Source organism: Nycticebus coucang, chromosome 19, assembly GCF_027406575.1.
Source record: "Nycticebus coucang isolate mNycCou1 chromosome 19, mNycCou1.pri, whole genome shotgun sequence".
In the NCBI taxonomy this organism is placed as follows: domain Eukaryota; kingdom Metazoa; phylum Chordata; class Mammalia; order Primates; family Lorisidae; genus Nycticebus; species Nycticebus coucang.
Window position 1 is genome coordinate 19,783,923 of NC_069798.1, and position 288,358 is coordinate 20,072,280.

The 288,358-nt window shown below is 38.9% G+C and overlaps 1 protein-coding gene across 1 annotated transcript; it reads right to left on the bottom strand.

The window, feature by feature from the left end:
• Positions 1 to 1,109: 1,109 nt before the first annotated feature.
• CDH2 (cadherin 2) lies at positions 1,110 to 242,774 on the bottom strand. Its single transcript, XM_053571438.1, has 16 exons — positions 241,520 to 242,774; positions 211,262 to 211,373; positions 68,787 to 69,013; positions 66,953 to 67,099; positions 65,119 to 65,274; positions 61,686 to 61,830; positions 58,526 to 58,698; positions 45,335 to 45,472; positions 44,489 to 44,674; positions 41,651 to 41,904; positions 39,205 to 39,347; positions 35,888 to 36,121; positions 35,358 to 35,591; positions 33,230 to 33,369; positions 12,993 to 13,157; positions 1,110 to 2,547 (listed from the first exon to the last, which is right to left on the bottom strand). The coding sequence occupies exons 1-16, from the start codon at positions 241,577 to 241,579 to the stop codon at positions 2,341 to 2,343; spliced, it is 2,721 nt and encodes a 906-aa protein (XP_053427413.1). The 5' UTR covers positions 241,580 to 242,774; the 3' UTR covers positions 1,110 to 2,340.
• Positions 242,775 to 288,358: the final 45,584 nt, after the last annotated feature.

Genomic DNA, 288,358 nt, shown 5'->3' on the forward strand with positions numbered 1-288,358 from the left:
TTAACACTTACTGATTTTATATACACACACACATCCTCACACACACGACTCCTGCTCTCTGTACGCCAACCATAAGAGAAGCAATGAACTGGGTTTGTTGATATAAATAACGTAAATTGTAAGTGTTTCAGTGTGTGAATTTGAAAAGATAGTTCAGTTTCTTTTGGAGGCACAGCCGCATGGAGCCACAGCCTAAGAATCAATTTTAGAAAAGATTATTCCAATTAGCAAATTTAGTAAGTTTCATTATGGAAATTCCTGGAAGTAAACCCTAGAATTTAATGATTAGAAAAGGAACCAGAAAGTATTGCCTACAGTGTGAATCAATAGAAAAATAAATTTGACTGTCTGATATAAAATTACTTTTATGTTAAGCAAAAAATAAGAGTTAATTAGAGGAGGTATATTATGTATGTTTTCAAAGTGTACGAGTATATGGCGGGATTATGATTATGAAGGAAACAGACAAATGCAAGTGAGAATTTCAAGTCTCCTAAGAGTCATTAATAAATCATAGGGATATAGCAACAATTTTGTAAAATTTAGTCCAATGGCTTCCTTTTCTTGTCTTCTGTGACCATATCAAAAGCAAATGGTCAATTCAGTGAGTAACAGCCAGTCAAGCCCAAATGTGTTTCACTAAGCACATAAAACAATGGCTTCAATGAACTGCACGAAAATTCCAGCGTCCCCTGCAGTTTCCTGACCCAGGCCTGTAACCCATTTTACTGAGGTTGCTCTATGCTGGTGGCTCTAACGGGAAAGACTTGTTAGAGTCAGCATAACCCTCAGTTTGGGCAGAAACATATTAAAACACAAGTTAAATTGAGAATGAACACCAAAGTTCAGTGAAGTTAAGGGGCACGATTTCTGTGTCAGCACTAGTTGGGTCTATTCCTGAGTCACGGATGTATTTCTTCTATGATGGTAACATCCAAAACGAGCCTGCCGCTCACTGTACATGGTTGCCACGCTATGCTTTGCACTAGTGAAGAGTGCAAGAATAAACGTATAGTTTTGTATTGTTGTTCTCAACAAAACTCCAGTACTTGGAATTTTTGCAACATTCAAAGCAGCTCAAATAGAAAAGAAAAAGTTCAAACCAGTCACCAGATCCAAAATTAGCATTTTATTCAGAACGCTGGGGTCAGAGGTGTATCATTTATATTCTGGTACACAATACAGGGGCAAAGCTGTTGTCAGAAGTCTCTCCAGTTTAAAAGCTTTTTTTTTTTTTCCATTTTTTTTTTTAATTTTTTAAAAACACACACTTAGTGCCACCAGTGTCAGGCCACCCCTTTCTTTCCTTTCCTTTTTTTTTTTTTTTTTTTTTTTTTGGTACAAATTATGTAAAACATTTGTGCTAAGAAGTTTTCTCCCTCCCCAAACAAAAAAGAAAATAAAAAATAAAAAAAAAATTAAAAAAATTAAAAATTGAGTATTCTAACTACAGCTCAACAATTGAATCAAATGTCACTTTGTTTTGTAAATACTTTATCCATAACGAAAAGATATAAACATGCAAAAAACCTGAATCCATAGTCCAAATAATACATACACATGTTCTGAAGTTTCTGCACTTCTCCATAGACTATGCCAATAAAACATTATGTACACATACCATTTTTACAGTGAAGTGGAAAAAATACAGAAATAAAAAAGTGTACATGGATTAAGACCAAAATGTGTCTAACATTATAGTTTATGAAAAAATTCAATTTTGCTACAAATTGGTGATATGAAAACTCCCTTTATTTGCAACCAGCTGCGTAAGTTTTAAGATTTTAGTGGGAAAAAAAAAAACAGAAAAAAAAAAAAAAAAAACTAAAGTCTAAAACTAGAAGTAATGTACATTTTCCAATCTCATGGTCTTATCCCCCAAGATAATAAAATCGCTCCATGAGTTTTTGTTTGTTTGTTTCATTCTGTCTTTTAATAAAAGCAAATGCAATGTAACAAAAGCATGTTGAAGCATATCATGGTTTAACTTACTGCTCCCACCACAAAATATTTCGTCTTTTACTTATCGTCTCAGAAATCAGTACCATTAAAGCCTTAAACATAAAACTAATTCCAATCTGAAAAAGGTACAAAAAGGCACATAAAATCCCAGTGCTTCTGTACTGTAAAATTCAAGTGTAACTGAGCTCAGTGTTTTTCCAAACAGTATTGGATCACTGATATTCCCTCTGAGCCCAAATTGGTTTGCAGCCTATGCCAAAGCCTCCAGCAAGCACTGTGCTAGTAGACTACAAAGTTAAAGCCTAGCTTCTGTATGCTTTTTGGGAATATCAGTTGAAATTGTTTGTACTTGTCCAAAAACCAAGTTCACCCTGAAGTTCAGTCATCACCTCCACCATACATGTCAGCGAGTTTCTTGAACCGCGGCCCCCAGTCATTCAGGTAATCATAGTCCTGCTCACCACCACTACTTGAGGAATTCAGGGAGCTCAAGGACCCCGCGGTAGAGCCACTGCCTTCGTAGTCAAAGACTAAGAGGGAGTCATATGGTGGAGCTGTGGGATCATTGTCAGCAGCTTTAAGGCCCTGCAATTTGGAAACACAAAGAAAGAATGAATTAAGAGAGAGTTACAGTTTGCAAAACCACAGGTAGACACTAATGATTCCATGGAATCAAATACACACTTGCTTGTAAATTTCCATTTACAGACCACAGCATTTTCAACACGTAGACACTGGGGTTATCGCTCTTTGAAAGTGAAACACAAACTAACTTATGTCTTTCCTCTGTGAAGACATAAGGCCTGTGAAGGCAGGGCTTAGCTGGATAATATGTTTGACAGGTCGCAGAAATGAATGGCCTACTGTTGGAGGCAAAGAAAAAAAAAACATCATGTGTAGAACAACGCTGGATTTTTAAAAACAATATCTCACTGAAATACAAGCTAAGTTATGTCAGGGTAATACGAGATCAATTCATTTACTTATTCAGCATGGATGAAAGACTCACGGCTCTCACCAGCAAGTCTGACAAATGCAATGGGCAACAGTCCACTGTGCGAGATTAATTTTGAAGGAGTCACTGAATGGTGGAATAGCTGATGTGAAATAACACAGAAGGCTGTGAAATCATGTGACACATGGACCCTAATCAAAGTCAGGGTCAGGAGGTTTTGACAATGAACATGCTTAACAGGAATCACAGGTAAGGTGAAGACAGGGGATTGTGAATGAGTACCATATGGTCCTCGCCCCCTTCCAAGGTAATAATCCAGCATGATGGAAATTACTGCAACATGAAGCAAATGATAAGTAACTATGAAGTCCAGGCAAAGATCACTGGGATGATGAAAAAAAACTCAGACTGGTAGTAAGAGCTGGAATTCAAAGAGGAAGTAGCACTGCATTTGACCTAAATTTGGAAGGATATAAAAGGAAGAATGAAGACAAGCCAGATGTGATTACCATGTAAAGAAAGGTACTCATTAAATCATTTATGCTATTACTATGTTGAATTAATCGATAAATTATGGACAGGGATTATGCTTTTAAATAGCTTTCATGAAGCTTAAAACATCATATACACTATCTGTACACTGTATAATGTTAGGGAGGAGAGAGATTCAGTCTAAAACAACATACATTACTGACCTCTTAAAAAAAGATTTTAAAAATAAGAAACAAACAAATAATTACCGTCTATATTCTCAACTCTTGCAAATAGAAGCTTATAAATATGCAATTAAAATATCTACAGCTAGTTCTTAACTATGCTGTCTCTGCAAAACCTCTGAGGAATTAATATTATGTCCTTTCGGCATTTTTTTCTACTTTTTTCCCAATTCTATTCTAGTACTTGGAGATCTACCAACGTCAGTACTGGAAACAATCACTCTCTTTCCCCCACAACTCTGCTTTTCAAATGCTGCTGGGTCCATGGTGGCCTCACCTATCCCGATGTGTCACAGACTGTCCTACTTGAGATATTGGTGCTTCCAATTCATGTGTATTTTACGAAGCTGTATGTGTGGTTTTCTATAAACATGTCTTCATCTATTCTTTCAAGTTTATAGAGGAGGAATAGAGGTGACAAACATTAAGGTCAAAGTGAGTATAGTGTAGTGCACTGGGCCTCAGCCTTTGTGGCACTGGTTGGTTTCATGGAAGATAATGTTTCCATGGGGAGGAGGTGGCCTGGGTAACGGGACAGGAGGTGGAGCTCAGGGGGCAATGCTGTGAGCCTGGTTCCTAACAGGCTGCAGATCCTGTAGCCCAGGGCTTGGGGACTGCAGGCTTAGTGGATGACAGATCTGATCGTAAGTTGTCATCTCAGATCTGTCCAGCATGAGCGTTGGGACCTCAGCACTTACACATCTCCAACTGTAATAACAGTAATAAGATCATTATACTATGAAGACCAAATACGGGAAAGGGACCCGAGGGCTCACCATGTGCAGGGCTCAGTGAATATTAGTACTTTAAAAATGTTAAGTTTCACAGAAAAATTTTCTGGTTTGGAATTTGAAAAAGAAAAAAAAAAAACCTGAAGACATGGTATTCAAAAAAAAAAGAAAAGAAAATGGCAGCTGCTTGACTTGGAACAAAAAAGAAAGGGAAAAAAAGCACATACGACCAATTTTCCCATCTCCATGTGTTTCTAACCAACAATTCTAACCATTGAATTAAGTATCACTTTTTCCCAAGTCATGTAATACTATTTATAATCCGGAAAAGCCTATGTAAAATAAAATGAAGCGAGACTTCAGCAAAGTACTTGAACTGTAAAACATAAATAACTTTAGATAGGATTTTTTTAATCTTATTTTTAGAATAAGCTATAAGGCAATTCTGCTAAAATTGAAGAAACCTACAATTACTCAACATTCATAATTCCCTTCTGTGGCAGATCGTGTTACTGTCCTCAGTGACTCACTGTCGGTCTTGCGGAGGCTGGTCCCACACCCACATGCCCACACAGTGCCTCCCTGGAGTCAGAGTTTACCTCTCCAACCCCATGGCCAGCCGTGGCTCTATCACTGGCTTTGGCCAGTGCAATCTGAGCAGCTGTAAAGAGCAGCTTCTTTAAAGAAGTCCATCTAATGTGTTTACATCTGTTCCTTCTCCTTTCCCCCTCTGCCAGGAGAGTGGCCTGCCTCAGATGGGAATTCTATTTCCACATGGATCCTGAGATGAAGAAGGCAGGAGGATACGAGACTGAGCCATGGATGGACTACAGCTGACCTGTACCTTGAGAAGGAAGTAAACCTTCGTTATTGTGCACCAACAGTACTCCGGAGTTGTCAGTGTGTCGCCTTAGCTAGCAAAACCCAAAGAATGCACCTTCATTCATTCTGTTTTTGTATGTATTTATTCAGTTCAAAGACATTTGTTAAATATTTATTGTTGCGATGTATTCCGTGTGCTCCGGTAGAGACACCACTGTCAGAGGGCTGTTGTGGAGCTTCTATTCACATATCACCACCCACCCCTCTTCTCTTTCTCCTACAAAATCTAGAGATTGCAAATTTAAGCCATAGGTGATTTTTTTAGTTCGGCACTAACTTGGGGACATCCAAGAAAGATGTGAAGGAAAATCCAGAAAAGTCTGATAAAGGAGAAAGAGTCTCTGAAAACAAATACTAAATGTTCATTATGATGACAGCTTTATAATACAGGTAACAGAGACCACAGCTAAGATCTCTCTCTCAGGTCATCTGATTCACTGCATTCAATTTTTAAGTAAAAGCACACAGAGAGCCCTGTTCAATCTTTATGGTGTCAATAACAAACTAGAAATATGGAAATGAAGAGACTAAAATTAGCTCTAAAGTGTTAATGGCAGGGCTCACGCGTGTCTGGATTCAGTGGAGAGAAAATGGATAGCCTGTGTTTACTATGTGTGGGAAACAAACCTGAGATGCGGTCTGGTGTTCACTGACGTGTTGAAGCAGTGGTCCCCAACCTATCTGGCACCAGGGATGGGTTTCATGGAAGACAATTTTTCCACAGCCTGGGTGGGGGAGGGAGGGGCGATGGGACTGGAGGCCAAGCTCAGGCTAGCTGCTGTGTGGCCCAGTTCCTAACAAGCTGCACCCAGGTGTTGGGGACCACAGGGTTAAAGGGCTCCAGAGCCCTTCCTCAAATGGTTCAGACAACCAGTTCAGTTCCTTAAAAAAAGAAAAAATACGATGGTGTTGACAATCTATTTCCATACACACTACGGAGATCCTCTAAAACATTCTTTTCTTTTTTTTTAAGTTCCTTTGCTGGTTTTCTGGTCATCCTGGTAGTTTTTGAATATCTGCTCTTATTTTATTTATTTATTTATTTATTTATTTATTTTTTGTAAAGAGGTTAAGGCCATAAAATCCATTAGATGGAGACCACTGTGCTGGGCTAGCGCATGGCCCATTGTCTCATGCTTTAATAATTACAAAAGGGCTACACCGCGCAACTTTTAAAAAATTCTTAAGCAAGTCATCTTTCTAGGCAGAGGTGAAGTATAAGGACTGTATGCCCCTCTTCCACTTGGATAGCGCTGATTCTTACCTGAGGAAAAAATAAGACTCTTCTGAATGAAGTATTACATAAACTCTTTGTAATGTTCTAGTAATTCTCAAAAGATCACAGACGAGTCCTGAAAAACTGACAGGCACGGACTCAGAATGAACGTGTGAAAGAAACCCAGGGGCAATCGAGCTTCTCGGGTGCTTCCTATGGGGTCCCCTATTCTGAGATGGGGGTCGCCATTTCACAGGACGCACTGTTGGCAAACTTACAAACTAACTGCATGGGTTTCTCTAGGTCTGACTAAATTTAGTGAGGTAAGCACTTGTTCAAGGTGGATCTTGAACTATTTTCTGAAGTTTGAGGCTGCTCTGGACACTGAAAACTGTGCCTCTGGCTGAATTCTTCCTGAGCTTGTATTTATAGACTCCTGATCCTATGCTTTATGGGCGAATGGGGATGATTAAAAACCCACGTTCTCCAGTTAGGAACACATGAGGGATATAAGAGGAAAGAGGTCCTACTGATTGCTTTACATTTTGTCTTTTATAGTCTTAGGGCCACTGCTTTAGTCCAGGTCCTCACTGTTACCCTGCAAAAGCCACAGCAAGAGCCTGCCTACTGAGTCTTCCCGTCTCCAGCACTATTCCAGCTTCCCTACTGCAAACTCCTATTGGTACTATTAGTTTTTCTGTCTCAAGTTCCTGGATGTCACTCGCTCACGTAAAGCTCTGACTCCCCCGTGACCTACAGCAGCACTTCTCTAATAGGGGAGAAGTTCCTTGGGGTGCGTGAAAGATGATTTTCAAATGATGCATGGCCACTTTAAAAATAATTCCTTATATTTAAGCAAATTAAGTTAAAATTTAAGTTTAAAGAAAATTATTTCTAATGAAGAGGTGTGCTGAGATGGAATAAAAAAGAAACTAGAAGGGGTTATTCAAATGCCTGCTGTTTGGGTAACCTGTGGAATGAAATCAAAACTCTTCAGAAGAGCCTTCGGTGAACTTAGACTTTTCACCCACATACTCTGTTCAGCTATTCTCAGCTCCAGCAACTCAACTGAATCATGCACCCCCAAAGGGAATCCCCAAAACTCAAAACAGCGTGTACCTCCCTGTCAGAGACATATTTATTCCTTTCTGGATAAATGGTACTCCTTTTGTTTGAAGTGTTCCCTCTCATGTTTTTTCATCTAATTAATATCCATCCATCCACCCACCCACAAGCTTATTAAAAATGTCACTTCCTCATTTTTTCCCAGCTATGATGGGGAGTCATGGCCCCTCTAGTCCCTTCTACTGTTATATCATGTTTGGATTACACGAGATGGTGACAGACTTTTCTGCAGAAGCTGCCCCGCATTCCCTCCCATTCTGCTCATAGTTCAACATAGTCCAACATAGTTCCTGACATCCAGCAACTCATCTCTGAGGTCACTTTGCACTGCTGTTCCGGGCATAGCTTTCCCCTTAGCATCTTATTCATATTTATATCTACTCCTTTCAGAAAAAGCTAACATTTAAGTATAAAATATATGTGAATATAGGCTTGATGCCCGTAGCTCAGTGGCTATTAGGGTGCCGGCCGCATACACTGGGACTGGCAGGTTCCAACCTGGCCTGGCCTGCTGAACAACTATAACAACTATGACGATGACAACAACAACAAAATAATAGCTGGGCGTTGTGGCAGACACCTGTGGTCCCGGCTACTTGGGGAGCTGAGGCAGGAGAATCTCCTGGGCTCAAGAGTTTGAGATTGCTGTGAGCTATGGCGCCAGGGCACTCTACCTAGGGCCACATAGTGAGACTCTGTCTAAAAAAAAAAAACTATATATATCTATATATATGTATATAAAAGCACACTGTATTTGTGTTACAGTAGAATTCTGTGACTTATGGAGGCCAATGTTATTATGCCACTTTCTGGGGATTTCACTTTACTTAAAACAATTTTTTGAAAGGACAGGGTTGTAATTGTTTTATTTATAATCTGAGAACAGTATAGTAAAAGTCTTTTAGTTTTCAAAGGTAATTTACTTGTAAGAATAATATAATAAAGAGATTAATAAAGAGATTTTTTACTATATGACGTACACTGTATCAAGCGTTTTACATAGATGATCTCGTTTAGTTCTCACTGCTATCTTAAAAGGAGGTTCTGTTCCTATTCCCATTTTACAAATGAGAAAACTGGAAATACAAGAGGCTAAAACCGAGGATCTTGACCTTATATTAGGTGACAGAGCTGTCAGCTGAGGCAGGCAGATTTGAATGAACATAAATGCCCAATCTTATAAGAGTAGAAAGAGGTATTTTAAAAGAGGAAATATTAAATTTAATTACTAGGAGATGGTAAATCTTAGTAATTTTAAGCAAGTTAATCTGGAAGAAACTTCCATAAGTAAGCCCTTCTTTTTTCTACTTCTGAGTATAACAAAATACCTTTTTATAAACAGAAATATACAGTATTAGCAAAGTTATTATAAGTATGCTAATATCTACGGTTGGGCTGAGTTTAAAATGAATTTATTTCAACTTTTCACTCTCTGAAGGTCATGTTTAAAAAAATTCAGAATAGAACGAAATTCTGCAGTTGAAACTCAAAAACATGTGACTTGGTTTTCTCTACTCACTAGACCGGATATAAGTTATCGTTTTTGAGATATAAGGCAACATTCACTCATTATTTAAATAAACAAACTAGAAGATGTTCTCAAGAGTCTCTCATTCTTTATCTGTAAAAGCACTCCAGTTATAATCATGACTTCATTATTCTTCCTTCGGAACACTTGGCACTCTGCTAAATTAAATAAGACCTGTAGATAATACATTTGTGTGCATTTCAGATGTTTTTTATAAAATGTGCTTGAGTTTCTTCTCGGTATCTTGAACTGTTTTAAAACTTCATGTGTATTATTTTTGTCTGTCCAGTTAATGAAGGACATGGAACAAGTCACGGTGGGTCTTCCAGACAGAAGAATCTCCATGGTCCTTTGTAGAGTTATGACTGGTTTAGGCCTCTGGGCAATTTTCATCCTCCTAACCTGTTCCACAGAAATGCCCACCTCCCTGAGACTCTCCTTTTGGTTGCTTTCTGTGATACCTTGATCCTATTGGACTTTCTTCCTATCTCCACTTGGAGGGGCCTCTCTAGGTAAAAATTTGGGGTGCCCATTTTCCTTTGTCTTGATCATATCCGAGTTCATGGGTTTAGTTGCCTTGTGGGGAACGTTTCCCAAAGGGATCCTTTCATTCACTCAATTATTCACAAACTAAGGTACCTCCTCTACCGCCACCCAGGGATGGCACCTCTTCCCTAGGCCACAGCAGGGCTCAGAGAGGTGAGTTCTACGTGCCACGGCATGATACCTAACCCATGTTCTGCATGCCTGACCATTCCTGGGTTGCTGAAGACTAAATGAAGAATCAACCTCTAGAAAAAGGGGAAAGGGAATTCCAGGCAGCTAGATCAGCAAGTGTACAGGCAGCAGCACACAACCACAAGTGGAGATTGTAAACTACACGCAGATTTCTCTGTCTCTAGTCTGAGAGCTGCTGGCTAGGAAGGGGCCTGAGATGAAGCTGAAAAGACAAACAAAAACCAGACACCACGAGCCTCCTATGCTTGGAAAAGCTCAGCTTCAGATACTGCCATGTGGTACAAAGACTGTGCAGACAGCAGAGCAGGGGAAACACACAAAGACGATCTATGTCTAATTGATTTCTTTCGTCCACGTACTACCAGCACAGCTATGTTATGTGCAGCAGACATTTGATAGTGACTTGTGCAATGGATGATCCTCAACCAGGCTCAAGACAGTTTCAAAATGAGGCATTTTTAACAGAAGCAGACAAACCTCAAATTATGAATTGATTGTATTCTAGAAGTTAATTTGCAGTCAGTTGCTTGGAACCAAGTTTTTCATGGAAGTAATCCCACCTATTTGTTTTGGTTTCTAGCCCTTTTATAGACCGTGTACTAAGCACTGTTTTAGAGAAAGAAAATTCCAAATGGAAATTCCTATTGTAATTATTTCTATGGTGGCCTAAGAAAGGTTGGGTAAATGAATCTTGTTAACTAGATGTCCTTTTCTATCTCCTGGAGAAGGTAACAGTACCGGTTTAAAAAAAAAAAAAAATCAATGAACACACATAGACACTACACACAGAGAAAGCACACACTAAAACACAAACGGAATAACCCAGGATCTCCTGGAGAACTGCAGCTCATGCCTGGAATCTTAGCACTTTGGGAGACCAGGGTAGGAGGATGCTTGAGATCAGGAGTTCAAAAACAGCCTTACCAAAAAATTAAAAAAAAAAAAAAATTAGCTGGGCATAGTGGTGCATGCCTCTAGCCCCAGCTACTCGGGGAGCTGAGCCAAGAGGATCATTTGACTTGAGGCATTTGAGGCTGCAATGAGCTCTGATAACATCACTGTCCTATACAGCCCAGGTAACTGAGCGAGACCTTGTCGCAAAACAAATCAAAACAGAACAAAATTACCAATATCCTGTTTTCTGAATATAATCAACATCAGTAGCATGAAAGGCTTCATACTTGGTCTCCATTGAATCTCAATCACATGTAAATTGGGCAATGCCCATAGCTTCCTGCCCTGTCCATCTGCCATGGTAAATACTCCATGTCTGAAAGCAACAAGATCTGAGAGCGAGGCAACATCCCAGATGTTAAGGTTATAAAAACATGATCAAGAAATAGTTGTGGTCCTGGAAAGAACTCATTCGCTGAGGGGGAGAACGAAAAACGAAACATTCAGCGAATGTTATACCCCAGTGGCAGGGGGCGATGACGGAGGAAGCTTCCGGTTGTTCCTTCACAGAAGTACAGAGAAGACAATTCAGGGGAATCCTGAAGGCCAAGTGGGCGTCCTGCAGGTGGTCAAGGGGGTAAGGGCTCAGCAGAAGTTACACTTATTTTGCGGAACTGCAAATATTTCAACAGGGAAGCAGAGGAAGGCAGGTGGGATGCTAAGAGGAGGGCAGGGAGAGGGTGGGAATCCGATTCTGATAGCTTTATAAATTCTGCTTAGTTCCTAAACCTGCAGCCTAAAGATTCACTATATCTGTCACTATATCCTGACAACCACAGGAATAATTCAACAGCTTCTCATGATGATAAACACTACATTAAAAATAAAATCATCAGGTACTAAAGTCAAAACCATCTAGCCATATATATAAATTTCTGTAAATTTCCTTTACCTGGGTCTACACAGAAATAAGAGCTGGAAATGTCAGGACATATGTCTGTAGGTAAAAGGAGTTCCTGGCCTTCAGTTGCTTTTGACACCACGTCTACTACAAATTAACCTATTACCTGTTTAGCAGAAGTGGATATATATGTTCACAAAGCAAAGCAGCATATAATTTAGAAATAGACAGTAATGGATAGTTGGAGATACATACATACATATATACGTGTGTATACACACACACACACCAATTGTGTTTCTAGACTTTTCTACACTGTAAGTGTACACTGTACACTTTTAGATACACTGTAAGTGCATCTAAAAACCTAAGGTAGTTTGATTCTATTTATATATTGTACAACTATTTCAAGGAAGCCAGGGAAACAAGAGTTACCATCACATGACTGAAAGCCATACACCACAGATGCGTCCTGCTTTGTAAGGCACTGGGACCAACTCCAATCCTGGAGATAGTGAGGATATGGCCGGAGAACAGGAGTCCTCCCCTATATCCACAATCAATCTCAATATGTATCTTTCTCTTATGCTTCCAATGTAAATTCAAAGGTAAAATTCAAAAGTAAATTCAACAGTAAAACTATAGACATGATTGAAAGAAGCAGCATAAATCATTTCACTCCAAAACTTAGGCATTCAATGTAGCAGAACTCTTGGTCAGGAATGAAATAAAAGAATGCCAGACTAATTTTGACAGTGAAAATTGTATCTGTTATATTCAACAGAGAATTAGCTTCCCTTTAAAGAAGCTCTTAAAACTCCTCAACTAGACAAGTATTTAAATCACTTACATAATATTTAATTTAGCTCTTCCAACTAATCTCTTTTGATGGAGTCACTGGGTAGGCACTGAATCCTCACCATTTGTGAGATCCAAAGGGTACAGGGTGAGGAAAATTAAAGCGAACTACTGTTACATTTATCTATGCTAATAAACGAAATTAAATATACTATGATATTGTTAGTCTGTTTATCACTTGTAATCTAGGGGAAAAGTCCTTCTTGGAGATGACGGCATGACTAATACTGATAACATATGATGAATGTCATTTTAAAAACGCACAATATTAATTGATGAATCACTTTTTGGTCCATCAAAACAATTACATTTGTTCTTTGTTACTGAGGCTGCGTATGCTTTCAGAAAAAGATAAGCTTGAGAAAAACAAACATGTTTTAATGAACTACACAGTTGTAGTTCAAGCAATTTGTGGCCTACGGAGATCTACCCATTGCATAAAACGAAAAACAAAACATTATAAAGAAAGCGAGTCTTTCTTTGTACCTCATTAATGAAGTCCCCAATGTCCCCAGGGTGCGGGGCTGCAGATCTGACTGGATACTGGGGCTCGGCGTGGATGGGTCTCTCGTCCAGTCTTCGGATTCCTACAGGCTTGATGGCATCGGGCTCCACCGTATCAGGCTGCTGGAGCTGGCTCAGGTCATAGTCCTGCCAATGACAAAATCCAGAACCCATGGTGGATGGGCGCAAAGATGGAGGGTTCCTGTCTCTATTTTAAAACACATACTCAGAACTCACAGAAATGAGTACAATGTAACATAATGGAAAAGTTGCCACTGCGAGTTCTTCATGTTATGATTAAATATTTCTTTCTCACAGCTCGCTCTCCTGTGCTTTCCATTCCTACAGTCTGTGCTCCATCTGCTTTCCGAGGCTCCTCATCAGTTTCCAATGGAAAACAGCAGTGGGACGAGGTCTCACTGCAAAATGACTAAAAACCTACCAGACAAGATAGTTGTACCCGAGAAGCAAAGGTGATAACTTAATGTCTTTAATATTAGATAAAAAAAAAAAAAAATGATGAGGGTGCTTTTTTCTTTTCCCTAAAGGAAGGCATTAGTTCATCAAGATTTCAAAGCCACCCTTCATCTCTCCCTTCCTTTCTTTGAACGTTGGAGAGCAGAGTCCACACACTACTGTCTATGGGCCCAATCTGACTTGTGGCCTATTTTTTCCCTAAGAATAGCTTTCTTTTAAAAGCGTTACTTAAAATAACAACAACAAAGAAAAAATATACTTAAGAGACTGTATGTGGCCCACAAAACCTAAAGTCTTTATTATTATATCTGGTCCTTTATAGGAAAAGTTTGCCAACCTCTGGTACTGCAGTACCAGGCCAGGGGAGGGCAGATTTTCCTCCATTCCCGTGGGATTGTCTTGGGGGAAATAGTTCACTTTAAGTGAGGCAAAGTAGAACTTGTGGAGTAGGAGGCTTTGGGCATAAGTTGGGCCCTTAGGACTATTTTCAGCTAAGGCATCAGCCGGATGGCTGGGATGTGTAAAGAAACTGACTACAGTGTCCAAATGCATAAAAAAATACTGGGTGTAGGCAAATGCTCTGTAGTTTTTGAAACTTTAAATTTTGGTCACAGATAATGTCATATCCCCAGCTTAACTCGAATTCTCTAATTCAACTTTGGCACTTACAGAAACTACAGATTTTCTGGTACTCTTCCTTATTTGGGCTTCATCTCTGTCTAAAAGCAGCTTAAAGCCTTTGGCAGCATGTCTAAGGTGGTACTGATTTATTTGACCTTGAACATGTACCATGCGTTGGGCATGTCTGAGGTGTTTTACCTATGTTCGCTCGTTTAATCCTCTTAAATATGACATTAAGTTTTATTATCCCCATTTAAGAGCGGAAGAAAGAAAGTTTCAAATAATCCAAGTAACTCACCCACCATCCCAGCTCTAATAAGTTACAGACTCTGACTCCGTTTATATTGGACTGGATGAGTAAATCAAGACTGAGTTACAAGGTTGTGTTTAGAGAGTAAGGAACTGACAGATTAGTATGAAAGGTCAGGAATGTGATTAAAATAACAAAAGGGACAAGGGGAGAAAGGCCACTATCCTTCATACCCACAGAAGGGTATGCCGTGTACTAGACCAGGCTCTTGATAAGTGCTTTCTCACTATTAATACTTTCTAATTATTTATTTATTTGTTTTGAAATAAAGTCTCACTCTGTTGCCCTGGGTAGAGTGCCATGGCATCATAGCTCACAGCAACCTCAAACTCTCGGGCCTAAGCCTTCCAAGTAGCTGGGCCTACAGGCACCCACCACAACGCCTGGCTAGTTTTTCTATTTTTAGTAGAGTCAAGCCTTCACTCTTGCTCAGGCTGGTCTCAAACTCCTAAACTCAAGCAATCCACCCACCTTGGCCTCCCAGAGCGCAAGGATTATAGGCGTGAGCCACCAGGCCCAGCCTAATACTCTATAATTTCTAACAAACCTGTGAAGAATGCTTTATTACCATCTTTTTAGATGAAGAAATAGACTCAGAGAGGTTGAGTCACTTGCCTAAGGTCACACAGCTAGTATGTGATTAAGATGGACAATGACGCCAGATATGTCTGATTTAAAAGCATCTGATTTAAAATTTAAACTCTGTGTGCATTGAGACACTTTGATCCTGACAATACTCCCCGTGGATGATTCTCTATCAAGAGCCTCCACTAGCCTAACAGGTGAGGCGCTGAAGTTCCCTGATGGAAGAGCTCCTCCTTTCAGGAGTGTGCAAGGTGACGTGGAAGGTGAGGCAGGAACACAAAATGTCAAACAGGGGCGGCACCTGTGGCTCAAAGGAGTAGGGCACCAGCCCCATATGCTGGAGGTGGCGGGTTCAAACCTATCCCTGGACAAAAACTGCAAAAAAAAAAAAAAAAAAAAAAAATAGTAAAATAAAATAAATTCAAACGGGCCGTAGTGGGAGCTAAACTTTCTATATGACAAAGAATAACATGCTCACAGGGAAAGCTGGATGTAGCTTCGAACTTTGGACCATCCATGGGCTGGGGAGGAAATGCTGTTTTGGAGGGCCAACAGCATGAGCAAAGGCATTCTGGATCAGGACAGGGGATTTCAAATCATCCATGCAGAACTGGGGGGAAAACACCTTTTCACTGTTACAGCCCTGAGTAATTGATAGAACATCTTACAGGCGTACAATGATGTAACAGATGTGAAAGCCTCTGAAACGTTAAAATGCTACTATACAAGGTAAAAAGAAGGATTTTTTCGAGAATCTTGAATACCTTCCCCTGAAGAAGCACGTTTTTTCCCAGGCCATGTTTAACGACATAACTACCTAGCACAGAGGAGTGGGGTGAGCCGTGAGTGAGGGCACATTCTAACAATTACCTAAGCTGTCCCTGGAAAGGAGGAAAGAGACGGCAAGTGTATTGATGACAGTTAATAAATGTTCTTACCCCAAGGGTGAAAATGTTTTATTAGAAATCCGAATTACACAAAAATAGGTAATTGAATTTTATGTGTAAGGACTGTTTTTTACTTGGTGACATATTCCTTGATAGTCCTGGATAGCTCAGGGCGACAATTACAAGAATATAGAGGGATTTCTTTCATATGGCTGGAGATAAAAGAGGCATGTGGGCTTACACTGTTCCTTAGCCAGGGGGAAGAACCCCCCACCTCCTTTATACACAATTCCCATTGTATCCTAAGGTTGTAAACGCTTTTTTTTTGCAGTTTTTGGCCGGGGCTGGGTTTGAACCTGCCACCTCCGGCGGTGTATGGGGCCGGCACCCTACTCCTTTGAGTCACAGGCGCGCCCTTGCAAACGCATTTTGATTGGCCAGGAGTGTTTTAAAAATACTCAAGTAGGCCACCAACATTTAGACACAGGTACATCTCACCTGAAAACAGAAGAGCTGGCAAAACAGAGCTTCATTCTGACTTACAGTTTGCTGTGGTCTATAGCTTTCTCCTTTGGACAGAATAGCATTTCCTCCTGGCCTGCTCCCTCACTGATGTGTACGTAACAGATTTTTACAGCAGCGTAGTAACTGACAGTTCTTTATCTTCCTTTTCTTTTTCCTTTCGATAGCCTTTTTCTACTACCTTAAGAACCAGAGAGCAGTAGTCTTAAAACTTCTGTGGCCCTCTTCTATCCTTTCCTATCCATGTGTTAGGCCCATAGAAAGTACTCAATAGTTTGAAACAAAAGTATTAAATATAATTTCAGTAATGGTATTCATGCGAGGTATCAAAAGAGCAGCCAGTTCAACAAATGTAACTTGGATAACATTCATTCCACAGCAGTAATTGACAATGGGAAAGAAGAGAAAGCCCCCTGGTCCCATCGCGGAGAATCACTGCCCGCACAGTGACGGAAACCTGTTAAATTCCTTGGTTATAAGGGCATCAAAAAAGAGGCAGAACATCACTGATTTACAGGAAGCTACAAATTGACTCAGGGTTCTCTCTGTGATGGTTTTCCCTTATATTACAAATATGGGATGTAAAAATCTGATGGTAATAGGGAATGCTTGGAAGTGTCATGAGGTCACAGGGATGGTTTTTTTGGTCAACATCCATCTGTGGCAAAATTCCTGACCTGAGGATCCAATTTTAGGCCTTTTGATAAAAGGTTGTCCTATGCAAATCTCCTAAATTATACATCTTTACAATCTCATAATACTTAAACACACAAATTACAACATGTAGGATAAGAATTATAAAGAGAATTATAGAGACTAAAAGTGTTCTCAAGGTCATTGAGGACATGGCCTTCCTTCTGAAGATTATAAGCAATTCAACAAGAAATCTTTATTTGGTTCCTAAATCTCTGGAGAAAGAGTGGGTTTGAAAATTCTCTTTTGATTGCCACCCTTTACAACGTAAAATTCCCAAAGAATTGTAATTTTCAAGTAAAGCCCTAGAAAAAAAACATAGTTTTAACTAATGTTTGGAATGTGTGTTAATTGGCAAAGTTCATTAAAAGTAGGCAGAAATTAGGGTTTTGAGACTACTAACACATTTGGTCTATGATTTAAAATGCTTTAAGAGTGATTTAAATCTGGGAGAGTTTAAGACATTAGCAGCTAAAGCTCTGGTTCTACCTTTTTTCTTGTTAAATTCCACTGATTTGCAATGATTTATAATTGGTTCAGAAAATGATGCCAGGGATATACCTTAGGGCATTTGGTTTATGATGCAATAAAGTAAAATAAAATGCTGTATCAGTATAAATTAAAATTCTGGAATCCCAGGCAAATATTTCAAAAACTACACTGCAGATAGAATGTGCACAATCAGCCCATTTCAGGGAGTGATGCAAACATTCATTTACCACTTCACAAGTATTTCCTGAATGACTAGTGGGTGCCAGATGCCATGTGTAGGCCTGAGAGCCTGAAAGCAGGAGGTGGACCTTTGTCTGGTGCTCATCATCCGTCCGGAATTTCATTAAGTACTTTCTCAAGCACTATCTCACATAATCCAAACAGAAGCCCTTCTCAGTGAGTGTTCTGTTCCCACTTTATTGATTACCACAGCTCAGAGAGGTTAACGATTCGTCCAAGGTCACAGACTCAGTTAAGCAATGCCAAGGAATAAAACAGAGACCTCTAGAGCAAGCAAAATAAAGAATCAACAAGCTGCATCTTTTTGTCGTGTGCTGGTGAAAAAAAAAAATGCATCCAATAGTTTGCCAAGGGGGAAACCATCAGGGGTTTTAAATGACGGAAGGGAGGAGAATTTAAGGTGGTCGAGGTGGTTATGCCAGCTTGGCGTTGGCCTCTAGCACTCTGGAGAGGACAGAATGAGTTCTTAGGTCTGAGCACAGCCAGTCCAACTAAGACCCACTCTTGTTTAGACAGGAAGAGTCTTCACTTAGGTCCAGCAAGGGTCTGGCACATGGAAGAGGGCTGCGAGGAAGACTCAGAGCTTGTGGTGCTTGATCAGCCTCCACCGGCTGGAACCAGTGGTGAAGCTCAACAGAGCTTTGCTATCTCCCAGGCAAGGGCTGGGACCAGTGGAAAATTTCCCTTTTAAGTAACAAAGGCAAGTAACTTCAACATCCCGTTCCCGTATAGATAAGGTAAACATTTTAAATGTTTCAAGACGGAGTGACTGAGAGAAATAAAAATACTCACATGAAAGTAAATGAACTGAATTCTGAAAAAAAAAAAAAAATAGGCTGGAAAAAAGCTGACGGTGGCACTGGCAAGAAATTCTTCAGACACACAAAAAGAAATGGAAGGTAGAAGATCTGTTATTATCTCCCCCTGTCTTGCTCCTGGCATTAAAATAATTGAGTAAAATAGTGATAAGGTGTCAACACATTACCATACAACTGCTGACAAGTCAGTCAAATACCCTTGCAAGCTTTATGTAAATTACATTACGACCTGATTTTCTTCCTAGTGAAATACGGTTAGGATAGTAACTATCTACATGGGCGAAATGATGTGGAAAACTAAGTAGATTCTATGGATTATTAAAGTCCCTCCAAATAAGATTCGCTAAAAGCTTTTCTGGATTGAATCATAAACCTAATAAAAATAAAATAACTTGGGGACTTAACATATACAGATGAAGGCCCCACCTTCTCTATTTTCATATACATTTTAATCTCAGTGGCAGCCAATTTTCCACTTCCCATAAGGGAGGTGGCCGAGTGGCCCATTAACGGGGGACACAGCCATTGTTTCTGTCTGTGTGGCTTACGCTGTCACAGTTCCTTTTCAAATGCTACCCGTTTTCAGAATTGTGAATGAGCTACAGGTTCATTCTTTGGTGCAAAATTATGCTTCTGTTTTAGCAACTGGGACTGTGGAAATCTTAGCACAACTTGTTTCCCTTTTGTGGAATTACAGCTTATTCTTTTAGAAGAATGCAGCAAACACACAATTCAATGCCAGCCGATTCCACAAGTATTTTTCTGAGCATCTCTTGGGTCATAGACTCAGTAACTGACCTCTACGAGCCTTTAGTCTAATGTCTTTTAAAAGGACGCATTTAAAAATAATAAAAGCTTAATATAATATCTAAACTCTTACTTAAGGTAAGGAAGATTACATAAGAGCGGCTAGGAAGGAGGTGCTGCTGCCGGAAGAAGGGAGGATGTGGATACAGAGTCTTCAACTTCTTATGAGTCTCCTGAAATCTGTTTTTCTCCTATTGTTTGTAATTTCCCATTCTTTCCATCCAGTCCAGTGATAGCCACACAAAGATGAACACATTTCTTCACCCTTCCAAGCATTTGCCTGTCTTGGGAGATGAAACTCCCCTAAACCATAGCTGTGTAAATGCACACTGGGTCCCCCGTTTTCACCCTAAGCTCCAACTTCTTACTAACAATAAAACTTCACCTATCACATGAAGTTCAGAATCACCTCTATCTCAGCATGACCTGTTTGATCACCCAGGAAACACAGAAACAGGCACTAAAGAAACAACAACATGTGGTTGGGAACATGGTGGCAGAGACTCAAAACCCTTCCCTAGTTTATGGCACATCCATCGGAAGGACACATTTTGGATATTCCCAAAGAAGAATATTCTTCATTTTAAGATAAGTTTACGCATAAGATCTTTGTATCAAAGAGAACACTATATTTGATTTTTAAAGATGAATTCTGAAGTCAGAGTACTTTGATTCGAATCCTGGCTTCATCATATTTTAAGTGTGTAACCTTGAGCAGATTACATACTTTTCCTGTGCTGACCTTCACAGTATTTGACCTCTGGTACTCATACAGTGGAACTCTCCTTAGCAAAGAAGGAAATCTTGACACACAAAAGAACCCTGAAGACATTGTGCTAAGTAAAATGTCCCCCTCCCCCCACAGAACCAGTATTGTGCTACATATGATTCCACTTACGTAAGCACCTAGATCAGTAAAATCCATAGGTGTAGAGAGGCCGACAGTAGAACAGTGCTTGTCGGGGAACTGGGGGAGGAATGATGACTTAGTGTTTAATGGGTACCAAGTTTCTGCTTTAGGATGATAAAAGAATTCTGGAAATGGATAGCGATGGTGGTTGCACAATACTGTGAATTAATGCCAAAGAGCTGCACACTTAAAAATGGTTAAAATGGCAAATTTAATGTATGTATGTTTTACCACAATTAAAAATAGAAGTCATACATATATTGAAGAATAGCAATCAACCTTTGCACAAAAAAGCTAGTGAGGACCCCCCATTAATGGAGTAAGTCTATAGTAAGGCTCAACACACTTTTTTGTGTTAAGGGTCAGGCTTTGGGGGCTACATAGTCTCTCACAATATCTGCTCTCACTGCAACAGCCAGAGACAATATGCACACAATGGGCATGGTGCACGGCTATGTTCCAATAAAACTTTAATTATGAAATGGGCAGTTTGTGGATTTGGCAGCTGGTGGAACACTGGCCTATAGCATGTTATCATGTAAGCTTTTTTTCCCCCAAATGCTGGTATATACTTGGCATTCAAGTATTTATCATTGTTATTACTAGGATAGTGATAACCATTTACTTCCCCCAAACTAAATATATTAATAGTAAACTTGTCATTAGCCAGGAAAAATGCATGCATAAAATGTTGTGTTTATTCAAATAAAGTGTCAGGAATAGCAAACACAATAGTAAATCATGTACTCACTAAAAATATTAAATAACCAGGAGAGAACGGACACATTCAGCCAATTCAGAACACATGCTATCTACAGGTTACCAATGTATGTCATCTGATCACAAATGTTTTGAGAATAGCCTACAAAAGGGAAATGATATGTGCTAACCCAATCCCTGGTGAAACGTTTCTTTTGTGAAATCAGCATAATTCTTTCAATTAGCTAATGTAGACTAGTGTTTGTAGGTGGATAAAAATGGATGAATAACTTAGAAACATCATTAACAGAGTGTGCTTTAGCGAACAATAAAAACGTTAAAAGTAGACTCCACAGTCATGTCCAGATTCAGCCATCTGTTAGTCTGCTTATAAAGCAGAAAGATTTTGCAAAACAATTATTTCAAGGAATCAAATATACCACGGTTGAATTACACAGCTTCATTCTCCACCTGGGTCAGATGGCTGGGCTTGGTTGCCCACATAGAGGCTGGTTCCCGAGATTGGCAGGAGGTCACAGAGACCCTTTGGCTCAAGAAGAAATCTCTTGTCTCAGAAAAGTGGCTGCTTCCGTCTCAAGGGGCTTTCTTGTACCTGTGCCCCTTCCCTCTGTCTAGGCATCCTGCCTGGATTTTAGATTTTACTTCCTGTTGTCTAGATTGTCTACCCAGATTTTTTAGAAAGTAACTTGGCTGCTCAGATTGCTTCTTCAGATTTTAACTTTATTAATGTCAAAATGTTGTCAGGTTTGCAAGCTTAATCAATTAATTGTGTCTTAGCCTTTGCCAGTTCTAAAGTCAGCTTGCTAGCGGTCATCTAATAAGCTGTGGCTAAGTGCCCAGCCTAGCTGGCCCTACCCAGTAACACCTGCCCGCTATGGACCAGCGAGACTAAATAAAACACCTATCATATGACCTTCAGCACTGTGCACAAAAGCTCGAACTCTTGAGTCACAGAGACCTGGGTTTTAAAACTAGACTAATACAAGTGTCTCCTTCGTGGAGTTGTAAGACACGCAAACCAAGTGTGTAGCAAAGTAAGTGACACAGAACAAGTAACAAATGGCAGCAATTATGGACGGTAGCATTTCCTGAGGACAGCAGAGATTTCTGAGGATGACAGGGAGGTTATCAGGGGTGTTCTGGTACAGCTTACTCTATAGATAGAGCTGCAAATTCTTTTTATAAGTTAGAGTTTCACGAAGCAGGCCCCTGCAGTTCAACTAACATTCTAGGAGGGACTTCCAGGGGCCAACTGTCCTAGATACTGGTATAAAAAATGAATACAGCAAGTCTTTGCCCTCACAAAGCTTAAAGTTAGGACCAGGATGGGACACAAAAGCTCAAAATGGAGGGAGACGTGGATGCCGTGGGGGCACAGAGCAGGGACACTTGCTGTAGGCCTGGGACTCCAAGATAAGATGTCTTGCGATGACTCTTGATGGCTAAATAGAGTTAGGGGAAGAGATGGAATAAGTCAAGAATCTGTGAAACGCACGGCACAGTGCAGGTGCAGAAGCCTGGGCAGTTCAATCCTACTGCAGTTTAAAACGCAACAGGGAGTAAAGAGGGGAGAAACTAAGTCACCAACCTTCCGAGTCTCCATTCCTGAAAGCCAAGTCTCAGGCCATACAAGCGGGGGATTCACCTCCCTCCTCAAGCACCTGAACTCTGCTGAATATCCTTTCTGTGTCATTGAGACTCAAGGGATCTCACTTAATTAAATGCGGCGATCGAATTCCACAAATCACATACAAAATCAATGTAATTTTTAAAAAAAAGTCAGTGGATGCTCAGATAGCAATTACAGGGGGTACCTGGGTTCTGGAAACCTAGGGTGTTAACAGGAGGACAATAGATGCTCAGATGGCAATTACAGGGGGTACCTAGGTTCTAGAAACCTAGGGTGTTAACCTAGGATAACTCATCTTGAAATCGTATGTGATTCCTTACATGTGCAGTGGTGGACCCCAATCGAGAAGACCGAGGTATCACGTAAAGTACCAGAAGCTTTCTCCCGGAGGGCTGCCCTCCCTGGTTTCTGGGGTGCTGTATGTACTGTCACGCCCATACAGTGTCTCACTTTGGGAGCTGGTCCCTTCTGTATTCTGGTGTCCAGAGTCCCACTTCCCTCTGGCTTCCAAGGATGGGTCAGAACAGTGCAACCCATCGTGTGTGGGGTAAAGGCTATTCTCACAGAATCTCCAGAAAGCTTCTCTGAACCCAAGTGCCTTAACCCAGGTGTGGCAGAGCCTTCCAGCTGATCACTGGAGCCATTTATTCTTCCAGGCACATAGGGAACTGGGAGTGGAAGTGATGTGTGCCACTTCCAGGCCTGGCCCAAAGAAACCTCCTATAACTCATCCTCCGTGCTCTGCCTCCATCTAGTAACTGCACACATGTATGGCTAGAATGACCCTGGAAGTCACATGCGTGAGACAGGAGAGCCACCGGCACCCTCTCTCCCTGGATGAAGGTGTGGAGTGAAGCAGAGCTCCTTTCTCCATCCCAAATGCCTAAGACCTGAAACCTACTTACTGTAAGCAAGCAAGGAAAACATCTCAGAGAGATTTAGATCACTGAAATTATAGAATTTGTGACAGCAGTTAGTCTATTTAAACTAATACATCTAGCTAACCACGTTCCTGTGGCTAATCTTCTGTCTTCCTCCCTTCTTTTCCAGAATGTAGAAAACTACTTCCTCCTGACAGAAATCTTTTTATTAATCCAAGGACTACTTGTTATCGTATAATTTAATCAGGAGCTACAAAAACAAGTATCTATAAAATACAGGCTGATAAATATAGATGGATAAACAATAAAGCTGGTCAGGTACAAAAAAAGAAAGAAAAATTACTGGAACAAGATTTACTCACCTAAAGAGACAAAGTCTCTATTTCATTTCCAGCAATAGTTAACTTGTTAGAATGCGGGCCATGTTCCTAGATCTATTTTTTTGAAAGGACTGGGACTCAAGAGTTTTATGTGATTGTTGTCAGTTTTTGAACTCTGCAAGCTGAATAAAACACAGCCATGGACTATGTATGAACAGACCCTCAGTTTCTGAACGGTTATGTTAAAGTGACACAGAATCTGCCTTCCAGTAAAGTCTCCCAAACTATTAGTGTTGGTATTAGGTACTGTTACGGTGTGAAGGACTGTGTACCCCAAAAATTCACATGTTGAAACTAAAGCCCTTAATTGCATATAAACTGTTTTAAACAATGAAAAAAATGGTAAGATGAAAATTAACTCATGGAGGAGTAAGTCTACTCTCAGTATTAAAGCAAGATAAAGAAGGAAAACCAAATACAATAAATACCCTGTTTGTAATCCTTTTTGAAACAAACTGTATTAAAAAATTTTAAGAAATTATTATTTTTAATTTTGATGATAGAATGGTCATTGGTTAAAAAGGAGATGCCTGTTTTTTAGAGATGCACAGTGAAGTATTTCTGGATGAAATATATGCTGCATTTTGCTTGAAAATAATCCAGGGTGGTTAAATGCTGATAATGGTTGAAGCTGGATAATGGATACATAGAGGTTCATTGTATTCTCCTCTCTACTTTTGTATATATTTGGACTTTATTGTAATTAAATGGAATACATCTAATGTTTTAAATTAACCTCTTGGTAGTAATTCAGCTTTATTCTGCAAGTTTTCCAGGAGACACTTTCATTGTTCAATGCTAAACAGTTTTTCATTTCCATTATGATTTCCTCTTTAAAAATGAATTTAGTGATGCCTTTGTATGCATACACACTCTATATACTTTAAGGTTACATATTTTATGTTATTAACTTTTGTTCATGTCTGATTTGTGTTATATGCACATGTCAAGAAATATTCTCTATATTGTATTGATTTTATTCTTTGAAATTATTAGAGACTTCTTTTGTGATCTAATATAAGGTCAATATAATTTTTTTATAAAAAAAAAAAAAAAGAAACTAAAGCCCTAATGCAACAGTACTAAGAGTTGGGAGCCAGATGCTTTGGGGCATGAGTGTAATCCTATCATGTGAGAGGCCATGGCAGGAAGTTTCCTTAGGGCCAGGAGTTTGAGACCAGCTTGGGCAGCCACCATGAGACTCTGACCTCTACGAAATAAATTAAAAGATTAGCTAATCAGGTGTGGTGGCACACTTAGCTACTCAGGAGGCTGAAGCAGGAGAATTGCTTAAGCCCAGGGGTTTGAGTCCAAATGGAGCAACATGGCAAGGTCACATCTCCAAAAATAAATAAATCAATAAATAAATAAATACATAAATAAATAAAGTTGGAGTCTTCAGGGGGTGATTAGGTCATGAAGGTGGAGCCCTCAGGAATAGGGTTAGTGCCCTTATGAATAAGACCAAAGAACCCCGTATCTGCCCCTTCCACTGTGCGCAGACACAGCAAGAGCAAGGAGGTGCTATGTGAACCACAGGGAGCCCTGAGCAGGCCCCGAGTCTGCCGACGCCTTGATCTCGTATCTCCCACCACCGAAAACTGTAAGAAATACAGTCTAAAATAGTGTCTAAAAGATACCTAGTTTATGTATTTTGTTGTAACAGCTCAAACTACTTTCTCTGAGACTTCAGAACCATATCAGATGTCCCCCCGCCCCCGCATAAAAAAACTAGCCCCAGTGAGTCTCTAAAACTTAAAATGCCAAATGTGAAAATTTGGGCAGCGCTCTGTCCTGGAACGTGAACCTTTGTGTTCACTGAGCGTCAGAGGTGCTGGACCTTGTTGAAGACCCTGAGAGAAGATGGAGCCAACTGTAGGGGTGCCCTCAGTGAGCAGTGAGTCTGAGAAGGCTGCCAGTGGACCTCGCTGCTGGGAATCCCAGAGTGAGCCAGAGAAATGACGTGGAATCTTTAAGCAGCCACAGTGTCAGCTTCAGACTCTAAAGAGTCAACTTTGAGTGCGGAGACTGTTGGGGGCTTAACGGATACACCCACCTCCGAAGGTGATGCCAAGGGACCAACCCCCCAAGCCCTCTGGGAAAGCTGTGGAATGTGTCCACCCCCTACAGGCCCGTATAAAAGGGGTCTCTAACTGTCGTCGGCCCAGACACATCTTGCCACTGCCCAGGTGGGGTGCTGTCCCCTTTCAATCGACTTGACCTAAACTTCTCTGCTCTCGCCCTATCTGGTCTCTGGGCACTGCTGCTCACACCTTTCAGAGATAGTAAGCTCTGATCCCTGAAGGCTGGCATTGCTCCCCTGAGCCACCATGCAGGGTCTCAGGGCCTAAGCAACTGCTGGTAGTCACTTGGGAAATGCTCCAAGTTTCACAAGTGACAGCACCTTATTTCATAAATGAAGAGTTTTCACAACAGGCCAAGGTGTTGGAAATAGTAAATTTTCACAGTCTGCTGTGAGAGCAGAGAAGCTGCTGGGTCTCCTCCAAGGATGGGAGAGCCTTCTGGTAAATTGAGACAGCATTCTGATAGTCAGGGTTTTCTTTGTCTGGTTGAGCATGAGCTTTGCCAAACATGGAATAAGATATGGTAACCACTATCTTCTTTGGAATCAAAGAAGAAAAGGATTTAAACTCTGCTTTGGTACTTTCCACAAACTAAAGTTGGAAGCCCCCTAGCTGACTGACTGGACTCCCTTTTGGCCAAGGAGACCTGCTCAAAAATCTTAAAGCTGAATTTCTAGCCATGAAGAGAAGAGAGGTCAAACGTGCCTAGTTGCGTCCATCCTATCCCTTTTTGGAGTTATTTGTAATAATAAGATACAAAATAATTAATAGGCCTGAGGCCATGTAAGACTGAGGTTAAAACACACCTGCAGGTAATCAATTTATTTCATAGATCACTTCAGTCTTGATATGTGTGCGTCTGGTGACCTATCTCTGATTAACAGACCTCCTTACCTTACCTTAAAAAATTATAAGCCTTTAGAAAAAGCTTCAGCTTTAAAAGCTTTTTTAACCAATTACAAATCAAAAAATCTTTAAACCCACCAATAGCCCATCAGCCACCCCACCGCCTCCTTGGAAATGCCCTGCCTATTGAGAAAGCAATATAGGCCCTCCATGCATTGATCTGATTTTGCATGTGATTTCTGTCTCCCTGAATTGTATAAAACCAAACTGTAACCTAACCATTGTGGGACCCCTGGCTCAAGGCTTCTTGGGTGTGGCTCTCCAGGCCATGGCCAGAGATATTCAGCTCAGAATAAACCCCTTTAAATTATTTTACAGAATATGGGTTCTTTTATCATTGACATCTCTAACAATACACATATGCCTATTTGGCTATACAGTTGTGAAGGGCAAATGAAATAATGTAATTAAAGCACTTACTACAGGGCCTCGTCCATAGGGTACACCAAACAATAGCTTTTGCTATTATTATAGAGAATGAAGCTGCTCAGCGTCAGGGGATTTCAGTAGACCTTTTTATAAGCCAGTGTTGTAAACATAATACGCACTCAGTAAATGTTTAATATCAGAATAATTGTAATTAAACCTAAACTTTAAAGAGCAGGAAGCTCACAGTTTCTGTTCTTGATTCTGAGGCTAAAAGGAGATGGTCGTAGAGAACATGAGCCCGTGTTGTCTATTCACCTTGATCTTATTAGGATGCAGATATAGAAGGAACTAGATGCAAAAATCATTGACAGAGGTAATGTATCTGCAACCAGTCCCACCGGCCAAAAGGGCAGGAAGGACATTTGCTAATGATGGTAATTAAACATGCCTTACCAACCAGCAAAAAAGCCCTGCTGATTGTCGCAGCTAAGCAGATAAAGAAGAGAAACTCGCCCTCTGAAAAGAGACTGGACATTATACTAAAAGGCTCTAATAAAAGCTCCACAAGCTCTAATGAAAGTCAACTATACCTAAGATAAGAAAAAAAGATACAGAGGTCCTCCTCCCTACCTGTCCCCTTCTTGTTTTGTTAAAGAAATTAGCAACCCTGTCCCTTGGCACAGAACTTAAACAGATAAGAGATGCTAATCAAAGACAGAGAAGATAAGAACGACTTTCTTAAAAAAGGGCAACTTTGCTTTGTTTCCTTTCTAATCAGCTAGCGGCTGGTAAGAAGGATACTTTGTCTTAGCTAAGAATAGGAATCTTGACTAAATCCTCAGGCTAATCTTCCAGAGAACACGGCTATAGATCGTCCTTGCTGTAATCACAGTCATCCACCATCAACCTAAACCGACCTCTGAGACTCACCTAACTTTTAAAGACGGATAAATAAAATGTGGTTAATTTTTACAACAGAATACTATTCAGCAGCGGCAACGATTCTTGAAGACGGGCCAGGTGAGACGTGAAGCAAACCAGACCAGTCCCTGATCACCACAAGCCGTGTTCACTTACTATGGCCCAGTCCCCGTCCACTCCTTAAGGGTAACTCGCACGCTTGGTAAAATACCAGCACGTGTGTAACAAAAATCATGTAAAACTTGTCCAGAACGCAGCGTGGCACCAGACCCACTTCCGAGGCTGATTGTCATAAAAGAGATAAAATCTTCAAAAAACGAATGCAAGTTATGAATCTTATTCCATTACCCCATTACCAAAAAGGCTTAATGCACACCACGAAGAAATAAAATTGCTAATAGGGAGCTACATGTGAATTCTGAAACATAAATACAGAGTATTTGACCAAGGTGAACCTCTCCAAAACAGACTTTTTAAGATTTACAGCAATTTAACGTTTATTTAGAAAATGAAGTCCTTCAGTTAAATATACTTAAAACATAAGAATATTGAATCCATGGTTTCTCTTTCTCTTTTTAAAGGAAAAGTAAATCCACCAAAAATCTCAAAAAAATCTTGATGAGTGTAGAGAACTTACTCTGTCAGATATCAAAACATTAAAAAGGTGATTTAAACAACATGGGATTCTCCCAAGAATAGACAAATAGAAAAGGTAGCAGAGCATAGAGCATCAGACAGCTGCCCACAGAGCCGCCTAATCACCTGCTTTATGACAATGAACCACTGAAAGGCAGGGCTGGAGGGCTATCTTTCTAATAGGTATGCTGTATATTCATAAAGAAAAAAACCTAAAAAGTCCCATTCCTTATCTTAAATCAAATGAACAATCAATTATAGACAGGTCACTGTTTTAATCTGGTGAGTAAAACAATAAAGCTTCAAGAAGATAAGATGAAGGTAAAGCTTTGGGGGGATTCATGACCCTGGGGTAAGTTTTTTTAAAATAGGATGTAAGAACACTATAATAGAAAAAAAAAATGATAAATTTTACAACATTAAAATTTAAAACTTCTGGTCATCTAAAGACATCATTAACACAGTAAAAAAGTAAGCTACAGAATGAGATATTTGTAAGTCATTTAAATGACAAATAAATCAAGTCCATGATCAATAAAGACCTCTACAGATCCACGAAAATGACAGAGAACCCACTAGAAAAGCAGAAAAACAGAACAGAGATCTCATGAAAGAAAATATCAAAAGGTTAGTAAATGAGTGCATGAGAATATCCCAATTGACTTGTTATGAGACTCACAACATTAAAGTGGCTGACATTTAAAAAGACTGGGAAGATGGAAGTGGTGGTGAGGGTGAGGACACAGGGCACTTAGAGCTTACCCATACATACCACGGTGGAGAGGGGAGGTACTGACTGTATCATCACCTTGGAAAACTGCTCAGACCACGTACGCATACTCCATGACCCAGAAATACAATTCTTGTGTGCATACCAGCAGAAATGCAGCCGAAGAATGCACAAGAATGTTCATTCCAGTTTCATTTAAAACAATCCAACTGGATAAACGTCAGTGTCCACGTGTAACAAAATGCATAGATAAAATATGGTTAATTCTTAGAACAGAATACTTATCTGGCAATGGCAAAAATGAACTACTTCTACTTACAACACGGATGACTCTCACAGGTGTAACACTGAATACAAGAAGCCGAGGCCCAGAGTGCCTACATAAAATTTACATGAAACGTATTTACATAAAGTTTGAAAACAGGGAATGCAAATCTATAGTGACAGGAATAAAAATGACTGGTTGCTTTTGGCAGAGGGCATGCTGACTGTTGGAGGGTACAACAGAAACCTCTGCGGTGCTGGAAACATTCTTTGTTTGAGAGGAAGCCTTCCGCTTCTGGTTGAGATACAGAAAGTCAGGAGACTATTACTCATACTCTAAATCCGAAGAGCAAACTGAGGCTGAGAACAAAATGAGGCCCAACTTTATGAAAATATGGAAACGGACAAGCCACTTCTAGGAGAAAGAAGATTCAAAGCTGCTTTTGTTCCTGGAGGTGGGCAGAGAGGAAAAGGAAAGAAATCTGCCATTAAAATGTGTAAGGACATATCATCTAAACTTGGAAGGAAACTTGGTCACCGTGAGTGGACCGCCTTGAGGAATTTGCATCCTAAAAGCATCTGTCACCAATCTGTTTCCTACTGGCCTTCCGCTACACCAAAGGTTGGTACAGGACTGAAGAGCTGTGATGCCAAGGAAGAATTTTAGATTTGACAAATTCCAGAGAGCGGATGGGGGTTTTACAACATAGACAATGTACCTGTTAGGAAGCTCTTACAGAATGGAGGTAAGGGAGGGTAGCAGCCTTGGAGATGGGAATAAGTGAAGGAAATTCATGAACTGCGTTGGTGGTAGAGGTGACAGAACTCTTGGTGTAGCATTCCTAAAGCATATACTTTATTCTGCTGTTATGAGGTAAAAATTAGATGCATAAAAAGTCCATTAGTGATTTTGTAACACATGTCTATGAGAACTGGGTATGGAAATCACAGCCCAGGCTCTGCATCTAGACAAAAATGCCATCAAAGAACCAAGAGACAACAAAAGGGCACCATAGGAAGATGAGTACCGAATAAAAACAACACACAGAAGGTTCTAGAAAAATCAGTATACTACTGAGGAAATGGGTAGGAGGCAGCACATTCATGCCTAAGAGTTTAGCTGGGGGCAAAACAAACAAACACTAATAATACTAAAGGAAAAAGAGCCAAAAAACCCATCAGAGATCAAGGAAAGAAGAGGTTGAAAATATACGATGATGATTTTGACAGATCTTGCAATGGGTAAGTTTTACCACTTGATGTCAAGCATAATCTACTGATAAAGTCAACAAATGAAATAAATCTTTATTAAAATAACTGTAACAATAAAGGCGCGTTAAACAATTTCTTGATGGGATTGGTGGGGAGAGAGAAGAGAGGTTCATCCATCCTAGCCCCTGAGATGTTGAGAACGATCTTGGTTCTGTTCAGCATCCAGGGTGGCTCTCCAGTTATCACTACTTTTAGTGAAGCCACATTTAATTGCATTTAGGTTTCTACCTTGAAAATTATGCACAGTGATATGCAAAATAAAGTACTGAAAGGAGAAGACTGACAGAAGAATGAGATCCATGTATGTTTGTCCATCTTGAACACAGCCTTGAAAAGTGAAAGGAGAGGTTAATTAAAGGATTATGCCCAACATGAATTTTAATATTCAAAGATATCTAATAAGAAAGCCACCCTAAGGTATATTTACAGAACCTCTTTAATTAGTGAGTATTCAAAACAGCTTTACACACATGACTCAAGATTTTGCCACATTTTCAATATGCACCTCTTCTAAATGGGACGGTTGAGGTATTAGAAACCAAGAACAGGACACAGAATCAGAACCAGGCTGAATGCAAAGTCTGAATGCAAATCACGCAACTTTCCGCAGATGTGAAATGGAAAACTCCAGCGGGCTGCCACAAAGATGAAATAATAATGGATATGAATGTGCTTTGTAAAAGAAAAAGTGATACATCATTTCTTCAAAGAAGTGAAGGGGAAAAAATACATTCATAAAAATTTGCTTATACTCAATTAACAGCCCTATCACTGTCTACATATATACTTAAGATGGTATACATTTCAATTTTCTGATAATGATGGAAACTCAAGAGGTTCTTTTTTCAGTCTACTATTTCTAATGTTTGCATTTGTAAACAGAAATAATACAACTATCACACCTATCTAAAAATTACCTGTCACAGTGATTTCTTATGGATTCCATCACTATCTTCCACATCATTTCAAGAGACACCATGTGACAGTGGTTAACTCAGGCTGTATGATCAGACAGACCTGCACCCCAATTCTGCACCTGTTACCTTTTAAGTGTATGGTTTTGTAGATGCCAAGCTTGGTTTTCTATTACAAAAGTGGAGATATTCACAGTACTAATACCACAGATACCAAAGATGTAAGAGATGGCACTGCTTCATGTATTAGCAGAACGCCGGCAAATAGCATAGGCCTTACAAGTGTAGCTTATGGTAACATTTAAAATGTTGTCTCCAAGCGGATGAAGATGTTTGCTTTCCATTTATTGGTCATTCTTATCCATGAATACCTATGCTGTTCCATATGTATATACTGATTCAGAAGCTCACATTATTTAATAACCGGAAGGGAATTTTGACATTTATTGAACAACCGCTATGAGCCAAGGTCCATGTTAGACACTACAGACACAAAAATCTTGCCTCTAACTTCAAATACTTCTCAAGAATATAAGACCCTTGAGGGTACATGTTTGTTAATTCTGCCCACCAAGGTATTTTCAGGAATTAAAATAGTGGAATACTGGATTTGCTTGGTAAACACTTACGGAATGAACAGTATTAGTGTTTTTTCTACCATACGTACAAATCTCTAGATCCAGTGCAGAAGCTACTTTTCCTTGTATTTTGGTTATATGATGAAAAGAAAAAAAACTGTTAAAACTGTGTGACACACCTCTTGGGGGTCAGGGGACACTATTAATAGAGGGATTTCACCCAGCAAACGCAAGCAGTGTCACCTGGGTCATAGTACCCTCAATGATTCCCCCAACAATAAAAAATAAATGAATAAATAAATAAATAAATCGTCTTTACCAGTACAAATATAACTGAATTCAGTTTAAATCTTGGGCTCCTTGAAACAGTATTAATGGTTTCCTTCCAAGATAAACACAATGACATTTGACACATTGAAAACAAATTTAGGAAATGTTCAACCAACATGGGAAAGAATTCACCCAGTGACTGGTAACAGAGAGGTACCTTTTTCTCCCTGCACTTACTGGTACTTTCTATTTATTTTATATGATTATTAACTTTCCTTCTAAAGTCTTAAAATATTGCTCACCTGGTCTTCTTCTCCTCCACCTTCTTCATCATACTTTAAAATATTATCTCTTACATCATCTTCTGGGTCAATCAAAAGTTGCTTCGCCTGGCGTTCTTTATCTCGCCGCTTCATCCACACCACAAACATCAGAACAAGGACTGAACAGTAAAAAGAGAACACTGTCATTTTTCGAGGCTGACCTAGCTGATCACCATACTCAACCCTAACAACTTAAACCAGGCCCAAGACTTGTAAAGGATCTTTCACTTCATTACCTATTTCTGGCATCGCACGAAGAGGGATAAGACAGAGCAGGTCCAGGCACTGTTTAGTGGGAAAGAAAGAACATTCCAGTTCCCGCTGCCCTGAAAACTCCCTGGGTGAATGTCTCTGTCCTCAGCTTTATCACCTACACACGGGGACAACAGCTTTCTCTCTCTTCCCCTGGGCTTGCTAGAGCACAGAGCTCTTAATACAGTGCTTTACAAATTCTAAGGACACCAAACAGCAGTAAGTTAAATTGTTACTTGTTGTTTTATTCAGGTTGGCCAGTCATGTAACACCCCCATGTTTACAGAGACTGGCACTTCTCCAGAGGTCCAAGCCTTGCCTAGATGACTTAGGTAGTAATTGGGAACTGGTCAGCAATTGGATCGGAGGGTTTGGCTCCCAAAGGCTGGTGTGTTTCTCTCTCCCTATTCTGCGATCTTTTCTGTATTAAACTGCACGCTTTGGCTAGGAAGGCTGGGGGATCAGTTTCAGCCCTGAGATAACATTAGGCTTTCGTGCGTTACATTTGGTGCCAGGTCTAGAACCATAAATTTTCCAGAGAGTTGATGTTAAAATCAGCGCCAATTCATTTTCCTTCAAAATGCCACAGTCCCTTCTTCATTGCTATCATCCGTCATACCTAAGTCTTTCCTGATAAGATTGGCATCTACGGCACATTTCAGTTGAAATGGAAATATGTCCCAAAGTGCACATCTATGAATGAATTCTGTCTAAAATCTGGGGGTATCCGTTTACCTCCTGAAGCAAAAGATTTAATGACTCCCATTTGAGCACATTTTTATTATTGGCCATAAAAGTAAATATCCTCCTTTTTAAAGCCAGATAACATGATCTCATTTGCCATTGTTCCAGGGCTAAATCTAGCAAGTGGATTATTAGTATAGCATGCAGGTTTCAAATTATAGCCAAAGTAGTCTCCACACAGGAAGTAAAAAATGCCCAGGCTTCTTAGTAATTGCTTAGAATAAAAGGACAGAATTCTAAATTACCAGAACACTTGTAAATGGAGAAAACATAAAAGAAATGGCCAACGTTTTCAAGAAAGTGAGTGGTGCATAGCATGATCGTCCAATAAACTAAGCCCTGCTGCTATCCACAATAAAACACAGGGCCCCGGCAATTTATTCTTTTAACCTACATACTTAGAAGTGGTTCCTAAAGTACCTTCCAGTGGTTAATTTTTTGCATTCCATTGAACCAAAGATTGCAAAGTACCTTCAAAAGAAGCAATTCCTTAATCTACACTTACTCTAAAGGCAGGCAATTTATTGAGCTGCGTAATCATTTCTATTATCCAACGTGCGGTATGTGAAGCACAAGCTCTCACTATTGTACGCAGCCCTTCAGAAACAAATACCTTGATGCCCGTGTGACCAGAGCTGGCTGCGGACTACGCTGTACATGAAGGAACGTGAAGAAAAGCAATGTACTTATTTTCTAAATCATCAACTACATGCCATAAGTCCGTACTCAAATTGTAAGATGGGTGCTCCAACTTGGGACTGTTTAACTTTTTTCTAGCAAAAGAGTCATAGCGCCCCAAGCAATCAGCATCCGTTGGAAAAGGGGGAAGTGTGATTCCCCCATAATCAAGTGCGTGGAAGAGACCAGCTGCTGAGGCTTGCTGCAAACCTGAAAGTGCTTCAAACAAGGTTCAGAGTTCTTTTTGTTTTGTTTTGTTTTGTTTTTCCTTTTCATTCTAAAGTAGACTTGGCTGTCCCACATATGATTGGCAAGAAAATGCTCAAAGGTCAAAGAGAGTTGTTAGATTACTTTGCCAGGCAACATCACAAGTGATGTTGCAGAATGTTCTAGAAGCAGAAGGGACTGAAATCTGGACAAGGAATGTACTCACTGAGCAGGATGATGATGCAGAGGAGGATGGCGATGATGGCGCCCGTGCCAAGCCCTGCACCCACAATCCTGTCCACGTCCGTGCAGTCCCCGTTGGAGTCACACTGGCAAACCTTCACGCGCAGGATGGAAATATTGGATTTGGGAGGGTTACCCGAATCTGTGATTATGATGGGAACTTCATAGATACCGGCTTCAAGAAATTTTATCTTTAAATTAAGCTGAGCAAAATCACCTGTAGAAATAGAAAAAGGAAAAACACGGTTTATTAGTTATTATCTAACACGATGAAAATCACATAGCATTTTCCAGAATGTATTTACTACCTAATAATACACATAAAGCGGACTGCAACTGTGATGCTTTGTGAAGATTTTTATTTTAAACGTTTTTTATGTCTTACTTCAACTTAAAGTAGCTTTTAAAATATGTTTAATGAGAAGATTAGGAAGCACATAAAAATTAACTTTTCATACCAGGCTTCAAAACCTCTCAACTGCACATATATCCAAATAATTAACCTGTTCTCACCATTAAGCCGAGTGATGGTCCAATTTCTCTTAATAGTCACTGGAGATAAAGGAAGATCAAAAGCAAATGGTCCGGCGTTCGGATCAATGTCATAATCAAGTGCTGTAATGTTAATTGAATTGGGGTCTGGAGTTTCACAGGTCTCTGCCTCTTGAGGTAACACTTGAGGGGCGTTGTCGTTAATATCAAGTAAATAGATCTGCAGCGTTCCTGTTCCACTCATAGGTGGAATTCCTTAAGGGAGAAAAATCACAAACAGGTGGTGAACAGTTCTTTTCAATGAGCCTCAATTATGATGAAATTCTCAAAGCTTCTTGCCCTTATCACTGTGTAACTTTGGGAAAATCTAGTTGTCACAGCATCTGGACAAACTATTTCCGGAACAAAGCTACTTCTTGCTTCCTTCCTAGGATGGCCCTGAGCTGACATGGTGGCTCTGCAGGAGCTGAGCATAGTGACAAAGAATGGTGCCCCTGCCGTGGGATCCCAAGCTGTGCTGCCCAGAGATGCAAAACTCGGGACTCTCGATCTTGTAGACCCTACTCTTTTAATGGAGAACCAAGGCACGTGCAGGAGAGAACATAAGAACGTTTAAAGCTTCAACCCAGCTGTGACCTATTCTAAGAGGCTGCAGACCAGTGACACTGTAGCGACACACAGCCCTCATCTTAGTGAGGAATACCATAGGGAAAAGAAATGATATTCACTGGCCTATCAGCCACCTGCCTGAGAAAGTACTAGGTAGCTCTATGTACATTATTTCCTTGTAATCCCATCAGCAAGTTTAAACAGATGAGGAACCGAGTTTCTTTAAATTGCTCTTGACCACACACTGTTAGAAGTGGTGGACTGTCACTATGGATTGATCTGACCCAAATCTATCCTCCTTCCAGTATGAAATGTTGTCTCTATCGCATTATGTAGAGACCATGTGATTTGGCTTCTGCTGTATTATAAACATTTTATAAATAATGCTATATGCTGAAGCCCAGAGATTCCAGTGACCTACCCAAAGTCATGCAACTAGGAAGGTGGATACACACACGTAATCCTTAGGAGGAGATCAGGAGGAGTCTTTTAAGAACGTCTTTTACGAACACAATGGCTTTGAGAGCAGGGACCGCGAGCATTATGATACGTTATAGTTTGGATACGACCACTATGATACTCTACAGTTTGAGCAACCTTCATATTTACTATGTCATCATGTTAAATATTTCTAGGCTGTTATAACAGCTTTACGGAACAGGCAAACAGCTAAATGATCTATCAATGATGAAAGTAGGGCACAGGGAGTACACATAAGAACTTGCCCAATTATGAAGGAGCAAAACTGGGCCTCCAAGTTCTGCCTTGTGATTTAAATTCAAGTGCAGTTGCAAAGCAACATAGCTACATAGATTCAATAGCTCACTTCTTTCTCATATCAAACGCTCTTTCAATTAGAAAACAATGCACTTCGGTAAATGAGAAATCATACCCAACACACATACATATAATTGTATGGCTCTCTAAATCTCAACATCATGGTTGAAGACATATTACTTTAAGTTCCACTACAGTGGAAAGCTACTCCATACATAGGGCAAAAAAGCATAAAACTGTCACGAATGCTGTGCTTTGATGCATGGTGGCAGAAACCATTCCTACAAAGTTTCAACTCTAAGCATTTGAATAGGAGGTCCTATGTTAGGAAGGGTAAGAATTATTGCTTTGGCCCTGGTACCATGTAGATTTACTACAGATAATAATGTCATTGAAACTTACTATATGAGATTTGGAAAGTTTCATTGAAATTGTTCTTATCAGAAGTATTGATAGACAAAGCTTTTCAAAGTGCACATCTTAACTACCACACTGAAACCTATTTTATTAAATGCTAACATTCATAGTCAAACACTAAAAATATTTTTTAAATATAGTAGCTGTGGGTCAGGCATGATGGCTTTTACACTTGTAATCCTAGCACTTTAGGAGGCCAAGGCAGGAGGATCCCTTAAAGTTAGGAGTTTGAGATTAGCAAGACCACCATCTCTACTAAACGTAGAAAAAATAAAATAGCTGGGTGTTACGGTGGGCACTTGTTCCAGACACCCTGGAGGCTGAGGCTGGAGGGTTGTTTCAGCCCAGGAGTTTGAGGTTGCTGTGAACTATGATGATGGCACTGCACTCTAGCCTGGGTGACAGAGAGAGACCCTGTGTCAATAAATTATATATATGGGGGTTCTGAAAAAATACATACACATTTTGAGAATGAAAACAATGGTATTAGAATTGTAATACTCAAGTCACATTTGACTTCTGCAGTGACAAGAGATACAAGATACCACATACAAGATAACAAACATTATCAGTACATACCGAGTATTGAAATTTTACAGTTTTTTCCTTTCTTAAATATGTATACATTTTTGGCACCCTCTGTATATACTGAATGAAATTATTTAGATAGATAGATGTGATTCAGTTTTGAAACTATGAATACATATGCAGTAAGAGAAATATCTGAGTGTTTAGTTTGTTTTGGATATTTCATTTAGAAGCCATTATATCTTTCTCAAAACACTGTGAGTTAGGAACTGATAATATTATTTAACAAAGAAAGGAAACTGATGAATTTAAAACCTCACTGCCAATCCCACAGTTAGGAATCAGGAGAGCTGAAGTCTGGACAGGGGGTCAGGTAGAACTCCTGAGCTTGCACTCCTAAAACCCCCGTCACATGGAGAGCTAACAAACAAAATGAGCCCATCATCAGCTTTACTTAAGTCCTTTTTATTTTATATAGCCAGAAAAAAGTGCCCATCTATTAATCTCAACCAACTAGAACCCAGCAGAGGCTCAGAAAGGAAAAATAAAAAAAAGTGCCAAAGTATACGTGCCAAAATCAATACCCTAAAGCTCAATTTATGTACAAAATTAAGAGTTTCCCAGCCCACGGCAGACATCAGAAAAAGGAAAACTGCTGGAGACACACATACTGATGACAGCAAACGGACTAGAAGAAATGTAAAAGGACCGAACTTAGAAAACACTGTGTCTGCACAGAGTCTCAAGGCGTCAAAGTGTGGCAGGGCAGGAGGCCAACAATGCTTATAATCATGCCAGGCTGAGACGGATGGTATGCGGACATGGAGGACATCCATTTCAGAGGACAAGGAATATGTCACAGAAGGCCCAGGAGAAACGCCCAGTAGAAGTTGAGGCCTCAGAGCTATAAAGGTCAGTTTTCTAGACAACTGAGTTTTAAGAAAACCTCAATCCCTGTTCATCTGCGCTCTGTAATCAGCATACAGTGAATACATTTAATTACGTACCATTGTCAGAAGCAAGGAAGGTAGCATTATATATATTGTTTTTCACATTTGGTGATTCTCTGTCCAAAACAGCAATTGTAGTTATTTGCCCATTCACAGGATCTATTTTTAGCCAGTTGGCAGGATCAGATAATTTTGTATATCTATAAAATGAAAAGTGCAGTGTTTAATTTTTTGATATGAAACTTTAAAAGATAGAGCATATTTTATAGGTTTAATTCCAAATGCAACCAGCTCATTGGCTTGCATGTTAGCTGGAAATACAGCTTTAGTACAGATGAGCGTTTTTGTGGCAGTGATTCTGGCAGGGCTGGGAAGGCTGGCAGGGTGGAAAGGCTGTGCTTGGTCAGACACACAGGAACATTCTGCAGGTGTTGGAGGGGCACAGTTTGGTCTCCCAGTTGTGGGCCAAGGCAGATTGGAAAGATCTCTTAGGTTCTGGTTCACATCAGTATCAACAATGCAGATAAAATAGTGCAAATTACCTCCTAAATAAGGAGTAGCCCTAATCTATTGGCCTTCAGAGAAATTGGAAGGTGAATTTCATACCACAAGCCATCCTGAAACATCTTACGCCCCTCATCATGGCGGAGATGAAGTCAAAGTGAAGAGACTGCCATCGTCCCTTACCTCTACTTGGATCATTCACCCTGGGCCAACCCTCAGCTCTGCACCTTCTCAAAGGAAGTCCCAGCATGAGGCTGTATCAGCAGATTTATTAGCTTAAATTAATTTTTTTTACTCAGGGCAGGAGTAAGCTACTCAAGCTTGAATAGCCAATTTATAGCCTGGAAATGACATGCTATGTTTTGAGAGGTAAAAGTTGTAGGATTTCAATGCACCTGTTAACTGGCAATTTAACTATCTTGATTTTAATGTATAGAGAAGTGGGGAACATTTACAGTTATCTGTTAGCAGCAATAATGTAATAACTTAAATAGAAAATGAGTGAATTCTAAAAATGATCATCACCAGCCATGGATAACTGCAGGGAGGATGGGGACCAAAGACCTCATTCTGGGCAGGGAAAACAGCCCTGAAAGGTCAAAAACAGAGAAATAAGCTGAGCAAGGTAGAATAAAAACAATTTAGTTAGCTTACTATTAAACTAACAGTTGAATTACTTGTCCAGGCAGTTTCTGCTTTTTTCTGGAAGGCTGGCCTGTAAGCTTGCCCCTTGCTGGGTCTGTAAGTGCTCTGAAGAGCAATGGCTGCAGCAAAACCTTCGTGCAAGGCCTGGGAAGGAACATTAACCAGGCCTTCCCTTGCCCAGTCAACAGTCAAAGCAAATAGCCCTTGTGGGGATTTATACAATGGCCAGGGCGGAGATCAAGGGAACAGCTCAAGCCCTGAGATATGGGCAGGAGAGCTTGTCCCCTAACCACAGAGTAAGACAGAGTAAGGAGATAAGGGGAAAATTCCTCTTTTCCACCAATTCTGCAGAGGATAACTGATGCCACCACATCTACTCCACAGAGAAACCAGTGGGATCTAACTTCCCCCAAGGGATCTGTGCGCATGACCACAAACAGGAGCCTGTCCCCACACAAGGCTCAGGTTCCGGATTTCTCAAGGCTGCCCAGACCCTTAAAGTTAATGATTACAGATAGAATAAGAACTAACATGCTTACTCAAGAGAAACTGCTGACTTTTCTACTCCCTTCCTCAGCTTACCCTCTCAGCTAAATGAGAAAATAGCCTTTAATAAAAGCTGGGTGGAACAAAGACTCAGGGCCCCTTGTGGAAGCCCCACAAGCTAGTGGGTCCCTGTGTCCCATCTTTGAAAAACCTATTCTGTGCGTCCTGTCTCTTTATCTCTTGCCTTTTTTAATTTCATTTTTGCCAGCCGATCACCACCAGTTCTACAGGTCTTAAAGGACCCTGCCCCCGGCAGATAACAGTGTTGAGGGACTTTTACTCTCATATCAGGAGGGATAAATTAGATTTTGCTGAGGTTGGAAATCTTTATAGATATGTTTTATAAGTCTAATAACTACCGTACAGGTAAGAGATAAAATAATTAGCTCCTAGATCTTGATTTTGGCAGAAGCTTTCTTTTCTTCACAATGCATGGAGGAGAGATAATGCTAGAAGCTTCTGACAGCTTCTCATTGACTCACTGTAGAGCCTTTTGTGATGTTGGGTATCAAGGCACAGGCTAAATAATTATTAAACTCTGTTTTCAAGGAAAGGTGGTAGAAACAAAGAAGCAAGAGACAATGTTTTTTTTCAAATAACACATAAGTAGATCCATTCTTATATTTCTGATCTAACATGCTCATGGATTTACTGAGATAAAAATTCATCAGAGAATTTTAAATTATCTTGTAATAAGTAGTTTTATTTCCAATGGGAATTTCTTACTTAACTAGTAAATTAAGCAAATTCTATGCATAGCACAGAATATAACATAAATTACAAAAACACCATGACTGGTATAACATACCTAATATTTTGCTGCATATATCGATCTGGGTCCTGAGCAGTAAACGTTGTCAACATGGTACCAGCATGAAGGCCTTCTTCTTGGCGAATGATCTTAGGATTTGGGGCAAAATAAGGATTTTCATTTACATCAATAACTGTAACAGACACAGTTGCAGTTGACTGAGGTGGGTGCTGAATTCCCTTGGCTAATGGCACTTGATTTTCTGCAGCAACAGTAAGGACAAACATTCTATTTGTTTCGAAGTCAATTGGCTGGAACAAAGAAAAAGAGAAACCATATTTTTGCAGGAAATAAGAATATCTGCATTCTGCAGTTTATTCTTCTATCAACTCCATTCCCAAAACATTCATTTTTTTTTCAATGTTGAAGTACCTCTCAAATCTCTGGAAAACATGCATTCATGTTGTTGATGATTGAAATATTCATCTCAATTTATAAAACTTGGGCACTTCAAAGATTTATGTTCACAAAATAATACACATGAATATTTCATAGATCCATTTATTTAAGTGCATACAAAAATGTGATCATTTTTAAAAACAGCAATGTTGATTAAAAATACCGAATAATAGGTTTGGCGCCCATATCGTAGCTCAGTGGTTATGGCACCAGCCACATACACCAAGGCTGGTGGGTTTGAACCCAGCCTGGCCAGCTACGTAAAGCAACAACAACAACAAAATAGCCGGGTGTTGTGGCAGGCACCTGTAGTCTCAGTACTTGGGAGGCTGAGACAAGAGAATTGCTTAAGCCCCAGAGTTTGAGGTTGCTGTGAGCTGTGACACCATGATACTCTACCTATGGTGACATAGGAAGACTCTATCTCAAAAAACAAACAAACAAAAAACCAAAAAAACCCAAATAATATAAGATCAAGTGAGAACATAATAATCTAAATTTACACTCTCAAACACTGATACAAAGATCACTTGTCATCCAGAAAAGACTTTATCAGTCTGTGAAGAATTGAAGAAAACAAAACCAATAACCAAGCAATGTAATTAAAATAAAATAAAGGCAAATTTATTTGATTTAAAAAATGTCCTTCATAATTTGAAATACCCATTTCACACAAACATGTACACATACAAACCCCTTTTTAAAATAATAATGTTTTCACAAGGCAGATATTTTTCTTTACCCCTTTCTTAGCAAATGATAAAGCTCTGCTGTCTTACAAAGTGATTCTGGGTATTGTACTGTTCTGTAAAAATCCCGTATAACACCCTAAATAAATTCAACGCAAAAATAACCCTTTACTTAAATATTAATTTCCAAAGTTCACTGATTCTTGCTGTCACTAGAAATGTTACCAGGAGTCAAGTGACCAGACTAGATGTTCACTTTTCATTTTCCTTGATCACCTTGTAGTGGAAGTGCAAATAATCATTACTATGCAATAGTTAATAGGGAAAAAAAAGAGCACCAAGTGCTGTCCTGCCATCACTGGTAGCCTGAGAATGATCAAGTGGTGATGCTCACAAGAAAGCCATATTTTCAGCACAAACTAAGCAAAGCTGTAATATTTTGAGTGGTTTCATGAGCCACATTAAACACTCCCAATGGAACATTTCTTTATGCTACAGGGTATATTCACAGCTCTAAGTGCTTTAATGCCTATGAAGCTCATTTATAGGTCACAGCAATGTTATGACTTGGGTACTATCATCAGCCCCACTTTCTGCGTGGGAAACCTGAGGTTTACAGAGATTAAACAGCCAGCCATGAGCACACGAGGTGTCGAGGGCAGAGCTGGGATTCCAACCCAGAGAGACAGGCTCTGGGCTGTGCTCTCAGTCACCAGGCCGTGTGTCTTCAGAGTTTCCAACACCCATCCCATTTTACAGAGGGGGCCAAAAAAAGGTAATACTTTAAGTGATTGTATTTATCTATGTATTACTTTTCAAAGTTGAATTGAAGATACTGTTATTGATCATGGGTGCCCAGCCATGCTACATATATCCATTTTACCTGCAGTTTGTATACTTTTGGGGAATGACTGATTTTATTTCCAACAAGATCTCTTAACATACGTATATGCTCTGTGGGCACCGTCAGTATTCAGGCGTATACTTAATTCTTGGCACTGGCACCTTAGTGCACCTTTCTGTACTATGTGTAAGTCCAGTTGTTGGGTTCATGTACAAGAGTGAGTGGGAGGCCATCTCTTTACTGGGTGGTTAAAAGCGAAGGGCTGCTCACTTCAAAGGGCTTTGACATTATAGCTGTGCAGGTATTATACACTTGAAGAACATCACCTTTGTTTCTAACATGCAATTGTCTTGTTTTGGTTCTTTTTTGACAAAGATCAGAAAAAACAATTTCTTAAAGTCTTGAAAATAGCATTTAAAAATAGCCTCATAAATGCAAACCCTTTCTAAGATGTAGGCCCTCTTCTTGTTTACTCATTCCATTTTACTTCTGTGAAATTTTCTTGTTTGGTCCCTACCAATACTCTAAATTGCTGTAGACATGAACACGGCAGGTGCGATGTCTCATTCTTAATAGCTACCAATGGCGATCAAAACGTCAGAACATGATCTATCACTCCCAGCTCAACTGCACTGATGGTTAACATTGTCGAGGTCAGTCCTGTCTTCAGATAGGTAAAAGTGTCCAAACTGATTTAAAAGCCTATTTTAGTGATAATGTGAAAGCCTCAAGGTTAATTAAACAATAACACACAACCTCCCCCAATATATATGAATTTCACATCTGGATATGTCTGAAAAATTTTTTTTCTAAGATTCAATGGCAAAATAACGGGGTAGGGAGGCATATAATGGTCTTTGCTGAGCAGCTGCCAGAATGCAAAATGGCCCAAGGAACACTTACTTTTACCACGGTGACCAGCCCGTCATTGCTGTTAGGGTCTGTCAGAATGGCGAACCGTCCTGTGGGGTCCCCGCCACTGATCCTGTACACTGCATTCCAGGCTTGTGTGTGAGGTTGGTCCTTATCTGTCACAGTTAGATTAGCTACTATGACATCGACCCTGTTCTCAGGGACTTCACCATAAAACTGCAAGAAGGACAAACCTCGGTCAGAAGAGCAACACGGCCACATCAGGACAACTTGACGGCCAACCATCGTACCTGGTTTACTACCCCATTAAATCTTTATCATCTACCCTGAAGGAGAACATGGGGAATCCAGGTAACTACTGCATTTATGTTTGTCTTTAAAAATCCGTAACACTTTTCAGTAGTCCATTTTTCCCCAAATTATGTTACAGTTTCATTAATATTAAAATCAGCATCCATTTGCGAGTATCTGGGTGATTCATGTGAGGTTGGGGGAAAGAATTTATCTGTGGGAAATGATTTGCCCCCAGATACAGATAATTATATGCTGACGAACCAGAATAAATCAGTGATGTAGTCGTTCCTACACCTGAAAACATTTTTAAGTGTTTTGTTAGACACAACACAAAGTCTTGCTGAGATATTTTTTTCCAGGCAGCATATTTCAGTAACTTTAACAGTGGACTTGGAGCCTACGAGGAACCAGTTACTTGGATGCCTTATTTAAAGCCCTGGTGACAGAAATGTCTGAGTCAGCAGCCATTCTGCCATTAGGTGAAGTAAGCTCCACCTTGGTTTAATAGTTTTATTATTCATGAAAGAAGTTCTCGGTAATGGACCACAGACCCAAAGTTGTGTGAGTGGCAGCTGTACTTACTGTCATGGCAGTGAACTCCGGGGGATTGTCATTGACATCTGTCACCGTGATGACGGCTGTGGCTGTGTTGGAAAGGCCGTATGTGGGGTTGCCTTCCATGTCTGTAGCTTGAATTATTAATGTATACTGTTGCACTTTCTAAAGAGACATAAAGATAAGAACTTAAATGAAACTAATTCCTCACCAAGACATAACAGTTGTTCTGCCAATGGCTCTTTATTACACGTGGAGAGGATAACATCATTCATTCTGATTAACATGGCTTGAAACTTCTCAAGTGGAGTTTACTTTAACTTATGAAGCACAGGTCTGGTCCTTGTCTAGAGAGATTTAACTGTGTACATTCACTTCCACTCTGCAGAAAGCAATGCACTGCAGACGTGTGAAATTCACAGCTAAGCGGAAACCTCCATCTGGCTGCAACCTTTCCCTTCACAAGACCGTGATTGAGTATTCAAGCCATTTGGTTTGTATTTACATCCTCACATGTTAATCTCTACCTAGTTTAGTGAACTAAAGACAACGAAGAATCTCAAAAGAGAGAGAAGAAAATGCTTGCAATTTATAAAGTATACAGGCTTTCTTTCATATATTCATAAATATATTCTACTATAACAGGGCTGATACAGTATTTTCCCTAATTCCCATTAATATAAACTATTCAAAACTGTATAGAAGAGATAGAAGGTATTCTTAAACAAAGTGAAACTTCATTAAGAAGTATATGTTTACAACCTTAGTCCCAGACCATAGAAGGTATTTAATAATTGCATATTCAATGGATTTGGGCATACTGCTCATTGCATACAATGTTTTGAGTACAGACCTATAACTTACATACACATGAATACATTCACATGCAGACGATCATTATCAAACAGGCATACGTTACTTTCCAATTCCAGGTGGACTGTTTTAAAAGGGAGCCAGACTAAGCTGTGATGTGTCTAAGAGAAAATGTTGAGATTTTCTTTTCTTTCTTTTTCTTCTTTCTAAGAAGTTAGACACTTGCTGACAAAGGTTTCTATCAGAAAATCTAGCTAAAAACAGTCTCTAAAATCATCTAGAATCACTGTGGGAAATGGCAAAGATAAAAAAAAACAAAACTATAGATCATTTTCATAAATGTTAAAACATTCTGAACAATAAAATCCACTTCTTCATACAAAAATAAACTGTCACTGCAAAGTGCAATTTTCCCTGATTCTAAACATAGCTAGCATTATGAAGAGCCACTCTTAAGGGGTTTCTGCAGCTTGGATAGAACAGACACAAATTGTAGGTTTTGATTTAATTGTCAGAGGGAGTGGCTGCCAAAGAAACGGGCTGGAGGGAAAGCCACACCTCCCACGTTAGGTTTTAAGGCACTGTCCCTTCAAGGGCCAATCTCTAGCAGTTTTCTATCTTAGTTATTTTCTATCTTCCTCAAAGAGAAATGTCAGATTTTTTTTGAATAATAAAAAAAAAAAAACTACAAAGAAATAGTGCTGGTTGAATCATTTGAATTTTTCACTGTAATGCTAGCGTAGGCTACAACACGTTTCGATGGTTTCTTTTTCCAATTAAGAGTGTCACTTTAGTGAGAGGATTTAGCAGGCCATTCAATCCAGATTCCTATCTGAAAGCCATGAAAATAAAAAACTGTTATGACTTTTAAAATGCCATTTTTCTTAGCTGCTATTTGTGAAAACAGGCGAATATTCCTAAGAACAAAAACAACAAACAAAAAGAAATGAAAAAATTGGAGCTTATTTTTTAAAAAGTTAAAAAAAAAAAAAGAGTCCCATAGATCCATAGATAGTGTAAGAGGGAATAGGACAGTTCTTTCCTAATGCTTATTCTACAAAAAATCTTTAAAATTATGTAATTGCATAAGAGATACAATTTTCCACTGAGCTGCAACATTGGCATCAGTAGTTAATGTTCCAAATTTCCCATTGCTTCAAACTAATCCTGAAATCTTTAAGTTACAAAATAATATTTGTCATTTCTAAAATACAATGCCCTTTTAAGTATAGGAAAACTCACTTGGTAAATAACATCATCTCCATTTTTGGACGCCTGATGGGTAAAATGATACTACATTTAGGAAGGAAGCCTTGACAGCTTATGTTTTCAACAGCCAAACTCTTCAGAGTTTCCTCATTTAGTCATTGGGCATCTGGTTCTGAATGACTGACATTTAGGTTCCCTAGGAATTGACTTCCGGCCCTCACAATCCCTCAGCTGATCAAGAGAATTCTGTCTAAAAACTTCTTCACACTTCCTGTTCTAGGTGAGATCAAATCTCAATTCATCTGCTTGAAGTGAACTCACCCCTTTCACCAAAGCTACCCCATCGCACTCCCTCCCGCACACCTGGAGCTTTCTACATTCATCTCCCTAGGCCTTGGCAGGACCCTATGTCACTACCTGTGGTATTTCCCTCTGCGTAGACCAGTGGTGATTTTGCCCCACCAGAGGAAGTTTTTGGCTGTCACAACTAGGACTGTGAATTATTACATCTACTGGGTGGAGGCCAGAGGTGCTGCTGAATGTCCCAGGATGCGAAGGACAGGCCTCCACAAAGAATTACCCAACCCCCACCAATGTCAAGAGTGTCATGGTTGAGCAACCTTTGTCTAGAATACCCTTCCCTTCATTCTGAACCTGGCAAACAGGCAGCTTAAAGTCACCTCAGAGATGACTTCTGAAAATCCTAGAGACAGGGCTGTTGTTGTCATTCTCAGGACTGCCACCTCGTCACTGCTCATGGTTTATACAACGGGGGATCAGTCGTGTGTCTGGCCGTGCCCTGTTTCACTCATGGATGTGCAGGAGCACACGTGCACACAACTGTCCCCACAGCTCTCTGCTCACGTTCGCGTTGCTGGTGTACAGCACAAAGCCTGACACGGAACAATCAAGTCATAAATAAATGCTTTAGACCCTGTGCCTTCACAGGGGAGTGGCTGAGAAACTTTGGGCCTTGCGCCTTATAAAAATCATTTTGGGTTAAGGAAAAACAGTATTTTAATTTCATGGGCAGCTATAATTTAGTTATTAAGACATATGCTAGGAGCATAAACTCCTTATTTCCTAAACTGCCATGATTCATACATAATATCCTCAGTTCTGCCGTATCTTCATATTTCTATACCATGACTCACTTCCTGTTTATCTTCACATTAACTCTCTTTTTTAAAGCTCAAATGAATTTATTGAAAGGACCACAAATGGTACTAGCAGGACGTGCCATAAATGTAACTGTATAAAGTAAACAAAATGCAATTCTTGGATTCTGTTAGTTTCTACTAGGTGGAGTAGCATCTAAAAGGCCGTGTTCTTCTGTTGCTCTAGAATCTTCTCTTTATGTACCAACTGAAATGATTATATATGGCACATAACACGGTTAGGAAACAAAGGGCTAGAGTGAGGCCAGTACGTGAGCAGCTGAAAATGTTCAGTCTTTCACGTTTACTGAATGTATATTGGATGCCCGGTAGTGTAGTGTGTACTTGGAAAAAATAGTGAACAAAACCAGTTATGGGCTTGCTTTCATTCCAGGATGGACCAGACCATAGTGGATCACGGGACCACATGTACCAAATGTACGTGCCACGTAATGGTCATAAGAGGAAGAAGAAGCGATGCAATGAAGCTTTGATAGGGGAGTTGCTACCAGCCCTAGCCTGCTAAGCCTGGGACACAGAAAGAATGCAAGAGGTATCTTGGAGGTAAACATAGAATTGGATGACTGATGACATGAAATAGGAAATTCCTCATAAATCACAGATTTTTGGAGGAAATGACAGATTTTCTTTTGGATAGGTTGGATTAGGAGATGGATGGTTGAGTAATAATGTCATCAGGACTTAGCAGGGAAGCACAGGTTGGTGACCTTGTTCAAATTTTTAACTGCTAAAGCCCACTTCCCTCATCTGCAAAATGGGGCTGAAAGTACTTCCTTATGTTATAGGTCTGTTGTCTAGAATTCTCTTTTTGCATGCTTACTATATACTAAAACCATTCTAAAAGAAATAGAAATCCACTGTATTGAGATTGAGCATTAGGCATCAGGCACAGCGCTAAGTGAGAATCTTAGAAAGCAGGTTTTTTTAATGCCTGTTTTACAGATGAGGAAACTGAGGCTTAGGAAGGTAAAGAAACTTGCCATGGACTCCCAGCCATGAGTGGCAGAGACAACACTTGAACCTCTGGGTCAAGAGTCTGTATAATTAACATTACTCTATATAAGTGTCCCCCGAGGAAGTCAGAACTCTCTGTAAGTGCAGAATGTACACATCGTGAGTGAGGGACCAGGCAGGAAGCCAGATTTCAAACATATGCGGATGGCGTGTGAGCTGAGCAGGGAGTAAGGCTGCCCTCTGGAGAAGTCGGATGCTGAGCTGAAGGAGAAAGTCTCATAACTGGAAAATGTCTTTAGGGTTCATGTTCAGGGTAAAAAGGTAAGGAACATCTGCCCCCTGCATGTCGAGACTCAGAATTTAGCTATAATTTCTATCTCTGTATATAATTTCTTTTTGTGTAGAAAGACAGGCAGAGACTACTGTGGATACTCAGAGAAGGGGCTGAGAACCAGCTCTCAAAGGGTGAGAGTCACCCTGTTATCTAGAAATGAGAAAGGAATATTTTAGGCAGAGGAAACGGGGACAGAAGAATAGAAAAATGTCATATTTGTTCAAGGGACTGCATGTGGTTCTGCAAGTGGTTCAGTGTCATTTGTTTATAGTGGGAGGCAAGGAATTCTGGCGGGTGAGGCTAGGGAACACTTTCAGGCCAAGGTCACGGAGGGTCTGGATGCCACATTAAAGAGCCTGACCTCATTCTGTAGGGCTTGGGAGCCACTTCTCCCAGAAGAGACTCCGTGTGTTTGCTGGCTATGAAAGAATCTATAGAGGTTGGAACCGGGCATCACAGAAAACAGGAGAACAGGCCTTCGGAACGGAACTGAGAGTTGAGGGCACAAACTGAAGGTTGATTGAGCTTGGAAAACAGGAAGTATTGGTCTCTCTACTTATGAGCAGAGGTAAAGTGACTGTGCCTAACCAGGAGACGCTGCTGCCACCATTTGTGATAGCAACGGGGAAAACAATAGGTCCTGTTTACTGAGCACAGTGCAGAAAGTTTTATGTGTCACGGAATCATGTCACGTGACAATCACCGTGTGAAGGCGGAAATATTACTATCCCCATATACAGATTAAGGAGCTAAGCTTTCAGCTTAACACACTAAAGATTCAACAGCACATAACAGGTAGAGCCAGAGTTCGAACTCAGTGAAGGGCTGAGTCACCAATAGTCCCGGGCAAAAATGGGAGAGATGGACATGACGAGAAAAGGCTTAGGGAAAGAAAAAAAAAAGAAGAAGAAGAAAGTGCCAGGAATAGCCACTGCCACATCATGTGGTGGTTTTTTAAGAGATAAAAAATTGAAGCCTGGACAAGTCGGAGCAAGATGGCGGCCGAGTAACAGCTTCCTTGCATCTGGGCACCATGAGTCTGGGGAGATAGGACTCCAGGCATCTCTGGCTGGTGGGATCTGCCTATCATCACCCCTCTGAGGATACAGGGAGTCAGCGAGAGACTTCTGGACCCCAAGAGGAGGACTAAAACAGTGGAAAAACGGCAAGTGGTCGCGTGTGTTCAATCCATCTAAAAGCGCCCGCAACTTCCACAGGCACGAGAACTTAAAGAGCAAGAGGAAGTGAAAGGACAATTAGGGCAAGGAAACAGATAAAAGAAATCACTCATGAGGAAGAATTAGCAGAAAACTCCAGGCAACATGAAGAACCAGTCCAGAACAACCCCGCCAAGGGACCATGAGGTAGCTACTGCAGAGGATTCCACCTATAAAGAAATGTTAGGAATGACAGAAAGGGAATTTAGAATACACATGTTGAAAACAATGAAAGAAATGATGGAAACAATGAAGGAAACTGCTAATAAAGTGGAAAATAACCATAACGAAATCCAAAAACAGAATCAAATAAGAGATGAAGGATATGAAGAATATACAAAGGATATAGCAGAGCTGAAGGAACTGAAACAGTCAATTAGGGAACTTAAAGATGCAATGGAAAGTATCAGCAACAGGTTAGACCATGCAGAAGAAAGAATTTCAGAGGTAGAAGACAAAGTTTGTGAGATAACTCAGATAGTAAAAGAGGCAGAAAAGAAGAGAGAGAAAGCAGAACGTTCACTGTCAGAATTACAGGACTTTATGAGGCGTTCCAACATACGAGTTATAGGAATTCCAGAAGGGGAAGAAGAATGCCCCAGAGGAATGGAAGCCATACTAGAGAATATTATAAAAGAAAATTTCCCAAATATCATCAAAGATTCTGACACACTGCTTTCAGAGGGCTATCGGACCCCAGGTCGCCTCAACTCTAACTGAGCTTCTCCAAGACACATTGTGATGAACCTGTCCAAAGTAAGACAAAAGACAAGATTCTGCAAGCTGCCAGGAGTAAGCACCAGTTGACCTACAGGGGCAAATCCATCAGAGTGACCGCAGATTTCTCTAATGAAACTTTCCAAGCAAGAAGACAAAGGTCATCTACCTTTAATCTACTTAAACAGAACAATTTCCAGCCCAGAATTCTGTACCCTGCTAAGCTAAGCTTAAAAATTGACGGGGAAATCAAATCATTTAAGGATATACAAACATTGAGGAAATTCACCACAAGACCAGCTCTACAGGAAATACTTCAACCTGTTCTGCACACTGACCACCACAATGGATCAGCAGCAAAGTAAGAACTCAGAAATCAAAGGACAGAACCTAACCTCCACAATGATGCAAAAGATAAAACTAAGCAATGGACTGTCACAAAATAAGACGAATAGAATACCACCACACTTATCAATGATCTCAATAAATGTTAATGGCTTGAATTCCCCACTGAAGAGACATAGATTGGCTGACTGGATTAAAAAACACAAGCCATCCATTTGTTGTCTGCAAGAAACACACTGGCTTCAAAAGACAAATTAAAGCTCCGAGTCAAGGGTTGGAAGACAATTTTTCAGGCAAATGGAATTCAGAAGAAAAGAGGAGTTGCAATCTTATTTTCAGATACACGTGGATTTCAAGCAACTAAAGTCAAAAAAGACAAAGATGGTCAAGGGAAAAATACAACAAGAAGACATTTCAATTCTAAATATTTATGCACCCAATTTAAATGCTCCCAGATTCTTGAAACAGACCTTACTCAGTCTGAGCAATATGATATCTGATAATACCATCATAACAGGGGACTTTAACACTCCTCTTACAGAGCTGGACAGATCCTCTAAATAGAAATTAAACAAAGATATAAGAGATTTAAATGAGACCCTAGAACAACTATGCTTCATAGATGCATATAGAACACTCCAGCCCAAAGATAGAGAATATACATTCTTCTCATCACCCCATGGACCATTCTCCAAAATTGATCATATCCTGGGACACAAAACAAATATCAACAGAATCAAAAGAATTGAAATTTTACCTTGTATCTTCTCAGACCATAAGGCACTAAAGGTGGAACTCAACTCTAACAAAAAGGCTCGACCCCACACAAAGGCATGGAAATTAAACAATCTTCTGTTGAATAACAGAGGGGTGCAGGAAGAAATAAAACAGGAAACATTAACTTCCTTGAGCATAACAACAAAGAAGACACAAGCCAACAAAACCTGTGGGATACTGCAAAAGCAGTTTTGAGAGGGAAATTCATCGCTTTAGATGCCTACATTCGAAAAACAGAAAGAGAGCGCATCAACAATCTCACAAGAGATCTTATGGAATTGGAAAAAGAAGAACAATCTAAGCCTAAACTCAGTAGAAGAAAAGAAATATCCAAAATCAAATCAGAGATCAATGAAATTGAAAACTAAAGAATCATTCAGAAAATTAATGAAACAAGGAGTTGGTTTTTTGAAAAAATTAATAAAATAGATAAACCATTGGCCAGACTAACGAGGAATAGAAAAGTAAAATCTCTAGTAACCTCAATCAGAAATGATAAAGGGGAAATAACAACTGATCCCACAGAGACACAAGAGATCATCTCTGAATACTACCAGAAACTCTATGCCCAGAAATTTGACAATGTGAAGGAAATGGATCAATATTTGGAATCACACCCTCTCCCTAGACTCAGCCAGGAAGAAACAGAGCTCCTGAACAGACCAATTTCAAGCACTGAGATCAAAGAAACAATAAAAAATCTTCCAACCAAAAAATGCCCTGGTCCAGATGGCTTCACACCAGAATTCTATCAAACCTTCAAGGAAGAGCTTATTCCTGTACTGCAGAAATTATTCCAAAAAAATTGAGGAAGAAGAAATCTTCCCCAACACATTCTATGAAGCAAACATCAACCTGATACCAAAACCAGGAAAAGACCCAAACAAAAAGGAGAATTTCAGACCAATCTCACTCATGAATATAGATGCAAACATTCTCAACAAAATCCTAGCCAATAGATTACAGCTTATCATCAAAAAAGTCATTCATCATGATCAAGTAGGCTTCATCCCCGGGTGCAAGGCTGGTTTAACATACGCAAGTCCATAAACGTTATCCACCATATTAACAGAGGCAAAAATAAAGATCACATGATCCTCTCAATAGATGCAGAAAAAGCATTTGATAAAATCCAGCATCCTTTTCTAATTAGAACACTGAAGAGTATAGGCATAGGTGGCACATTTCTAAAACTGATTGAAGCTATCTATGACAAACCCACAGCCAATATTTTACTGAATGGAGTAAAACTGAAAGCTTTTCCTCTTAGAACTGGAATCAGACAAGGTTGTCCTCTGTCACCTTTACTATTCAACATAGTGCTGGAAGTTCTAGCCAATACAATTAGGCAAGACAAGGAAATAAAGGGAATCCAAATGGGAGCAGAGGAGGTCAAACTCTCCCTCTTTGCTGACGACATGATCTTATACTTAGAGAACCCCAAAGACTCAACCACAAGACTCCTAGAAGTCATCAAAAAATACAGTAATGTTTCAGGATATAAAATCAATGTCCACAAGTCAGTAGCCTTTGTATAACACCAATAACAGTCAAGATGAGAAGCTAATTAAGGACACAACTGCCTTCACCATAGTTTCAAAGAAAACGAATTACCTAGGAATATACCTAACGAAGGAGGTGAAGGACCTCTATAAAGAAAACTATGTAATCCTCAGAAAGGAAATAGCAGAGGATATTAACAAATGGAAGAACATACCATGCTCATGGATGGGAAGAATCAACATTGTTAAAATGTCTATACTTCCCAAAGCAATCTACCTATTCAATGCCATTCCTATTAAAATACCAACATTGTCTTTCAAGATTTGGAAAAAATGATTCTGCGTTTTTTATGGAACCAGAAAAAACCCCACATAGCTAAGGCAGTTCTTAGTAATAAAAATAAAGCTGGGGGCATCAGCATACCAGATTTTAGTCTGTACTACAAAGCCATAGTGGTCAAGACAGCATGGTACTGGCAAAAAAACAGAGACATAGACACTTGGAATCGAATTGAAAACCAAGAAATGAAACTAACGTCTTATAACCACCTAATCTTTGATAAACCAAACAAGAACATACCTTGGGGGAAAGACTCCCTATTCAATAAATGGTATTGGGAGAACTGGATGTCTACATGTAAAAGACTGAAACTGGACCCACACCTTTCCCCACTCACAAAAATTGATTCAAGATGGATAAAGGACTTAAATTTAAGGCATGAAACAATAAAAATCCTCCAAGAAAGCACAGGAAAAACACTGGAAGATATTGGCCTGGGGAAAGACTTCATGAAGAAGACTGCCATGGCAATTGCAACAACAACAAAACTAAACAAATGGGACCTCATTAAACTGAAAAGCTTCTGTACAGCTAAGGAGACAATAACCAAAGCAAAGAGACAACCTACACAATGGGAAAGGATATTTGCATATTTTCAGTCAGACAAAAGCTTGATTACTAGAATCTATAGAGAACTCAAATTAATCCACATGAAAAAAGCCAACAATCCCATATATCAATGGGCAAGAGACATGAATAGAACTTTCTCTAAAGACGACAGACGAATGGCTAACAAACACATGAAAAAATGTTCATCATCTCTATATATTAGAGAAATGCAAATCAAAACAACCCTGAGATATCATCTAACCCCAGTGAGAATGGCCCACACATCACAAAATCTCAAAACTGCAGATGCTGGCGTGGATGTGGAGAGAAGGGAACACTTTTACACTGCTGGTGGGACTGCAAACTAGTACAACCTTTCTGGAAGGAAGTATGGAGAAACCTCAAAGCACTCAAGCTAGACCTCCCATTTGATCCTGCAATCCCTTTACTGGGCATCTACCCAGAAGGAAAAAAAATCCTTTTATCATAAGGACACTTGTACTAGAGTGTTTATTGCAGCTCAATTTACAATCGCCAAAATGTGGAAACAGCCTAAATGCCCACCAACCCAGGAATGGATTAACAAGCTGTGGTATATGTATACCATGGAATACTATTCAGCCATTAAAAAAAATGGAGACTTTACATCCTTCGTATTAACCTGGATGGAAGTGGAAGACATTATTCTTAGTAAAGTATCACAAGAATGGAGAAGCATGAATCCTATGTACTCAATTTTGATATGAGGACAATTAATGACAATTAAGGTTATGGGGGGGAAGCAGAAAGAGGGACGGAGGGAGGGGGGTGGGGCCTTGGTGTGTGTCACACTTTATGGGGGCAAGACATGATTGCAAGAGGGACTTTACCTAACAATTGCAATCAGTGTAACCTGGCTTATTGTACCCTCAATGAATCCCCAACAATAAAAAAAAAAAAATTGAAGCCTGGGATAATGTGGTGGGTACAGTTTCAGGTCAGGAGATCCTGAAGAATTAATAATTTTTTTTTAAACTTTCAGATAAAGAAAAATAAAAAGCTGAATCTCAGTAAGCATTTTAATGATCAGGAGTTCAAGCACTTAAAGGTGTCATAAATCCTGGGAGAACAGTGACTAAAATTACTTTTGACAGAAAGGAAACCGTGAATTGTAATAGAAATAAAAGAATTTCCAGCCTGCAAGAGGCCTGAAAAAGTCATAGTAATTCATCCCGGCCTCAGGAAGAATTACCATAAACCATCCGAGATAAATACATTTTTTTTCTCTGTTAAATGACTTTCAGAAAAGGAAGGTTTTCCATAATTTCCCTAGTAACCCATTGTTGTGTTTAATAATTTCACTGTCAAGAAGCTATTACTCATACTGTTATCTAACCCGTGATTCTTTAGTTTCAAATTCATTTCTGTTATTAGTTTCATCAAGAAGGTAGTGAATAGCTTCTCCATCTCCTGGAGGATAAACTTAACCATGACTACGTCATCCCTTTAGCCTTTCATCATTGACACGAAATATGGTGTCTGATTTTTAAACATAGTTAGTCTGCTTTAGTAAAAACTATCTTTAATTCTCCATGCTTCTTTCTTGCCATAAAACAGCCAGTCTGAATGTGATAGGAATATTAGTGTACGAAAACAGGATGAAGCCCAATTTTTGTGTATCACAATGACAGTGTGAATAAAAGAGAAATATTAGGATGATGAAATGAGCTTAATCTACTTGGGTATGCGAGCAACCGAGCACTCAAGAGGGAATGTTGAAAATTACCCCATATTCTCAGATAAATTATGGCATTTGTACCAAGTTTATTGGCACATAAAAATAGTTATTTCATACAGTAATGAAGAGGTGAAAAGACATACATGTTCCAAATATTGCTAAAATAAAAGTACTCCTGCAAAAAGGAAACACATTTAGATGATCTCTGATGCAAAACATTCCTAGAAAAAGTCTTGCTCACACGTGGAAGTTAATAGGTATAATGTCATAGGCAAACATCTAACTCCTAAGTAAGGCTCTCTCGTCTCAGAATTAAGGTCGTCCTGATTGGCTCATATTACTGTACTGGAGTGCGGCTAGCACTCTCTTGTGTATATAATTAGTTGCAATAGTACTGTTTTCTTCCAGTCAAGTGAATGGTAGTATAGCAAATAAAGCGTCCAAAAAAACTGACTCCTAAAGTCCTTGTCGATAATATTTTATTACAGTGGGTATAATGTTTCCTTCTGACATGCATAATCAGGAGTCTCATTACAGTAAAAGCTGGCTCAGCCAGAAATGTACAATGCACAAATCTCTATGAGTTGGCACTTTGAAAATTCACTCAAACAATGATTACCATGGTCAAAAGAATGACCTTGAGAATCTGTAAGAAAAGAGTGAGGGCAGATTAGAGAAAGGATGTAAAAGCTTCATTGGAGGTGGAATTTTCAGGAAAGGATGTAAAAAGAGCTTGAACCAGAATCTGAAAAACGAGAAGGTTCAAGATCAAGAAAAAGGTGCGAGGCATTCCTGTAAGAAGAACTCGCATGAACAGAACACAGAAGTACACAAAAGTTGGGTGAGTTGTGGACTGTCGCACTAAGACGACTCAGTTGGACCTAATGCAAGTGCCCCTTCTCTCTCAGACTGTGACACGACACCGTCTTTCACTGCCTTCAACATTTTAGGCCTTTTCAACAAAGTATTATACCAGAAGTGTGATCCTCTGCATTTCTAACTTAAAATGCTTGTCAGAATTACCACAGTCACTCCTGTTGAAATCTAAGTAAATTAATCTTAGAGTTAAGGGACCAGTTCCCTTAACTGGAGATAATAAGGAGATAATCTCCTGTGTACTACATCAACTTATCCACAGGGACTACCAAAAACCCTAATCGCATCCATGATATTTGAAGCCTTGTGAAAAAACAAGTGTTAAAAATTACCCTAAGTGTATGCACACATGACTTGGCCACAAGTTTTTATTAATTCTGCACAAAAACCTTTGGCAATAAAGGAAACCGAGGAAATGTTAAGAATTTTCAAAGTTTGATACCAGAGAACTTTGGCTTGACTCAGTCATCACATTGACCAGGACACAGGTTAGCAGTGACTGATCGGTTACACATACATTATTCAACCCGTCTGAACTTCCGAAGATAATCGTACAACAGATTTCTTAATGAAAATTCATAGCATTTGAAGAATATTGTGCGTGTATTATTACCTGGAGATCAAGTGCATGCGATACTGTGTACCTTTAAGATTAAACACAAATTCAAATCCAGTTGTGGGTTGACTTACTTCCCGATCGAGTCCAGCTGCCACTGTGATAATATCCCCCGTTTCATTGTTGATTGTAAACATGTTGGGTGAAGGGGTGCTTGGAGCCTGAGACAGAATTCTGTACCTCAACATCCCATTGAGGGCGTTTGGATCGTCAGCATCAATAGCAGTTACGGTCATCACATAGGTTCCTACAGACAGTGCACATGGGAAATGAATGGCTACCCTGCTTTTCAGGTCCCCTAAAAGGAGGGTGTATTTACTGTTTTGGTACGTCTCATTTGCATTTTTCATAACAAACATTCTCAAACATTTAGATTCAATTAAAGACACTACTGATAAGAGTATACTCACTTTAAAAATATATATAATATGGTCTAGATACTTGAAAGGAAAATGATACAATATACGTATATATGGAGGCTCAATTCCGCCATGGCTTAGAAGACAAACTCACTTTATGATTCCAAGAAGGTTCACGTCAGACCTCCATTTATATAAAATGCAAATAATAGATAATATCGATACCCTTAGAAGCCTGTTTTATGGCTGCTGATTCTTTCCTTCTGTTATATTTTCTTCCCCTATGCACTAACATCAGACACGACACGCGGACCGTGACACTCCCCAGTGCCTCAGTCCCTTCCTGAAAGTAGACTGTGTGTGTAACGAGGCATACTCCATTTCCTCAGGTCGTAAGAAACCATTTCATGCATTACTGTTTTGGTACATTGAATAGAGATTTGGCATTGTGGTTCATTATTTCCTCAGAGATTAAAAGAACATTGTAACCATCTTAGGGATTTCAATTTATTGGATATTTTCAGAAAGAAATCTATAAAGCATTAGGATCAAATTAATTCGAATGAGCTAGCCGAACTGTAATTTAGAAATAGAGTGAGAAAGAGTTGCTATTGAGGATGGCTTATTCTATGGGATCCTTTTAAGTACTGAATTACAAAATTTTCTATCTCCTATGTTCCTCTTGAGTACTCTCCAAGCTCGGTTCTACTTTACAGCCTACATAGGCTGTTCTCTCTGCATGTCACACTTCGGGCTCAGCATTAAACGTGGCTTTATCCTATAGGATGTTCCCAAACTCACCCATAATGTTGCCATGCATAGGGAAAATGGGAAATGCTAACTTAATGTACCCCTATTTGCAAAACAGTCACTGCAAAATTTTATAAGGGTGGCCAAAACATAGAGGATATTTTGTAAATATTTTGCAAATATACCCCGTAATATTCAAATCTCTTTTTAGAACTTGTCTCTCTGAACATTACACCACTTTTATGTGCCAGCCCTATGCCCATATTTTTCAAAACTTTAGTGCATTTGCTTGTTTGCTTTTTTTTTTTTTTTTTTTAACTTCCTCTCCCCAGTAGAATTTAAGCTCCACCAGGGCAGGAACTACCTTGTCCCCATTCTAACTGTAGAGCCAGGACAGGGCCTAGAACACAGAGCGTGCATGATAAACACTCATCAAATGAATAAATTGTTTAAAAAGTATGTTTCAGAATCTCCACCCAAAATACGGAACACAAGACAGTTTAATTGGATTGATTACATTATCCAACCTTGCTTAGAACCACGCTTTCAAACTTACAGAAGCAGCACAGGAAATACATCCAAGAAATGTCCTTCTTCTAATGATCACTGAGTATATCTTTTTTTTTTTTTTGGCCGGAGCTGGGTTTGAACCTGCCATCTCCAGTATGTGGGGCCGGCACCCTACTCCTTGAGCTACAGGTGCCATTCCCTCCCCCCCCCCCCCCGCCTTTTTAAAAATAGAAACATCTAATGAGAGCAGGAGAGTCCTTTATTTATGGGTCACTTATGAACGGACATGGAAATTCACAGTCGAATGTTTAATAAATATAACTTTAATAATTTATTTTCACAACATTTGCAAAGCAGTCTTTTTATAAAGTCTGAAATAATAGAAAAAAAAGAAAAATTATTAAAAAGAAAAAACAACTTCTTCAGTAAATAATCTCCAACGTTTATTTATCTTTAATATTTGTAAGAGACATGTTTTAGCAAGGACATGTTTAACTTGCTCCAATGTTGCTATGTTTTGAAACACCAAACAAACCTACCCTGAAAATGTATCTTGGAAAGGAAGGAGCCAGAAAGGGCGGAAATTCCCACACAGCCCCTGCCCTGCCTCTAGTTGCCCCTCACCCCATCCCTGCATCTTTTCTGAGGATGCAGAGAAATGTGTTTAGACCAAAAGAAGTATGCGGTTAAGGCATAGTTTGTTATAGCTATAAACTGACGTGTGCATAAAGGAGCTATTAAACTCATTTAGATGACAAAAGTGTTATATAGTACAATTTTAAATGGTGAGGCTTTTTTTTTAAATACACACAAAAAATTATTTAGCTCATCAAATCTCTCCAAACACTGAATCATTGCGGGAAGGTTGGCCAAACATTTACTTTTACCATCTCTAAACCAGCTGTCTTGTCCACTAGTTTCTCAAACTAAATAGGCCCCTCTGGCCGGGCTAATCCACGGTGACTGAGGCTGTGATGTTTTCAAACACCACTTTACGGTGGCGAGAGGCTCTGGGCAAGTGCTATTTCTAGACCAGGGCACTTTCCATTACGCTGGCTGAAGAGAAAGGGCTGCAGAGAGCATAAGGGCCACCCTGGGAGTAACTGTCCTATGTAGCTAGAGGGCAGCAATCACAGCTGTCACCAGGCACCTTCCTTGATTCTCGTTTGACTTCACCACCTGGTCCTGGGAACACAAGGTATCTTGAAGGCGTTCCAATTTTGTTTAACGGCTGCTACGTTTCATATGATCAAATCTATACTTTAGAAGCAGAAAGCCTCTGGTCTTCTGGGGCTCCCTTTCAAGCTGAACTGACTACTATCAACTAAAGTAGAACAAAAGAAGTCTGCAGTTTCTACAGGGTAGAATCTAATGCTGTGGTGCTTATCTGTTTTTTTTAAAAGTTGGTAAAAATCATTGTGGGGGAATAAGAAGGATATTTTTCTGTTTTTTCTCATTTCAATCAGTTTTTCCCAAAGTCACCTTCTTTATTCCCTAAAAGCATTAGGACAAAGAAAAGGACATTAAAAGGCTCACATGGTTTCCCCTTTTCTGGCTTCTAGAATAGTGTGTCACGCTACCCCTCAAGTTGCCTCCAAATTATTATCTTACTTACCAGGCTTGGATCCCTCGGGAACTGTGCCGTTCCAAACCTGGTGCAAGAACTCAGGTCTGTTGTCGTTCATGTCAATGACATTGATGACGATGTCAATGGGGTTCTCCACTTGGTTTCCATTGATGTCTACTGCGTGCGCCCGCAACTGCAAAAGTAAGGGGAGGATTAAACTATTCCTTGGATTAGTGACTATGAGAAGATAACAGATACAATCACGATGCTACTAAACAGCAGAAATAAAACGACAGCTGAGAGACAAAAGCTGTTCTTCCCATCCAAACCTTAAGTTAGCCCAAGTCCAGATATCTAGGGCAGATATCATCACACAAAGCCACCATTCTCTACATAGTAGGCATGGTGCTCAGAGCGCAGAGAATTCCAACTCATTCAATCAATATGCAAGAGTGGGTCAGAAGCCATCAGCACGTGAAGATGAGAAAATCAGGCTTCGGAAGAACTAGGAAGTTACAAAGGTTATATTGTTCTCTCTTCTGACAGAACACAGATCCAAAACCAGTTCTGGCCAGCTCCAAAATCCTTTGGCTAAGCCAGTAGAGATGATAGAGTCACAGTGATTAAAAATATGGACTAGCACAGGGTAGTCATAAAGATCAAGAGAAGAGAATCTAGAAAGAGTTAAGTGTACATAGGGAATTTTGACACCAGGTGTTTTTTTCTTAATGGTAAGAGTTGCTCATAAACATTAAAAATACATGCATACATAAGACAGCTATTTCTCTCCTCAGCCCAAGTTCTTGGTTTTATAGGGATTCTTCCAGAAATTTTCTCCCTCCCTCCCTCCCTTTCTTTCTCTTTGATAGAGTCTCACTCTGTCACCCTCAGTAGAGTGCTGTGGAGTTATCATAGCTTACAGCAACCTCAAACTCCTGGGCTCAAGTGATCCTCCTGCCGGGGACCTGGGGCAGATAGGCGCTTGCTGCAACACAGGACTAGTTTTGCTTTCTTTCTTTTTTTTTTTTTTTTTTTTTAGTAGGGCTGGGATCTTGCTGTTGCTTAGCTTGGTCTTGAACTCCTCAGCTCAAGAAACATACCCACCTCAGCCTCCAAAAGTGCTAGGAATAGAGGCGTGAGCCACCAGGCCCGTCTTACTTTTCTTTTTAAATATAATCAACTCAGCTACTCTTGACATAGTATCTTCAAAATCTTTCTGTCCAGCATATAAACAACCCATTCCACTCTTTCCAATGACGTGTAGTGTTCCATAGAATTGTACTTTTTTTTTTTTTTGCAGTTTTGGCCGGGGCCGGGCTTGAACCCACCACCCCCAGTATATGAGGCTGGCACCCTACTCCTGGAGCCAAAGGAGCCAAATTGTACATTTTTAAACAGAATATGTCTGTGGTTTTCCCAAGTTTGATGCTGGCTCTTGGTTCCTGTTGAATATGCTCTATTAAGTTAAAGAAGCTTCAGCATATCTTTTTTTAATTTAGAGGTAATTAAACACATGAAACTATATTACTGCCTTTTAACACCTACAGAGATAATCTTTTTCCCCTTGAGTTATTTCATACTTTATATTACCATTAATAGATTCTTAATACTGAACGTTAACACTTGCATTCTGCAATTAATTCTATTTTGTTATGGGTATCGCTCTTTTTTTTTTTTTTTTTTTTTTTTTTTGTGGTTTTTGGCTGGGGCTGCGTTTGAACCCGCCACCTCCGGCATATGGGACCAGCGCCCTACTCCTTGAGCCACAGGCGCCACCCGGGGTATCGCTCTTTTAATGTGCAAGGAGGCAAGCAAATTAGTAATCATTTACTACAAATTGACCTGAATATATTTATTTCTTGAGTTTTAACCACAAGAGTTTAGAGAGTGAGAATTCATATAGGAAGAGACACTAAAGTTTTTCTGTATTAAGAATGTTTATATTCATAAATCAGAGTGTAGGCTAAATAGAGTCTGGTCTATTGTACGCTATATTTATCCAGTTTCTCTATTAATGTTATGTTGCCTCTGTAAAAGGTTCAGAAGTTTTACGCCTTTTTCTATCATTTAGAATAATTATAAAGCATTCAAATAACCTGTTCCTTCAAGAAGGGGCTCCTTTGAGAGGAAGGTATATCCAAAATTACTCAGTGCTCAAAACATATTACATTTCTCATATGCTTATTTGTTTGTTTAGATGTAGGAGAATCTATTGTAGTTTTAAAAAAACTTCAATAACGTTAAAAGCTTGTAGAAGTGCAAAAATTCAACAAATACATCAATGGGAAAAATTAGTGTCTGGAAACAAACTTAGCAACTACATGTCCATGACAAATTGATGGGGCAACTAATTCAAAACAGACTGTGGGGAAAACAGGCTTGTCATAAAGGAAGAAGTGATTCTACATCCATCTCTCCCTTTTACTAAAATAACTAGGCCAGGCATGGTGACTCACACCTGTAATCCTAACACTCTGGGAGAACAAGGTGGTTAGGATTACATAAAGCCAGGAGTTTGAGACCAGCCTGAGCTACATAGGAAGACCCCATCTCTGCCAAAAATAGGAAAATTAGCAGGAAGTGGTGGTGAGGGACTGTAGTCCCAGCTATTCAGGAGGGTGAGGCAGGAGAACTGCTTGAACCCTGGAGTTTGAGGCTGCTGTGAGCTATGAGGATGCCACTGCACTCTAGCCTGGGCAATGGAGAGGGAGACTTTGTCTCAAAAAAAAAAAAAAAATTAAACATATTAAAAAAATAAATTAATTAACTAAAATTAAAAATAAAACAAAAGTAAAATAAAAATTATAAAATGATAAAACAAGGTTTTAAAGATTAAAAAGGTTAAATGTAAAAAATAAATACAACAGATAAAATTGGGGAGACTGAGGTCTTAGAGTAGGGAAGGCCTTTATCAGCATCTCTGGAAGGCTAGAATGTATGAATTTAAATATACAGATTACCCTGTGCAAAAACTACATGGTATGACGGCAAAAATTATAAACAGAAACAAAAGAAGAAAAAATCAGACTAACTGTGCTGAAGTCCCTAACAGACAGAAGGTTCTTAGTAAAAAAAAAAAAAAAGACAAATAATCCACAGAAAATTCAACATCACACAGGAATAGGGCATCCACTCTGACTGGAATATTATGCATGCATTAACAATGTTGTGATCGCTATAAATTTTACATACAACAGTGACCCCCATCATAAAAATTTGTGATTTGAAGGCAAGTTATCAGTCAAGAGAAATGAGATTTTGTGTACTAGTTGTTTTTCTATCAAGAGTATTCATCAATTCTCTAAAACCAATAAAATCGTTTAAATAAACAATTTAAATCGTTTATTTAAAACAAATACAAATGCATTTCTTAATACTCAGCATCCAGGCTTTCAGGCTAATATAAGAGGCACTGGTAAACTCCACAGACAATTAGGGGAGAGTCTCGATACCGAGAATTCTCAGCTGGTTGGAATCTTACATGAAACCGGGCTATCAGCTCACGATCCAGAGGCTTTGTCACGGACAGCTGCCCTGAGATGGGGTTGATAATGAAGATACCAGTTGGAGGCTGGTCAGCTCCTGGCCCAGTCACGCTGTACCGCAGTGAAAGGTTTTTATCTCTATCAGACCTGATCTGAGGATCAAGAAAACAATCACATTAAGGGAGAGACTAAATGAGCTCATTATCAGAGACCAGGCACCACACTTCATGCCCTTCGTCAGTTACCGGCTCACACCATCTCTTCCCAGGAAGCCACTCACACTCTCCCGGTATCTGCTCTTCTACTTTGCTTCTTGGTGAGAGACTTCAGAAGACATGTCATCCAACACCAGAAAACACTGGGGGCACCATTAACATCTAAAAAGTACTCACTAGGCGCAGTGCAAAAAGTCACTATTTCCCATTCTACCCTGGGAGTTTCCATGTTAGACTATTTAACATAGTACCAGGTGTCCAGTTTAATTAAAATAAACATTCTTTACCTTTTTTTACATCAGTTACAAGAAGAAATAATTGTTTAACAGCAGTGTGAAATACCCTCTCAAGAAACTCTAATATTATGATTATGATGCCAGATTTTTGTACCTGCATTGTACTAATGCTATTCGTTACGACCAAAGCTTTCCATTTCATTTTAATGTAGCACCTAATGCTAACATTCTTCACTAATAATAAAGCATACAAGAAAGAATTTTTAAAAATACTTTTATACTCTTAAAGATTTCATCTGTTACAGGCTCACTGCCTTTTTCAAATACGACTATTATCAGGAAAGCTAAGTCCAGCAGTCACAGGAGGCAGAACAGGCTATGTAAGGGGGAAAAGGCAAGCAAAGACAGGGCACAGATGGAGCTGAACTACTTGGAGGTTAGAATAAGACCTTGACTAATGAGGGGCTCATACTTAATCCAGTAATAGAATCTAGTGGTCCTTTATAAGTTACAGTAAAATTCCGTTTTTTTTCCTCACACTCCATTGAGAAAGCACCTCTATTTGGGGGTTATGGTCACGGTTAAACTGATTTATAATGTATATGAAAACAAAATATACACATACAACACAAATAAGTGGCTCTAAAGACAGACAGCTTTCACTACGTGTTGGGATGATAAAATAACCATAGAAAGAAACATTTAACAAATGGGAATATAAAACCATTGTCATATTGTCCTTTGATAATAAATAATGAGTTGCTAGCTTTACTAAACATGCAAAAACGTTTGTATTTTTTTTTCCATATCTGATGGCATGTATGTGGAGTAAGAGCAAAAAACTTGCTTCTCAGATTTGAAAGCCTATGGTTTTGAACTGTCCTAGGGATTCTGTTAGTGGTATCAAAGGTCTATTTTTTTTTTCCTTGAAAAACTTCCAAATGCACCTGGTGTTGACATTTTTAGTAATAATTGCCCTTTATCTTTTCGTTGGTCCAAAAGCTATCTGTACAGGGCAATGATTAGCACAGACAGCCCAGCTTTCAGACGGGGAAGGTTAGATCCATGTGCGCCGTGAGTGTGGGAATGATAAGGAAGGGAATGCATCTTGGTGTTATGGCTTGTGTGTTCACAAACTAAACAAGCTTTACCATCCATAGTCCCCAAGACCTACAGACAGCTTTACTTACAATAATCCAAGAGATAAGAAAGGAACCCGAGGAGAGGCTTTCTATATAGAAATTCTTTCTATACAGAAATGTTTTTTTAGTATATGCATGTCATAAAATCTACTTCATAAAAAAAAATGGACAACACCATTTCTAACACGTATTTGCTACATGCCACAGAAACAGTAAAAATTGTGCCGGCCATCCTACCCTGACAAGCTCTTGAGGAAAAGGTCCTCTGGAGTTTTCTGGCAGGTTGATTGGAGGGATGACCCAGTCTCTCTTCTGCCTTTGCAGGTAACCATTGTGCTTAGTCAACTGTCTTGGAAATACTATTTCTTCAACTTCTGGTGATTCCTTAGCCATAAAATAAACAAGAGACTCCTGAGTACTAGGAAAAACATTTTCCAAAAGCACATCAATATTAACGAATATCTGAAAGCACAGGAATCACAGTTTATCATGAACAAAACGTAAGCCTGGAGGATCTTTCCTTGTCCCCTTATAAAAATAATAGAAAACATTATAAAATGTTGGTGTTACACTGTGCATTGTTTAAAAAGTACATTCTAAGCAATTTATCATATGGCTCAGCTGCATAAACTATTTGCAGTTTCTACAAACCTTCTTAGATAGTAGTTGATAATAGGCAAAATTTAATAGTATTCTTTTATACATCTCTGATTAGTCTAAAACCACAGTTCAGGTAATGTGCTACTGTACATTAAATTTAGATCTTGATGTGCTAAAATGTAATTTGAATTCCAAGAGAAGTTTAATACAGACTGCTAAGGAATGTCTCAAATATTTATGAGCCTATTAAATCCCACAGAATTAATGTTGTAATTATTCTAAACCTATGTCATCCATGATGGATGCTACAGATGACCCACTTTGCACATTAGGTATTAATCTCTGCTGGATGTCAACATTTCCTTCTGTTTCTCCATCTATCTGTAGACATTTTAGCCATTAGCCCTGCTGCTTCACTGCAAATACTCAAGCTAGTTTGCTGGAACACAGTGAATCAAAAACAAAAGCATCTTCTCACTCCATTAGTTACCAGTTTCTCACTTCGTATTACACAAATGACATGACTACTCTTAATAGTTAATAGATTAACAAATTAAATCGCACATACTAAACCCCCCACACTGAGACATAAGATATAACTATAAATTTTCTTCTGATGCATTCATTCATATTTGATTTGTATATCCTTACAATTAAACAGAATAAATGAACATCTGGGTTTCTTTCTCTCACAGTAAACTAAATATACAAAATTTAATAGTCAACATTTATAAAATCATGGACTTAAACATATGTAGGTATGTCCCACATAGTTGTTTTAAATTAACTCAAAGCATTGGAATATTCAGAAAATAATACTGTCATACTTTTATTGAAGAAGTTATCATATTTTATTTAATATTCTTAATATAGTGACTTATACAAAGTAAGTGCCCAATAAATGTTTGCTAAATTGAATGGAAAGGATGGTACTCTGTTAGAAAAATACCTCATTTATTTTATCCTGGCTCATAGCAGCTTCCACCAGAGGGAGTATATCATTCCTAAAAGTCATATTGGTGAGTATAAATAATTCATCCCCCCCAATCTGATTATTAAGGGAAAAGACAAAAACTCAATATTCATTTCCAGAAATGCTTTTCAGTTACTATTGTAAATCTGTTGTTCTCATCTAATAAAGTTGACCGATGACATCTTGCAGAGAATTGTTTATTTTGTGGTTCTATTTAACAGCTTGTAAAGCTTCTAAGAAATTTAAAACAAACTACTACTTCTAATTTAGATTAAGTTATAAATCTCAAAGTATAAACAAACCTTTTAAATACAATTTCTGGTTGCTTAAAATATACTGAGTCTAAGTGTCGTCAAAGATTACAAACACAACAAAATACTGTTAAAGTGACTCAAGGTGCTAAAAACTCTAATCCTGGCTATCCATGAATGTGATGTAAAGCAAAAAATAAATCTGATTGTTACGCTACAGTCCCACAGCCATATCTGGATACTGTACCTTGACTGATTCCTCGGCTAGGGTTGGCTTGAGGCTCAGTTTTACAGCCACTTGCCACTTTTCCTGGGTCTCCTTGTCTTGGGCATAAATCAGGAACTTGGAATGCTCAGAGGAGAGTGGAAAGCTTCTCACGGCATACACCATGCCGTCTTCGTCAACCTTAAAATCTGCCGGCTCACTGCTTTCATACCGGACTTTTCTTTTCCCATTGCAGTTGCTAAACTTCACTGTAAAAGATAATACATCTGTCAGTCTAATTAGATACAAAGGCAAAAACAACTACCACCTAAACCCCAGTTCTGCTTAGATGAAAGCATGAAACACAGGGATTTGACTTTTATCTTATTACAGTCACTTTCATGGTACAGAATGCCCGATGGCAGCTCGGAATGCTGCCTTATTCCACAGCCTTCCCCTTGCTTTTCACACCACCCTGGACACTGGGCCCTTGGGTGTGTACCACTTGACATCTTTCACTGATACTGTTTCCTATTCCCTTACAAACGCCAACTGACCCTTCAGTCCCAACTCCCAAGTCTCCAAAGGGAGAGCAAACCCACTGCTCTCAGTCTGTGTAGCAGTGTGAGCTGTGCGACCCCAGTTCTCAGACATGCCTGACACCGACTGGGTGAGGGGCTCCAAGGTAAATGCTCTGACTCATGTTACATACCCTGCACACATCTCCTGATGCAGAGTCTTAATATATAATTTTTAAACCAACGCTTAAAGGAAGAAAGCAAGGCAGTTACTAATGTTCAATGCCTACTATGCTCTGGCATTATAAGACCTTATGTTAATTAAAAGGTAAATAATTCACAATTGTTGTCCCTCCTGGCCCTTATAATAGTTCTGTGAAGCAATTAACAACTTTATAAATTTTCAAACAAATTGAAGATACAAGGTATCTCAAAATAAATTTTAAATTAAAAAGAAATCTTTGTTCTCAGAGTAGATGAATCCAAAAGATTCAGTGTCTAGGGTAGCGCCGGTGGCTCAAAGGGGTAGGGCACCAGCCCCATACGCAAGAGGTGGTGGGTTCAAACCCAGCCCCGCCCAAAAACTGCAAAAAAACCCCCAAAAAAACAAAAAAAAAGATTCAGTGTCTAATCTCTAGCTTACGTGCAATGACTTCAAATTTTAAAAATTAATGCTTTTTTTAAAATGCTCTGCCAGCATATTTTTCAACAGATAATGAAACAAAAATTAAACCATGTACTTATGTGAAGCTGAACGTATTCAAGACATAGTAAAATAATGAAAATAAAAATACTCTCTAAGGAAAATATTTCCTTTGAAGTCCTTAAATTGTTCTTTCTTGAAGAAAAAATTCTATGGAAACAGCAAGGAAAAGAGAGATCAAATGAAAATAAATTTTTATTTTTGTAAACATCTGATGTTATGTCCTGACCACAAATATATAGGATGCTCTTTGAAATGCACTTAATAGGTACAAAATATAATCATATACAACTTTTGCATTTCTCAAGGATCTAAGTCAAGTGTTATGGACCCTTCTCACCCTACATCTGAGCTCAGGACAGTTCTTTTGCTTTTATTAGTAAAAATTCACCAGGCAGTGCCTGTGGCTCAAGGAGTAGGGCACCAGCCCCATGTGCTGGAGGTGGCGGGTTTAACACTGACTGCAGCCAAAAACTGCAAAAAAAAAAAAAAAAAAAAAAAAAATTCACCAAGACATGTCCACAGGTCATAGCCAAATGACACATATATTTATTTCCCTTAGTTACCATAAAATCCTTGATAAAAGTAATAAAATTGCTGAATATATTATTTTCCATATAGCGCTATATATATCATCTTTCACATTTCAGTCATTTCAAGATGAATATCAAAGTTGTATCTCTAACTAAATTATGTTAAATCGAAATATTTATCTTTGAAGCAGAAGTCTCCCCAAAGATATTTAATTATCCCACTTTCCATTGCCATGTGATTTAAAAGTAAAAGACAGAAATCTTTTCTCTAGAACAAGGCCACCTACCCCTTGTATTTTATCAAAGACGACAAAACAAAAAGCGAAATTGTTTTTTAGAAAGCCCAGGGAGAGAAATCAAAATGAGAGACTTTTGCCATCTTTTATATAAAAAGTACCTGTTTTATATTTCACAAAGGAATTCGTGATACTTATAAGCATGTAATATGAATCAGAAAAGAATATATACTTTTTTTGCACACTGTTCTGCTAACCTTTACCACTCCAGCACTAATCCTCATTCATTCACACCTGGATTGTTGCTACTGGCCCCTGGGTGGGTGAGGGGAGCTGCCCCTAGCCCCTGGTCATGGTTGTACCCACTGCTACACTAGACCTCTGCAGTGGTTTTCTCCTCTCTGCTTAATATCTGTCATACCAACCATCAGCTCTTACCCTAGTGTACATGCTCTTTTAATTCTTGGTCACCTTGTCTCTTCAGTTTTATTTATATCATTTTCTAAAACAAATTCTGCCCAGTTTTACTCACACAAATTTCTGCCCAAATTTATATGGTTGAGAGTCTACGGTCACCCCTCGCCCCACCTTACTGATGCCCACTGCTCAGACTTACGGCTTTGTCCGGGACACACACCCATTTTCTATCCCACCTCCCTAGAGCCACAGCATCATTCTTGGGTGGGGGGGAGAAGAAGCCATCCTGACGCCCTTCACACTATGCCAGCCTATGCTCTCTTCAGGGCGGCTCTGAATTTTTGTTCTATTATTTAAGTTTTGCATTTCCTGTTTATTGTTACATACTAACACTATTTTTGATATAATAATTTTTATGGTAAATAATTCCAATTTATTCATAATTACATGTGACTAGATCTTCTCTCCCTGATCAGACTATAAACTCAATTGCTTCTTGAGTGCAATTCTTGGTACTTTTGTTTCCTATTACACTTAATGATGACAGGGAAATAAATGCTTATTAAATATCCATTAATGTCTTACCATTTTTCAGAAAACTAGAAAACTGAAGAGAATGCAAGGCCTGCTATAGCAACTTGCAGCAACAAACACATAAAAAAGCCCAGGGACTGCAAATAACTTGACTTTGTATTAGCTTGCTGATAGAAGAAAATAAATTCATATTTACGGAATGCCAGGATTGAAAAAAAAAAATTAACATTATGCTTTATATGTTAACCTTAACAACAACCTCCTGAGGTGAGAATCATTATTTCTGTTCTACAGATGGAGAAAAAACTCAAGAGTCATTTTTGTCCAGGATTGTTTGACACTTTTGCTGTTCTCTGCCTCCAAACGCTCTAAGTCATCTAATGCATGACTTAAGTTATTGAAACCTAAAGCTTTAATGAAAATTAAGATGAAGGAAATAAAAAAGACGTTTGACAAATGCATGTGAGGAGAATAATTCCAAATTTGAGCCTATGAGAGTACCACAGTCAATATAATAATCAAGTAGCAATTCTTATGTCAGAGAGTTCCGTGCATGTCCTGCAGAGGGCAGTAGCTGGGACCTCGTCAGGTGGGGTGATGGTGTGACAGCCAGAAGGTTTCATACTCACTGATACTGTTGGGGGTGGGGGTCTGTTAATGTGGCCCTCAGTTACCTTTTGGCATCAGAGTGGTCAGGAGAAAAAGCAGGAGCCTATGAAAAATGCATTTGCAAAGAAAAAAAAAATTGCCTTTTCCTACAGGAGGTCACTACATATCCTATGAACAAGAAGAGGTTGACCTCAAAGAATCTGACACTAGCGTAAACACTTTGTAGGAAATTGTCTAAAGATCAGTCATTTATTAAAGTGGATTAGTTTTTCTACCACCCCGTGCCCCTACCTATAAGCAAGATGAATTGCTTTAGTATATCTATGACTACAATTTCTAGGTTTTTAAACAAATGCTAATTCTCACTTGCTTGAATATTAAAAGAAGCAAAATTTTTGAAATTGTCTGGGCTCAACAAAATGTGTTGTAGTACATAATTCCCTAGGTACAGTTCACCAATACCTTGGCTAAAAATAAGTCAATTATCAACTGAAAAAGTTTTCCTCAGTGCGGTATTAGTCCTGGCTCCATGACTCCTGCCTGTGAGTGCGGTCCCAGTTACTCACTTCATCAGTGTTAGCCATGTTTTATTGCTTTCAAGTCACACAAATGAAAAAGCTTACTTGTTTCTGCTGGGAAAATGGGGACTGAAGATCCCATTCTTGGCAAAGGAAAGCACCCCCAGAAAAAGAGGAAAACTAAAAGTAAGCTGAGTGAGTAAGAACAAAGAAAAGTCAGCTAGTTTACGATTAAGCTAGCCATTGCTAGCAAGCTTCTTGCCTTTTCTGAAATTCTAGCCTTTTGGGGATACAGCTTACAAACACCCTGCTGGGTCTGTGAGCCCCTATGAGGAGAATAATGGCCATAGAGGAGCCTGTGGCAAGTCCTAGCAAAAGATACTTCTTCTAGGGTGTTTCCTGACCATTAAACAGGCAAAGCAGATACCCATCATGGAGATTTGCCTGGAGCAGAAACCAAAGGAGTAGCTCAACCCCTGAGATATGGGCAGAAGAGCTTATATCCCTTATCCCAGAGGAAGATCCTCTGTGATGGTGATGGGAAGAAAATGCCTCCTTCCTACCAATCCCTCAGAGGAGATTAATGCCAGTGGTGTTTTACTCTACAGAGAGCTAGTGGAGTTTAACATCTCCCTAGAAACCTCTGTGTGTGATCTCCAGCAGGAGGTTCTCCCATTACAAGGCTCAGACTTCAGATTGCTGAAGGCCACCCTTAAGGTTAATAATAATAATAATAATAATAATAATAGCAATAGGAGCCAGTATGCTCAATCAGAGAAACTAATGGCATCTTTGTTGCCTCCCTAATCTTACCCTCTGGGCAAACAGACTTCAATAAAATCAGAGTGGTGCAAACACTCTGGGCCATTGCCAGAAGCCCACAAATGGGCAATAGACCCCTGAGCTCCCACCTTTAATTCTACTCTGTCTCATGTCGCTTTCTTTACCATTGTTTCTAACTCTATTTCTTCAGTTGATTGTCACCAGTTCCCACAGGTCTTAGCGGACCCTGCTCCCCAGGCAGGACCTCAACATTTGGTGCCTGACATGGGGCCCGACATTTGGAGCCCAATGACACATTTCCATGACTAATACGTGTGTTCCTTTTATTACCCACTGCTCAACTTCTATTGCTTATTGTCTTGTTCACTTATGACTTAGATGCAGCTGCAATATTTTTTCAAATTTGACCAGATTCACCTCTGCCCAAGGACCAAACACTATAGTTTACTGAAGAAGGGGTTTTTAACTTAAAAGTTTCTAAGAAAAATGTGGAAAATTGCTATGATACAGAATCTTTGCTACACCACTAATATATATTCATAATTTATAAATTATATTTGAAATTTCCAGCCTTTTAGAAAAAAGTCTTTATGTTAAAAATAAAAATAACAATTTTTATTTTTACATTTTTATCTCTTTCTCCCTTCCAAGTGGTTTCACAGACAGAAACCACTTGGAAGGGAGAAAGAGATAAAATTAAACCTAAAATTGAACTTTGAAGGTGAAAATAAAGCAAATACCATGGACCTCTGATTCTTGTAAGAAGAAATATTTAGTTCATTAGAACCAGCCTGTTTCTGTCACTAAAACATTTTCCTTATGGACAGGTAAGTAAAAAGCTCTGAGTAACATAATGGAGGAAAAAAAAATATATATATATAGATATGGAGAGAAAGAGAGAGACATAATCTCACTCTGTTGCCCAAACTAGAGTGCAGTGGCATTGTCATAGCTCCCTGCAACCTCAAACTCATGGGCTCAAGTGATCCTCCCATCTCAGCCTCCTGTCTCAGCCTCCTGAGGAGCTGGGACAGGCACATATGACCACGCCCAGTTAATTTTTCAATTTTTTTTTTTTCGTATAGATGGGGCCTCCCTATTGCTCAGGCTGGTCTCAAACTCCCGGACCCAACTGATCCTATCCTCTGGCTTTGGCCTCCCAAAGTGCTCACAAGTGTGAGCCACGGTGCCTGGTCATGAAAAATCTTTTTAACTTTTACTTTTCAAAACATGAATCTATTTTATCATTTTAAAAAATACCTGGCCTTTCAAGGAGAGCTGATGACAAATTAATCTTAAATTAAAATACATGCTTAGCAGTGGAACCATTCCATATAATACTGTTAACGGTGGATACATTCAGGGGTCCTCCAACAAGGGCCCACGGGCCACATGCGGTGGTGTGATTGTATTTGCTCCCATTTTGTTTTTTTACTGCAAAATAAGATATGTGCAGTGTGCATAGGAATTTGTTCATAGTTTGTTTTTTTTAAACTATAGTCCGGCCCTCCAATGGTCTGAGGGACAGTGAACTGGCCCCCTGTTTAAAAAGTTTGAGGACCCCATAACATTGTGTTTTTAGCAAAATCCATAGAATTGTACAACACAGAGAAGGAACTCTATTACCTCAAGTCCAACTTTAATTAATGTATCATTATTGGTTTGTCATTTTTTAACAAATGTACCATACTACTGGGAGAAGTTAATAATTGGGGAAACAGCAGAGGTGAGAGACAGGAAACTTTAATTTCCACTCAATTTTTCTATAAAGGTAGAACTGGCCTAAAAAGTAAAGCTCATTAATTAAAAGTAATATGTTTCTTTCAGATGATGGTCAAAACGGCCAGTTGTTATTAGTGATACCTGAAAGGAATGGATAGTTGTCTGCTTGTCAATATCCCCACTTTCAGTGAATTGCCTCAAGCTAGTATTTGTCAGAGCTGGATGATATAACTGAATCAATAATTTTACGTAATTATCCTAAGAATGCAGATATTGAGTTGGTGTTTGATAATATTCATGTTATTTTATCAGACACATGTATATGAAATTCTATTATTTTAAAAATAATCAAAGAACTTGACTTAAAATGGTTTTGATGGAACAATCTTCCTTACATTAAAACATTAATTTTGCCATAGAAGTGGAGAAAAGAAAATACATTTCCTTAAACAACTAAAAAACAGGAGATTTGATCTGCTGTATTAACCAAATTTAAAACAAATCTACATACCATTAAATGACTGTGGCTAAAAACACTGTAATATTAAGCTAGAAATTTATTATTAGAGCTATTGCATAATTTCCATACATAATAATGCAGTTACTGTGTTCTAGCCTACATAAAACTTTGTTAGCATGATTAATATAAAATTAAACAACAGGGAAATAATTATTTTAAAGTACTTTTTTACTCTTAAAGCAATACCTCAAATTAATGTTAACCATAAGGCCATAATATCCTCATAAAAAATTAACAGAAAACCACAGATCTTATATATTAAATGTATTAGCAGTTAATGGCACTACATAAACCATATGAATGAAAATCTGCAAATACTTACATGTGGTTTATAATATTTGCTCAAGTACAACATGACACCATATTTAGAAACAATTATAAGAGAACACTAAAGTATTCTTATGCCAAAATATGCCCTGATATGGTATTGTTTCCTTTCCCACATTACTATTTATTTTCAAAACCATATTGGCAAAACAGAAATACTTTCACAGGGTTATATTACCCCTCCAAAGGTAAAAAATTTATTAATGAACTAGATATCCATTAATAAAGACATATAAGGGAGGAAGGTAGAGAGGAGCTGCCTTAACGGTATTTCTCAGTGTTTTTACATGTAAATTCCAACGCAGAGTGGTTGCTAAGTTTGCTCACAAATCTAAAAAAATCTTAGTTTTTCACGTTAAAAAAGTCATAGTGGGGACGGCGCCTGTGGCTCAGTGAGTAGGGTACCGGCCCCATATACCAAGGGTGGTTGGTTCATATCTGGCCCTGGCCAAACTGCAACAAAATAATAGCCGGGCCTGTGACAGGCACATGTGGTCCCAGCTACTTGGGAGGCTGAGGCAAGAGAATTCGCTAAACCCAGGAGTTGGAGGTTGCTGTGAGCTGTGATGCCATGGCACCCTACGGAGGGTGATAAAGTGAGACTCTGTCTCAAAAAAAAAAAAAGTCATAGTGGACAGAAACCATTTGGAAAGGAGGAAAAGCTATCCAAGGGTAATGGTTTAAAATCAGATTTAAAATTAAACTTTGACATAACATCAGCTTCATGTATGGCTATGAATACTTTAACATATGTATTTGCTTCTCTGCACAGGGACTCTATGGAAGACTGTTTTGATTTTTCTTTTAGAATAAATAGTATGTTCGAGGATTCTAACAAGTGCTAATAACAAGCAAATTCATTGCTGCCTTAAAGGCATCTATACAAGAACTTTTCAGAGGTGATAATCTGCATGTTCAGTGCTATCACCGTGGTGTGTGACATCCATCACTGGCTGTCCTGATAGTGTTATGCAAACCTGGCTCCGTTTCTATTTCTCTGGCTTTACTGGTTCCCAGTATACTGTTAATGATGTACAATGCACATCAGCTAGGGAAATAAGAAATTACATAAATGTAGGAGGCGATTTGGAGTAAAGTATTTAATGTGAAACTTTATTTTTAAAAAATGCTTTTAATGCTTGACCAGAGAGTGCTATACTTAAATCTCATAAAGAGACGTTTCTTTTTTACTTTCTGCTTAAGAGAAATCAAAACTATTGCCCAAGGGCAGTGCCTATGGCTCTGTGAGTAGGGCACCGGCCCCATATACCGAGGGTGGCGGGTTTGAACCCAGCCCCGGCCAAACTGCAACCAAAAAATAGGCAGGTGTTGAGGCAGGTGCCTGTTGTTCCAGCTTCTGGGGAGGCTGAGGCAAGCGAATCGTCTAAGCCCAAGAGCTAGAGGTTGCTGTGTTGCTGTGATGTCACAGCACTGTACAGAGGGCGACAAAGTGAAACTCTGTCTTTAAAACAAACAAACAAAAAACTACTGCCCAAGATGGCTGCTCTGGGTTACAGTGACCACAAAAATTTGTCATGCAACTAGCTTCACTTGATCACTTCCATGTGCACATAAAATATTCAGCTCATATGTGAGAATGATGATAGATAGGGACACACAAATTCTAATTTGACAGGATCATCATTATATTATCAAATCAGCATCTTAATCATCTGGGGGGAGGTTCTAGTGACAGTGAAGTCTCTTCAGCTTTTAGTCTTAAAACTATCCATTGTATTGGGAAAATAAGTATCTAATATGAAAAACATAAAAATTAAACCTAGTCACCTAAATTAAAACGATTGAATAATTGTCATTTAATTTAGTAACGAAAAGTTTAAAAATATACAAAATGCAAATTTTTAATGATTTGCTGTTGGATAATCAAAAACTATTTTGAGAATAACCAATTTTTGGAACTTAGGGTTCCAAAGACATAACCTCTTTGGTAATTTCATAAATTTTTGTGTCCAGAGAAACCATTTAGTTGAAATAAAATTTACTTCTAAAAACTAGTATAAATTTAAAATGATGTAAACACTTTAAAACATATAAAATTAGTTATTTATCTCCACCAAGAATAAAAGTTCTAAGTATTAACCTTAAAATTCAATACAAAGAAGGAAAAGTTGGATAAAGAAAAAGAAAGAAGAAGAAATAAACAATTGAAGAAAGTGACAAAATTAATGATTTTCTGATATGAGACAAGAACATTAAATGGTACAATGTATACATCTTTGATTTTAGAATTAGTGAAAAATATGAGCAAATAATATAAGAAAATTAAATTGAAAGCATAATAAAATCAGTACGTGCATAAAATCTTCACTTCAGATAGATACATTGATACTAAAGTACTGATCAGATTAACAGAGGGATTTGGTTGGAAAGTCAAGCAATTGTGTTGCTTAATCCAGGGCCAACCGCTGGGTTAAGGAGATGATCTGGAGAGTGCTGTGTGGGAGTCATCTCTGGCAATAGGTCTGTACAAGTCTTATTCAAAAAAATAATAGAAAATACAGAAGATAATAAAAACTTCCAATTGCATTAAGTTAATAGAGCATTCAAGTATTATTTCATATCATTTAAGTTTAATTTTTAAATTTATAATTAACACATAATTGTACATACTTAAGGAGTATCATGTGATGTTTCAAAGAATATATACATGATATAATCACCAAATCAAGGTAATTACCATATCCATCATGTTAAATAGTTATCAGTTAGAAAGGAAGAATAATTTTTGGTGTTGTATTATCCGATAAGGTGACTATAACAAGTAACAATGTAGTGTATGCATTTTTCAATATAGTTAGAAGAGAATAATTTGAACATTATCATCTCAAACATTACTTAAACTGTTGTGAACTAATTTTTATCTGTTTTATTATAAAAGGTCTTCATGTTTTTATCACTACAAAAAAGACCACGGGCACATGGCCACGGGCACAATTCTAATTTGAGGGGTTCATGATTGTACTGACTAGTATTTTGATCATGTGGTGGTATGGATTCTAGTGAGTCTGATGTCACCAGACTTCACTTGGCCAATAAATATCGTGGTCCAATAAACAGTCTTTTTTTTTTTAATTTTGGCCGGGGCTAGGTTTGAACCCGCCACCTCCGGCATATGGGACCGACCGGCGCCCTACTCCTTGAGCCACAGGCGCCGCCCCAATAAACAGTCTTATAAAAAACTTGTGTACGAAATTTTAAATTTTAGAGGCGAGGTCACATGTTGGTAGGCTGACTATAGTTTTCAGACATGCTTTGCTTTGAGCCAAGCAGCATTTTCTTTACTTTTTCTTTTTGAGACAGAGCCTCACTGTGTCACCCTGGGCAGAATCATGTATCACAGCAAGTTCAAACTCATGAGCTTCAGTGATCCTCTTGCCTCAGCCTCCCAAGTAGCTGGGACTACAGGTGCCCACACAACACCCGGCCAGTTTTTCTATTTATTTATTTATTTTTTTAAGTAGAGACGGTTCTCACTCATGCTCAGGCTGGTCTCGAACTCCTGAGCTCTTGTAATCCCAGAGTACTAGGATTACAGGTGTGACCCACCCACCCAGACGCCAGGCAGCATTTTATATATAATATGTATAATAAATTATAATAAAGTATAATAATTTCATGTTCTTCTGATTCTTCCAACTCTCGTGAGGGGTCAGGTGATAAAACCACTGCTCTAATTTGCTCAATAAAATGAGACTACTCAAGTGCTATCTAAAATCTTGTCCCACTTCTGTCCTTTGATTTTCAACTACCTGACTCTCTTCTCCTACTCTGTGAAGAGGGGAGAAGCTATTTGGACCAAAACACAGCAGCAGTGGCTTGAATCAGTTTAGAAATCTTGGTGCTTTCTTTCGAAAATGGGAGTGGAGGTTGGGAGTGTTTTTTAAGAATGAAAAGCGGATATAATGAGCATGGGTAACACACCTGCAACCCATTCTTGGGATTCCGGCTGGGAAACCATCACCTCTTTTGCCAAACTGCCGAAACACTAAGCTGTATGGAGGTATTAGTCATTCTCAGCCCTATCTTCACTCCCTACTTCCTAGACATTCAGAGAGGTTACGTACGGGGTTCTCTTATCTCCTTTGACACTGGTGTGATCATGTGGCCAACAAAATCTGGAAGTTGAAGGGACACATATCACATCCCAGCAGAAGCATTTAAAAGTTGATGCCCTCTTCCCCTGCAGTGGCGATTATGAAATAATGTGTTCAATGGCGGTAACATGAGATCAAGCCCCCAAGCTGAGCGAGCCGCCCCACCCCATGCAGGCTGCCCTGAGAGTCATCTTCACTCACAATGGACTCTGGGTGAATGAGAAATCAACATTTCGGTGTTAGCACAGAAAACTGGTGGTAACTGTTAGTGGTGCCCATCCTAGCCTACCACGTCTGATAAGGCCTCAACCTGAGCAACCTAAAATTCTCTTAAGACAATAAAATGAGGATAAAATTTATTCCATAAAATGAAATAAATCAGAATAGATCTTACAGTAGGTTAAGTTCATAAAACAAAAATATTTTTATTCCTAAAAGTCTTGATATTACTCCACTGAAAGAAAAGTTATGCTATTATAATACTGCTAAAAAATAGTATAAAATCTAGTAGTAAAGTTGTTATTCCAATTCCTTTCCTGGGAAAGGCTTGTAATATTTAACTACCATCTGTATACAAGTTACCACAAATAAAAGAAAGAATAATGTGCTGTGATATTCTTCTGTGATAATGAAATTGCAAAAAAATTAAAATAGCATTAGGACGATACAGAAGAATGATTATGACTTCAAAATTACAAAATTTCCACTTTTCTGTAGACCGATAATGCTATGCGTACAATTTTATTTTTTACACTACTGGAAAACCAGTAAGATTACTGCATTTCCCCTTGTGTGTATTCTTCTAATAACTCAAAAAATTTCAAGCTGCTCTTCACTTCATTGATATGCTTCCTCCAGGCACCTCTATGCCGTGAAATCCAATGAAAATCCTTTCTTTTGACAGGATCCAGCTTAGAATATATAAAATCGTCCATGCTCAGTGAGAATTATTCTTTTTGCAGAATCTGCCTATTAACAAATTACACTGAAATATTGCTACCTCTAATTAAATTACTCTCTCAGAGTACAGATGGCATTGAAGCTCTCTTTTCCCAACTGTATGGTTATTAGTCTCTGAAATTCGATGCAGTTTAGTTAGCCTCACATTTCAGGCTACTTATGTCAACAAAGGAAAATCTAATTCTTAATGTTCATAACAATGTTTTGTTAATTTTTAAAGGAAAAATGTTTCAACATAAAGTTTATTAAAAATGGAAACCCTTGGTAATTGGGAGTTTTTCAAAACACCACCATACAAGGAAAAATGAAATAAAACTAAAGCTTATGTCTCAATTAATTTCCAAAATGTACCACAGAAACCAGAAAGAGCCAATGTGTCCCCAGAGTTCCCAACTTACAAATTAAGACACAGGTAAACTAGGGCATAAAACGGTTACTTGGTTTATGAAACCTGAATAAAAGAAAGAGTACATAAAACATAATTAAGCAAATAAGTCCTCCTGGATGGATATGATATTACATTAACTGAAACTGAAGTCCACTGAGCTAGTAAACCATCACAGGGGTCCTCAAACTATGGCCCGCCCGCGGGCCACATGTGGCAGTGATTGTATTTGTTCCCGTATTGTTTTTTTACTTCAAAATAAGGTATGTGCAGTGTGCACAGGAATTTGTTCATAGTTGTTTTTTTTTTTAAACTATAGTCCGGCCCTCCAACAGTCTGAGGGACAGTGAACTGGCCCCCTGTTTAAAAAGTTTGAGGACCCCTGCATCACTGCAAGCTCGTCACTGAAAGTAAAGTTACAAGAAAAGAAAAAGCGTGAGGCTTTACCCTAAATATTGAAGACAATTTCAGAAGTATTTATTCTATAGGAGAAAAAGATCATGATCACACATGAAAAAATAACCATGTGTATAAAATAGCTTCTGGAAACTTACTACCACAATATACAACTTATGGTTTAAAAGCTGAATTCTAAATTTTTACTGCCAATCCACCAAAAAGATTTATCAGCTGACTACCTGCTGGAAAGAACTTTGTAAATAGCAAAGTTGGACTGCTGACAGAAAGCAAACTACAAAAATTTAATGAAAACAACAGCAAAATCCTGCTATTTCTAAGGGCTATCTACATTTTCTGAACATTAGGAACACGATGTGTATTAAGTATTTAATGAATTTCCGCAATGTTACTGCTTCTTTCACAAAGGAAATTAAGTTATTCAAAATAATTACATAAAATCTCTAAGCTGCCAATACAATTTAAGTACTAAAAGCTATGGAAAAATTCTAATACGAATGCACTGATGCCTTATTATTTGGGAGACAACACCATATACACTGGGAAAAACCGCATGGCCTCCAGGGCTACCTTTTTATGATTGCCTTTGTTCACCACTTTCCAACTGTTTGAAGAATTATTGCGTTAACCCTAGAAAGCTGTGCTAGCAGTGGGAAGTATTTCTCAGATCCAGTTCAGCCCACTCTGGTCTGACACACACAGTTACAAGCAAAAGAAGAGCAAGTTATCCATGGCACATAATGATTTTACTTTTAATGTAGTAGCAGAAGCAGCAATGAAAAGGCTAAAGACAATTTGATTTTATACACATACGTAAATGCCTAAGTTGGGTTATGCTCTTTTAAAAGGCCAGTTTACATTTAAAAATTGTAATTTATTCATCCTAAGTTTTGATTAGTGTCCTGAAACATGGTTGTACAAAATGCCATCACTGGTTAAAGGAAAACAAACAAACAAACAAACAAAAACAGCAATAACAAAATCCTCTTCAAAAATGTCTCCTCCCTTTGTCACAGCCCGGAATGAACATCACCTCTGTGAACACACCAACTCAGCAATGTGAATAGCTGCTGCTTCAACTGACAAGAATGAGCTTTATCCTGGTTAATGGGCTGACATTTCCTCTTGGAGCAATGACTGCACTTCTATTTTACCCTTCTCCTTAATTAGAGCCAAAGTGAACGGCATTCATTGCCATACCTCGTAACACAGCGGCCGTCTCAGGTACGCTCCAGCCCCCCAAGCCCCCAGACGTGATTTATCTGGAAAACCTCTCTGGTGCATGAGCCCCGTAGGATGGTGACTAGGAGAAACTGACCCCGCTCACACCTCTCCTTCAATGCCACTAGGTGCTCTTTGTCCAGCTGTCAGGTGGACTCCTGAAGGGTCAAGATATCGTTAAAGATTCCAGAGATAAAGATTTTCCACACTTAATTCTCCCTGTGTAAATACACAAACATGTATTACAGGATTTTCATTACATTAACTAAGATGATGTCAAGCCAAGTATCCTGTGCCCGTAGTATTTACTTCCAACTTACCATTACCCAATCTGTATGTATTAGCTACAATAAATCAAGTTAGGCTAAAGCCATATCCTTCTCCTGTCCTGATAAGTAGACACAAGTGCAATCAGCAGACTGGTCTGAATTATGTCCTTTTGCCTAAAAGCCCCAACTATATCAATGTTTCAGAATAATATATTAAAAATGCCATTTTTGGAAAGCTAACCTACAGTAGACGTTTGCCTTACACAGCATAAAAAGTGAAAGAAAACAACAGATGTGAATAATTGAGACAAGGAGAGAAAAAATACACGCCTAAACAAGAATGTGGAAAGTCTATTAAATGTGAATTTTTTTGCCTAAGAAAATGCCACTTTTTACATAAGGGATATAAAACCAAGGACAGATAGAAACTTGAGGTTTGAAGAGTTCTAGATACATTGCACCACACAGTGAGTCCACATTTTTGAAGTACCATCTTGTTCCAAACATACAGCAACAATAATAACATTAGAGTTAAGGAGAAGAAAAAAAACTAGCCAGGTTTGAAAACAAGGTAACTATGGCTGTGGATCAGCAATGAACCAGTGTAAACTGTCACCTGGATAAGAAGCAAGCAGGGGTTACCTGGAAGTGCTGCAGATAAAAGGGGTGTGGGGACGATGGGAAGCTGGGCACAGCAGCTAGGATGCCACTTGACTGTGAGGCATGGGGCTGCCACTGTGGCTGAGGCTGGAGTTGTGTAAGAGCCGCGTGAAAGAGAGATGAAAACAAAAGCCCATTGATGATGAGCCTGACATTCCCGAATTACTACGTATCGAGGCTAAGGGAAGCCAATTAAATCAGCAGTCAGAACCTAACACACACCGAACGAAACTGATTCCAGGGAGTACTCTTGTGTCCCCCCAGCATCTCCTTCATGCCCTGAGGGTTTGGACTAGGACCTTCACTCCTCTACACTCTCACCCTATAAGGAAGTTCAACCAGTGGTAAGATTTAAAAAATTGCCTGTATCAGATTGCCTGATGAATCCTGAAGTTTCAACCCTGACCATTCCCTTGAGATCTGGACTATCCACAACTGCCTACAAGACATCTCCACTTGCCCATCTCACAGGTAACTCAAACTGAACGAAACCAAAGCTACCTCCATTCTCCCACCTATGGTTCAGCCAACTTTATGGCAGAGCTTCACCTTCCACCCAAATGCCCAGACCATGAGCATGGGAGCCAACTTGATTCCTGTCTTTCCCTAAATGTAATCTATATGCATGCCTCATCAGCTCCAATTTCAAAATATAACACTAATGTGTCCAATGCTCATCATCTCCACATGTACCATATTATCTATCATCAGCCGTTACCTGGTAAAGTCTCCTCTCCCTGATCTGCAATGGCCTTTTGAAAACAAAACAACTTGATCATGCTCAAAAGGCTCCTATCATACACAAAACAAAACCCTGCACCTGTCTCCTCTTCTCCTAACTCACCAGGTTGCCAGAGACACACAAGCTTTCTTGTCATTCTTCCCTCGGGTCCCTGTCTGTGGATTCAAAGTACAGGCAAGCCCCCGAGTTACAAACATTCGACTTACTAACAGAGGGTATTACAGTAAGTCCCCAAGTTACCAACACCCTACTGACATATGACTCACACCTATGAACAGAGGCTGTTACAAGTAATAGGAAAGTGGACCTGTTCCAACCTACACACAAATTCAACGTTAAGAACAAACCCCCAGAACTGATCTTGTCCATAACCCAGGGACTGTTTGTATCACACAGGGAGGAGAGGGGGGAGGAAAGAGTAGCAGAGGACAGGAAGTCAGAAGACTAGAAACACAGGCGGGAGCTGAAATTCAGGTTAAAAAAAATCATTAAGCTCATTTTCATCATTTATATGTTTTATGGCTAAAGTTATCTTTCCTTAATGTTCTCTAAGTGACACTGGCAGTCAATGGATGATTAGAGTTGAATTGAACTGGATTTTCTGTTAAACCAGACAATGAGTAAAAGGAACGTGAGTCCCTCTTTTTATTTATTAGCTAGTGTGACTAGAAATGGGTGACACGGATCATAAAGCACACAGGGGAGGACAGTAGTGTAGTAGGCACTTTAGGAAGAACTCAACAAATGGGCAGCGAGGAACAGTGTTCAGATGTTTGCAATTTAGTTAATGGTCTACTGACCGTGTCCCCAGATCACCCAGAGTCTGAAGTGTAACCCCGCCTCACCTTGCCTCTCAATGCTGGAATTTGAAAACTTACAAGAAGAATAAACAAATCTGATTAGCTTCTCAGTAGTAATATGAAAGGGAAACAACAGTCCAGTTTTGAGCCAGTGTTCATTTACATATGCATTAAGCCTCCTTAAAATTGGTAAACAGTGAGAATAAGCATAAACTTGTGGGCTCAACAGCTCAAGGATAAATTATAATCCTGCTTCCATAAAAACGTGTGTAGGAGGACTCAAAAGGTGAGGAGGCAAAGGACCGAGGTGGAGATGATGTCCACTTCTTCAGATCTAACACCGCTGTGAAAGGTATTTCATTAATGCCTGTTTCTGTATAATGTATGAATTCATCTGCCTAAGTAGAAAAGTATAGAATTTAGCACTGTACTCTGAACAAAATTAGTAATCATGGCCGACAGCAGTGGCTTATGCCTGTAATTCCTGCACTTAGGGAGGCTGAGGCTGTCGGGTCTCAGGATTTCAAGACCAGCCTGAGCAACACATAGAAAAAATGGAAAAATCAGGCAGGAGTGGTGGCAGGCGCCTGTAGTTGCCCCTGCTCAGGAGGCTGAGGCAGGTGTCATCTGAGCCCAGGAGTTTGATGTTGTCCTGACCTATGATCATGCCACTGCCCTCATACCCCAGCAACAAAGTAAGAACCCATCTCAAAAAATAATTACTCAATGGCAGTGCCTGTGGCTCAAAGGAGTAGGGCGCTGGCCCCATATGCCAGAGGTGGCGGGTTCAAACCCAGCCCTGGCTAAAAACTACAAAAAAAAAAAAAAAATTACTCAAATAATACTCTCACTGCTACTGTTTCTAAGTCAGGAGTTCAGAAGGTTTGTCATATGGTATCTCATCTGGATATCACCTATAATGACCCAAATACTTACGTGTACTTTTCTTTTTCTGTTTATACAGTGGTTTCTCACCTTGACATATAGGGGGAAAAAAGGCCACACAGTGTACCTAAGCATGTCATAAGGAAAGTAGCAGGTGGCAGTGATCTGTGAGGCACTTGGGGGTATCTTGGGAGGGACCCCGTACATTTCAGGATCAAGGGAAATTTCCATTTCTTATTGAGCGGCCCATAGTCAAGGACACTTAACTGTGATTTCTAATCTTCCATTTAAGGAGACTTACAGAAAAGGATATGGGAATGTCCTTGATCTCTGAGAGTTTAAATTTAAGGGGAAAGGCCTTTAATAACATAAAGTGAGCAATAAATATCAAAATAAGCAAAGCCAAAGTGCTTGACAATTATGTTTGAAGTGAGGAAGGAAGTTACTGAAAAGGCAGTGGGAAGGGCGGCCAGCCATTTCTGCTCTGAGCACAGAAGGATAAGCAGGACCCAGCAGGGAACAGGCAAAAGGGGCAACTTCAACCCAAACACGGGCACGGAAACCAGGAGGAGATGGGGCCTTCAAGGGGTCACCCATGTGCACAGAAAGGCTGGTGCCTGGGTCAGCACAACTGTTCCTCTCTTAATGCCTTCGCTATTATAATAACGGGTATTTTGGAAGGATGTTTCCCAGGGCAAATCTGTTCAGCAAATTGCTTCAAAGGCATATTATCTTTGTGGGGGTGGGATGTGTATGGACTAAAATCTCTTATTTAGAAAAGAAATCTTCAAATCCATCAGTCAGAAAAAGGAAATGTCAACACTGGCACAAATCAGAGATCTGATTACTGATGCTCATGAATTGGTTCACTGTATCTAGGGGCTGTTTGTGCGTGTGTGTGTGTGTGTGTGTGTAACGCATTTATCTAACAATAGGATTGTGTTAAAATTTAAACGCCTGTAGTTTTTGTAAAAGGGCTCAGCACATCCCCTTTTTCTGATTCCTTGAGTCTGACTATTAATATAAGGAAGAACATTTATTAGCACTTTTTAAACACAGGAATTATTCAGAAATACACAATATGCAAAATATGATACTGGGAGATGGGATTGATTCCACAAATCACACAGAAAAATCAGATTCATTATGTAACAGTCACGCCTTGTATAAATTGTAGTCCAACCAACAGGGGCACTAAACACGCGCTTTAATTTGGAGTACAGTACAGAAGTAACCTCACACTCTAACGAGATGAATTATTAATAAATGCTAAAAGATACCAAAAAAATACCCTGCTTCTGTGAAGGCCAACTCTAAACTCATATATTTTACAAATAATCTTCAATCAGCCACTATCATTTTATATTCAATTGAACCATACCCTCAACTAGTCTGACGATGTGATATAGTATAGTTTTTTGTTTTTTTTTTTTTGAGATAAAAGCGTCACTCTGTTGCCCAGCCTAGAGTGTTGGTTGAGGTGTCAGCCTAACTCACAGCAACCTCAAACTTCCAGGTTTAAGCGATCCTCCTGCGTCAGCTGTGGCAACTGGGACCACCTGCCTCTGCCACCTTGGCTGGCTAATTTTTCTGCTTTTAGTAAAGATGGGGTCTCACTCTTGTTCAGGCTGGTCTTGAACTCCTGAGCTTAAGCAATCCACCCACTTCAGCCTCCCAGAGTGCTAGGATTACAGGTGGGAGCCACTGTGCCCAGATTAGCATAGCGTAGTTTTCGTTAAAAATCAGAAGAAACGACATTGATGATGAGATTTTTATCATTTCTTTCCTGTTTGGTGCAAAAAACCCAAAAAAGCGATGGTCTATGAGGCAGTGAATGCAGTTGTGGTTGCAGCGCCACTGATACTGAATCATCTCCCAACAGCCTTGGAGCTTCATTTCTTTAGCTGTACCATGTGAGAGTCTCGTTAGATGACTGCTCTGCTAATACCTTTTACAGCACTAAAGACAGCCATACTGCACAGTCTAAAATTCAGTCTCAACCAGTCCCCAAGTATCACTGCTGAAAGTTACACTCGAGTTTTGTGTGTCCTCAGTAGACATTATGAAAATATCATCGCTTGGGACAAAAAGCGAAAGAGAAAACTGATAGGAAGAAAATTGTTTTGACATACATTTTTATCTAGTTTTTAGAAATCCATAAATCCCAAAGCAAATGAAAAAAATGCAAATACTACATTCCAGGAAATTACAGATAAAAGGGCAGCGACAGATAAAAACTCATGATAATTAGTCAGTTGTCAGTCTTCCCTTTAACAGGTTAAACAATTACACAGGCATTAAAATAAGCTGTATAATAATTTCTCTAGGTGATTTTCTTTTGCTAAAATTCATGTCATCACAAAAAGCCAAAAAAAAAAAAAAAAAAAGCAAGCTATTCTGTGTGAAACACAACTCTCCCTAGAATAGATCAGTCACCTTTTTGCATGAAATCACTTTCAGTCATTTTAGCACTAGTGTGTGCCAATGAGTCTAAAGCCTTGAAGAGCAAACAATACTATCCGCAGTTCAAGTTCCAAGTTCTGTGTCTCAGCCCCTTTAATAATAATGGGTGTCAACTGGAAAAGGTAAAACTCAAAAACTCTCAAACTGTTTTTAGAACACACTCCTTTAAAAGAGTTTTTAGTTAGGAATACAAAATACAAGTCTTTAAAAGCTATTTACCCAGGAATACAAAATTGATGTAACTCTGGAAAATAAAATTTTGCTTTTGAAACAACTAACGGTACAATCCTTAGTTTCTTTGTTTACTACTTCGACAGGATAGATGCTCTTCAGGAAAGACAGAGTGAAGACCTACCATGTTCCTTGGGAGGTATGAGTCAAGAAAACCAAGACAACTCTATTTCAGGTTTAAGTTGCAACAGGAAAGGTGACCCTTTAAATCTAATGTGGAATATTTTCTTTTAAATTTTTCCAATAAAATAAACTCAGTATTTGTTATGAAAAAGCCATTTTACATTCGGTTTTCTTATCATAACGGCCATACGCAGACACCCCACCGCACGTTCACGTTTTGGTTTCTAATGAGCAGCATTCTTTCTCTCAGGTTCAAAGTCATTTTCATCAACAGCCTACTTAATATGCACACACCATCTTTTGATAATTCTTTTCATGAACTACAGTTTAGACTTTTAAAAAAGCAACTGTGCAGAGTATCTTATTGTTTTTGTAGGCAGTTTCCAACCCCTTGATGTTTGGCAAATTTTTACAAAATTAATGAGGTTAACCTTCATTTTTCAGGCTTTCAAAGTTATTTCATGCTAACACAGTTCTCATTTAACGATGACTCATATTCAAGGGCTTTTCAGTTTGATTTTATTTATAGGATGATTTATTAAGCTCAAAGTAGAATCCTGAAAATGACAGAAGTATGTAATAGTTCCTTAATCTTAGGCACATTCCAAAGGCAACTAAACACAGGGTATTTCCAGCTATAATAAATTAGATTTATGATAATAAAGATCCCTGAACTCAAATGTAAATAGATTTTCATAATGTTTGTCATTTTATAAGTTACTTGTCGTAGCCCCGTGGTACTCTGCTGTCCAACTTCCTTTCATGCTGAAACGTGTGTGTCTCCTTCCACTATGAGCTTTGCACTGTGAGAGAGCTGGAAATATAAACGCGAATGGGGCACATATTTTACGATCAAGCAATTTACAACATTACCTAAGAATTTCTCTAGCCAATTATGTGAGTTAAGATGAAGATACACTTAGTGGGGTTTAGGGAAATTAGGCCAAGACATTTTAAAGCTAAAATGGACATGGAATGACATAATTAAATGAGCATCGCAAAAAAACTATAAAAGTTGCCATAAAAATAGTGGGTTTGTAAAATTTTAATTCACCTGCATTTTGCAGGGAAATGTCTACCATAAAGAAATGGGCGAATATAGTCTGTTGTTAAGTATTACCAGATAGATTTGAAAATGTCCCCTTTGGTTTGAACATAAACGTGCAACTCTCCAAGCCTCCAGCTTTAGAGAAGGCAAGAGAGAAATACGATTTATTCAACACGCCTTTTCATTTTTTTAAAGACATTGAGGAAAATATTTTATTTTATTATTTTTTAAAAATTTCAGATTAATGAGGTTACAAACAGAGTATATTGTGTTTCCAAGGTAAAGTTCAAGCCCTTGGTGAGCTCTCACCTAATGGGTATAAGTAAGGGTACATAGCACACCCCCGGGTGAGGGGCTCAACATTTCTTTTTTTAAACCACCACCACCCCTCCCTCGCAGAATATACTTGCAGAGTTTTTTGTGATTCTGTGTTCATTTAATTTTAGAATAACAGAAATTCATAGGATCATGGAACTCTGTATTTAAAATATAAAATACGATTTGAACATAAGCCTTATTTTATAGTACTTTGTTTTCCAAGTTAACTAACTCACTGTGAGAGCCGTAGATAAGGTAATTTTTGTTACCTGAAAGGAAAACATAACAATTCTGCATGGTTCTTTAACTTCTCGGTGAAGAAATACACATAGTCCTTAATAAAAACATGCTGTGGAGTTTCCATTTCCCATCATTCCTTCTGCTTAGTGAACAAAGTCATAATAGGTATAACAGAATGAAAGCAGGGATAAAGTTCTTTTGAGCAGACGGAAACGCCTAGGCAGCTTTTTATAACTGGAATACTGACCGTCAGCAAAACAGAGATCGGGTGGCTCAAACAGAGCCCATATTACATCTGATTCACTGATCCCTTTCAAATTCTTGCCCCCAACCTTGGGCACAACACAAAACCTTCCTGAGCTCTGCTGGTCCTTTTGTCTATTTGCAAAACAAAATACAACAGAAGAATAAACTTTTAGGGGGCAAAACAGTATTTCTGTTTGGAGAAATTGCTCCCTTTTGGTTATCTTAGATTCATATTCCATCCAGTTTTTTTTCCAGCTAGTAACTATCCATCACTAGTTATTTGGGAATCTGTTAAGTAAAAACAACTACGGCTGTTCAAGCTTTCTCTAAAAAAGCAACTTGGGTGAAAAGTCAATAATAAATGTGCTTTGTATACCCAGAAGCACTGAAAATGCCTGCAAGATAACTAAGATTAGTAAGGAATTGTTGGTTTTATACCCTAAATTGGGTATGAATCCAAGACTGAATGTCAAAACGAGTGTATCTGAGAATACTTGTTAAAATGCAAAATTTCATAATTAAAGAAATGTACTCTATGTAAAAAGAAAGATGCTCTAAGTGTAAACCAGGTCTAAATATAATTTTGCTCATGGTAGATACCAGATTCTCAGAGTGCTGCCTCTCCTAGACTTTTACAGACTTTCACCAAGCAGCTTCATGAGGGCTGCCAGGGTGAAGGCAGAGTGACTTTTAACAATGGCTTGTCAGATGTCTTGTTTTTAAACATCCCCCTTTCTGCAATCAACTTTCTGGTTCACACCATATGCTAAGGTGTTTGGTACAGTGTCAGAATACTGTGGGAAGCAGTGAGAAAGCCTACCGAAATACTTTGAGAGAAAGCTGAATCTTAGGGTTTTAAACCTTAGGAAGAAAGAAAGTTCCAGTGAGGAGCAGAAATAAACTAAAGCAGAAGAAAGGAGACCAAGCATGTCCAAGAGAAGGCAAAGTCGATCATGACTTACCACAGAGAAATCGCGCAGGAAGCTACTGGAGATAATCTGTAAGTGCATATGGGGAAACGGTAGAGAGCTTGCAAAAACTTGGGGGACGGGAGCTGAAAGCTTTTGGTTTTGGGGGAGGAGAAGTGAAAGTAGTTTGGGGCAAGTGGCCTACCTTACATATACAGGCTGCAATGATGAGTGAAAGCCCCCAAACTGGCCAACCCCTGGAGAGGTTAGTGGACCATCAATTAGGGATCCGGGCCAGAGTGATGGGAGCAGGAATCTCAAAAGAAGATACACACACACACACACACACACACACACATATACACACCAAGACGTGGTGAAGGAAGAACGCATAGGAATTGGTAACTAATTAGATGTAGGCACAGGGAATAGCTATGAGAAGAAAATCAGGCGTCGGAAAGCATTCCAATGTTTGAGTCCAGACAATTGGTGAAAAGTTCAGTAAAAATGGGTTAAATTTGAAGGAAGACATAGTTTTGTGAAAGACTGCTTTTTAGAACTGCTGATTTAATTTAGCATTAAAAATACATATAAACTGTGCATCTTCTGAGTGCTTACCACTGGGCTGTGTATGAAGGATTCATAAACTACCCCATAGGCCTGACTCAGCAGTCTGGTTGTACAGACCAACACACGAGTGTTTATGTAGTTGAAGTCCCAGGAATGAGGTGAGATGTCTCAGGAAGAAAGTCATGTCTCATCAACATTTGCCTGGTTAGATTATCTTGTTTAGATGTCGTACTGACAGAAAACATCTGATAGCTCTCTCATATGCAGACAGTTCTTCAAAAAGATACAAGGAATGTACTGATCTCAGCCCTCCTTTTTTTTCCCCTTCTTACTATTGAAATTGTTTAGTTTCTTTACTGATGGGCCTCTGATCATTTGTCTTTCCTCTGCACCATATTCTGATCTGTTATATCCTTTTTCACATGCATAAAGCACTGAATTTAAATGTTTTAAAAGCACAACCACAGGTGTGTATCACCGCCATCGCAATATCTGAGTACCTACTGAATGCAAACTACTAGGAAGCTTTTTATAATTCCTATGAAGACTTGCCAACTCCTTGGGAATTTAAAAATCTTTGGATGGCTCAGTGCCTGTAGCACAGTGATTATTACGGCATCAGCCACATACATGGAAGGTGGCAGGTTCGAACCCAGCCTGGGCCAGCTAAACAACAATGACAACTGCAACAAAAACTAGCCGAGCATTGTGGCAGGTGCCTGTAGTCCCAGCTACCTAGGAGGCTGAGGCAAGAGAATTGCTTGAGCCCAAGAGTTTGAGGTTGCTGTGAGCTGTGATGCCACAGTACTCTACCAAGGGTGACATAATGAGACTCTGTCTCAAAATAAATAAATAAAATAAAAATAAATACAAATCTTTGGATGTAGTAATGACAACTGGAGCAATCTACATCCCACCTCTGGGATTGTACACAGGAGAGTGGCCTCTTCCAATTTTCTTTTAGACCTCTGGTGCCCTGCTTAATGCCCTACTAACTCCATCCGGTCTAATATCACTCAAAGTCACTTCATTTCTCTTTCCACAGCCACTGAAAGTCGTTTTCTGGAAAGCATATAACCTGGACTGCCAGGCCTCTTGCATGAATCCACATTTCTGAGATTTGAGGATCTTATGGTGGTGGGAGGGCTGGGACCCAGGAAGCATGGGACATCTGGTGTTGAGGTCCAGGCAGGCTGGCATGTGATTTCTCTCCAGTTCTCTCTTCTTTAGTTTTCCCTTCTCCTTCCAGTCTGCTCTTGGGTTGAGAAAACCGGCGTTGATATTTCAGTGATTTCATATACCTGATCATACCCAGTCCTTACATCTCCAGCCTGAGTAGGCAGCAACTCATATTTCCATTTTCTAAGTGAATTAATTAAGGCTCAGGGAGATTAAGCAACTTGCCCCTAGGTCCCACAACTGTCAAACAGAACAAACTGCCATTATTAGGGACCAAATGAACTATAAATAATGATAGGTTTCTAGCTCACATTTAGTTTATGGCTTGTCATAATTACCTATTTTCTGCTTTAGCAGTGCCGAATCAGGATTTCATAATCTGTATATCCTGTGCATTTTTTGGTCAAGCCTTCTCACCCCTAATTTGTAAGGATAATAAGTTGTGGGGTTAGACAATTCCACACAATGTAGAGTTCTGCATGACTATGAAAAAAATGTTGGTGTTTTACAGCGATGGCATACACACAGACAAAGCATAGGGCAGTCCACACTTAACGGTTCAAGAAAAGGAGAGTATAAAACAACCAATAAAGAGTCAATTTCTTTTAAATTATACACCAATGATAATGCACGCACTAATATTGGCAGCATCTGACTGGCAAAACCAAAAACAGGAGCCTATCTTTTTGACTAATTGAACACAAATAAAATCTGCAAATAATTTTTATTATGATAATATTTTAAAATGGTGCTACCAAAGAATAAATAATCACTTGCTTAGTTAGAGCCAACCGTGTTTTTGAAAGTTGACCGGGCTGGCACCTGTGGCTCAATAAGGGCGCCAACCCCATAAACCGAGGGTGGCAGGTTTGAACCCGGCCCCGGCCAAACTGTAACAAAAAAATAGCCAGGCGTTGTGGGGAGTGCCTGTAGTCCTAGCTACTTGGGAGGTTGAGGCAAGAGAATCACCTAAGCCCAAGAGCTGGAGACTGCTGTGAGGTGTGATGCCATGGCACTCCACCGAGGGCAACAAAGTGAGACTCTGTCTCTAAAAAAAAAGAAAGAAAGAAAAGAAAAGAAAGTTGACCAGGTATTTGTACACAGAGACTCAGAGTTAAGTATCTAAGCAAGTGTGTGGCATGCTATGGTCCTCACCACTCACCTTGCTCTACAGCTAATACACTACTCTTTAGTAAAGAGAACTATCCCAGGTTTACTGTTTGATCTAGACAGTAACATACCCTCCCTTACAGTGATATAGCACTTTTATTGCTACAAAACTGTTTTCATATAAGCAGAAGGCCAGGTTTGATTCCTGATGTGGCAGCACTCCAAAAGCTGTGCCCAGTAGAGTGAGGCCCACCACATCAGCCGAGTGATCAACTCACTTTCACATAGCTACAACTCCATGATGAACAGACTGTGTCAACTTTCTCTGGTCAACATCCTGATAAAAATTATGTTCCAACAATCTCCACAAAAAGTCTGAGGTTTTACCTCCTGTTAACCCAAGTGCCAGAAGTTAAGTTTATCCATATGTGGCAAAAGTGGCTGTTGCTTGAAAAATACCAGATGCAGAGCGCAGAGAAAACGAGGTGAAGTAGGAGGTGCAGCAATGTAGTCCAGCCTGGGATTCTGCAAACCCTCCCACAGTAAATACTGCCCTACTAAGAGCGATGGTATTGGACTCAGAATACGCAGTCCAGCCAGGTTTCACTGTGGGATTCTGAAACGCTCCCACAGTAAATACTGCCCTACTAAGAGCGATGGTATTGGACTCAGAATACGCAGTCCAGCCAGGTTTCACTGTGGGATTCTGCAAACCCTCCCGCAGTAAATACTGCCCTACTAAGAGCGATGGTATTGGACTCAGAATACGCAGTCCAGCCAGGTTTCACTGTGGGATTCTGCAAACCCTCCCGCAGTAAATACTGCCCTACTAAGAGCGACGGTATTGAACTCAGAATACGCAGTCCAGCCAGGTTTCACTGTGGGATTCTGCAAACCCTCCCACAGTAAATACTGCCCTACTAAGAGCGACGGTATTGAACTCAGAATACTCAGCCCAGCCAGGTTTCACTGTGGGATTCTGCAAACCCTCCCACAGTAAATACTGCCCTACTTAGAGCGACGGTATTGAACTCAGAATACATAGTCCAGCCAGGTTTCACTGTGGGATTCTGCAAACCCTCCCACAGTAAATACTGCCCTACTAAGAGCGACGGTATTGAACTCAGAATACGCAGCCCAGCCAGGTTTCACTGTGGGATTCTGCAAACCCTCCCGCAGTAAATACTGCCCTACTAAGAGCGACGGTATTGAACTCAGAATACGCAGTCCAGCCAGGTTTCACTGTGGGATTCTGCAAACCCTCCCACAGTAAATACTGCCCTACTAAGAGCGACGGTATTGAACTCAGAATACGCAGTCCAGCCAGGTTTCGCTGTGGGATTCTGCAAACCCTCCCACAGTAAATACTGCCCTACTAAGAGCGACGGTATTGGACTCAGAATACGCAGTCCAGCCAGGTTTCACTGTGGGATTCTGAAACGCTCCTGCAGTAAATACTGCCCTACTAAGAGCGACGGTATTGGACTCAGAATACACAGTCCAGCCAGGTTTCACTGTGGGATTCTGCAAACCCTCCCACAGTAAATACTGCCCTACTAAGAGCGACGGTATTGAACTCAGAATACGCAGTCCAGCCAGGTTTCACTGTGGGATTCTGAAACCCTCCCGCAGTAAATACTGCCCTACTAAGAGCGATGGTATTGAACTCAGAATACTCAGCCCAGCCAGGTTTCGCTGTGGGATTCTGAAACCCTCCCGCAGTAAATACTGCCCTACTAAGAGCGATGGTATTGGACTCAGAATACACAGTCCAGCCAGGTTTCGCTGTGGGATTCTGAAACGCTCCTGCAGTAAATACTGCCCTACTAAGAGCGATGGTATTGGACTCAGAATACGTAGTCCAGCCAGGTTTCACTGTGGGATTCTGAAACCCTCCCGCAGTAAATACTGCCCTACTAAGAGCGACGGTATTGAACTCAGAATACTCAGCCCAGCCAGGTTTCGCTGTGGGATTCTGCAAACCCTTCCACAGTAAATACTGCCCTACTAAGAGCGATGGTATTGGACTCAGAATACGCAGTCCAGCCAGGTTTCACTGTGGGATTCTGAAACGCTCCTGCAGTAAATACTGCCCTACTAAGAGCGATGGTATTGAACTCAGAATACGTAGTCCAGCCAGGTTTCACTGTGGGATTCTGCAAACCCTCCCACAGTAAATATTGCCCTACTAAGAGCGACAGTATTGAACTCAGAATACCACAACAATCACTCCAGCCCCAGCTTTCCAGAGACTCAGTGCAGTGAGCTCAGGACAAAGACCAGTGAATCCAGCTCCTTGTTCTCACAGTGAAAGGTCTTTGGTCCATTGGTGCCAGACGCATTACACACACTATCTCATTCAATCCTAAGAACAACCCTAAAAAGCAGATGTTGACCCTAAGGAACCTGGTAATACTGAATCACCAGGGAAGTATCAGGTCCCAAATCACACAGTGTTGGAACTAACCTTTGAACATTGCTGTGTAATTCCCAAACCTTATTGCTTTTTCTAAAACGTTACACTGCCTTTCAGTTACTTGGGAGGACCTCAAGCAATGAGCACACGTTGAGAGTAAAAGAATGAACCACGAGTTAATATCTTTACGAATAAAAGTACATTTTCCTTAGGAATAGCACCAGATTGTAAATTTACAAAATAATGAAATTATTTGACACATTCTTGAAATAATCTCTTTTAATTGACATTTCTAAAAGTGGTTTTCTGCAGTGAAAACCTGTCCATCTTACTTTAAAATACACAAGTTACAATTTTTTTTTTTTTTTTTTGAGTCAGAGTCCAATATGTTTGCCCTAGAGTGCTGTGGTGTCACAGCTCACAGCGATCTCAAACTCCCGGGCTCACATGATTCTCTTGTCTTAGCCTCCCGAGTAGCTGGGTCTACAAGTGCATGCCACAATGCCCGGCTATTTTGTTGTTGTTGTTACAGTTGTTGTCGTTTAGCTGACCCAGCAAAGTTTGAACCTGCCAGCCTTGGTGCATGTGGCTGGTGCCATAACCACTATGCTATGGGCACCGAGACTACAAAAGTATTTTTGATTTAAAAAATAAAAAATCAGAATGCGTATAATTTTTCATTGGGATCCCACATCGAGTTTTATATGAAAAAAAAAAAAGAATGTATTTCTACTGAATACCTTCTACTTTTATCAAAGCCTGAAATCAGATTCGAGTCTCACCAGGCAATGAGCAAAGAGGGACAGCCAGCAGGCGACTGTGTGTTTTCAAGGGATAAGTGTCCATGACAACAGGAACAAATGCCACAGCAGTGCAAGCAACACTGTTAGCAGACTCAAACAGATTAGGATAGAATTAGTCTAGCGATCAACCTACCTTTTCCTTCCTTCTTTCAGAAGAATCATTCTTAACAGAATTAAGAAGCATTGCAGGAAGGATGGACCTGCCTCAACATCATTTTTTTACCTGCTCCTGAACGGATAGAGGACTTACTTAATCTAACTGCCGGCACGATTAAACAACTTACGCTATAAATATTTTCCTGCAGCTCAAAAACAATTTACACAGTCCTCAATAACAATAAGAATGAATGAACAGAAATATAAATTTATTTTCTAAAAATGTATATACAGAAGTGTATCATTCCAATGAAAAGTTCCCAATTACTTTAAAAAACTCTGATTTCACTTAAATGTTAATTTATGACAGAAACAACTAACAGACTCAGAAAGAATATTCCCTCTAAATAGTTGTTAATTTTCATTATGCCCTTTATTTGTAGTTAACACTGAGAAATAGCCCTATACTAGGAGGGAAGTCATTACCATAAAAACAGCAATTAGAAAGTTGAAACTAGTATATTTGAAATACCAAACTGTTAATAAGCACTTTTTATTAGCATTATGTAGATTTTACTAATATATTATCTTCTTAATTTTTTAAACATTATGAATATAGTAAATTTAAAATTGCTAGTATTATACTTAGAATAATTGATTTTTTTCTTTTTATTCATCAATGAGTTTTTCTGCCCTCCTTTTTTTTAAACTTTCATTCTTTGTTCAGAAAGATTTTTTTGGCTTTTATAATACCCTATAAACCAGCACTGGAATTACTGAAATAATGCTTCATTATTTTACCTTAAGAGTATTCCAGGTTGGGGTTTTATTGCTAATTCCATTAATAACCTGACTTAGATGACATCTAAGATGATGTGTTTGATACTTAAATCCACTCTTCACAGAACACTATCACAGTTGATGATTCTACATGGATGATTTGACATTACACACCCAGAGCATTTACAAATTTTGAACTTTGATGAGTTCTGTTCTCATTTTCATGTTAAAAACAAAGAGACAAGTCATCTCACTTTAATGTCTAATAACATCATTCATTCGCTCAACAACTCTTTTCGAACACCTACTGCAGCCAGGCACTGTGAAGATCCTGGGAAACATCAGTGAACAGAAAAACATACAACCGCATACTCAATGCTCTTACAAAAAAGGAAGACAACATTTGCATTGATAAAACAAGTTATTACAGGAAATTGAGGACTTAAAATAGTGTTGGCCTTCTTTCTGCTTGAAGTCTAAGAACTCAGGATTTCATCATTTTCCATTAAAGACAAAGAATAATACAAATCAGAGGAACCACTTTTAGCAGGAAACTAGGCTTGGTACAAGGATGGGAGAAATTACAGAGATCAGAGATCCTCCCAACTAAGGAGATATAATGTTGATATTTGATTTGAAGTAGTTGATGAAGACTTGTGAGTTTCAAGGGCACTTCCAAGTTGAGTGGTTGATGGCACCAAGCTTTCTTTCATTACATCTCATTCATTCCAAATGTCATAGCTTTTCCTCGTGAAAAACACTATTTCGGGTTAACAAATAAAGATAGAAAAAATGATAACTGCAAGCACAAAAGTTGGGCAAGAAAATTTAAGGATGTTGTGTTTACAAGTGAATGAGGACAACAGAATGCTTCAGACTGAGAGTCTGGCCTCAGGGCTGAAGCTCAACTGGATCTTTCTCAGCCTCTGGGACTTTTGAATAAAGATAAATAAAGAAAGGGACCTGTTTGGTAGCTGTACCCCGGAGGTTGAATTCCACAAACTGCCCCAATTCTTGCCTGTTAACCTCTTACTTTGTTTCTCTGTAATTTTCCTGATATTCTTCCAATAAACACTCGCTGTTGCATAAATTGGGTTCTGTTACTTACAACAAAAATAGTATTAATATCACCTCCCCTCCCACTGGTCCATTATGTATGTTTCATTTGAATTCATCTCCCCTTTTCCAATCATCGAGATAAAAACTTTCAATGTTTCCCACTGCCAAGAAGATAAATTAAAATCTATGAATGCTCCAACATTCTCTGTTGTGAAACTCTTATAGGTTCTCAAATCCAGGTCTCTCCACTCAGTGTCATGCAAAGTGTATACACAGCTTTGCTGCTCATTCTTCTTAAAGAATGTCTTTTTATGATAATAAAGACAGCGAACACTCTTCTACTCATATGTTTGGGCTCAAATGCTAGATTTGCTAATTATTAGATGTGAAAGTTTACACAAATTTTTGAACCTATTTAAGCCTTAGTATTCACTGAAAAAGTGAAGAAAGTATCTTGTTCTTAGAGTTATACTGAAGATTTAAAGAAGATTATACATCAGTGGTTCTCAACCTTCCTAATGCCACGACCCTTTAATATAGTTCCTCATGTTGTGATGACCCCCAACCATGAAATTATTTTCGTTGCTACTGTAATGAATCCTGATGTAAATATCTGATATGCAGGATGTATTTAGGCAATCCCTGTGAAAGGGTCGGTTAACCCCCAAAGGGGTCATGACCCACAGGTTGAGAACTGCTGTTATAATACATACATATAATACTTTACATATAATGTTATATTTAAAATTCTTTATTTCATATATATATAAAAAACAAAACAGGGCCTGACTCAGAATGTTTTCAATAAGTGACAGCCATTATTATTTCATTAGACTTAAACTCACATGTATTATTACATTATGATTTAAATTCTTATGTCTAACCCAGAACTTCCTTATTTTTCTTTTTGAGACAAAGTGTCACTCTGTTGGCTAGAATGCCATGGCCTCAGCCTAGTTCAAAGCAGTCTCAAACTCCCGGGTTCAAGCAATCCTTGTGAGTAGCTGGGACTACAGGTGGCCGCTATAAGGCCTGGCTAATTTTCTATTTTTAGTAGAGATGGGGTCTCGCTCTTGCTCAGGCTGGTCTCGAACTACTAAACTCCACGGATCTGCCTAACTCAGCCTTCCAGAGTGATAGGATTACAGGTGTGAGCCACCACAACCACTTAACCCAGAACTTTCTTGAGATTCAGCACCACAGATGAAGGAAGTGCCTGCATAAAATTTTTATGTATACCAGCTTCAAGTTTCAAGTTCAAAAAGGAAAATTAACATCCACATTCTTCCCAGTTTGGGGACTCCTGCATCCCTCACCTTGAAAAATGATAATACCAGTCACCAGCCACAACCATGATAATCTGAGGCTCCCTCCTCATCTGGTCCCCAAACCCCATCAGCTAAATTATCCCCTCTCAGCTTTTCCCAGGCACACAGAGCCTCTACACTTCTCATCAGGCCTCCAGTAACAGCTTCTGAACTGATACAGTTTGTCCTTGTCACACTCACCAAATTTATCACGCAACAGCTGATAAATCAGGCTTTCTAAAACTCAAAGCTGATCAGTTTAAAATCTATTTATAGCTCTCCATTGATTAGATAATAAAGACCTATCCTTCCACCGCTATACATGTCCTTCATAATGTGGCCACTGCCTGAAGTTAATTCTCTCATCAGACCCTGCTAACGAACTCCTTTCCAATCATATTCAATTGCTTACAGTTTCTGGAACACGCCGGGCTGGCTCAGGCCTCTGCAGCCTTGCTGATGCGGGCCCAGCCGAGTGCAACACCCTTACCTAAGTACCCTGGTAAGTGGATGCTCATCGTTCAAGGGCCACTTCCTCTGAAGCCTGGAAAGATAAAGCCCTCTACCGTGTCTGTACTACAACTGTACAATTGTCCTTAAATTATTCCATCGCAGCACTCACACTTGAATTTCACATGCTGGTTTACATATTTTCCCCCAACTGAAGGGCAGGGCTCTGCCTTATTCCTTCAGAGGCCCTGATGCTTAGCTCAGGCCTGGCACAAAGCAGGCGGTGGATATATGCCTGCTGGATGCATGAAGCTACAGAGAAAGACAACTGAGGGAGGTTAAGCATTAAAATCAAAGTTTAGAGTATATTCTGGAGTTTATAGATATCTCAGTTCTCTCACAGGACCCACAGGAGTACAGAATACTATAACTGGTTAAAATTACGTTTCTATTCATTAAGAAAATACTCCACCAAAGTTGTGGCAGGATGCCTTATTGAAGATAATCAAGTGCGTGATGAAGCTGACATCGTGTTCCAAAAAGGGCTGAGTCAAGCGTTCCTTTTTAAGATGACTATTGTTCCTTAAAAGACAATTTGGGAGACATAAAGGCATCACAGTCTAGATATTTAAATACAGTACATTGTTGAGCAATGCCAGAAGATAAGCTACCGTTGTCTAGTAATTTGTGATCATCTCTTATATAATTGGGAAATTTAAGCAACTTAATGAATTTGCATATAACGTTCTTGGCAGGTAATAAAACTTATAGAAGAAACCTCCAAGATAAAAATGCATTGCGGGGAGAAGAACGTTTTTATCACCTGATTAAAATAAAGAATTATTTCTTTAAAAAATGTTGATAGTGGGCGGCGCCTATGGCTTAAAGGAGTAGGGCGTTGGCCCCATATGCCGGAGGTGGCGGGTTCATACCCAGCCCCGGCCAGAAACTGCAAAAAAAAAAAAAAAAAAAAAGTTGATAGCTATTCCATAGTAAAAGAGTAAGGAAATATGCAGAGATATAGTCAGAAACTAAAAAAATAAGGATTTCCTTTGCACGTACTGATTCAGATAGTAAAGAACTTGTAATTTAGAGGAAAATCTTAACATTACTGAATCAAATTAGGTTGTAAGACTCACTGCTAAGAAAAATGGTCAGCAGATTTACAGAATGCATCCTAGTTAACAAATCTTCCCCTAGTCAAAGAACTAAAGGAAATAAATGCCCATTTTGGTAGACTTTTAGATGGATGTGCTACTTATCCTAACTTTTATAGTCTTCTAAAAAAATTTTTGAAAGCCAGGTTCAGAGGCTCACTCTTGTAATCCTAGCATTCTGGAGGCCAAGGCAGGAGCATCCCTTGAGGCCAGCAGTTTGAGACTAGCCTGAGCAACACAGCTAGATCCCGTCTCCACAAAATGTACAAAAATTAGTGCACCTGTAGTCCCAGCTACTCAGGAGGCTGAGCCAGGAGGATCACATGAGCCCAGGAATTTGAGGTTGCAGTCAGCTCTGATGACCCTACTGCACTACTGCTCTCTAGCCCAGGTGAAAGAGTGCAACCCTGTTTAAAAAGCAAAAAAAAAAAGGCAACTTTCTAATGAACTTCACTCAGAGCAAAACTATAATTTTGAATTTCAGATTTCACTTATGTTCAATTGAGTAATGGATGAAAGTGACAGGAGTCATGACTGATTAAATCAAATCTTCTATGGCCTTATGATCTGCCAAGATTCAGGCCGTTTATAAATTACCATCACCACTTCCACAGGAAGTGGATTCTTAGCTATATAGAAGCAACTAAATTACAATAAAAAAAGCACCGAGAGGTTTAAATACCTAGAAGCTTGCTAGAAGCCAAGAAGAAATGAGATACTGATAAAAGTTAGATATCCATCACAGAAAGCCTTGGGCCTCTATATTCATGGCTAAGCAAGAAAATATATAAAAATACTCTTTATTTTACAACTCAAAGATGTTTTAAGACCAGAGGGTAAGACTAGTCTGCTAAGCATCAGTCAATAGATGGAAGTACCTACAATTTTAACCTTATAAAACAAAGGAAAAAACTTCCCTTGCAAAGCCGTTCTAAACTTCATTTCAGTAAGAATCAGGACAGGAAAAAGCAGAGTTTTCATCTGATTATTCAAGTTCTGACCTTGTAAGATTTGAGATTGACATAAAGTGATTGCTTCGTATGAAGAACACGGCCTTGGTAAATTTAAATTGTGGTATGTTTTTATCTTATTTTAGCGTTTAATGCCTCAAAGAAGGGAGTGGAAGTAAACTTTTCAATTATATTTTTGCTTAACTTACAAGTCTGCTTTTCACTTGAAATTATGGGCAGCAAATTTTATTATGTGAAATATATGTACAGAAACAACCCTTGCACAAAAATGCACCTCGTGTGGGTGATAATGATTCTGGTTGTTATAAAGAATAATTATATTTGGGATGCATTTGATACAGGTCAAATGTCCCCAAATACACAGAGTGAGTACCTGGAGACTCGTATTAAAGCTTTCTGGCATTTCTTCAAGACTATGATGCTATTTCCTATTCTACATGAAGGTGTTTCTATTCAGTAAATCTAAAACACATAACCATGACACAAATTTGAATGTAAGCAAAGAATGCCGAACCCCTAACTAAATACAGCAGCCTCTCTAGTTCAGAACAGGCAAACACTGCCAGCAAAAACAACAAACTAAATCTCTGTTGAAGCAAAAACAGCAGAGCGTGAAATAGCAGCCTGCCATCAGACACTGGGAGTTTGATTTTCATCAATGGCAGCTGAAACAGCCCTCTCCTCCCACTTCTGCACACACACAAAAGAGAGAGAGAGAGAACAGATACTCCTGTCTGCAGGGGAGCAGGAGGACCAACCTGGGGAGTCTGTCTGCTGCACTCCAGCACGAAATCCAGAGCAGCCACCAACTCCCACCGAGGCTCCGTTTCGTTCCTTGATACTGCCAGGTGGTGTATATTCAGAGAAATACACGGTGATTTTTGAGAAGATTTTGCCAGTGTCACAACATCTATGGGAAAACTTTTCAAGCAGAGGACTTCTGATTGATTTGTTTGGGGTCGTGTGGAGGTAAAAGGAAAAGTTTGAACAAATACAGCTCTTAAAAGTGGTGAGTGGCAAATCCAACCAGCCAGGGGAAAGCATTTCGAAAGCTTCCTCTATGATGACTACACAAGAATGTGCTATGGGCATGTCATACTTGTACCAAAATAACAGTTGCTAGTTGCTACGTAGCCATTTCCAATTCACCTGTTACCATGCTAAACATGCTCCTGAAACATTACCTTCTGCGAGAGGTGAAACTTTCACACAGAGATGAAATGAACAGTACAAATACACACAGTGGTAGTGCTGAAGGGATATTTAGACCTAACAAAGCAGACTGATAAAACAGGTAGAAACATCCTCAGCTAGAGCTGGTTATTAATGGTATCAGAGGAGCACCATTGTACTTTAAAATTTTTACATTTATTTTCTCATCAGGGATGGCACATTGAACACAAGGAAGCAGAGCGATGGATTAACTCATCACTAAATAATATCTATGACAAGGTGACATCCACATTAATTGTCAAATAACAACCAACTGCCATTACAACAAAATAAGCATCTCAGCCATATCCCACAGACCTAGTCACTACTGTTAGGAAATTTCAATATAGGGCAGCGCCTGTGGCTCAGTGGTTAGGGGGCCGGCCCCATATACCGAGGGTGGTGGGTTCGAACCCGGCCTGGGTCAAACTGCAACAAAATAATGGCCAGGTGTTGTGATGGGCACCTATAGTCCCAGCTGCTCGGGAGGTGGAGGCAAGAGAATCGCCTAAGCCCAGGAGTTGGAGGTTGCTGTGAGCTGTGACGCCATAGCACTCTATCAAAGGTGACAGAGTGAGACTTTGTCTGTTAAAAAAAAAAAAAAAAGAAAAAGAAAATTTCAATACAGTTTAACCTGATAATTATTATTATGTTAATCATGTCAGTAGTTTGGATTATTATACCCAGCCACTATGGGTAGAGTAGACTTTTCCTGTTCCATTGATGTTGGGCTTGGTGCCAGGTCCTCCTTTGGCCAATGAGTTTTTAGTTGATGTGACATCAGTGAATGCTTGAAATGTGCTTGCACAGTGGAGAATGCTGCTACCATGCACAGGAACATGCTCTGCCCAGACACTAAATTAAAAAGAAGGCAGCCATGTGCAGCAGATCTAGACTCAATCTGCAGCTGGGATCGAGCTGAGCTCCACCCAACCCCATGCATGCAGCAGCAAAAAAAGTGATTATTTCAAGCCCTGGGTTTTGAGGTGGTTTGTTATGGAGAATCACTATGGCAACAGCTAACGGAGAGGATATTAATAATGATATAATTGTTATATCATAAATAGTGCTTATCTATTAAATAAATAGTACAGGGTGAAATGAACATACAGACATTTCAGCACCACTGATAGCAGAAAATAGAGTCCTAAGGCTCAGTACAATTGGACCTTCTAGTTTTACCCCCTCTGACCTTTCTACCCCATGTAAGCCGATACTGCCATTCATTTAATAAACACTAAAACAGTTGCTTTCCCCAAACACTCCCTATCGTGTAAATACTACTCCCCTTTCCTGATGAGGAAATTAAGACTCATGGAAGGGCCAGGCTCAGTGGCTCACACTTGTAATCCTTGCACTCTAGGAGGCCGAGGCAGGTGGATTGCCTGAGCTCTGGAGTTCAAGACCAGCCTGAGCAAGAGCGAGACCCCCCACCCCCAATCTCTTAAAAAACTGGTGGGGTATTGTGGCGGGCGACTGTAGTCACAGCTACTGAGGAGGATGAGGCGAGAGGATCACTCAAGCCCAAGAGTGTGAGGTTGCTGTGAGCTATGACACCACAGCACTCCACTGAGGGCGACGGAGTGAGACTCTGTCTCAAAAAAATAATAAAAAAAAGATAAAAAAAATAAAAAGACTCACAGAGGCTAAGTAACTTACCAGATAGCAGAGCTAATGGGCTGCTGCTCTAGATTTCAGGAAGGTGCTTCTTTAATACTTTACCATATTTCAGAAAGGTTTTTTTTTTCCTATTTAAAAATGTTTAAAAGGGAAACCAGCAGGCTCTATCACCGAGATCTAATGTCTTTTTCATTTTTGTCGCTCTGTAGGGACTCATCCAGCACTGAAATAGCTCTCCCAGTCCCACCCCCAGATGGTCCACTTGACAAGGAGAGGCCTCTTGGGATGGCTGAAAGCTCTCTTCTTGCAGAGGAGAAGCACAGCCTAGAAAATTCCTGAGATAGCCATAAGTTTTACCTCAAGAGGATGCAAAAAAAAAAGGGTTTATTTCTCCTTATCTATGATCATTAAGATAATTCAGTCATGGTATATACTAGACAAAGAAAAAAATCAGTTTTATTTTTTTTAAAAAAGCATACATCCCCCTAACTGGCTATATTCCTAAGTAACCCATACTATGAATGGAAAAGAAAGCACTTAATTTTCTCACACAATTTTTCTTTCTCAATTCTACCGCTTATGCATATTAGGTAGCTATTCACATTTTTCTTAAGGAAGCTTTTAAAAGACATGAATGCAGAGAGTAATTTCTTCCAAGTATTATATTAAATTACTATTAATATGTCTATTGTTCTTCCTTCTATCAGATATATTTCCTAACAATACCTCAGTGTACCCAGGCTATCTCTATGTTATAGCAGCAGAAACTAAAGGATGGCTAATGTGGTACCAAGCAAAAATTCTCAAGACTTGCAGATGTTATAACACTACAAACTAGACATAATGATTAGGAGTAACAATGACCTTGGGAAAATACCAAATGCACTAAAAAAAAAAAGGACCCTACATAATTAATAGGGTGGTGTTAACTTTACAGTCAGTGATGTTAGACTTGAAACTGGAAATGCTCATTCTAAGAAATGGAGTACATAAAGTAAAAGAAAGGGCTTTGCATGTAAGATGATAGATTCTAGGTCAGAATTATTCTTATTCCTATCAGGAGTTCATCACTTTTAAAAGTCAAGGTAATCCCCAAACACTTTTATTAAAAATAAAATAACTGAGTCATTTACTAGAAGTGGGCCTTACTAAAAAACATCTCCTACCCACTGTAGAACTGCCCTGTCCTGTATATAAGATGAATTATGAGTAAGTTTTCCAGCATACATCCTATGTGGGATGCCTCTGTGTCTACAGGGAATCTACATAAATCAAACTCCTCCATGTGGTAAATATTTACTGTTGTATCTTTTTTATGAAGTTACTAGGCAATAATGATAATTATGTCATGGCACAAATTTTTACTGGGAATGATTTCAAAAAAACACACAAAAAGAGAATAGTACAATGAACTCACACCAATTATCCAGATTAGACAATTACCAGAGTTTTGCCACATGTGTTTCATCTATTCCTTTTGTTGTAGTTGCTTAAATATTTTAAAGCAAATCTCAGATCCTATTGGTATGCATCTCTAAAAACGGAACACTATCTTAGAGAACCACAGTGCCTTTGGAGCCCGCACACAATTAATGATAACTGTTGGGGGTCACGAGAATCTAGGAAGTGCAAGCAAGCTTTGTTCCCACTATAATATATTCCACAAGGAGAATTCTTTGTATTTCCTAGATCTACTTTTCCAAAAGGAAAAATGAAGAAATGAAAAATAATTAGAAGAGTTATGATTTCAGCTTTTTAACTTTTAACACATGGGAAGTGACTGTATAAGGAAGGTGTGACTGAAAGAAGACAGGGGATCAATATGTGTATCAAAATTATAATCAGATTTAGAAAGAGACATGATTACTTGAATTTTAGTTTATATTTAAGTAATGATAATTGCAAACGAAAAACTAGATTTAAACTTCTGAGTCCTTTGTTTATGAAAGAGTACAGAGACGTGAACTCTTCAATGAACAGCAAATATATATGCAATGGTTCACATCTCTACACGGTCTTATTCATTATTGTTTGGAAAAGAAGAGACACTTCAAAGACGGCAGAGAAATGTTTCAAAGTCATCTATGCAATGCTCTCCCTTCAGAAGCATCAACACCGGGGGAAAAAATGGAAGAAAAATGGCAGAGGACCGAAACAGAAACCTGCAGAAAACTGAAAGGGAAGATGTTTTTCATGAGAAAGTGGCCGGAAGTTCTCAGGTGCATCTAATTGCTCAACATCAAGAAGTAATTCATTGAAACTAGCTGACTTGTATTATGAAGTTCAGAAAAAGTAGTCGCTCCCCTTCAAATCGCTAAAAATTATATTCCTCGTGTTATGGGCTCCCTGGATCCCCTAAGAGGACTGGATCACTTAGGGAGGCCTGAGGGGTCTGAATTGGATGAAAAGTGCACTGGGTTCTACAGCTTACTAGAAGACAGAGAATGATGGGTTGATTTGGATCCAAGGAACTACCAGTTCCTCAGATGTGACTGCATTTGAGATGAAGAGATAAGTAAGAAAAATGAGGTCGTATGGATGGGCCCTAATCCCATATGACCAGTGTCCCTATCAACAGTGGAAATTTGGTCCCTAGGAGGACTCAGCTAGAGGCAGTGGAGGAGGGAAGCCTCAGAAGAAACTAAACTTGCTGAGACCTTGACTTCAGACTTCTAGCCTCCAGAACTGGAAGAAATAAATTTCTGGTGTTTGGGACACCCGGCCTCCGATGTTGCATCATGGCAGCCCAAGCAAACCAATATACAGTCTTTAGACTCTAAAAATGAGTCACTGACTTCATTCATAACCAGGCAAGTGACTTGGCATTTTTTTTTAAAGTATTAGATATTTTAACGATATCCTTTTCAAGGAACAACTATTGTTCTTAAAAAGGTCATATAATTCATTAAAATTATCAAATATCCATTCTGTAATTTCTCCACGGTCGCATGTTAATAACATTTGTAGGAGGCCACTGATTTTGAGTGGTCTCCTGTACTGGGCCCAACAAACCAAACCAGTATGGAGTCCTTCATGCTGAATGAAACTAAAAAACTAAGGAGCGTATTCATATCAGAAATGGCTGAGTTTGGGGGAGTTACACCTGTTGAGCTTGGCTTTAGTTAATTATTGGCAGCTTATTGATTTAAATAAGATTGTTAACCAATACTGCTCTATCCCCCACTTCTGTTTTTTACTCATGATACTGTCTGACCAAGGGGTAGTCCAGAGTTCTTTGAACCTGTTCTGGTTCTGGGAGCTGCCCAATATGAGAATGGTGAATAAAAGCCAATTAAGATGTTAAAAGAAAATTTGTTGTAATTTTGTCTTTTGGTGTAATGTTGAGCAACATGGGCCGGGAACTGCTGATGACGCACAACGCCCCTTGCGGAACAGGGGGAAGGCACTGCTTGCCGCTTTTGAGATACCCTGTCTTTCCAGAGTCCTGAGAATTCTATGCTCATCTCTAGTCCGACCCCTTTCTTTGTGCAGTGAGCCCCTGATCTCTTGGGCTTTTGAGTTCAGGGTTAGTTTGTGCTGTCAGAGAACATACAACCTTTGAAAGTCCTGTCAGAAACAGGCCTGGATCCCTTAGGGAGGCCTCAGGGATCTGAATTGGATGAAAAGTGCACCGGGTTCTATCGGTTACTAAAGACAGAGAATGATGGGCTGATTTGGAGCTAAGGAGTCTAAAACTCTTCCATCTGGAACTCTTAGCCAGTCTCGTGAATAAGAATTATGGACCCAGAAGCTGTACTTTTTCTGAAAAAAATGAGAGAAAATAATTGCCGAAAATAATTTAGAATTACAGGAGTCATAAGTGAGGAGGTTTTAACCTAGATAAAATTGTTCACTTGTAGGCTTGGTGTGGCTCACTAGCACTCTGGCAGGCCTTTGTGGGAGGGTCCCTTGAGTTCAGGAGTTCGAGACCAGCCTGAGCAAGAGCAAGACTCTGTCTCTACTAAAAATAGAAAAAATTAGCAGAGTGTGGTGGTGTGAGCTTGTGGTGAGGCAGGAGGATCACTTGAGACTAGGAGTTTGAGGTTGCTGTGAGCTAGGCTGACACCACAGCACTCTGGCCTGGACAACAGAGTTAGAGTCTGTGTTAAAAATACATACATAAAATTTATATATATAATGTAGTTCACTTGTGAGACCCATTGGAAAAAGGATCAGAAACCTCTGTACGAACAATGGGATGTTTGAATGGTATCCAAAGGCATTTAAAAGACAAAACAAATCAAAACTTGCCTCCTTACACAAAAGGCAAACAAGTGCATGCGTGTGTTTACAGCTACAGAGAGTGAGATGGTCCGTAGACACATTTTAAACCAAACCCAAGAGGTCCAACTAAAGAACGCTATGCCCCCAGATATCTGCCTATATTTTAAACATATAGGCCATCAAAAAAGAAACTGTCTACTTTTATACCAGATGGAGCCACTTCTTTTGACCTGGACTGTTTCCCCCTGACAGGAAGCCCCCAAAGGCTTCACTATGAGGATAATTCCTTAGATCAGTTGTTTTCCTGTTTGATCCTTCTCCTCCCATGGGAACTTTTCAGTTGACTGAAATCCTTCCTTTCAAACCCTTGTTGCCATCTCTTTCTGGTTGTCATGATATGTGCTATGCCCTCAAACTATTTTTTTTTTTTTTTGCCTAAATTGCATTTGTGACACATGAAATTCAGAAGTATGCATTTTTGACATAAGAATTATTTTTAGCTGGTTCTTTCATTAAATTTTTTTTAAGAGATTAGGGTCTGACACCCAGGCTGGAGTGCAGTCGTGTGATCACAGCTTAGTTCACTGCAGCTTTGAAATCCTGGCCTCAAGGGATCCTCCCACTCAGCCTCCCAAGGACCTTGCACTACAGGCACCTGTCAGCACACCCAGCTACTTTTTTTCTTTTTTCATAAACACAGGGTCTTACTGTGCTCCTCAGGCTGGTCTTAAACTCCCACCCTCAAATGAGCCTCCTGTCTCTGCTTCCCAAATACTGGAATGTCGGCTCTAAATCACCTTCCCAGTCTCAAAGAAAGGTTTAATTAATTGGTAAGGGTATCTCCCTCTGCACTGGATAGATGGGACAGACTAACTCACTAGAAACGTTTATAAAGAAGAAGCCAAATATAACAAGTCCTACCTTTGACCATTTTGTCTTAAGGAGGCTTGCGAGTTATGCCTGTCTTTGTCTCAGTAATGGTAGTCAGGCCTGAAGTTTGATTACAGGGGGCAATTTAGAAAGCGATTATCTTAAGGCAATAGAATAGGCCCTGGGAAGACTGACAGTCTGAAAGGGGAAGAGAAATCATTTAGAGACTGGCAAACAAAAAATTTAACAAAAGTTATAAGATATGTCTATATGGTCGTGTATGTTTATATATGTGTGTGTGCTGTGTGTATGTGATATTTTCCCAAAAGTTATGAAAAGCTCTATGTAATTAGCTTAAAAAAGTAATTTAACATTTTAAAGTTATGTTAAATTAGGCAACAGAAATGTATGAAATGTCTGAGTCATTTTTAAGTTGACACACTGAAACATTAACCGATGAACATAGTTTGAAGTACATAAACTTCAGCATCTTGTTTTCATATGGTATAGAGAACATAAATATATTTTGGTCTGTTCATACACATCAACCATGTTATACAAGGAAGCGCATGTTGTTAGAAACTATGAAATGTATATTCACGTCATGAGAATATATAATAGATCGTTCAAAATTACTTCGTTTCCTAGCTTTTTAATAGAAATTAAGGTTACTAAAAGCTAAAAATTCTTACCTATAGGTGGTTATAGGAGGGGAAATTATTCTGTGTGCAAGGAAAATAGCACATTTTTGGTATGTAAAGTCATGAGGTATGAAAGGTGTTTTTGTTAAGGGAAAATAAGATGTAACCTAAAGTACATTTGTTTCAAAATGAGAAAGTATAAGGAAAATGATTAAAAGAATGTAAGAAGGCTGTATAAGGTTTATGGAAGGTGAATCTTGCAAAGGGAATTTTATGTATGGTCAAAATGGCAAAGATTAGAAGGAAATTATTTATAAGTGTTCCTAAAAATTGAGCATTAATGTCATTAGTATGCTGATGCAAAACTAAAACCGAAGGTTTTCTGAAATATTTATCTGCTTTTAATAGTAAATTGTGAAAGGTTTTCCTTACCTGTTAGGTACTTGGCTTAGAAAATAATGATTCTGTGTTTTATCAAGATAAACCCCTGTACTTCAGGTTGTTGTTATTGTCTTTAATTACTTGAGTCCCCTCTACTGAAAGAGCTAAGGTTCTTCCTATAACAATGTAATTTTCATATTTGCCTCTGAAGTTGTTAATGATCATTCTGGTTAAATGAATGAATGTTATTTCATGGTTATCTGTGATCCTATTTTGATCAAGTGTTTTGAATCTTTGATATTTTTGACAAACTTCCCAAAAACTCACTCTAAATTAAATCTTTTTTCTCTAGAATTGACTCTGGGATTTTCCTGTCAAGCCCCTGGATAACCTCAAAGAGTGTCTCTCATTCTATAAAAGAGAGATAACTAATCCAAGTAGGGCGATTCAATATATTAAGTTATATGGAAAGCCCTCTCAAACAATAAATGATGCTAAACTTTCTTTGAGTTATACTGGTATGGATATGTTGTTGGCATGTGTTTCACAAACTGCATAAAATTCTTAGAAATCTGATGTGTTATCAGCCATATACGGGTTACTATGTTAAACTACTTTATGCCACAGACATAACCAGATTGCCTTGTCAAAAGCATCATGATTATAATAAACTCTCATCAGATTTTTAACCATGGCCATGTTAAGTCTTGTCATTCACACATGATTAACTCTTTACTCAGGTACTTTCCGAGAACTAAGCCTAAAGTATTTCATCTTCAAGGAAGTTCATGAAAGGATTCTGGTAATTTTAGGATCATGTCATTGAACTCAAAACTCTAATGAAGAAACTGATTGGCTTTATAGAACTGCTACCCAAACATCCAGTACAATGAACTGAAATCAGGAAATGTTTGGACAGATTTTCATACTAAGTCAGTTAATACCAAAATTGTTATGATACACAATTTGAATAAACTCCGATAAGATCGATGCTCTAATTCAAGTTACCTATGATAACTTATTTCATTTAAGTTAAATGTTAAATGTGGACTCATGGAGATCCTGGATGACCACCTTGACTTTCTGGAGTCCTTAAGTCTTCCATAATGAAAAATGATGCACTTCATAACTCATCATGGAATGGACAAAACAATACAAATTATGGAAAAATACTGGTGTGGTGACAGTTCTGGAATTGCTAAGGTGGTTTCTGACCATTTGGACAAGTTTGGTTTGCGAAACTCATAATGCTGGGAAGTCAATAAAAACTTCAGGTGGTATATTTCTGCTACCTGACAGGTCATTTGAACATTTATGAAGGATTTCATTCATTGCTACCTTCAATGGGATGTGAATATGCTCTTATAACAGTTCAAGTTCTCTGGTTTTATAGAAGCATTCCACGAAGCAAAGCCAATCCTGCAACAGTAGAACCTCATGTTATCTCCCATTTTTATAAACTCTGATGCCAATATAAACATATTCTGGGGAGATAAAGCAAGCCCTTCATGACCCACCAACTGATGACATTCAGCCCTTTTATAATCTGGAACTCAAAGATTGGGTCTTCTGCAGAAGACTTCAGAGATAGAACCTCACTGGAAGGGACCATAACCAAGTTCTTCTCACTACCCACAGTGCAGTAAAGCTTCAGTACCTTAAACCTTTGCTTCACATCTCTCTCAAAGCTTAAAAGGATTCCACCAGACTCCTGGAACTGTATACCTGATAGAGACTATAAGGTAAAACTGACCAGGGAAAAATTTACTCAGAAGCTGAAGACATCTTAGACATCAACAGCTTTTCCCAAGATGTCATAAGAAGACTCTTTTTTTTTTTTTATGAAATCATAGCTGTGTACATTAGTATGATCATGGGGCACCATACACTTGGTTCATAGACCGTTTGACACATTTTCATCACACTAGTTAACATAGCCTTCCTGGCATTTTCTTAGTTATTTTGCTAAGACCTTTACATTCCACATTTACTAAGATTCACATATACCCTTGTAAGATAAGAAGACTCATGATCATAATGTTAACCTGTGCCTCTCATAATTTTTCCTTGTTTAACCTACTTCCGCACTTGGCAGGATACTGTTCCAGGTAAAACTTCATATTAAGTACTAACTATTAAATCTGTTAAGCCAAACCCAGATCTTTAAAATGATGGTATTTAACTTCAGCGACATCCCTAACACAAATATTTATAGTAATCATCTTAGTCATCCCTTTTAAATAGTTGGACTTCTGAACCAACTTGTTCTCATTTTCTGCTTTGATTCGGCCCAGATGCTAGATTGCTTATTTGGCCCAGATGCTAAATTTGGCTGAGCAGGAAGAGTCTGTGCAGTTGTTAATCCTTTCTGTTGCACGTGAATAAATACAATGAGTAATGAAGAGACTTGTTTCCAAAACAATTAGTGAACAGGCTACTTGGGTAAAACAGGGGGACTTTTCATCTGGGTTATCTATTTGAGTTTAGTTGGTTTGGTTCATGAGGACTCTGGCTAAGGTACTCCTTACCCTTGGTCGTATCCTCTTGAGAGTCGTAATCAAAAGTTTTAAATGTTCACATGCAACCATCTGTCAAAGGTCAAGTGGTCCCTTTGGTTGGAATGACAAAACTCAAGGAAATGCATAATCATGAAGACACTATAATGTCTGACTAGCCTATTAGGACTAGAATCTAAAATGATAGTAACTAAAAGTAGCACTGAATTCCTAAATTGTGGTTTCACTCACCTAGCTAAGAGCCCAATCAAAATGGGGAGGGAATTATTAAAATAAAATTTCTAGGAGGCTATTGATTTGCAGTAGGCTGGGCCCAACAGACTAAACCAATATGGAATGATTCATGCTAAATGAAACTAATTAACTTAGGGGTATACTCACGTAACAAATAGCTGAGTTTGGTTAGTTATAGCATCTAAATGTCAGTTAATCACTGGCAGCCAATTGATTCAAGTAAGACTATAATCAATTAAGCTGTATACTTCACTTCTATTTTCCACCCAAAAGACTGTCTGACCATCTTGTAGCCCCAAAGTTCTTTGGACTTGTTCTAGTTCTGAGGGCTGTCCAATTCTAGAATAGTAAATAAAAACCAATTGGGAGCTTTAAAATAAAGTTTCATAATTTTGTCTTTTGACATACATATATATTTATATACGTATGTGCATACATGTTTGTGTATACGCTTCATATATGCTATCTATGTAAATGCATGTATATTATATACCTGACCACATATGCTTACAATGTTTGAAACAGATTCCAATGAGATTGGTTCTAGGTCTCCTTTAATATATGGGGCCTCCATTCTCTTTTCCTGTCAACATTTTTGTCGAAGAAGCAGGATCATCTGTCCTACAGTATCTCCATGCCATGCGGACTTTGCTTGTTGTAATTCTATCATGACATGTAACCTGATCCTCTGCCCTCTGTATTTCTTAATAAGAGGCAGATCTGGAAGCTTGATCAGAACTGGGGCTCCTTCTGGTGAACCTTAGCATGACTCCCAGAATACTCTTTGCCTTTGGATGGTCATTGTTTCTAAGCACTTCAAAGGATACATCTATACAAAAATCAATATTTTTAAAAATAAATTCATCTTCCTACTTCTCATTCAAATTCATAATTGATTTTAGCTATTTTACTTAGTCATATCGATCTTACACTTCTGCCTTCCCAACCAAAAATACTTATTTACCTTCTTTATCTTAGAGCAGTTTCAAAAACTAGCACTACCACCCAATATGACTGTGAGAAAGACAAAATTACTTTTGCCTTTTGGGGGGCGTGGGGGAACGGACAAGGGTATATGACACGAAGGATTAACATATGGGCCACTTTCTCAAGAAAGGACACTAAGAAAGGGGCTTCCAGGGGGTGGGAGGAAAACCTGGCCTGCTGAACCAGGAAGTCTGGAGGGTCCTTAAGAATGTGTGTGTGGAGAGGGGAAGGGAGGGGGGTGGGTTCACAGAGGGAGGGTTAGTAGGGGGACCACACCTATGGAGTATATTGCAAGTACAAGTTGGATCTATCAGGTGTAGAACACAAATGTCTTCATGCTGTAATTGGGTAAATGAAGTGAAAGCTGTGTTGATTAGTAAGATGTCAGCACTCCAATTTGTACAAATAATCAACACATTGAATCCTATGATGGCATACATGTATTTATGATCTATGTACAAACGACTTAATAAAAAAAAAGAATGTGCATATAAAGTAACCTAGGTAACCAATGACCTATAGAACAGGGCAACACCGCCTGCAGGTGCAAAGCCAATGAGAGACTTGTAGTCAATTCCAAACTGAGAATATTGACACTGCTGCAGACCTTTCGGCCTCTCCTGACACTGCTGCAGACCTTTCGGCCTCTCCTGACACTGCTGCAGACCTCTGCCTCGCCTCTCCCCCTTTCTCACCTTCTGCTCCTTCACGAGAGGGACCCACTTCCACCTTCCTTTGGAAGTGCTCTACACGCTCTCTTTGTTCTTCCTAAATAAAATCTCTCTTGGTTACCCTGAAACTCGTGTGGGTGACTTTTGCTCTCTATCCATGTGGCCTGTGCCACTCCAGTTTTATTTTTAGTTTTCACTCACTTTTACTTTTTATTTCCTCCATACCTCGGTTGAACTTTCTAGCTCAAATCAGGTCAACTGGGTTTGAGGAACCAAAACCCCCGGTCTCCAATATTTCTGTGTCCTACAGCATTTGAAATGGCTCTTCTTATTGCGACTGGTTATACCAGCAACCAAATAAACAATGAGGCTTATTTCATTCTTAGTAGTTATCCTTCTTTCACTGGTTTCATTCTGTATTTATGCAAAACATGTACACATTTATAAAGTCAAATCCACGAAACACCCCCCTTCATCCACAGTAGCCCTATTTAAGTGTCCTGCCCAGTGCTGTGCCGTTTTCACTGAACACTTTATCCTGGAGATCTCACCACAGCAGTTTATCCACAGCCTTCATTTCTTCCAATAGCCACACAGTACCTCCTCAGATGGATGTAACATAATCTATTCAACCAGCCCCTGCTTCATAACCATTCGCTTTGTTCCAGTCTTTCAATTTTAAAATCAATGCAGTGAACAGCCTTGTTTATTTTGGCAACATATTTGTGAGATGTTTAATTTTTTTTTTGCCATTTACCTATTTCTCTTTTAAAAATTAAAAAGTGGCTAAAATTACTTCAAAAGAAGAGCATATAATCCAATAGGATATATTGTTAACTACTACTACCCAATATTCATCCATTCATCCACTAAATGAAAGGACCTGTCAACTTTTCCAACAAAAAAAATACGTAACTTCTTCAACTAATTAACTATACTTTCTAATCTAATATATTCAACTTGAGTCAACAAGAAAGGCTGAGTTTTGCCTATCTTCATTATTTTTATAGCACACTATACTTGAAAATTGTTATTATTATCAGGCCTTTTAAAAATAATCGAAGTATTTTTTCCAACAACCTCTGATACTGTAAACCGTAAGTCATCCACACTGTGGGGCTGAGCTCAGGACGCAAATATTCACTGCATTAACATAAAATCAGGCACCTGCATATACGAAAACCTTCCAAATGTTAATATCACACATTAAGAAAAATGAAATGCTACAAATTGAGAAATATACATTTCACAAAAGCCTAACAGGCGCCTAAATTTGTTAAAACCTTATAATAAACAGTACTTTAAAAGTAGCTACTTAAATGTTAAATTAAGTAGCAGTGTATGTCCACAGAAGTCACTGTTAATGGTGACTTTTTTAGAAATGACAATACATAGCTTTGTAAAATCTTATTTGTTTCATGAAAAACTATTTGAGAATAAAAAAACCATCAAATGATTATAACACAACTTTTCTTAGATCTTGAAACTTAACCGTCTCACCGAACATTTCATTACTACTATGACATATTCACTATGAAGTATTTAAAAACAAAACGATTGGGAGTCAACAGCCCACAGCACAGAATATCACACTGGGGAATGAGAAAAGAAGCCCCCTTTTAGGACTTGTTTAGTGAAGACTATGGCAGTCTTTCTCATCTGGAGCAAAGAAAAATAGGGAATTGTGGCAGGTTATTTATGGCGGTGCACACCCACAACTTCAGCACTCTCCCAGCCATTGTATAGAGCACTAAAGCATCATTAACACATCCTAATACAAACTTTTCACCGGAGCTCCTTTCTCATCTGCATGCAAAGCTAAATGTCAGCAGGAGGCCTACAGCTTTAGGAAGCCATCAAGTGAAGCCTGAACCCAGTAATGATCTGCGGCAGGGCTTCTGCAGAGACAAATGTACTTAGCAAGGACAGACCTGACAGCATGACTCTGTATGGAAAACTTCACACCATTTTAGCGACGCATCCCTGGGATGTGTAGAGAAAAGTATCATCCTCTTTCATGCTTCAAAGTGTATGAACAGGTTTTCTGGCTTTTCTTCTTGAAGGCGCTTCATGTTATTACCGATTACTACTCTCTAATCTTCAAAAATCGCCAGCCCCAATTTATTCTATCATTAAGATGGACTTAGGCATAGGAAAAGGTAATAGAATATTTATTGCCCGCCTGAGAGGTGTTAACAACCCAAACAAGTTGAACTACAGGCTAACCTTCATTTATTTATCCAGACAGGTCTGAATGAGAAACATCTGGAAATCTCTTAAAATTATGAATTCCTCAAAGGAGGGTGGGGTAGGGGACCAGAGGGAACTTTTCTTTCTTCTATCTCCAAAGGAGCCCCATTTCTGAAGACGGTATTTGTATGGAAGCTCTGGGAATGAGGACCGTTTTCCCATTCCTTTTCTTTCACTAGCTTCCTAAACTAGATTTTTCCATGAGGCACCAGCCAGAGCATATGGGCACATACCAGGGTGTGATGAAGAAAAAAATACCAGGGTGGCAAAATAAGAAAAGAGAAAGTAAGCAAATGAAGAAGAAAATAGATACAGAGACTGGAACAGAAGGATGGAAATGAATCGACTGGCCATCTCCTCCCAGTTTTGAGGTGGTTTAAGGAAATGGAATTTAGGAGCCCTATTTAACAAAAGTATAAAATATAAAATAAAGTGCATGTTTACTTAAAATGAGAAAATAAATCACCAAAGTCACTGGAGGCTAAAGACATTTAGGTCCCTGTCTTCTAAGATCTTTATTTATTTATTTTTTATTAAATCATAGCTGTGTACATTAACGTGATCATGGGCACCATACACTGGTTTCATAGACCGTTTGACACATTTTCATCACCCTGGTTAACATAGCCTTCCTGGCATTTTCTTAGTTATTGTTCTAAGACATTTACATTCCACATTTACTAAGTTTCACATGTACCCTTGTAAGATGCACAGCAGGGCAGGTGTAATCCCACCAAACCCCCTCCCTCTGCCCACCTCCCCCCTCTTTCCCCTCCCTTTCCCCTCTTTCATGTTTACATGGACAGAGCTGGAACATATTCTTCTTAGTAAAGTATCTCAAGAATGGAAGAAAAAGTATCCAATGTACTCAGCCCTACTATGACTATGAAACTAATTTATGGCTCTCACATGAAAGCTATAACCCAGTTACAATCTTCTAAGATCTTTTAAGGAAATTTATGAGAAATATTTTTGGATTACAACCTGACTTCTCCTCCCCTTCTAAAACACTTTAAAATAATTCCCAGCAGATTCTACCACTTAGGGTCTGAAAGTGAGGCACCCTGAACTTTGACCCTCCTTAGCTTCACAATAAACCTGCCCCTGCTGTTCCCATTCTCCTAGAACCAGGAGTTTTTCAGGTCCCTTCCTTCCCAGCAGCCACCTACCTATAATCTGATTTCTCATATACAAGGACGCTGCACATGAAGTTGTTCTGTGAGTGAACTGCAACGCTCAGTGGCTACAAAAACACTATAAATTCACAGTAGCCACCTCAGCTTGTAGTTCATTTCAGCACTCTTCAAGTCCCGCTTATAAAGGGAAACTGTGGGAGCTGAGCCAGAAACTCAATCACCAAGGGGTTTTATCTCCTATTGACATTCATTGTTCAGAGAGGGACAAGATCTAAGCAGAGATCTAAGGGTCCCAGCCGTATCAGTCTTCACAGCTGATACTCTATCAGTCTTCTACACAACCTAACACCGTACATGTGGATACAGGGAGGAGGGTGATTCATAAGTATCCCAAACACAATTTTTATTACCAAAGATGTCTTTTAAAAAGGCACTTAGGTTAGTGTTAAGAAGAATCCATCCTAGAGCAACTAAAACAGAGGGATCTTTCAAAACGGCTTCTATTTTCAACTATATATTCTTCTATCTCCTAATATGGAAGAGGGATTACTGTTCTGCATTCTCAGACACTGGCTCAAGTGCCAAAAATGCTGACTACACTGATAATCCAGTTATTGTCAACTTCCAAGGAAATCCATGGTGACTAGACGTAGAATTAGTTTGTTGTTTGCCCAGGGTGCTGACCCTACGAGAAATATTACATCATTCTTTTCTTCTCTGTCATAGTCACCGTCGTCATTATCCAATTCTCCAATATTAAATTCCACAGAAGCCCACAAACGAGGACATCCAAGAGGTCTGGAAAGATCTCAGTAGCTCCCTCAGTTATGAGGTGATTAATGACTCAGAGGAACAATACAATCATTGCTCTTTATTTATCATAGGCAATGCCAGATTTAAATGCGAGGGGTTTGGAAAAGATCATGAAATAAAATTATACTCTCTCTAGCCTTTGATGATTATCCACCCGGGTATGTACCAAATTTTACAAAGAAGGCACCTGGAGCTTTCTAGTTCAGGTAGGGATGGGAGGATGACATGGTGAGAGCTGGATTCCCACATCCTGCCTATTTGGTCATCAAATGTTCAAAAGCTCGCTGTGTTTTACAGTTCAATCTGTGGTACAACTCTCTCTAATAACCATTTAAAAAGTACTTTACCACTAGCTTTTAAGAAGTTGTTCTCAAATTTAAAGAGAACATTTATCTGAAAAATTATAACTCAACTGGACCGAACTGCAAGGCATATTTCAATTACACAAGGGATAAAGAAAAGACCTGCCAAAACAGGCACTTACTAAATATCCAGTAATTCAATCTTCAAAATTAATTACAGATGAACTTCAAAATGCAGATATTTCCTTAAGAGAAACACTGATTTTACATTATTGAAGTAAAATCTGAGTTTCCAATCTGAGTGTTTTTAGATTTTAAGGTTGCCACCTTAGAACGAGAGTTCGAATAAAGGCTCTTATGTATAATGCATCAGTAATTCCAGATAGGAAGGCATGGAATTGTATTGACAGCCCCCTTCTCCAAATAGACCCCTTTTCACTTTTCAAAGGCAAAACTCTCTTTTTCTTACTGCCTATCAAACAGACAGGCATGTAATTAAAACCATTTTACTAATTCTCTTTTTAGCTGAGGTGCCACCGAAAAGCTGGTACCACTCTACTGTTTGAATAATGATTTCTATTAGAGTCAAGCTGAATCTGAACTGAACAAAAGGTAGGTTTTACCACTGGATTAGATGGAAAAAATTTTAATCTGTAAATTACAAAAAAAGCATTATTGTCAGAAGTTGACGTTCATAGGAGAAGCACATTTAGCATTGTGAAGACGACTCCGTTCTTGCGGGATTTATGTACACACTGCTCCAGTGTGAAAGAGCTGGCAAAGCTCACAAAGTATAAAAACCAAAAATAAATTTTAAGTACAACTGAAAAAAAAAAAAAGCCTTAAAATAAGATCATATAAATTTAGTTTTGTACTTGGATCTTTCTCCTCATAAACAAACAAACCTATAAAAACATACCTTCCCAAACTACAGGGGGAAACAAACTCTACCAATGTCCTAACAAACCTATTGCAGGGATTTATATACAATAAAACATAATCAGCACTTACTCTTTGACAAACTTCACAGAATCTGAAAGTGAGTATTTGCATTCCCATTGATTATGGGATAGACATGATAGAGTTTTGGTTTTGCTTGCTTCTGTGTATTTTCTAGTGTCACTGGTTGTCTTTTTAAACAGTTATATTAAGATATAATTCACATATCATTAAATGGGTGCATGATATGATAGGTATGTAATTCCAATGGCCTTTCACATAGTCTTGGTTGTACACCTATTAGCATAATCAAGTTTAGAATGTTTAGCCCAGAAAGGAGCTCTGCACCTCTCAGCCATCCCTTCTTCTTCCTTCAACCTTCCTTCTCCACCCGTCGCCACCCTAGGCCACCATGAATCTGCTCTATCTGTATAGATTTACCTCTTCTACACATCTCATGGAAACGGCACCCTACAATACGTGGTCCTCTGTGACTGGATTCTTTCATGATATAATGTTTTCAGGGTTTCATCCTTGTAGTACCTGTATCTGTTCTTCACTCCTTTTATGGGTGAATAATATTCCATCAGACACACCATGTTTTATCTATCCATTCATCTGTCAATGGGCTTTTGGACTGTCTCCAACTAACTACATTTTAAAACTGTATTTCTTCTCCAGTTTTATAGTCTTGACTGAAAATATTCACCCATTCAATCCATACGAAGCATGCTCTGCTCAAAGTAGTCTACTTTGTATTCAAGAGTATGGTAAAAAATATTAAATGTTCCTGAGAGTCAAGTTTTAAGTAAGTTCTACCATCTTATGTAGGCACTGATTTTCTTCCTTTATATAATGAAGGACTGTCCATTTATGATAAAATACAAAACTACTTCTGAGTTTAAAGATTTAGCAATCTGGAAATTTATGGGTATCATGCAGTGGACAGAATTATCAAAGCTGAATTAAAACCCTGGATGTAGTATTGTGACACCTGTCTACAGCCACTACTATATACTACACAAGAAGGGAAATAGAATAATAAATGTCTTAATTTCCCCCTCCTCCTGAAATCTCTGCCAAAAATCCCATCGCTAAATCCACCAGAAAACAGAAGACACAGGAGCCCAGTGGTTAATCCCTATAGATCACCCTCTAAGCTCAGAACGAAGCAAAGAGAAGCTTTCTGGTACCCAACCATTTCCAACAGCATTTCAAGCTGATAGTAAAAGAGGAAATAAAATATCAGAGTTGCTTGCCATAAGAACTTTACATTATTAGCATGAATGATGGTTATTTATAAATACAAAAAATGTTTCCAGATAGTCCAAACATGAAGTATTTATATCAGCATGCATTTCTGAAGCTCTTAGGTGGCTAAATTAATAAAACACTCACAGATACTCACAGTGTCACTATCAAGACCACTTTGAACATTCTGAGAAGGGACATTACAGATAAACCTTCCTAACTAGTACAAAACTTATCAACAGATTAAAAATAAACCAAATGTATTCACACAGTAGATAATGGCAGACACACAGTATTAAAAGTGGAAGAAGTGTTAACAGCATGACCAAAATAGCTTCATTGAACCTGCTGGTGACATTATGACACTTGATGTTGGTACGTGAAGATAATAACGTTAGTTACCGTCACTCAGTACCAGCAGATGTAAGAGTATGCTTGGTTTTAGGAAGGTTGACAAGAAATGGCCTCTAGCTGCAGGAAAGCCAGAGTTGAGAACTAGCTCTTGATGGTGAACTAGACGCCACGCCATTTCATTAAATACGGATGAATTTGACACAACCTGATAGGTGCTGTGCTTTTGAAACACTGTTCAATCTTCAACATATTTAATAAGATAAAAATCTTAGTTTAAATAGCCAGAGGACATGTCACCCCATACCATATAATAAACCATTCTCTCTCTCTCATTATTTTTGGAGAATAGAAAGGGAAAATGTTGTCACGTATTAACACAGCCCTAAAGTTTTCCCTTATTTCAAGACTAAGCCTCACAAAAGATTAAGGATTTCTGTTTACTATATGAAGCAGAATCATCACGAAATGTAATTCCTCATAATCATCCAGGAATCATAATAATCTTAACATGTTTTTTATTTGGGGAGATGCACATTATTCCAAAACTTCTGTACAAAGTTCTACGCATATCTTTATACGGCAGCATTTTCAATTTTGTAAATTTGATCGCACCATAACACCAACATTTCCTTGGCTTGTTGATGTAGAATTTGACATGAGTCTCCAAAATCTGAGGCAACAATCTGAAAAGATCTGTATGATTATTCTTTAAGTAGGAAAAATAATCCATTATACTCTGAATCTTCAGTATCATTACCACTCAACAGATGTCAAATTTCTGTCTTCCAAGGGAACTACCCTCCTCATATTGTACTTTTTGTGATAGGAACCCCAAGTTTTCATTCTAATTGCTAAGTATCTAGAATCGATAGATTCAGTGACAAATCAACTCACTTTAACACCCCTTCCCAGGGTATTTTAGCCCTTTTCAGGTGGATTATTTTAAACATTCTTAAGATCTTCACAGTTAAAAAAGATAATATAGGATTTGCTATCACAGATGATCAGGGTCAGTCTCTGGGTTCCTCCAGGTTTAGCTGATACCTAAGTCACCAGCATATGGACAATGGCTGCCCCACTTGAATGTGGGACACATGACAACATTAGCCATACTCCATGTGACAGAGTCACCACCGTAACGACCCTGACCTACATTCTGTGCTGACATTCCACCTTTTCTCGATGCATCAAGCAAACTCGTTGGCTGCCCCTCCACCTCATGTGAACTCATTCAAGGTACCATCCCCAGGAATGCTATAAAAAATGTAATAGAAGCAGCCTCCCCAAAGAGAACAACGCAAAGAAGGGAGAATCCACTTTAAGGCCTTCAGTGTGACGACATCTCCAACAAGCACAGGAGAACGGCAAACACAGGACTAATCAGACGCGTAATCCAGTGTTCACAGGATCACAGATAGGATGAAAATTGTGGGTGGTTTGGCACACGGCTTTGAAGAGAGCTGGAATTCAGCAGGCCAAGAAAACTTATGTTAAACTCATAGATACACCACTCTCTCTACATAAGGCGCCTTGTCAAGAGTGAAAGTTACACACAAAGTGTAGTATTTTCAGCCACCGATCTGCCATCTTTAACTATTAACTACTGCCTTTAGCAGATATAAAGTGCTTTCCCCGCTCACTACGACAGCCAACAGGAGCCTTCCAGAACATCTGCTGTGAGTTGGGCAGTGTGGACCCAGTATGCCTCGCCTCAGCCCTCAAAGAGCTAACAGTCCGACCTGGGACTCCAAAGTACAAATAAATAGGTAACCATCACAAGATACAGTCGGGAGACAAAGAGGTAGCGAGGCAGTGAAGGTGAATATGCCAAGAGATGGTAAGAAGCACACCATGGATCATAAGCAGCGATCCAGCTGGCAGATTACACTACAACTAGATTTCACTTATTTATTATTCAGGACACATTCTGCTTTTCAGTTATTTTTTCCTCCCCACGTTGGCCCACCCATCGTAAAGCCCCAAGCAATAATATGATTTCCTGCCAATAATTTGGAGATAATGATTTCTGTGTCAGTTCCGCTTGCGTGGATCTTCCTCTGGTAATTTGGAGAGAAAATGATGTGTATCTCCCCCTCTTTCAGACAGTGGCCTTGGGGATTTTATTCATCGTGAGGGCAGGGCCTGAGCTTTTCTGACAGATTTAGGAAACAGGAAGACAGGAATCCCAAACTGAACAAACCTGTCAAACTCATTTTCTTTCAGGGTTTTCTGCCAATTTTTGCTCCCTCCTTCCCTCTCTCTTTTTTCCCCATTTCTTTGAGTAAGAGGAAAAAGTTGGGAAAATATGCATGTGATGGTGCCCAAAGGGACAGATCCAAAGTGCGGCTGAGCAAAAATGCAGGTGTGCAGGAGTCTGAGGGTCACTCTGCTCCTTGGAGATGAAGCAGGAAGTCAAGAAGGAAAAGTGGGAACCAACGCAGGAGGAGAGAGAAGGCAGGCGATGGGGACAGTTGCGCAACCCTCCCGCCATCCTCAGAGCCCTGCGGACGGGACGGGCGGCCCACACCTACCTGCACTGGACCTCCTGACTCTGACCTCCCCTCCCTTCCTCCATCATTAGCCAGAAAGCTGAGAAAGAATGAAACCTATTTTATTGCTAAATAATTAACAAACCACTGGCACTCTGACAAATTGGCATGCATTTTCTTAATCAGAAACCCAAGTAATTTTGTTTCTGAGCTACTCAAGATAAATACTGTCACTTAAATATTCTAGATGAGCCTATGTCCACTATCCATTTCCTTGCAGTAACTTGAGTAATGTTTTCTTCTCCTCCAGGTTTCCTTCTAGCCCCAGTTGGTTCCCTCCACCCCTTTTTTTGGTGCAGTTTTTGGCCAAGGCTGGGTTTGAACCTGCTACCTCTGGCATATGGGGCCGGTGCCCTACTCCTTTGAGCCACAGGCGCCCCAGTTGGCTCCCTTTTTATGAACAGGGATTACACTCTTAGCCATAAAGGTGGCAATAATGTGCTTACAATAGTTCTATCAGAAACAACAAGCACATTGGGTTTATGAGACTTGATCTTACAATTCCTCTTCAAAGATCCTAGACTTTCAAGGTACAATAGAGATAATGGCATTGCTCTTGATAAAGTCACCAATGACCCTTAATTGCTAAAGTCAATGATTCTGTAGAAGTGTTGTTACAGCACAGCGGCATCCGACAGAGAATCCCTCACTCTCTCTGCCTTGGAGTTATCACTCTCTCCAGTTCTCCTCCCATCTTGGTGCCTTTTTCTTACCAGTCTCTTTCTTCTACCCCTCCTTTGGATGTGGGTGTGTTCTAAGGCTTCCTGGCTGGATTCCTTTAAATGACATAAACAGCCCCTTGCCTGTCCCAGCTCCTTCCCCAACACTCACCCAGGCAGTGTTGTGCCATCTCACTTCAGAGCACCTGTGTTTCTGAGGCTCTCTCTTTCCTCTCCAGCGCCCATGTCCCCACCTGATAAAGGACTCCTCGACCTTGAAGACTCCACCTGGCCTGGTTCTTCTCGGTTCTTACCACAATTTGTGACCATGCCCTTGTTAGCTGTTTATCTGTCCCCCAACCTCCATCATAGCAGGGACTTCCATTCCTATTACCTACTGTTTTCCTCCAGAAATTAGCAAGTAACTAAAAGAGAGTTCTGAATAATAAACAAGGCTAGAAGATAATATCCAAACAACAGAGACTAAAAGCTAACCAATAATTTTCCACAGACCTTTGCATGTAATACAAGGAGACTTTCTGAGCTTTATATTGTATTTGCTATTACAATGCCTTATCCTTTGAACAAAAGTAATCAATAGAACGACCTTAAATAGTTGTACACACAAGGCAATAATTTCTTTATGAAAAACACTTGAACATAGGAGTGGTATTACATAGGATGCAAGTGCACACGAACTTTACGGCCACTCTGTATATCCATAATAAAAATCTATCAATCTTGGAAGCCTATGAACCTTAATAGAATTACATACATGGCTGTGTGCGTATGTGTGGACCTAGATACACATACATATGTGTGTATGTACACACTCACTCACTCGCAGCCCCTGCTATTATGTTAGCTATCAGTATATCAATTGTCAATAATGTCACATAAATTAAACAGATGATGACACAGAATGTTTTTCAAAAAATAATCATTTTATAGATTCTCATAAGCCCAAGGATACTGCAAGCATATCAATGAGGATCATTATGCCTGCAATTTGGATTACATTTCCTTTGGTTCTCCAGTGTAAACAAATCTTCTTCCAAATAGCCCTATTAGTAAATGAAATATTTACTACACCGATGAATTTGCCAGAGAATTTACCGACCAAAAATGTTTTTAATGTAGAGAACTTCATCTCGTGAGGCATTTTTCCCATATCTTTTGTCAAGATTCACATACAATGAGAAACTTTAAAAGCTTAACAGGCCTGTTTTCTGATGATATATTTTTTAAAGTTTTTAATCAAAAAAATCAATTTGTTGATTGTTTTTCTTTGAAAATTATAAATCAATATGCCGAGGCTATAGAAAACAGACACTATTTTAAATTGTTTTTAACAAGGTCCCTTACAATGAGTCTTTACATTTGTGTATCTTTTAAGGTGGGGGAGAGTGTTACGAAAAGGATGACCTTGAGACTTCTTAGCTTGCTAGTGGCAGATAATAGAATCTACCCCGCTGAGATTGTTGTAAAGATTAAAATGTATGAGAAGCATCTGGTCTGTACCTGGTGCACAGGAAGGGAACATTATACACATTTATTGAATTGAAAAAGGAATCAAGGTATACTCGTGGGTTATTATAGGCTCTGGAGTGAGAACACTTGGGTTTAAAATCAAGTGTTATGATCTTCTACTACCCAAGTGACCTTGGGAGGCATTTACGCAGTATCTGCAAAAAAGGATAAAAGCACCTCGCTCCTGGAGTTGCTGTAAGACTCAGTGAGTTAATGCACACGAAGCGCTTAGCCCCGTGCTAGTCACTCATTAGCTCATTATTTCCACTGCATTAGTTCTACTAGCAGCTGGGGGCAGCTGGGAGATGAGTCCCACAATTTTAGAGAGACTACAAATTCTCTATAAAAATTTTTAAAATTAATTTTTGGTTTTATTTCACATGGTAATTTTTAAAGTTAACAAGAATACTTAATGAACACTTGTATTCACATGTACCGAGAGGTACAAAGCAGTCATGGAAAGCTGGACTTTCTTTACTTTTTGAGTAAGAGATGGGGTCTTGGCTCTTTTGCCCAGGCTAATACACAGTGGTATGATAATAGCTCACTGCAGCCTGGAATGCCTGGGTTTAAGTCATCCTCCTATCTTAGCCTCCTAGTAGTTGGGAGTACAGAAGCTTACCGTCACCACGTCAGCTTAATATTAAAAATTTATTTGTAGGGACAGCATCTCACTCTATTGCCCAGGCTGGTCTTAAGCTCCTGGATTCAAGCCATCCTCCCACTTGAACCCCCTAAAATGCGAGGATTACAGGCAGGAGCCACCTCGCCCAGCCTGCTCTTAATATGTAACTGATACTTTCTTATCAAGCAAAGATCAAGTAAGTATAAGTATATAAGAACGTATTGCTCATACCATACTATGCCGTATGAAGGTCTGAGCTGGTCTGAATGATGAAAGCAATGACTAACTAAACTAAGGAATCACGACAACACACGCGTGCAGGAGGACGCTGAAGCTACCAGCATAACCCTCCAAGGGGGTACCGCTGCCTCAGTACTCAAAATAACATTGCTCCCATCATTAAATTCACTCTCTCATTTCAATCTTAACAGCTCTTTAGTTTTTTATTGTACGTTTACTATTACTTGGCTTTTACAATTATAAGAGACTTACAATGAACATTTCACTAGTTATATATTTTGTATACTTACAACTAATGTGATAGAATATAAATCCTAAGTAAAAGAAGCCCTTCCCATTTCTCAGGCTTGAGAAACATTGTTTTTAGGAAATGTGTTGATTAATTTACCAGATCCCTCAAAAAAGTATACCCAAGCAACTCTGCCAATCTCTGATAGAGGGAAAAAGCAAAGAATTGTGAAAATAAAATGACAGCGGGCACAAGAAACACTCTACACAGTACCTGTCCCCTGTCCTCACAGGTTCACTTTTATCATGATCATAACTATCCTCATCGTCCGTCACCATCATCCACAGAGGCATTTATTTATCTTCAACTTTAGTAGCAGGAAAACAGGGTACTAAAGAGTTTGTACCAAATAGTCAAAATGGCAATAAATGTTAATTGTACCTTTTCTGTATTAAATATTAACCATTTTTCTTTTTTTTTATTAATATTAAATCATAGCTGTGTACATTGATGCAATCATGTGCCACCACACACTGGTTTTATAAACAGTTTGACACATTTTCATCACACTGGTTAAGATAGCCTTCCTGGCATTTTCTTAGTTATTGTGTTAAGACAATTATATTCTACATTTACTAAGTTTCACATGTACCCTTGTAAGATGCGAACATTGGTCACACTGCTTATTGTTTTAAAGTCTATTAAAACTGGTAAAAACCAACAAGTGGATAACAGCAGACTCTTCTTGCTTATAATAGCAGAAGCCCCAATCTTTGGAATAAACAGTCAATGAATGAATTATATCAGAGATTTGCAGAATCTCCGAGTTCAACATGAAAACATATAAAGGAAGATGTTATGTAATATCACAGCAGAAATTACAATAAGCCTGAAAGAAATCCTTTAATAAAGGAAACCGTAAGTATAAGAACATCCAAACATTCCTACGTATATTAGAGCAAGGCATTTCAACAGCGCTGTCTGAAATCCCGGAAATGTCATTATTTCTTAACTCTAGAAGTTCTCCAAAAATCAACTGAAAAAAATAAAAGAAATTGCAAAACCTTTTCTTTTTTTTCCAAGAAAAAGGAACAGTAGCTATCCCTAACATTTATCCTCCTTCCATAGAGTGGAAGTTTTGCAAACTTCTGGACACCAAGTCAAACCTGTGGCTGCTGCAGGAGAAGCCCTACTTGGGTATCAATTCAAGACTGATTAACCTCTGCTGAGGAACAAAGTTGCACATCAACGTGGTACCAGGAGACATCCCTTCCACGGCATATATTCTGACTACCTGCCAACTAACTGTCCTTCATGCAGGATGTGTTACATTCCTTCTGCATTTCTACTTGACATCAAAACACAGTTTAAAGTTAAAATCTTAACGCATGCTTCTGAAGACCTGTTCTGTGTCCTGGAACTCTTTAGATTCTCCATTGCTGACAGCACTTTCCAGATGAGCTATTGACCTCTCGGTCTTGGGCAAATACTATATTAAGTTAATTCATATAAGGAAAGCAGTGATGTACACATATACATGAAAATGGAGATTCATTAACTTCAGTGTCATGACAAGAAGAGGATATCTGAACTTCAGCAGTGGGAAAGGTAGAGTGTGGGAGAAGAGCTTAACTAAAGGCATGGTCTGGGCGGAGAGGCCACCGCTGGTGACTCACTGGGATACTGGGGCAAGGGAGTACGATGGTGCTACCTCTGATCTCAGGACAAAGTACCAAGTCCTTGGAACAGCAGTGGCGGTGCTTTCTGACCTTACATGCCAGCCTCCTGTCCCTCACCTTCTTTATTCCAGCTACACTAAGTTCTCCCTTTCTTTTTTTTTTTTTTTTTTTTTTTTTTGTGGTTTTTGGCCGGGGCTGGGTTTGAACCCGCCACCTCCAGCATATGGGACTGGCGCCCTACTCCTTGAGCCACAGGCACCGCCCTAAGTTCTCCCTTTCAATACAGTGTTCTTTCAAGCACCCAGGCGTTTGCACATAGAACTTTTTTTCTTTTTTGCTTGAAATATCCTTCAGTAGCTGAAAAACTACTTATCTTTCAAGACCCTAGGAAAACAGTTCCATACACCAAATGTTTTCTATACACCTCCTCCCAGCATTTTTGAACAATCAGATTCATGATACTTTAGGAAGAAACTTTTCCTCCGCACATTCATAATCTCCTTCCTTCACACACTGGTCATTGAGAATAGCCTATCTGAACTGTAATTATTTCCTTACTTTGTTTTGCTAATGAATTTTGGGTTCCTTAAGCCTCCAGGAATGTTTCTTATTTATCTCTAAATCTAGCAACTTTGTAAGACCTCAACAAATATTTGCCAAGTAAAGTAGTCTAACATTTAGCTATCTAAATTGTTTATAATTCCTACCTATGCTTAGTTTAATTTCTCAAAATAAAGCTGCAGTCAAAGTAATTCCTCTCATCATTATCTACAGGTATGAGCAAGCAGGATTTTTCATCCTCCCTCCAGATCATAAAAACCCTCTCTCTCTAACCATTTTTTCCTATTCCTTTTTTAATTTCTCCAGTTATTTGGAAAATATGGGAATATATGCAGAAAGTAATATTTTACAACAGAGACACAACAGAAGATCTGTATGATTTCTAATCCTGTGAGTCTTGAGTCCTGTCTGTATATAATCAGAACACATACTCAGCTGTACTTGAATCTCTCCAATTATTTGCTATTCTATAGCTATGTACTTTTCCCTTGATGCAAATTATTCTGCTTTTTAAGAGATCACAGCTTTGTTTCTTAATCTTATTGAACATTTTTTTTTCCTTTGTAGGTTAAATTTACTTTTTTTTTTTTTTAAGAAAACCAAACAAAGAAAGGATGTTATGGCTAATGGTTTAAAGTGGTAAAGATTTATAGCCCCAGGCCTGCTGTCAAATCAGAGACAAGATGACAAGTCTTGAGGTGGGTCCTGTCAAGGAGGACACTACCTGAACTTACAGGCCTGCATTACCAGGGCAATGCCTGATGATGAAAACTTTATTCTTGCATATACAGTGGGTAATCACTTTTAGCAGTGATTTTTTTTTTCCCCCCAGAGAAAATATGTCATATGAGCATAGGGACCTGACTGATTTTTAAAACTGAACCATATTTTATAAGCAATTAATAAAAAAGACAGCAAAATAGAATTTTAGCAAAGGGAAGTGCAAGGCCAGGAAAACATATCCTCTTACATGTAATAAATGAACTGATAGTCTGTAGAATGGCATTACCAGAGTATTATTCAGGGACTCCGAGGAACTTCCAGTAACTAATGACAGATTCTTCAAGAGGGCACAGGGCTGATATTCAAGAAAAAAATAAGAATGCCTTAGTAATTAATTTACCCAAAGGTGGAGGAAAGACAAGACCCTGAGGGCAAAGAAAAAACCAAAATGACACTGCCTTTAAGGCCAAAGAGAGAATTAGCAATGAATAAAGAAGGTCACTACCTGAAATCTAACACAAGCCCTGAGGCCTCACAGCGTGACTACTTACCTTGTAAGTAACTCCAGAATACAGAAATAAGTTTTCATTTCCTGCTTAAAAAGGGAACTTGATATATCCCCTATTCCTGTTCACAAAGGAATTAAAGTTCCGCAGAAATTGTGTCACCATGCAAGTTTAAAGTCCTACTGAGTTTCTGGAACAAAGATGCTTCACTCTTTAAATTCTGAAGTTGCGGGATGACAGCACATAAATGTAATAATTAGGTCTTTCAAAAATTAACGAAGCACAACAGAAAAAAGAGAAATACTTTTGAAAAACCTGAAGCCTTTGATTATCAAAAAGTTCCGAAACAGATTATCATATATTTTCACAGAGTTTATTATTTATTTTTTATTTTTTGGAGACAACGTCTCACTCTGTCACCCTCGATAGAGTGCTGTGGCATCATCATAGCTCACAGCAACTTCAAACTCTTGGGCTCAAGTGATCCACTTGCCTCAGTCTCCCAAGCTTCCCAAGTAGCTGGGATTTACAGGTGTGTGCCACAATAGTGGGATAGTTATTTTATTTTTAGTAGAGGTGGTCCCTTGCTCAGCCTGGTCTAGAACTCCTGACCTGAAGTAATCCACCTGCCTTGGCCTCCCAGAGTACTAGGATTACAGGTGTGAGCCACGGCACCCAGCCTCTTCATAGAATTTAAATTTATTGTGTTTGTATAATGCTTAGGGCTTATTTGTGAAATCACACTCTTGCTAAAATGTAATCATACAACCAAACTAATTAAAGTATTATACAAGAAATGGAAAGGCGCGATTTTCCTCCACTCCATCAGATAATATTACAGAGCACTTTGGATATGCCATGTCTTGTAATACAAGGAAAAAGAGTAACAATACTCAAAAAGGCCAATGCCTCCCTCTCCTTACACCACATTTCCTGTAATGTGTGGATTTCCTCATAAGCTTAGCACTTCTAGAAAGCACAGCTGTGTCGATGTCAGCACTTTTTTCTCAAGCATTCCTTCTACCTAGAAAGTGTTCTTTTCTCAGAAGCAAGCGGCCCACTGAGTAGCTGTGCCACCAAGAAGAAATGACTGAACTCTGAGCCTTCACCTTCCTCATCTGAAGGATGAGGTGGTAAGGCTTGGCACGGTGTCTGGGACACTGCAGGAATTAGTTACACACAGTCTCACCACTTAAGATCCAGCCCAAGATGCTACTCATTCAACCAGGTCAGGATAAACTTTTTTTCTGGATCCCTTTAACTCTTAACAGTTTAGCATTTAATTGCTTTTTAATTGTTGACTTACCTCAGTTAATCCTCCCTAGATTTTCTTGATACCATTAGACCAGAGCCCATCTTATTACACTGAAAGCACTTCTAAAGCACTAATCAGAATAAATATTCATTGATTCATTTGCCCTTGAAGGCTTGAGAAAACGATTTTTTTTAAAAAAGTAAATGATTTATACCTATATATTAATATCAATTTTTGGAAAACATTTTTAAATTTTAAGGAATCCTCCCCAAACATGCTATGTTAACAGTTTTTACAAACTAGTTCTAATATTTTATGTGAAAATGTTTTGCAAGTTATGATATGATAAATCTCTAATTTCTTAAATCATTCTGCAAAAGTAAATTTTTTGCTACTATATGAATAACGTACATTATTAATTGTATTATTTGTCTTATTAGGTGTAATAACGCTTCATTAGAAAAATACTATTTGGCCTTGGGACTGTTGAAGACTTTCCTGAATAATGATTACACAGCACTTATAAAATTGATTTTTTCCTGTGCTACAGCCTAAGTGCGAGTCAACAATGGTTAACTGGTTAGCCCAGTGGCTGCCGACCCTCATATATGTGTAAGACGGCATTAAATAACAAAATATATGTGAATAATGCTTGCTAAACATGACACATTTTTAGAATGAGGTATTTTATTTGATCAAAATCCACAGCATAAGCAGATAAGGAAGGAAGAGTTTAGCATTTTCCTTCTTGTCATCTCTCTTTTTAAAACATTTTTAAGTTTAAAATTTTTTTTGAGAGACAGGGTTTCCTTCTGTCACCCAGGAAAAAGTCCAGTGGTTTGACTGCAGCTCACTGTAACCTTGAACTCCTGGGCTCAAGTAATACTCCCACCTCAGCCTCCTGAGTAATTGGGGCTATAGGCATGTGCCACCAGGCCTGGCTCATTTTTTAATGTTTTTTTTTTTTTTAATTTTGTAGAGATGAAGTCTAACTATGTTGTCCAGGCTGATTGTGAACCCTTGGCTTCAAGCAATCCTCCTGCCTTGGCCTCCCAAAGCCCTGAGGCGTATATCACGAGGCCCCACCCACCCTTGTCATCTCTTAAACACCACCTTTTTTAGCATCATCCTTTCAAGCCGCATCATCAAATCCAAGACTAAGTTCACAGCCCTGTAAAATATTTCTACGAGCTACATACAAACTTGTTGTGACTAAATGAATGAGAAACAAGGATTGTCTACTTATTAGAAGGATAACCACAATTTAGTATTTCTAAAAAGTTTTTAAAATGGCAACATAAAAATAAATAAATGAAAATAAAATGGCAACATAATACTTACGGGCATGTTTACATGACTTCACTAGAGATATCATAGCAAAAGCTGATGCAGAAAAGTAGATCAAGTTCTTAAGCAGTAATATTTTTGCCACACCAGAGGTGTTAATAGGCACCCCCATTCAAAATTTAATTTACATTTTTTTCCTACAAATTGCTCAAAGATTCACAAAGCAATTCTTATCATCTCATTAATCCTATTTTATATTAGAACATAAAATGGTGCCCTGCACATGTTGTTTTATGCCCACACAGCTGTTTTTTAAATGGCTGTTGTCTTAATAGTATTTAAGCTCTGGTTTCTTGAATATCATGAAAATATACTTTAAAAAAATTCATTATTTAGGGGATGAGGAAAAAGAACAGGCAAAATGCTAACAAAACCCACAGATAAAGAGTTAACGTTATTTCTTAAGTGAGTATTTCAGCACTTGGGAAAGGCTCCATCAATGGGACCGGTCTTTCCTACCCTCATCTACAACCACAGGGTTAGGGTGTGTTGTTCTTCACAGTGAACTAAACTAATGGAGTTTCAGACTACTTTGCGATCAGTCTAAAAGCAAGTAACAATTTATGCCAACTGAGCGGAAAAGAATGCTGATATTAAATTTCCTGCCTATGGACTTCCCAGGGGACAAGGCCTGGTAAAACATGTTTGTTGCTGTTGTTCTGGTAGCAGAGCTATTCCTTCAATTAGCTGCTGGAGACAGTGATGGTATAATTAAGTAACTAAAGATAACATCCCCCAGAAACTCATGTTTAGCATCAGGACCAAGACTGCATTACGTTGCCTTAATTTTATATTTTCCTGGCTCCGTCTGCCCTATGCTGGACGTACTCATTAACATATTGGTACGGAGAAGAACTAAAAAGAAAAGGAGGTGGGATCTGGGTGTCACACCTTTTGGGGCAAGACAGGATTGCAAGAGGGTCTCTACCCAACCAATGCAATCAGTGTAACCTGGCTTCTTATACCCCCAATGAATCCCCAACAATTAAAAAAAAAATGAATGAATGTATGCTTATGGTATGATACATATGTACAACAAACTGCACAGGATAAAAGTTCATCATCAATTAATAATCAAATGCTAGAGATTCTTAAAAAAATTTAATTTAAATTTCTCTATCAGCCACAGTTTTCTGGTGGACATGTTAGTTAATAATATACAAACTCTTTAAAGTAGAAGATCACTGTTAAGAGAACCACACAGATAAATTATCATAGTCAAATAATCACTCCCTATTTATTTAACTCCATTTTTTTGCACTGGGTTTACTTAAAATGAGAACAGTAAACACAAAATGAGAACATTTAATAATACAGTTATACTATAAAAGAGCATCAGAAAACACATCTGAAACTCTATCTTGTGTTCTTTCACAGAAATATCCAGAGTGAAAGGTGTAGTTTATGGAACCTCCAACTTTAGAGGTCACTGACCTCCTTTGTGAAATAAATATGATCAAATATCTTTTTTTCTGGTATGTTCCCACTGTGTTTTAATAACATAATTTAAGCAAGCTTACTTTTTAATTCTCCAAAGTCATTCATATACATATACATACATAACGGTGATATATATACATATATTATATATATATTTTTTATTAGGATATTATATTTCATATGACACACACCCAGATCCCACCCCCTCCTCCTTCCCTCTCTCTGCTCTTCCTTTCCCTCACCACTCCTTCATTCTTTCTCTCTCTGCTCTCCCCTTCCCCACCCCCACCATGTCATTAATTGTCATTAATTGTCCTCATATCAAAATTGAGTACATTCATTTACTTCTTGATTGATACTATTGTGTTTTTTAGATCTAGATTTCTTAAACTTGACTCAAATATTGGACTTATCCTCAGCAGCTAGTTCTTTATGAATATTATACATTTTTTAATGTTTCATTTAGATGACAAATATGAAATAAATAATATTTTGTAGGTGGCCTCATTAGATTATAACAGAGCATTGCTACTGGATTTTCATCACAAAGTTTGCTTTTGTGTTTATGACACTCTTGGCCACGACATGTGTACTTACAGCGAACTTCTGTAAAGGCCATGTTCTTTAGATGGGGTTTATGAGTTGTCTGTGGATTTATTTCTCTTTTCAAGCAAGTTTGAAAAATAGCATCCTTTATGATGGTCTGTGATTATTGTGATGATGTAAACAAGTTATTTCATACTTAAAAAAAAAAAAGAAAAAAAAAAAAAGGAAGGCCTTTGATCCAACAGAAACATGGACTGTATAGCTGGATCCAAGCACTATTTTGCCAGTAATACCTGGGCCACTTTGGACTAAGCAGAAAAAAACTGTTTTAAAATCCTTCAAAAACAACTTCAAGAATTATATATTATTAAAAGTTAAAAAAGACCTTAAAGATCATTTTATAAGTGAGGAAACTAAGATCCCAGAGGTAAATGAGGCCAAGGTCACAAAGCTAGTTTGCTGCTGAAGAAGATTTAAGGCCCAGATTGTTCTTATTTTTAGGCCTAGATGAACTCCATAACTCCCTACATCACACTCAAGTTTGACGTGAATATGCTCTCTTCTTCATAAAAGGTATGACAAATTTTAAAGACTGATTGAAACCATAAATACACATGGGATAGTCGGTTGAATTAAACCACATTTGCCTGTCTGGGCAAGTGGAAACAGGAATATGGCACAGGTCATCTCAGGCAATTGCTGTCCTACATCCATCCAGTATGCTGGGTTAGTGAGTTCTACCTCTGTCTTGCTGAGTTCAGCAGAGGGCAGTTTTGCCAAGTTTGGAGAGCTGCCTTCCAGCTTGATTCACACATAATCTGAAGCCCGTCCTGGTGGCCAGGAAGCAAATCAGCCATGAAGACTTTTGTCTAACAAATTCAAATGATCAAATATCAACCATACAAGATTCAGGGCTGGGAGCCAGCATGTATACATCCTATTTGCTTAATTCCCCATAGCCTCTGAGCTTTTACACATACCACTCAAAGGCACTGCCTATCACAATACCCTGGACAAAAGTCTATGGGGTAGAGTCTGCAAAAGTGTCACTGAGGGCTCACACAACAGGGAGGGACTTCTATTGTTTTCTTGGTTATGACTGTTTCTTTGCTATGTGTTTTTATGGGAAGAATTGAGAATACAAAATAATCAAAATAGTTAAGAATTGCCAGCATTTCAGGAGTTTGGTTGCACATAGGAGAAACGGCCAATCCCCCTCTCAGCCGGTTTCTTCAAGTCGCATGGGGAGGGAGAGTAGTTTTAACACTATTTCACTCACAAGGAGCCATAGTGAAAAGCAATGTGGCAGTGCCAAAAACAAAAACAAAAAAATGAAACAAACAAAAAGGAAAAAAAACTCAAAACAAGAAAGCCAAACACACACATGCATGCACCCACATACACAAGTCTACACATGCCATAAAACACACAAGCCCCAGCTGAGCAACTGTTTCTTCCCCTTTGATCTGTTCCTTACAGCCAGTAAAACCCCCAAATTGGGATCAATCACAGAAGCACCATCTCTCTTTCAGATGTGGGATGATGAAAGCTACTGGAGAAAATTTTGCCGGGGCGTCTCCTTCATCTCAAGCCTTGAGTCCTTATCAGTTAACCAGTAACCCTGAATTTTTTGGTTGCTACAGCTTTCTCCAATTCCCTCAGGGACTATTCTGAACCTTCACTAGGCTTGGGCCCAACCCACAGGTGACTTCATGTTCTACTACTCTGGGAAAGTGAAGGTCATGGGCCATGGGCACAGTCCAATTCCTGACTCTATTCTTCCAACTACAAGTGTATGAACAGCCACACCCTTCCCTAACTCTACCTCCAGATGGAAAAGCCTCTAAATGGGATCCTTGAGCCTCTCTAATCTTCACCTAGAGAAAAGAAGCATCCTCAGCCCAATACTTTTTTCAGTTTCTTTCTTTAAACTTTCCTTGTACCATACACTTGCTAAAACAAGACATTTGCCCTGAAGGCCTTATCTTAATGTACCTTCCTGCCCTTCTTGGCAATCTCCGTTGTCCCTCTCTCCACCCCCACCACGTACGCACACAACGCCAAACACTGAGAAAAGACTCTCCCTACTTCAAACTCTAAGCACTGCATTCTACTCGTTCTTCCCCGCTTCTCTGCAAAGTCGGTATTTTCCAGCTCAGGCTCCTAATCTCCCACCTGCACCTCGAAACCCAACTTCCTTGGCTCTCCTCAGTTACCTTGTAGCGTGCATCCACCACCACGGGGCATCTACACCCTCCACGACTCCTTCTAGCCAAGACTTAACCTCCATCTTCAGAAAATCATGTTCAAACACCTGCTGCACACTGACTGACTCTGTCATGTCCCTGAGCATCTCAAAACCATACTTCTATGGAAATCTTCAACTTTCTTTTAAATCTGGCCTGTACGGTATAATTCTTCTCTCATTACGAGGGTCATGGTCATCCTTGAATCCCTAGTGCATAACACTATTCTCGGACTAAATAAGTAAGTGTGCTGAATAAATGAACTGATCAGCGACTTGCAATATTATAATTTCCTATTAGTATTTGGGTCATGTGAATAAATAACATGATATTCAACGCCAGAGGACACAGCTTATTAACTCCCACTTATACACATCTTCTCTAAAGGAGAATAAAAGCATTATGGAGCTCGAGTCATGTTCATCACTGTACTGTGAATTTGTTATAAAAACGAGTGACATTTAGTGACTGGAATATTGGACCTTTGAGATCATGTTAACTTTTGCCTAACATAAGGGAGAATTTCCACCTTTCAGCAGATGTGAACGATGTGGCTAAATTTACTCTGGAACAACCTGGTTTGAATTTGAGAAGTTCATACAGTTAAGAAAATATGTTTATACATTTCTAAAGAGGTGTTTAAGGGGGTTATTGTACTGTTTTCTCATCCTAATGTAATTTCTCAGTCCAGACCTATTCTACAGTCCCTTCCAACACTGGAATTCTATAGTTCTTCCCTTATTGTTATGCTTAAACAATTCTTCCCTTTAATTTCTTAAATCTCCTGGACAAACTTTGCTATTTTCCTTTATTTATTCGCCTTCATTATTTTTCAGTAAAAGGTCCATTTACTTATCATTCAATCCCATTAGAGGCCTATGTCTCCCACTGAGAAGGCTGTGTACATAACAAACATCTTCAGAGTGTAATCAGGACTAGAAAAGAAGAGAATTATTTCTTCCTGTGTGGGTCAGCTTCACATCCTGTCAACATCAGGGCCCTGCGAGCTCTTTGGGAACACTGACCATGGTTGTAAATAGTATATGAATCTGCACAATTACAAATGTATGTTTTCGCTTTTTGCTCACACACAAGACACACTAGGGGCTTGCCTCCAGCTGAATAGCTTCTTGTATTCACTCACTTTCCAGCCCATGCTCTCATCTCATTAGAATTTCTGTATCCTCTGGTCTCGCAGAGTTCCCTTTACCTTCTTTTGTATCAGACAAAAGATGGTAATTTACGTCTAATTAACGGAACTGAGTCATAATGAGTTCTTTTCTCTTAGACAGCATTTGAATGTCCAAAATAACCAGTGAGATTGGGCTTTTTAGTCCTGCTCCAGTTTGAGGTTTTATAACACAATGCTCTCATTCAGGACTCCTGCTTTGCATACAGTCAGAGGGCTGGAGGTTATCCACATTGTGAAATTCTTTGGCTGGTTATGCCCAGAGTGATTGAATGGCAGGCAGGCGGATTTAATATTTTCTGCTAAGCAGCTCTGTTGAAACAGTCAAGCTTATGATTGCATCCTTTTTATGCCTCTGACTTATACTTTGAAATGGTATCTTTTGCCAGTTGATGAATCTGATAGCATTCTTTATGAGATCAATTTCCTTGCAAAAGATACAAAAGACAGTTTGAAAGGCAAGTTTGATGCACAAGCACATGGAGGGCTGTGCATCTGAGAAGAGAGGCCCGATAAAGCGTAAATGCGGTTCTGGGGTGCTGCGAGGGGGGACAAAGATGTAAAGATGTAAACACAAGGAGCCTGCCTCAAGAAAGCGAAAGCACATGTTCCAACAGGAACAGTACAGGGTAAAAGTACTCAAAGCATCTCCGCGCTCTCTCACTGCCAGGGTATTTTAATATGCCCTCTATGCGTGCAGACGTGCCAACACAAACAAACTGCAGAGTCTGAACTCCGCTGGCATCCCGCCACCCCACAGTGACACGGGTTACAAACACTGGGTTCTTAACTCCTGGGACTGTGTTCATGCAAGCTTTTTATTGCATGGGGTTAAGAAGAAAAATAATAATCCTTCTCTCTACACCTCAAAAGCCTCAAAATCCAAATATATATTCCTTTGATAGAACACTGTTATGTTATAAAAATTATGGCCAGGCCACTTCACTGTCATGACGGTCTGCTGAAAAAATATATCTTCACATCTTCACCCCTACTCCAACCTCACAGGATCAGCCGCTCAAAAAAAAGGGGGTGGGTGATAAAAACCCAAAAGATAAACAAAAAACAAGGCTGACTAAACTTTCATTATGGGCGCCCTGGGACAGGGAAATTACAGCTGTTTTATGCAGAAGGACAGGCAAACAGGGCTACGGATACTCAGATTTTTTTTTTTTTTTTATCTCCTCATCATTTTTTTTTTTCCTCTCACTCCAAGAGGGCAGAATGTAAAATTTGCAAAGACAAATTCCTCAATAGATACATTTAATCTGTCAAGAAGTAAAGACGATCCTTTGGTAACTAGACTGTATGGTGAAAGTATTAAACCAGACAGTAAGTCAGAGAAAATTAAATACCACCTTGATTAATAAGGCTTAATGAGTGAGAAGCAACTAATTTATAACATTAAATTGACAAAAATAGGTTAAAGAGAAAGGAGACTGCTTCACTTCAGATTAAAGTATCATTTTTCCCCCTTTTCTTTTTTCTGAGGGAGGAAGAATATCTTAATAGTCAAAAAATCAACTCTATTTTTGCATGTACAGACAAACATCACTTAAGTACTTTTAAGCAACTGTCCTTACCTTTCGAGACTCAAAATCTAATGTGAGGAGTTAAGACATACATTAAGAATCACTCAACATGCAAATGAGTTTGGAAGTTAATTCATAAATCTGACACTTGAACCACAATTCTTTTCTTTCAAACTAAATTGAAAATCATTCGGATGTCTCCAAGTTAGCCCAGATACACTTTCTAAACTAGAGCAGAGGGAATGAATAGCACAAGAACCTCACAATCCTGCCTCCAGACTCACAGGAGTCCAAGGCACAGGAGATCCTCAAAGTGATGGGGAGGAAATTCCCTGGGGCACAATCTGTCTTAGAGGGGTCTGGGAAGCTGGGCCCCTCTCAAAGCAGGAGGATGGGAGAAGAAGAGTTCCTAGCACTAACAGCTCCCACAGGGGTGTGGGAGGTTCCTACAGGGGCTGAGGACTGTCCAGGACAGCCGTCCTCTGAGTGAGTCAAGTGTTTCTAAACTGGGGGCCTCCTGTACGTAGCACAAGATAGTCACCACACAGAGCAGTTGAGTGCAGGATGAGGTAACGCAGAACTGCCCATCCAAGAGAAAATACAAATTCTATGCTAGTGTCAGGTAAAGACTACAGTGCAAATGCAAAGGGAAATCAAATCTGATTAAAAAATTAATACCTACATTATTCCACTTAAGCATAATTTAAAAAATAGCCCTTCTTAAAGAGTATTGTAAACAAATCAAAACCTAAGCGTGTGCGACTTAGTTTTATTCATTTCTTCTTTCTCACCACTGGGTATTAATAGAATAGAGGGCTGAATAGAGTTTGACAATAGATCAGGAGCATGGCCCGTTAACTTACCATTCAATGCTATCTACGCTTCAGAAGATTGTTTCATAATAAAGAACAGATACATAGAAATTTCATAAAAACCTAAATTCCAAACCAATTTCTTTTACTCTAAACCAGATTAGGACACCATCAACTGATAACAGATTTCTGGAAAAGAGATTTTTAGGACCTCAAATAAAAGAATCAGAAACACAATGAAAAGTCCTTCCAGATATTAACTACCACAGAAAAGTCAAACAGTAATATTCAGTCACAGCCTAGAATGGGAAAACCAATGACAGGCATTTCTTCACTCCGTAATTACATAATCTTCACGTTGTAATCTTTATAGACAGTAGCATTTCCTAGAAGTAAGGACATTTTAAAATGGTTATTATGCCTTTCTATACGAAAGAGTAGCTAGTTTTCATAATCATTTTGTTTTTCTTAATCAAAAAGTTGCATTAAATTGATGGCTTGGAAATAGTCACACTTTAAAATGTCTTTGAATTATTTAAGTAACTTTTTTAGGTTCAATCCTTTTTCTAAAACAAATGGCTATATCTAATTTATCCATTTCCTAATTGGTCAAATCTAGAGATAGTTTTCTTTCTTCTTCTTCTTCTTCTTCTTCTTTTTTTTTTTGGAAACAGAGTCTCACTTTGTTCTGTTGCCCAGGCTACAGTGCCCAAGGCATCAGCCTAGCTCACCACAACCTCAAACTCCTGGTTTCAAGTGATCCTCCTACCTTAGCCTCCCCAGCAGCTAGGACTATAGATACCCAGCCAACTTGCCACAACACTTGGTTTAATGTTTCTACTTTTAGTAGAGACAGGGTCTCCTTCTTACTCAGGCTGCTCTTCAATGCCTGAGCTCAAGCAACCCTTTTGCCTCAGCCTCCCAAAATATTAGGACCACAGGTGTGAGCCACCATGCCCAGCCTCCAAATAGTTTTCTTAAAGCAAAATTAGAAGAAGTAAGTTAACCAAATTTATGACTGTTACTCTTTCCAAGTCTTACTCTAAAAGATACACTCAGCAGCAAGTTCTCATGGGGCATGTCCACCTGCAGGCACGTGAGAGGTGCTCAGAATACAGCAGAAAGAAGGACAGAGCCTGATTCTCGCCCTGACGGAGTTCTCCACACTTCAGATCCATGTTGAACAGACAGAATCTTCAACATCCTCCGTGAACTGTATTCTTTTATTTATTTTTTATTAAATCATAGCTGTGTACATTAATGCAATCACGGGGTACCATGCACTGTTTTATATATAATTTGAAATATTTTCATCACACTGGTTAACATAGCCTTCCTGGTATTTTCTTAGTTATTGTGTTAAGAGGATGGGTAGAGGGAGGGTAACTGGTGGGACCATACGGTGCATCTTACGAGGGTACATGTGAAACTTACTAAATGTAGAATATAACTGTATTTTTTTAAACAGTTTATTTCTATCCTCCTACTAAATCTTCAAACTTTCAGTGATGCGAAAATATACTTAGCATGCTTCAGAAAAAATTATTGCACAGCCTAGCAGTAAGGGCCTTGGAGATCAATTAGGCTGGCTGCTCCTTTCCTTTTCTAATACAAGTACCAATTTTTACTTTATCAACAAAACAGAACTACACAAAAACACAGAACCATGTGGACCTCCCAAACATTTCTAAACTATTAGTAATTGTTCTTTGTAGCATCTGTTGACTAAGGCAATACGTCAAGAACTACTTTGAATTCAGTATGCTCTAAATACAAGTGCACTTCATTAATTTCAGTAACATCTAAATTAATTTGAAGAACAGCGCCTAATCTATAGTACTGGTTGGCAGGGATGTGAGTATTGGGCAGTAATTCTGAGGCCCCTTAAAAGCAAGAATGGAAAACATCTCATCCACCTTTTCATGTCACTGCTGAAGTACTGAAGGGCCACAAATGACGGTGTCACCTTCCCAAGTTCACACCCTGGCTAGGGAGGACACCAAGGGCTCTAGCTTCCACCAGGGTGTCTACAAATCTCTGCACAGGTGTTAGTCACAACCTTCCTCCCCCAGATGACAGTGGAGCTAGAAAATTCAAAAGTAGTCTGCGCGTTTATTAGAGTATTGTCTACTGTGTTCCAGCAAACTTTCGGTAATGCTATCAACGTTATTCCCCTTCCAACTCTATTGTAGATAAGAACTTAATGAAAGCTAAAATATAACTTCAGGGCAAAAGACAAATTTTCTTTTCTTGTACTGTAAGAGGTATGTATCATGTTCTAAAAATACCCAGAAGCCAGTATAATATTTCTAATGCAATATGTATCCTTCTTGATGTGGGGAAGTAAAAAAAAGTTCTTTTGTTCCTTTGCACTCAGCCTACAACTAGAACATTGAGATAACAGAGATTAAGCCTGAAATTTCTATATCCAATAGTGGTTGAATCATAAGAGGACTAAAAAAGCATTTGTCTCTACAAGCTAATACCAGTCTGTCAGTCCTCTGGGCAGTTTACATTGATTTTGCATTTAATTGCATAGGCTGACTTACTCATATTTTCCAGGACAAAGTTGTAAAAATGAAAGGATCTAGATATCCTCTGCTATGAAGCCAAAAGGAGAAAGTAAACTTAAGAGTACTGGTTTCTGAAATACCTACACCATTGCACGGTTCTGTTTTTTCCTATTGGAAATTGAAAAACTGGGGATCATAAACCAAATTGAGATCAGAGGTAATAAAATCGTACTTTCTCGTCTTTCCCTCATTCCCCCCCCCCTTCTTAAACTACTTTGAGAACTCAGAAGAAAAGGAAGGAAAAAAAAAACAACACCCTCTGACACGTAAATGCCTTTCCTCTACTCTGTAACTAACTGTGTTTAATTCCCTCCAAGTCCACTTAGCTAGTTGACTTTGTCCTTCAGTCTGTCTGGTAAATATTTCACAATTCTTTTTACGTATTTTTATGAAGTGGTGAAAGAACCTTCACTGTTATTCATTTGCCTTAGCATCAACGAAGATAAAAACAATATTTTGATGGGAATGAAGCAATCAGTCCTAAATGATTAACTCAAAATATTTTTTTAGAGTATAGGTTTCCTGAAGCTTCACAGAAAAAGATACTTTAAGGACAACTTACTGATCTGCTATGTGAAGGAGCTACCATTGGAAAATTAATTAAAATACCAACAGTTTTAGGACAGAGCCTACGAGGAAGCAATGTTAATACAAACTTTGTTTGCAAAGAAAAATGATATATTTATCTTTTCATTTGGTTAGCCAAGCTATTTTAACCACTGTTAAAACAAGCCCCTCTGGTAGTCTGCATAACAAAGTACCACAGACTAGGTGGCTTAAACCACAAAAATTTATGTTCTCACAACTCTAGAGGCTAGAAGTTTGAGAATACAGCAGTAATGGAGTGGGTTCTTCCCAGGTCCTTCTCCTTAGCTTTCAGATGGCAAAAGTGATCAGAAGTAATTTCTGTGTGCATTGATTAGAGGCGCTCTCCCTGTCTCTTCATTGGGTCTTTCCTCTGTGCGTGTTTCTGTCCCTTATAACACCAGTCATCCTAGATTAGAGCACATCTGATGGCCTCACTTCAAATTCTTCACTTCAGGACAGACCCCATCTCCACATACAGTCACATTTTGAGCTACTGGGGAGGAGTTCAACACAAGACGCTAAAGGGAACACATTCAGCCCACCTCCCACCAACCAAAAATTAATTCTTCATTTCTGAGTGGCTCCACAATGTCGAATTTTCTCAGCCCAACATTTAATGACTGTCTTGCTTCTTTCAGGCTAAGAAAGGAAGACTTAGAAAAGTCAAAAAAATTACTGACTGTGATTCCAAAGCCATAAGAGTTAATACTAGCAGGGGGCTCCTTTTTCAATTAATTAATTTATTTATTCACGAGACAGAGTCTCACTCTGTTGCCCAGGCTAGAGTACCACGGTGTCAGCTTAGCTTACAGAAACCTCAAACTCCTCAGCTCAAGGGATCCTCCTGCCTCAGCCTTCCAAGTAGCTGCAACTAAAGGTGCCCACCACAATACCCAGCTAAATTTTTCTATTTTCAGTAGAAACAGGAGTCTTATTCTTGCTTAGACTGGTCTCAAACTCCTGATCTCAAAAGGAGGGCTAGGATTACAGGCACGAGCCACCACACCCAACTTCATCTTTGTTTTTATTGATTACTTTCATGTATAAATTTCAAAAGCTTATTTATAAAATGAAACATAAGTAAGTTAGAGGAACAGAAGTACATAGAAGTTTTGGTTGTACCCTCCAGAAAACCAATGTCACTACACTGTTCCATCAAATTATCAAAATTCCTTCTGCCACATTATTTCAAAGAATAGGAATAAAATACTGATCAGAAGAGTAAAAACACAAACAAAACCAAGGGTGGAGCCTGTGGCTCAAGGACTAGGGCGCCAGCACCATACACCGGAGGCGGTGGGTTCAAACCCAGCCCCAACCAAAAACTACAAAACAAAACAAACAGGGGCGGAGACAAGATGGCTGACTGAAGCCAGCTTTCCACAGAGGCTCCCATCCAGAAGAAGAGTTAAAGGACAGAAATTTAGCAAGTAACCTGGTGGATTAGAGCTGCACCAAGAGATAAGGTTGAAGAACGCACATCAACCCTGCTGAGGAGAGCTATGACCCCAAGGATACAAACAAAAGGTACAAAATCCATCACCAAGTGGACGAGAGTCCCCTCCCCCATGAGAACGGCTCAGAGTGTCCCATCAACAAACGAGCAGAGTTTAAAGGTCCTGCCACTCCACTCCATGGACGAGACCCTCTAAAAACTGGACCTACCTCCCCTACTAGGGTGCCACGGCGTTCTCCTGCCAGGCATAAAACTGTATAAAACTATATATTCTCTACCTGCAACTCGGAGCTCCCAGCACTACCCTCCACTCTCACTCTGAGATCTGGAGGCCTGTCCCCCAGGAGTCCATATTCTTGGGTGATTTCTCGAGGGGTGTGGACAGGGCCTAAACTGCAGCTGGTCAGTTGCTGACTCTGCGGCACGGGAGTGAGGAGAGGAGGGTCAGCTGAGAGGGAACCACACGGGAGCGGCGGTGCCCCAAGGTGCAGAGCAGCAGCCGTCTTTTGGCAACAATAGGTCTCACTCCCAGATATTCCAAAGCCACACCCCCTGTCTCCCTGTGGAACAAGAGGAGGCCAGGCATCTACTCAGGTGGCAACCACCATGGAACAGATCTGGGATGGAAACGCAGGCCCCGTGAGTAAAGGGTTTGCCTGAGGTGGTAACGGCCTGGGTGGAGTGTGGGGACTAGAAACGCACGCGCAGAGCCAGGAAGTTCCCAGGGCAGGGCTGACCCAGAGGACTGCTTTACTGAGCCTAAGACGCACCCAGCCCTCCCAGCCCTCAGGGAATCATCAGCCTATACACAAAGGAAGAGAGGAGGCTAGAACTGACAGCTAACCAAATACAAACCTGCATGAGCAAAGACAGGACCTGAGGTGCAGGCTCTGTGAACTCAAAACAGCTTTTCTTCTACAGGGGAATTTAGCAGGGGCAAAAACAAATTCCTGCAAAGTTGTTCTGTTCTGTTCTGTCAGTAATATCAATCAGGGGTGGGCCTGGAACTGAGTGAACTCCCCTCAGCCTCCATCAAGTTGAACTGTCAGGCCTCAGTTCACCTCCCCCTGCTAGACAGAGGCAGAGCACAGAGGCCTGGCCGAGCACAAATACATTTCCTTGTGATTCAGGCAGGTGCAAAACCCTGGAGTATCTGTTCACTACAGGCAACTGGGGCACAGCCCTGTGGGGCTATCAGTGACTTGGTGTGACGGAGGTGCAAGGTGGGGAAGGAGGCATCAACTTTCCCAGACTGATCTATTTGCTGGGTGGGTCCTCCTGACTCCACGGAGCACCAGAGCAAGCCATACCTGAGTATTCACCAGACCCCTGCGATCCAGTTGCCAGAGACCTTTTAAAATCTCCCACCTGAGACAGGTGATGACTGAGACAATTGATTTTGAACTGAGCCAATTGCCCGAGGACTATTCAGGTGGTGCCCTGGGTGTGTATTCATAGGAAGGTTTGATTTTCCTTTTCCAATTGTTGCCTGTGGGGGGCGGGGTGACTTAATTGCTGGTATTTCTCCAAAGCTGAGACTTCAACCCAGAGTAACTGTTTCACTAGGGTCGAACAGAGACCAGCTGAAAACAAAACAGAACCATGTTAGCCCAACTACACCAAACAGGCCCCCAGTTTCTCAGGCCATAGCACAGAGGTCCAGGGGAAAAATCAAACGGTGTATAACAATCATGGGGCAGAATAAGCGGAAAAACTCTGGAAACATGAATAACCAGAATAGATCACCCCACCACAAGGAAAGATATGGCAGATGTAACTGAAGATTCCATTCATAAACAGCTGGCTGAGATGTCAGAAATCAAATTCAGAATTTGGATTGCAAACAAGATTAATGGAATGGAGGAAAATTTGGAATTAGAAATTCGAGGAGAAATTCAAAACTCGGAATTAGAAATTCTAAAAGAAATTCAAAAGTTGTTTCAAGAATTTAACAAATTTAAAGACAAAACCACCAAAGATTTTGATGCACTGAAGCAAGAATTTGCACCTCTCAAAGATCTAAAAAATATAGAAGCCCTCAGTAACAGAGTGGAGCAAGCAGGAGAAAATATTTCTGACATTGAAGACAAAGCCTTTAAACACTCCCAAACTCTTAAAGAGGAAGAGAAATGGACAGCAAAACGGATCATTCTCTCTGAGAGCTCTGGGATAATTCAAAGAAGGCTAATATCAGCCTCATTGGAATCCCTGAAAGTGATGAAGTGGCCTTGAAGGGCACAGAGGCCCTTCTCCATGAAATTATGAAAGAGAATTTTCCAGACAGGCCAAGAGATTCTGAAATTCAGATAGCAGACAGTTTCAGAACTCCAGCATGACTCAATCCCAATAAGACATCCCCCAGGCATATCATAATTAACTTCACTAAAGTTAATATGAAGGAGAAAATTCTGAAAGTAGCCAGACGTAAGAAATCTATTACCTACAAAGGGAAGAATATTAGAATGACTGCAGATCTCTCTGCTGAAACTTTTCAAGCCAGAAGAGGGTGGTCATTGACTTTTAATCTCCTAAAGCAAAATGACTTTCAACCCCGGATCCTGTATCCAGCTAAACTGAGTTTCATTTATGAGGGAGAAATTAATACTTTAATGACATTCATATGTTGAAGAAATTTGCCATAACCAAACCAGCTCTTCAGGATATTCTCAGACCTATTCTCCATAATGACCAGCCCCATCCTCTACCACAAAAGTAAACTCACTCAAAAACTTTTGATCAAACTCCAAATTCCACAGTGGATAAAGGATTAAAACTGTCCACTGAACTTTTGAAAAACTCAATACCCAAAATTTTACCAGACTTATCAATATTCTCCATTAATGTGAACGGCTAAACTGTCCTCTAAAGAGGCATAGGTTAGCTGACTGGATACAAAAACTCAGGCCAGATATTTGCTGCATAAAAGAGTCACATCTTACCTTAAAAGATAAATATAGACTAAGGGTGAAAAGATGGTCATCCATATTTCAGGCAAATGGTAATCACAAAAAAGGAGGTGTTGCAATTCTATTTGCAGATACAACAGGCTTTAAACCAACAAAATAAGGAAGGATAAGAATGGTCACTTCCTATTTGTTAAGGGTAATACTCAATATGATGAGATTTCAATTATTAATATCTATGCACCCAACCAGAATGCACCTCAATTTATAAGAGAAACTCTAACAGACATGAGCAACTTGATTTCCTCCAGTTCCATAATAGTTGGAGATTTCAACACTCCTTTGGTAGTGTTGGATGGATCCTCCAATAAGAAGCTGAGAAAAGAAGTTTTAGACTTAAACCTAACCATCCAACATTTGAATTTAGCAGACATCTACAGAACATTTTATCCCAACAAAACTGAATACACATACTTCTCAACAGCCCATGGAACACACTCCAAAATCGATCACATCTTAGGTCACAAGTCTAACCTCAGTAAATTTAAAGGAATAGAAATTATTTCTTGCATCTACTTGGACCACCATGGAATAAATTTTGAACTCAGTAACAACAAGAATCTGCATACTCATACAAAAACATGGAAGTTAAATAACCTTATGCTGAATGATAGCTGGGTCAGAGATGAGATTGACAAGAAAATTGCCAAATTTGTGGAACAAATCAACAATGAAGACACGAATTATCTGAACCTCTGGAATACCGCAAAGGCAGTCCTAAGAGAGAAATTTATAGTACTGCAAGCCTTCCTCAAGAAAATGGAAAGAGAGGAAGTTAACAATTTAATGGGACATCTCAAGCAACTGGAAAAGGAAGAACATTCCAACCCCAAATCCAGTAGAAGAAAAGAAATAACCAAAATTAGAGCAGAATTAAATAAAATTGAAAACAAAAGAATTATACAACAGATCAATAAATCAAAAAGTTGGTCTTTTAAAAAGGTCAACAAAATAGATAAACCTTTGGCTAACCTAACCAGGAAAAAAAGAGTAAAATCTCTGATCTCATCAATCAGAAACAACGAAGATGAAATAACAACAGACTCCTCAGAAATTCAAAAGATCCTTAATGAAAATTACAAGAAACTTTATTCTCAGAAACATGAAAATCTGAAGGAAACTGACCAACACTTGGTAGCACGTCACCTTCCAAGACTTAGCCAGAATGAAGTGGAAATGATGAACAGGCCCATATCAAGTTCTGAAATAGCATCAACCATACAAAACCTCCCCAAAAAGAAAAGCCTGGGACCAGATGGCTTCACGTCAGAATTCTACCAAACCTTTAAAGAGGAATTAGTACCTATATTACTCATCTTGTTCCAAAATGTAGAAAAAGGAAGACTACACAACACGTTCTATGAAACAAACATCACCCTGATCCCCAAACCAGGAAAAGACCCAACAAGAAAAGAAAATTATAGACCAATATCACTAATAAATATAGATGTAAAAATATTCAACAAGATCCCAACAAAGAGAATCCAGCAACACATCAAACAAATTATACATCATGATCAAGTCGGTTTTATCGCAGGGTCTCAAGGCTGGTTCAATATACATAAATCTATAAATGTAATCCAGCACATAAACAAATTAAAAAACAAAGACCATATGATTCTCTCAACTGATGCAGAAAAAGCTTTTGATAATATCCAGCATCCCTTCATGATCAGAACACTTAAGAAAATTGGTATAGAAGGGACATCTCTTAAACTGACAGAGGCCATCTACAGCAAACCCACAGCCAATACCGTATTGAACGGAGTTAAATTGCAATCATTTCCACTCAGATCAGGAACCAGACAAGGCTGCCCATTGTCTCCACTGCTCTTTAACATTGTAATGCAAGTTTTAGCCCCCGCAATCAGGGAAGAAAAGGCGATCAAGGGTATCCATATAAGGTCAGAAGAGATCAAACTTTAGCTCTTGGCAGATGATATGATTGTATTTCTAGAAAACACAAGGGATTCTACTACAAAACTCTTAGAAGTGATCAAGGAATACAACAGCATCTCAGGTTACAAAATCAACATTCATAAATCGGTAGCCTTTTATATACCAACAATAGTCAAGCCGAAAAAACAGTTAAGGACTCTATTCCATTCACAGTAGTGCCAAAGATGATGAAATATTTGGGAGTTTATCTAACAAAGGATGTGACATATCTCTATAAAGAGAACTATGAAACTCTAAGAAAAGAAATAGCTGAAAATGTTAACAAATGGAAAAACATACCATGCTCATGGCTGGGAAGAATCAACATTGTTAAAATGTCCATACTACCCAAAGCAATATACAATTTTCATGCAATCCCTATTAAAGCTCCACTGCCATACTTTAAAGATCTTGAAAAATAATACTTCGTTTTATATGGAATCAGAAAAAAACTCAACTAGCTAAAACATTACTCAGAAATTAAAACAAAGCAGGAGGAATCACACTACCAGACCTCAGACTGTACTATAAATCGATAGTGATCATAACAGCATGGTACTGGCACAAAAATAGAGAAGTAGATGTCTGGAACAGAATAGAGAACCAAGAGATGAATCCAGCTACTTACTGTTATTTGATCTTTGACAAGCCAATTAAAAACATCCAGTGGGGAAAAGATTCCCTATTTAACAAATGGTGCTGGGTGAACTGGCTGGCAACCTGTAGAAGACTGAAACTGGACCCACACTTTTCACCATTAACTAAGATAGACTCTCACTGGATTAAATATTTAAACTCAAGACATGAAACTATAGAAATACTAGAAGACAGTACAGGGAAAACCCTTGCAGAAATCAGTCTGGGTGAGTATTTTATGAGGAGGATGCCCTGGGCAATTGAAGTAGCTTCAAAAATACACTACTGGGACCTGATCAAACTAAAAAGCTTCTAGGTGGCACCTGCGGCTCAGTGAGTAAGGCGCAGGCCCCATATACTGAGGGTGGTGGGTTCAAACCCAGCCCTGGCTGAACTGCAACCAAAAACTAGCCGGGCATTGTTCGGGCTCCTGTAGTCCCAGCTGCTCGGGAGGCTGAGGCAGGAGAATCATGAAAGCCCAAGAGCTGGAGGTTGCTGTGAGTCCTGTGACATCATGGCACTCTACCAAGTGTGGTAAAGTGAGACTCTGTCTCTACAAAACAAACAAACAAACAACAACAAAAAAAAAACTAAAAAGCTTCTGCACAGCGAAGAACACAGTAAGTAAAGCAAGCATACAGCCCTCAGAATGGGAGAAGATATTTGCAGGTTATGTCCCCAACAAAGGTTTAATAATCACAATCCACAGAGAACTCAAATGTATAAGCAAGAAAAGAACAAGTGATCCTATCGCAGGCTGGGCAAGGGACTTGAAGAGAAACTTCTCTCAAGAAAACAGGCGCACGGTCTACAGACATATGAAAAAATACTCATCATCTTTAATCATCAGAGAAATACAAATCAAAACTACTTTGAGATATCATCTAACTCCAGTAAGATTAGCCCATATCACAAAATCCCAAGACCAGAGATGTTGGCGTGGATGTGGAGAAAAGGGAACACTTCTACACTGCTGGTGGGAATGCAAATTAGTACATTCCTTTTGGGAAGATGTTTGGGGAACACTTAGAGATCTAAAAATAGATCTGCCATTCAATCCTATAATTCCTCTACTAGGTATATACCCAGAAGACCAAAAATCACATTATAACAAAGATATTTGTACCAGAATGTTTATTGCAGCCCAATTCATAATTGCTAAGTTATGGAAAAAGCCCAAGTGCCCATCGATCCACGAATGGATTAATAAATTGTGGTATATGTACAGCATGGAATATTATGCAGCCTTAAAGAAAGATCGAGATTTTACCTCTTTCATGTTTACATGGATGGAACTGGAACATATTCTTCTTAGTAAAGTGTCTCAAGAATGGAAGAAAAAGTACCCAATGTACTCAGCCCTACTATGAAACTAATTTATGGCTTTTACACGAAAGCTATAACCCAGTTACAACCTAAGAATAGGGGGAAGGGGGAGAGGGAGTGGAGGGGGTGGAGGGAGGGTGATTGGTGGGATTACACCTGTGGTGCGTCTTACAAGGGTATATGTGAAACTTAGTAAAAGTAGAATGTAAATGTCTTAACACAATAACTAAGAAAATGCCAGGAAGGCTATGTTAACCAGTGTGATGAAAATGTGTCAAACGGTCTATAAAACCAGTGTACGGTGCCCCATGATTGCATTAACGTACACAGTATGATTTATTAATAATAAAAAAACAGACAAACAAAAAAAACATGAAAAGAATCTAAAATTGCAAAAATCTCCACAAAAAGTAAGCAGCTGAAAATATTAATATATATAAAAAATTAAAATATAATATTTTTTGGTAAATCTTCAAATAAATCCCAGTAAAAAAAGTTCTTAATTTAGATGTGGTATCAAATCATATTTCTAGAATTTATTTTTAATTTTATTTTTCTACTAAAGAATAAATTAAATGTTAGGGAATAAGAGAATTATAGAAATCTTCCCATTTCAGACCTCCAGTAGTACAATCCGTTAGTGTGTGGTACTTACACAGAAATTTTCACATACGTCTTCTCATTTGTAACCGTGAAGGATGAGGTCAATTAAGAAGAAATTATTTTCTTGATAACTAAGTGCAATTAGTTAATATTCAAACCTAAGCAACCCAATACATGTCATGTGCTCTTTGCAAAGGTAATCAATTACTGAGCACAGCACAAATGTAGGTACCAGTGAACTGTCATCTGTCTCTCTAAAGGACTTGTTAAACAAGATAGTGACATTTTACTACTTGTCACAATCGAGACAGTAATGCATGAAAGTCTGAAATAATGATATTCCTCATCTTTCTGTTCAAGAACACCTTTAAGAATTATTTTTCACACTGATGAACCTTCATCATTATCACCTAAAATTAGTAATTTACATTAAAGTTCACTCCTGGTATTACACATGTAATGCGTTTGGATAAATGTACATACAGTGACATGTACCGTCTAGTACAGTATCATACGGAATAGCTCCATTACCTTAAAAAAAAAAGGATACAGCTGATGATGGTATGAACCACTTCTCCAAGAAAAAGAAGTGTACATCTATGTGTGTGTTCATATATATGTGAACGTACACACAAAATCTGGCATATCAGGGAGATGAAACATCCCCCAAAGTATTCTTAAATTAAAACTTATAACTCAGGGCTCGGAGCCTGTAGTCCAGCGGTTAGGGCGCCAGCCACATACACAGGAACTGGTGGGTTCGAATCTAACCCAGGCCTGCTAAACAACAATGACAACTACAACCAAAAAATATCTGGGCATTGTGGTGGGCGCCTGTAGTCCCAGCTACTTGGGAGGCTGAGGCAAGAGAATCACTTAAGCCCAAGAGCTTGAAGCGGCTGTGAGTTGTGACGGCACTCCTCTACCCAGGGCAACAGCTGGAGACTCTATCTCAAAACAAAACAAACCTTATTACTCAGATTAAAAGCAAACAAAGCCCAAGCTGAAGGCACTAAGTGAAGTCTACTTTTCCTGAGCCTTCATCTTAATAGTAAAGGACTATTCTCATGTAATAAAGTAATAAGGTAGAGTCCTAACTAAGTTCTCAAAATTCAGTGAATCAAGAATATAGATTTTCAAATGTTCTTTTTCTTTTTTGGTCTTTACACCATTCTGCTCCCATATAGAGGCTACTATGCTTAGCTTTGTATGATTAAGATAGGTATGTCTGTATCTTTTGAAGTCTAATCAAAGTGAAATAGAAAATAAAACAGTGAGTTATCAAAAACAATTAAAATATCTGGCTGTAAAGTTCAGATAAAACATTGTGAAAAGCACTATTACTTCAGTCCACTAAAAAAATTCATTTTTCTTGACAGACTCTATTTCATTCGTTACACATTGTGCATTACATTGAAAAACTAAAACTCAAAACCTAGTAGTAATTGACACATGCCTCTGTCACAAAAAGAACTATAACTAAACCCCAAAGTAAATTTCACTCTCGCTATCACTATCTTAAAAACTTAAGAACATAAAAATATAAGAAATATCACAGATCTCAGCTACCTAAGGCATTTTTGGAGGTCTCCATGGCATGAAGGTAAATTGGACGGTACATGAACAGAACCATCCCTCAGAGTCAACGGGGCACATCTAAAAATCCTGTGTGTCTCGAATGGGACAAAGATAAACATAAAGTTCTTCACTGCCCGGGTGATGAAATATACCTTTCTACAAATTTAAAATTATCTGTTTTTGAAAAAAACAGTTAGACTGGGGAAAGTTACCCCTCCTTTGGAGTTCAATTTCCTAAACTATAAAAGGGAGTTAAAAAAGATGATTACTGTGGCTCCTTCCCACTTTAAATTCTGTATTTCTGACTTAAAAAAAAAGTTTGGAGTGAATGAGGGCAGGGATTCAATTCGCCTGGCCAATTTAATTGAAAAAAAAAAATCTATAAAGTTTGGGAAAATAAATGTTAAAACAATTTATAACATATTGTAACATTTTTTCTCATAACTCCTGATCAATGCTGTTTTAATAAGTGTCTTGACTCACACAGTTTAGAACTTAAAGACCGACCATTCTAAGCTCTATGATCAGATTTCATACTCTGTCAATTATCTAGGGACCCAAGCTTTTCCTCTCTTAAGTGGTCTGGCCAGACTTCAGGGACCAGGTCTTTTTCATCTTTATATGCTCTGTGTCCAATAATGCTTAGGAGAGCACTCCAGACATCAAATAAATGTCTGCTAAATACACGAACAAATCAGGGCGTGGCTGCACTGGCGTGTGTCAGGCATGTGGAATTTGAAACAGAGAAAAGGACCTGACCATAGATTTCTTCTCCTCAGGAAGCATCCAAAACAGGGGACAAAGAATCAATCACAATGTACTGTGACCAAGTTCAACAACAGAGAGAACATACTGCTTCCTCTAGAAAGGCCATTTTGAGGGTGAGGCAGACAAGCTTTCCCCCTTGAGACCGTCTGGAGTCAAGTGAGAACCTAGGAGGAGGAGGTGCTATTCCCTCTACACCACTAGGCATGTAGAAGTACACACCATAGAGTTTAAATTTTATAAGATGTCCATAAAAACATATTTAACTTGGAATAATTCCAGGAAAATCGGAATTGAAGTGTTGCAAAGAAAAGGCTCTACCAGACAAGTATTTGAGCCAAAATTATGAACAATTTTATACAAGTCAAAATTTTAGTAGTAAATAATATTAGAAACAGATTGATCCTTGCTACTAATTAAAGATGCATAAATTAAGCCAACCTTGGCTGTTAAGAAAGCAGAATTTTTTTTAATAACACACCTAACACACAATAATAAGTAACTGTGGTAGAGAATACTATTAATTAACAATACATTCTTGTAAAATAATATGAGAATACACAAAAAAAGCAATAAGGTACAATAGAATCTCCATAATTGACCACCTCCCTACACTGACCACCTCCTTACATGAACTTAATTTTCATAGACTGGCCATGCACCACATATATACATTAATATTGTAGGCCTAATTCCTGAGGATGACTATCTCCTTATGTGGATCAGTTTGGCGCAGTCCCTTAGGTGGTTAGCTTACAGAGTTCTGTTATAGTTATTTAATTCTACTCTTAGGAATATATTCTCCAAAAATACCCCATACGAATTTTTAAAATGTACATAGGCATTAAGTCATTCATTTGGCATTATCATTAAAAATCGAAAAAGTAGAGTAAAATCCAAAATGATCATTTTTAAAGGAGATTATTAACAAATTAAAATGTATCCACAAAATCTAACATTTGCAATCAATAATTTATGATTACAAAGGCACTGCAGAAACAACCAAAAATCTGTTATAAAGGTATGTTATAAAGAAGAACTATCACAGGTATTTTGTAAATAAGACTCACATAGCAAAAATCAGTATTTGCTCTCCTGTAACAGCAATGCTTAAAATAATGACAAGCTGGGCACATTCCCTATTTGAGAAAGATCATATGCAAAATTAAAAATCTGCCAATGTAGTGGAAGTATGCAAATTTATAGCAGTGAATAATCTCCACCTATCGTAATCTTTCAATGTCTAGAACACACACCACCTCATTCAGTCACCCAATTCTCCCAGCAGAATGTACTATGTGGAAACCTCTGTATTTACAATATACTCTGAGAGTTGCCCCGAGGCATGAAGCGGGATCAACCTTGAAGAGAAGGTGGACCTGGCTCTGACTTCTGGATGGGATAGAGAAGCAACCTTTCTTCATCTGTGCACCTGTGTCTACAAAGAATAGATGTGTATCTGTGTTCCTTGAATGTAGATGTCTGAAATAAAGCTAGAAAAAAAAAAAAAAACCAAAGAGGGGTTGGTGGTGGAGATGGGCAGCCTGAACTTCCTTACATGCCTATGGCTGTAATATTCAAAAAAAGAAAGAAGGAAAGAAAGAAAAAGGAAGGAAGGGAGGGAGGGAGGGAGGGGAGGAGGGAGGAAGGGCATTATGGAGTTTTATTCTTTTTAAGAAATTCAATTCACAATTAAATAGCCAAAGCAGTCTCCATCTTTATCAATAAAAAGAGGGGACTAAGTGTACTTGTATCTAATTTGTAATTCTCTCCATATCTAACATATAGTTGGTCCTCAGTGTCCACGGGCTATTTATCCATAGATTTGGCCAACTGCTAATGAAAAATATTAACTAAAACTAAATAAAAACACAGTGTAAGAACTATGTACAAAGTATTTACATTGTAGTAGGCATTACAAGTAATCTGGAGATAATGTAAAGTGTGTGGGAAGAAGTTCACACATAACCGACTTGAGAATCTGCAGACTGTGTTATCTGGGGGGTCCCTGGAACCAATCCCCTGAGAATACAGTGCAACTGTACTGTGCCCGGCCCTTAACTACGTCACAACAAATTCACTACAAGTGGCCACTGAAATCTGAGATAAAAATAACTTTTATGATTTTTTCATATTCCCATAAAGATTTTCCAAATTTTGGTATAAACGGTGCTTTGCATTTACTTCCTTTTGTGCATAAAATAAAGCATTCTAAAAGATCTCAAAGGAATCTTACAAAAAGCCAAAGTTTCTGTTTGCATGTTCTGTGTCCCCAAAATTTTACTTCCAGAGAATATATCCTAAGGAAATAATCATGTATACTATAAGGAATGTTTATCACAGAATTGCACATAACAACGAAAAGTTGTAAAGGGAGGATTAAAGGATCTATAAAAGGACTTTTATTAAATAAACTGAAAGCACATTTGCCTGCTGTTTTGCTATATATATATTACAATGATATTGAAGATTTAATAACACAAGAAAATATTCAAAATATACCATTAAGAAAAAAATGCATATATGTGGAACTCAATTTTTAAAAAAGAAAAAATAATAATTCTTGTTATTTGCAGTAGTTGTGATCTGTACGGTTGATGAGAACCTTGAACTTCAAACACTGAACTACCGCTCCTAGAGAAAATACACGGTTAGGTTCCTGTGAGCCTCTGGACGTAATAATGTTTGTGTCAACTGATCGATACTCTATTTTATGTGCATTTCTGTTTAAAAATGCATTATGCATATATGCTGTGAATCACTGACATTGAATACTAGGCCAATAGAACTATAACCCCGCCTGAAGGAAATGCACATGCCACACAGATTTCTCCACAAGGGAGCCTGTCTGTGCTTAGCAACACTTTAGTCCTATAGCTGGGGATCATTTCAACAGAGAAGTCACCAACCAAGTGCACACAATTAGACAATGTGACACTAAATAAGGGTCCGAAAAGGACAGTTCTTGACGGTCTGAAAGCTGAAATAAGAAGGCAGAGCATTGCCTTGTTCCGTCTCAGCTGCGAAGCTGGGTGTGTTGGGCTATTCACATTTGTGGCCACTCTGCATATGTTTACCAATGACCAAGAAAGCACCGTGAGTATGAACTTGGGTTTACAAATAAATATCAGGGAGTAGGTGATTTTCACAAATAGAATCCACAAATAATAAGAATTGGCTATACAGATACAGGAGCTGGGAAAGAACTGGATGGATCTAAGTAATCAGGAGGAGGCGTCTCTCCAGGTAGCAGCTAAGTAGCTGTGTCACAGGTGTTAAAGACTAGGAGATCTACAGAGGAAGGAAAGACTTTTTTCAGAGACAGGCATGATCCTTGGATTGGGAATGTGGTTTGGGGTTACCGAAAGTACGCACTCTGAAGGGAGGCAGACGCTGGTACATATGTATGTGTTACAGGGTCAGTCTTACATACATCCTGAGCAGGGCTGGGGAAATTCTACGAATATTCATGAGAAGACAGGTGCTTGTACGATGGATAATGTACAGGTAACATATATCTCATGTTCACCTTGGGGAGAGGTTTTAGCATTAAGATGAGGTTCTTTACATCAAAAGATGAACCATGGGGCACAAAGACAATGTGTGCACAGTTTCTATAAGCTGGCTGAAAATGGCTGACGGTCTGCAGCTATCTATAAATCATGTTCGTAAGACTGGTCCTTCCCAACAGGAGTCATGCAGGTCCCACAGGCGGAGGAGGGGCTTGTCAGCTGGTTCAGACTATCGTCTGTCAAGGTCAGCTGGGAAATTTTCCAACTGTAGTTGTTTCAGTGATGCTTTTCAGGAGCTGTTTTTTGTTTAATTACAGGAAAGAAAACTTACGGCAATTAATAAGGAACATGTGACCAATCCCTCCTCCAGCTAGCCATGAGATTTGGGTTTGGGTTTGTCTCATTTTAGCCCCACGGGGGTCCATCTTCTCTGTCTGTTGGAATGTGTCATATCACCAGTGCTATTTACCTTCTTTTTGTTCATCTGCCATTTCAAGGTAAATTTGTCATGCTTTGATTACTTATAAAAATAAGGTATCTATTCTAATTGTCTACAGCAAATATGTATTTACCTTCTGATTATAGGAAGAAAACTACTACTGATAAAATCCTTTAAAAATGTGATGCTTCCATCATATTTTAAGAACTATCTTACACTGTTAAATAGTTTGTGATAGTGAGAATTATTTGATATCAACCATGCCTTTACATGTTGATAGTATCTATTTTGTAGGAACTAAAAAGAATTTAGGGCAAGAGAACTTTGCATTTCTATGGTGATAATGATCCATGTTCAGATTTAGAGAAAACAGCCTCATGTTATTTATAGCTTACATATTTCTTTTTTAAAACACTGATATTAATAGCCGGGCATTGTGGCGGGTGTCTGTAGTCCCAGCTACTTTGGAGGCTGAGGCAAGAGAATCGCTTAAGCTCAAGAGAGGTTGCTGTGAGCTGTGACGCCACTGCATGCTACCGAGGGCTACACAGTGAGACTGTCTCCAAAAAAAAAAAGTTAACTAATTAATTAATTAATAAAAATAAAAAACATTGATATTGTACCTCATTTTTTATGTTTGTAGTCACGCTAATATGGTTACCAGGAGCAGTATCTTACTGAATACTTTTATATCAATTAAAATCTAAAAAGTTATTATCCACATGGTAAAAATAAAGGCAATTGGCAAGAAACTACAATAAAGTAGTTTAATAAAGGTGGAACCAACCAAAAGGAAAATGAGTTAAGGAGAAGAGAAGATAGTCTTTAAATATAAATAAAGACAAAATTAAATATAAACATTAAATACACCTAGATAAGAAAACAAGGTCATGGGAGTACAAGAAAAATTGAGAGACAGTATGATATTCAAGAAAGCAAACAGCAAGTAAAAAGACGTGCAATCTTAGAGAAGAAAACTTTACTCTCTTTCAAATATGTCAGAGTACTTTCAAAAGTAGCTATAGCATTAAGTTTGGTCCAGATATTAAATGCAAAGATCAATTAATACTATATTTCAAACAAGCTTCTGTGAAATTATAGATTTTTAAGTGGCAAAGCAGAAGAATTTCTTCATCTGCAATATAGAAACTTAAGAGTCTTTAACTTCTGTAATGACAATTCGTTCATTTTCATTTTATCCACTTACCCATTCATCTAGTATTTACTAAGCACTGATGTTTGTAAAGCACTAATCTGGGCACTGAACCAAGTTTGACGGTCAGTTTTATGTATCAACTTCACTGGCCATGGGGTGCCCAGGTATTTGGCCAAACTTTATGCTGGGATTTCTATTATGGAATTTGGAGAATGGAATTAACATTTAAATAAAACTCTGCTCTCCCTGTTAGGCCTCATCCAGTCAGGTGAAGGCCTGCAGGGAACAAAAAGACTGATCCTCCTCTGCATGGGAGAGAATTCCTCCTGACCAACTGCCTTTGAACTGGGACATCAGCTTTTATTTATTTATTTATTTTCCCCTGCCTTCAGATTGGAAGTGAAACATTGGTGCTTCGCAGGTCTCAAGCCCGCCATCCTTCAGATTGAGACTAAGCATCAGCTCTCCTAGTATCTAACTTGTCAACTCCCATGTCTTGGGACTTGTTAAGACTCCATTTAAACCGTAAGTCAATTCCTTGTAACAAATCTCCTATGGGTCTCTCCAGAGAACCCTGACTAATACACCACAATGGCCTGCTATAGTCAGAAGCATCCTAAGTTTCTCCGAACCTGGTTTGTAGCACAACTTAACCTGCAGTCATCAGTCTTAACGTGGCAGATTTTTCACACATTTGGCAATTCAATGTCATTCACATATACATCTCATCCCCAAAGTCTTAAGAGATTTCTAATAAAACCTAAAATTTTTTTGTTGGACCTTAAAGAAATACCATTATTAGAATCTTCAGTTGTCACTGTAAGTCTGAAAAGACAGCTGACTCTAGGCTGCGTCAGTGCAATATGTCCAGTGCCAAACGCATTAGTTGAAACTACGCCTTCTATCTCAAGGCGCAGGGGTCTGAATGCAGGTGAGTGAGACTCACCAAGAGGGGTTAACTACAATTCACACAGACACAGGCTCAAAATTAAATGAATTCACTTTAAAAAAGTGAAATGTTAGACGACTTGTGAATAATTATCAGCATATCATGGTGAAACTTCCTAACTGCTCTCAACATACTTTCTAGAAAACCCCAGTGGAGAACTGACCAGCTAGTACACATGATGATTTGGAAATGTAAAACATGAAGTTTTACCTCTGACACTACTATTGCTAATGACTAGAATTACCATTAATTGTTTAAATAACTTTCCAGTTACAACATACCTTGGACGCTTTAGGGGTTTACTTTCCACTTACTATTTCACATACCCCAACTTTTGTTCAAGGGTATTTCAGAGCTTCTCATGTCCACAATTTTAAACTATAGTTACAAACACTACTTCGCAAGCAATATCAGTCATATGACCCGCGTAGCTACTTATCTGACTCTCCTGACAAAACATAACTTAATTTTCATCTACTGTAATGAAGTTAGTGGTCATTTTTTTTTTTTTTTTTTTTGTCTTTCAAAGTCATCTGCACCTGTATGCATTTCTTTAACAGATCCTACTAACTTACATTTCTCCAAAAACCATCTGGGGACCTGACTGTAACTACACCTGTGATTTATAAACAAATAACACCACGCCACATTTGGGAATTTAATCTCACCAAGCATATTTAATACCGATGCACAATTTAATTTGAGTAAAATGCTATGTTTGCCTGAAATAGAAGTTCTTTGGGATTCAGAGTTTTTAAAGAGAGAAAGAATTGATTGAAGTACAAGAATAAACTTTTCTGGAATCCAGGAAACTAAATTGCATAGCTCAAGGCACACAATAGACTATAAAAATCTGCCTGAAGCATGAACGGGTTTCTAATTTCCTTGATTGCTTAAGAAGGATGTCAAATGTAAGAAAAAAAAAATACTTCACCTTACAAAGACATCCTACTTTGGTCATAATGAATCAAAGCCAAAATTAGCCACCTGCGCTCCCGTTTCAGTTTTTCTCTGCCTGCTCCATTTCCACTACATCTCTTCCTATTTCTCAAATTGCTAAAGAGAAAACCAGTGATGGATGTGCAGGGCAAGAAGTTAAAGCACGTCCCTGTTTCCCACAGCCATCTGTTAAATGGGGCCCACAAGTTACATCAACTCATCTTCATCATGAAATGGAAACCTTGTCTACTCTGAAATTTGCCTGTGTCTGAGTTTTCCCTTTGGAAGAGAGACTAAAAACAAGTGGCTCCTCGTGAGCAGCGCCTGTGGCTCAAGGAGTAGGGTGTTGGCCCCATATACCAGAGGTAGTGGGTTCAAAACTGGCCCCGGCCAAAAAACTGCAAAAAAAAAAGTGGCTCCTCCTTGTCTTTGGGGGAAGCCATTAGGTTTTCCATTAACCAAGAAATCATGAGTTAATGTTAGCAGTTAATGTTAGCAGTGACACCCTTATGTCACTAGTTACTGAATGACTGGGACTCACTCTTTTTTTCTGTTAGCAGAAAAAAAATCTTCTATATATAATTTAATTTTATTAAAAGGAGAAATGAAATCCCCAGTGTTTGGAACTGATCAACTGCAGAATGCCTAAAGAATTAAAAAATGAAAATTTCATGCACAGTCAGGGTATGCTGATCCACATCTGAAGAATCATTGCTTGAAATGTTTTCTTGTTTTTTTAACTGGAAATACAGAGGGCAGATCCTCAGGCCAATAGCAATCTTGCTTTCTACTTCTCCATATCCAGCCTTGCAGTCCAGGCTGCGGACCATGTGCGGGAGCACAGGCCCATGTCCACGCTGAGTAGCCAAGCGTGAGTGACAGCAGTTGGCACCTTGGGAAAGGGCAAGTTGCAGAGCAGATTATTTAGTTTGTAATGATTATGCAAATTATTCCCTTGCCTTTTTAAGCCAAGAGTTTAGGCACTTAATGTAAATTAAATATAGAAAATTCGAAAACTTATCTTGTGGTTTGGAGCGAATTATTGTCATTGAGAGGCCTTATTTGGCTTATTTGTGGGAGAGGTGGCGAGGGGAGGGGGAAGTGGCTCAAAACTACTTATCTAAGAAACTGAAATGGAAATTGGAAGGAAACATAAAGTATAAAAATAGCCTAAAATATCTAGTAAGCAATGCTAAATATCTAAGAATCCCTAAGGCTGCAATTGAAAACTGATTTTCAGATTATTAAAAAAAAAATTTAGGATATAAATTTGAAGTCTTGTTACTCATATCAGAGCTGACTGTAATCATCAGAACATATCATTTACCTATAAAAGCACCCTGATGTCACTAGTTACTGAATGACTGGGACTCATAGTAGGCAGGTCCTCAGTGAACAGCCAGTGAAGAAATAAAACAAATCAGGGTCTTAAATCTGACTGATAAACTCATATATTTATATATAGAAAAAAGAATCAATAGAATTTTAAAAATGCAGTTTAAAAGGTTTTCTTGGCTCTACAAAGCCAGAACAGGCTGCATACTATGAATGCCATAGACCCAGGAGAAGGTGGGGCAGCACTTTTTCTGGCAAACTCTACCAGCTACGGCCCATGGTATTGAGCTCCCGTAATAATTCCTGATGTCAACTGGCCATGACTTTTTCTTTTTTGCCTATCAATATTAATTTTAGTTGATTAAATTATTGATTTGGGTTACTAAAACTGATTTAAAATGAAGAAATACTGTGAACATTGTTAAAAAAAAATTTTGTTAGTTCTTTGACAAATAGTATGACTGTAGAAATGTTTACCATGTATTTTCATTAAAAAGTCCCACAGACCTTACTTCTGAATAAACTTAGCTACATCCGAGTAAATTAAAAGTGCACAGGTGTTTGTTCTGTATCATAAAATGTGCTTACATGAAAATTGAGATTATAATTGTGGGTAACTGAAATCAAGGGTAATACACAGATAATATTTAATTTTCATCCTTCTTCAAATATTTCTAAAACATCATGAGACAATCCAAGAATTCAAACTAATTATTTTACAAAGACTCCTTATTCCTGTCCGTTATGGAGATGTCATTAAAGGCAATAATAAAAAAAAAAGGGTCATGAGAATAAGTAAAATCAACTTTATCCAAGATAATCAATCCCATCCTTGTGATTAAGTCACAAATAGAATTAAACATACTTTAATAGGTTAAAGAAAAGGCATTTGACTACTTAAACGTACATGTGGATGCAAATATATTTATATATAATACAGATATGTATATATTTCACCATATGAAGTATAGTTAAAATTCACTCCCTTCTAGCTTGATAGTGTGATTTTTTTTTTAAATTATTACATTAGGTTTACTGAGGAATATTTTTAATGGTAAAAATACTTGACCTGCAGCCAAGAATCCAGGGTTACAATTCCTTTTATTCTACTCAACTGTGTGTCCTTGAGCAAGTCACTTAATCTTTCTGGAACTCATTTCCTCCAACTGTAAACGGAGAAGCCTGTGGTTGAAAAGCTCTAAGCTCCATCCTGTTCTAAAAACCTATGAATCGGTGAGAGAGAAAGTTCATAAATATTCCATAATCTTCCTTTTACCAAAATGTTACTTCCAAATATAGATAACCTTTCATGACACAAAGCAAATGTTATGACAAGGTACCTTTCAATTAATGCAAATTTTAAAGTTACTATTTAAAACAACTCAGAAATAGAGCAGACTCTATGAAGATGTTGTGATTTTCAGGTATTTCAGAACACAACATAGGGATCGCATGCCAATCAAAATAAACCTGAATGGAGCAAATCATTAACTATGAATTTTACAGAGTTTCAGAATACTTGCAAATTCCGATACCATTTTCAAAATAAGTTTTTCATGAGAAGAAATGTAGTCTCAATTAAACAACCCATCAATTATACAAAAATTTAAAAATTATTTTTTTAGTGAGGGGCATCACTGCAACAGGGGCCTGACCTAACGAACGCAAACACTGTCACCTAATCATTTGTACCCTCTTATTAATCTGAAATTTAAAAAAATAATATTTTTTTGTCCAGTCACGGGAAAAAATGGACAACAGAACAAATTTATATCAGTCATTCAGTAAATCTTTTTTCACTTGCCTCTAACTTCTGAGTGATAGTCTGTATCACAGAGCTCTAAAATGAAAATTTAGATGTGGAAAAATATTCAGGCAGGTCAATGCGTAGTTCTTAATTAAAAATACAATTACATTCATTAATGGTGTCATAATAGCCAAAGTACCCTAACGTGTCTTATAAAAATGTGTAAAATTAAAGCTTGACAGTAAAATAGGTTTCTGATTATCTCTTCCATGACTTAATAACCAGAAAAAAAAACAAAAAAAAAAGACTTTACTACGTGGATTAGTGAATTGAGGATTTATTATAAAGGCAACAAGTAGAAGTTGCTATAGATGAGAAATGAGTAGAATGGATTCCCTTTAATAATGTCTTCATGATCCTGCTTCAATCACAGAGCTTACTGACAGGTTTTCTGCTTTGAGACTATAAATAGGAGATTGTTGAAAATTTTAATTTCTTGCCAGCAGTTAGTCACCATAGCAAATGAGGGATAGTAAAATGTTATATGTTATGGACATCAACTTACCAGGGCATTTTTTTTCCCTTCTAGGTGAATAGTTTAACCTTACTTCTACAGCAGAGAAAAAAAAAATATATCCGCAATTGTTACAAATGTCTCAATATGATTTTCAAATATTTAAATATTTTAAAATATCGTGTAATATGTAACCTCTGGACAGGGAAGAAGACCATAACATGAGTTACTTGTCAGTTCCTGAGTGTCAGAGGATGTGTCCTCTTGTGTCTTAACTACTCTTTAAAATTCTCTTACTATATAATAATGATAAATATATATCAGCATTAAAAAAATTAAATTCAAGTTGTTCGAGTAATTTATAATTTTGGTTTGAGATCACTAGTTGCATTACTTATATCCCATTTGGCATGAGATAAAGTTTTATAGTTTCTCTAATAACACAAATGTTGAGTTAAAATTATTTTGACTATAAACAAACAAACAAACAAAAAAGTTAAAATTAAGTACAAAGAGGCAACCCAATCTGGCATTCACACACACACACACACACACACACACCCCCTAGGCATTCATTACCAATTCCAGGACAAAAACTCTGTGAGGTGATGAAAAACTTGAAGAAAGAGTAAAACTGAACCTCTCCCCCACAAGTTTAACAATTAGAATCAGGCAAAATTTAAATGTACTACTATAGTGCACTTAATGCAATAACGTTTCAGAAAATTCTAGCATCATTTCAGAGTAATGAAAGTCAAAGTTCATCATTTCTCTGATCTAAGATCTCTCTTTTCCTTTACCTAAGAATAAATACCACCTGTAGCAAGACCTCTAGAACTAAAAAGTGAAGCCCCATACTGACTGATACTGTGTTTAAAATGGTGGAAAATTAGTTGATTTTTGACGTGACGGATAAAGTATGGAGCAAGCTATGGTATGCAGACTAAAACGGAAAGTGTTGAGTCGGTGACCTGCTGTAATACAGAAGACTGTAGAAACACTATAACCTAAAACCACTTAAAATGGCTCAGAGTAAAGTAGAAAATACAAGAACTGAATAAATGACTCCGTAGTAGAGTATGTAAGCCACAATACTCAGAAATATACGCACACCCCTTGCATTTACAAGCAGCGCTTGTTCTCCTAATACAGTGTTTCAGAGTTGTACATAAGCACGTGAGGGTTCTTCTCAACTGTCAAAAGCAGCAGTCAATAAAGCAAACAGCAAGGCAGGGAAGCGTGCAGAAGGTCAAAAAACGCAGTGGTGGAAAAAAGCATGTTTCTCTCTGAGAAAAAAAAATGCAAAGTTTGTATGCATTTTAATTAGCCAGCTTGCAAAAAAAAAGGAAAAAAAAAAAAAGAATCAGGTGAAGACTACTAATTATCACCTTCTAGCCCCACCAACACTTGGCATTTTGTAGTCTAGCAAAAAAGAAAAGAAAAACAACCCCCTCCCCCCAAAAAAAAGAAGAAGAAGAAGAAAAGAAGAAAAGAAAGACAAACACACCCTCTCCACTCCCGGCTTTAAAAAAAGTCAAGGCTTCCTCCAGCATCCTTCCAACAGCTTCTGACAAGATTTATCCTGAAAGAACTTTTGTGTTTACAACACAAATCTTGCCCTCTGTTACAAATTAAACCCAATTATCTGGCAACAGTTTCCATAATAAAACCTGTTAGACACAGGAAACAGTAACCTTCCCATTTTTTCCCTCTCCATTTGATAGCCTGCCGGTTTCAAGAAGTGAAAACTACTCTTACTTATCCCATTAACAGATAGGTGTGGAGAGGGCATGGAAACTCCTGGAAAGATAAATGGCCTCATTTTCTGTGGATCAGGCTTTAGAGACAACTTCCAAAGATCTGAAAAAGTGCTGAAAACTCTCAGTTGCTTATTGGATCCATAAATTTTAAAACTCTATGGGAAACATAAAATTCTACAGAAAAGCATCATTAACTCTTTGTCGTGGACAGAATCTACTGTCATTGGTATTATGTAGTCATTGCTGAAGGTCAAACTACAGATGCTCAAGGAAATGGATCAATCTGTTGAGACAGCAAATGGATGAAATGCAGTTGCAACCCGAGTCCTGGCCAAATCTAACTCACTGTGACATACTGGGGCTCCGTTTCAATCACACAGCTGCTCAAAGACACCCTGGTGTCCCTCCAACTCCACCCACCCAATGAGGAATTTCATAAAACAAAGTTTACTCTAAGTCTCCATAGGACATTTGGGCACGCCCAGATTTCAATTACCAAATTGCAAATTCTAGTTTATTCCATGATAAGAGTTTTGCATTCAGCAGAGACTTATTGGAAGATTTCAACTAGCCATTTTCTCTGCATGTGAACTCTGCCTTTCAAAAACATTACAGCTACTTTTAAAAATATGTCACAGTTAAAACAGGTTTCCCCCAATTTTCTTAGCTTTATCTAGAAGCAGGAATAGTGTCTGAAACAAATAATAAAGCTCCCCTTTCATCCCTCTTAGTCTGTAGAATTTCATTTTCCTGGCCGATCAAGAAAGGTAGGATGGAAGCTCACATTGTCATACCTCAACACGTTTTGTTCATGTCCAACAATAAATAATGGTTTGACAACACAACAGCTCCATCTCCAGCATGAAAAGCAGATGAATCTTATTAAACCAGCATCTGAACCATGGCCACTATGTCACAAGAGAATAATCAGACTGCTAATGACATAAATTCCGTATCTATAAACTCCTATCGCTGAAGCTAATAAGGAGCAAAACAGAATGTTCATGCTTGAAATGTCTAGTACATTTAAGAACATTTTCCATAGAAAAAAAGATACCTATACTACAAAACATATATTTCAGTAGACTGACCTGTGATCCTAAGTAGCTGCTTTCTGCTTAAAAAAAATTACCATAATTACTGACTATTTTTTTTTATTAATTTGCAAATAACTTTCCAAATAATAGAATACCTTCAATTTTAAGTTAAGGAATTTCTATGGCCCTAGCTAGTCAGAAGTAAACAGTGATGTTTTCCTTCTCCCTACACACATCATGAAGGATTTAAGGAGGAAGATTTATTGAGCGCAAGGAAAACTAAAAGCTGAATTTGTTGGCTGCAACGCCATCTCCATTAAAATATTATAATAATATAAAAATGAATGAAAGAATAAGAGGAGCTGCATATGGAATGACTATACAAATAAGACACTTTGGATTCTTATTCTCAATAACTGGAGGATGATATATTACTGCAAATTTCCATATCATTCAAGACAGAACCAAGTCTTAGCTTTAAGGTGATTTCACCAATAACTAGTGTCAAAAATCTCTTTGAAGCTTTTCCCTGCTACTTAAACATATGCAAGTCCTTTAAAAAAAAAAAAAAATTCCATGTCCAGGCAATCTGAAGATCAAAAAGAAAACTTTTTACTATTTATAAAATTACGTATTCTTATTATAACTAAAAGCACATCGTGTCAGCATTTATAAAGGGTTATTAATTCCTGTTTTATATGCCAAAATAGTATTTTCAAAAATGCTGGTGAACAAAGGCTATTCCCTTCCTTTTTTGAATGATTGCCCAAGAATTTACATATTTTCCTCCTGGAGAAAATCATTTTTGACAGAAGGAATTGTCATGGCAAGAGCATACAAATGCAAGGCCATATGGTGTCCTTCCCTGAGATAAGAGGTAACACCTTGGCACACTTTGGAGTTTATTCCCTTTCTGGATTAAGAACTTGGTGTTGCCCATGTTAACACGTGGGGCAGAACACACTCCTGCAGCACTGATCACACACGGGGGCCTCCGCTGGTATCTCTGCTGTTTAGCATTGTCTCCAGCTGCAACCGAAGACTAACATAACAAAACAGCATCTCCCTACACGGGACCCTCTGTCAGCCACATCCTTTTTCACTGCTTAAATTATTTCTTGAGAATAAAGCTGGGCCCTCTGTGAGATGCCGAGTTCAGGCCGGAAGGGGCACGGGATTTCTGTGGCCACTTCAGCCAGGAAGTCAGTCAGAATCAAACTTAGGACTAGAGGAATGTGAGGACAGAACCAAGAGCTGGAGTCGGCTGACGGTGCCCAAATACCCGCAGCGAGGGGCATCTCCCATTGCAAAAGGCTTTGTCACCACACCTGAAATAAGGAATCTGCTCTGCAAGGTGGTGGGCAGGGATAGGAGGAGCTCTCAGGAGAGGACAGGGAACATAAACGCCGCTGGGAAGCTACCAGTGGACTGAAGCTGCCCGTCTGACATCAAAAGGAGGAATGTAATGATCATGAAATAAATGAAATAACACACCTGCTAAAACAAATGTGTTAACAACAAATGCTCGGTTGTGCGACCAGAGTTCAAAGGAGAAAGATTCCTATTTCTCTGTAAGTTACAATGGAGGTCGGAGAGAGGTGAAGACTTGGCCAAAGGTGTCTGGCTGCACAGGAGCCAGCTGGCTGGAACCCAATCACTGCTCTCTACAGCATGTGTTTTCTTTATCAAGCCCTCTCTCTCCAGGGTCCACTTCATAGACCAAGCAGGCCATAGGCTAAATCAAGATGAAGGAAGTTAACACGGGGTCTGAGAAGTGAAAGAAGATGAAAATGAAAGGACAGGCCCAGCTAGCAATGAGTCTGTGCAGCGTGCCAGAAGTCGGGCCTTCTATCTTAGCGAGCAGGGAGAAGAGGATTCTTGTCAACTGCCCTATCAGCTCCCAAGACCAACCTGCTGTGGCTCCTCTGGCCTACTCACAGGCCTTGGAAACAGGCGAGGCAAGTGCTGCCTGGGGAGGAAAACAACAGAGCAAGACTTGTATTATCAAATTAGAAAGCCTGGGCAGCTTGGCCTCAGGCTCATCCCCACCCTATGCACCGCAGGCTGACCTTGATGGGGACACCGCAGGGCGTGTGCTTTGCACACATATGTGGATCCCCCACCCCTGCTCCCCAAGCAATGACACATTTCATCTGGATTGAACATAGTCTTGAAATAGAAGTGGCTTTTTAAAAGATTGAAAACATGTGCATTTGAGGTAATAACACTGTCCACATTAAAAAAAGAGGGAGAGAGAAAAAAGCTCTGTGCTATAATCTGTGGGATCTAAAAGAATCATAGAAACCATCTAATCAAGCCCTGTCATTTTATAAATGAAGTAACTTATAGTAAGAGAGGCAGGTGTTATTACACTGAAATTAAAAACACTGAGTTTTCAGATATTCCGATTAGCCCGAAACTTTCTAAATGAAGACTCAAACACTGGCAAAAAGAATAAAGCTCCAAGTTAGAGATCCGAATGTTACCGTTTCCCCAAAAATAAGACATCCTCTTAAAATAAGACCTACTTACAGGAAAGATAAGACGTCCCCTGAAAATAAGACCTAGCACATCTTTGGGAGCACACCTTAAAATAAGACACTGTCTTATTTTCGGGGAAACAGGGTAGGTTAACCCATCCTGTTAATGAGCACGGAGGCCTGAGAAAGTCATTTATCTTCTTTAGTTTTTTTAGGTTTTGTTTTCTTTCTTTTGTTTTTGGTGGGGTGGGGGTGGGGGGTGCCTTTAAATCCAGTATACTAATGTGCAACATGGAAAGATTAAGAGCTTGAAACTGATCTGTCAAGTATTTTTACCCCCTAGATGTAAAGTTCTGTGGTTCTGTTCCAAACTGGAAAAGAGTAAATAACAAGAATAAAGTGCAAATAGTTTAATTGTTTGTTAAAATGACAAAATGACTTTCAAAATTATAAAGTAACCACGTTTTACAAGTCTACCCTTTATTTTTTAGAGTTTTTCTTCCCTCACCTCTGCCACACACACATATTCTTTTATCTATACAACAGAAGGACAGTTTGACCTTAGCATTTCAGGGCATCAGACAATGAGTCCGACAGACAATTAGCTGTTAACAGATATATTTAGCATTTAAGAAATGTACTATCAGTACACTGAAAGTATTTGGAAAGTTTAGTCACCAGTAGATAGAGCATGAATCAGGTCCCTGTCACCAACGGGCTACTTATCTAATCACTCCCACTATAAATGCAAGACTCTGTGTCTCCAGAGCTGGTTTGTTTCATATTTCAGCTCAGCGGTCACCGACAAACTCACTGAACCAAAATAAAACCGTCTGACTTTCGGTATTTACTGTCCTAAAATGGGTTAGTGATGTCTTGCCCACAGAATTCCACACTATGATCTTAATGAGCAGAAAAGAATCCCACGCTGCTCTCAGCGGATTACAACAAATGGCCAGGGAAGAGGCCAGACTCAAATTCCTTTGCGGGAGGCACTGAGGTGTTGGACTCAGAAAAAGACCGTAAAGTTAATGTAAAATTTTACTTCAGATTTCACTCTTAAAAGACATTAACAGGCTGGTTTAAGAAAAAAAAATACTTCTTAAAGTTACATTGTAGTACACAGCTGGTAATCTCTTAATATTTAATAACCTTTACTTCCATAAAGTAAAGTATGTAGCCTCTCATACATACATCTTAACTTGGTAGTTCAAATCTAATTTTATTTATTTATTTTTTATTATTATTATTTTTTTATTGTTGGGGATTCATTGAGGGTACAATAAGCCAGGTTACACTGATTGCAATTGTTAGGTAAAGTCCCTCTTGCAATCATGTCTTGCCCCCAGAAGGTGTGACACACACCAAGGCCCCACCCGCTTCCCTCCGTCCCTCTTTCTGCTTCCCCCCCCCATAACCTTAATTGTCATTAATTGTCCTCATATCAAAATTGAGTACATAGGATTCATGCTTCTCCATTCTTGTGATGCTTTACTGAGAATAATGTCTTCCACTTCCATCCAGGTTAATACGAAGGATGTAAAGTCTCCATTTTTTTTAATGGCTGAATAGTACTTAACTCTGAGGATTCCTGCCCACATTTTGAGTTGGTAGTAGTTTTACCAACTCAAACGTGTAAACCAAACCCATACTCTAAGACGCCTTATTTCTAAAGGCTGGCAAAGAAACCAGGCACAGAGCCACTGAAAGAGGGCACACGGATTCTCTTATGTCAGAAAAGTCAACAGCCCAGAGACAACACAGGAAAGCAAATCAAGGAGGACAAATCCGTGGACCAAAAAGAATAAAAGCATATACGTCTACTTTGCTAAAATTTAAGAATGCTGGTGGTGGTGGTAAATGTACTGAGAAGATTCATAAACTAGGAAGGTAGTAAATATTCTTTCAGTACAACTTACAGTAAAATACTGTATCTTGTTGCTAAATACAAAGAAACTAAACTTCATAGTTGACCACCTCCCTACAGTGACCACCGCCTCATGTTGACCTAATTTTCATAGACCAGACATGCACCACATGTACGTATCAATACAGCAGGCCTGTTTTCTTTTTTTTTGTAGAGACAGAGTCTCACTTTACCGCCCTCGGGTAGAGTGCTATGACGTCACGGGACTCACAGCAACCTCCAGCTCTTGGGCTTCTGCGATTCTCCTGCCTCAGCCTCCCCCGAGTAGCTGGGACTACAGGCGCCTGCCACAACGCCTGGCAATTTTTTGGTTGCAGTTCGGCCGGGGCTGGGTTTGAACCTGCCACCCTTGGTATATGGGGCCGGCGCCCTACTCACTGAGTCACAGGCGCCACCCCAGGCCTGTTTTCTTATGTTGACCAATTTGTTCCATTCCCTTGGGTGCTCAACGTACAGAGGTTCGAAATGCCCAGTGGGAAAAATTAGCTGAGATGCATGTGTCATTTCAAAGTTTGCTGGAGCCAAATTAAAAAGCAACAGGTGAGGGTGGCACTTGTGGCTCAGAGGAGTAGGGCGCCAGCCCCATATGCCAGAGGTGGCAGGTTCAAACCCAGCCCCAGCCAAAAACTGCAAAAAAAATAATAAAAAAAAAAAGCAACAGGTCAAACTGACTTTAATTGAATATTTCATTTAACCCAATATATTCAGAATATTATCATTTCAATATGTAATCAATGTTTTATTTTTATTATTATTTTTTTTTTCTTGAGACAAGAGTCTCAAGCTGTCGCCCTGGGTAGAGTGCCATGGCATCACCGGTCACAGCAACCTCAAACTCTTGGGCTTAAGCAATTCTCTTGCCTCAGCCTCCCAAGTAGCTGGAACTACATGCACCTGCCACAATGCTCAGCTATTTTTTGGTTGTAGTTGTCATTGTTGTTTGGCAGGTTTGGGCTGGATTCGAACCTGCCTCCAGGATATGTGGCTGGTGTCCTAGCCGCTGAACTACAAGCACCAAGCCTGTAATCACTATTTTAAAAGGAGACATTGTTTACATTTTATTTTTGACGCTTGGTTTGTCGAAATCCACTGTAGCCTCATTACAAATGCTCAGTAGTCACATGTGGCTCACTGGCTATCATATTGGACAGAACATTTAAATACCTACGTATTAATTGTCTGGATTATGGAAGCATCAACATACTGAGTACGCCAGGAAAAGGAAAAAAAAATGAGGGAAAGGAGTTTGTTCACCAAAGATATGAACAAATATTCTCCAGTGCCTGAGAGAATGTGAGATAGCTTAACCAGGACTGAAATAGGAACAATTTAGATTCAGACTTTGGAAAGAACTCCATAGCTGATGGGACTAAAACATTTGTATGACTGTATGCATTTGTACATACTTCCTTGGAATACTTTATAAAATACACATGATCTTCAAAAATAACTTAGAGTTAACTCTGAAAAAAAGACAGGGAATGTGCAATACTACTGCTATAAATTCCTTTAAGCTTTAAAAGAAATGATTCTTAATGTATATAAAGTTACACTCCATAAAAGACTCAGTATAATTTATACAAACTCCAAAAAGGCATAATGAAGATAGGCATTTTCCTTTTAAAAAACACTTCAGGAAAAATGACAGAATTTGGAAAAATAAAAAGGAGAAAGATTATCTAAAACAAGAGCAGTCATTTGGAAAGAAATCAGATTTCATAGTATTTCTCAGTAATATCCTCCAACAAGTCAGAGTTAGGTGGGGCAAAAGAATCAGATCATAAAGCATTTCTAATTTACTCTAAACTTATATTCAGGCATACAAAGTTTTTTTTTTTTTCCTCTATTATACCTCATGTAACCAGTACAGAAACATACATCCAATAAGAAAAAAGAAGTGATTAAATATCCCTTATCTGGATCACTTAGGCTTTTATTAGACTTTATTCCTAAATTGACCCGACAATTGAGGGGCAATAAAATGAGCTCTAGTGTTCATTTAAATTATGTTCCTTTCCTTTAAATTCTATGCCGTAGAGCTGTCAAAGATGGTTTCTAATAATGATTCACATTACAAGCTGTAGTTCAAAGTTGACATTATCTGGACTTGGTGTCAGTAAAATACTTAAGTTACTATATCATGAGAGATTTTAGTTAGAGTGTTTCTAAATTTTGACACCCTGAATCTGTTATTAATATGCCATGAACTTAGGTACACTGCAATCTTCGACTCAATCTGTCCATCCCTCAAAAAAAACAAACAAACAAAAAATCAATGTATTCCCCTCCATCTAAATTCTACTGAATAAAAAACAAATATAGTAGAAGGTCTGTAAGTTGGTTTTACTATAGTAGAAGCTCTTGTAAGTCTACCCAATGGACTGTAACAAATAGGTCAACATAAGAAACTAGGCCTACTGTACTGATATGTACATGTGGTGCATGTCCGGTCTGTAAAAATTAGGTCAGCTTACATAGGTGGTCAATGTAGGGAGGTGGTCAATTATGGAGGTTCTACTGTATTTGAAAAATATCTTACAATGAAATTAAGGTTTAGCTTCCACTTGTAAAACTGTTTAGGCTCCAATGGTTTTCAACATCTGTTCTGCCCAATCTGCCCAAGAATAAGAAGGGTTCCTAAATGGTGCTTCAGTGATCTCCAGGAAATTCACAGAGTCAGGATCGTGGACAGCCAGGAGTCTTCGACCTTTACTAAAAAACTGGGACCTAAAGAGATACCCTGGAATGATCTAAGGTTGCTCAGAGTGCTGGCTCCTGAGGTGAAAGTTAAAGCTGAAGTTTTTTTTTTGTAGAGACAGAGTCTCACTTTACCGCCCTCAGTAGAGTGCCATGACGTCACATGGCTCACAGCAACCTCCAGCTCTTAGGCTTCCGTGATTCTCCTGCCTCAGCCTCCCGAGCAGCTGGGACTAGAGGCGCCCCCCACAATGCCCAGCTATTTTTTTTTTTTTTTGGTTGCAGTTCAGCCGGGTCTGGGTTTGAACACGCTACCCTTGGTATATGGGGCCAGGGCCCTACTAACTGAGCCACAGGCGCCACCCAAAGCTAAAATATTTTCTAGGAGAGATTCCTGACAGAAATTCCCCTGCCCACAAGGTGCCACAGCAGTCACTTCCACAAGAGGTGCCATGTCAGAAAGGGGATGAGTCACCATGTTTGATTTCCTGCCCTGTTTTTTAGACCCTCCAGACTGGAACATGCAGGAATGTCCCCAGGGTGAATCACCATGCTCTCCTGAGGCTGATCACTTCAACATGTCAACTCCAAGATTCTCAGACTCAGGCCGACATCAGCTGTTTCCTGCTGGCTGATGACAGAGCTTCCACCAGCCCCTGGTATCTTCCTTAGAGAAATTCCTGACTGTACAATCCAGATGACAAACAGAGAGATGCCTGTAGTCCTTTATGGGACCCACCCCAGAACCACCACAATTTATCAGAGGCCAGCTTTCCAATTTGCCCAGATTATTCCAAAGTCAGGGAACTGATGTTAAAATCATTACTTTCATTTATAGAAAGATGCCTATGTAAATTAGAATTTTTATGACGACTTTTTTTTTTTTTTCAAGTGACAGAAGTGGGATATATGGACTCTACTTCACCTTATACTATCTGGTCTGGATCTGTCAAGCATGTATCAAGAAAGCAAGTAAATTCAACCAAACACATAAGATTTTCATACTGCATTTTTATTAGGTCAGCCCACATTTGCAACATTATCCTTTCTGGGGAAGGCCTTTATTCTAACATTTTTGGTATCAAAGAGTAATTATTTGTTTATTTAATGCAACACTTTACAACTGGGGTTGATTTTACCCTCTAGTATCATGTGGCAATTTTGGAGATAGTTTTGCTTGTCACAACTGTGGCATCTAATAAGTAAAGGACAGACACGCTGCTACATCGCTCACAGGGCACAGGACAGCCCTCAGGTCAAAGAACTATCTGGTCCAAAACGCCAAGAGTGCTGAGGTGGGGAGACCCTGGCTTAATGCATTCACTAGGCATTTTTATTTGTCTGTTTTATTTTGGTTGAAATTTTACTAGGTGTTCAATCCATATGATCTGGCATTGCTAAGATAAAAAGATAGCTTGCTAGGTGAAGACCTTTAGGGGATAAAGACAGTTTAATAATGAAAAAATTTTTGGACTCAGTAACTTTGGAAACAAAGCATCTCGGATAATGGAAATAATAGAAAATAAAATTGAACAGTGTTTTATTTTAATTTTACTAAGTGCTTAGAACATTTTGTCATCAAACTGTACGCATTATTTTGAATATCCTTTAATGAACTCCTCTGGACCCAATTACACAGATTTAAGCTTGGTACAAAGCAAAGTTTCTGCAGGAAATAACTTTTTTCAGTGGGAAGTCAGTTATCAGTGCAAGATTTTAAGTAGAAAGTGAATGACCGTGCGTATGTGCCTAGTTTAGAAAGGACTCCCAACAGGCCGGAGTAAACCACATCATACCAAAGGTCCTTGACATTCAAGGTTTTTATACAAAACCAGTCAATACTGCCATTTCCCTCTTTGCCTTTGATCCTGAGCACAGCATCAGTGTTAACACAATGGACGCTCATGTTTGAAGGACTCAAAGTATGAACCCCTGACACAGTGAACTGAATCAGGCTTACCAAAGGTAAATGAGTTACCTGAAAGTACTAGCAGGGCCACACGCTGCAGGAAGGAACGGCTGCTTGTCGTATGGAATAAGAATCTGTCTTATTAATGGAGAAGAATCAGGATTTCCTCTTTTAAAAAACTAGATTACTCAAATTTTGTAGGCACCTTCCAACATGTGCCCACAATCGAATCTTTGTACTTGTCCTCCCTCAAAATTACAATGTATTTGAAATAAATCTTGTAATGTTTGAAGTTTGAGAAGTGGCTTGCTTAAGTTACTTATATTTTTCAACTTAGTATTTCATATTTCTTTCAAATTACAATTTGTTGCTGCTATCAAAAGGAGAAATAATGGGACACAAATATAAATCCATTCATCTACTTGTAAAAACCAAATTCTAAGTAAGATTGGGACTAGAAAGGCCAATCTTTAGTTAAGTAAACTAAATCCATATGGCCAGACATGTGATCTAAAGGGGATACGGCTAAAGGAAAAATACATGACTTAAACAAATGTTCACAACCAGCAGGACGCAGCTATCTGATAGCACTCACAATGAGGGGGGCTATCCACACCAAGCTCACGCCAGCAGCTTCACTTGTGAGCTGGTTCAGATATTTTTTATTGAAGTGTTCCCAGAATACAGTAGAAAGAAGCTCCATGCTATAACGCAGGGGCCAGAGCCCAACATCACTAGGTCACAAAATATATTCATCAAGAGTTTAAACTACCAAGAAAGGTATGCAGCCTTAAGGGAAGATGAATTACACGGATATGAGCATAAATCCTGCTTTGTTGATGATGGCTTTTAACAATACTCACTTTTTGTTTTCTTTGTGTTGCTTTAAAGATGAGAGCTTCCTGGCGGCACCCGTAGCTCAGTGGGTAGAACGCCAGCCACACAGACCCAGGCAGGCAGGTTTGAACCCGGCCCGGGCCAGCTAACCAATAATGACAACAACAACAACAACTACAACTACAATAACAAAAAAAAATAGCTAGGTGTTATGGTGGGTGCCTGTAGTCCCAGCCACTGCGGAGGCTGAGGCAAGAGAATCTTTAAGCCCAAGAGTTTGAGGTTGCTGTGAGCTGTGGTGCCACAGCACTCTAGGGTGACATAGTGAGACTCTGTTTCCAAAAAAAAAGCTTCCAGTAGAACAATAATCACAAACCTAAGGGAGATTTTAGTAATCACACAGTACAAAGCCTTGCAGGTGAAATGGAACCCAGAGGGCCTATACTCCAGGGTAAGGGTAGCCTGAAGGTCATAGCTAAGGCAACTAAAACCCAAGGTTACGGACTCCCGGACTGCTAGCCTTCCTCCTATGTCAGCCAGCCTGTCATCTAAATATCCTGTGCAATCCTTGGAAAAAGTGTGAAAACTTTCCTATATCATCAGAACCAAAGGGCTTCGTGTGACTTAATTAAATGCAAAAAAGCAACGGGAAGAGTGATGCTATATCTGCACCTTTATTTGCGTACTATCTACCTTCCTGTCAAGTTTAGGACAACATAGACACTTTCCTTTTCCACTGTTCTCACTGAGTTTTGTACCTTATTTCCCCAATGATACCATTCTATCCATACCATAGAAAATAATCCTTAAGAAGTTGTCGATGATAATTAATATTCATATCCAGCTATGTTAAAAGACAGAAGTCTGAGATCAAAAAAAGAGTAAGAATGAAGAGAGAGAAATGCAATAGGAAAAAAGGAAATAAGAACAAATGCTGATTTTGCTACAAATGTACGGGGACATGTTTACAGCCAAGCAAAGAACTCCATCTTCCATGATGTATGGCTGTCAGGGACATCAACATTGATCCTCAAAGTTATAATGTAAATTAGATAATCCAAGATAAATAATAAACCTATTTCAAAAGAATACTCTTAAAAAATAATAAATCCCAAAGTTCTGATTAAAGGGAATGACAAAGATTGTGCAAGACGAAACTGAGTGAGCTAAGTATTCCTTTTGTGGTTGTTGTTTTCTGATGCATTTAAGGTGTAATTAGTGGTTTTTAAGTTTAGTTTTAGTTTTGTGTGTGCATGCATGCTAAGCTTTAGTTTGTGAGCAGTATGGAAGTCATACCCAATTTTCTCATCTTTTACATTTTAAGAATAAACCAAACAGTACACCTAAAAAAAGGATTAGACACGATATCTGACTATTTACTTTTATATTCCATTAATTGTGCCTCAAAATCAGCCTTTTATTTCTTTGTATTGTCCATTCTAAAAAGTCCAGAAATGGGACTTCCTTGGTCTAGTTAAATGGAAAAATTTTAGCTCTAAATTGTTCCTGAAAGGAGAGAATGTTATAATTACTAGCTAAAAGTATATTTTGTTTGTTAAAAAAGAACTTTCCAAATCCTCAAAAGTCACTAATTAAATAGACACAAATAGTTATGTTCCTTGCTCCCTGATCCATCCAATTGACCACAGTGATGGCAACTGCACAACCCAAGAGCAAATTCAAAACCAAAAAATAATCTAGAGAACACAACTGGAATCTTCAAAAAAACTTCCCCACAGTAGCAACCAGGTGCAAAGTGGGTTATATTCAGGAAATAAGGTGGAAAGGAGACTGAGTGTGCATGAAAAGTTCTTTGGACAATTTTCCCCATGACTTCGACTAGGTATAGCCACTATCATCAAGGCCCAAAAGCTAGGGTCTGTTTTGATTCAGGTTATATCCCAGGCAGATAGGGATGGGCGATAGCCTTGGACAGGCCCTCCACATAAAGAAGCTAAATAAAGACTTGAAATGAATGACTAGAACAATGTTTAAGAAGCAAATACAGACCACCCTTAACCAGCTGGGAAACAAACAGAACTCTGTCAGTAATTATGTGCCATCTACCACACAATCAGATTCCTCAAAGATTAAAATTCTAGAACTTGAGATCATCAAGTTTTACAAATGGAGGAGATGTGTCATGCATAATTTGTAAAGCATTCAATAATGCCTTAATATTGAACAATATTGAGTGGACATTCTACAAATGATCAATAATAATGCAAAGATAGAAAATAGCATGTCTGCTATTTATATACACTAACTTTATCGTGCCCTAGGGCAGAAACTGTAATCCAGTATTCATTCTCATCTTCTTCCATAGTACTAGAAGTTTTAGCTGAGCATGTAGAATAAAAAACGTATTTCCCTGCCTCCCATGAGATTGTTGTGCCTTATAAAAAACCTCTGTCCAATCGGATATGAGGGTAAGTAACATGTGCAACTCCCAGGTCACATGCCTTCACAATCAAGACAGCATTCTCATTCTTCATGCTGCCTGGTCTGTGAACTTGACTTTTACTCGTCCTTGACTGTGCAAATGAAGGCAATGCTCTAGAAAGGTACAACAGCAACAAAAAAGGGGGCTTTATCCCTGGGTGACTTCATGGAGCAAAGCTTTCCTGGCGTCCCCAGAATGCTGACTTCCAGATGGTTGCAGGTGAGAGAAATAAACTTTTATGTTTAAGTTACTGCTTTTCCTAGTTCTCGTACCTTACCTAATTCATAAACCCAGGGAACAAAAACACTGTTTTAAATTATCCCTACGTACTTCGGCTAAATTCTATGGCACATATATATACATACCATGACTGAAACCATATACACAGGCACAGGTGTGTGTGATTCAGCCTGGCGTGCGTGCACCTGTGTGTACAGGTCTCATTTTCAGTTGACATATCAAGCCGACAAGATATTTCTTAAACTTTCTCTCCTCAGCATATTTGGCTGGATTAAATGTTTAAAAATATGACCAGTAGAGAACCTGAGCAAGGAAATTATAGAACACTCTATAAAGGAAGACAAAATACAAATTTTGAGACATACAGAGTACAAACATCAGAGTTTTCTCCAAAATTGCAGTTAGTTATAGGTATAAAACAAATGCATGTTTATATGCAACCAAAATTGATATCTCACGCCACGGTACATGGCTGAACAGCCTGTGTATATTTGGAAGGCAAGGCATGACCATAATAAAGAAGACAGATGAGCAGTAATATAAAAGAGACAGATAGAAAAGGAAGACATGATTTATGCCCAACTCAGGCAGCGAACCTCTGGTACTTCATCGACCCCATCTGTCCTGTCCTAAATTGTAAACCTCGGAGAGAAAGGGGAGTATTGAAGAAATACTCAGGCACGGCACACATAGGGCACCCCTAGACACAGCTATCACCCATACCATCAAGAAATTGCCTGCTATTCTTTTTTGTTTCTTTTGAATATGATTTTCCAATTTGAAAATTAAACTCTTAATGAAAGGTTTCAGCCCTTTTCAAGAGAAAGCCCCTTTGGTTAAAGGTGTATACATTTGTTTATGGAAACCGCCTACACTCACAGGCACTCCATTATGATAGCTTACTGTTCAGAGGCTCATTTTAGGTCAAGGACAAATAGAGAAATCCACGGGAACCACAGTGAAACACTAACATTGTTCTGTGACGTTTCACAAAGTATCTTAAACTTAGAATAGATTTTAACCAATAACCAGCTTTCAATCAACTAAAAACCACAAGATATCCTTAGCTTTTTGGTTACCCAGGGGTGAAGGGTCAACAGAAAACATCTACATAAACTAAACTGTCCAACATATCATTACAGATGACATTTGAAAACATGATTTTTTTTTTTTAAAGAAACACGTATTTTTGTCTTAACCACTCTCTTTAAATTACTCTCAAGGGACCTCAAAGATGTAACCTTTTCATTATGTTCCATTTTTCTTGGCCTCCCTGCAGTATTCTAACCCTTCAGTCATTCTTTAATTATTGAAATCTTCTTTGTCTTTAGCTTATGTGGTACTGACTTCTCCCCTAACCTCCACATTTGGATCCCACAGTTCAGTCCTCAGCATTCTTTTCTCCTCTCTATATTCTGGCTTCAAGGTGACAACTCACATGACCAGGGTTTTATAAAAGCCACAAGCAGAGACGTTAGCAGAATGTTAGGGTGGAGTGAGACATGTGAGTGATACGCACAGAGCCCTACATCTGAGGGGGTCTGGGAACACCAGCTCTGGAAAGCACGGTGCAGGAAGATGAAGGTGGCCTTCTCTTCTCTCTGCCCTTGGTCTTGGCACGTCCTTATTTCAGTCAGTGGCACCAGCTTTCTTCTAGCTACTTATACTCAAGTCTTTGAAAGTCTTAGCCTCCCTTCTCTGTCTGGTACCTTATACACAACAAATACCAAGGAGAAAATCCTGTGCTTTCATCCACTTCTACCTATGTTTTAAGGCTTAGCTCAAATGTCATGTCTCCAGGAAACCTGGTCCAACTTCCACCATAGAGAGAAGTAATCACTTTTTCAAGGATCCCCTAATATTTCAACTGTCTACATTTGTATCACGTAGCTCTAATATTTGAGGAAAAACTCGTGGAAAGCAGAAGTATATCTATGAAGGTACATACCACCTGCTCAAAGGTGATGCATTTTCTCCAACTCTTTTTTTTTTTTTTTTTTTTCTACTCATCATTCATCATACTGGCTCTTGTCATGGGGAATATTTCAACAAAGTCACTTTACTCCAACAGCAAAGTCAACATAAATTAAGTTAGCTAAGTTGGTAGGAGGGGAGTCTATAAACAATTTGCGAAATTCTGTCCCCATCTAAAGTGTGTTCTATGAGTGTTCAATCATACAAAATATGCTTAACAAAAAAAAAAGTTACTATAAAGATGTGTAATTATAAAACACTTAGAAATAAACTGTTGTAAATCACCACCTTATAAGGTGATTTCTCCAAACTTTCTCACACACAACTTTTTGTGGACCAGATGCATTTCATTCTTAATGCCTGAGCATATGAACCTTTAATGCCTACGAATATAAACATTTTCTTACAACACTTAGTAAAACAGAAAATAGAAGTTAGAAATTCTCCAATCGGCTTCATATGAAGCCAATAAGACCAATAAACATGAATTATTTAATAGTCTCAGATTTTTATTGGTCTTATATTAAAAACAAGCAATTTCTAATGAACAGGAAAATTTTACTGAGACAGAATTTTCCAGAAAAAAAAGAAAAAAAAAACTCGAGCAATTTTAGGTCATGCTAAAAGTCTATAAAAGACATAGTAAGATAAATAAGCCAAGAAAATGACAAATTGTGTTTTAACACTTTATATAAGGGATCAATTTTCAGGTCTCATTTCCGCCAATCTTGATGCAAGTGTTAGAAAACTGATATCCCAAATACTCTGAACTACTCCTCTAAATATATAAATATTTGTAAAGTTAAAACAAAAACTGTTTAAATGTCTCACCAAGAGCAGATCCTGAACAAAGTATCAGAACTCAGAAAGTACAATTTATTCCACTTTGTTTTATTCATGCTGCATCCAGATATATTTGTATTAAAATGAGTTGACAGATCACTTCTTAGATTATCCATATACTTTTCCTAAGCATGCTGCCAACAGTTTCATCAAATGAAGGATTTTATTTAAAACCATTTAGCAGTAATCATCTTACATGATTAAGTCACTGATATTAACTGAAGCAGTATTCTGCTAACAGTCAATTTTTCTTTCTTGAATCAAATGATTTCTGTTCGTTCATTCTTCATTGCTACAGAGAACAGGTTTTTGGACAAATTCTGGAGCGGCCTCTGTCAAGCTCCATCCTGGTTAGTAAGAAAAAAACCTCAAACATAATCTTAATTGTGCTTTAGTAAGGAAAACAGACACCTTCCTACACTGGCAGTGATGCTCGGGAGGGAATTGGAACACAGACTTCATTACACTGTATCGATCTCACTAAATAAAGGGTTCTGAATGTATCGATCAGCTCAGACTAAACCCCTAACTGTTTACAAGACCAAGCATGATGTGAAGCCCCAGTTCACTGAAGAAGGAAGAACAGAAAGCACTTTTGTTCTTAGGCAGCCACAGAGCAGCGTTTTACACTAAGTAGTAGATTAACATGATTAAAATAATAGACAGCATTCAGTTCCAGAATAGGGACAAAACTTGTGTGACATTCAAAGATGTCTCAGTTTTGCAAATGATATAATAATAAATGAAAGGTAAAACGACCTTTAAAGGAGAAGTATTTTCTTTGCATATTTCTAAGCAGAAAGGCAATTTTGTCTCCTTAATACAGTTATTCCCGTCAAACCCAGAAAATGTTTCCGTAGTGATTTTTGTTTGTTCATTTTTAACTCTCTGCAGCAGCTTCCTCCTCCGATGTCACCCTCAGGATGACTGCTAAATGATCATACAGGGAGGGGTAGATCCCAGATTTATTTTCAGGTTCATTTTGTACATCTGCTCATTTTCATTTTCATTTGTAAGGGCATGATTTTTCTTTAGTCAAACTCAATTCTCATTCAAAATAAGCCCGAATATGCTGTGAATTGATCTTATTACAATAAAATGTTGCTGCCAAAATTTACAGTGAGCTGTTATCTCAGAAAAAGGGGAAACCACACCTCTATCCTGGATTTCAGAACACAGGCCAAGCATGTGTTTCCAAATTTTGTTAAGTGTCTATCTTCCTAAGTGTTCTCAATTTTAAAACAAATGAAAGGAAAGCCTAGTTGTTTTTCTAAACATCAGCCACAGGAACGTCTCCAAAAACGCTTTCCGCCCTCTCACATTCCAAGAGTTAGTGCTCTGATCTCCAACTCCAATATCTTGGTAATAAAAGAGAGGAAGACGATGATTTTGTATTGAACCACTGCATCAATCTTCCTGGTATTTCTTAACTGTTCAACCCCAAAGAAGTAGGTAATTGGTTCTAGCTCAGAGAAGGAGAGAACTCCAGCCTAGGGACTGAATTCAAACCTGAATGCCATCTAAGTAAGTACCGGGGTAGCTATTCAGTACTGTACAGCATGGCACCCTCAGCAAGTTGTTTGCTTCTCATTTCTGTTATTACGGGGCATATACTGCCTGTTCACCAGGTTGGTTATGAAATTTTAAGATAATTATTTGAAAATAGCATTAGATACAAATATGAGTTATTTTTTAATTGCCTAGGATTTAGATTCTAATATCTTTATGTCTACTTCATCAGAGCACTACAGCTGTCCTGCAGACATTAAGGACTTCTGAGCTGAGGACAGAGAAAGAAGAGATTTACACGTCACAATTTATGTTCCAGTATATGAGGTGTAAGTTCCTCCTTGTAAGTCCCTTCAGTCGTTTCCTCTGAAGCCAGGCACACTACAGATGCTTCTCAACTTACCGTGGGCTGACATCCCGATACATCCATTATGGCATCGAGAATTGTGGATTAAAGCATGGTTAAGTCAGGGGTTGCATGCTGTCTGTACATACAACAAAGTCATTAACTCATATAAACAGTATTTACAAAATACCTAGAATGAATACAGGAACTGCTTCTGCTTAATACATTCGATGTAAAATCTAATATCTGCCAGCAGTGATTCCAAGGAAGACAAGACATAGAAAAAAATAAAACACAAAAAGAAAAGATATTTTAGACTGGGTGCTATGGCTCACAACTATAATCCTAGCACTCTGGGAGGCTGAAGCAGGAGGATCACTTGAGCTGAGGGGTTCAAGATCAGTCTGAGCAAGAGTGAGATCCCCAACTCTACTAAAAATGGAAAATTTAGCTGGGTGTGGTGGCATGCACCTGTAGTCCCAGCTGCTCAGGAGGCTGAGTCAAGAAGATCGCTTGAGCCTATGTGTTTGTGTTGCTGTGAGCTATGATGCCCCAGCACTCTAGCTGTGCAACAGAGTGAGACTTTATCTCAAAAACAAAAGAAGATACTTTAAAATCTCACTTTTTCTTAAAAAGGAAGCCAGGATGAAGTGGAAATATATTAGGGAGAAGGAATGAGAAACTGAACCCCAAAATGTGTTGTACAAGAATGGACTTACCCACTCTAATACATGCATGCCTCACATGTAAACACTAACTGCAAATTATCTTAATTTCTGAAAATTCTTCAGCTTGATAAGCTGTAGAAGAAAAAAAACAAAAACCTAAACTATCATAATGAACATTGATTTAGCATTTACTACACTCCGGGCGGTTCTAAGCACTGACAGCTACTACTCATGACACCTTCTAACAGGTACATGAGCCAGCTACTGTCACCTCCTCAGTTTCCATAAGGAAACGTTAGGAGTTAAATACCAGGTACCGTTTACGCTCCAGTGATCACAAATCCCGACTGCAAGATACATAACACTTAAGACAACATTTAAGAAATATTTGGGGGTATAAAAATGACACCACAAGACGGTATCATCATTTTTCTTAATTTTGAACAGAAAATAGTATGAGAACCTAAAACATGAAAACTTACCTTAAGTGCAATATTTTTATATGAAAAGAGAGTCTATGGTCAATTGCACTGTCTAACACTTTGAACTGCTCAGACTGACAGGTAAATATTTAACAAAAATGAGATTGATATAGGGTCATATATTGTTCATTATACAGGAAATATACAAATGTATATGTTTTACAACTGAACAGATACTCTTATTTTGAGGACTTCTATCATTCTGAGAAAAATGGACTACAGAGATCCCTAACTACTTGCTATATGTTGTCACCAAACAGTTATATGAAGTAACATTTAACTAGAATAACCGGGGGTTGCATGAAGACATGATACTTAATCAATTTTTAAGAATCACAATGAATTACTTATTTAAAATCTAGTACACGGCATATCCCCCCCCCCACTCAAGAAATATGGCAGAGAGCCTTTGAAGAAAATATGGAATCTTCTATGTACTAGCTGGTTGCTTGTGACAACTCTAGTTTTTCTGAACTATTCAATCTCTTTAAAATATATATATAAAATCTACTACTCCAACTGGTTGTTATAATAATTAAGCTAAATAATGCATTTAAAGCCACTAATGCTGTGTCTAGAATTCAAGCAAATTTGATAACTTACATAAACTAATATAAAATACAGTTAAGGGCTTCTAGCCCTCAGCTACAAAGAGGTATCTTTGGGGAGAAGAACTCATTGTTTTAGATAAGGCTCTCCAATTTTCCATTCTCTTAAGGAAGGAGAAAGAGTTAGTAATATCCATTATTTGTTTCAAATATTTAGTGAGTGTGCTGTGCTTGGCACACGAGACGGAGATGTGAATGAGACACCGGCCGTCCTGGGGAAATCTGCAGTCTGGTGACAAAATGTGACTTTCTAGAATTGAAAGGTAGAAGGAACGAGAAGGCCCCAGGGAGACCAACTGGGACATGCAAAGATGTGGCAATGTGATCACATGCTGCAGGTGAGCCCCCCCAGGAAGAGTTCCGTATGTGGGGCCCAGAGTGCCCAGAGGGGGGACTGGGCTGCTCCAGCATCAGATCCAAAGGCTCAGTCCACTGGACTTTCTCCGCCAGGTACTGTGGGCCCAGAGGAGATACATCATGTCTGCTTTGATAAAGAAACTCGCAGCAATACGGAGCACAACTTGGAGAACAACTGTGTTATTTTTTAAAAAGTAAATATGCGTTATTTATGAAATCATCTTCTTTTGCAGAGAAAAAGTAATTGCCAAATCATCCTCTCCACCAACCTGATGTAGGGGAAATAATACCAAAATCTACAGGCTTTTCTCTTAGCTCCCACAGGAGCAGTTATGGATTTAGTTGATGGATTCGACTTCAGAGTGGCTTGGGAATTTATAAGCTTCCCCATAATAACAGCAAATTCAAATTCTGGTAGCCATAGTGACAGGTTATTCCAGCCCTGTCTGAACTTTGGGAAGTAGCCATCAGTACATGGCCCTGCAGCAGATGGGAAATACTTCCTTCATAGTGAGCAATGGTCAGATTGGTTTGCCTACAAAAATAGATTCAAGATTTTATTTAATGTTATTAAAATAATGCTCATTCCACTTGATAAAGAAAATAATCAATTCACAGAGTACCAAAGCTGATTGCAAAATAGCAATTTAAGCTATGCTCCCCCGCAAAAAAAAAAAAAAAAACTGCAAATATTTAGAAATACAATTAGATCTGAAAAATACGCTCTTCATTATGTTCAGAGATAGAGGAGCCCTAGTCCTTCATGGTTATTTTAGTACAAATGCAATTATAAAATTATTTCATAAAGAAACAAAAATGTGCGACATGTTCCCTTTCATTTTGTGGGTGTGTATGTGTGCGAGTGTAAACTCGGCTAATTGTACAGTGAACATATTGTGAAGCTATATGTATGCAGACATCAAAGTGCATGGGTGATACCAGCCAGAGAGGATGATGGTTAATACTTTGCAAAGCTAAACTATTCAATACTAACTTGCAATCCTAAAAGAATGCTCAGTAACAAATATTTTAGATAACAAATAAAAGGATAAATGAATGAATAATGATAAGTTGGCTGCCACCCTGGAACACTCGACATTCCCAGGACATGTGACTAAAGAAAATAGTTAAAAATAGGATCAGTATACCACTAGCAACCACAGAAGGCTATGGCAATTCATCATCACACTCGTTAACAGTTTTTCATGAGATTCCTTGTCAGTTTCTCATTTATTTTTCTATAGTAAAACATAATATGAAAGTGAATTAATGAGTTATACCAGAATATATAATTAAGTTCTGAAAAACTTTTTGAATTGTAGCTAAGTCACACATCTTACCACTTATGTCGGTTGTACAAGGAGAACTCTAGTTAATCTGTAGGTGTACAGTACAATATCGTGTGTGCAATTAAAATATTCATTGTATGTATATTTATTTATCATCATTTGGCTACCCTCCAACAGAAGTTTGACTTCCAAAGTTTTATTTAATATGCTTCCATTGAATTCATGAATTAAGGACCTAAGTGAATGCTGAGTTTAACATTAACCCCATTATGACTGAGCCTACCTCTCACAGAAGGACATAAAAAATACAAGTAGAGGGCGGTGCCTCTGGCTCAAAGGGTAGGGTGCCGGTCCCACATGCCGGAGGTGGCGGGTTCAAACCCAGCCCCGGCCAAAAACCAAAAAAAAAAATACAAGTAGGATGAACTTGACCACACATCCAACAAGCACCCTATTTATTTGTTGATGGCAGCAATGCCAGTGGTACCAACCAAAAGTCTAACTGAATTGTTTTTCTGCTTACATTTGAAAGTTAATTTGTAAACTAATTTCAGATGCAACTAACACTGGATGGCCACACCTATAATATCTAATGACATCAGATCTTCATATACAGGTTTCAGTTGTATTCCAAACCACTCAAAAGAATTAGGCATCAATACTGCGTAATTTTTGACCCTGATACATGCAAATACAGACCTCAGAATTGCCTTTGCGTGATCTTCTGGTTAATAACTACTCCACTGAAAATTATAATCTGCTTTTCAAAACATCGAGTCAAAAATTTATGCTAATGCTACATTATTTTTCTCTGAAAACATTTATTTCCGTCACTTTAATACTTTTAAAGCACAGCTATAAAAACTTTAAACTCACTAACATAATCACCTGCATATAAAAATCTATCTACCATTTAAGCAAATAAACCTTAATTGTAGCAACTGTCAAATAGTATTTGTAAGATGTTTGCCTTAATGTAGTAGGTCAACACGAGACAAAGACAGAATAGCAAAGCTTTATGTCCCTTAACAAAAGTCCTGTTCATGATTTGCAAAACAGATGGGTATCAGATGCTCTTCCTGACCACACCTTAGAAAATAAAAATTAATTACTTATAAAAATTGCATGACTCTACTGTCTATGTCAGCAAACATAATTTATATATCTTTCTTATTTATTTTGAAGACATCCACAACTGCTTAAGAAAAGCATTATTAGGCCAACAAAGCAGACTGTTGGAATATTGTGACAGGAAGCCTGGGTCCCTGTTCTGCTAGTCCTATGGCAGACTAATGAACCTCCCTTGACCTCAGTTTTTGTTCGTAAAATAGATACCGAGGCACAGTGCCCACATCTCACAGATGACTGTGCTAATTCACATAAAACACTCTCCCATCAAGGATGCAGTGTTCAATAAATTCTAGTTCTAAGCATCATGATCATTTTGTAATCACACCAGCACTAACAGAAGGCCTGCCCATCAGAGGTCCGCACAGCAGAGCACATGGAAACACTCCGCAGAAACTCTGGGGCTAAGTACTCCTTCAACCCTAGAAAGCACCCAAAATTCAATGTTTTTCAAAGTGGAGAGACCGATGCATTACTGGTGTAATTTGGAAAGGAACGGAATGGAAAACAGAGTCTACCACAGTCAAAGCTTAGCGTAACATCTTGTGAAATAAACGTGTACATACAGGGTCATGATGTAAAATTTATTTCCCACGTAACGATTTGACAACTTTTGCTCTAAGAGATATAGGTATACCTGCACTCCAAATCAGACACCTGTGAAATTGTCACGCTAAGCCTAGCTGTGGTGGAGAAGCCAGAATTCACTGGCACAAGTCCTGAGAAAATGGAGAGCGTCCAGATGTGCGCACAGCCGCCCACAGGCCTTTTCTGGGGAGCCCTGTGGGAGAGGATTTGGGTTCTGTCCCCTTGATTGAAGTTGAAAATTGTGTTACCTCCTTAGGGGTGTAGAGAGCTGTAATGATGCCAAGATTTTCCAAAGTAGAATTGGACTCTAAGAGCACATAATCTCTCTTCTAAAGTGGTCTAGAATAGTAAAAGGATTGTATTTCTATAGGAGGCTGAGACTTACGATTTGATGATTCCAAGTTTTGCGAGTAAACAGTGCCAGATCAAGAGATAATCAAACATTTAGAATCAGACATATGAGCACATACAGTGGAATACTTATTTATTTATTTTTGAGACTGTCTCTCTCTGTCACTCCAGCTAGACTGAACACCATCATCTTATATCACTGTAACCTCAAACTCTTGGGCTCAAGTGATTCTCCTGCCTCAGTAGCTGGGACTACAGGCCCACGCCACCATGCCTGGCTAATTTTTCTATTATCTGTAGACACCCAGTCTCATTCTTGCTCAGGCTGGTCTCCAACTCCTGGCCTCAAGCAATCCTCCCACCTCTGCTTTCCAAAATGCTAGGATTATAGGTGCGAGCTACCACACCCAGCTAGAATCTTTATTTTTAAAAACAGCCTTTTACATCCTTCCCTCATCTAACCAGACATATAACCAACAAACAGTTCCAAAAATTGGAAGATAGCACATGCTAGTTAGGATCAATAAATACCATACAACCTGTTGATAAAATGACCATACACCAAAAAGCTCAAAACAGATATTCTGAATTCCACAATATTGGACAGTAATGATTTCCTTCTAAGTTTCTTCTGCCCTCGTTCACAACTCTAGTATTATAGAAGTATCATTTTTTTCAAAAATGTTAAAACATAGGTTTTTGGGTAGGAACGAAAAAAAAAATCCCAGTGAATTTTCTACCAGTTTTAAAAAATCTATTACTCTGAGTAACTTTTGTACCCCTTCTTTGTGAGAAAAAAGGTCTCAGGAGTAAAGATGATTATAGCAAGGTCCCCATGCAGGCACACTGTGGGTTTTTAATAACGCCACCTTCCCTCACATCTGGGCAAGTCACAGGTTCACTTGATAGAATCTCACATCAATCACTGCCATCGTGATTTTATATTAAGATCTGACCTAGAAAAAGCCCTTGATTTTTTTTTCTACAGTCTCTACCTTGTAACATATATAAAACCAAAATATTTTGGAAGATATTTTTTTTTTTTAAAAAAAGGTCTATTCACAGGAAAAGGAAAATATTAAGGATTATGTAGAAAAAAAATTGTCCCCAAGGCATTTCTTTTGTGTGTGACCTGAAACATTGTGAACCCACAACTCAGTTAAAATTATTTTCTTCAATACTTTCTACTAATTTGCAAGCTAACATTTCATTCCCATTTCTATCTTTAAAAATTACTAGCTACCTCATTAAAAAAAAAAAAAGTCCATACTATTCTCTGCAATAGTGTAATACTCTTCCTTGACCTCATTTCTTATTTCTCAGTAAATCTCCAAACATTTGTTCACATTCATTCATTCATTTAATCTATCAGCCAATACCAACAGGCCACGATTTGTCTGGCATTGTGCTAGCCCTGGGAGGACCGAACACGTAAGGCAAGCAGTCCCCACAGCACAGAGGTGACCACTATCTCAGACCACGGCAGAAAAGCACAGCGATGCCGGCCCCTGATCAGAGAAACACCTTTTGTACCTCTCACAAGATACTTCCCTTTTCTGGCCATAACCACAACAGGCCCTCACTGCCCCCCAAATTCGGAAGCCTGTGCTCCCATCCTCACGGAGACCTTCGGAGACACCCACTATCAGTGTGGACGCAACTCATTGAACAGGACAGAAAACTCATCTCACGCTGCCTTACACAATCGATGGAGCTCATCAGCTAACACAACTGCTGGCCCAGGGATAGCAAAAGCTTCCAGATGATATGAATTTCACTGGGGGCCAGCTTTCTTTCCTTCTCTCCACTCGGCCTGGAAGTGAATGACTGACAAGGGCTGTTGAGATTATTTGCTTCTTTTTCTTCATTCAGGAAGGGAGAGAACCACAGAAAGTAAAGGAGGGAGGTGGGGGTGAGGGAGTGGAGGGCAAACAACAGTGACAGCCTGAGAGGGAGCAGTATTTCCCCGACCTCGGTCTCACAGCGTGGTCAGAGGAATAGGACTCTCCTGGCTCAGTCCTAGACCCACAGGTGGACTCCGCTTCTAAAGCTGACGGAACCAGGACAGCAGCAGGGAGTCAATATCCAAACATTAATTGGAGGAACAGATCACAGGGGAGGCTTCCATAGTGTCCCCTACACAATTGATTCCACTCAGAACATTCACCTACTATTTACAGACTTTAAAGTCAGTTCCAAAAATGCGCCATTGCTTAATTCTCCTTCACAGCTCCAGATGACACCCACCCCATCAGCTAACTCAAACTCCTCCCTCTAGCACCCAAGCAGCTGCAAGACTCGGTCTCACCAAATGGTCCACATTTGGGGACGTGTTCTCCAGCAAGAATCTTCCTCCCGTGTCCATCTGATCTCACTCACATATTCCTTACTCATCTCTCCTATCCATCCAAACTGCCCTTTCTCAAGTCAGTGAGACCTGCCCGATCTGGCCCGCCACCTACCTGATTTTCCGTGTATATCCTACGAAGACAGCACAGTATCTGTAACAGGAGTGTAAACACCAAAACCGGGTTCGAATCCTAATGCCACCACTTACTAATGACATGCTCTCAGAAATCCCTTTAAAACGGCTTACATCTGAATTTCCTCACCTGTAATACAGGCTGACCACTTTTGCAGGGCCAGGTTAAGAACTTCACACATATCAGTTGCCTGATAAATAAAATCTATTATCAAAATGAGCCATGAAATCTCTTGTTTGTGCAGTTCTAGCACTCTCATATACTAGAGCTTCACTTAACAACAAGTATTCAGGGGCAAACAAAAAAAATTATCTCTCTCTCTGTGCCCAATTAACTGCTGCCCACTGTATGCTGCACACCGAGATGCCACTTCATTAGGACTACGTGTGTCTGCAGAACTGAATTTCTACGGCTTACATAGGGAGCATCTGTAGCTTAGCATATGCTGGGTAGACAGCTGATGATACAAACTCCCTCCTTCCCTTCCCCTGTGCTACCCCCCAAAATAGAACGAAGAGATGCTGAGAACCAGCAGGATTCAAACAAGGTAAAGCGGCAGGACCAGAGAGCCTAGAAGATCCCTACGCCCACTCACTGCCATCTCAAAGAACCAAGCAAGGCTCTTGAAAAGTACATGGGAAAACAAACGCATACTTTTCACCAGCAACAAGATTGCAAAATCCAGACAAGCAAGTGATGGCACATAAGCACTGGGAAAAGGCAAGGTGCCCAAAATGCTCGATCAGAAGCAGCCTTTCTGGAGAGCACTGACGTCATGGCTGGAGGGAAAGGGCTCTCCACAGTGGACGGAAAGCAGAACACAATTATCCAGACCACGTTTAGCCACTTATTCCTCTTAGGATCCTAACTGAAATCACTTCAGCTCTGTGGGCTCAGCATTATGTGAAAGCAGAAATGCCCCCTATTGTACCTGACTCGCAGAGTCCAGGGTAGCTAAAATAAGATTTAGGTAATTGCTCCAGAAGTACAAAATACTATGCAAATGCCGTCATTTGCAAATAACCAATCTGAATGCCAAAGGTAAGGGGTTGCTTAAAAATTTTAATGCAGCACTGTTGAAACGTTCATGTGTGACCAACAGACATCACCTACCAGTAATTTGCCAAACAAAGGATGCATCTATTAATTCCCTAGATTTTTTTAGTATGGCTGTTCAAAAATAATAAATTATAATTATTAGTTGAGATGAGTTAAATAATTAGAACATTTAAATATACAACTACTAAAACCTGGAGATTAGGACACTGAGACGGGTTGAGAATTCATGCTGTCTACTACTAATTTGTTAATAGTTAATGCAATGAGAATACCATGCCCAGCCTTCATCGGTTTGAGGAGTTGGTGTTGCTATTACCTCACAAGGGACCATTTTCCTACAATATGCATGCAATGAGAGGCTTTAATAAATCTGCCTTCTGGATCAACAGAATAGATGACAAGTCAACCAAAGATGCCACAGCAGATCTAAGTGACTGAACTGAGGGAATAATTGCGTATATGCATAATAGAGAAATCTGCAGCATTTAATTTCACAAAGGAATTAGAAAAACAAATACTCGGCTCTGCTGAGATTTTTTTCTCTGACCATTTCATTAAGGTGGCTCATTATTTTTGGCCTTTAAAACCATGCAGAAATTCTTCAAAGAAATATTTATAATTTAAATGATCACCACTAATTATGGCTATTTTTCCTACCACCACAGCTAATAAGTGTTAGCTGGGCACTGGCCTTTTCCAAGGCCAAAGCGACTTAACACACAACAGAAAACAAATATTTGTTGAATGAAGAAAGTACAGAACACAGATACTTCCCAGGCCAGGAGAAGTTCCTCATTTACATTTTATTAAATTCTTAATACATGCTAGACGTGACAGTACTTGAATTTTGAAACCAAAGACACAGTAACAACAAACTGGCCCTGACTTACAGGGTTTGGAATTGGAATCGAACAATCTGCAAACCAAAATCAAGCTCCAATAGAAAAGAAGAGCATTACAAGGGCAGAAGAAAATCAAGGACAGTATTAAAAGGTACTCCCCCCTCTGCCAGAAACACCCCTGCTCAAACCACAACATAAACAGGTAAATGAAGTGGCCAGAAAGGAGGAGCTTTCGTTTTCAGGTCTAGGAAGGAGCTGTAATCTTTTTTTTTTTTTCTTCTATCAAGTAAGTGAAGAATCTTCGTCTCAATTTAGTTAACACTTTTAGTAGAAGTTACCAAGTTCTTTATCTGAGCACCTGGTGCAATAAATACTCAGATGTTTAAAAACAAACAAAAACTAATAATGCCTACAGACATGCTGGGATTAATCTTTAACATCAACAAAGGTTTCTTTAACATCTGTTTTAGATGCAGTAATATCTGTCCAAACAAAGATAGGAAGTAGGTTTCCATGTAAAAAGGGAAGACAGAAGAGTTAATGTGTATCCTCCAAAGAATAACACCTTCAAATATCTACCTGGATTAATATAGTTTGACCATCTAAACAGAAAGCAGATAGACAAAATCTGTATTTCTGCTGTGGAAATATACACTTAGGTCAAATATGTAAGTACAATGAAAGAGCCTCACCTTGGTCAGAATCACTTGGAGTTCCCTTGCAAAAATGTATATTCTTAGGACCCAGGTCTTTAAATCTGGTGTGCACCTCAGGAATTTACATTTTAACAATCTACACCATAGTAATTCAAGCATCCTAAAATCTAAAAGTCAATGCTATTTGTTAAAAAAAGTTAAAACAAGAGAACTTTAGAAGAGTTATTTCCTACACTTGCTAATACAGAGATTAGAAACAAAAGTTGAACTGGAAAGGGAAAAGCACGTAGTGCAGACTCATGTAATAGTCAGGTGCAGGTGGTGCAATTAAAATATGGGGAGGATGCATGCACTAAGGAAAATCTCCAACCAGGATGGAATGAGAGACTGCCACAAGGAATGGCTCTTAGGGCACGGGGAGGCACGCCCAGGTGTGAAGACTGCACTTCTTCAAAAGTGGTTGGTGCCATCAATGTCATTCTTAATACAACCCAGAATATGGATATAACCATCAAAAGTGATGACATTTTCCCTCCAAAATAATAGTAAGGCGACCATATAAGAAACCTAATCCACATCAAAAAGGAAAAAATAATACATTAAGCTGTCGGTGACTTTCCTCTTACAGGTGAGCAAATCCCAACTAGAGTGAACTATAAAAGATTTTAACAATGAACAATTAAAGAGGTGAACTTTATACTCCTGCAGAGACATAGTTCTACACTTAGAGTTACTTAAGGCCATAAAAAAAATTGTGTTCTTATCTACCCATACCGTAAGGAGTTCATCTTTGTTCTATAATCTCTCATTTTTGGAGATAACCATCTATGGACATAAAGAGGCCACAAGATGAAACAGAGACAAATTTTTAACAACTATAGATGTGCTTTAATAAAATATGTGCATTCTTGAAAAACAGGTAGCTTTTTGCTTAAAAAGAATGAAATGTATTTTTCAACAGGAATCAAACAGTCATAACCGGAATAACCTATATTTCCTGTAACTTATACCTTCAAACATCTGCATTAAACCTTTTCTCCTTTGCCTCCTGACATTAAGAAATTCTAGCTTAAGAAAATCAAAGGCCATGAACTAAAATATAGTTTTAACATGTGTCTTGAAGTGGTTGTAGGCTGAAATTTTTGATAACTGAATGATTTAAAGTATGTGTGAACACACCCATATGTGTGAGGTTTACTCTGTCAATTTAACAACTGATATCATCTACAACTTGCAGATTTTATTGGATACCCCTTTCTTTAAGTGAAGATTAAAAATAAGTTCTGGCATTCATTCCTAAGGCTACAGTGTGTCTGGACTATCAGTGGAGTCTCCAGATAGTGTTGAAGCTAGGACCGTAAAGAAAAAAAAAAAATCAACCAACGGGTCTAACATTTGTGTTCAAAAATCAATTTTACAAGTGCAAGATGGTAAGCAGTTCGTCTGAAAAACACCCAGGAGTTTTAGTTAACCACAGACTGAACAGGAGCCAACAGAATAATGTAGCTGTAAGTAAGGCCAATTCCACTTCAGGCTGCACAGAAGCGCCGCACCCACATCAAAAGCAAGAAGGACGCCTTTGTAACCAGCTCAAGACACGTGCTCACCAAGTTCAGTGGTGGAGAGAACCTCAGTTTCCTCTACCAGAAAGGTAAGAGTAAACCAGAGTACTCAAATGCCAGTGAAGAAATTGTTTGATGTTTTAGCCTGGGGCAGAAGCGATTTAAGGAGCCAAGGCGATTATGTTCAGGTATTTGAAGGATCTCTAGAATGCAAGCTTCTATGATAGGGATTTTGCTTGTCTGTTGACCACCATTGCTTGGTTCCTTAAAAAAAAGCCTGGCATAAGACGAATGCTCAAAATTACTTGTTGAATGAACAAATGATGAAATGAATGCCCTCAGAGAATAAGAGACTATCCTTGTTCTGTGTGGTGCCAAAGGCACCAGTGGGTGAAAATATTACAAACATACGCTTCAGTTAAACTTTGTAAGAAACCACGTTTTAATGACACAAGCTATCCAGAGATGGAGCAGACTTTGTGAAGCAGCGATCTCCTCCTCGTTTGGGGGAAGGGAGTGGCAGTAGTATTCTTGCAGAAACTAGATAACCATCTGTCAAGGATGCTGCCGCAATGAAAATGCTGTTTACATCATCGAATACCACAAGGCTTTCACTTTTATCCTCTCTGCCATTTCTTTAGAGAAAACTTCTGCTGACATAAAATCAGGAAAGCTGAAATGAAGAGTTTTTAACCATTTTAGGAATGACTCAACAAAATGTGTTCGTGTGGTTCCAAAACGTAGGTACATGGAAACATCCATGAAGCTTGTCAAAAATACAAATTTCTCAGTCTTCTTTCTCAGCCAACTCTATGATACTGTCCCAGCAATTGTCCCTCTCTTCTGCGCCATAACTCCTTCCCTCCACTGGATGCTTTGTCCTCACCAGAGGACATACTAACTCCCATCTTTCTTTGGAAAGATGTTTGGAGAACACTTAGAGATCTAAAAATAGATCTGCCATTCAATCCTATAATTCCTCTACTAGGTATATACCCAGAAGACTGAAAATCACATCATAACAAAGATATTTGTACCAGAATGTTTATTGCAGCCCAACTGATAATTGCGAAGTCATGGAAAAAGCCCAAGTGCCCATTGATCCACAAACGGATTAATAAATTACGGAATATGTACACCATGAAATATTATGCAGCCTTAAAGAATGGAGACTTTACCTCGTTCATGTTTACATGGATGGAGCTGAAACATATTTTTCTTAGTAAAGTATCTCAAGAATGGAAGAAAAAGTATCCAATGTACTCAGCCCTACTATGAAACTAATTTATGGCTTTCACATGAAAGCTATAACCCAGCTATAACCTGAGAATATGGGGAAGGGGGAGGGTGATTGGTGGGATTACACCTGTGGTGCAATGGCTTTCATATGAAAGCTATAACCAAGTTATAACCTAAGAATATGGGGAAGAGTATGGGGAGAGGGAGGGGAGGGAGGGGGAGGATGAGCGGAGGGAAGGTGATTGGTGGGATTACACCTGCTGTGCAACTTACAAGGGTACATGTGAAACTTAGTAAATGTGGAATGTAAATGTCTTAACACAATAACTAAGAAAATGCCAGGAAGGCTATGTTAACCAGTGTGATGAAAATGTGTCAAACTGTTTATAAAACCAGTGTATGGTGCCCCATGATCACATTAATGTACACAGCTATGATTTAATAATAAAAAAATGCAAAAAAAATTACACAGTAAAAATAATAATAATAATAAAATAAAATAAAAATGCCCTTGGTTGACTCCATTGCCCTCACCAACTATCACCCTATTTCTCTCCTCTCTGTTGGTGAAAAACTCAGTCTATACATACCTAGTTGCATTCCTCCACATGACTATTGAACACACTCAAATAAAGCCTTTGATCCTTGTCCCCAGGAGGTTTTATCAAAGACATCAGTTACCTCCATGTGGCTAAAGCCGATGGTGACTTCTCAGTCCTCATCTGAGTTGACCTTTGGGTACTGCTTGGCACAGGTGGTCACTCCCTTCCTTTTAAACACTCCCTAACCCACCTTCAAAAATGTGACATCCTGCTGTTGGCTCTCCTACCTCCCTCTGGTTGCTCTCTCACCCCCTGAGTCCTCAAAGGTTTCCCTTGAGCCCTGTTTGGTTTCTCCTCCTCACACTTGCTCCTTAGTATTTCATTTCACCCTGTGTCATGTCTTTACCTGCTATTTGTACACACAGTGGCCCCCACTCTGTAGCCCAGCCCTTTCCATTGACCCTCGAGTCAAATCTAAACATCTCCTTAAAATCTCTGTCACTCAATTCAACAGATTCAAACCAACCTTCTGATTTCCTGATCTAGCAAATAACATCCTCCCCTGTGCTCAGACAAAAGGCCATGAGGTTATCCGAACCCCTCTTCCTTCCCAGATCGGTCTAAGCCTTCAGATTCTGTCAGTTCTATCTTCAAACATATTCACAGAATGAAGTTAGGCCTGTCTGTGTATAACTATTAACTCAAAACAGATCAATGACCTAATGTATAAGAGCATTTTAAACCATAAAAGTCTTAAAAGAAAATATAGGGGAAAATCATCATGATCTTCGATTTTGCAATAGATTGTTAGATACAACACCAAAAACAAGAGCAACAAAAGACAAAAAAAATGGTAAGTGGGTCTTTATCAAAATTAAAATCTTTTGTGTATCAAAAGACATTGAGAAAGTGAAAAGACGACTATGTTTTAAGTGTTTGTTCCTATGTTTAACATTCATATGTTTTAATTCTCATCCCCCGTGTCCTGGTATTAAGAGGCAGATAGAGCCTCTGGAAAGCTGTCAGGCCATGATGGCTCTGCTCCCATTAGTGCACTTACAAAGGCCCAGGGAGCTGCCTTTCTCCCCCTGCCACGTGAGGTTACAGTGGGAAGATAACTATAAGAAGAAGCAGACCCTCATCAGACACCGAGTCTGCCAGTGCTTGAAGACTTCCCAGACTCTAGAACTGTGAGAATTCAATGTTTAACATTTGAACTGCCAAGTCTATACCATTTTGTTATAGTAGGTCAAACAGACTAAAACAATAACCCACAGAATGAGAGATAATATTTGTAAATCACATATCTGGTAAGGGCCCAGTATCCAGAATATACAAGGAACTCTTACAACTTAAAAACAACAACAACAAAAAAAAACAATTAAAAAATGGGCAAAAAATTTGAATAGACATTTCTCCAAGGAAGATATACAAATGATACCGATAGAAACATACTCAACATCATCAGTTGTTAGGGAAATGAAAATCAAACCACAGTGAGGCCACTTCATACCCACTAGGACAGCTGCCATCAAAATAAACGTAAACTAGCAAGTGTCGTGAAGAACGACGAGAAACCGGAACTCTCGACGTAAACTAGCAAGTGTCGTGAAGAACGAGGAGAAACCGGAACTCTCGACGACCGGAACTCTCGACGTAAACTAGCAAGTGTCGTGAAGAACGAGGAGAAACCGGAACTCTCGCACATGGTCAAGGGACATGCAAAATGATTCAGCTGCTGTGGGAAACAGTTTGGTAGTTCCTCAAGAAGTTAAACGTAGAATTAATATGCAGTTCCATCAATTCTGCTCCAGGTATATACCCAAAAGAATCACAAACAGGTACTGAAAAAAGTACATATATACACGTATGTGCATGGTCATACCGGTGCTGTTCACATTAGCCAAAAGGGAAGAGCATCTCAAATGTACACCGACAGAGGAATGGACAAATTGTGGTCTACACTCTCAATGGAATAGCACTCACTTGTAAAAAGGAACAAGGTGCTGGTACAAGATAGAACCTGGATGAACCTTCAAAACACTACGCTAAGTGATGGAGCCAGTGGTAAGGGACATTGAGAAGAAAATGCTTAAAGAATAGAGTATTTTACACTGAAGTGATGAAAGTGTTTTGGAACCAGACAGAAGTGATGTTGCACAGCACTGTGACTGGATTAACTGCCACTGTTCACTTTCCATTGGTTAATTTTATGTTCTATCAAATTTTTTTTTAAAATTCAGAATCCAAACCCTTGTCCAACCTCTATTGCGACCACTGTGACCCACATCACCAGCTTCTTCCACCTGCATTATTACCAGCCTCCTACCTGATGGCCCTTCCACTCTTGTCCCTTTAGGCTTTGCTCAGCACCAAGCCAGAAGAGTATCATTTTGAAAGTCAGATCATGTCTTTCCTCTGCTGAAAGCACTCCAGCAGCTCCTCATAGCCAAAGCCAAAGTCCTCGCAAGGCTCTGAAAAGCCCCACACCAAGCAGCCCGTTCCGGCTCTGACCTCACCTCACCTTAGCACTCCCTGCCTCCAGTGCGGTTAACTAGACTCCTCGCAGCAGACTCGTTACTGTCTCAGGGCTTTTGCACTTCCTGTTTGCTCTGTTTTTAATTCTGCTTCCCAGAAATGTACAGCCCGTGGACCATCACCGACATCCGTTCTTACTGGCCCGCCTCCTATGCCATGATGCCAACCCTCAGCGTTCAATCTGAGCAACTTTCTCCCTCTTTCCTTTCTCTGCTTTATTTTTCTCCACAGCATTTATCACCATCTACCATGCAGTATCTATTCCTTATTTATTATGTTTATTTTCTGCTCCCTACCAGATGCTTACTAAAGCCTAAAAGGACAAAGAGGAAGGGGCTCTGTGACCCTGAAAGGCCAGTTTTAAACCACGAGGGTGCTTGGATGCCAATGTGCGTGTATGTGGTACACACAGAACGAGGACTTTCTTTAACACACGTCTCCTGGTCGCATGTTCTGAGGGAGCAGACCTCAGCCGCTGCACGTTACTGAACATCAGGAACAAGTGTGAAAGGACTTTAGAAAAAGTGGCCACTCACACTGGCTTATCTTAGTCTGCAGAACCGCATTAAGAAAGCTGGACCCTGGGCGGCACTTGTGGCTCAAAGGAGTAGGGCGCTGGCCCCATATGCGGGAGGTGGCGGGTTCAAACCCAGCCCCAGCCTAAAACTGCAAAAAAAAAAAGCTGGACCCAAAATACATCAAAAAGGATAAAAAAAATTCCAAGTATCAAACAAAGTCTAAACGGTTATAGTAAAAGTAAGGATGAAAGTTCTTGGTTCTTTTACTGGTCTTATTAATGATTAATGATTCTTAAAAAAAATTAATGCTTAATGAATCTTTAAAAAACTCAAAATTATCTGTAATAATTTTAAAATTTTCACAGTTGAATCTCAGTCGTTCCTCATCAGAGTAATCATCAACATCCAGGAGAAACCGTCTCCGTGCTTGTGACCATTTTCCACAATCCATCAGAAACTGGTGAAGTGCAAAGACCTGGCTGTCTTAATACACAAGATGTTTACAAACCTATTTTTGAAATATTTTGAAGTGTTTACAGATTCTATGATAAAAAATATTTATAAGAATCAAAATAAATAAAACTAAAAGCGGTGGATTTATGACTTATATGAATTTATGACTTAAATTAATATAAGTCTCTTTCTCAATCCATATATCCTACAAAAGTACTCAAATTATTAAAAAAAAAAAAAGCAGTTGCACAGCTGTATGCTCCTTCTAAACTAATAAAACATCTTTCCGTTCTGGTATCTAAAGATACCGCACTGCAGCCTCCTCTGACCACGTTAATGCAGACCAGCCTCCATCAGCAAGCACGCTAATCTAAATCAAATTCCATCTAGTTGAAAATAATCATCATGTGCTGCCCAGAGAGGGTGAGTATGAATGGATTACTGAAAATATTCATGGTAATTGCAGGTTGCTATTTATGTTGACAAGATTTGGAGTTTACTTAGTGCAATATCTAAGCGTGCAGACCACCAGTGCAAAACCCACAGGAACATCACGCTCGACATCCACACTAAAAACAACCGAGGATCCTCTCTGCAGTGTCACAGTGCCATGGTTATTTTATGGTGTCAGGTATGCTGCCGGTGACAAAATGAAAATTTATGGCTGCAGTTATTTTATTTTCAAGAAATATGCTACCGCAAGAGTTTTTTCTTTCCCTAGGTTAGTGCAGTTTGAGTTAAATATCAAAGACTAAATACCATCTTCCAAAGCCCTTGATTTTTTTGCTTACAAATAGGTATGCACCAATCAATGACAATAATTGAAAGACATTTTATAATGATAAAGAATACTGTTTAACTTATAGTCCCCAATTCCCAAATAGACCTAGTAACACGCAAGTTATAGTGGTAAGTAGGGAATAAAAAAGACAAGCTCTAAGAAAAACTTGCTACAAGATACCCAGATATTTAGGTTGGCACCCATAAGACTTCACCCTCCTCTGTGTTATGTCATCATAGTTTTTTACCATCACCATCATGAAAACTAGATTAGAAATCAAGAAACCTGGGTTCTAATTCCAGGCCTGCTGCTAACAATCTAAACATGGAGAAAGCCTAGGATCTCTCTGTGCCCTAATTTGCTTATTTGTAAAATGAGGAGGTGGTAATAAATGCTTTTAAAACAGAATAGTAACATACAAGGTAAAGATGACTACCTAAATATCAGGATTTACGTTTTTCTTTTTCTTTTTTTTTTTGCAGTTTTCAGCCAGGGCTGGGTTTGAACCCGCCACCTCAGGCATATGGGGCCAGCGCCCTTCTCCTTTGAGCCACAGGCGCCACCCCTTAAATATCAGGATTTATAAAGGCAAACACATGCATGCCACAGGATAAAAAAGGAATGCTTTTGTCACCAGAGAGGAAAGAGCAGAATGACAAAGCATTATGAAAAGAAATGGGGATGAGGATGTCAAAAAGAACAAACACACTTTTAGCCCTGCAAGGAAGAGTCCTACCAAAAAACCAAAAACAAACAAACAAAAAAAACTGTCAAACTCTACATTGCCTTTAACCTAGTAATTCTACTTTAAACACAAATCCCCAAGGAAAATATCCCTAAAGAAAAATCAAAGTTCTCTAAAAAGAAATCTCCATAGCAGCACTATATATAAGAGAAAAAACTGGAAACAACCTGTATGTTCAAAAATAGAGGCACAGTTAAGCAAAATCTGGTTTTGCTAACAAAATGGAGCAAAGGCCTAGATGGCTATTGCTTAAAATACTGAACTATCTGCAAAGCGGGTGTGTATTCATGTGATTGTACATGAAATGTGAAGGTTGATCACAGAATTCCCTCTGCAATTTTCACCAAAAGGATATGGGTGAAAACCAGAAAAGAAAATAAAGTGGTATAACTAGTTCTCTGAGTTTGTTACTTGCATAAAATTCACTGCAATACCAAAATATAAAAGGTGGAGGGGGGATAAAAGACTTTCTAAACTATAGCCGGGTTTATACATTTCATGTTCCTTCTATATAGTTTTTCTTTTTTTCCTTTTCTTTTCTTTCTTTTTTTGCAGTTTTTGGCCGGGGCTGGGTTTGAACCCGCCACCTCCGGCATATGGGGCCAGCACCCTATTCCTTTGAGCCACAGGCACCGCCCTCTTCTACATAGTTTTTCTATAACACCTCCTTATATCTCCATCTAATGCTTAATGTTTCTCAAGCATTTTCACAGAGATTATGTTACTTGTTTAAAAAAATAATCGGTATTCATGGCATCGATGCACCAAAATATTAAACTTTTATACCAAAAGTGTGCCAGGTATCCCCTAGGCAAAAATAATACAGATCAGTGAATCACTTTCTCTGCCCAACATCCATCAGTAGAAAACTTTAGGAAGCATCTCGAGTTCGGAGTTATGATTTCAATAAGCTCTTGGGTTCTAACATCACCTTAATTCTATCAAACATGCTGTGAGGCAAATGCCTTGTGTTTAAGTCATGGCAAAAAATGACTGGCTGTCATTAAGTCCGGTTGTCTTAGCAATAGATTCCTTTCAGTTATAGTGTATATAACGTCAATGGGCTTGAACTTCAATACACAGAATTCACAGATATTAATTGTGGAATGGTATTTGGCTTCAGTGTATAGACAGAGCATTACATTATCATCCTAGCAAAAACTTCAAAACAATGGTGAAAGGTAAGAATTGTTACCTTGAATTATCCTAAGTAACAATTTTCCAAAAGAAACAATAACTGGTGATAACATTTTCATAAACAGAAATGTTAAGCTCTGTAAAAGCCTGTGTGATTTTCATACTTCTATAAAGTATGTTTCTTCTAATCAATATTTGAAAACATTATGTTTTAAGCTTTAAGATACTGGTGTTCTTTAACATATTCTGAGAATGATAAAAGAAAAAAAAAATAAAGGTGCCTTACGTGGAAAACTGCCAGAAAGTCTACCAATTAAAAGCATCAACAAGTGGATATACCAAAACTGTAGAAATTCTTCCAGAGACTACCAAAAACACTTCTCTCAATAATGGCTACAGCACAAAGTAAAAAATACTTTCAAACTTGCACACTTAAAAATTTTAGCAAAAATCCCAAGTTTCTGGGTTATACTACAAATATGTTGGCAGGAAGCTACATACAATTTCTGCTGTCACACAGCATTATCTAATAATTCAAAAAGAAGCTATCCTTTTCAAAATGATTCAACATACCAGAGTCATTGATCTTAAGTCAATAGTTTCTAGTGATACACCATGTGTTTATTTGTAGTCAAAAAAGTATAAGCTTTTAGAAAAAGAAATTACCTATTTAAAAACTGATCTCAAAAATATTGAAAAATGCAACATATTCCACTGACATTTTTTATCTGTCTGAATTATTTTATAGAGTTATATCAATATACTTTGCACATCTAACATGTATTTACAAACCATGCAGAAGAGCTCCAAGAGTTATATCAAGTTAAAGAAAATCTACAGACTGTGATTTGAATTAAATGAGATAGCAATTCAATGTTGAGACAGACTAACTCAAAACATTACCCATAAAAACACCATGTAATGAGGCAGAGACAGGAGCATGCTTTTAAAAAAATTATCAATTTCAGAAAGACGGCATAGGTGTAAGCAAATCCTAATTTAAATAGAAAATAAAATATAACCTGCACCCAAGAACTGTAGCACCTAAGAGTCCATTTACATTTCAAAGTCCTCTATCTAGGGTATTCTTAAGTATTGTGGCACTAACGTTTGTCAGTGCTATGGAGACACTTCAGTTAAAGCTCTGTAGTAGAGCTCTGGGTAAATTAATTAGTTGAGGTTACACAGATTTTCTAAAAGCAGCCTCAGAGATATTCAAGATTTGTGGGGAATTAGAATTTAAATACAACTTACTAATCAATTCTTCTGGCGTTCTTATGTCAATGACATTTCTCATGTAATAATAAATAAGCCCATGAAAATACTAATAACCAAAATTTATTTGCTTTCAATTAGCGCTAAAGGAAGGGACTTTCGGTTTCCCTTTTGATACTCAGGTTTTATTTCAGATTTCATTTAGACTTATTGGCAAGAGTTTCCATATGATAACTATAATGAACTTGATCCATATTTAAATGGGAAATGAGACTATATTTGAAACTCACATATGCTACAACTAAATTAGCTATCTAGTAATTGCTATAAACAATGTCATAACAAAAATATGGATTTCATGCTGCTACATGGAGACGTGTTAAATTTGTTCAAAATAATTTAGCTAAATATTAAAGTTTGACAGGTTTTATCAAAGGTAATAGCATAATAATCTTTTTCTTTAATTTAAAATACTAACTGAATTTTTGCTATGAACAGTTTTTTAAAACCATTAGAACCAGATATCCGATAAATATTATTCTTTAAAATATATAAAGTATGAAGAAAAATAGTAATGATCCATTGCACAAAGGTTCCAAAGGTAAATTTTAAAAGGAAGACATCTGAAGTTTTCAAGACAATGGGGGATTTCTAATTATGTATATAAGAGATTCATGAGCTCTTCTGTAATCCTAAAATAAAGTCCCTATAGTCTCATTATAGGGATGGTGAAAAATTCATACTTGTTATACAGTGGAGATGATTTAGACTTTTTTAATGGCTAATTTGTTTCACGAGCACAGACACTGTATGTATAAATATATCTTTGAAGATAGTACCACTGAGAAGAGGCTGGCCTTCATGCACATCCTTTGATAAGACTGCACTGTAAACATCTTCAGGAAATCCAGTCTTGCATAATGCGATCTCTCCAGTAGCCTCTACAGACGCCTGCAATACAAGAAAAAAAAAATGTGTGCAATGATCGCTACCTCCTTCAACCAAGAAACATTCCACTTGGCATAAAGCCTCATTTTTTTCAACTATCTTGTACAAAGAACCCCTTGGTTTCTGAATGGTTACAGTTAACATGCAGAGGGCAAAGGGTTAATCATTTTGATAACTGGAGTAGAAGAAACAAATCCCACTTGTCTAGTCCAGTAAAATCTAAATAATACACATTCTAAGGGCTGAACATTTCCATTAAAATGGTCATTGTGACTGAAGAACTATCAAGTGGGCATGGGATTGGGAGACAGCCAAGGAGTCTCTGAGCTCCACAAATCACCATCACTAACTTTTCAAGAAAAATGCATACATTCAAGTATACAGATCTCTGTATATTCATTTCATTCTTTACAAAGCTTGTTTTAATATGCCTTGTTCATGAAAAATAATAAAATTGGGCGGCACCTGTGGCTCAGTGAGTAGGGCGCCGGCCCCATATACCGAGGGTGGCAGGTTCAAACCCAGCCCCGGTCAAACTGCAACAAAAAATAGCCGGGCCTTGTGGTGAGCGCCTGTGGTCCCAGCTGCTCAGGAGACTGTCATACTCTACGGAGGGTGACAAAGTGAAACTCTGTCTCAAAAATAATAATAATACAATTATAACATACTACAGGATATGTAAGTTATTTTATGCCAAGTAACACCAATCTATCAAAATGATATTATTTCTTTAATTTGAAGGAATACATGAAAAATATAAGACTATGATTTCTTTTTTATACATTAAATTAGAAAGTAACTCTTGCCATCTTCTCTATTATCATATACATAGTTAATTACACTGTGTGCTTAAAACTCAAGTTAGGCTAATCCTCCAAATTAGTTTCACCTCTTCGTCCAGCCCTACTGACATAATCACAGGACAAGGAGGCCTCAGCAGAACTCCTATAGCACGCACATTAAACACAGGGAAACTCTTCCCTGCACCAGTGAGGACCAAATACAGGAGGAGGAAGAGCTGACTGAGGCCACCCAAGGCAGGGATTCCAGCAGCCACGGGAACAGCATTCGAAGCAGTCTTACTGGTGAGCAGAATCAGAAATTGAAAGGAAGAAGAAAGGAAGTCCCAGAAACTTAGGAAACTCACAACAGTCGCCTGGGTAAAGCAATACGCTGCAGCTTCTTAATTAAAGTACTACCTAAATTTATGCCTGTGAAATTTTGTCAGTACTGATGTCCCAAAAATGTGGACTAACCTAATAAACACTTTTCAAATCTGAGAAAATACAGAATAAATTAAAGCTTTATTAAATAGCACACAGTATTTATTCTCAAAAAATACCACAAGCAACAGTGAGGTACTTTTACAGATCCAGAAAATTAGCAAGCAGTTGTTTTTTTTTTTTTAAATCATAGCTGTGTACATTAATGCAATTGGGGGTACAATGTGCTGGTTTTATATACAATTTGAAGTACTTTCATCAAACTGGTTAACATAGCCTTCATGGCATTTTCTTGATTATTGTGTTAAGACATTTATATTCTACACTTAGTAGATTTAACATGTACCCTTGTAAAATGCACATGGTCCCACCATGTACCCTCCCTCCACCCCTCCTCCCTCCTTCCCTTCCTCTCCCTCCTCTTTCCCCTTCATCTTGGGCTACAATTGGGTTATAAGTATGGGTGCTTATAAATTAGTTTCATAGTAAGACTGAGTACACTGGATACTTTTTCTTCCATTCTTGAGATACTTTGCTAAGAAGAATATGTTCCAGCTCCATCCATGTAAACATGAAAGACATAAAGTCTCCATCTTTTTTAAGGCTGCATAATATTCCATGGTGTACATATACCACAATTTAATAGTCCATTTATGGGTTAATGGGCACTTGGGCTTCTTCCATGACTTAGCAATTATGAAGTGGGCTGCAATAAACATTCTGGTGCAAATATCTTTGTTATAAAGTGATTTTTGGTCTTCTGGATATATACCTAGTAGAGGAATTGAAGGATCGAATGGCAGGTCTATTTTTAGATCCCTAAGTGATCTCCAAACATCTTTCCAAAAGGAACACGTATTAGTTTGCATTCCACATTCACGCCAACATCTATGGTTTGGGGATTTTATGATGTGGGCTAATCTTACTGGAGTTAGATGATATCTCCAAGTGGTTTTGATTTGCATTTCTCTGATGATTAAGGATGATGAGCATTTTTTCATGTGTCTGTAGGTTGTGCACCTGTCTTCTTCAGAGAAGTTTCTCTTCCAGTCCCTTGCCCACCCTGAGATGGGATCACTTGTTCATTTCTTGCAAATACATTTGACTTCTCTACCTTTCACCATTAACAAAGATAGACTCTCATTGGATAAAAGATTTAAACTTACATGAAACTATAAAAATACTAGAAGAAAGTGCAGGAAAATACTTGAAGAAATCGGCCTGGGCGAATATTTTATGAGGAGAACTCCCCAGGCAACTGAAGCAACACCAAAAATACCTTAATGGGACCTGATCAAACTAAAAAGCTTCTGCACAGCCAAGAACACAGTAAGTAAAGCAAGCAAGCAGTTTTAATTCTGTCATGTGCACGAAAGGATGTGTATAAGGTCAAGGATATAGATGCACCAGCCTCATATAGACGTGAGTAAGCTGGTATAGACACATTGGGGTATAATTTCACAAATTCTAGTGAAGATGAATTTGGATATATCCTACATTTATGTATATTCCTAGGGAAACTCCCCATGGGTGCTCCAGTAGACATGCTCACATCCTAACAGCAGAAGCTGAAGACCACCCAGTTTCCATCAATAGGAGAATGGACTAATAACATGTCACATAACCAAAAAGAAATGCTTAAACAATATTACAATGCAACTGGAACTACATTTAACTACAGGGCTGTCTCTCAAGAGCAAAACAAAACAAAACAAAAAGTCAGTTTCTGTAAGTTTCAAGTAAGAGTGAAGAAGAAATATAATCGTAAATCAACCCAGGGGTGACTATTATCTTTAGCAACTTGGAAACCTATTTGTATGACATCCAGAAGTCTGACTGAAGAGAAAGCAAACTGCAGTATGAATTTTTCAAAAAAACAGAAAGTACAATTGATGATTCCATTTATATAAAATGTAGACACAAAAGATAATATAATGCTACGAACAAATACATGTGTAATAAGAATATAAAAATGTACAGGGCAGTGATAAATACCATATTTAGGATAGTGGCTTCTCCAGAGGAGGGAGAAATACGAAAGGTATAAGGGAAGATAGGTGGCTTTACTATTATCTATAATAATTCATTTTCTTTCAAAAAGACTTTGAAGGAAATAAGGTGAAATGTGAAGACCTACCTAGGCACACGTGTACAGGTTATAGTATACCCTACATGTCCTCTCTACTCTGCATATTTCATGACAAAAATGGAAAAAACTAAGAAGAAGTCAGGATTCCACCACCCATCAGGGTTGGGATGGGACACTGTGAAATATATTCTGGCACTTATAAACACTCAGGCACTTACATGGAGCAGCACTCGGTAAGCGAAAGCTTTTGCTTTTAGGTAACCAAAACAAAGAGAAGTTGCCAGATTGCTATATTAAATGCACGAGTGTGTTGTAAACCTGTGCTCCATGAACCTGTGCAGGGTCTGCCTCTCCACCTATAGTCCAGGCTTCTCACAGAGGTGAGCGTGGCAGGGCAGCGGGCCAGAAGAAAACAAGGACCCCGAGCAAGGAAGGGCACACTCCGTCCTGGGCTTTCGGGTTCAGTCAACATGAAGTTTTACAAGCAAGTGCCCAGAAAAAGTCAAAAGACTAGGGGAAAACAGCAAGTTTTTCTTTGAGACCACGACTTGTATCTTGATTCCCAGTGGGTCCGCCCCAAGGTAGAGCCATAGGCAGCACCGGGCTCCAATCCCACAGGAATGGGGCTTCAGGGCCATAGCAAGGCCCTCAGGGATAAAGGGGATGTTTCAGAGTTTTAGTCTCTAACTCGGAACAAAAAAGGGAACTCCTGTCGTAAACATACTACTTAGCCTCTCTGTGCTCATTTTTCTCATGTATGAAAAAGTCACATGTTCGCTGTGAGAGTTACTGAAACAGTGTCTGTAAAACACATCTCTAACAAATATTGGCTATGAATATTAAACACCTGTGTATTACTTTGAATCATTTCATATTCATCTTAAAACAGCTGAAAATTTTCTAAATGCTTCTTCCACAAGACAACATGGACCCACAAAATAATATGCTATTAGTATTAATCTATTGCGTGTTCTATTATTAATCTATTATGTGTTTTCTTAAACTCGTCTCCATAAAATTATTAAAATGTATTTCTCCCTATGTATTTATTATTAGTTTCCTCTCTTTCAGTTCAAAAATAACAAAGATAACAAATTCAAAAAAAAATGGGCAGCACTCAAATGGATACGATCTCCAACTCTGAGATAGTGCAGGTTTGCTCCGTGCCAAGCACGGTGCTGTAGAATTATCTCATGCAATTCTCCCAGCAACTCTACAAAGCTTGGCTGGTACTGGGGCTGAGATTTTGGAATACAATAGAGCTGGTTAATAGGATCCACTCAGGGAAGCTGACACCACTCTGGTGATAATGATTCCGGGGGGCACTGAACCTTCTCTAGTCCAACCTATAGCCAATGTTTGAACGTTCTACAATAGTGGTTCAAACTGGGGTGCAATTCTGGCCCCCATGAGACATCTGGAAATATGTGGACATATTTTTGGCTGTCACAGCTGGAAAAGTGAAGCTCCTGGCTTCTAGTGAGTGGAGGCCAGAGAGGCTGCTCTAATCATTACTCAGCACACAGCACACCACGCACAGCAAAGGAGTGCTCAGTCCAAAATGTCAACAGAGCATTTGACAAAGGGTGGGAAATACTGCTACACTGGGAGATCGGGAGCAGGGCACTGAGGGTGGCAGGAAAGTCAGCACATGAAAAAGGGGAGTCCACCTGCCTATTAAGACCCCCACAGTGGAAGCTCACTGTTTTCTTCCAACAGCCCATGAAGCTCTTGTTGGAGCACACTCCTCTTCAAAAGCCACACCCAGCCCCTGTGGCTCACTGCCCACGTGAACTGACCTCTCTGCCAGGCCCAGGATAAAGCTGAAAGTTCAGACAAAGAGAAGGAAGAACCCTCCCCTCAACGAGTTCACTGTGGGTACAAGGAGCAGGCCATGAATAACATGCACTTCCCTAATACTAAGTTTTGTTTTCATTTTCTTTATTTCAAATTAATATGAGGGTACAAATTTTTAGACTGCGTAGTTCTCACCTCCAGGGTAAATTCCAGTTGCAAAAGCCCCTCACCCAGGGGGGTGGTATACAATTCACAATGTGTGTGCACCATAGGTCAGATCCCACCACACACCCTCCCTCCTTCTGACACTTGTTCCCCTCCTTCCTTCCCCCGTCCCCCCCAATTTTTTAACCTTTGTATAATGCAGGGATCAGCAGGCTTTTTTTAATAAAGGCTAGACTGTAGATACTTTAGGTCTTGCAGGCCACAAGATCTCTGCTGTTCTATCTGCTGTCACAGGGCAAAAGCATCCGAGATGACTGGTAAGAGAACGAACGTGGTCGTGTTTCATTCTGATAAAACCGCATGTACCCCAAAGTCTGAATGTCACTTCATTGTCAAGTGTTCATAGATATTATTTCTCTTTTGAATTTTTTAAACACCATTTTAAAATGTGAAAAACACTCTTGGCCGGACAGAAACAGGCAGCAGGACTGTCGTTTGCAAAGTCCTGGAAGAGTAGGGTAATTTTCACACAACACGGCTATTTCACTTCTCATGATATCCCCCAGAGGAGGGCGAAACTGTCAGAGCAAACAGGTTGTCACACAAAAGTGCAGGGAAAGAAGAGGCAGGTTTCTAACCCTGCAGTATTCCCAAGCACAACTAACAATTACAGTTCTTTCGAGAAATATGTACTATTTACCACTGGAAATGGAGAAGAAGATACAGCTTCTGCCCTTCCAGAGTTTAAGGCTTAATGCAGGAGGTAAAGATATGCAGAGGGGGGTAGAGGGGCCAGGCAGGGTTCTAGGGGCCTTTTAAGCAGAGACCTGCAGGGGCAGGGCACTGAGGGTGGCAGGGAAGCCATCCCAGGTGGTCAGTGCTCCAGCTGAAACAAGGCAGCAAGAAAACAGCACAGTGCCTGGGAAATCACAACGAGTTCAGCGCCACCGGAGTCCAAGAAGCAAGGCTGGAAGTCACAAGTCGAGGCTGGAGGGTTATACGGGGTTAGATCATAGATGGTTGGCGATCCTGCTGGCCTGGAGCAGATTTTAAGCACAGGCAGATTGGATCTGATAGAGAATTCTCTGATTGCTTTGTGGGAAATACATGTGTGTACGTGGGGGTGGGGAGGATGACAAGTGACAACCGGGAGACAAGCTAGGACATAGAAGTGAATCAGGGCAGGGACTACAATGAACCAAGAAGAGCCCAACTTTATCCATCTGCAGCCACTTAACATGGACAGGACTTAGTGAGGCAGGGGCTCAGAATGGGAGGAAGGCGGCAATGATGTCCCCCATGCCTGTTTCCAGCCAAGTGACCGCGCACGTGGTGCCACACGCTAGGGAAAATGTCACAAACTTATGTCAGGAACAGAGTGGTAAAGCAGCAGAAAATCTGCTGGTGGACGTCAAAGGTGACTCCACAGCTGAGGTGACATTTAGGCTCTGATTTTAAATACGATTAAAATGTGGAAACAGCCTAAATGCCCACCAACCCAGGAATGGATTAACAAGCTGTGGTATATGTATACCATGGAATACTATTCAGCTATTAAAAAAAATGGAGACTTCACATCCTTCGTATTAACCTGGATAGAAGTGGAAGACATTATTCTTAGTAAAGCATCACAAGAATGGAGAAGCATGAATCCTATGTACTCAATTTTGATATGAGGACAATTAATGACAATTAAGGTTATGCGGGGGGGGGAGCAGAAAGAGGGAAGGAGGGAGGGGGGTGGGGCCTTGGTGTGTGTCACACTTTATGGGGGCAAGACATGATTGCAAGAGGGACTTTGCCTAACAATTGCAATCAGTGTAACCTGGCTTATTGTACCCTCAATGAATCCCCAACAATAAAAAAAAAAAAAAGAAAAGAAAAAAGAAATGTGCCAAGAGAAAGAGAAGGAAGTGGAAAGGGGCATTCTGGGCAAAAGGTAGGGCAGAACAAAGGCCCTGTTGATTTACGCTGAGCCTGTAGTCAACCAAGACCCCCCCGGTCTTTTTTACCAGCCAACTGGGCATTAGTAATTCCTCCCAGCTTTATGCATCAAGAAAGTCTAATGACACAACACCTTCATAAAGATGCGACCCAGATGCTAAAGACAGGGCTTGTTACCTGCCCAGACACAGCCCTTACCCCTCACATGCTCTGTAGGCAGGCAGCTTGAGCAAGGTGGCAGGTGGGGTGTTTGGAGCCAGCCTGCCTGGCTTTCAATCCCAGCTAGCACCAGTGAGACCTCTGAGAAGAACCAGTTCGCAAATCTGCATGATAAGAGTAATAAAAATAGCACTTACAGAGCTGACGTGAGGCTTTAATGAGCTAATATACAGAGTGGACATAAAGTTCACGTGTAATTTACTATGTTCAACTATTGTAAACTGCTCATGAACGTTATGTCCGCGTTATATGTAAGCGCTCAGGACCGTGTCCAGAAGAGGATGAGGAGGGATCATTCAAATGCATTAGCTATTAGTCATAACATTATTAATTCTCGTAGGACAATGAGAATCCAAAGCACGGCATACCCATCCTACAGCCCAGCAGCTCCTAAACTTACTCAGCAGAGCAAGCAATCTGGGACATTTGTTTAAAATATAGATTCCTGGGTTCCAAGACTCATTAAAACAGAAGCTTAAGAGATAAGATAGTCAAATCTGTACATTTAACAAGTGCTGCGCTACATTTGGTAGCCACGCTTCCAGCCCATAACCTCCCCAAACCTTTCTCAACTTCGGACATGGCACAGCTACCTTTAGGTGCTACTCACCAAGCCCAATAGCTTAGCAACACAGAGGAACCAAGACGTGATTTTTTTTCTGCTCATAGCAATCCCTTGTAGTCTACTTTTCTGTTTGAAAACTATAGCTTCTTGATTTTACTTTTTGTTTTGCTTTTAAGACGGACACTACCCCATCCTCAGTCCCCCAGCAATTCTCCTCTCCTCTACAATTTCTCAAGGAGATGGCGTAGTCACCATGTCCTCTCCACCCACCAGGGCGAAATTCACACTGGTCAGAGGATCTGCGCTCATTTAGTGCCACTCTGTGCTCCTGAACAATCAGCTCACCTATCTTGAGTTTCAATTTCCTCTTACAAGTATTTGCTCTACTCTTCCCAGGCTGAAGATCGACCTCCCTGTCTAGAAAGGACAGAAGTGTAATAGGAGTTGAGGAGTTCTGCCTGCCTGTTGAGTATCGGTCTCTCTGTTCTCATTCTGAACTCGTGGGGACATCGCTTTTTGTTCTTGTTCAAATTTTTCCACAGTCTCAATACTGTGAGCTTGAAAGCTCTCAGTCCACCACGCTTTCAGGTGTCCATTCCCATTATTCTTTTTTATAGTCATTTTCAGTCACTGGACCTGCTTTCCAATTTCCTCCAAGTCACTCCTAAATCTCAATTCTCAACCATTCCATGTGTGGCCACAGTGAACCAACTCTTCCAAGCGCCTTGCCTCTCCACCTTCCCCCCAAGAAGATCATTTATCTGGAAGCAGCCCAAACAGAAAGGAATCATTAGCTTTTCTTTCTGGTTCTGAAGACTGCCCTATTAAAACCTAGACTTATGTGTTTGGGTTTTTTACTGATTAATTTATTTAACATAGCAATATTTACATTTTTTTTTTTTTTTTGAGACAGAGCCTCAAGCTGTCGCCCTCACAGCAACTCATGGACTTAAGCGATTCTCTTGCCTCAGCCTCCCAAGTAGCTGGGGACCACACATGCCCGTCATAATGCCTGGCTATTTTTTGATTGTAGTTGTCATTGTCGTTTGGCAGGCCTGGGCTGGGTTCGAACCCACCAGCTCTGGTGTACATGGCTGGTGCCTTAGCCACTTGAGCTAGAGGTGCCCAGCCAATATTTACATTTCTAAAATAAGTAAAATACAAAATAAGATACAAAGGTTTTAAAAGCAAACTACTTAGGAATGTCTGGCTCACTTCTATGCATTATACATAACTCTTCTCCCCAAAATTCCCACTAAAGCTCTGATTATGTTGGTTATCACATACACTTAAATTTAATCGATTAGATGTTTTCCCTCAAAGCATCAATCTCTTCCTTTTGCCCGATCAGATATTGCAGATTAGTGTTCATAGATTACCAAATATAGTCGACAAAGTCAAAATCTTTTACTTTAAAATGTTCGCTCACCTTGATCAGGGTTAAAATATAGACAATAATGTGCACTGGGGTTGAGACAGAGGGCTCAGCAGTAACCCGCCCCCACCCCCTACTACCTGTGTGACCGTGACAAGCCGCATAACCTCAACTGTGCCTCACCTTCTTCCTCTGTGATCATATAGCAATAATAATTGTTAAAAGTATGGGCCACACAGGATGGCTAGGAAGAGTATAAAGGGCTTAAAAATAATACTCCATTCACCACAAGATAAGAGTTACCCAGTATTATTCTGCCACTATTGTTTTATCTCTTTGCTCTGGAGTACCTGAGAAATATTGTGAAGGAGTTTTGTAAAGTAGGAATATCGTAAAGACACCAAGTTCGCAAACAATAAAAAATTCATTCACAGAATGGACAAAAGAGACACCAGTGGAATTCTTCATAATCTGCGATTTGTGGGTTGGAGGTGGGGAGTGGTTGGGGGGAGGGCAGTAACTGTGCTAACACTTTTATTATGTGGTTGTCTTCCAAAAGACATAATTGAATAGAAACAGTTACTGAAGATACTGTTAAAAGTGGTTATTTGGGTACATGGTAATAATAATGGAACTGTCCAAGACCAATTCGGCATGACTAATTTTTTATTTTTTAATCCAATTTATCACCATACGATTACATTTGCCAGATTCTCTCCATCTCACAGGATTCCATCCACGATGTTGAAAGCTCTGCTAAGAAGATTATTCAAGAGCTACTACCGCTCTTTCAAGATTTTCTATGTCGGTAATGCCACTGATGGCAGTTTAAATTCCATACCCCTAAAAACATGCTTAAAATGTGCAGAAATTTAGCCCTGGATGGACCACATTTTTTTGTTTCATCATAAACATTTTTTGTCCCCCCTTCATTCAGAGGGGAACTGACTGCTTTCCATACTGGCCCCTTCACTCTTTCTTGCCTTCCCAACGTGCTCTAGCACAGCTCAGGTGCAAAGAATACCCTACCAAGGCCATGCCTTTGCCTAGTTCAACCACTTTGTGATTTCAATCTTTGCCTCAATTATCTTACTAGTATGTGTTCTTGAATAGCTCCAATATCACCAATTTTATATTCCTGATAGCCATGTCTTTTAATCAAATCAGGACAAATAGAATATTCAAATGATAGCAATGTTGTTAGCCAGGAACTCAACAATGCTGCTGAAATTGAACTCTTAGCTAGAAGACAGCACCACTTGATGATCAAAAATCTGAATCTGACACAGAAAATGTGCTTTAGAATGTCATCTTCCCAGGAGTCAAACTCATCAAAGCTTAGGACAACATGGGGAGACACACCAAGTGACAACTGCATGGTCCTGTGCGCAGTCCCGTGTCTCCTACACCCTAGCGAAGGGAGGATTTCTAGGCATCTAGATTTCCTTAAGTGGAGTCTCAAAAGACAGATAGGAGCTTACCACAAAGTGTATGTAAGTTCAATGTGATAGGGAGCAACAACACACCTACAGATTTAGGTGGCATGCAAAAGTTTAACATCATTACTACAGAGGCTAGGGAAGCTATCCAATTAAACTGACATTAAAAGTTCCAGAAGCACCTAAGGGAATTCCAGGCCAGACCTGTCTTCAGATTGATTCTGCCTCATCAACTCATTACACTCACCAGAGACCACAACACGCTAATGTACAATATCCAAAATGTCATCAGATAGTACAGCACTTGGCATTCCACCATGTTTATAATCAACATGGGAATTCATCAATGAAATACACTCAGTATAAGTGATTGCCAAAATCTAGAGTGCTTGCCAGGTGCCAAGAAGCGTGCTACAAAGCTTTCCATGTATTGTATCTTCCATGAGTCATCTCAATACCACCATGAGGTAGATACTGTCAGTTGCATCATTTTAGAGGCCAGGGAACAAACTTGAAGGAAATTGCACTAAGTCATTTAGCTGGTCAACTTAAGCGTGGTATTCAAACCAGTGCCAAACGGCTTTGGGGATCCCCTTAACCCAACCACTAGAAAAGCCATCAGGAAGCATTGATCTACATTGACATGTAACATGCCCTAACTGGCTAAGGGCAGAAGACTGTCTTACATGAATTGAGACCAAGTGCCAAACAGCTGGCTCCCACAATGACTTTTCCCTAAAAATAGGATTCTCATATATGGTATATGATACACAGGGTGGCCATAAAGTTCGTGTGCAATTGCATTGAAATTATAATAAAATAATGTCAAATGTTTCTGTTCCCTACAGGAAAAAACAATTTGCAAAAAGACACCTGTTCAAACTTTCTTAAACATCTTATTTTTTAAAGTTATTTGAATCAAAGTCCCAGCTCCACCCTTAGAAGTTTTTAGAAGTACACATAAAAAATTATTAGTAAACACCTATCACTACTGGTGCATTAATTTTCAGGGTGATATTTATGAGGGAATAATTACAGACTGCAATGAACTCTGTATACTTTCTGTACTCTGGAATCCCTTGTGTCAACATACAATTAGGCCCATTTCATAAAACCCAGAGCACAGCTTCACTTTTTAAAAATGATTATAGATGTTTACAGTCCCTGTAACTCCGGTTTAAGTTGAGCAGCTGGACCTAGTGATGATTTAGCTAATTCTGAGTCCTGATAAGATAAACACAACCCAATTATGACATTATTCTTGTGAGAAGAAAATAACCTTCATGGCACAGCTTCCAGAAATGTGCAGGGGTGAAAAGGGGGCACTGCCAGTAACGTAGGAGTTCAAAGCCATTTCTGAACTTGTTCTAGAAGCAGCAGCAGCCGGTGCAATGATGCTCCCATAGATCAAGCAATAAAGAAAACTATCCTTACGCCCTGCATGCCAGCTGAGAGGCTGCACAGCTAAGACCATCAGTGCTGGCTTCAATGCAAAGGCTGTAAGGACTAGCATTTTCCACCCATGAACATTGTGGGTGACTTAAGTCTGGCCTTTGGATTGTTCCAGTCTGCAACTCGACTAACCCTAACATCTCCCCGCTTTCCACGGCACTAATTGGTCAGATCCTGAACGGCAGTTCTCTAAGTATGGTCTGGGGAGTGGACTCCTAGGGTCCCCAAGATCCCTTCAGGGGATCTGCAAAAGCAAAACTACTTTCAAAGTTTGGCCTTTTCCATTCTCATTTTCTCACAAGCATAAAGTGTTTTGCATGGGCTGTGTGATATGTGGTACCTTACCAGAGAAAATGCAGAAGCTGATAGAAAAAGCAGCTGTCTTCTTACTAAGCTAGATGTTAAAGAGATTGCAACAACGTAAAAGCACAATGCTACTCTTCCCAGTAATTGTTTTTTTCTGTTTTAGAAAATGTAGTAATTTTTTCATAAAATTGTTATGTTTCACAGGGAATGGGTTTAATATTTTTAAACGAATTACTAAGTATTATAGTATTTTCTCGGTTTAACTTCTCTATGGTAAACACTAATAGATATTACCCACACTTGGAAAGCTCACTGGAGCGCTTAGTACTTTCTAAGAGGTGAAAGTATCCTGAGACTAAAAAGTTGTGAGCTGTCGCGCCGGAGAGAGGGCTGGAATGAACTCAGCTGAAGGCAGCATTTGAAGGAACAATCTGGGCAGCTGGTGGCCAACCCCATCCCCTACTCCTCCCACCTAGGAGTCACAGGCCCACAAATATTGAGTGTGGTGATCTCATTTTCCATGCTGGGAGTTCACAGATCTCCTGCAGCATTTGGCCACGGGGAGGGGACATGTCTGTGGACTCTGGAGATTCAGGGATTCAGTTTCAGTGAGAGACACATTCCCATAGATTAAGGCCACACCCTCCAGCCTACTGCTTATCAGAAGCATGGTGCTAATTTCCTCCCCCATCTTCTGACCCTGTGGCTTACATTTCACCTGGTTCAGAACTCAGGCAAGGACAAGAGGTCCTACTTACTGGGTCCCTTCGAAGACTTCAGCATTTGAGGACCTTGAGAATTATAAAAGGAGTCCAACGTGCGGGAACAAAATACTCACAGAGGGACTGGAGCTTCTGGCAAGGGGACAGGGATGCTTTCCCCAGGCCCTGCGTGTGCTTTAACTGGGCAGTCTGCAGCCTTGATTGTGAAGAGTGGCTGGTTTTTATACTTGGGCAGGTGGCTTTTAAGATCAAGAGGCTTTAATTCCCAAACCACAGGGTATTTTGATCTGGACACATGACTGCAACTTAGGGTGGTTTAATCTCCAGGAAAGTAGTTGTTTAAAGAGGTAGGCTTACAGAAAAAAAAAAACAGCGAACTTCAGTAAAGGCCACAGACCAAGAGTCTCAAGGAAGAGGCAGGATGCACAGGGACCTTAGGCCAATGGTGAAACACTACGCAAGGGCTGCTACAGCTCGGCCTCAACGGGGGTCTGCGGAAGCTTAGGACTTCTGGAGGTGCCTGTGGACCCCAGTCTGAATAAACAAAGGCAGAGAAAAAGGAGATTATTTAAACATCATCTGCCTAAAAACTAGCGAGCAGAAGAGTATTTGCTATTTTGGGGTGGCGCCTGTGGCTCAGTGGGTAGGGCACTGGCCCCATATACTGCGGGTAGTGGGTTCAAACTCAGCCCCGGCCAAACTGCAAAAACAACAACAACAACAACAAATAGCTGGGCATTGTGGGTGCCTGTAGTCCCTGCTACTCCAGAGGCTGAGGTAAGAGAACTGCCTAAGCCCAGGAGTTGGAGTTTGCCGTGAGCTGTGACGCCACAGCACTCTACTGAGGGCGATAAAGTGAGACTCTGTCTCTACAAAAAAAAAAAAAGAGTATTTGCTGTTTTTACATGACACTGAGTTCAAGAACCCTAACAAGGATCTCACTTTAAATTATTAGTGACAGGCCTTTGAGAGCAGCAAAGGGTTGGTCAAGAGGGCCCATCTTGGATCCTCACGGCTTGACCAGAGGCTCCAAGTGCAGCTCCCACCAGGGGGTCTGGAGAATCTTTACAAAGGAAGGAGAAACCCTCGCTTGCAGATGGGCTTCTCTGACCAAAGCAACTCCACAGCACGGGGCTGCCAACACCAGCTCCCAAGACAGCATTTCACCAGTCACACACCAGCCTGGGCCACCTCGGTGACAGCACTGCTAGATGCAAGAGGCTCAGAGGGGATGTTCAAAGAGAAAGGAGGACTGAACGTACGGGCTGCAAACCAAAACTCAGTTGGGAAAGGCTTCCGGGGGAGGTAGTTTAGCACTTCCTATTTACCACCTGGAAGGCGGGGTGCACTCACGCATGCAGGGGTTTCTTGTAGAAAGCTGGCATTTGAGATCCCACCACCTTCATACTAATCAGACATGTCTAACTTCTTTGTCATCTTGTATACTAAGCATCTTTAAGTTTCCATTTCTTCCTTTGAACTCTGTTGGATTCAAAGGTTGTGGATTCTAGGCAAAAGGATTAGAAGGACTAGCACCCAGGGAAAGCTAGAACAAAGAAGGTCTCAGTCCTCCCCTCCGATACGTCTCTGGAGCACTAAACGGTGGACTCTGGGACACAGTTTCACCCGAGATAGCTCTTCCAGGAACAGGGTCTTGTTTTCTTTCTAACTCTGTAGCTGTTAGACTATTGCTGTGATCATCCTTCATGTCCCATGAAGTTTGGGGACTCTTAAAAACTACAGCCATAAATCTTTTAAGCCTTCATGAAGTTGGGAGCAAGTCTAACCTGGCACGCACACACACACCTCCCCCAGAGAGGAGTGAAATCCTTTTCCCCAACTTTGATGTAGTGGCAGCTCAACGGACAATAATGTTTTGACCACTGTCTGGAGAAAACGGATGAAACAACCAGGCACAGTGTCCAGGCCCTTCATCACTTTTGTTCAGTCTGGAGTCAGCCTACCCAGCCGTGCAAATACTGCAACATTCATCTGATGGGACTTTTAGGGGCAGGATCCCCAGGTGAGAGGCCGGCCCGCATCCAAACGGTGGAAGATGAGAGGCAGGGGTAACAAATTCTAACGTCTGCAACGTTCAAACCACATTCCCCAACCTTGTCTTTATCAGTAATAAAGGTTCTAATTCTGGCTCTATCTACTGACTCTGTTGACTTATTTGTCCAGGACATAGCTGGATAAGAAACATTATTGTTTAGGTCTCCTTAAAATAAATTATCTACAAAGTCTCAATCTTACTTAATATTTAAAGGCCAAGGCTAAAAGATAAAAAAGAAGTCAGTGCAAATAACATTGTTATATCACCAGCAGGGCCGCATGCCCACTGAGACAGTGAGGCCCTCAGAGCTCGTGTACCTGAGGATTACTGGTGAGTGCAGGTCTGGCCTACGTTGGTATAAGGTCAGGAGAAACAGAATTCCCAAAAAGAAACATCAATCACTCATCAGATACGTGCACCTTGACGTCACCACCAAAGGGCTACATGACCAGGGACAGACATCCGCTGCTTCCTTGGCTCCCTACCCTGCATCTGTTCCATCTTCTCATTCTTAAGGTCAAAGTTTGGTCCCTGAAACTGAGATCCTGTAAATCCTCATTCTAAAGTCCAAACCCTCCTTCAGGCGACAATACTTCAAGTCTAGAATAGACTTATCTTGTTTCCACTGAGTGCATTTTTTTTTTTTTTTTTTTTTGCAGACTTTCAAGGAAATGGTGAGAGCCAGAGCTGTAAACAGGGGTCAAGCCCTGTTCAGCCACTTCCCTAACCAGGGTGCCTGCAAGTGAATGGGTTAAGCCAGACGCCCTTCAGACTCTTATAAAATGGATGGATGTGAAGATTGCATGAAAATTCAGGTCTTGGCCTAGCATATAATAAGCATTCACTAAATCTTAGATTTAATTACATGGGTCAGCTTTCAAGAAGTTTCCCAGTCCTTGGAAACACATCTTCCTACAAATCTTGAATGAAATGTTAGGTGAATATAAAGTGCAACAGCAAGGCCGAGCTGGGGACAAGTTACAAAGCTCATCCAATAGGCTCGTGTTCAAACAGACACTTCAAGGAAGAAGAAAAGGCCCAAACACAGGGCAAAACATTCTCAAACTCCTTAGTAACCAGGAGAATACGAAATTAAGCCAAAATGAGACACCTCTGTGTGGTCCAGCAGACCGTTAATTTTTTTTTTTTAAAGTCTGACAAGTCTCCTAAAATTATGGGGGAGGGGGAAAATATCTATCATGCTGGTGGCCGGTATGAAAAACACAATCTTGCGTTATTTAGTAAAAATGAACATATTCATGGCTTGCATATTCTATTCCTTAGTATACACCCCAGAGCAGATCAGTATTCCATCACCAGGGAGCTTGCTAGACATGCAAATTCTCAGGCTCCACTGCAGACTGACTGAATCATAAGCTCAGGGCATAGGGCCAGGAATCCATGTTTTAACAAGCTTTCTGATGATTCTCATAACACTCTAAAATTTGGGAAACACAGCCCTAGAGTTCCTCTGGCATTTACACACAGGTAGCATGTATAGGAATGGTGATAGCAGTGAAAATCTAAAACCACACACGTGAGTCCACAAACAACAAACCAAGTAAGTAAATTGTACCAAATTCCTAGCATGCGATGCTCTATGGCAGTGGAAATGAGCAAATTGAAGCTACAGGTCAAGTAAATGAATCTTACAGGCATAATGCTTAGCAAAAAAAAAAACAAATCAGAAAAATACATGATAAAAGATACACACGTGCATGATACATTTATATATCTGTGCGTGATGTGTATACATATAGAAGGACACATCTCCATATATGTAAAGAATACAGAAAGCAATGAATAAATGTTAGTAAGAAAAAAAGTTAAGATAGTAAGGATAATAGTTATTACTGGGAGAAAGGAAGAGCACTCTGGGGAATTCCAAGGTAGTAGCAATATTCTATTTTCTTAACCTGGCTGTTAGTTGTACTTCAGATATCTTAATTATTTTCCAAACTATGCACATATGCTTTACAGACTCCTCTGTATGTACCACAATTCACAAAAAGAAAGTTTTTTAAAAAGAATGAGCCTCACATTCAGACAAAATAGAGATCAATGACAATCTGCTTTATTATTATTATTTTTTCTTTTACCTTAGTTCAAATACATATTAAGCTGATAACATCAGGCCACTTGCATGAGCCCCACCTGAGCCCCAGCTTCATCACTTAACAAAATAACCTGGACACCTTAGGCAACTTACGTACTTTTTGGTGCCCTCATATATAAAACAGTGTATTGTTTTTGAAAATTAAATGAGTTGGCGCCCATAGCACAGTGATTACAGCACCAGCCACATACACTAAGGGTGGCGGGTTTGAACCCAGCCCGGGCCAGCTGAACAACTATGACAAAAAAATAACCGGATGTTGTGGCGAGCTCCTGTAGTCCCAGCTACTTGGGAGGCTGAGGCAAGAGAATCGCTTGAGCACAAGAGTTTGAGGTTGCTGGGAGTTGTGATGTCACTGTGATGCCACAGTGTTCTACTCAGGATGCATAGTGAGACTCTGTCTCAAAAAAAAAAAAAAACAAAGAAAAGAAAATAAAATTAAATTAGTTTATAGATGTAAAGTACTTAGAATAGTGCCTGGTACGTAGTAATTACTCAAAAATGAAAAAATATGTATCAGTAGGATAGAAAGATACTAGGTTACTTACACCATTCCCTTCATCTAATTATTAATAAACCATCTTGAATCGACCTTCCCTCTGTATTTACAGATGCTGTGCTGGCATCAACCAACATAACAACATTACATGCAACCCTCTCCTCATCATCATCGGAAAAGTAAGTATTCAGAGACTGAGTAACTGTTTCCAGGATAGTCTTAAAACGTGTGTGCCTGCGTGTGGGTACTTAACAGGACAGAGAAGAATTAAATCACAGAAACAAGAGACAGATCTGGAAGACACCAAAATACCTCCTGTCCAATAACCTGTTATTTCTGAATCAAATCACTGGTAGAATAGCACTCCACATCCATGAATCCCTTTCCTAATTATAAAGACGGTGGGATTGTACCAACTTAGATAGCATCTGCTAGAATTTAAGGAGGACTGTTAAAATCTGTGCCTTCTGATGGTGGTTTTCAAAAGTAGCCTGAGGAGCACTGGTGGTAGGGAGTCCATGGAGAGCTATGAGTGACTGGCTATGATACTGAACATAAAACAAAGTCTTGCACGCATGAGGTGCGCAAACTTTTTCAAATAATCACATTATCCCCCAGTTGTGTCTATGCAAAACAACGGCACTGACTAGGCCCCGAAATCTTCTATTAAACATCCAGGATTTTGCTCAGTACAGGAAAGCATTTTTTAAGTTATATACATAGAGACGAACGCACACACAGACACACACATACAACACTAACCCATTTACTTTTTGTAATAACCTTATGATAGAGTCTTTATTATCCCCATTTTACAAATTTGCATACTGAAAGATAGAAATGTCAAATACGCTAATCCAAGTTCACAAAACAAGTGTCAGAGTTTGGTAACCAAGGCCTAGGCTACTAAGTAAGTATCAAAGGAGAAAAAAGACAGAGATCTACAAATCCACAAAATTCTTTCTGATAAAAGACGCATTTCAGTTCACCAAAAAAGCAACTCTGACAAATGAGGATAAACATGTTACTGCCTGCATGTATGTTGTGTCTATAAAATCTGAGGGGAAAATAAAGCAAGACTCTCTTCCACACACTATATACAAAAATAAATTTCAGATAAGTAAAATGTCTCAATGTGAAAACATAAAAAGGTAAGTAAGATCTGAGATAACATGAGGTTTGAAAAATTGTCTCTGGAAGTGGAGTGGCCTCAACTTACTGGCTCACCCAAGAAATAATATTCCAGACACATATCATATTTCCATACGTATCTATTTTAATTATGAAGAACCAAGACTTATGAAAATAAGATATCTGAATCTTAAAAATATCTATTACATATGCAAATACTAAAAAATTAAGTTTTTTAAACCTATTTAAAACTTTTTTTTACAGTTTTATTTTCCATCCGAAAATGTAATAAGGAATGTTATAAGCAATCTGCAAAATAACCCATTGCTGTTCACATTTAAATAAACCACTCTCTCCCTTTAAAACACAGCTCCATCAAGAAGGCCTCAAATAAAGAGAAAGACCATAAACCAAAGCATGGATTTAACTCAGCTTCATTTACAAGGTATTTAAACTCTAAAGCAATTTGTACATTAAATCAATAGTTATGATACTCTCCCCCAAGTGTTCTTATGTATCTATCAAACCCAAAAGACAGAACTATAAATAAAATTGAATGCCTAAAACACAAATGTTGTATGTAAACAATTACTTTTAAGGTAGAAAAACAATGAGCGGGGTAAAAGCTAGTGACATACAAATTATATATCAATAAGCTAAGGCCACACAAAGAGAACGATCTTTTTAAATACAGTAAAATAAAGTCCACATGTGTAGGAACGTAAATAAATTAGAGCTGCCTTGAAGCAAACAAATCCTTAGCGGGCCAGTACCTATGGAATTTGCTTCCTGGGTCTTTATCATTATGCATGGAACCTTTCACCTATAATTCTCAACCTACCCAACAGTCATTATAAACAGAAAGAAAAAGACACTATATATAAAAAAAAAAAAAGATCTTTGGATAAGTATGAGTAGTATGCACTACTTGTGGCAAACTCTCAGATCTTTAAAAAAGGTATACAAACATAAAAAAAGGGCTAATGGGACCCAGATGTATTAATACACTGAAAAGCCAGAAAACTGAAGTTTGTGGCATTACAAACCCGCCAATGTGACCTTCAAATTAAAAACAAAAACTGGGAAGGGCCTTGTTAAAAACTGGGTCACTCAGAAACCCAGAGAAGATATTAAGGAGCATTATGGAGAAGATTACAATCTATTAACACCTAAATCTTCCGACTGAAAACCTCAGGTCAAAGAGATACTTCGTTCTTTGCCTCCACACTCCTTCCATTAAAAAGAAAGGCAAGAGAGAACTCCACCTTACAGAATTACAAATCTCTTTGACTTTTGGCTGCAGCAATATTGTCAAATTACCAGAACTATAGGAAAAGATACCATTGTAGGAAAAACCACAAAAGGTATTTAGTGGCTTGACATCGTAAATGTGCAAGTGACCTTGAGCTGCAAAACAATAATTAATCTTTCCTTTTTAAAACAATTTTCAACTTCCTTAACCTCCTGGATATTTCTGTAGTGTCCATGAGTCTTTCCTAATTTCATGACTATTACAAATACGGATGACACAAATTTATGGGTGATTCTACATATAGAGTTCAAGATGCCAGACTCCAAGGGAACACAGTATATGATTTCCATAAATTACAAACAAACAAAAGTAATCTATGCTGTTAGAAACCAATAGTTACCATCAAGGAATGGTGAAAATCGGAAGACTGATTTCGGGGTGCTCATGAGGTACTGATCAAATAGTATGTTCAGTTTAGAAACATTTACCAAGTTATTCACTGATACGTACAATTTCCCGTAGGCATATGATGCTTCCATTAAGTAACTGTGTGTGTGTGTGTGTGTGTAAGTGTATAATCTGAGTTCTGAACTCCCTATAATATAATATGAGGAAGCAGAATGTTAGAACCCAATCCTGGAGGTGTTGACTCCAAATGGTCTCTACCAGGGGTGGGTGCCACAGGAGCTAAAAAGGCCAGTATTTTGGCTTAACAAAACATACTTTTCTTTAATTACTGGACCAGAAAGCCAGGAAGAGTGAACTTCAGACTTTAAATGTCTGTGTTAACCGATTAAGACAACAAATGGAAAAAAAATTAAAGTGGTCACAGTCTCCAATTTATTAAAGATTTGTGTTAAGCAGAGGAGTGAATTACGCATATATCCTCTTTTTTTTTTATTTTTTTTATTTTTTTTTTTTGTAGAGACAGAGTCTCACTGTACCGCCCTCGGGTAGAGTGCCGTGGCGTCACACGGCTCACAGCAACCTCTAAGTCTTGGGCTTACGCGATTCTCTTGCCTCAGCCTCCCGAGCAGCTGGGACTACAGGCACCCGCCACAATGCCCGGCTATTTTTTGGTTGCAGTTTGGCCGGGGCTGGGTTTGAACCCGCCACCCTCGGTATATGGGGCCGGCGCCCTACTCACTGAGCCACAGGCGCCGCCCCGCATATATCCTCTTTAAAAAAATTATAAAATGAAGGACTTCTTAGTTATCTCAGGTTTTACTTAACAGTTTCCCAACCAAGCAACAGACCTTCTGTGCAAGATTACAGTCAAGCCCAGGGTATCCACCCCCCAACAATAGGTCAAGTTACAAAGAAAATCACTGCCTGTACCCAGTTCCTCCACAAAATATAAAAACCTGTTTGCAGTGGGGTCATTTCAAGATATGGACATATATGTTTGAAAAGAAACCAAATGATTTATGGGAAAAGAACATGGTAACTCAAAATATTCAAATGACAACTGTTTGAACATTAAAGCATTTCAAAAATTGGTGATAAAATCTACTGTATTCGTTTTTACAGTGAAAAATGTATATCCTATGGCCTGATGGTTTACAAGATCTTAGGATGTATTTTAAGTTTCAAGATTCACAAAAAACAAAGCTATTTTTAAGCACTTATCAGCACATTATGGTTGATCAAGACAACCTGAAGAACTTTTTAAAAATGACTATGAATCATGTCGTGAAGATTTTTTTCTTCTTTCTCCAATAGAAAAGATTAAAAACAAACAAACAACAACAACCAAAAAAACCCAAAAAACAAGAATGAAAATTTTAACCAAGCATTACATTTTGGCTTCAGATGCCAAAGAAAACAAAATATTTAAGGCCAAGATTAGAGAGTGTGATTCAAAATTTAACTAATTAAAGAAAAGATGATGTATCAACTCAGAGGGGATCAAAGCTTCTCTCTAATGTGACAGTCATTCTGGATTCTCATAATACTCAACGTGTCTAAGATACAGTTTCTTCATCATTAAAATGGGGATTAAACCCCCTAACTCATAGGAATACAGAAACAATTAACTAAAACAGACGTGCCTTGAAATTAAAACATTTAATTTTTAAGGTTTAATATTACCAGATATTAGTTTGAAAAACCCTCTGAAGATGTGGCAGCAAATACCTAAAGTTTCAATGATTTTCTCTGCTGTATCAATCTGCTTTTCTGAATAATGTGAATGACCTAACGACAACTGCCAAACATAAAATAAATTGTGAAATGTCTTAAAACTGTCAACTTGGGAAAAAAACGAAAAGGGAAATGCTTCCTGACAACCCTTACTTAAAACAGTAACATAAGGGCGGCGCCTGTGGCTCAGTGAGCAGGGCGCCGGCCCCATATACGGAGGGTGGCGGGTTCAAACCTGGCCCCAGCCAAACTGCAACAACAACAACAAAAAAAAATAGCTGGGCGTTGTGGCGGGCACCTGTAGTCCCAGCTACTCGGGAGGCTGAGGCAGGAGAATCGCCTAAGCCCAGGAGTTGGAGGTTGCTGTGAGCTGTGTGACACCACGGCACTCTACGGAGGACAATAAGGTGAAACTCTGTCTCTACAAAAAAAAAAAAAAAAACAGTAACATAAAAGTCTAATATTTAGTGAAAGAGAGTAAAGTTAAACTCATAAACTCAAAATTTTTTTTGTTTTTTGTTTTTTTTTGAGACAGAGCCTCAAGTTGTTGCCCTGGTAGAGTGCTGTGGTATCATAGCTCACAGCAACCTCCAACTCCTGGGCTTAAGCGATTCTTTTGCCTCAGCCTCCCAAGTAGCTGGGACTACAGGCGCCCGCCACAACGCCCGGACATTTTTTGTCTGTAGTTGTCATTGTTTGGTGGGCCCAGGCTGGATTCCAACCTGCCAGCACTGGTGTATATGGCTGGCGCCTTAGCTGCTTGAGCTACAGGTGCTGAGTCTCAAAATGTATTTTAATAATGAAGGGAAACATAGTCATTTTATATCTGTAGTGCCAAGAATTTTCAGAATAATAAAGATTTTAAATTATATACCTTTCAAATTTACTTTTTATCAACTAATACCTCAATTCACCAAAATATTAAATAACTTATCAGAATGTGGAGAAATCTAAATATACAAGTTTTAAACTATGATGTTGAAAAAAATTACACAAAAAAACAGTATTAAAATTATAATATATAGTAGTATGCAAGGGTATTATTTACTTATTTGCTTACTTAATGTTTTAATTATAGATAGGTATATTTTGTAAAAGAAAACCTAAGAACAGATTATGGATCAAACAAGTTACTCGAATATGAATGCCATATATTATAATAGTATCTTCTTTTAAAAAGCTCAATCTATCTTAAAAGCATTACACAACTAATTCTCCCAACTGTACTTGGAAAAACTCAAGTTAATTGTTTACTTAAGGCAGTGAGCAGACCAGAAAATCTCGTTCCTGTATTAAATGTCTTTCTGTATCTCCAATTCCAGATACTAGTAAGGTCTCCTTTAGTTTGTAGTTCCACTATCAGAATAGATGAAAACCTAAGTACTCAATCAGTTAGGAGAATGTAAGAAATATCACAATGGTTTCACCAACTAGTATACTCTCTCAGGCGCAGAGAACTCAGCACAATGTGCTCATTCCATGATGTCAGCATGGAAACTTATTCATTATTTAGCTATCCATCAATTTAGCCAATCTTCCTTTGGACCTACTTATAGTTCAGCTTGGTATAGGTTGCTCCAAACTGAATTTTTAGAATGTTCCAGTGTTAGATAACCTTCATCTTATTTCTTTTCTGATTTTTTATTCTTCAGTTACATCTTGTAACTGTGGTCTTTGTCCATCCAATTTATCTTCATTCAGAAGCCTAAAATCTCACCTTTTATTCTGAATGCCCTTTAGCTTTTTTAGGGAGCAGGACTATACCCCAAACCTGGAGTGGTTTAACAATTGTTTTCTTGAACTGGAACTAACAGAACTAAAATGTTTTTATCTACACAGTAGGGATTCTTGAATCTAGCTGCAAATTATTCTGTAATTTAGGAAAACACATCCAACTGATGGACTTTCAATAGATCAATAAATCCAATCTTTTGTAATTATAAACATTTTGATAAATATCTTTGTCTGAGTATCTATATCACGTGTTTGTCATGAATACAGGCATACCAGCCGAAAAATAACCAAAGGATGACCTTTTAGGACAAGAGGCTATATTTTTAATGCTGACCCCTCACCACTTAATTCAATGTTCTCATGAAGGCTATCTTCTCTCAAAGAAACATGACAACATGAAACCAATAGAATACATAACTTTTAGTCCTAGTCACATTATACTTAACCTTCCATTAAGTCTAATCCCTTCCCAAAATAGTTTACCTTTACCCATAAAGGTAGCATAGGCAATGAAGAAAATTTAAGTTAAAAGTCAAGCATGTAAAAAATACAGATGATGTCAAACTTTTCATTTATGACAAACTAGGATTAATAAACCTTCAGAAATCACATTCTACAACTCCAAGCAACTGAACATGCTTACATTTTAGGTTGAAAATTAAAGCCATTTCAAAACCTTTCACAAGGAGACATATCTGAGATCTTTTGAAGCAGTCCCAAGAATCACAGAACTGGAAAGTCCCTCAGAGATCCACTAATCCAACCAGCCTCAAGACTCTACTGTTGAGGAAAATGAGGTCACAAGAGTTTAAGAGAGGAGACTACTTTTGGATCAAATGAGAACCCCAGGCTTCCTGCCCTTGACAGAGATTACAAAAGGGCCGCTCATTTGCACAGAACAAAGTCATTATATATTATACCCCTGGTGCCCAACTACCTTTCAGGATACACACAAAGGGATCAATCAACTAGTGATGGACACTTCATGTCAAACTGTACTGAATGTTGCAGGAGACATACGCAGATTGCGGTCTTCAAAAGATACATGAATATATTTGCCACTGAAGGGTCTGGATGCTGTAAGTACAATTAGAAGCTCAGACAAAGAAGTTCATTGAGAACTAAAGACTGAGTAACAAGAAATAAAGAAATGAGCAGGATTTATGTATAACCTACATTTTCTTTTAAAACACTCCATTACAACATAAATCACAATCTTTAAATCCCCATCGTTCAAGAAGTCCCATTTAGCTTTTGAATTCACTTTCAGCCTACTTTAAACTCATCACTTTATATATGCGGAAGACAGCTCTTACTAAAACATTAATCTGTATACACCCTCTTCCTTGTCATGAATAAGGCTGTTAATTAAAACTTACCTATATTACGTTAAATACAAAGACTAGCATCTGCTTAACTGATATGATATTCTGAAAAATTAAAACAAAAATAAATTTTTAGTAGAAAAAACCAGAAATGTCAGGCATAATGATTTGTTGGTACCAATTATGTTTCAACTTACAGTTCTTAACTCAACTTGAAAATACTTAGGGTTTTCGAAAGTATATTGATGTTGGGAATGAAATACTTCTTCAAACGACAAAATCCAAACTCCAAATCTATCACACTTTTAAATGGTTGATAAAATTCACCACTGAGTCTGAGCAGTACTTAAATTTGATTACTTTTTGTGTTTGAGCCAAAAGAACAAATTTGAATAATGTTAACTTGGGCAAAGTAGTCGAGTGTATATACACAGACAACACTTCTTAATTTTTTCTTCTTTAAAAAAAAAAAAATCACAATTCTAACTCAAAATAGCTCCTTGAAAACAGGATGGGGACTTTAGTCACTCAAGACAAAAAAAAAAAAAAAATAGGATTTAAAGGAATCCTAGGATTTAAAGGAAACTGTTGCTCTAAGTCTTGACATTTCCCTGTGATAAACCTAAAGCTTAATGAGCCACAGAAGATTTAAGAATTTAAAAATTTTAATGAAAAAAATTAAAGACAGTTTGGTGCAAAATACTGCCATCAAATAATCTGTTTCAGAAAGACTATAGACTTCATATATAAAAAACACGAAATATCTAAAAAAAATCTCTGAACTTCTAGAAAAAGGTCAGGGTAGACTTCAATGAAGGTATGAAAGTGAGAAAGTACACTTTGTATACATATTCTAAACTTCTAGTTGGGGCCTTAAAAATATTAGTGTTAATATATATTTAATCTTTAAAAACATTTTAGTATATATAAAATATTGTTTTCCAAATCACACCTAGTATCTTTGCAAGTGCCACCTATTAGTAATGACCACATGCCCCAAGATAAAGAAAAGGTTGAAGAAATATTAAATGTATTACTAAGAAATATATCACTATGTCCAATAAATAAGCTGTCAATATCAACACAAGAACTTATGTTTCAAAGTTACATGAAAATGAAATAAACACTAAGAATAAATACTTGCTTCATACTTCAGAAAATTATCAAATCCTAGATTTTCCACATCCTAAAACAAAGCCTCTTTTTTAATGTATGTTTCATATGTTGAATAGTAATCTCATTAAAATATGTACCTAACAGGTGAAAAACATATAAGGTATACGCCTATTTTGTCCAAGGCCCTCAGCCAGGGTTGAAACCAGAACCTATGTGGTAAGACTATGAATCCAGAATGTCTATACACATTGAAAGCACTGTCCTTGATGCCTCATAACCCATATAAGGGGTGATTATATTTAAATATAATTTATTTAAATTACAACAATGGAGCTATGCAATTAAAATGTGAACTAGAAACACAAAACTGATTTCTAATATATAAACAGTCAGTCAGTAATAAAAGCAAAATTGATTTTTCCCTAATGATAAACTTATATACGTATCTGAAAGTCATTTGTACAATTTACAAGAAAATCTAGTCATAACTTTGTAACAGAACATTTGCCCTTTAATCAGAGAAGTTTATTGGTCAAATTCTGATTTTTATGTAAAAGTCAATGATATTATCTAAATCAAAATGAGAAAGCATAGGAAAAAAAAACCTCAAAGCTGAATATCTTACCATGCAACATTGACTGAAATCGTAGAAACATGTAAATCCAGGTAGCAGAATAACTAAATTAATATAGAATCTCTCAAAGTAAAATTGGAAACACAGACTTCAGATAACAAAGGCACAGAGCCCTTTGAATATTCAATTATATTTAACTGGTATGAAAAAACAAAGTTGTTCTGTATCTGCACTAAAACCCTATACATCTCTTTTCCAAAACTATGGGCTGCTTAGTCTGGACTGAAAAAAAAAAAATAGACTTTAATAGCAGATGACTGCAGAGTAGCCACATTCACCTTGCAGATAGATCTTTGCTGCTACTGGTATGTAAAGCAGACCACTGGCACACAGTTATTTCCAATCTCAGTTGTCCAACCCACATGGTGCACTTAACCCTAAAACTCATGTTGCATAAACTGCTCTGCTTCCACTCCTTTCAAATCATTCCGTTTTACTGCTTGACTTGCACTCATGAACCAGACTGCCAAATAACTTGATGACAAAGTTGTCATTGCCCCTTTTGGGAAGGTTTATAAAAGTCAATATCCATATAGAAGAAACTGAGAAGGAACTTACAATGGCAAGCATAAGCACATTATTTCCCATTTATAAATGGTATTTTAAAAAACACTTCAAGAAAAATATGATATCCAAAATTCACACCTGACTAAAAGAGAAAATGAGATTGCTCCAGTTGCAACACACTTGTATTAAATCTCTCCTCCTCTAAGTTCACGGTACAGTAGGTATTGAATTAAAACTTACTTTTAGATCAAAAAGTTAGTGAAAATAACCAACTTATTGCTGGATTCACACTCTGAGGATTTACTGTCTATAAATAAGACCACCCAATGTCCCCAAATTAATGTTTTTTTAACGTAAGATTTCTTTTAAAAGAAAACGAAAGAAGAAAAGGTCTCACATACTTAAGGATTAAGTTTGTCTTGCCATCCCTTAACGCCAAACACTGGCAGCAGCACTTTTCCTTCCTCCCCTTCTGCCTACCCTCTCTAACAAAACCTATTTTTAAAAGAAGAAACAATAAATGAAGTGACACGAGGTGAAAGAATGAGGAGTGTGCGCTCTGAGAATAAAGGGCGGTTTTATAACAGGAGGTACTTTTGTTAGCAAGTGACTGGCAGGTCTCCTCCCCCAAGTTAGAAGGAATTCCATCCCCTCTCCAAAACTGCAGAGGCCAAAAATGTCTAGTCTAATAGTTCTGAAATCCCAGAGTCAGGAGAGAGCCAGGGGAGGGGACTGGCGAGTGGGGGAAGGGGAGAGAAAAAGACCAGCAGGAGACGAAAGAACAAAAGGAGAAACCCAAGAAAGGAGAAAGGAAGGACGGAACCCAGCGGCCTAGAAGCCAAGGATAGGAAGACAGCCAGAAAGTGGGAAAGCACGACCCCGGGGAGAAGAGCATGGAGCCGGGCAGGACTGGGCGCGCCGCACTGCCGCGCACCATGGACAGGGCTCCGCGCAGCTGCAGCCCACACCCCTCTAAGCGGTGGCGGGAGAAAGCGGGGGAGATTGCGGGCGCCCGCCGCGTGCAGCCCCCCTACCCTGCGGCCGGAGCGCGCCAGGGCTTGACTCGTTAAGACTAGGGAGTGGGGTGATCTGCACCATCTGTCCCCATCTACAGTGCAGTGGCACTTCTAGCCGCGCACGCACTTTTCGGAACTGCCACCTGGCGGGCGGGCCAAACACCCCTCCCGCTGGCTTTCCGCAAGGGACCCCACGGAGAATCTTCCTGCCCCGCGGTGAGGGCGGACACGCCCCTCTCCTGCAACATCCTCCGCACCCCACCTGCGGTGGGGGGCCGACTCGGGATCCCGGTACGACCCTACGACCCCCCCACCCAGGGCTGGGGTCCAGGCCAGGGTTGTGCAACATTGCCTCTGGACCCCGCTAGGCGGGCCGGGAGACACCCACGGGTAGGACGCGGCCGGAAAGTTGGGCAGCTGGTAGGGCTGGGGATCCGCGGCAGGGAACGGAGTGGCGAGGAAACCTGTGACCAGCCTGGAGCAGGTGCCTCCCGCTGCCGAGCAGCCTCTCAGTCCGGATTCATTGAAAAGGCTCGCGGAAGCTCTCCTGAGGGTGTGAAAAGTGGGAAGGCTCCAGGCGAAGGCGCCCCTGGGACTCACGCAGGGCACAGACTGCCGGACAGAGGGAGAAGAATAATACCCTCGTAACGGAACTTCTCCCTGCCCGGCTTGATGCTGGGCATGCGGAGCCAGGGGCTGGGTGCACACTCCTCGGGACAAGGGGCTGATGTTTTCTTTCTAGGTGAAGCCGACACAGAAAATCTTGAGGACAAAATTAGAAAAAGCGGCAACTCTGGGCTGGGGTAAAGACAATAGGACAGTGGAGCCCTTGGGCACCGGAAGGCGCGCGGGTGCCAGGGTGGGGTGGGGTGTAGGGAAGTCCCGTAACTAAGACACCAGAGTGAGAATTCTTACGGCAAACTCGCGACCCCAATCCCTGCAGAAATAAACAACAAAAAAAATGGAACAAAGTGCATCGCTATGGCGAAACACAGAAAACTGCACAACCTGACAGTTATCCTGCCTCACTCTGGTGCTGCCTGGTGAACCCCCAGCGAGTTCGCTTGGCCCCCCAGGAAAAGCAGAGGGGTCCCGCTATCGGCCCACTCGAGCTCTGCCGGGAGAGGCGCAGTGGACTGTTGGCCCCAGCAGCCCTGCCCCGGCGCCCCGGCCCGAGCCTCGTGCCTGCGCAGCTCCGGGCCGCGCGGTGCGGCACCTCCCTTCCCGGGTGCGCCGCCCGGCCCCGCAGCGGCGCGGGGAACAAAGGGACCGGCGCCGCCCTCCCCACCCCACCCGTGGCCCGGCCCGCGGGGACGGCCGTATACCTGAAGCAGGGCCGCCAGCAGCGGCAGCAGGGTCCGCGGCGCTCCCGCTATCCGGCACATGGAGGCGGAGAGGGGTCGAGCGAGGAGCCGGAGGCGGCGGCGGCGGCGGAGGCAGCGGCAGCACCAACAGCGGCGCGGAGAATCGGCTCCAGGCAGTTTCCACCCCCTTCCCTTCCCCTCCCCACCCCACCCCCTTCTCCGCTGCTCTCCTCTCCCCGCCAATGGAGAGCGAGCTGATGACAAATAGCGGGCCGCGGAGTCCGCGGGACTCGCACCAGGAGTAATAAAACAGACCCAGAGATCAAGGAGCTGGGGAGGGGGCGGAGGAGGGCGGGCGAGCGTGCGTGCGTGTGTGTATGTGTGTGTGGCCGCGGTGGCAGTGCAAGCGGCTGTGCTCCAGCTCGGAGCGCAGCGCAGCGGAAGCCGCGAGGGATACAGCGGCGGGGACCTTGGCCAGTGTAGGATGCGGAGGTGGAAGTGGAGCGGATGGCGCTCTCCGAGAGCTCCGCAACGCGAGGTTTCGGGCTTGTGGTTTTGCTTCCTCCGGGTCCTCTCTCCCGGGCCGCTAGTGCGGCGAAGACACCGGGGAGAGCGCCGGGGGGGAGGGCGCTCCGGGCCGTGAGCGCTGCGCCCACAAAGGGCAGCAGTCCCACCGCCCCGCGCCTCCGCTGCGTGGGGGACTGAGGGCCCCTTCCCTCTCCCCTTTCCCGACCCCCGGCGAGTTGGAGACAGTTCTCCGGCCTCGGCCGCGCGGGGCTGAAGCGAGGGGCCGGTGCGGCCGCTACCACCGCGGCTCCGTACCGCGCAGCTGTCGCCACAGCCGCCCCTGCTTCCCAGGCGCCAGCACCCGCCTGCCGGTCCTCGCCCCGCGCCGCTCACTCGCGCGCGCCGCCCCCGGTCGCCGATCGCGCGGCCCGCTCGGCCTCCGCCTGCGCGACCCGGGCGAGCCTCCGCCGCCGCTCTCGCCGCGCTCGCCGCAAGCGCTGCCTTGCTGCGCGGCCCGCTCTCCTCTCCTATCCCCTCCCGCCGCCGCCGCCCTCGCCTCCGCCTCCCTCCTCCGCCGACCCTCCCCGCCCGCCTCGTGGCCAATCGGAGGCCACCGAGCTGCGGCGGTAGCCGGCCGGATCCACCGCAGCCGCCCGCCCCCGCCCCGCCGAAGCGCCCCGTTTTTGCTGCAGCCCGCGGGGGGTCGCCGGAGGGAAGCCTGGGGTGAGCGCAGCACCGCCCTGGCAGGTGGAGGGGTTGCGGAAAATAAAATAACTTGCGCAGGCACTTGATTGGTGGCAGGTTCATCTTTGGTCCGCCGAGGGGAATGTGATGGAGATTAGGAATTGGTGACGGGGTGGGGGTACCTCCTTGGGAGCCTAACTCGCGCTTCTGTATTTTGTCATTCTTTCGAAAATGGGTTATTTTTCCGGGCAGGGACAGACACAGCAAACTAAGGACGCGGGCTAAGCCGGTCTTGGCCATTGTTGTCTGAGACGCTTGCCAGGAGTCACCTGAGGGCGGGGGCGGGCGGAGGCTGCGGATACTCCCCAGAGCTCCCCCCTCGCCAGCTCCCACCCTTGCGGATGTACTGGAGAACCCAAGTTTTTATGTTTTTGTTTTATCTCCTTTGGGAGTTTGAAAGTGCGTGTTATTTTATTTGAAGTCTCTCGTACAGTTAACATTTTTGGACCACCCCCAACAACAGTCAAAAAAGAAAGGAAGGGGCCCTAAAAGACAGACCCGCGGTGAAAATTGACTTATCTGAAAGATAAACTGACTGATACAGAGTTCGCACCACGTAAAGGATTTTTGCTTACTACCTTTTTTTAGGCATGAATTCGGAATGCAACAGAGTGAGAAATATTTGTCCAGTGGAGGAGGAGTAGAGAGTCGTTGATGCATTCTGATGAAATAAATTTTTTTCAAGTTTTACAGGTGGATAGAGATACCTGTTTTATTTAAGGGTTTCAACACTTGGAGGTCGGTGAACTTCGTTACAAAGCATTTTCTGCCTACAGAGCTTACCTTTCTGCTTTGGGTAACTGAAATATTAACATTATTTGAATTTGAGTGACAAGATACTGATCATTTAAGAATTTGATGATGATTTAAAAATCAAGTACTAATTTCTCCACATAACTGATGCAGCTTTTAATAGTGAACTATTGCTGTCTGGGCTTTAAAAATATTAATATTCATAGTGAGGTTTATTCAATTTTCATTAAAATATAATATTGTAAATCTTTTTTTTCCTTATGAAACTTAAAAATGTTCCTGGATCTTCTTTCTTCTCAAAAGAATAAGAAAGGTTTTGTTAATTAAATTTAAAGGATGAGGTGAAAGGCTCAGCTGATACAGGAATCAGAAATGCTGCTTCTACCTTTTCCTCTTTCTTTCTTTTTCACTAGGTATTATTGTCACATTGTTGACAATAATCGGCCTAAAAGTTATCTTCGCAATAGATTATTTATAAATTTCACTTTCAGGGAGTCATGCGTAATAATAGTAAAACATTCGATAGCAATATGGAGTGACATTTGTATTTTAAAGTGGAATTTATAGATAGTATTTCCAAGGCTAAGAATTAAGCTGTGATCCTGGACATGGGGTCTTAGTCACATCCTCATCACTCCCAGCAGTAGCCATCAATGTTTGTTGACATTCGGGTTAATTTAAAGGTAGAACAAATTTCAGCTTCAATAATTCTATTGCTTGTTAGTATTATTTGCTTGAAGCTTTAAACATCATTCCATTATAAATTCAACTCTTATTATGGCTTCAAAAGCTGCTTTGGAATGGCTGTCAGCCAACTAATTTTCTGATACCAACAATTTTGATCCTTCAGGTAAGCACTTACAGCATTAAAAAAAAAAAATCCAATTTACATGCTTCTGTTTTTTCAATGGATGTGGATGATTTGGGAATCTTGTATGATTTTTAACCTCATCAACTGGTCAGCCAAATCTTGCTCCAGTCTTTGATTACAAGAAGGAATAGCTTAATTTAAAATCATGTTATTAGAGACTTTGTGCATCCATTTGATGTTAATAAAAGTGGATCCAGTGTTGACTCTGGCATCCAACATAGCTTTCCCTCTGTAACACCATCCTTAAGATTATCTGATGGGACATTCATTTCTCTGGACAGAGATGACCAAACCCTCACATTTATAGCCCCTTCTCAAAGCATTGTCTCTCTGAAGACTGAATTTCCATAGGCCTGTAGAACTCCAGAGATGCCAGGGGCTTGTCAGTGACCCATAGAAACAACCAGGTGATACGATGGTAGAGTGGAGAGAAACAAGTAAAAAACAATAATAATGTAAATTTAAAACTGGATTCATACACCAAAAATCAATGTAATTCTGGGTTTCGGACCTATGGGGGCGATGTTGATTTACTACAGGAGGTTTGCAAATGTGTATGTCCACAAAATGTTGTGGAAAGACTCAAATGATGTGCCCTACACCTATAGTCCTTTATATGTATGTATAAAGAGGTCAGGATGATTCACTTCTAAAAATGCATTTCAAAGTAAAATCATAATAACTTTTGTTCTGGTGTGTTTTCTCAGGCAGGAGATGGCAAATACACAAATTCATCATGTGTGTGTTTGTATAAAGGGCTCTCACTTTGGAAGCAAACGTCTGTTGGTACCCTCCTCTCAGCCCTCCACCCCCTACAGACACACATCTTCAAGGCAGGAGGGCAGTGGTCTTCATCTCTCACACTTAGTAGAGTCCTTCCCAAATATTGAATGACAACCTCATCCCTGCTCTTCTCTTCCAATCTTTATACCAAACTAGGATTGTCCCTTTTCCCTTATGAAGTACTCCTCCAATTACATTTATCACCACAATTAGCTCCAGTGTACATCAAAGCAACTTTCCCTGGGTAAATATCCCTTTCATACAGTCATAGAATGTTCTAAATGAAACTTTAAGGTGGTTTCTGCAACTTCCTCATTTTACAGATAAGGACATTCTGAGGCTTAAAATGGTGCCCAAGGCCTCCAGCTAGCAATTAGGGGTCTGAGAATGAGACCCAGGTTCTCTTATCCCCAATCTCACCTAGGCTCTTATTTTTATTCTAAGCAGTCCTTTTAACTTTAGAAAGTTCTAGCACATGAAATGAGAGGAAGACTTAAAACAGAAAGAAAAAAAACAAAAACAAAAAAATAGAAGAAGAAGAAAAATGCTAAGAATTTGTCCACTATCTGTCCTCAAGTTTTTTGTTCTTCCTTAGTATATATGAAAGTGGGGACATACTCGACTTTTCTTTCAACTCACCTCAGTTTCCAAGTACCTTTCTTAGTATGATCATCTGCCTTATGTAGTGTGATCTTGGCATTTAAATTTCCTTATCTTTGATACAACCTGCCTGCTAAGCACCAGCCAGCCATTCATCTGGTACTGATCTGATCCAACAGTAGAAAAAAAACCTGGCTATTTTTTTTTAGTCTACTCTTGTTGGGAGATATATTTTATCTTTTATTTATTTATTTATTGGTATTTGAAAATCAAACTCAATGTCTCCGTGGAAAATAGAACCATCTAAGTAACTTAAAGTATGTATGGTCACTTAAGCAAGTTATAAATTTGCCTGATGAGTGACTCAGCAGCAGGAAGTAATTTGTAAGCAGCCCTTGCATTACAGGAACCCCACAAAAATATAAAGAATGCCTTTCTGGAAGGTTGAGGGTATAATGAACAGATAGGGCTATAAATTCAAGTAGACCTAGCCCTATGACCTTGATTAAGTTCCTTCACTTTTTGAAGGCTCTTTTTTCTTATCTTCAAAATATGGATAATACCAACATTGCTTAGGAAAGCCTGAGATGAACAGTTCAGAGCACAGTAGGATTTTAGCATTTTATTTATATGTGTATTAATTATGCTAATATCCATGGTAAATTCCAGAGCAGAGTTACTCAGAAATCTCAGTGAATACTCTTCCCAGCTCCCCCAGTTTCATCTTCAATTAAACAAATTTAAAAAGCACAGTTTATAATTAGAATTTTATTTGGGTTATTGGGGAGGGGAGGGTTTAAAATTTTACAAAGTAAAACAAGACTTCTAGTGTAAAAAGTAATGGCTGAGTAAATCTATAGACTGGCAAAAGAGATGAAAATTTGGGGGCTTTTATAATGTACAGAAAAACAAATCTGGTCATATGAAAGTATTCATAGGAAACAAAAATTCAGTATTGATTTTATATAGGAAAACTAATTCATTTTTAATTATCTCATAAATTGATAATAGCAAGACCAGGACTCAAACTCATTTTGGTTAGGCCTTTTTTCCCCATTAATCTGACTTCTGTTGTTTCCTGAAGTGCTTTCTGCCTATGTGCTCCAAGGGTCAAGTTTGCATAGTTGATTGCCTGAGTCCTGTTTCACGACAGGTCTGTTTGAGAATGTGATTCGCAAGAAATCTACCTTCTGCACCAGAAACGCAGATATGTATGGGTGATACCAGCATTGTGGATTACTTAAAAGACAGAAGGCCTGTTTCTCCAGATAAATCGCTCTTGAGAAAATAAAACAAATCATGCTGGAGACTTTGGTAATATTTAGTTGTGCCAAACTTTTGCCCTTGTGTCCTTTTAAAAGCAAAGATCTATCTTCAGGAAAGTTCTGAAATACACCTGTCAGTGTTTAGAAGCTAGTAAAACACATTTAGTATCTGAACTTACATTGACTGTGCCCTTTCCGCCAATGGAAATTAGAGCAGTTGCATGAGTATTGCCTTAGACTTCAGGGGACCAGTGTTTTCTTCCAGTGTCTGTGACTGGTTGAAAATCTAAAACATGCCACTTAATTTCTTTCCATATGCTCTTATATATAGAACAAAAATAATGCCCTTCTTTCTCAGGAATGCTGGGAAGAATAAGAATATAATGTTGGTAAAGACTACTTAGTTCTTTAGAGCAAAGTTCTAGATAAATGTAAGCATAAATTCTTTAAGATACTGGAATGATTGTCCAGCATCTAAAGTTAAGTTTTTTAATAATGTGGCTTAATCAAAAAGCCACCGAATGCCTATAAAATATTTTTCCCCACTTAGTCACACCTTTTAAAGGTAACATCTTTCCAAAGGTAACGTCTTTTCAAAAGCAGCATTCACAATATCTGAGAAAATAATATTGTTAAATACACCATAATCATAATCATTCATAAATTATGTTTAATCCATCTTTGTATTCCAGAACTAGTTAGATAGATATGGTCTGAGTCTTCCATTGATTGATAGATTGATTGATTTAGAGACAGACTCTTACTGTTTCCCAGCCTACAGTGCTTATAGCGACAGCAACATCAAACTCCTGGGTTCAAGTGATCCTCCTGCCTCAGTCTCCCGAGTAGGTGGGACTACAGATGCCCACTACAACGCCCAGCTGATTTTTCTATTTTTAGTAGAGATGGTCTCACTCTTGCTCAGGCTGGTCTTGAACTCCTGAGCTCAAGCAATCCATCTGCCTCAGCCTCCCAGAGTGCTAGGATTACAGGCATGAGCCACCACACTCTGCCTGAGTTTTCCTTTTAAACAGTAAATGTAAAATATCAACAATATTCCCATTTATTAAAGAATTTATAATGTATGTCACTACAATCCATTTTAGCTGAAGAGAGCTGGGTGAGTATCATAGATAAGCATTATCTTTCTGGAAGGTCTATTATTTCAAGTCATCTTTGAGGTTTCTCAAAGATGCTTTTGCAAGAGATAAGGTTATTCTTATTGCTAAAGTTTTTCTGACAGCCAGTAATAAACATGTACAGCCAGTAATAAACATGCATTGAAAACCAATTTATCCAAACCCTGTGAAGTTTCAAACTCATTGTAGTCGCACTGGGGCCCAGGCTGTCTCCAATTGATGGAAAAGGACTTTGAGGAGCCTGGTTTTCAGTGCTGTGAGGGAAAGAGGCCACAGAAACAGTGACAGGCACAGGACATCGAGGACTAAAGCATTTGAGCTGTGCGCTCTCTAACAGGAGAAGAGGTTCATGCTGTGGACAGCATGTGGACTGTGGCCAAAGGACACAAAGGGTATAGGTAAGTCTGTAATCTTAGTAATTGCTCACTGAATATTTGCCTAGATTTAGAAGTGAATCCCAAAGGAAACAAAACACGGAGTTTGGACAAGAGGGTGAGGACAGCCTTTGGACACCCAGCACCAATAGGAAGAGCCACACAAAGGAGGCAGCTGATATGTAACAATCCAATCCAGTTCAGTCTGTCCTCTCCCCACATTTGCACGGTACATGATAAGGATAAATCATTAACAGTAAGAAAGTCTCTCATGAGATGCTTGCTGGGGATACATGCGGCTATCCTCACTTCTAAAATTGCTGTGCTGCAAAAATCCTCTCAAGTTGTTTTTGTAAGGATGAAAATTATTTATTTTGGGGGGTGGAGGGGTATTCTATAGCCTTTTTTTTCAGGCAATAATTTGTGTAATTGTATATGTTTAACTGAAGAAGGTAAAAGTTGGATTTGTTCATTTTATTCTCTCACTTACTGAAATTTGTGTTCTTGGCTATAGAACTTTCCAGATGATTCATCCTTAATTTTCTTATCTCTCTGATTTTCCTCTCTCTTTCTCTCACTCTCTCTAATCAATTTTCTGGGTGATTTCTTTACCTTCATCTTCCTGCATTTTTGTTGGAAATTTAGTAAATATTTTTGATTTCTAAGAGATTTTAGTGGTTCTCTGATGGTTTTGTATGTAGTATCTCACTCTTGTTTCCTGAATGTAAGAGTTTCTCTTACGTCTTTATATATTGTTCAGAAGTTTTCTTCCACTTCCCTACTTTATCGTGGCTTCCTCTCTGTCGCTTTCCTTGCAGTATTGGCCATCTCTTTCACACTTGAGGGTTTCTTGGGAGGAGATTATGTTTAGTATGTAGAATCTCATTTAATCCTCTCAGTTTTCAGTAAGTCACCCAAAGATGCCTCGTTTTTACTCAACTTAAGAATTCAGAGTCTGTCTCCAAGACTTCATCTCAAACACTTTCTTCTCTGAAGCTCTTCTAACCACGGTCTTCTTACGTCTTCATGAAGCAGGAGTTACTACTTCTTCACTGACACCAGATGCTTCATGCCCATCCGTGCCCTCAGACGGGTTTCTGCCCTGTAAAAGTGTATGGAAGACCTCCGCTGTTGAAATTGGCTCAAGCTACACTGCACTCTGCTCGTGGCTTGACCTTATTTATCTGTGTCAAAATTTCATCTGTGATTTATTCCAGATAAAAGAAAGAAGGAGTGATTTTCTTGATGGTAACTGACTGTTGACATGTTTTCCTCGTCTGAGCTGGTCATCTGTGGCTTCTTCAGGAAGACAATCTGTCTCAATGAAGGCCCGTGTCCATGGCAGAAGCTTGGTGGGCTATGAGCTTAGTACCTTCATTGTATCTCACGCCTTCCCAAAGTTAATGAAGGGCCTTCTATTTTTCATGTCCTGTGAGAAATAGTGTCGACTCTAAAAACTACCCAGTTCCATATTTTTGGTTTAGCCTTTATAGTTTTTAGCTTAAAAAAAACCTAAATGCTTTATCCTCGACATAAGAATAGTTACAAAAATCATTTTTAAGGTTTTTACATTATGTTGAGCAATCCATGAAGGTCCATTCACCCAGGTTCACTCACATGCATGCTAACTCAGTCTATTCAGAATGAAGTACTTGTCTACATAATAGGAATAAAATTATGTTTTTAATAGTAAGAAATATAAACTAATAATATTGGCAATTCAAACCTAGTGTTTGTAGTAGATGGAAAAGAAATACCTCACTCAGTAATTAAAGTATTTGGTACAATTATCTTCAGCTTTTTGCTGTGGTCGTCATAGTTTTCATACCATATGTGTTTGCTAACATGTCCCAGGAGTAACATTTGCATGCTTCCTTTATATATTCTCTATTTTGGTCAATAGGTCAATATACCTTGCTCCAAATATTGTAACGTGTTCCTGATGGAGGAGGTCATCGTCACTTTCCTAACACTCCTGATGTTGACAATTAAGATTTAATATGTAATCACTCTTTCACTTTCACTTAGTATAAACCTTCTATTATTCATTTGAAGTCTTCTGAGATTGAGTTTTTCCATCTTGTTATTCATCAGTGTGCCATGATGGTATTTGGAAAGATTTTATGCACATGTTGATGTCAACATGGGGTTGAAATGCTAGGTTTCCTTCAGCAGATCAGGATATTAGAATGCATTCAACAGATGCCCAGAAATAAGTCACCATTTCAGCAGAAGTTGTATTTCCAAGTAATTAGTTTTGAGAAATGTATCTCTACTGTTTAGAATGTCCATTTTTACCTTACAGTAAAATTGGGTGGGTTGACCACTTCCTAGTAACACATTGATAAACACATTACTTCTATAGAAAATATGTTCCCCTAAAAAGAGGTAACTTTTTAATGGATTGTGTCTAAATTAAAGAATTCCTAACAGGAAGAAGTGTGAGAACACCTGTCTTTTTCCTTTAACCTTATCTATAGAGAAGACAAGCTGGCTTTGGGGCATCTGTCACACAGACTGCAGTGCTTCTGGATGAAGGAACAATGGTGCCACCAACAGGCAGAGGAAAGGGAGCACCATAGCGGGGAGGAATATGGAAACTTAAAGGTACTGGTGAGATTTTAAAATTCCATATACCCAGCAAAAGCTAGCAGTGAAGAGATGGTGAGTTCCGATAGCTCGTGCTTGAAGGAAAGCACTTCCTTGGATCTGAACCAGCAAGAAAGTTTTCACGTTGGCAGAACCTAAACAAGTTAACCCCAGAACCTGGCTAAAATCTTAAAGGTTTAAAGTCTTGGTTACCCTGTGGACCATGCTTTCTTTGTTTGTTTTTAAGAATCACAAAATCCTTGCATGTTGCCAACCTTCAAGAGATCCCTTTGCTTGTGTCCGAAGTCCTGCCACTTAGATGACTGACAGCATCTCCTACAAGCAATGCACCGTAATTAGATTATTATCAAAGATCAAACAGTATATTTGTTGTTTTTTAGTTTTGCAAAGTTAATATTTTAAAAATTCAAATGTAATAATCTTCACTATCTAGGTTAAAAAAAATACACGTGGCCCTTCTAAATGTTTAAATAATATCATATTGTTTTTTCCAGAAATTGAATTCTTAAATCATTATGCTAAATGTAAACATAAAAATAAATACTTAGTATCCCCAGCTACCATTTTCTCAACTTCGATTTTTATTTAGAAATAATTGCTTTTGACCAGTCATCTTCCCTACACATTTTTCCACCTTTGTTCACCTTTAGTTTGAAATTCATAGCTAATATAATTTCTTAGTTCTCCGTGAATGAGGGAATTTTTAAAAATCTCTATGTATTTTGAGTCAGCTTACAAGATTTTTAAGACAAGCAAGCAAGAAAAAAAAAGTGTGGGGGAGAGAAAGTGTGGGAAAGGAACAAAAAGATAGTTAAGCACACCGTTGACTTTTTCCCTGATTTGTTGAGATGTCTAATCTGAAAGAGGAGGTGGTGGAGTCCTGCTCTTTGATCCAGCCATTAGGAGGTGCTCATAGTTTAGAACAAACTCTTCAAATCTTTAAGACTACTTATACTCTAGTTTTTATGTTTTGTGGAACTTACTGTTAGTTTTAGAAATTTCTTTCCCTCAAATTTACCACTTGTAAAAATTGTCAGGCTGACAGCTGTGGGAACTGAAGCCATCCAATTAGTCCAAAAAACAAATGTTTCTGTGGCATCTATCACCACAGAACACCAATAGGCCCTCAGACAAACACATCAGGTTAAAAGAAAAACATGTATCTGAGAAGGAGAAAAGACGTTTTGGCTACAGCCTCTTCAGAGAGATGTAGTTGGTATTAACTGGTATAAGTTGGTGGTCTTCAGCATGTTTTCCCGACAGCTGTATCTAATTTTGTAAAACAGAAGAGCATGTTTTTATCTTAACTATGCCTACAGGGTGGGGTATTTTCCACAAAGCAATTTCACAGCTGTTTATTATAGACACATTCAGCCTTTTGATTATTCATTTTGTTTATACCATTATTGCTTTTTATTTGTTATAACAGACCTACCTAGCAACTTGGCAAGCATTTGGTGCAGTATGGACATGTACAGAACAAAGAAACACAAGTAAGCCCTATCCCTAGGGCATCATTTGGAGGAGAGTAAAGGATTTTAGGCTGCTGATTGTAACAGATATTATGGAATCTAGGTATCTGTACAAATACTACAATCATAAAATATTGCACATGAATTATTTAAAAGATTAAATAGTGATTTTAACAATCTTGTATCCATTATCAAGTTCAGTGTGACAATCAAATATTGATGTTAAATATTAATTTAAAAAATTTCCATATTGAAGGCAATCAACGTACAACATTTTACATTTGAGGAAATAGGAAGCTAACTTTTAAAAAAATATTATTACTTGCAGTCAACTCCTGGTGAATAGAAATGCTTATCTTACTCACTTTCATAACTTTGGCACCTAAATCATAGTAAATCTTAAAGCTGGCATTTGCTGGATTTGTGAGAGGCATTATGCCTGGGCTGCATAATATAGATGGTGACACCTACTGGCAGCATCGGATTTTGCACCCTAGTTCCATAAGACTGAGGTCCCCATCCCCGCCAGGCAGTGACCCAGGACTAGTTGTGGGTGGCTCACCGGAAGTGAGCAGGCCCTGAGCCCAGGAAACTTCATCTGTATTTACAGCTGCTCCCCATCCCTCCAATCATTCCCTGAGCTCTGCCTCGTGTCACATCAATGGATGCATTAGATTCTCATAGGCTGCAATGCTGCTATAGTCTGCACCCTGTAACCATCTAAGCTGTGCACTCCTTATGAAAATGGGTGGAGGTGAGGTGGTGATGCTAGTGCTGGAGAGTCGCTGCAAAGCCAGGATGGGACCATCTACCCTGTTTCCCCGAAAATAAGACAATGTCTTATTTTAAGGTGTGCTCCCAAAGATGCGCTAGGTCCTATTTTCAGGGGATGTGTGATCTTTTCCCTTAAGTAGGTCTTATTTTCGGAGGATGTCTTATTTTCGGGGGGAAGGGTAGTTGCAGGAAAACACGCTCAGGGATTCCACCAATTCTGCATTGTGGTGAGTTGTATAATTAGTTCATTATATATTACTGTGTCATAATAATAGAAATAAAGTGCATAATAAATGTAATCCGCACCCTACCCCCAGCCATGGAAAAATTGTCTTCTATGAATCCAGTTCCTGGTGCCAAAAAGTTTGGAGAATACTGTCAGAAGATACTGAAGCCCATGTTGCCTAAGATAATTATGTGTTAACATTAAACTTGGCTGGAAAAGTCATGCTGGAGCATGACTGTCATTTCAGATAAGCTAAATTATGCAGCGTCAAAAATATTCCCTAAAACTCAGTGCCTTAAAATTAACAAAGTTTTGATGCTTACACACATACTTCAATCTCAGATAATTAGTAATGAAAGATACGAAGTGAAGCCTGAAAGTCAATTCTACCTCCAACCTTGCTGTTAATTACTAGCATAATATCACAAGGATATTGACTTCTGATGTCGGCTTATACTAAAGTCTCGATTTTGGGATAGCTTTGTCTGTCATTGATCAGGATCTTCCTGTATTTGCATCAGTTCCTTGCTATTTTAATTGTTAGAGAGTCATACTACCATATATGATTTGAGAAGTCTTTTCTTTCTTATTGTTCTGTTTCTAAAACTTCTTCATTATTCTTACCTAATAATTTTTCCAGGAAAAGTTTAATATTATTTTGTCAAATTACCCCAAATGACATTTGATTTTTATTTGAGTAGCATTAACCTACCAATTACTTTGGTAATAATTGATATCTGTAACATATTTAGTCTTCCCATCTCAGAACTTTATGTCTCTCAAACATATCTGTCATTTTATTCATATATTAAATGTGGTTTTGCAAAAATAGATTTGAGGTTTTATGTTTTTGTTACAATGTGTAAGAGTTATTTATGTGACTTCATTTTCACATTTGCTATTACCTGCATATGGGTATCTTATGGTTTTTTCTTTTTCTTTTTACATTAATACATTTTTCATGGGATGACATTTTCCATTTTCTTTAAATGGATCTTTTCTTTAAAAAACTATTCTTTTTTTTTTTTTTTGGATCACTATTCTTTATGTCTTGTGTTTATCTCTTGTTATTTATTGTTTTAATCTTTTGTGTCACGTCTTACAACATTCCTTAAAACCTCTAGTAAGGATCTTAGATGTCATTAGTGCTTTTTCAAAATTTAATGGCAGTCTCTCTTGGGTTTTGCCATTAGGAATGCATGATAGTGACTGTTTTTTAATCATGTTGATTCCATGCTTGTTGGTGTTTTCAGTAATTGTGACTGTTGAATTGTATCCAATTCCTTTTTTCAAAAATTATGATTATATTTTTCTCATTAAATTTAAGGTATTCCAATAAATTATATAATATTGATACTTTCTGATTTCTAAAATAAATTTTACTTGATAGATATACATTTTTAAAATCACAAATGAAATATAAGAAATAGAAATTAGCACTATCTAAAAAATCATTTGAAGATGCATTTTTTGTTCTTTTATTGATATCCATGACAGAATTTGGTATTTTATTTTATTTATTTCTCATAGCATTGTTATGTTGCATTTATCACTTATAATTTTATTTTGCACTTTACTGTTCTAAAAATATTTGGAAATATTTAAAAATTTTTCTATTAATTAATTTTGCTACTTAATTCTTCTTTTACTCCAAATTGATTTTGTTTTCTTTTTCTAAAATTTAGTTTGTTTATATCGAAAGATATTTATACCTACCAATTCACTTTTGTGTGCTACTTTTTCTTTGACATTTTTGTATATTCATTTTATCTCTACTTTCACCTAACAGTTACTTTCCTAAAAGGTATGTTTTAATTTTCCAGTGGTTAAATCTTTTTTCCAGTAATAAAAAAATGTATATTTTACAATTGATTCTTCGGTCCATTAATCGGTGTATGATTTCAGCTTCTTTGTACTACTGACTTTGCACTGGGTGTGACACCAATTTTTCTACATTCTTCTTGGGTATTTTATGTGAAAGAAATTGCTGGGGATGTCAAGAACTATGAAAGATTGAGATTTCATCCTACTTAAAAAATTAGTTTTCATAGTTATACAGAAGACATGCAATTAGTGGGTCAGAGACCAAGGATTTTCTTACTCATAATAATGGCGGTAGCTAAAGAATCATCATTTTTGTGTCAGTTCCCACAAAATGGGAATAGAGGAGCAGGTGAAAGGTGCTCACAGAATGGATTTGTTATAGGAGAGGGGAATCCTGGGTTTAGGACATGCGATTCTTTAAAAAAAGGTAGTAAGCAGGTCTGCCCTCGGTTCTGGAGGGAGATCGTATTTATTATGTTGGATGGTAAGCATACCTGTGCTTTGGAGGAAAGGGTTATCTCTATCTTCTAAAACTATAAGTAAACTAGCTCTTTGCTCCAGTGGAAGATGCTGTCTCTTTTCTCCAGAGTTGTTCTATACAGACATTCTTGAAAAGATTGTTTTAAAACAAAGCATCTGCTGCTTGTGTTGGCAAGATGTACAGAAATGCAAACACCGTGAGTAATCATCCCCTGACAGGTGAATAGCAGATAAATCTTCATCTACATATTAGTTCTGCTTTGTTCAATTCCCTAAGACGTTTCGTCAGTTCAATATATACATAGATATATAGGTGAAGATATTTGCCATGGGTAGCTAGCTCTATCTTATCTATCTAGACATAGAAAGTATTGTTACATTTAGCAGGATAGACAGCTGATAGGTGATAGATGGCTATGAAGGTAAAGGTTGTGTGTTCAAACTATCCTTCCTTATGTTTTTTTAACAATTTTGTTTTTAAACTATTCAACTTCAGATATTCAGTACTATTAATTTCTTTTACTGTTTGTCAATATATGACAACCCTTCTTAGTTCCAATTGTGCAAGTGGACACATCTGCTGTTATTATTATTGCTATTTATATCTTTCTCTTAAAAGTAATAAATCATCTTTTTTTTTTTTTTGTCTGATGTGTTTCACCCTTTTAATAGGCAAGTTTAAACTATATTCCTTAATTACGTTATCCTGACTTAGATAATTTTGTTTTCAGGTTTTTGTTTGCTCACCGTTTGGCCTCTCTTCTGCAGGCTGTTTTACTTACTTTTGACTTCTCATTGCTTTAGAAAGACATCCTATGTTTAATTCTGTTAGTGGCTATCTCAAGATTATTAAGATATGTTCATAACTGTTTATTAATTAACTGTGCTTCCTTTACCTATTTCTGCCTTCTTCTCTGTCTTTACTAATTAATCGAGTTGTGCAAACATTAGTATATTCATACATATTCCTCTTTTTCCAGAAATTGGAGTTTTTAAGATGTTGCATATGTATCACCGTAATAATGCCAGTTATTTCGAGTTTTCACCATTTGTTTTATTCTCTATAGTCATATTTTGCAACAGCTGTTAAAACACTACTGTCACAGGTTAAAGGCCAAGAAAAATATTCCTAGATTCCCCAATTTCTTTGTGCTTTAAAACTGAGGTTTTAGTACTCTGGAGAGGCCAAAACAGGTGGATTGCTTAAGCTTAGGAGTTGGAGAGCAGCCTGAACAGCAGCAAGACTCTCTCTGTCTCTACCAAAAACAGAAAAATTAGCCTTGGGCCAGGTGGCGGGTGCCCGTGGTCCCAGGTCTTTGGGAGGCTGAGGTAGGAGGATCACTTGAGCCCAAGAGTTTGAGGTTGCTGTGAGCTATGATGCCATGGTACTCTACCAAGGGTGACAGAGTCTCACTCTGTCTCAAACTAAAACAAAATGAAGGTAAAAGTGAATCAGAATTCCAATGAATCTAGGCAGCCATCTAGAGGGAATGAAGTTAACTTCTCTGCAACTGACAAGCAGAATGACGGGGAAGGAAGGGGATCTAAGGGTTCCCCTTTGCAGATGCTGAAATTCATGACATGCTGCCAGAAATCTGAGGAACAGTCTTCTCTTTTCCTATTATTATCCAAAACTTTTATTGAGAGTGGCTTCTGTTCCCTTCTTCTCCCGTCTCTCACATCCTTCTCCCTCACCCATCACGGGCCACACACGTTACCGTTTAGTGATTGTACTTTTTAAAGTAACCCAAACACACGAGGGTACTTAACTTGCCTTAGTCTGTTCGGGAGGCCAGAACAAAATACCAAAGACTGAGTGACTTAAACAACAGACGTGTCTTTCCTCACTGTTCTGGAGGCTATGTCTGAGATTGGGATGCCGGCATGGTCAAGTTCTCGTGAGGGCTTTCTTCCTGGCTAGTAAATGGCCACATTAAAGTGGCCTTTCCATAGTATAGGTAGTGGATGTAGCAAACTCTTTCTCTCCTTCTCACTTTCTCTTAAAGTTAGCAATCCTATTGGATTAAGGGCCTAATGATCTCATTTAAACTGAATTACTGCCCCAAAGCCCTATCTCCAAATGCAGTCACTTTGGGGGTTAAAACTAACATATGAATTTTGTAGGGATACGGAGCAGTACTACAACCCTTGACGTCACTTGCTATGACCCGGGGCTAAAAGCACTTCCCACTTTTTCTTAAATGGACAGCTTCCCTTCATTTCTCAAGACTGGTTCAAGGACCAGCCACTCCAGCAAGCCTTGACCAATCTCTGGAGGAAGCTGCAAGCACTGGTGGTCTGTGGTCCTCCACACCTGTGGCTAGCGCTCCCTTAGCTGTTAGTGTTTGGCCAGCTCCAGTTTACCCCAAGTTCTTCAAGGGCAGGGCTGGTTTCTTATTTACTTTGGGACTTATAGGGCCTTGGGCAATGTCTAGCTCAGAGTAAGCCTGTAATCAATGGTGGATAAATTCAAAGCACAGAAATTAGAGTACTCAAGTGAATAAGGTACCTGGAAATGTTTGGCGAGATGGGAGGAGGGATGTTGTCAAGGATGGAGGGAGTGTTACTGGGGAGGGGCAGAGACCTGAGCCCTGCGGGGTGGAGCTCTGTATCTCAGCGCTTGGCCACCGGCAGGGGAAACCACAAGTTTGTACTAGTTGATGGCAGCCTAACCCCCTTTCAGAAGTAAACATTTTGTGAATTAGTTAAAATTTGCCATAAAGGTGACTGGTCTGCAATCTGACATCTGGGAAATTCTGCTGGATAGCTAAGTTGCCTGGAGGACAAATACTTCATAAAGTGGTAGAAATCAGTATGCCAAAACTGTCAGGGTCTTTAGGGAATAGTATTAATCTCCCCATGAAGTCTTTTCTTCATAAAATCTCTTTGCAGTAAAGAAGACCTCATGGTGATAACTATGTCCTTTATAGATTAAATGAGGATCGGTGACCCTTGAATTTAGCTAGAAAAAATACTACATTTTTTAACTTTAGTATGATCAAAAGGATTTGATGTGCCTTTTATGAATATAAAGATGTAAAAGTAAGCACCAGCCTAATTACTTCCACCATTGTTGTGCCTGTTATCCACATACATCATGGTAAAGGGGAAAGTTTCAGGGGTCAAATCTTTTAGCCATATCCTTTTTTGTCTTTCAGGAACATACTAAACTTGAACTGATTTAATAATAATAATTAATAAACCTTTAATGAACAGATTTTCACAAAAATGCTAAACTGGTTTGGTGAAATTAAACGTTTTGTAATCACTTAACAGAACTGCTCTTTTGGTTGGTTTGCAAAGGTTCATTTTGAGGTCTGAACTTCTTGCTGTTTTCCTGATTAGAAACATGTGAGATTTCTACATTCATACCACCATCTCTTACTTATCTGGAACCTGCTCCTGCTGTGACCTCACTGGGAAGCCTCCTCCCTTTCCTGAGTTTCCAGCAAGTTCACCACCACCAAGTCCCTTCTCAGGATTTTGAGGCTAGTGGTGGAGATGCTGTGCTGTCCATCCAGTCTCGCTCTGTGATCCTCCTTCCTGATGAATTCTAGCTCCATTCCTGAGCAAAATGGAGCTAACACAGCCATGCTTCCTACTTGCCAGCAGTCTGAAGAAGGCTTAATCTTAGCACGACCAGCTATCTTTTTGCTTTCATTGAACACTTGAAGACTTAAATAGTTTTAATATGAAATATCATTTCTTTATAGACTATAGATGGTCCCTAACTTAGGATTGTTCGACTCACCCCCCTTTTTTTTTCCTAACTCCAGAATGGTGCAAAAGTGATATACATTCAATAGAAACTGTATTTTGAGTACCCTTGCAACCATCTTGATTTTCATTTTCAGTACATTATTCAATAAATTACATGGGTATTCAACACTATGTTATTATAAATAGGCTTGGTGGCAGGTGATTTTTGCCCAAGGGCAGGCTACTCTGAGTGTTCGGAGCAGATTTAAGATAGGCTAAGTCAAGCTATGATATTTGGCAGGTTAGTTGCATTAAATGTATTTTAGACACAATATTTTCAACTCATGATGGGTTTCTTGAGATGTAATACCATCATAAGTTGAGGAGCATCTGTGTACTTTTGTACTTTTATATTTCTGTTCATGTCTATAAATATCTCCATTTCTTTTCAAGCCAATTACCTAACAAAAATCTGTATCTAAATATTTAAGAAAGGGAGACATATATGTGTCTACATTATAAAGAAACTTTTATTAAATTGACCTAGTAGTCTCTGATTTGTTAAATAAGCCTGTATGTAGTATAATTTATAATTAACAACATTAATGAGCTTTCTGAACTCATGAATCTGCTGAAAGTATTGGTTGCTACTGCTAAATGTAAGTGAATTATTTTGCTTTAGTACTTTTTTTTTCTTGGAGCTGGAATACTAAATGAAAATAAAAGCCTTTGGGTCAGAAGCCTCACTCCAGACAGCAATTGAAGCTAGAAATGAAATTGTTTTTGTTGATATAGAAGAGTTACAATTGTGCTTTTGGTTTTGCAAGTAGAAAACCTCTAGTTTCTTCAAAAGTTCTTGTCACAATTATTAGTTGCATGATGCTATTTTTCTAAAACACATCAGAGAAATAATTTCAATTGTTTCTTAAGTAGAAGATTCACAAAAAGATTCAGGTCCAGAGAGGTATTCTGTTCTATAGTGCTATAGTAATGGCAAAAGTCTGAAGCATTTAGAAATATTTCAAAGTATGAATGGATGCCCTAGAAAAACTGCCTTCTTTGACAATTGAGTTAATTATAGTAGTTCTGTTATTCAAAGTCCTATTATTTGGCTGTAAAAATCATTGTAGGTTAAAAATGGACTTACATTAGCTTCTCTATAGGTATAGTATTTTACTCTCTTAAAGAAAAGGTTTATTCTTTTCCAAATCCACTGAATACAAATGATCTAAAAAATATGCACACTCAAAATGGTTATTCTGTGACATGAAATCTAAGTTGTTAATGTTTTAAGTACTCTAATATTTTCTTTCAAATTAAAAAAAAAACAACTTTGTATAAATCAGCTTCACCATAATAGAAATATATTCAGTACACACAGATGAATGTGCATTTCATAAATTTTATTTATAAAAGAATGTTAGCTATTCCATGTCGTTAGTTTTCCATGCAGCTCTCTGGGAAACCAGAATGTGGCTATCATGGAGCCTTTCCATTTTAACAGAGATCCTTTCTCTATAACTAATTCAACGGGGGGTAATTTTGAACAAGTGGATCTTTCTCCAACCTGAAAGGCTGCCAGGACAGAGAGTGAGTAAGAAAAAGAGGGTTTCAAAAGGAGTTACAGAGAACTACAAAATGATCACGAAGCACCACTGTCTTGCCACAATCTCCTTACAGAAGTGCATTGAGAGGTGGTGATACAGAACAGAGGACTCATCATTGCAATGAAATACTCTGTAATACCTGCAACAACAGTCGGAAATTATTTTGTCATCAAATAGGGCACTTCAAACTATAGAAATATGATGATGTTGGCTGTGAGGAATTTGTAAGGAATTGTGATAGCTACCCTCATTATTTCATAGAATTTCACATAGCAGTGAAATGTGAAATACGGAACACTGGAAATATAAAGTAGAAACTGCCATTTCAACTTTTATATATCACATTTAATGAGAAAAGCCTTTTAGCCAAATATTAATATTACTTTATACAAGTGCATATATGATGATTACTTTAAATTTAGATATGAGGATTTTATTGAATCCAAGGTGTTGGAATCAATTATTAAAGAGGCCTCAATCTTCCAGCCTTGTTTCTGACAAATGAAAAACATTCTGGTTCATATCTTAGTAGTCAGATTCCAGTAAATGGAAGGAAAATGTATAAATGTTGATGGAAACTTTTAATAGTTTTTTTTAATGTAAATGAAAAGAATCTCAAAGAAATATGATAATATCAAATAATTACAGTATATACTAAATTTCAGTTAAAAAAACTAAACAATAACTGGGAATATGGTAAGAAACAGTTCTCAGGAACAAAGCATAACCTTTTTATAGCAGGGCCTGGTAGGCCACCAGGGTGACCTATTTTTGGGTCTAGACATTTGGTCTGATGTTGCTTCAATATTCCTTGTCAACGATCAAAATTGACACTAGATCCTGGAATGAGGCTGAGCCTGTAAATGAGGATCCTCTGGGGACCCATTCCCAGGAGATGGAATTCGATAATAAAAGTTCTGCATTTTTAATATGTGTCTCTTTACGGTGTAGATTAGGCTGAGTGTAACGGCAGCAAGTGATATGTTAGAAATAATGTTTAATGCAAGAGGAAAGATCAGGTCAGGGATGATTTGGAATTCATTCATTCATTTTCAAGCATTTCACATGTGCACAAAAATGTGAATGTTGAGTAGAGAATTATCTATAAATTAAAAAGAAACCTATTGAGAAAACCCAAAGGGGAAAATCATGTTAAATGGCTCAGTGAGTAGGGCGCCGGCCCCATATGCCGAGGGTGGCGGGTTCAAACCCAGCCCCGGCCAAACTGCAACAAAAAAATAGCTGGGCGTTGTGGTGGGCGCCTGTAGTCCCAGCTGCTCGGGAGGCTGAGGCAAGAGAATCGCATAAGCCCAAGAGTTAGAGGTTGCTGTGAGCCGTGTGACGCCACGGCACTCTACCGAGGGCGATACAGTGAGACTCTGCCTCTACAGAAAAAAAAAAAGGAGGATTTTATGAGAATGGTAGTTTAGTAGCAGAAGGATTTTAGCGATTAGAATCAGGGAGTACATTTAGAAAACCATTACAGTTTTTCTAATTTAGGTATGGTGTGATAATATCTTGCAATTTTAATTACTGTGTTTGCTTTTCCATGTATTGTTATACTTCATCTTCCTCTACGGAGCCTGGGGTTTTAAGGAAAACAAGAATGATTAAGCAAGGATGCAAAAGACTAGTCAATGTATTGAGCTATAAAACAGATTTTGAAATTTGTTAGAAGCCAATAGTCTTGCAGGTTAAGGTTTTCAATGACAAAAGTAGTCATTAGTAGAAAAAAAGAATGATTGTATAGAAAGCAGACATCATTCCAAAAATGGTAGATTTAGAGGTCTTTGTTCCTAACCAGGAATTTTTTTTACTTTATTCAAGAAAAACAGACACAAAAATGCAAATCAAAATAAATAAAAACAAAACACAACAATTTCCTTACTGTAGATGAGAAGGAGAAGAGATAAAGTGGACAAGAGAATGAATCATAACCCAGGGGCCAGGGTTGGGCCTACCATCCTGCCCACTTCTAAGATCAATTCCTACGACATAAGAATGATTGGAACTCTGTGTGGTTTGGGGGATTCCAGAGAAAAGGCTCAAGGCCCAGTTTCTATGATATAGTAGAAAGAACCAAACCTGTAGAGAAGCTCTGTGTTGGGCATGGAACCTGAGCTGTAAAGTAGAAATGGTCAGACAAGAGCATCTTCAGAGCATCTCAAGCTCGGAGCCAGCACAAAGAGAGGAAGAAACCAGGCAGTGTGGTCAGGCTAAGAAGGAAGCAGTGTGACCACAGAGGTAGCCAGGGAGCAGAAGAGGACACTTCAGCCGTGGATGTGATGCATTGAGAGCCAGAAAACCAAAGACCAGTAAACATAGAGCATCTCATCAGAAACCCAGGTGGTAGATGCTGATGGCTCCTGACCAGTGCAACCAGTGCTTCTTAAAGACATCAGAATCACAGAGGTCTCATTAAAATATAGATTCCTGGACCCCTGACTCGGCCTTTCTGATTCAGTGTGTCTGGGGTGAAAATTTGTATTTTGAACAAATTCCCGGGTGGTACTAAAATTACTGGTTGAGGAAATCACTTTGAAAAGCACTATGGTCTAAGATAGTACATACTCCTCCCCCTTAAGCCTTCCAGGTATCCCCCTCACCTAGAACTTAGAAGGCCCCTGGAAAGGAGTGAAAAAGGAGGAATGGATTCATTCTGATAGCCTGAGAAGTTACCCAAAGTAGACTTAAGTTTAAACCCATAAGGGCTAAGTAATCACCAATTCGAATGAGTGAACGTTGATTTCCAAAACAAAATTACCACCATCCGCAGAAATTGTGGCTTGAAGGTTAAATTCAGTCTGGTTGAAGAGAAATAAAGAAGTTTACCATTTGCACGCTCAGGTTATGCTTCTTTAAAAATCGATATCTAGTCTGCTAGCATTAAGTACAAACATTGCACTAACATTTGAATGGAAGTTTAGGTCTCCTGGGAAAGAAACATTCAGAAAGGATTATTTTGTCCTTTGTTAGGTAAAGATTTGTTATACAACATTTTGTTTTTAACCTACCTGGAAGTAAGAAGTTTAAATAGTCCTAGTACCACCATTTTGTTACTCTTCCTCGGGGCCTCTTCAGAGAACAGAGAAAGCAGGAGTTATGTCTGAGTGGACAGCCCTTTGGAGAGCTACGGGAAGGCAGAACATCTGTGTTCTTGGGAACACTACTCCCACGTCCCCAGTTCTCCATCTGGGCCCCTGCACCAACAGACTTAGTACCCCATTTATGATGTGCTCAGGGGCGTGATGCACCCACGGCAAATAGCAACACTCAATCTCTGGTGGAGTGGGATCCTCTCCTTTTGAGAGTCCAACATAAAAACTGAGAGCTCGTCAGATGGCATCTGTGCTTAGACAGCTGGTAGGGCTTGCCTCTTCAATTTTGCACTGGTTTGGCCTGAAATTGAATTGTGCATTTTTGCATTTTTGCATTTTCCCTGTGATGACAAGATCTATGCCAGTAATTTCTAACTCTTACCAAGCTGAGTGCACATTTATGCGATTTAGCTGAAATAAATCTATTATGTGTTACCTAATGTCCTCACATCTTTCAGCCTCTTAAAGCCAACATTCCTGTGATATGTAAGCCTCCATTCCAAGTAACTGATGGAAGAACAGTGGCTGCCTTGCTATTCTAAGGTGTTTTCAGTGGGTGCAGGTTACATGCGCCTTATATGTGGTATTATTTACATGACTTCTCTGAACTCCAAATCACAGCTTTTCTTCCCCACCTATCCCTGTTGTATCTGGACACTGAATAGTCTTTACTTCTCACACTTCATCCAAAATACAAGAAGGACATCTTCCAGACATTCCCAAAATACCATGAATCCATTCAATTTATCTGATTTGTTTTTCCTACTGAACATCTACTGTATGAGCCAAGTGATTTTTTTAGTTCTTAGTTATAGCATTGAGAAAGCAAGCCCAGCTATGCTTGCTGTTGTGGTTTCTACAGCGTATGGAGAGTTTCTGAAACGTGGGGGGGTTAATGCATGAGGATTGTAGCAGGAAACATGAAACAACTTGCTCTTCTCTAACAGCGCCAAATGTCGTGATTCCTAAGCCTCAGGGGTTCCCTCCCTGGGACTTGTCTGTCTTTCTTCTGAGGACCTAGCCTCATGCCTTTTGTTTCCCTTCTGTCTTCACTCTTTTTAAAAGTCTTTCTCTCACATCTCTTGTCCCCAAGTCCAGGGGTTTCTCTAAAACTTTTCTCCCTTGAACTACCAAAATACAATGGAAAAATCAATTTAAAAAATAACAAAATAATTTGGCTTACTTTGTTTCTCATACTCAGGACCTTACATTTCACAACTAAAAGTCCCATTATAGAGTTTTCTGAAACAAAATAGACAAGTGAACTACGGTGGGATTCATCACAGGCTGAGAGAAACCTACACAGACCATCTTCCGTCTTGGAAATGGGAGCTGCGGTCAGTCCCTGTGGATTAGGTCATGAAGGAAGGAGACACTGCTGGCCTAGCCCTGAGGTAAGGCAAAGCGAAGACGTGCTGTTGTTCTTGCCGGGGGAAATCAAAGATCTGTACTGTATTTTTTTTTTCTTAATAGTGTATACAAAAAGCATTTGCCTGACCAGTAGCTGTATAGAAGATCTTGCAGATACGTTTATTTGCCTCAATAAAAGAAACGGCATCTGGAAAAGCAGCTGTGATTATAGTTATGCCCTGATTATGTTTGCAACGATCTGGCTTTTTCTGTGGCTATCTGACTTCAGCCCTAATCAGTCAGATAGATCAGTTAAATATGGCTATGATAAGAATGTCATAGGTATATAATTCTAGTCATTTTGGGTGGCACTAACCTATACTAACCTCCAATTTACTATATGTGGGGAGAGGAAGTTCCAGGAACTAAGAATCATCCTTTCCTAATACCCTATGGGTGAAAGAACCAGTGTGGGTGTTCTAGAGTTGCAGAGTTTATCTTCACCAACTGTACAAAGAGAGAAGAAAGTGCCTCGTTTTATAAAATGAGTCATACTGGTCAATGACTACAGGTTCCTCTAAGGCATCTACTAGAGTTAGTTAGAGTTGATTGTTTTAGCAAAGACCATGAGGTACTTCTTCCAAGGAACCTGGCACAAGCTTCATTCTGGGGCCCTGCATAGGGGACTAGGTATGAGGTCATGATTCTCTCTTTTTTTTTTTAATGATTCTCTATTGTGTTAAAACTCTAACAAGGAGAGCAATGATGTTTTAAATTTTGAAAATTGAGTAGCTAGTTGGCAACACTTCCATTTAAGTCCAGTGGACACCGTGACCTTTGAGCCATCAACCAGTGATCTCTGTGGCTCATTTTTATCACTACTGTTGCCTGCTATCAACGTTGGGAATGATGCCACCTTCTCTGAGGCCTTCAAGCTTAGAGGCAGTCACTTTATTCTCCCCCTCTCCCTGATCCCATTTTCCCTGCTGGATGGAGAGAGCCCATGTTGGTGGGGGTCACTTTGTTTAGTCATCCTTGGCCCCACCAATGTATTTCTTGGGGTTTCTATGAAGGGATGTCCTCTGGGCCTTCTCAGGTAACACAGTGAAGGGATGCAAAACAGGTCACACTTCATACATTAGCACTAAATTTCTACTTTCTTTGTGGACCTTTATCTACATTATATCCTGGAAGTTCTTATACTTCAAGTTTATTTAGCTTGACTACCATGGAGGCCAGGTTTTAGTCTACTGACTAAGAAATCTGGCAGGCCACAATTGCATGCTCATGCTTCACACATCTTAAATCCAGCATCTCTGAAAAGTGCAATTTTTACAATAACATCTGTAGATTAATACAATATTTTTGTCTCCCTGGTTTAGGACTCCTAAAATCTGTTCCTATCATTTCTTCCCAGGTTTCTGCCAATATAATTACCTTTCAGTTCTTTGTATGTGTAAAATAGCTCATCCCAAGTCAGACTTCCCAAGATTTGACTCTAGAAGTAGGTCTGGATATAATGCAAGGTGATGGGGCACATTTAGTGAAGAATCAGTAACCCAAGTGAGGTCATTACTGTGTAGCCCCTGGAACTTATTCAGACAGGGTGAGAAGGGCTGCTTCTGCTGGGTGCAGTGGCTCATGCCTCTAATCCTAACAATTTGGGAGGCCGAGGTGGGTGGATCATCTAAGCTCAGGTGTTCAAGACCAGCCTGAGCAAGAGCGAAACTCCAGGTCTACCAAAAATAGAAAAATAGCTGGGCATTGTGGCAGGTTCTAGTAGTCCAGCTACTAGGGAGACTGAGGATCTCATAAGGCCCGGAGTTAGTCTGAGGTTGTTGTGAGCTATGATGCCACAGCACTCTACTACTCTACCCAGCACAACAGAGTCAGAATCTGTCTCAAAAAAAAAAAAAAATGCTGCTTCTATTTGCTAAAAGGTTCAATGGTATTTGGAAGTTCAGACCCATCAGGAGCCACTAAAAATCTCCACTATTTTCCAATTTCTGCCTTAACTTTCATGTATGATATTAAGACAACTGTGAATTTAATGTGCTTTGTAACTTTGCAATACATATCATCAAACTTTGAGTCTAGTTTTTAAATATATTGGTTCTGTATTTGGCTACAAGAACATGACACATTTTAAGAAGATCTTTTATTTTCTGATCAAGCCTTCAGCTTAAATTTTAAAACCATAAGTTCTTTGCAGAAAGAAGGGGTGCATTCAAAAGTAAACAGGCTACCTCAGAGTTTTTGTTGTTATTACCTACAATAAAATCTTGTATTATAGCAGCCTCTTTGTTGTTCCTTGTTTTTAATATGTACTTTATTTAAGACAACTACTTCGATGATTTAATGCTTTAAAAAAAGTCTTTGGATATCTCTAAATTTCATTAGACAGAGAAACTGTTTGGAACCACCTCATTTTCAAAGTCTATTTCTGAGGACCACTTTCAACGTCAAATACTTTCTAAGAGGGTCCTACTGGATAAGAGCAACCATTTAAGTATCAGGAAGGATTTAATAGAAGATATTAAGTGCTTTCCTAATTGCTGGAATGCCTGCAGAAGCAAAGATCATGAAGGATCTCTGTTAACTCTTAGATTCACCACCAGCTCACAGAGGGGTCAAGGAGTTTCCGAAGAAGCCACAGAAAACTCCCAGTAATGATCTCAACTACCTACAAAAGCAAAGTGGGTGATTTAGCAGGAAATACTGGGAGGTCACTGCAAAACCTGAAATACACTGAAGACAGCATTTCTGCCCACCACCCCTGTAGGCACAATAGTATGGATTCTGCTTTCTCTTTTCCATCTTTCAAATCTCTCAAAAGTGCCTCTCACTGGCAAAACATAATCTGGAATCCAGATGGCAGAGGACTATGAGAAATGGAAACTCCAAGCATAGAGCCCCTAAGACTAGGGAAGGTCCCCGTGAGAAAGTGATGTTGGGTTGCTCAGACAGAACAGACAGCTGTATGAGATGCAGACACCACAATAAACCTTTCTGCCATAGTCCATGAATTTGATTTTTTATGATTTGGTATAAAAGGAAAATTTGGGAACATTTATTTTTAAATTGATGATTGATGTATAATAATTATACATATTTGTTAGTTTCAATGATGTATTTCAATACATGTGTGCCCTATGCAGTATACATATTGATCACACCAGAGTAATTAGCATATACTTCATCTTAAACATTTATCTTTTTTTGTGATGATAACATTTTAAAACCACTCTTCTAGCTATTTGTTAAATCTAGTTATCCTGCCGTACAATAGAACACCAGAACTTATCCCTTCTAAAGGTAGATTTGCACCTGTAGGTCAACTTCTCACCATCCCCCATATCCTGTGTCAATCCCTGTTCTACTCTCTATTTCTATAAGAACAGACAGTTAGGTATTTGAATCTTTACCTCTACGTTGCACAGTAGATATTGATAAAAGTTCCCGTTTTCAACTAATGCAAAACAAGAGCCACCAGAGTCTGTGTGCATCCATTCTAAAATTGATTTTTGCTAATGTAATTTTGCTGCAAGAAAATAAAAGCATAGAAAGAATCATACTTTGGCTTATTATAGCGATACCCAAACCCCCAGAATAATGTATTACAAACAACAGGAAAAAAGCAAGAGCACTATAATACAGTAGATAAGCAGTCTAATATAGTAGAAGTTTTGAAAAGTTTAGTTACAGCCTTTAAAAAATGAAAATCATGTAACAGAATTTAATATTTGAATGAGAACCCAATAAGTCCTTATCATCTAATAAAACTTTTTTGTTGTTTATAATCTGTGAGTTAAAGTCTCTGTAGATGGGATATACCTTGAAAGTCAATTGATCAAGGTCTTTCATGAATTTATTTTCCTTCTTCCATTTCTGGGAAAAAGTGAAATATTCATGTTACAACAAGATTAAACCACATCATGATATCTTTCACAATTACAAGCGTTCCTGGTATATACAGATGTTTTACCAGTGTATAATCATTAAAACTGTATGATGTCTTCTGACATAGTGCCAGGAAAGATAAAGATAAATATTCCAGTAATATTTGTTAATGAATATAAATGTAGACTATACATTTCATGATTTTACATGAAAACAGCAAACAGCCATGCTAGTGCTCTTGCTCTTAAACACTGAGATAGAAATCAGGAAAAGAGGGAGGCACCTGGGGCTCAGTGAGTAGGGCGCCGGCCCCATATACCGAGGGTGGCGGTTCAAACCCAGCCCCGGCTGAACTGCAACCAAAAAATAGCCGGGCGTTGTGGCGGGCGCCTGTAGTCCCAGCTGCTTGGGAGGCTGAGGCAAGAGAATCACGGAAGCCCAAGAGCTAGAGATTGCTGTGAGTCCTGTGACATCATGGCACTCTACCGAAGGTGGTAAAGTGAGACTCTGTCTCTACAAAAAAAAAAAAAATTGAGCTGCAATAAACAGTCTAGTACAAGTGTCCTTATGATAAAAGGATTTTTTTCCTTCTGGGTAGATGCCCAGTAATGGGTTTACAGGATCAAATGGGAGGTCTAGGTTGAGTGCTTTGAGGTTTCTCCATACTTCCTTTCAAAAAGGTTGTACTAGTTTGCAGTCCCACCAGCAGTGTAAAAGTATTCCCTTCTCTCCACATCCACGCCAGCATCTGCAGCTCAATTTACAATCGCCAAAATGTGGAAACAGCCTAAATGCCCACCAACCCAGGAATGGATTAACAAGCTGTGGTATATGTACACCATGGAATACTATTCAGCCATTAAAAAAAATGGAGACTTTACATCCTTCGTATTAACCTGGATGGAAGTGGAAGACATTATTCTTAGTAAAGCATCACAAGAATGGAGAAGCATGAATCCTATGTACTAAATTTTGATATGAGGACAATTAATGACAATTAAGGTTATGGGGGGGAAGCAGAAAGAGGGACGGAGGGAGGGGGGTGGGGCCTTGGTGTGTGTCACACTTTATGGGGGCAAGACATGATTGCAAGAGGGACTTTACCTAACAATTGCAATCAGTGTAACCTGGCTTATTGTACCCTCAATGAATCCCCAACAATGAAAAAAAAAAAAAAAAGAAATCAGGAAAAGAGGCAGTTAATTTTACTTACCATTAGTGGTTTCATTGTGAGAATTTAGGGAAATCATTTAAAATCTGTGTACCTTATTTACCTTCATGATAATAAGGTATCTTGCCTCCTTCAGAGAGAAAGGAAAGACATTGCAGAAAATTACTTTGGCTTGGAAGAAACACAAGCTTTAGAATTACAATGTATGTGTGTTGATAATAATGCTAGACTTCTGTACCAGTAAACAAGCATCCATTACTTAATATGTTAATGAGGTTTCATTGTCAACTAAATGCAATTATATTATGACAAGGAATTATTTAGACTACCACACATTTCAAAGGGATGGGTAATAAATACAGAAGACTGTCCCCAATTCAGCAAAACTTCCTTAAGCTGTTTGCATCCTGGCCATACACAAATTCTACTGTCAGCTTTAACAATGATGTCTCTGTTTTTCTAATCAGGTAAAAAATAACCTCCACCTCTTGCTATTGCTAAGATAGTCTCAACAGAGAACTCTTCTAATTCTCAGAGAGTTTACCACATGAATATATTTTAAGTCCTGAATAATGTTTTAACAATTATTAAATCCCTACAGGCTGTCCCCAAAGTCACCTATTAAGTTTCCATACATAGGGACAATGGGAAATTGTACATCAATGTACCTTTATTTACAAAGTATTCATTACAAAATTTTACAAAGACGTGGCCAACATATAGAGAAATTTTGTAAATAAAGGTACGTTTAGCTACAATTCCCTATTTTCCCATGTATGGCAACTTTATTATGGGTGACTTTGGGGACACTGTAAATTTCCTTGAAACATGGAGGAATGGCTGAAAGCATAAAAATCCAGATGTTTTAATGATTCTCAAAGTGGTGCTGAACAGGAATTTCTCCATTCCCTGGTAGTTGTTTTGTTGGTGAGGAAGAGCAGTGTGAGGAGGAGGTCGGAAGGCCAACTTCCAAACAGAGTCAGGACTACTCTAAAGGATCTTAGATAAGGATACATCTTGAAATGCTCAGATACCAAGGGATGTCATTCCACAGCAATAACTTCATGGAACAATTTAAAGCTGACTGCCTAGATGACTGAAGCTCTAAGGTCACGCATATGTAGCTATTGTCCAAATTTTCCAGGGCAGTGAAAAACCAGACGGTCTGCTACTGTGAGAGCACCATGTATTTTGGGTCACTAATTCTTATCTCTTATCTAGAGAAATAGAAAACATGCCTAATGACTGTAGCCTGGTTCTGGATGAACAGGTCAGCCCATTTCCCTGTTTCAGTTAAGATGTATTCAGTTGAAAGTACATCGGCTTAAATAATAAAGGGGATTTATGCAGCCGCATAACTAACATGCTCAGAGATGGAGGAGAATTCAGGCACATCCTTGTTTCTCTCCGACGCTTTTGGATGTTGCTCCTCCCATGAATTGGCTTTGTCCTCCGGTGGCTGTGATCATGAGTGACAGTGCTGTGAGCTTGAGGAAGGACACAATCATGTCCGTGGAAGAAAATACCTAGTGAGACCGTTTTGGGACATATGTCTGGCTTTCTATATCAGAGATGTGGATTGTCCTTGTTGGTGAAGATGAGTTTGGGACCTGTTCCAAGTAGTTCTTGCAGGAAAACCTCATGGCTACAGCCCAGGAGAGAAGGAGGAGGCAACAGCCTCGTGGGTGATTCCCTCTCATGGGGGGATTTATGAAAAGAAAGTAAGGTATTATGCCCTAAATTTCCTCAAAGTTCTTAAGAATTTTCTCTCATGAACTCAGGTCATTTCCTGTTTTAGAGGTCGCTAATAATGGATCTTCATTTTTATTTGAACTTGTGGGCACAGAGCTCATAGGCACTCAAATTTGGCCCAGCAGAGCTTGGATTGGAGAAACTTTCTCACTGGTTTTATGATGGTTCTTTATTCCTTTCAAAAGCGCTGGTTTGATCAGTTTGTCACATTAAGTCAAAGTTCAGATATTAAGCAATACCTTATATCATTTTTATTTATACATGTCAAATGCATAATGATTATGACAAAAACTCTAAGCAATAAAAATCTTTAGATGATTTTTACCTGATTATTTAATTTTAATTTAACAAACTTCTTCCAAAGGCTATGGATGTGGTTATGCAGAATTGTTACTTACATCATGCTGCCTGCCAGTTTAAGTAATCTATTTTATTTGGTTTACATTGATTTGGGTGTAATTAATTGTCTAGTTTAAATGAGAATCTGAGGTAGCCACTAGACCAAGGTTCCTCAAACTACGGCCCACAGGCCACATGTGGCGGTGTGATTGTATTTGTTCCCATTTTGTTTTTTACTTCAAAATAAGATATGTGCAGTGTGCATAGGAATTTGTTCATAGTTTTTTTTTTTTTTTAAACTATAGCCTGGCCCTCCAACGGTCTGAGGGACAGTGAACTTTCCCCCTGTTTAAAAAGTTTGAGGACCCCTGCAGACCTACTGTTGACCTGGATTTATGTAAACAAAATTACTGTTATGATTTCTAAACATGACAATGTGAGCTTTTTCCTAAGAGTCCTAGAACCTTAAATATATGCTCAAGTTTCTAGCTAGCTATTAATTTTAATGATATTAATGTAATACTTGAACCTTGCTTCAATGGTTTGAATTGAAAATAGACATTTCTTTACAATTGTCAGAGCTCTTGTTTTTTAAGCCTAAGTTCTTCGAAAAGTGACTCTTCTTATTTTCATGGAAGCATTTTCTTGGAGAGGGAAATTTGCTTGTTTTATGTAAATATATGTATATATATATTTACATCCAGAATTTTATTGGTATGATTTTTCTAAACTTACTCTTCATAGTGGCTAGAAGTCAGTATGGTAGCACATATTATTGAAGGAAAAAAGAAAAAGAAGTAACTCCACCAGAGCATTTATAAGCTACAATTAAGTATAAAAAGACATCAGATGAGTTTAATTTAGGCAAATGTAATAGCCACTATATAATTCATTATAACCTTGGGAAGAAACTAAATCTAAGTCTAAAGATACTATAAGAGACATGAAGAAAACAATTAAAACAGGCAAACCAAATTCATTTCACAACAGATTGTTCCTCAAAAAACAAAAGCTAAAACTAAAACCAATATATTACGTTCCCCCTAGAATGTGATGCCAAGTATTGTCTGTGAATCTTGAACCCATTTAATTAATTATAATACTTTTTACATCCCATTTTTGCTTTCATTTCTAATCCATGCATTTTAACAAGTTGGCATAGAAATGAGTCAGCTTTAAATTTATTCATTATCCTGTTCAGTGTTTGTTTCCATTGGTTCTATACCTTGGCCTGTTATCACTAAAGAAATGGGCAGCACCTGTGGCTCAAAGGAGTAGGGCCCCGGCCCCATATTCTGGAGGTGGTGAGTTCAAACCTAGCCCCGGCCAAAAACTGCAAAAAAAAAAAAAAGAAACGTATGATATCAGTGAAGAAGAAAGAGGCAATTGGTTTACTTACAGGATTGGAGAGAACCATGAGCCTTTAACATTAATATTGATAACTCACCTGGTTGTGTGATTCCGTAGCCTGAAAATCTTCACTTATTCTTCTGAGGGTCTATTTAGTGAACTGTTCCCCAAGACAGAAATTGTGGGGGCTGCTTTACATGCATGACCTTATTTAACCCTTACAGGAATCCCGATGACTCAGCAAGATTACTTCTTTTTTAATAAATTAGACAATTATATACATGTATATAATAAGACAACTCAGATCTACCTATCTATCTATCTATCTATACATATATATATTTATAAGCTCTGACAATTAAGTTTGCAAACTTGCCACTGTGTACTTACCTTGGCAGCACTGTGTGAACAACTCGGTAAGATTTCAAACCTCGGTATATCAGCAGGGTTGTGTTTGTCCAACTTTAGGGGGAATAATGCCATGAAGTAAATGGCAGTGTATAAATGGATCGAACACTTTTCTGTGGTGAGAGAAAGCATCTCTGATGGTCAGAGCATCCAGGAACAAGCAGAACTGATGAAAACATTTTAAAAGTTCAACAAATCGTATGTCTACATGGTCAGCTGACTATGCGATAGCAGATCAAGTAAACATCAATAGAGAAACAGCTAGGAAAATCTTAACTGAAAATCATGATACAAGAAAGGTGTGTGCAAAAAATGGTCTTGAAGGACCTCACTAAAACAAAAGCAAAGGAGAATTGACGTTTGCCAAGACCGTTTGGAGAGTCAAGATGATGTGTGGGCTGTTATCACTGGTGCTGAAACATGGATGTGCCAGTATGACCCTGAAACAAAGCATCCAAGTGCACAATGAATGTCAGCCATTTCTCCAGGACCAAAAAAGATCTATCAGTCCAAATCAAGAGCCAAAACTATAGTTGCTAATCTTTTTTGATATCAGAGGGATTGTTCATTATGAATTTGGACCAAATGGATAAACAGTTAACTAAGTTTACTATTTGGAAGTGCTAAAAGACTGCATGAAAAAGTTAGACAAAAATGACCTGAACTTTTCACCAAAAACTCATGGCTCTTACCTAATGACAATGCACCAACTCCATGGAATGGTCTGTAAACAAATATCTGTGTTGGGAAACCTTCCCTACTCACCTGATCTGGCTCTCAATGATTTTTTTCTTTACCCAAAGATGAAGGAAATATTGAAAGGAAGATCTTTTGATGATATTCAGGATATCAAGGGTTATAGGACGATAGCTCTGATGGCCATTCCAGAAAAAGAGTTCCAAAATTGCTTTGAAGGGAGTAGGCACTGGCTTCAGTGCACACTTCAAAGGTGACTGTCGTGATATTTAGAATGAGGCATGTAGTGCTTTTTCTAGGATGCATTCATGAATTTACTTATCAGACTTTGTATATGGCATGGGGCTAGGATTAAAACCCAAGTATGTTTAATTACAGAATCCATGGGCTTTCTATAACACTTTGAAATATATATATATATATATATTTGGTTATATTATTATTTTAAAGTAGAATGTCATTTGACTTTTCTAGCCTTAATTTATACTTAATCACAGAATCAGAGTTTTACTCACCCAGAATTAAATTTATGAAGTAAGGTTACAATCTAGTTGGAAGTTGGATTATTTAACATTTTATTGGTTATAATACAGTCATTTTTTCACACTTTAATATCATTGAAATCAGAATTGTCTCACAATGGATAATAAGGAATTATTTGCTGCAGCATGATTATGATGGTTTTAATTTTTCTTTCTTGGTAATATTTAAACTAATGGTATGTTTTCAATGGATTTTTTTTTTTTTAGATTAGATGAAATATGGGACTTAGCTCTTTAATGAAACAGTAAAATGGGCAAAACAGTGTAATCTTGACTGATGCTCAGCTTCACTGCAAGCCATCTGCAAAACTGGGCTGGGAAGAAAGACACTCTACTTAAAGCGGGGGTGGGGTTTGAGAGTTTTATCTCCCATTGCCAATGTTATCCATTTTTCTCCTTCCTGGCCCAGTTCTAACAAAAAAATTTCTGCTCTTCTTTAAATATGCCTTTGGATAAATTGAAAAATGATGTTCATTTTATAATGATTTCAAGTTTTCTATATTCTCTTCCTCCCATCCTTTTGTAGTTCTACTAAATAAAAAAGTTGTCTTTTTTATTAAGGTTCTTTCCATAACTCTTTTACAAAATTAAAATAGTAAATTTTGGGTTGCGGTGTTTACTTAAAAATACATAGGACATTGAGTGATTTTTATAGAAAGTGTATATTCTTATTATTTCCTTGTTACTGTCCATTTCTGTATAAGGATTTCCATTATGTAAACTCTCACAATTACTAAAGGATATAACAAGATATTAAAATTGATGCAATTTTTATTGTTGTGTAAAACATCATTCACTATTAAACCTCACCAAAACTCTGCTTCCCCTCCTTTACCCTTTCTAAAAATTGCTCACCAATGCCTCAATTCATCTCCCTGCCCTCAGGGTACTTGTATTGACAATAGTGTATAATTTCCTCTTATGTAAAATTGGGGTTAATAATACCTACCTATCTTACTTATAAGATAAATTAGCTAATATATATGAAGTTTATAATTAATATCTGACACCTACTACATGCTCATAAATGTTTGCTATTATTAGAAGCCATTTGATACATACCATAAACTGCCATTCTATAGTTCCTTTTGGGGTGTGTGTGAATATTTTAGAGATCATAAATTTCTAGAAAACATATTATGTTGTAATGCACTCTGTTATAATGCATCCTTTTTTAATGCCCCAAATTGTGCCTTACATATTTTGAAACTCCCATTTTTATTGATGCACAAAATTTCCCATTAGCACCCACCCTAGTTGGATCAATAATGGCTACTCAATACTTGTGGGGACCAAGGTGCGTAGATTTCCCAACTTAAGTTGTGTATAGGGGAAATAACATGCTTTTGACTCAGACAGACCTGAATTTAAACCCAGCTCCCTTTTGCTTTGATATTGGAATTCACTTAGAACTATCTGAACCTCAGTTTCTGCTTCTATAAGAAGTAATATTTATCCCATTTAAAATTAAATTAAAATATATAATTAAAATTAAATATAATTAAAATTAAATTATATAATATACATAAAGAACCTAGCACAAGGCCTGAAATATCATAGGATTTCCATAAATATAAACTACTAGTAACTGTTATTGTTGCTATTTTAAAATTATTATTATCTGAGGCCATTACTTAATCCCCAGGTACTTAAAAATTACTTTCTTCAATTAAATTTACACATGGGACTAACATTGATTTACTCATATGCATTAATGCATTAAATTATATACATTATGATCCTATGTAAATGTCTTCACCTAGTTGGTGCTTCCTAGATGATTTTATCTTCTATTTTTCCCATCCCTTTTCCCACATCTAATTCCTTGTTATAAGAAAGGAACAATTTCCTTGTTCTTTCAAAAAAGATATTTCCAAAAGTTCCGTTAATTCTTGAATGCGCTGTGTTGGTGCGGAAACTTTACCAAAATGAAAGCCTGAGGACTTTGAGTCTTTAGGTTAGAACAGTTATGGGAACGTTGGGAATAACCTTCACCCATCTCCCATCACCGTTACCTGGCAGCATTCTTTAATTTCCCACGGGCGTCTACCGTCTTAGATTTTCAGTGGTATGGCGAGAACTAGCCCTTTAGCTGTTACAAATAGTATTCCTGAGGAGTCCCATTCCATTATGTAGTTCCTATGTTTGTTCCCAAGGTTATTTTAGAGTTGTGGTTCTTTTGTCTGAACAAAGTGAAAGGATCCTGAAACGAAAACAGAAACAGTGGTGGGGCCCTCTCCCGACCACCAGAAGGAGAAGCTCCAGGAAATGTGCTGAATGCGGTGTTTCTATAATGTTCCCCAGGTAAGATGAGAAATCTTGTATAGTTCTGTGCAGACTTCCACCTGTGCACCACTGTCACCCTTCTGTCCATATAGAATGGAATTTTACAGTGATGGCATACTTTGTGTAACAGTAAATTGTCACTATCTCTTTATTAAAAAAAGATCAGGATGCAGAGCCGATTGTTATGCCTGCCAATTTGACCATGAAGTTGTTAGCAATACTGACAGTCCCATAACACGTGTGCTTATTTCTTCACTGATTGGCATCATGGCAATTTCAGAGGATGTGAAAATGCTGGGCCATCTGTCAATTGGGGCTGGTGGCAACCTCTCACATTGAAGGACAGGTTTATGGGAGTATCTGTCTAATTCTATGAGGCAGAAATATTGAAAACTTTTGATGTCTTACACCCCTCACCTGTCCTAAGAAGCTCAATGTGTGACACACACATACAGTAACAGCTCTAACAAGAACCATAACACCAGTACATTTCTTTTCTGTACTTGATTTTAGGGAGAAAGAAGCAAAGCTTGATGAAAGAAGCCAATATTTGGTCAGTTTAAATTCAGAGTCTAATATACTACAGCTTATTACCTTAGCAACAATTCATACCCACCCCACAGCACTGCAGAGTCATAAATCATAAAAGAAATATTAAATTAGTGTTGGTGTCCTGTACTTAGCAAGACTGTGAAGTGGACTAACTCATTTTGCAAAGATTTTTCAAGCTGCTTATGTTAAAATAAAATGGGTTTTTCTATTTAACTCTTCAGTTATCCAGAAACTTCTATTTTATGAGAAGTTAACAGAGGTTCTCTTAGCACACAAATAACTGCTAAAAGAGGTCATGTTGGAATGTTTAATTTTATTAGCTAGTATAACATACTTTGTAAAATGTAAAGAACACACCCATGGTGGGCTCGCCTTGAAGCATTTACTACGATGTCTTGAGTCACATTTGGACACTGAAGAGAACGTCATATAGCCAACTCCTGCATCAGTGATGCCGATGTCAGAGTAAGGGACAGCATTAGAGGAGAAGTAACTCCAAACCCCCATGAACCCTTGCAGGGAGAATGTAATTAATCACTCCCAAGTTTCCCAACCTTGCATTTGTAGTTCTTGACTTAAGTGGAATGGGCCTACCATTTATCTTCATTACTGGCCAGCAACATTAATAAAAACCAGCTTAAGATCTGAGTGTGGAATCGCTTCCTATGGATTCCAATCTAATTTAGGAATGCCTTAATTGAAGGAAACATCCTTTCTCTGTCTTTGAGAAACGCGTTGGTTTTTCTGTGATACCCAGCTACAGCAATAAATACATGATGCAGAGTGAAGGTGCACAGCCGGTTCTTCCATTGATTACCTCCAGACGTTAATTTTCAATCTAATTGCTTTGGTTGGCACTTTCACCTCCGTGGTACTTACAGATGCCTACAGATCCGTTTGATCACAGCTCTTGGGTTTTGAATTATTTAATACCCAATCAGTTTTAGAAATGTCCTTCATACCCTATCCAGAAATTTGGCAAAGGCATAAATATAATGTGATATTTAACAAAATGAAATTTCAAGCCACAGATCCTGTTAAGAATTGACCATCTTTGCAATCCTGAATTACTTGCTTTGTTTAGGAAACAATCGCTTTAGTAAGATCAAAATTACAAAACACTTGCATGTGCCATCAAAGAGCATTAGAGCATATTATACATAAAATATGATAAAATATATTTGTTTCATCATGAAATTATGGCTTTGCAGAAATTTTGTTCTATTTAGCTTCTTATGATTCTTTAATTCTTAGATGTTATTTTATACATTTTAAAAAATAGTATGTACCATTTTTTTTTTTAAATGAACTATTTCATCTAAGACTGAGTACATAATACCAGTTAGCTCTTCCAGTATTGTGCAGGCAGGGGCTTGGGCTCTTTGTACTTTATTCAGGAATCCTTATTTTATGTTTTTTCACTGTATACTGGTTTTATATACCATTTGACAAATTTTCATCACACTGGTTAACATAGCCTTCCTGGCATTTTCTTAGTTATTGTGTTAAGACATTTATATCAAACAGCATGACTATCTTAACTGTGCAGGTGCTGTTTCCTCAGCTTTTTTGTTCTCTCTCCAAAACTATTTAATGTTGTTTCAACAATGACATTGACTGTTAGTTTCATAATTTTTGTATTTAATTAAGACATGGTATTATATTCATTCAATGTTTTTTTGCAAACAAAAGCATACGATCTTAGATGCTGGGTCAGTACTTATGAATCAATGTGAAATAAACTTTGTCCTTTTTTTCGTTAAAACAAATGATTTTAATTGAGATATAAATAAATATCAACTTATGTTTACTAGTTAAAATTTTGCTTTCAAAAAATAATTCCAACATTAATATACTATGTATATATATATATACACACATACATGTAACATATATAACTGTAACATACATTCATACATGCATATTAAGCCAGATCTAACAGAAATTTAAATATCTCAAGAAAGCCACATTTTTAAAGATTTATGAGTGAGCATTATTTACACAAATAAGGGCAATATAATGGCATTATTGCAGTGATTGCTTCAAAGAGAAATTAATGGAGAATCTGTTGAATATTGTCAGATAAAAAATTGTCTCTTTTGCCTCTTCCAGCTGTTTCAGCTTGAGTTATGTAAATAACTTTTAAATTCTTCATTCTACAGTTCCTGCAGAAAGGAATTTCTGTTTTGACAGTCCTTTGAGAATGATATCTTAATGCATACTTAAGTGCAATACATAGACTTGACATTTATAGGAATAAAATAAATACCTATAAATTAGTCTGGATCATGGAGTCTGCTGCTGGGAAGCCACGTGCCCAGCCAAAATACAAGGGATAGTTCTGTTAAAAGGAAGAAAAGAAGAATGGTATTTAACAGGCACCGTCTGTCCTAATTCACCCAATCTGCCCTGTACACTCTTCTTCCCACAGAGAACACACTTATTCCAGCCTCAAATAAGAAAGCCAAAGTCCCATCTAAAAACTATATCCAACTCAAGCTCCAGGATCTGTGAACAATGTGCCTTCCAGCAGGTCCAGAAGGGGCTCCTTGATGTCCAATGACCCGTAAAAAATCATTTTTCTCCCTCGTGTGCTATTTCCAATAAAGAATGGTGAAGTTCAGTTGGAATAATCCCAATAAAGTTTTTCATTTGGAAAATGACAGATGAGGGAAAACACAGCTCTCACTGATTCATTGAGGTAGTGAAATTCTCTGGGTTAGGTATTATAAAAAATTTGCTGTGACCATGCAGAAAATCCCTTGTTCAGACCCTGGATCCACTCTCTGTGAGTGAATGTCTGGTTCTCCCTCTCCTATAGCTCCTAGATTTGTCTTTTGAGAGATTTTTCTAAGATTTTGAGGAAATTACAGTGGCAAAGGAGAGAAGCCACAGCCTGGGTGGCCAAAGCTTTTGGGAGTGATTTATTGACCCCTAAATCAGTCCTCAGGCCCCTTGTACCCTGTACAGAAGCAGCTGTGTGAAGCAGCCTGGGCCCAGGAAGGAACACTCTGTAATGCTGACTTGGCACCAACACACAGATTTCGACTTTCGGTCGAATGCTTCCAGTTAGTTCCATTTGACAATAACCATGGTCAAAGATTTCTTCCGGTCTTGTTTCTTGATGGATAAACTCTCACTTATTTATGGGTTTCTGTTCTTGACCGTCCCTGATTCTCTTAATTTAGGAGAGAAAGGCTTGCCATTTGGGGGCCATTTGAAACAATGTGCATTGGGGAAAAGTCAGCCTTAAATCTATTTTAGCCACTGACTTGCTCACATTTGTGAACACTCAGACTGAGCCTCTGAAGAAAGGCTCTGAGCAATCTCATCTCCTGCTATTTGCGGAGCAGTGAGGTTGGCTTTTCCAATGCCCCAAATTCCTGAACTCTCAGCAAATTGACAGAGAACTTGCCTTCATGGTGATTTCTTTCCTTGGTTCTCTGCTCGGGAAATGTGAAGCATTTACTTTCTGCTTGATGTCTTTCTTTTTTTTAGCAATATGTTACATGGTATAGACAGTGAACAACAAATACCAACACCAGAGCATTCTCTAACTGTGTCCCCCATGGGCCTGTTGTCTAAATTACCATGAGTAACAGTTCTGCAAATTTTCATTATGGAATAATCATAATAAAGTCATAAGTGTTCTAACCTTACTATTGCCACATACTTTCAATTTTATTTAGGATATTACCAAATATCCACTATCTTTTTTTTTTTTTAATATTAGAGAATATACAAGATGCTGTCCCAGAAAGATCAAAGGTCTCACATGAGATGGAAAGTTATTTCTCTTATGTAACAGGTCGGAGACAGAAGAGTGTAAAGGCAGGTGGGAACTTTGCTCCTCAAGATCACTCAGGAACCCATCCCTGTTTGTGGTTTACATCTCTCTTTTCACTAGCAGAGAATGAAAAGGAAAGGAGAGCTTTGTAACAGAAATATGTTTTGGAAGTTTGGCTGTGTTGGTTTGCCCTATAAAAAAGGTTATAAAAAGGCAACAATTGATTCTTGATTTTTATAACATCACAGAGGTGCTCAACATAAGGAACTAGGCCTACTGTACTGATACGCACATGTGTACATGTGCGGTCACTGAAAATTAGGTCAACTTAAGGAAGTGGTCATTGTAAGGAGATGGTCAACTATGGAGGTTCTGCTGTATTTCTATAAGGCATATTAATTGAACTTCATTATCATCTATTTTCAAATCAATTTCCAGGGAAGAATTGATAGACTAATAAGAAATATAAGGTGAATGCTATTCTCTGTTCACACTTGTGTGTATGTGTAGGTATGTATACCTGATAAAAGTGTGCATGATCAACTACACCATCATAATGATTTAAGATATTAAATACATTATGAATATCAACCAATAATGTAATGATGTAAGGCCATGAAATCTGGTCTCTTTTCTTGCTTTGTATATGAAAAAATTTAAAAATGAACCATGGGCCTAAATGTAAAAATTAAAAGTCTAAAATCTTGAAAAGTAAACATAGAAGAAAATATTTGGACCTTGGGTTAAACAAAGATTTCTTAGACATAATATCAGATCACAAGACGTAAAAGAAGACAAAATCAATAAATTTGACTTCACCAAAATCCAGTGTCTTCTTTTTAAAAGACGCTGTTAAGAGAGTAAAAAGATAAGCCATAGGTTAAAAGAAAATATTCGGAGGACATACATACAAAGAACTTCTCTGTAGCATATACAAATAACTCTCTAAGCTCAAAAATATGAACAAGATGGGTAAACATCTATTGAGACACTTTATTTCACCAAAGAAGATAATTGGTGGCAAACACACACAAAGAGGTCAGCATCATTAGCTGTTAGGGAACTGTAAAAAAGTAAAAAACACAATAAAATAACATTATGCACCAAGTTAGAAAGACCGACTGTACCAAATGTTAGAGAGGATATTGGAGCAATTGGAGCTGTCATACACGACTGGTGGAAATGCACAATGGTACAACTACTTTGGCAAGTTCTTTCTTCTTTTTTTTGTGACAAAGTCTCACTTTGTCACCCTCTGGTAGAGTGCCGTGGTGTCATAGCTCACAGCAACCTCAAACTCTTGGGCTCAAGTGATTCTCTTGCCTCAGCCTCTCAAGCAGTCTCCAACTGGTGAGCTTAGGCGATCCACCCGCCTCGGCCTCCCAGAGTGCTGGGATTACAGGTGTGAGCCCCCATGCCTGGCCACTTTGAGTGATTCCTTAAGAAGCTAGTCACACATCTACCATATGACTTAGCTACTCCCTTCATATGAATGAAAGTTTAGTATATGCAATGGCCAAAACAGCCTTTTATTAGCCTAAAATCAGAAACAGATGTTCATCAACAGGCGAATCAATAAGCGACTCATGATCTATCCATACGATGGAGACTATTTTGCAACTAAAAAGATATGGTATAGATGTGCAATAATATGGATAAATTTCAGATTGCTAATGTTGAGTGAAGGAAGCTAGACCAAAAAAGGGTGCTTATTGTGTGATTCCATATATACCAAAAAATGTCCCCCACAAATCTATAGTGAAAGAAAGCAGTTCAGGGATCATAGGAGCATGAAGTAGAGGGATGGGGAGATTTCAAGGGACCCAGGAAACTATTGGACATGGCAGATTAATTTATTTTGAAAAGAGTTATGGTTCCATGGATGTATGCTTAAGTCAAACTTATCGAATTTACTTTAAACGGGTAGCTGTTGTGTGCTTATTATTCCTCATTTCAGTAAAACTGTTAAAAATTAAAAATAAAAAATTTAATGGTATCTTTTTAAAGTTCTTATGGTTTATAATCTGAGCAGAATACCTATGTATGATAATTCAAATACTAAATTTTAATGACATTATAATTAAAATAATTTTCTATTTATAACTCCTTGTTATAAAGATTGATCATTGCACTTCCTGTTTTGCATGCTATCAATCTAAAAATAGACATATGAGGACTCACTTTTAAAGAACCTACAAAGTGTTCCACGTGTCATTAAAAGATAATTGCTACCTCACATTAGAGAATATTTATTCAAAGCTATGAAGGTCACAAAAATCAGTTTAAAATAACAAAATTTATTTTAGCTTTTGTAAATATTATTTCTTTCATGAGATTTGATGCCATTATTCATTCTGCTTGAAATATTTACATGTCTGTACATTTTATTTATTTTATTTAATTTATTTATTTATTTGAGATAAGAGTCTCAATTTGTCACCCTTAGTAGAGTGTTGTAGCATCATAGCTCACAACAACCTCAAATTCTTTGGCTCAAGTGATTCCCTCGCCTCAGCCTCCAAGTAGCTGGGACTAGAGACACCTGCCACAATACCCTGCTATTTTTAGAGATGGAATCTCACTCTTGCTCCGGCTTGTTTTGAACCCATGAGCTCAGGCAATGCGCCCACCTCAGCCTCCCAGAGTGCTAGGATTACAGGCATGAGCCACCGCACCTGGCTGTGTCTGTACATTTTAGATTATGTCTTTATAGCACTTAATGAGGCTGTGTAACCCTATCTATGAACAAATTCAATGGCCCCAAATGTATTTTATAATCTTCTCCCTTAACTAACTATTTGACCTTTTCAATTGTTTCTCAGAAATGGTGGATTTTCTTCAAGACAAAGGAGCTGAGATTTTGAAAGACCCAGGGCAACTTCCTGATGCCAAGATTTGCCACCCCTCACAACCTGCCTCCAATGTACATAGTCCCTTGTTAGTTACCACGACCTGCCTGCAGGCACATGCCCCCTTCTTTAAAAGTCCACGATCTCTGTTATTTGAAGAGATGATTTAAGGCAGTATCTCCTGTTTGCTAACAATATGTCTGTAGTGGTATTAACAAACACTTCCTTTATTCCTTGGCAATCCTGTTGTCTCAATAATTTGATCTTTCTGCAGTGAACAACTAGACCCAGACCGAAACCCCTTTGCGGTTTTGATAACAGCTATGTTAAATGAAATTATTATTTTTTATAAGGTATTAACTTTCTATAAGAGTTGTTTTTACTGATTCCTGCCCCTATGAAATGTTCATAGAGAAAATAAAGGTTTGGGTTTAAAAAAATAATTTAAGATCCGTTTTTAATTTTAATAAAAATCATAGCTCTCTTTCCTGTCTTCCTTCCTTCTTTCCATTTCTTCTTCATCCTCATTCCGTTACCTTTGCCCTTCTCGCTTTCCCCTTCCTCCCTCTCCCCCTCCTCCCTTTCCGCCTTCTCCTCCTTCCTCTTCTTTCTTTAGTTACTCTTTAAAACTTATTTATTAAGCATTTACACTTAGGGGCTCTGGGGATAGAAGGAGTTATGAGCCCTAGCCTTTTGCATTGACTTTTTTTCTTGTTAGTGAGAACAGCCAATCAGACTCACCTGAAGGTGGAAGTTAACACAGGACAAAGGGGACAATGTGTGGGTTTCAGCTACCACAGGTGCTTGCTAAGGGGATAGGCCCAGACACTGCAACAGTCATGGAAGGCCTTATGCTCTTCAAATGAAGAATGTATTTTATCATTCCAAGTCAATTAAAGTATTATGTTTACAGTGATCATGTATCGTGATTTTATTTAATTAAAAAATCAACCATTTACGGGCGGCAACTGTGGCTCAAAGAAGTAGGGCACCGGCCCCATATACCCAAGATGGCGGGTTCAAACCCTGCCCCGGCCCAAAGCTGCAAAAAAAAAAAAAAAAAAAAAAAGTAACCATTTACCAAAACGGTAGTCTCCTGCATTCCTAAAATCTTTTGGCTATAAAAATTTAAAGAGCTTAAATTGCTATATTTGCTTTCTTGCAATATCCATTGTAATAAAATCAAGTTTGCAGAGTCCTTTTTCCTAGGTGAACCACCATATCCCAGTTTCTGCAATACTATCCCAGTTTGATTTGAATTCATTTCTTTCAGTCAATATTTAATAGTCATGTGACCTTGGAAAAGTTCTTCAATTTCTTGGAGCACTATTTTCCTACTTTGAGATATAAGTTGGATGATATACGTATTATCCAAATAAATTGGATAATATATATGTATTATCTAATGCTTGGCCTGTGACGGTGGACAGATAAATATAGGTTTTATTCCTGCTATTATTATTACTTGCTTTGAGTCAGGTGGTGGTCAGTCATTTAGTACAATGAAACCTCATTTATACAATAACAAAATATTTTATGCAAATTTAATTTTAGTCGTTAGAGTCATATATTTCCATTAGATCAATTGTTTAGTGCCATCACCACTTAAAGCTCTTCATTAGTACAAATTAAATAAAATTACTCTTGTGACTGACTGACTGACAAGCCTAATCTTTTAGACGTAGGTAATCAGTGTTGAGGGATGAACAATCTTTCTAGATTTCTTGCTTTCTAGGTGACCTCATTGGGAAGTGGAGACTGCTGTATCAGCTCTCATGATATAGACAGATGGCAAATTTGCTTTAATTTAACTTCAGCTGTTATTATTGTGATGTGTTCATTTTATAATTAGATATATTCATATCTTCCAGAACAACCCAAAAGTATGGTCTTCCTGTGCCTTTTAGAGGTATGTGTAGATTTGTTATATCATCTGTTGAGCTTGTTTGGATGGAACCTAGGAACAATGTGCTGATCCTACTTAGCTTTTCCGGCTACATCCTTGCTTCACATTATGACCTTATTCCTGGATTCTAGGTCCTGGCCCTGATACACTATTTGCTTTGACGTTTGATTTAATTTTCTATCTCAGTTTCTCCATTCAAATTAAAACAATTTGGAGTTCATTTAGCATTTGTTACATTATGATATTAACAAGTTCATACTTATTTTGTGAATAGTTTATGCCTTTTTTAATATTTAAAAATATGCCAAAATATCTTGAAGAAATTTGACGACTCCATCATTAATGTATTAAAATAACCATTTGAATCCCCAGAGAGAGTAAATTATTTTGTGAAACTAAAATTTAATTTTCTGTAACAATCCACTTTTAAGTAGGCAATCTCACCCAAAGTGTGTCAACCTTCTTCTCCTTGCAGTTCATCCATCATTTAATAAAAACACTATTTTTAATATTCCATCATAGGGGTCAGAAATTAGATCTTGCAGTTCTTGGCTATACTGAATTAATGTTTTTAATGATCTAACCTTACCTATCTCTTAGGTATTACTAACAATTAGTAATACAAATGATTCTTGTCCATAGAAATAATTGCCAGTGAATTGTGCCCAGTGAAGATGCTATAATTGCAGCATTTCTGGTAACTTTTGAATTCTTTGAACTGGCTGCAACGTCTCACTGGTTCATTCATTAATAAATTCATTAATTTAAATAAGATCTTAAAGTCATTTGTATGAGAATTATGGCTTTGCCTTTAAAAATTGTTGTTTAACAAAAGAGAACTATAATTCTTATCTAGTAACCCTCAATTTGATGAAGAAAATTACATTAATAGTATGAAATATGACTATAAAAAAGAAAGTCACAAAAATATTTAATTAGAAAAGTTGATCTAGGTAAAAGCTGTGATAAATGTTATTAGATCTGGATCATATTGCCAATATAATAAAAATTATTTAAATCTTGATGTAGCTTACCAATTTTTCTTAAATGTGTTTTGGGATACACTAATCTATTAAGAATTGTTTACAGATTTGTCTTCCAAAAAAGAATATCATCTTCAAATTAATTTGAGAAAACACCAGGTTA

Coding starts and splice junctions, on each gene's coding strand:
- CDH2 (XM_053571438.1), bottom strand. CDS start 241,579: ATGTGCCGGATAGCGGGAGCGCCGCGGACCCTGCTGCCGCTGCTGGCG. Junction 41,905..44,488: donor GGCTGGTCACCGTGGTAAAA/GTAAGTGTTCCT, acceptor TCTTTGTTCCAG/CCAATTGACTTCGAAACAAA. Junction 2,548..12,992: donor TTGGGGACTTCATTAATGAG/GTACAAAGAAAG, acceptor TCCAAATTGCAG/GGCCTTAAAGCTGCTGACAA.